General features: G+C 44.9%; 1 protein-coding gene across 1 annotated transcript; it reads right to left on the bottom strand.

Annotated features, from left to right (window-relative positions):
* Nucleotides 1-3,065: 3,065 nt before the first annotated feature.
* CRB1 (crumbs cell polarity complex component 1) lies at nucleotides 3,066-164,645 on the bottom strand. Its single transcript, XM_084851626.1, has 12 exons — nucleotides 164,537-164,645; nucleotides 153,503-154,087; nucleotides 135,003-135,198; nucleotides 129,147-129,286; nucleotides 127,674-127,856; nucleotides 75,727-76,680; nucleotides 54,732-55,285; nucleotides 53,884-54,049; nucleotides 48,309-49,215; nucleotides 45,721-45,849; nucleotides 41,402-41,528; nucleotides 3,066-3,281 (listed from the first exon to the last, which is right to left on the bottom strand). The coding sequence occupies exons 1-12, from the start codon at nucleotides 164,643-164,645 to the stop codon at nucleotides 3,066-3,068; spliced, it is 4,266 nt and encodes a 1,421-aa protein (XP_084707752.1).
* Nucleotides 164,646-243,793: the final 79,148 nt, after the last annotated feature.

Below are 243,793 nucleotides of genomic sequence, written 5' to 3'. Positions count from 1 at the left end.
GTTTTGTCTGTTCTGTTAGATCTGCAATGGCCAATTCACACGAGCCAGTCATCACTTGATGTTGCTACCAGGTGGTGAACATGCATTTGTGAACCAGCCCTTAATTGGATCCATTTATCTAGGGCTGTGCACAGCCCCCTGACCCACTCTGGAGGATACCTCAGAGATCCTGAATTGGTCCCGACCCACCTCGGCCTGCTCCGGAGCCAGGCTGGCCTACTTCAGGCTCCAGATCCGAAGCAAGATCTGGAGACCTGAAGCTCCCCCCTGCCCCGCTTCTTACCTGGGCCTGTCAATACTGTCCGCAGCCATCAGCCTCTGCAAAGGAGTCACCATTTTGAAAGAAAATGGCAACTCCCTCCAAGATGGCAATGGCTGCGGGCACTCTGCAGGGGCCCAGGTAAGGAGCGGGTTTGCGGATTAAACATAATCCGCAAACAGGTAAGTCACTTTCGTACATCCCTATCCAAGACAGGGGTGGGCATATGGCCCCTGCTGCCCCTTGCTGGCACATTGCCAAAATTTGCTGTAGCAAAACCCGCAGTGGTTTGCTGCCAAATTTCGGACATCAACATTCAATGGCAAATCACCATTTTTCTTGCCGCTGCCACTGCAAATTTGGTGGTACAGCAGTGACAGGAGTACAGCCTGTGCGGGGGAGGGGACAGAAGCGCCCCCCTGAAACCCCCGAAGTTGTCCACCCCTGTTCTAAGACAACATGGTGGAACAGAAGGTGAAATGAACACACCAAAGAGAAGAGGGTTGACGATCTGAAACGTTTATTTTGCTGCATGAAGAGCTTTTCCCCATAATATTAATTTAGTCCCGGATTAAAGAATTAAAGTCAATGTACTGCTGAGTAGGGATGTCAGAGAATTTCTCCACGAATCTCGGTGAGGCCGAATGCCGAAATTGGTGGGGAAATTCTCCGACACCCCTCGCCCCCCCCGGGATGGGACTTACCTCGTGGGAATGTCCCTCTGGGCGGCGGGTCCCCGCGGCGGTGCGGCGGCGGCCAGTTTTCCGACTGGCTGCCGCCACCGCCATTTCCAAGTAAAGTAAAAAAAATAAAAAAAGTGATAGGCTACGTAAAGATTTACGTAGCCTATCACGGCTAGATTTTCAAAGTCAGCCATGATAGGCTACGTAAATCTTTACGTAGCCTATCACTTCTTTTTTTTTTTACTCTTTTTTTTCTTTCGCGGCCGGGGAGACGGGGCGCTCCCCCCCGGCCAGAATTTCAGCGGGGAGGGGCGGGACGCCTTCCCACCTGCCAAGAATTTCGGGGGGAGAAACGGAGCACCTCCCCCCCCTGAAAAAAGCTGCGGGACCAGGTAAGGGACTTTCGTCCATCCCTACTGCTGAGAAAGATATCTGCTTCTAAAATCTCTTGAGATGTACAGCAATGATTGAATGGCGGACAGATTACACAGACTTATGTGAGTGATTTTTATCATCTTCAGCAATAGTGGTGAACACTGCAATGGCAGACAAAAAAATGGGGGGGGGGAGAACCGGCAAAAATAAGGGGAACACAAATAGCGTAGCGGGCACTATTTGAGTCCCTTTTTGATTCGCCGTTTTAGCCTACGTAAATATTTATGTAGGCTAAAACGGCGAATCAAAAAGGGACGCAAATAGCACCCACTATGCTATTTGCATTCCCCTTTATTTTTGCCATCATAGTCTACTTAAATATTTACGTAGACTAAGACGGCCAAAAATAAGGAACACAAATGGCGGCAGCCATAGCCGCTGCCATTTGCGTACGCGGTTTTTTTTTTTTACCCAGAGCCCTCCGCGGCCAGAAATCTGGCTGCGGAGGGCTCTGGCCTGGGCCTGGCCGGCTGGTCCGCAGAGCCTCCACAGAGCACAGCCGGCCATCGAGGATTCCGGGGGGGGGAGGAATGGATCGCCTCCCCCCTGTCGAGGATTCCAGGGGGAGGGACGGAAAGCCTCCCCCCCCATAAATATAACCCGCGAACAGGTAAGTCTCTTTCGTACATCCCTATCCAAGACAGGGGTGGGCATATGGCCCCTGCTGCCCCCTGCTGGCACATTGCCAAAATTTGCTGTAGCAAAACCCGCAGTGGTTTGCTGCCAAATTTTGGACATCAACATTCAATGGCAAATCACCATTTTTCTTGCTGCTGCCACTGCAAATTTGGTGGTACAGCAGTGACAGGAGTACAGCCTGTGCGGGGGAGGGGGCAGAAGCGCCCCCCTGAAACCCCCGAAGTTGTCCACCCCTGTTCTAAGACAACATGGTGGAACAGAAGGTGAAATGAACACACCAAAGAGAAGAGGGTTGACAATCTGAAACGTTTATTTTGCTGCATGAAGAGTTTTCCCCCATAATATTAATTTAGTCCCTGATTAAAGAATTAAAGTCAATGTACTGCTGAGAAAGATATCTGCTTCTAAAATCTCTTGAGATGTACAGCAATGATTGAATGGCAGACAGATTACATAGACTTATGTGAGTGATTTGTATTGTCTTCAGCAATGGTGGTGAACACTGCAATGGCAGACAAAAAAATGGGGGGGGGGAGAGAACCAAAGAAAGTTGTGGCTTCGATTGAACTTGAAATGTAGGCACTTAACACCTATACCAGGAGTCACTGAAGTCTTAATAGTCTACAGTTGATTATACTAAAGCTACAATTTCCAGTGCAATAAATAAGAATTTCCAGAAAGTGAGAAGTGACAACCATTCACTTCGATCATTAATGCTTTTTAGAAATGAGATCCAGACAAGTCTGTGTAGGCCCACAAAGTGCTTCCACGCTGCTGAAAGGAAAAACTGCAGACACACCCCACAGCTGTTGTGTGTGCGCATGCGGTAGAGTGGTCCTCTGAGTTTCAGGAGATCCAGAGCAGAAAGGGAAAGTTGAAGAGCCCCCATACACATGTGGAACACTGGGCATGGTGCTTTGGATATTGGCCAATGTTTCTGAGTTAAATGGCAGACGTCATCATGGGTCTATGGAAAGATCCTTCCAAGGTATCCAGAACAACCATTCCTGCTGGATGTTTCCGAGGAAGAGGTACGGCAATAGTTCCTGCTATATCAGCCTTTCCATGGGGGGAGGTTGCACTATGTCCCACATTTCGACTCGGGATCCCTCTTTCTCCTGGCGGCTGGGGCTGTAAGTCCCCTGGGTGGCACGTTTGTTGGCAGTTACAATGGAAACTGTGCCTGCCAGAAGGAAGATCAGTAACAAGGCCAGTGTTACTGAGCCAATGGAGGTGAATATATTGGAGGCCAGGTCAGTTGTCAACTGAAAGGATAGAAAGAATGCACAATATGACTGGCATCAAAGGAGAAAAGGAACATACACAGGAATTACCATGAAAGGAAATGATCTAACACAAACAATGTATATTTAAAGGTACACACAACAAGAAAAGTCTGCATTGTCTATGTTTAAAAGGCATGGTCTACAGCTATGTGCTGACAAATTTTCAGTGTAAAAAAATTGTTCTGACTGTTGGGTGGACATATGGTCAGAATACTTTGTACAGTGAAAAAGTCATATTTTCCAAAGTACAAGATCACGTATTAAGAAATAAAGAAAAACTGTTCCCCAGTAGTCGGCACCTAAAGATTTGGTTACAGGTGTTAATTTTTATTAACATGGCACTTAAGGCTGATTGGCCCCAAGACAAACATTTGTGATGAGGCTATTTGCAATTTGAAAGTGGTTATTATATACAATTAAGGATATAAATAACTTCAAATATCTCACACAACCAGAGGCTCACATGTATGTGAGTTTTCGCATTCACTTCATCCCGATATACACTTACCATTTGTGGCAAATAACTTCCAGGTTTTGTCCAATATAAGCACATTCACCCTGCTCTCTCTCTCTCTCTCTCTGTGTATGTGTGTGTGTAAAACCATACAGGATGAATGGATCTATTATATTTTTAATCCACGGTATATAAAAACACTGGGAAATGTTCACAGCATGATCACCGATGAAACCAGTAAAATTAAAAATATTTCCCAAACATCTCTCTCCTCCAATTAGCTGTGGTGAGGACTGGAAACTAGAATTTTAAGAGTCAGGGAAACTGTTTTAAATATGGTCTTTCTCTGGTCCTATGTGTATCAGAAACCACAGAAATGACCAGAAGTGCCATGAGAAAACATGGCCATTGTGGACAGCATCACCCTGGGAGGGTTTTGATCATCCGGCCAGATTTTGCTTTCTGTTTTTTTATTTGTATTACTAGTGACAACTGAACTGTCAGAGATGGAACATGTGCTTGGGGCAGAGCTTTCAAATCCCAAATGTTTAAAAACAAACAAAAGAACCCAGCAGGTCAAAATCTCAAAAAACCCCAAATCAACTAGCATCACTTCTGGAAGATTAAAAAACCAAACTTGACTACCTGTGTGGAACTATCATTGAGATACTGATTCCTACAAATATGCTTTGAGTAAAAGCTCAGAATTATTTGGGCTTAACATCTATGGAAATGACCAGTAGATTAGTATTTCCTTTTCCCTGTAAGAGAATGGCAGTGTCACAGGAGAAACATTAAACAGATCCTTGGAGGGTGTTTTAGTTATGGGTTTTTAAAACAAAAACATGTAAAATAGAAGAAATGTAAACTTTCCTCAAGGCATCTCTTCAGGGAATTCATGATCAGCAGAGATTACAATTTCCCTCTGCCCTTATAATTGCCCTCTGCCTGAGATAATGAAATAGATTATGATTATAATTAGAAAACACATTAAATATTTTCTCTAGCGATCTAACCTCCTTTAGGTAACAGTCTCACCGAGGTTTATAAAGAATGGCACATGTCACTCTACCATGGTGTCCAGGAGCCTGGCTCCTCATCCTCAGGGCACAAGGCTCCCGAGTTAACAGATCAGGGAGAGGGCTCAGTTACAGATGGGTGTCACGAGATTCCCACCTCCTTCAGGGTTAGTTCTCCAGGAAGGCCCCAGGGACCAGGTCCCCTGTATCCAGAGAAAGTCTCATTGCTGTGCTTGAATTCTGAGGACTCTAGCCATGAAGATACCACCATGTTGCAGCCACTTTTGTGTTGTCACAATCTGAAGCTGCTGAAACAGTTCTGGCCACTTTAAAGGAGAAGGCCTTGTTGAATAAGAAGGTAGGGCTAACTAGTCTAAAGGAAGCCAAAACCATACTTAAGGCTCAGTCATAATCTGCTGCTTGTTGGAGCAACATACAGCAACCTTGTCTGGCTTTCAGCCCCAGCATCACTCGGAACTCTCCATGGTGCTATTCTGTTTCCTGTCTTCTGGGAAACCAGACTCCTGCTTGGTCAGAATCCACTGAACCTGACTTGCACCAAGGCCATACCTCTGATGGAGGAGCTCCTTAGGAGAGAAGGAACAGCTCTCAAAGACAGAAAGCATCGAGGAACAGCTAAAGAGATTCGGGAGAGCCTGAGCCCTCAGGTGAGATGGCCATGGGTCCATCCCCACAAGAGGAACGGAACTCCTTTCTGAGATAGAGGTGGAGAAGCCCCAAAGAGTGTCATCGTCTCAAGAGATAGGCCAGTAGGACTCCTATGAGAAGGAGCGCTCCTCAAGAGTAATGGCCTCCTCATGAGCAATGCCTCCTCACAAGTAGGAGTTTTGCCAGAGGGCCTGTGATGAACTGCAGCTGAGCCCTTGCTGAGTCTCTGGAAGCTCTGGCTATATCAGCTCTCAGTTGGAATGTGAGAGCTGCTGGAAACAGCATCTTATTATCCCCCCAGTGCCCTGTGTCCTTGACCTTGCTTCATGACTAATCCAATCCTCTGTGCTGCTGACCTCTGGAACCCTGCTTGACTCTGCTCTTTGGACTTCATTTCTATTGGACTGCTTCCCTTGGCCATGCTTCAGACCCTTCTCTTGGAACTCTCCGTCTGGACCGATCTCTCTGTACTTGACCTTTTGCATGTTGACTGACTTGCCATTGGATTTGCCTCTTATTGATCTGTCTAGCTCAGTCTTATCTCTTGTGACTGAGAAAGGTTCTTCAGGGTCTCAGGCAGAGTACTTTCCCATCACCTGCTACTTAGATATCTTTAAACGGATTGAGCCTGGGACCTCCTGTATGCAAAGCATGTGCTCTACCACTGAGCTGCTGTGGGCCCTCCCCTTACATGGGTGCAAATGCCCTTGAACTATGTGATGTGAAGATGTTTGTTACAGGAACAGTTCTTCTTCACCTGCAGCCTCACCGAAGGAAGGCAGAGCCTTCTTCCGAAATGAAGTGCAGATGTAGAATTTGTATTCTTGAAAATGAGAAATAATGGTGATTGCTTGTACTAAAAAAAAAAAAAAGCACTTTGAAATATCCCCAAAGAAGTGGAAACAACTTCATAAAACAGAAGCAATATGATAATAGCAATGATGAAACCCTAATCAAAAGCTTATTTTTTAAAAGAGGAGTATTGAATGCCAGGCAGGCCATGAAAAATGGCTGCATTTTGTTTGGGATAAAGGATAATTTCTTGATTCCTGAACTAGGATGATTTCAGAACCTTCTCATAACAGAAAAACAACCAAGTAAAAACTAGCACCCATGCAAGATCTAAAGAGCATTAACTCTGTTTTTTTAAAAAGGAAAAGAATAAAAAGCCTGGGAGAATAAAAATATGACAGCATAGGCACAGGTGAGCCTCTTTGGGGAGGGTGGTCCACCATTGGAGTGCCACCACTGCAAAGGCCCTCTCCTTGTAGCCCCCCCCCCCAACCTACAGGAAGAGACATGGAGGCTGGTGGCTGATTTCAGTGGGGTTGTGAATTCATGCTGGGCTTCAGTGAGAACCAGCCAGAACTCTAAAGCAGGTAGGTTCAAGATGCTGAACCTAGTTTGGGGATAGGATTCAGCACCTTGGATAGCTCCACTAGAGTTCTGCCTGGTTCTGACTGAAACCCAGAATGGATTTACAGCCCCTCCAAAATCAGAGGATTCCCACACTCCACTGGGAAGAGATGAACATTCAGGTAGCCTGGCCCCAAGAAGTTCAGGGCTTCGAAGGTTAGTACCAGCACTTTGAATTGGGACTGGAAATGGACTGCAAGCCAGTGCAGATCATGAGAACTGGCACAATATGACTTTATAAGCCAGTCCCTGTTAACAATCTCACTGCCCTGTTTTTGACCCATTCACACCTAGGGATCCTTCAGGTTACTTGAAAATTCTGTTTACTTGACAGAACATGATTTTAACCGCCATTCTAGCAAAATATGGGCTGGTTGGCCAGTTCAGATGTTAGGAAGACCAAAATGTGAATCTCTTTCCTCAGTCACTGAGTAACTTAGCTAGGCCAACCCTTCTGGGATTGCATGCCATGCTTCCAGCAGGCTTCCAGCATGGCCCTACATTTGAAAAGAGGTCTTGCCAGAGTCATCCTTTGTGACCGTTCATTCTCTGATCCAATCTCACGGCGATCTTTTCCCCCCAGTGCCCTTTCCTGTTGCACTTGGGTGCTCAAGTTAGCCGTAAAAAGCAGTGGTCGTGTGTTTCCATCCCAGCTGCCTGGCTCTTACGGCAATGCCTGTGCAGGTTGCCTGGCCAGCCATGGGCTGACCATAAAACTGCCAGAAGGCTCATCAGTCTAGTCCCATCAGGATCAACTATTGCTTGGCCAATTGATAGCTAAGCAATTAATTAATATACATTAATTATCTGAGAAAAAGGTGTTTTTTTTAAGGTGGTGGTGGTGACAAGGAGGCTGTTACCTGCTCCTATGCAGTAGGATCTACTAATCACAATATTTATGCCCTGGACAGCATCTGGAAACACAGTGGATGAACGTGAGCTGGTCCCTGAACTGAAAAGTGATGCACAGAGCCATATATTTTAGAAACAAAATAGACTTGCTAATCAAACAGATGGTGTCAGTCAAACATTTGTCCTGCTCTAGAAGGGTTTCACTTATCTTGTGCCTTCACTTATCCTACCCTAGATGGGGCTCCACTCCCACTGAAGAATCAAATACAATCTGGGGGTGCTTTTAGACCTGACACTGTGCCTGAATGCTCAGATGACATCTGTGGCTCGGGGCATCTTTTACAGCATCAGCTGGTTTGCCATCTGTGACTCTACTTGGATAAAATGTATCTGGCCTTAGTTACCCGTGCTCTAGTTACGTCAACTGGACTATTGAAATGTGCTGCATAGACCTTTCGGAAACTGCACTTGGTACAAAACTCAGCCCCCACAATGCCATAGGAGCAAGGTGGTTAGAACATATCATCTAATCCTACGCCAAGGATATTGGTTGCCAATTTGTTTCCTGGCTCAGTTGGAAGTACTGGTATTAAGCCCTATACAGCCCAGGACAAGGTCATTTTCACCCATATGCCCCTGCCCAACCCTTTAGATTGATGTAGTGGGTCCTGCTCCCATTGGTAGGTACCAGGGTCAGGACCTTTTCAGTGGTGGCACTGCAGCTGTGGAACTCTCTCCCAAGGGATATCCAACAAAATCCCTCTTCTCCTAATTTTAGGCACTGGTTGAAAACCATTTTATGCCAGAAGGCATTTGATAATTGATTCTTCTAAGTCATTGTTGTTGTTTTTAAAAAAGACCATCTGTTTTTCATAGAATCATAGAATAGTAGGGTTGGAAGGGGCCTATAAGATGGTCGAGTCCAACCCCAATGGTCTTTTAACAGGTTGCATGGCTGCTGTGTTTCGATTTGATATATTTTAGTGTGGTTTTTATTATGATACCTTAGAAGTGTAAGCTGCTTTGGGGAACTGATGCTAAATGCAGGATGTATGTAACATAAAAACAAATATCCAGATGTTCTGGGCTACAAACCCCATAAGCCCCAGCCAGCATGGCCAATGGTCAGGGACTGTGGGAATTGTAATCCAAAACATCTGGAGGGTGCCAGGTTGGCTACTCGATACTCCATCAGACTATTGGTCCATCTACTCCAGTACTTCCAGCCAACCTGGTGCCCTCCAGATCAATGGACTCCCAGTACTCCTGACCATTAGCCATACTGACTGGAGCTGATGGGAGTTGAAGACCAAAATGTCTGGAGGGCACCCAGTTGGAGAAGACTGGTCCGGTCTAGCTGGCAACAGCTTTCTGAGGTTTAGGGCAGAGGTCTTTCCCAGCCTGAGCCATCTTTAGCTGGAGATTTAGCTGGTTTTTAGAGACTGAACATGCATATGAAGCATATGTGCTACCACAGAGCTATGACGATGTTGTTACCTGAGGCTAAACTGGCATCAGCCTGATCAGTGTGTGGATGGGGAAATGCTCAGGAGCTGCTCTGAGTTTCTCAAAGGAAGAACTAGGACAATATGTCCCTCTGATTATTCATATTGTGCACCAGAAGCACCCAGATGGTGACTTCCTCCCATGGCTTGTAGATCGCTTATTTCAGCTGCAGCCACTGGTTATATGAGTAATTGTTCGCCAGTGGGGGCCTGGTCTTCACAACGGGCCACGCAATAACTGTTGGACTATCAGGCTTCTGAGTCTACAGCAATGCCAAGGCACCAGATGGTACGCAATATGGGATCAAGCCAAACACTCCTCAAATTACAGGAGGCACTCGGAGGTCTTTGGGTCAGGCTTGAAGACTTTCTCTCAGTTTATATCATGAAAGTTTAGACCTCATAATACCCTTACTTGTCACCGCATATTTTCCGCCTTTATTAGGCCACCCCTGCCATTGGGCAGCGTTGCCCCCAAACCTTCCCCTAAAGTAAATTGGGAAGTGAATGTGAGGGTTCTTCTCCAGGCAAAACATTGGGTAAATTTGGAGGGAAGCCTAAGGAGGTTTGATTGATCTTACACAAATTCTACAGGGGGTTCCACACATCTCTAAACATTTTGCTAAACAATGTGGAGGTTCCTCCTCAGGCAAAAACAAAGGAAGACAAACAATTTTACTTCTAGTTTCATTTTTAATTTTAGTTAGAATGTTAGCTCCGGGTGGGGTGGGGATTCCACACACACTTATTCTCAGACTTGCATCCATGTGACCTGGGTGTATATTCACGCTCAGCCATGGTGTTCAGTGAATGCATTTGGGCAATTCACTCTTTCTTAGTGTACCCCTATTTGTAGTATGTGGCCCTGATTTCCTTCGAGGATGACCCTGATACAGATGTGAGCTAAATAAATAAAACATATATGCAATATTTGTAAGTGACCTTTTCCCATGGTGTTCCTCCCACTTGTAACACGAAGGGGCTGTTCTGTGGAAGCGTAATAGAACACAGGCAGGGTGTCTGTTCACTTTACATTCTTTGTTTTCATTTTTTTATGATGAAATCAGTGATGTGTCCTGCGCAAAACTGCCCACTCAGCCATGAAGCTCATTTGGTAACTTGCAGCCAGCTGCTACCTCTCAGACTAACTTAGCTCACAGGGGTGTTGTGAGGATAAAATGGCAGTGGTGGTGGGGTACCGAACTGCACCATCTTGTCAGTGGTGAAGTTACATAATTTTAGCCTCTGGACTTAATGGTCGGGGGGGGGGGGTCTTCTTACACAGCCTGCTCTTTAAATGACAATCTGTATTATTTTACTTACTTCAACATGCGGTAATCTGGCCTTCCTGCCTTTGGGAGCCCTTCTCCTCATTCTAATGAGTGGGACCCTGGACCTCTGCCCCCGAGTCCTAGCCTAATGACACCACTGGCTTGAGCTCCTTGGAAAAAGGTTGGATATCAGTGTAATAAATATAATCATCATATTGTTCTGTAACTCTACTGGGATGATCATTTTACAGATGTCACAAATTAGCCTGGACTTTTGAATATCCTTAGACAGAATTGTAGACAAGCTAGTGTAGCATTGTGGTTAAAGCTGTGAACTAAGAGCCAGAAGATTACTGGCTCAAATATCACCTCAGTCACCCATGAATTCACTATGCGGCCTTCTGGATGCCATTGTTTCCTCAGCTTTAGCCCCTACCCCTATGGGGCTAAACATGGGATCAGTGCTACTGATCTACCTTATAGGGTGGTTGGAAAGACTACCAAGATAACGTATATAAAGTGGTTTAACACTTTAAAAGCACCATGCTATCATCATGAAGTTGCACTTCCAAAATCTGTTCACTGAAAGTAAAAGTGGGATGAGTCTAAATGCCAAACCCAGGAATTCTTATTTCAAGCCATGCCGACTTTCTGAAGAACAATGTTCTATCTCCAATCTAATTTAAGGCTGGTTTTTATTGTGAGCCTGGTTTTTATTGTGAGCCTGGTTTATTTGTGCTAGGGATGGCAGAGAATTCCGCCACGGAGCTTGGTGAGGCCGAATGCCAGTGCATTCGGCACCCTGAAATCTGTGGCGGAACGGCCTGCCCCCCCCGCCCCCCCCGCGGATCCCCCCCGGGACGAGACTTACCTGGGGCAGATCTTCTGGGCGGCGGTGGCTTTGGCGGTGGTGGCGGCAGCTGGTCTTCCGACCGGCTGCCGCCACCGCCATTTGCAGTCTTGTCTGGGTTTTTTTTTTACAAGATGTGATAGGCTATGTAAAGACTTACATAGCCTATCACGTCTGGCTTTAAAAAACAATGCATATGCAAATGGCGGCGGCTATGGTCGCCGCCATTTGCGTTCCTTATTTTTGGCCGTCTTAGTCTACGTAAATATTTACATAGACTAAGACGGCGAAAATAAGGGGAACGCAAATAGCGTAGTGGACACTATTTGCGTTCCCCCTTATTTTTGCCATCTTAGTCTACGTAAATATTTACGTAGACTAAGACAGCCAAAAATAAGGAATGCAAATGGCGGCGGCTGTAGCTGCCGCCATTTGCGTACGCACGTTTTTTGTTTTAAGCCAGACGTGATAGGCTACATAAGTCTTTACGTAGCCTATCACGGCTGACTACAGGGATGCAAACGGCAGCAGCTACGGCCGCCGCCATTTGCGTCCCTGCTAGCCAGCGGCCGGATGTCCGGCTGCTGGCGGAGCCAGCTGGTGGCTCTGTGGAATCCCCACGGAGCGGATTCGGCCAGCGAGGATTCCGGGGGGAGGGACGGAGTGCCTCCCCCCCCCAGCGGAACCCGGCGGAGCCAGGTAAGAGGAGTTTCATACATCCCTAATTTGTGCACCGTGTGGAGACAGTGACCGAGGTAGCTGCTCAGGAGTTGATGTTGAAGGGGACTATTGTGGCAATAGATGAGACGGCGTGGTGATCTTTAATGGCGATCGCTCACCCCCTATCCAGACAATGGCAGCAGAGTTTGGGGTATGGTTTCCTAGCAGTGGGTGCATTTTGTGGTGGCCTGGATCAGTCTGACTGAGGAGCTGGACTTTGTAAGAGAAAACAGGCCCATGGACTGCAGCTAGCGTTGGTATTTGTGCACTGAAATATTTTTTTTTTTTAATGTTTCAAATGTGCACACCTGTGCTGTGGCACACTGCAACTCTCATAGGGTTGTATCCAATGTTAGTCCTACGTAAAGTAGAGCCATTGAAATGAATGGGACTTAAGTTAGACTGACATTGGATATAACTCATTGGATGCAACCTTTAGTTTGACAGACTTACGGTGCAATCCTACACATGTCTACTCAGAAGTAAGACCCACTGAGTGCAGTGGGGCTTACTCCCAGGTAAATATGTTTAGGATTGCAGCCTTAGTAGGTGTGGTTTGACAGGAAGCAGTAGCCATGCCCCTTACAACAAAGGCTAAGCCCTACTGGTGGTGCCACCATGATTATGGAACTTCCTAGAAAGGGAGGGCCATCCCTCCAAGAACTTTCCTATATGAGGCATTTATTGTGCAGTCATGATTCCTTACAGTTGTTTATGGGTTCTTTAGATGATGTTGTGATCCTCCAGTTTCACTTCTGTTTTTTAAGAGAACTTTCCTGTGGTATTTTTAGAGTGGGGAAAATGGCATTTTATTTCTGAAAGCGAAAGAAATACTTGTGTATTTGTGCTATTCTGCTATAGCACAGTGCCACCTAGAGGTTATGTGGCAGAAAAGCAGGAAAGGACAAACTCTTTGTGTAGAACTTGAATCTCAATTCTGCAACAAAACTGAAAGTAGATACAGTGGATTAATAGCCTTGTATAGAAAAGCTCTCAAGTCCCCTTTATCTGTCAAGAAATGTATTCAGGCTTTTTTCTATTCAGGAGAGATTTTTGAATGCTGAGTTAGAGTGAGGCCTTATCAATGTGAATCTACTGGCTGAAATGTTATGGGGTTGGATCCAGGTTTAAGCTGTATCAACTGTGCTGGCGGCAGTGGACTCCCCTGCACCTTGCTTTCCCACTGCAACCCCCCCCCCCCGCCTCCTGAAAATGCTACACAGAATGTAGGCAAAGTAGTTGGTGAAACCTTCATGGCAGGCATCTCTCTTACTATAAGCTTGTAAAAAGTGCGTAACTCACTCTATGGCCCACTTCAGATGTACAGTATATATCTTGATGTATTAAGCAGAGATATGCACTAGCCTTTTGCTTTATTTTATTCATTCCATTTATACCCCACCTTTCTTCCCCTGTGGAACTCCAGGTGGCTACATGTGGTTCCCAGGTGGTCTCCCCTCCAAGCACTGACCAGACCCAGACCTGCTTAGTTTCAGCAAGGTGGCTGCCTCCTGTGCCTTCAGACTATGACCTGTGCTTGCGCTCTCCTTCCTTGTGATCCCCCTTTTCCCTTCTCTGTGTGCCATAATTCAATATTTCCTGGGTTCATTAACTGTTCCCCATTTCATCCAAACTGGGAAACTGCAGCTTACCGGGCTTAGATTAAACCTGGATTTTAAACCACAGTTTGAAGTTGGTTTAAGATCCTGGCGTATTCCAATTCTGCTAATTGTAGTTCCCCAGTTTGGACATTAATGGGAAACTATGGTTAATTAGCCCTGCGTGGTGAGGAGGGATGAGGAAGGGCCAGGATGAAGCATAAAAGCACCAGGCTTGTGCATATCTCAGCTTACTAAGCTGTGATATGTATGTCTGAACCAGACCTCTATCATGGAAATAGGATGGATGACAAGACCAAATGCTTATAAACATAGACATTAAGTACTTTTTCACTGTGCATCCGAGGTAGCTTCCCCAGTGCCATTTAATCAATGTGTCACTAGCAGAGACAAATGTCTTGATTCCTCCCTCCTCCAACATCTTTGGACAGCCAAGGTACAACACACATTTCCTCTCCCAGTCTTTCCAATTCATCGGTTCTTGGATAAGTACGCGTGCATGTGCACGTGCGCGCACGCTCACACATAGTACGAGACATTTCTCAAACTAGCTCAGAAACCTGCCCTTTCCTCAGAAAACTGCCAAAACAATTCTGATCCACTACCTACTATTAGCATGAATCAGCGATTAGCAAAATAGCTCTTCTGATGTTTCATGCTGTCAGACAGCAAGTCAACAACTCTTCCATGTGGGTGCAACACGCACATTGCAGCCATCGTCAGCTTCCAACTCTAAATATAGTGAAAAGCCGGTGCCCTGTTGGCCTTGAGTATAACACACGACCCCCCACTATGTTACTACTATCTGAGAAATAGATCACTGTGACTTTGTTAGCAAGCCTCTGCATATATTATTCCTCTGAGTAGTTCTTTGGAAGAAGGCTGATATGGGCTCAGGGATAGGCCAACTCATTTTGGCTTTGAGGAAACAGGGAAATTATGTTTTTATATGAACCTTGTGTTCTTGTTGTTGACAAACTGGTTATCACTGGCTGGATCATTTATCCTGAATCTGATTCAAAATGAATCTGAGCCTCCTAGATGATGATTGTTCAATCATGGCCATGTGGCATTGTCTTGGCATGCTTCACGGGATGGGATACCCTTTAACAGGGGTGTTGAACTATATCTGGCCCACCTGGGCCCCCGATCTGGCCCTCCAAGGCTTCCCAGATGGTAGAAGTGGAGCTAGAGTGTGCATGGACATTGGAAGGGGTTGCACGGTGGCATGCCTGAAATACACACCCTCTCCAGTTATTCCAATTACACATCTTTTCACCTCCTCTGTGTAACTGACCTGCAGCTTAAACATTCTGTTAAGGGCGCAATCCTATACATGTTTAGACAGAAAAAAAAGTCCTACAACATGGCTGGCTGGGGAATGCTGGGAGTTGGATGACTTTTTCTGTCTAAACCTGCATAGAATTGAGCCTTACTAGAAGGTTTAAACTGCAGCTCAGAACCTTCCCTGCCGGGACAGCTGGTTTGGGGAAAATGGAACCAGCACACTGGCCTGCACAAGACACATCTACCCTCCATTCAGAAGGTCCAACTAGATGGGACTTCCAGCATGTTTTTGAATCAGGTGCTTGTGACTGGCCACTAAAAGCAGCCACGGACCTTCAACCTGGATTGGGACTGGAACCATTTCCTGTTGCGCTGCTTTCCCACTGAACATCCTGCCACCCCTGTTGCTACTTGCCATGGTTTAAAAAAATAACATTAAACACAGAGATTGCACCTGATTAAAAAAAGAAACCATGAAGTCCCATCTTTAGCTTCTAGAGGTTTGCTGGAGTGGTCTAAATCCTGCAACATTTTACTGCATGTTGCTGTACCAGAGGCAGTGAGCCTATGCACACCAGTTGCTGAGGAACATGGGTGGGAGGGTGCTGTGGCGTTCATGCCCTGCTTGTGGGTTCCTGGTAGACAGCTGGTTGGCCACTGTGTGAACAGAATGCTGGACTGGGTGGACCCTTGGTCTGATCCAGCAAGGCTCTTGTTATGTTCTTATGTCTATATACTAACAGGGCCAGCGTCGACACTCAGCATCCTTGGGCAGTTACTGGGTCCTGGTGCCCTGGCTGGCAGGCCAGCTGCCGAGCCTGTCCTGGGCTCCTCTTTTTAAACATAAAATAAAATGAAATTCTGTCCTGCCACTCCAAGCAGTGCCAGACAGCTAAGTCTAGTCACCATTTTAATTTCCCATGATTTCCAAGAGCAACAGTACCTCAGGGGCATTGTGGGAAATTAAAATGGTAGCTAGACCCAGCAACTAGGTGCTCTGCTCCGGCTGTCCAGTGCCACCAGGTAAGACTGCCAGGCCCTGCTGATGGTGGAGACGACCTTCACAGGGTATTTAGCCCAGGGTCTGCTCAAATGAGGGGGAAGGGGCCAGGGGGGGGAGGCACCGAGGATACACAGGATCCTGAAGACTCCAAGTTCCCATCCCTTCCCCACAACTTCACTAGACATGCTCAAAAGTGCATATAGTGAGAAAAGAAACCAAAAGGAGGATGGAGAGGCAAAGATGGCCTCCGCCACTCCTTCTGCTCTGCCGGACGTCTCCTGGCAGAACACTGGATATTCAGAGCGTTCCTATGCTTCATAAAGCATAGGGCTGCTCTTTTCTATCCCACCGTTCTGCCAAAAAAGTGGTGCTCGAGGCAGCTAACAATAAAATCTGGATTAGAAACCAAATCTTAATTAAAACATAGCATAAAAAGAAATAAAACACAATTTAAAAACAACAACAAAGCATTTAACCAATTTCACCTTTGTGGACCTGATCAACCCTTAAGTGTCAAAGGCTATTTACAAGGCCCTTGTTTTCTTCCCCTCACTATGAATATTTTAATGGCAATTGAAATTTCTTCCTTGGTCTTTTTCCTTCAAATGTAAAGGAGGCTTATATGTTTAATTCCTTTGCAAGGTGTACTTATAGGGGGCATTGCATATGACCAGTATGTGGTCATTTAGGGCAGGCCAGGGATCATTCTTTGCTCCTAACTTGAGATCAGGTTCATAGATTCGGAAAACGTGGCCTTACAGAAGGATTGTGCTGTATACAATCCCCCCCCCCCGTGTTGCTTGCACTCCCCAGTGGATAATCCTTTCTAATGTAAATAAAGCTTAGAAGATCCCCATCAGCTTCTCCTGGTACCTCCGCTTCATACTCCTGTGGGAATGTTGCGTAAAGGCGGAGAGGGAGGGGAATGAAACCTGAGGGACTTGATTTCAGCAAAAATATTCCAAGACATTGAAATGATCTGTTCCCATCCATCTCATTATCTGTAATTGCCCTCAAACCAATGGAGCCCTCTTCCCTTTTAACTAGGAGTCTGTGCTTTCTATTTTTCTCTCAACAGAAGCAGGGGAGGCTTCCTTCAGACGTCCCCTTGTGGTTTTTGTTTCATACAAGGTGAATTTTGGTTCTGCGCAAATCCAAGTAAGAGCCTTTGGAAGAGGGACCTCAGCAGCCCAAATTACACTTGAAAGCAAATGAAGTTTCAAAAACTTCCCATGGAGTTTCTTTTCTCTTGTGCAATATTTAAAACTACAAATATTTTGGACCTTTGCCATTATAACAGCACACCAAAAGTGTTCTGAACTAGGACTGTGCAGGAAAGTCAGGACCTACATCAGATGAACTGGAAGATTTACTGTGGGGGTGGTTGCTGGTCTGTGTCCCTGCCTCATACCACTACTACCTTTTCAATTGATTGTTTCAACACTGTGCCAATAAACTGTTATATTGTAGTTTTAAGTTTTATATTTTATATTGTTTTACACTGCGCTTTGTGGTTTTGATTTTTGTGAACTGTCCAGAGAGTTTCAGCTATTGGGCGGTATATAAATGAAATAAATGAATAAACAAATAAATAATATTTTGAGTGCACAATAATGCTTATTTATTTATTTATTTATTTATACCTAGAAGTTTACAATCCTATGCAATCTTATGGTCTCTGGGAGGGTGTCCTAGGGGCCAGAGGATCACTTAGATCTCGCCCCCCAAGGGCAGATGGAGTGGTCTGCCCATGGAGGACCACTGGACCAGATCCCCATATCTGGTCTTGGAAACCCCCTCCCAGCCCCTGTGGAAATGTCCATACCCTTACTTTGCTGATGTCGAAGCTCCGACATCCGGAGAAGTAAAAGGGGTGGCGGATTGGGGGCATTGGCAGGCAGATCAGGGGGAGCTTTGGACCCATAGGATCCAAAGTCATCCCAGCCCCCAACATGGGGGAAAATTTACACCAGCCCAAGAGCTGCTGCAAATAGCCCCAAAGAGAGAAACAAAACAGGAAGTGAAAAACCAAACAAATGCTGCTCTCCCCCCAGCTTTTGCTCTGCTGGCATGAGCCCAGCAGGGCTTTGGACATGATGGGGTCATCCGCCTTTGGAGTTACTGCCTGAACCTCATTGGATGCTCTACCAGTATTCTACTCAAGGGCTTTACATAATTTTTCAGTTATCCTGTCCTTGTAACAACCATGCAAGAGAGGTCAGTATTTGCATCCCCACATCACACATAGGAGAAATGGACTGAAGCAAAACCATGCTTGCTTTCCTGAGGCCATCCTTCATGGCTGAGCTGAAATTTGAACTAGTGTCTTTGTGGCTTGAGCACCGTGCTATACCACACCTGTAATCATTCCATGAGCATCCACTAGAACAGGGATTAAGAACTTTGTTAGCGCCAAGGCAAGGCTATTTCTTTCTCTTGCCTGGGCATAACTAACAACTGCTAAGGAAAGTATGAAATGTGATACGAACCTAAAGCAACAACTTTACCCCTAAGGGGCCATGTCAAAATTATTAATCTGTATAATTAGGAAACATCCCCTAACACTCACATGCCAACAACATTTTTTTCTCATGATACAACTCCATAACAGTAATGTGTATGTATGTGCATGTACAATAATTCGAAATGAGGTTGTCGATGGATGTGGTACAAGCATGGTAGAAATTAGAGAGGTCTGATAGCATCATGAAGTGGTGGGGCTGGGGAGAGACTGAATCAATGAATGAGCTGCATGGAAACAGTAGATTTGTGAGTTCAGATCCAAGACTGAAATAGTGTATTTTGGCCTTGTTTGAAGCTGTGTACACAGCTCTGTTTGAATTAGACTTGAAGATAGCTGGTGTTCTGAACTAGGAACCAAGTCAGGATATTTGCTGGGGTGAAACTGCAAACAAATAAACAACAATGACAACAACAACCCCTAACACCCAGTAACTCAGTTTAGCAGATTGATGGTTGAGAAACCACAGCCAGCCCAGAAGGAATGCAGTTGTTGGGGTGATACCATCTGGACAATTAATATCCAGGTTTGATTCTCCCAGCAGTTATCAGCCACATATAATCAAGAAAGCCCCTCAGTGTACTGTTGTGTCATGTTCTCTGGCCTTGACCCTGCTCTGGCTCAGAGGAGGACTCAAGACATCGAGACGGCATTGTCCAGTGAGTCACTGGGCATCTCTATACCAGCCTAAAATCCTGCATTTAAAACAAGGCTTTCTGCTTCCATTTTAAATGCAGGATCACGACGACTCCCTTTTTCACATGCTTCCTTTCCCTCCGCCCATTTCCCCCTCCTTTTCCCAGTATCTGAGTCTTCCATTATCTTTCATTGATCTTGCTTCTCTTCTTGCCATTTTCCCTCTTTTCACGGAGGGAACTCAAGCGGAACACAATAGGGTAATTTGATAGCTCATTATCTGCGGTCTATTTAAAAGTGGAACAAAGGACATTTAGTGCAGGAGATGCCCTGGAGATTCATGGTGTCATGTAAAGAGCCCACAAACTTCCGTGAAGGAGCAATCTCAATCGCAGGATAAAAGCTCCATGTGAAGAAAGCCATTGTCTGCTCCAGGACTTTCCAGGCCACAGGAGGTGGCTTTACCAGATTCCTTGGACTCAGACCCCCCCCCCCCAGTCCTCACTACCATCATGCTGAAGGAGCCAGTGGCTGCGGAATCAGGCAATGGCCGTTTAAGAGACAGACAGTTCCTCAGAGTGTAGCAGCCATGTCGGGGGTCAGACTAAGTGGTCTCATGTTCTTGCTGAGCTAGCATAGTTTAGCAGGAACAGCAATGTAGAGACTTCCCCTGTCAGCAAGCCGAATTGCACAACATAGTCATAATTTTGCTTTTTGCTTATTGCAGACTGTATTCTTTTTCTTAACATAGAACGCCCTGTGACCCATTTCCTGTACCATAAACAACTGTACCAACTGTAAATCCGTAAGAGAAGGGGTGGGGGAGAAAGTCGCCTGTGTGTCACTTGTTAAGCAATGTGTTAATATGCCTCAGGGCTTCTGGCTCTTTAGAAGTGATTCCAGCCTTAAGCCCGTGCGTTAAATAAAGAAGTACGCATTTTCCTTCACTCCGTGGTCTCTCTGACTCTGATTCCTGCTACATAAATGGTGCCGTGACTCGGATGTGGCGGGCTCTGAGCTAGAGAGGTGGCAGTTGCCTGCTCTTTATCGCCGCACCGGGAGGGAGAGCTCGGCGCACGCCTCTCTTTCTTGGTGCCACCGACGTTTTTGTCGGGTAAACGGGAGGGAGCCTGCGCCGGGATCGCCCAAACGGCAGCGAGCAGCAAGAGAACCTTGGGAAGCGGAGGAAGGAACTTGAGCCCTGCCTGTATCGCAGCTGCAATTGAGTTGAAACCCACATTGGAAGCCTTCGGAAGTAAGGCAAGTATATGGAGTAAAAAGTGGGCCCCGCCTTTAGGGAGAAAGGCCACTGGGCAGAAAAAAAGAGGGCCCCACCTTATGAAGGAGGTCAGTGTTGGTATACGTATACAAAAAGAACCTACTCCTTGCGGGTAGAAGGGGGGCCTGATCACACCCCCGAGCAGGCGCCAGTACTCAGCATGGCCAGTACTCAGCAGGAAGCTGAGGAAGCTGGGGAAGCCGCTTTCCGTTCTAGTGAAAAGTGGGAAAAGTGGGTGGCAGGGACATATGAATGCAGTGGAGAGATTGATGATTGTGTGAGTGGCTACTGCAGTTTCTGACGCATACCGTTGACCGTCCGGGTGCCCAGGCCAGTAGCAAAGTGCGTGGTGTGAAATTCCTTTTGTGTTGGCCAGTGAGACCCCTTACTCACTGACCAATCCCCTTTCCCTCCTTGTGTCTGTCTTTATCTTAAGAGAGAGGCTATGGGAGGTGGGGGAAGCAAGACTTGCATCCCCTTGAGAGGTATGTTAAAAAAGAAAAATAAAAAGATTTTTTTTAAAAGATTCAGAATAGAGAGAGGAAACAGCAAAAAGCTCAAGGCCGAGCTGAAAGAAAAAAACAAAACAAGAACAAGAACAAGAACAAGATCTGAGGCTGTTAATCAGAGAAATGTTGCAAGACAGCCTGGCTTTTGACAAAGCGTGGGAGTGTGAGGCCGAAGAAGTAGCCGTTAGCCTAGTGCGCCGGGAGGGGAGCAGGAGAATTGCCCACAACGTTCTGAGTTGTGCAACATCATCACCTCGCCTAATTGAGATGAAATCCCTAAGAAATGGAAACTGAAAATGAAGACCTGGAAGATGAAGGCGCAAAATGGAATAAAGGTGAAAAATCAGCCCCCAGGGCACAGGCTAGACCCCTCTTCGAGTGGAAAGTGTGCCATAGGACGGTCCCAAGGCAGAATGAAGCGGAGAGACCATGATGAAGCTCTCTGTCAAGGTAGCCGTGTTTAGCTTTGAACTGTCCTAGAATTTCATAGAGCCTGTAGACCATCAGCTATATGATTTCTGAAGAGCGTAACTATTAAGCTTTTGCTGTGGGATTCCCTGCAATGAAGAAATCTCACTGATTTGAGTGTCCAGTGTTAAACTGCCTGAGTGTGTGTGCTGAAGAGACCGAGAAACCAGACAGCATGTTCCTGGCCAAGCCAAAATTACGCTACTACCATGCTCCTGGAAGCTGCAATAAACTGTGTAAGCTGGGAGACCCAACCTGATTGAGAAGAAGATATTGGAGTAACTGTCTTGAAAAACAGTGAAATCTGTGTAGCTAGCTGACTGACGCTGTCAGTGATGTTACAACTTTAAATTAAGACTGTTTTCCTGTTTGAGACCCCAGCAAAGAAAGCTAACCTGAGTTATTTGTTGCCCGTGCCAAAGCAAAGATTTGGCTGCCCTGTACCTCATCGTGTCCTGTTTTAAGCTTGGGATTTACAAATACAAACAAACTGGGAAGCTTGCCTTTGAAGTCCTGCAAATCACCCCACCGCCTCCCCGAAGAAGATTAATGGCTGCCTGAAAAAAATGCAAGTATAAGGCGATGCCCATCACCCCCACAGTGTCCTGAGTTTCGGCACTTTGCTTTCGTGTACCAGATTAAAGGAGAGAGAAAAAAGAGTAAGTTTTTAAAATGTCAAAGTCTGTATAAGGTTATCTCCATCAGCGTTCTCAGAGCCAGGGGGAGTCACACAACTCCCTAGCTGGTCTGGCCTTGGCAGGCAGAGAAGCTAGAAAAGATGTCTGTGAGAACCTGATGGAAGTAAAATAAAATTTACAGAGGAGTTGCCCAGGTTGAAGCGTCACGGCTAGAGAGCTGAGCTGTGCCGCTCTGTTTAGACAGAGGCCTTACTAAAAAGTTAAAGGCCCTTGTCTGTCAGAAGGGGTGTAGGGCCACACTTCCCCTTTTTTAAACTGATGCAAAAGTGGGGAGCCTTTGCTGGAAACATCTCATCTTCATTGCCCAGAGCCTTCTCTGTTTGGCTCCATCATCTGGGCTTTTTAGAGACACTCTGCACATGGACTAAAATTTTGAATTGTCAAAGACTTGCCATGGACAGTGCTGTGAAGCTTTTCATAAATTTGAACTCTCATTGCTGTAGACCGTGTGTCTGTGTTGGTAGTCAGCTCAGTGTACAGCAGGCTAAGTTTGATCTATAACTTTTAGATTTCCTTCTGCCAGAACTCATGCAGCATAGAGTTGCCGATGCAAAAATGGTGACCTAGAACTCTTTGCGTGTGTGAGTATGCCCATCCCTTGATTTTAATAGGCCCTGAGCATGCAGCCAGAAGAGCAGTATAATTGCTAGATCTGCTCCATCATGCCTTACCATGCAAAAAGTGTTTTCCATTCATTGTATTAAATTGCAAAAAAAAGTTTGTTGTGTATATTTTATGATTTCTTAGATATCATAAAATATATGTGATATTTGCAGATGTTTTTACTGTTAGTTGCAACTCCAAATGATACTGAGTGTGGTTCCCAATGGTTGACAAGAAGAAAAAGACAGAGAAATAGAAAAAGTGGCAGAGAAAGGAAAAAAAAGAAGAAAGAGGAGGCAAGAAGCAAAGAGAGAAAACATTTATAAAGAAAAAGCGTGGTCATCGTTGCCCCAGGGTAAATTGGAAGCAGCTGATTATGCCTAAAGCTTATTACCTGGTGATAAAGTAGCCACAATAATGTAATAGTTCTTTAAGATGAAAAAATGTAACTAGAAGGAGAAGAAGAGCCTATCCCAAATGTGTGTCATTGGGACTAGTGTAGGGCAGAAAAGTTTAAGTAAGTGAGTTTAACTTGCAAAAAGACAAGGCTGGTGCATAGAGCGGAAAGTTTTATATAAAAAGTTTGAAACATGATCTGCAATACAGGCAGATCAGCAAAAGAGAGAAAAAGCAAGAGAGGGAGAGAGATTTCTCTCTCCCAACACACAAGCGGGGCTAAAGCGCCTCACCCAGTATCAAACCCTGCTGTTAGAAGCCATGAGAGCAAGTATGAAAAAGTCAGTTAATATAACCAAAGTGTCTAAAGTGCTGCAAGGTGCCACCGAAGCCCCCAGAGCGTACTTGGAGCATCTTTTAAATGCCTATCGCCAGTATGCCCCCCTCGACCCAGAGGCCCAAGAAGATGTAGACGAAGAAATGAAAAAGACCCGGCAGAGGCAGAAGATTCTTAAGAAAAAAACAGTGTGCCCAGTGCGGACAAGATGGACATTGGTGGCGTGAATGCCCAAATGAAATGAATCAAATACACGAAAGAGAAAACCAAAGGGGCCAGAATGGGAGAGGGAGGAGACAGCTTAGTTAGCAACCAAACTGGAAAGCAGGGGTCTATAAAAATGTATAAAGAAGCCCCCTTCATTAAAGTGGCTAAAGCCAAAAGTCTTAAATAAGACAGACCGGGCCCCCTTAATCTCAGCCCCGGGAAGCCCCTAGTCACTGCCGCTGTGAGCGGCCATGACATTGACTTCATAATTGACACTGGAGCAGCATCAAGAGCAAGCAAACATTAGCCTTAAACAAGAAGTCCAAACACTGGGCAAAGTTCTTCAAGCCCAGTGTCGCTTTGTCTTAGAAAATAAGCCCCAATTCCCATTACAGAGATTCATTCTTTCCAACCAGGAGATGTATGGGTCAAAAAGTGGAAAAATGACCCTTTGACTCCCAGATGGAGAGGACCAAAAACTGTTATACTTTCCACCCCCACAGCTATGAAAGTAGCTGGAATTAAACCCTGGATACATTGGACACGAGTCAAGAGAGCAAAAGGGGGGGAATGGACTGTAAACAGACATCCTAAAAATCCTTTAAAAATCATTCTGAAAAGGCAGTAAGAAGACTCAGGCTAGACCTTACTGTGGGCACACCTGGAGACTGTCCACCCAGCATACGGTCAGACCTGCACCTGGAGAATTGAAAAAGGGGACTAGACCCTGCTGCAGCTAGCCAGGTGAATAGCTGCCCGGCGTACGGTCAGATCCCAAAGAAGATCAAACATGCGTGTTGTAGTGTTGCATTGTGTTTCCCTAATAAGATATGAAAAAGGGGGGCCTGCCCCTGGAGGAGGTAGTTTGTCCCAGCGATTCGCTGATAATTACTGGCTTCACTTAGCTAACATCACTGGGGTAAAGTATTTTTGTTTGCCAAAAGATATACCTGCAAACAAGCTTATTAGCACTTGTCTAATACCTGTCTGTAACCACCCTGAAAGAATTCAAAAAGATACCATGTTAAGAGTTTATAGTGTAAGTTTAACTTATTCCCAAAATGCTGATTGGGGCGTGGTTGCAAAGATCCTACCCCCTACAGAATTTACGCACCCCCATTGTTGCTGGAACAAATGCTACGTGTGCGCGAATGCTCAATTGTCAAAAATCTTCTGGAAAATGTAAAGCTATCCCTGGTCCCCCCCTTCCACTGTAATGAAATTCAAAATATATATTTTAATGAGGCCCACATACTTTTGCCTCATGGATAGTTTTGGACATGTGGTTCCCGCACTTGGTCATTTATTCCTGCCAACTTGTCCGATAACCAACCATGTTGCCTCAGTCGCCTAGTGCCATTCCTTCCCCCGTGGCCTAAAAAAATCCGTCAACGGCAGCCTCGAGCACTGCAACTGACTGAGAATTGTAATAGTCATGTGCAGCTATACTCTGACTCAGAAAAATTGGCCTTAGCGATGTCACTAGTTGGTGTTCCAGGTTTAGCCTTGGCTGATGGTCTGAAAATCAACCGGTTAGCGTGCAGCTTGGCCAAAAGTATAAATGCCACCTCACAAGCATTGTCATTATTAAATAAAGAAGTTGCATGATCTAAGAGGTGCGGTTCTAGAAAATAGAGCTGGTATAGATTACCTCTTCCTTCTTCAGCATTTGGGTTGTGAAACACACCAAAAGCTCTGTTGCTTTAACTTAACTGATAATGGCAATGCTGTAGATGAACAGATCAACAAACTGCACCAAATAGTCACTGACATCAAAATAGAGCAACATAATTGGCTCGACTGGTTGACCTCTTGGCTTCCAGATCTTAGCTGGCTCAAAGCATTATTTGTTCTGATTTTACCAGTAGCAGTGGTAAGGGTACTATTATGCCTCTGCATCCCCTGGTTTATGCGTTGCTTAAACAATCTGTTTATTGCCTCAGCCACAAAAACAGCCGCCCGCTATACTTTAATAGCTCAACAAGATATTAAGTAAGAGAGCTGCCATAAAAATCCTGTGTTATGCCTTGCCAACCGAGATGTCTACTTGTGTGATGAAATGCTATAATTGTAATAAAATTATGCATTTAAGGGGGGAATGTAGCAGCCATGTCGGGGGTCAGACTAAGTGGTCTCATGTTCTTGCTGAGCTAGCATAGTTTGTCAGGAACAGCAATGTAGAGACTTCCCCTGTCAGCAAGCCGAATTGCACAACATAGTCATAATTTTGCTTTTTGCTTATTGCAGACTGTATTCTTGTTCTTAACACAGAATGCCCTGTGACCCATTTCCTGTACCATAAACAACTGTACCAACTGTAAAACCGTAAGAGAAGGGGTGGGGGAGAAAGTCGCCTGTGTGTCACCATCTCTATAAAAGCAATGTGTTAATATGCCTCGGGGCTTCTGGCTCTTTGGAAGTGATTCCAGCCTTAAGCCCGCGCGTTAAATAAAGAAGTACGCATTTTCCTTCACTCCATGGTCTCTCTGACTCTGATTTCTGCTACAAGAGGGTGTGGGGTTAAAAGCAGGCTTTGATCAGCCAGCCTTGATGAAGCCTCAGAAGGCCTTGGCATGCTGCTGAGACAACAGTTCTTCTTGAGTGATTACCACAGGTCTGTCCAGTACCCTGACAAGGCCTGGTGGTCCTACATAGCCTGACTTGACTCTGTACCATCAGATGTGCCCCTGCCCTTCTAGTAAATGCCACTGCTTCAGACTGGCTCTGCTGGGAACCTTCAGCTGAGCTAGACAGGACAGGTTGGGCAGTAAGGACTATTTAATTCTACTTCCCTTGACTAAAGCATCAGCAAGAATACAATCTGGAATAGGTTTCTTCCCATTGTTATTCCTCAGAAAGAGAAAACTAGGAGTGGGGGTTGGGGAGAAACATAGATGAGATACTAGCATTCCTGGACAAGATGCACTGAGTGGGCTCATCTCCTCGCCACTGTCACTACTGTCTGTTCACTTGGCCTCTCCCTCTGGGCCTACTCCATACCACTGTCCGGAAGGATTGGGCAATGTGAGTGGAGGTTGTTGGTCCTTCTCCATGCTCTTGTCAAGTGTCCACACGCTTGGAAGGGGCAGATGAACAGGCAGCAACAGCAATAAGGGAGAGAAGAAGCAGGGAGAAATGGGGTAAGCATTGGGCCCCCTAAAGGGCCTTAGCAGGTGCCCCAAAATGCCAACCCTTGACCTACTTTGGCATAGGTCCTGCCTTTAATGCTGAAAAAGTATAAGCATAGCTACAGTATAACCCTTGACCTACTTTGGCATAGCCTGACTTGGATTCCTGCATTGAGCAGGGGGCTGGACTCGATGGCCTTGTAGGCCCCTTCCAACCCTACTATTCTATGATTCTACAGGACTACTTAGTCATGTGAGAATTTCCCTACACTGGGAATCCAGAGCATTATTTATGAAAGATTAAATCAATGTCAAAGAAAGACAATTAACACTGCACAGTACTATGTCACAATTGTGATAAAAGCCAGCAAAGACTGCAATTCAATTGACTGGTAACATGCAGTCAATTCAATTTATTAATCAAATTATTAATCAATTTATTAATCAATTTATTAATCAATTTATTAATCAAATTCTCGAATGAACCCTCTCCTCAAAGGCTTTGTGGGCAACACAAATGAGAATGCATGAGACTGAACACAAAGCCAGCTTTATTCTAAATTAGATTTCAAATTAAATTCACAACAAGAGATTTTGTTAATGAAAACAACTGTTCATAAGAATTTTGTGGTTCTTGTTTTAGGGGACTGGCTCACTACAAACAGACTTTCTTCAGTCCCAGGGCCAAATCAGCCTAATTTGGTAGGTTTAGGGTATAATAAAACATGGAGAAATGCATGCTTGTGTGATGAAGAGGTGATTGTATATAGGTATATGTTCTGACAATCCGTATTTTCCAGAAACACTTTCTATTTTCTGGTACCTGTCCTCCTTTTTTTGCCTTTCAGGGAAATTTTAGGAGCTGCTTTTAAATATATCTTGTAGTGTGCGTGTGTGCGCGCACACACACACACACACACACACACATCTGCTAGAGCAGGGACAGGCAATGTGGTGCCCATGGGAACCAGTGCACCCTCAGACACCTTTCTTGGCACCTTATTTTGGCACATTTCTTGCCCAATCCCACTCACTTTAAACAAACAAACAAAGGTTCTTACTGGCATCTGGGATTGTTTCAAAGTAAAGTGAGGGCCTGTACCTGTGGCCATCTCCTTTCCCCATGAATGCCTCTGGACCACACGTGGGGCTCAGAGACGTTCTTAGGGAATGACGAGGGCAGGTGGCTGCTGGCTGATGCTTTCATCTGTCATGAGCCTATTTTGTGCTAGTGCCCAGGGCTGTTGCTCAAACTCCAAAATGTGCCCATGGGCCGAAATGATTGCTCTTCCCTGTCCTAGAGTTACTATCCTTATTCACCCCCCACCCCACCCCAGTGCAGCCATGAGAGAAAGATAGGAAGCTTTTGTTTCTGTTTTAGATTACCTACAGTTTAATGTGTCATTCAAACCTTAAACTGTGGTGAATCTTAACTATGTTTTATCTGAAACAAACCAGCTTCATAATCCATAGTTTGAAGTTAGTTTGTTTCAAACAAACCATAGTTAAAATTTATTACAGTTTGTTGGGTGTGGCCAACATGACAAGCTGCAGTTTATCAAAAACAGAAGCAAAAGCTTCCAAATGTTTCCTCATGGCTGAGGGGAGAGGGTTAGCATGCAAGCCCAGGGAGAGGTTGGATTCATTGCTGTCATGACGTCTGAATGCAGTCACTGATTCTTTGGGTGGGCAGAATACAGCTGTTATAGGAACACAAATGCCCCAGGTCGTATCTGTGAAATACTAGAGGGAATGGTATTAATAACAGTAAATCTGTGTGAACACTATTAACAGGTGATTTCTCCATTACACAGTGTTATGCTAATATGGCACATCTGTCTTGCCTTTTTTTAAACTTCTATGAACTACTCATGCTGAATATCCAGCGGTTTATCATATGGCAGTAACTCTTGCTTCTTTGCAGATTTGTGACACATTGTTTAACCTTATTATCTTTACAATACTCATTTTCACATGTTGGGACACTTTGACAAATCTTTACTGCATGAGTCTTCCTGTGCTTCTAATTAAAGCAGGAACAGGGATTACAACTGAACAATAGAAGTCCCAAAGGTTATTACATGAAATAATCCTACCCTAGTAAGCACTCTAAAATGTTTCTTTTTGGTACAAACTGAGTCTCTCCCTTCTTGTTAGGTTTATTTTTTTATTTTTTACATAGACAATTATAAGAAAGCTGTTTCTGAGCTTGTTCATATTACATTTCTATTCCAAATTGTTAACCCAGCGGTTGGGGTCAGTATTCCAGGGTGTGGATTTCATATCTGACTGTCAGGGTTACTTGTGGAGACAACTCATCGTGATGACTGAAAATAGCTACTTCACCTGCTTGTAAGTTGTCATGTGATAATCACAGCTGGCACATAAATAATGTGTGAATTTGTTCTTAGTTGTACCTCCTGCTTTTCTCTCTCAGGTCACTGCGTATTCTGGTCAACACTTTGTGGCTGTAATGTCATTAATATTGCTTAAAGAAGTTATTCCAAGTTGTAGAGAGGTGAGAAAAGAGTCCACTACTTATTTTGAGGCCCCTTCCCTCATGTTTTAGTTAATTCAGCCTTAGATTTACCCCTTGATTATGAAAGGAGGTACCACTGGCTTACTGCACACATTGAACACAGATACCTCAGGATATACATTGGAAGGATAGTAACGTTCACAGAATCATAGAATAGTAGGGTTGGAAGGGGCCTATAAGCCCATCGAGTCCAACCCCCTGCTCAATGCAGGAATCCAAGTCAAAGCATTCCTGACAAGTGGCTGTCCAGTCTCGTCTTGAATGCCTCCAGTGTGGGAGAGCCCACCACCTCCCTAGGTGATTGGTTCCATCGACTTATTGCTCTAACAGTCAGGAAGTTTTTCCTGATGTTCAGCTGGAATCTGGCTTCCTGTAACTTGAACCCATTATTCCGTGTCCTGCACTCTGGGATGATCAAGAAGAGATCCTGGCCTTCCTCTCTGTGACAGCCTGTCAAGTATTTCAATCTCTGTGACAGCCTGTCAAGCTATCCTATCTCCCCTCAGTCTTCTCTTCTCAAGGCTAAACACTAGGGATGTATGAAAGTCACTTACCTTTTCGAAGGGTGACATTCGCGGTGGGAGGGAGGCACTCCATCCCTCCCCCCGAAATTCTGGCCGGGGGGGGAGGCGCTCCGTCCCTCCCCCCCGAAATTCTGGCCGGGGGGAGGCGCTCCGTCCCTCCCCCCAAATCCTGGCCGGCCGACTCTGCAAATGGCGGCAGCCGTAGCCGCCGCTGTTTGCGTCCCTGCAGTCAGCCGTGATAGGCTACGTAAATGTTTACGTAGCCTATCATGGCTGATTTAAAAGAAAAAAAACGCGTGTACACAAATGGCGGCGCCCACGGGCGCCGCTATTTGCATTCCTTATTTTGACATGTCTTAGTCTACATAAACATTTACGTAGACTAAGACGGCGAAAATAAGGGGAACGCAAATAGCGTAGCGTCTACGCTATTTGCGTTCCCCTTATTTTCGCCGTCTTAGTCTACGTAAATGTTTACGTAGACTAAGACGTTTCAAAATAAGGAACGCAAATGGCGGCGCCCATGGGCGCCACCATTTGCGTACGCGCTTTTTTTCCTTTTTTTTAAATCAGCCGTGATAGGCTACGTAAACATTTACGTAGCCTATCACGGTATTTTTAAAAAATCTAGCCGTGATAGGCTACGTAAATCTTTACGTAGCCTATCACGTTTTTTTTTTTACTGGAAATGGCGGCGGCGGCAGCAGCCGGTCGGAAGACCAGCCGCCGCCGCACCGCTGCTGGAGCCGCCACCGCCAGGAAGATTCACCCAAGGTAAGTCCCGTCCCGGGGGTGCTGGGGGGCTGGCAGACCGTTTCGCCACCAATTTCGGGGGGCCGAATGCGCTGGCATTCAGCCTCCCCGAGATTCGTGACAAAATTCTCTGACATCCCTAAAACATGCCCAGTTCTTTCAGTCTCTCCTCATAGGGCTTTGTTTCCAGTCATCTGATCATCTTCGTTGCCCTCCTCTGAACCTTTTCCAGTTTGTCTGCATCCTTCTTAAAGTATATGGAACTGGACACAGTACTCAAGATGAGGTCTAACCAGTGCTGGGTAGAGGGGAACTAGTACATCATGTGATTTGGAAGCTATACTTCTATTGATGCAGCCCAAAATAGCATTGGCCTTTTTTGCAGCCACATCTCATTGCTGGCTCATATTCAGCTTGTGATCTACAGCAATTCCAAGATCCTTCGCACTTGTAGTACTGTTGAGCCAAGTATCCCCCATCGTGTAACTGTGCATTTGGTTTCTTTTTCCTAGGTGCAGAACGTGGCATTTATCCCTATTAAAAGTCATTCAGTTGTTTTCTGCCCAGCGCTCCAGCCTATCAAGATCACTTTGAATTTTGTTTCTGTCTTCCGGGGTATCGGCTATCCCATGTAATTTTGTGTCGTGTTAAGGCTGAGAGGTGTATTTCAAAGTCTTCATGGAACCTGCCAAACCCTCATGTTTCTTTGTCCCACATAACCTTTTACTGGCCTGCTGCTCCCTCTGTCCTCATAGTAACAGATGCAAAATTCCCCACCTTCTTCCAAATTTCTTTCAATAACCTCAGAAAATCACCTGTACTGAGATTTTGGTAACATTAAATTTAAATACATTTTAACCAAATAATCAACTGAGTCACTGATTAAAATACAGATGGTTGCTGTTTTTCCCCTTCCTTTCCAAGAAGTAGAATAAAGCATAGAATGTAGCTGAGGCATATCTTTTGTTTTATTCTAGTGTAAGCATGTGCCACTCTGATTTGGATCAGGATTACTGCACTCCAGGGGGGAAGGATTAAATCTCTCACCCAACACACACACACACACGCACATGGTTAGCTTCCCAGAATTGCCTCTCGTGGAGGTTAAAAAAAGAGAAAAAGCCTCTATTAATGCCAATGGAGACTTGTTTTCCTTTTTTTAACTGCCCCCCCCCTCTCCTGCAGGGGGTGTGTGTGTGTGTGTGTGTGTGTGTGTGTGTAATTTCAGGAAAAAAATGGTGCCAGGATAGATTTAATACTCCTCTCCCAGAATGCGGTGATCCCAATTCAAATCAGTGCCATCTGTGCTTACGCTAGAGTAAAGATCAACTTCAGCTGTCCTTCTCCGGGAGCCCCTGTCAAAGGAAGTGAGGTGGGTGGCTACCAGGAAGAGGGCCTTTTCTGCTGTGGCACCCCAGTTGTGGAATGAGTTTCCCAGAGAGGCTCACCTCATGCCTACATTGTGCTCTTTCCGGCACCAGGTGAAGACCTTTTTATTTTTCCAGGCATTTAAGTCTTTTAGCTCTGTCATTTTAAATCTATTATTGTATTTTAAATCTCTGCAGTACTGCTAGGTTTTATTTTGTACTTCTATACCGTAGTTTTAAGCGTTTATATGTTATATTGTATTTTATGGTGCATTTTGTGGTTTTAATTGTCGTGAATCTCCCAGAGAGCTTCGGCTCTTGGGCGGTATGGAAATGTAATAAATAAATACAGCCATCAGGCTTAGCAACACGCTACACAATTAATGTAACATGTTGTTTGGCTCTTTTTGTCCATCTAACCCAGTATTCAGTACGCTGACTGGTAGTGGATCTCCAGTGTCTCAGGCAAAGGTATTTCAAATGAACTGCTACCTGAACCTTTTACCTGGAGATGCCACGGATTGAACCAGGCACCTTTTGCCTGAAAAGGAGGTGCTCCTAGTGAGCTTACGGTTCCTCCCAAAATTCTAGGTAGTTGTGTGTGAACTGCTTTAGGCTGAGGCAATCCTTCGGTCCCTCTAGACCAGTATTTATCTACTCTGAAAAGAGTACCCTGTTTCAATAGCTATTAATTTTAAGTTATTTGAAAAACAGATACCCATGTTTCTTCTGAATCACTATAATATTAAGGAATGAAATAACAAAAACCTGGGGAGGGGAGTTCCTTATAGTTTTGGTGCTTCCAGATGGGGGGCTCCTAGCACTACCAATTAGAAGGTACTGTGCAGCTATTCCGTCTTTTCTTTCTTAACAGATTTTCTGTGGTAAGAGAAAGGACAGAAGAAGCAGTGTGAAAACATGGGAGGGTTATGAGTCGAAGATGACATTGCCTGGACCCCCTACCCATAAAATTCTGTGAATGAGCAGGGTGTTGGTGCCATAAAAGCCTGAGGGAAGCCCCCTTTGGAGATGAAGGCTGAGCAACACAAAACATTTGCAATTAAAAAAATACCCTTAAATGTAGCAGGTGCTCTTCTTATAACACTTTCCTGCAATTTTTTCACAAGGGTTGCTGGACCTTGTTGAATATTGCTCCCCACCACCCCCCTTCACTGGTGAAATCTAAAGTAGTGCTCCAGGACTAGAGCAAACAAGTAGCAAACAAGTTCGTATAACCAAAGAGCTATTCATCCACAGTCTACAAATAAATACCACAGTCAGACTGCTGTTGTTTTAAAATCTCTCAACAAATTAGCAGGGCATTGTTGAGCTAGGGCCAGAGAATACCTTTTCATGTGGTTTATTTTTTACACCATCACAATGGGAGTTTTGTTGTTGCTGTTGTTGTTTAAATGGGGAAGGTTCAGGGATGCCAGATACCTGTAGGATCAAGAATGAAAGATGATGGCAGGAGAGGAGGAGCACACAAAAGGAAGCACAGTTATTCAGTCCTTGACACCTTTTTAGTCAGTATGATAATTACTCAGGAATAACTGCATAAGGATGGCTATGCAAATGTGAAATAAATTATTCATGAGGCAACAGGCATTTATTATCGTAATTTAAGTGTCATTAGCCTGTGTTCACATAGCTAACACTTGTAGTTAATGAATATATTAAGTAATCTCCGAAAGGCAAATTCAGTGACAATCCCCAACTCTTTCGCTATAGGGTTTTTTTCGATGTTCTGAATTCAGTGGTGTCGATATCTGCAGTGATCATTCGTGCTTTCGATGATGTTGATGATGATGATGTGTATAGCCATCTGGATGGTGCTGTTCGTCAGCATGCCAAAAAGGATGAAAGAATACTAACCTGCAAACCTCGCAAAGGTATTATTTCATTTGGGCTGTTTTTACTGACATATTAGAAAAGAGCAAGGAGGAAGGGTACCCAGAATACTTTTAATCGGCACCATGGACCATTCCTCTATGCCACACTTCCAGAGCAGGCTTGTTTGCTTGCTCTGGAAACACCAATTTGAAGGTGCAGTCCATGCTGATGTTTAGAAAACCAATTAGATTTTGTAATTGTAAGGTAGTGCATGATAGGAATGGGGACTTGTGGGATGCCTCCTCTCCCAGTTGTGTGGAAGCTGCACTCCTCCATAGTGTGTGCTGCAGGGTTGCTCCTAACCTCCACCTACAATCCAAATTCATTTGCTATTTGGTTGCTTCTTCTCACCCAATTTGGACAAATCATTTTCCTTTTGGGAGCTGTTGCTTTGGATTCTCCCATCCTGAAGACTTTGGTGTCATCAGCAAACTTGGCAGAAGCACAGGAATGATAACCTTAGAGATCGACATTAATAGGAGAAATGGAAATACAATTTGCTTTGTCTTTGTCCAGCGGTGTTAATTTGTTAGTTGATTTGGGTAAACTTCAACAATAATAATAAGTCCTGCTTAGCCTGTCTCTGGGTTCTGAGATTTCACTGAATACTGTTCATGCATTTTTACATCATTTTTACATCATTTACATCAGCGGTCACAGAGTTGGCAAAATGACAGTTCAGATGTTTAGGATTTGGGTGGGGAAGCTGAGGCTGGTGGATAAGATCCCTTCTCATGTGAATTGCATGAAGGGGTGCTCATGCAATGATTGGGGAGCAATGATTGGGGAGCAGCTCTGCTGGCCCCACCTCTGGATGTCCATGTATTGTTATGGACATCTGCAGTGAAGAAGCATATGTGTGAACTTTTGAATGCAGGTACCCTAATCGCAGCAATTCCTTGATACTGCAAGAGCTCTGAAGTATATGCAGGGATCCTCTACCTAGAGTATAGGGCTGGCTCTAGACTTGAGGGGGACCTTGGGTAAAGTGCCCTCCAGTCAGCCTCCTCCTCCATCGGTGGGCAGCACCTACAAAAACTCCATGCAGGCATCACAGCACTTACATGGCTCTGGTTGGGGATGATTGAATTGTTTACTCATTTGGCACAAGCGTGTGCCTGTGATTCTTTTGCTATTGTTGCTGACTCAGAAATGTAATTGACTCAGGAACATGCTTTGCTTATACACTCTCCTTTCAGCCTCAGAAGGAAAAAAAATGGAAAAGAGAGAGGAATTAAAATTTAAGCAGAGGAATCCCAAGTGTTTTATTTTCCCTGATGACATTTGGTGAAATCAAAACAGCAGACGCCAAATGTATTCTGGAATTGGGAATGATTCCGAATGAAGGCCTTCTCTCCTCAGGGAGAGTACATGATACTCTCTTTAGTGGAGGACACCAGTCCCGGGAGATGTTTAAGCAATCACACACCTCAGGGCTTGGGTGGAACGCAGTGCGGAAGGACGGAGTTTCAGCTTTCGAGGTAGCATCTATTTCTGAAGAGTGTAAAACATTTATAAATCATGACACACTTGAAGCAAATGAAAACATGCAGGCAGTAGCACAAACACAGAGAGATGAGAGAGGCAGATGTAATGTGGCAAAGGCAGAAGGTTTATTGTATGTACAAAGACAGGAAAGCTAAGTCTACACATAAACACACAATGTAGTTGAAAAATACACATGTACAAAGAATGGGACAAAGAAGAATCTCTGAAGATAAAGGATGCTCTTGATGGCAAGGTAGCAAAAGAAAGCGACGTTCTTCATGACTGCAGTGAGACAATGGCATTAGCGGCATGTATACAATGCAACTACAATTCTGCTTTTCAAGATACATCAGTGATCTAGTAAGATGCTTCGTGCATGTACGATTGCACCTCAATATTGGGTTCCTAGTTTTGAATAGATATTTTGAGGGGAAGGAAACATTACACACTCTGTCACGCTTCCCTTGGCCCCCTTTTTCCTTAAGCACCCACAAACACACAAAAGGAGAGGTCACGCCTTTAATGCATTATTCCCAGGTTCATTACATTTGCAAATCCTCGAAGACTCTCTGGCTACAAAGGAATGCCTCCAGCGGGATTCAAACGGGATCACCGAAAGTTGCCCACAGTTTGAAAGGGAGGCTTCCTGGCTAGGCTAACTTAGGGAGGGAGGTCCTGCCCCTCATGTGCTGCTTCCCTGCATAGCCTCTCACACGTAGCCAACTGGTTCGACCGCCCCTGATGCTTCCCTCTTAGCTCGGTGTCTCCACCTCGCATCTCTTAGGTCACAGTCCTCAAGCCCCTCCTCCTCCTGCTCGCTGCTTCTCACAGAGGGGGGGGGATGAGGACTCCATGCCCAGCCATCTGGGAGTTGATAACCTGAGAAGCACACCTACCCATATCTGAACTGGCTTGTGGAAAAGCCTCCCCAGTTCTGGTGGCTCCTCTTCTGAATCTGAGCTGCTACTATCTCCCTGTGCCCAGAATCAGTCCTGACACACTCTGTGCCTATGTTACATAGTTGTTGTGTTCGATCTATTTTTCATTGTGCGAAATAGAAGCATCGTATGCAAAGAAATACCCTTGAGAGCTATACAGTTCTCTTCTAGATTTCATGGTTCCTTGTACCAATCTAAAATGTATCTTATTTTTGTAGATTCCTTATGGTGCTGCTTAGCTCTCATCTGAGTGTTTTCTTTTTCTTTAAGGTCCAAAAGTAATCTTATCTATGGAAATCAGATCTGACTTTTTTGTGTAATGTATCAACAGTGGTATTTTTCTGCTATGTCAGTAAGAGAACAGTTCTCTAAGGTAGCCTGGTATTATCCTCATATTATCAGTAGGGTCTGAGTGAATGTGTGTTTTACTGGATTGCATGTCTGAAAGAATCTTCCCCACTCCCCCCATCATAAATACCTCAGGGTAGTGGTGGTGTTTGTCCTTTGGTACTAAAGTTACCTTGTGGTTTGGGGCAGAGAGGAGACGGGTATCACCTAATTAAATTGTTAAATTAGAATAAAGACAAAGCTGGGGTGATTTTTGCTTTGGCAAAAGCTAGGCCACTATTTCCACAAACAGTGGGCTACAGTCCTAAAAACACTGACTAGGGAGCAGGCCCCAGTGAACAAAGTGGGACATACCATGGCCAGGCCAGGACATTTTGCTACCTGTGGTGAAGGACAAGATGGTGCCCCTTCCATATACACAACCTGAATGGACTGGTGGCTGAATCTTATGCAGCTCTGGCAAAGGGATAGCATCCTTGCTGGTCATTCCAAAATGAAAGGAATGTGGCCATGAAGAACTCTGATGGTGAGCCTTCTCTGTAGCGGCACCCACCCTCTGGGCAACCCTCCCCCCATGCAGTTCGGGAGGTAGAAAATGTGGCATCCTTCAAATTCCTCCTAAAAATGCACTTTTTCACCCAGGCTTTCCCTGGGTTATAACTGCTGTTGGAAGGAACTTTGGTCTTACATGCTACTTTTAAAGTCTTATATTATGTTTTGTGTTGTATTTTATGGTTTTAATTGTTGTGAACTGCTCAGAGAGCCTCAGCTATTGGGCAGTATATAAACATTGATCATCACATCCTGCACTACACCCAAGGGCAGCAGGTTAGTTTAGAGGGTGGAGGATCAGCTGTGTGGCACATACAGCTCTGTCCTCCAAGTGAAGTTGAATGGCCAGGGAGCTCAGGAATAACAGCTGGGGGGGGGGCTGCCACCACTGCCCCCCAGCATCTGCCACTTGAGGTGGTTGTCTCACTCACCTAATAGTAGAGCCAACCCTGGGTCTGATATCGGAGCAGCGGTGGCGTTAAGTAATTTTAGGATCTGGACTTAATGGTCTTATAGAGTTAAGTAATTTCTCTGGCCTTATTGGTCAATGTGGTTAAGCTAGCCCAGCTGCATTTGGGAGCCCTTCTGCTGATTCTGCTAAGAGGGGCACTGGACTTCTGCCCCAGAGTTTTACCCTGACAGCACCACCGCATCTGAGGATAAAGTGGAGAGGAGGGGGACCACGTAAGCCTCTCTAGGTTCCTTGCAAGAAGAAGGAAGGTGGGATATAAATGTAATAAATAAACAGACAAATAAATAAATAAACATGCATAGGACCACGCTTTCAGAAACAAGTCTGAATTAAAATGGGAGACACACTTCGCTCTCACAGCGTAAAAAGGGTTACTTTGGGAATGTTTCAGAAATGGGAATGAGTTGCCCTCACAGGAGCTCACCCTTTGGTTTTGCATAAAACAGTGTTCTTGCTTTTTGCTAGTGCAGAAGCAAAAAGAGCACATGGGATAGCTCCAGCTTTGCTTTTATTCTAATTATTATGAAGGACCTGGTCAAACCCCCATGTAGAGACAAAGTAGAACTGCCCACCCCACAGCACATCACACGATCAGTGAGTCCTGGGGCCTGTTTCCATGAGTGATTTACTGCAAACTGGCTGTGTGTGGAGGTTGTTAGGGATACATGATGTTGTGGCCATCCAGCAGCCACCCTGGAGCTTATCACAGAAAAAAATGCTTTTTTTCCTGAGACTGCTTAAAGTCTGATTCTTTTCCTTAAGTCGGGTTCTCGGCGGTACAGCTGTTGTGTGCCCCAACCCCTGCATTTAGCTCAGGTATGCTAGCCCTGCGCAGGAGTGTGCCTTTTACCATGACCCCAGTCAAGGGGTGTTTCCTGTGTGTTTCCTGCCCCTGCACAAGCCAATTAGTGTCTACTCAGAAGTAACTCCTATTGTGCTGAATGAGGCTTGCCCTCTGAATGCCCACAGAACTTACAGAGATCCCCCTCAATTGACATGGCACAGTTTAGAGCCCAATTCCCTAAGTGCAGTAAAGTGCAATCTCGAGGCTCTGATTCTCCTTTGTTTGGTTTATTGCATTAGGAAGAAACTACTTCCACCCTTCGTTATAGACATCCTGCGGGTTAAAATGGGGGCTGGTTTCCGTCTTTGTGTTCCCCCCAATCCGTCTTTCCCAGCACAAGCATATGCGTGTCTACTCAAAAGTAACTCCCACTGTGCTCAATGAGGCTTGCTTCTGAAATGCAGGTGCATCTGGCCTTTCAGGGGAAAGGAGAAAGGGGGGAGAGGGGGGAAGCCTCTCTTATTGGTTGAGCAGCCCCTGCCAGTCAGATGACCTTCACTCCAACCTCCACCCCCACCAGGAAGTATGTTCTGTGAAGCCATTTTTACTGCTGCGGAGAGCCTGCTTGAGGAGCCCTGCATGAAGCAAAGCGCAGCAAAGCTGATTCCTTTAAAAAAAAAATCTGGTACTCCTCCATTTGCTTTTCCTTCCATTGTTGTGGAAACACGGCCCTGCAGAGATGCAGTGTGCTGGCCCTGCCATTAGGCAGAATGAAGCAGTCGATGTTGGGGGATGGGAAGTGGTAGCAAGGTGTTGGCAGGCAGAGCTGTGCTCCCTAGGCTGGCCTGCTGCCCTCAGGTGGGGTCAGTGGGGTACTGGTAAATTGTGAAGTGCAGGTGTTCATCATGACAGCCCCATAGCCACACCCCCAAGGAGAGGCCCCAACTTCAGGCCGCTCTTTTGATCCACATCAACAACCCAGTTCTAGCAGTTTTCATCTCCACCAGGAGCAGGTCCGTTGTAAAGCTTAATTGCCCATTCAAGACATGGCCACCTCAAAATACTTTGCATTACAACAGGGAACAATATGTTGTTGCTGAGGAAATTCATTTTCACCAGCTACTTTGAGGATTACAGCTAAATTCACAGGGAAGTCTGAGGGAGTGGCAGATAAGTCAGCGTCCCTACGAATAAAAAAGTATTGGTGATACTTCCCTCTGAGCCCCGTCTCCCCTACACTATTGGGTGCAGTAGAGGGTGCTGTCCTGTTGTCAATATTAAAGTAAAATTGAATTGCCAGTCCTGTTGGCTATGTGGAATGGTGTGGGTGCCATCTTGTCCTTCGTCTCCGGCAGAAAGCGCTGGGGCAGCCCCCTCAGTGGGTGAGTGCTGTGAACTCACAAGAGCCGCTAATGATTTCATGATTTATTTCTTGTGGTGCCCCAGTAAAATGCAGTTTGGGAGCTATAGAGCTCAGCTGAAACATTTAAATCAGTGTCAGAAAAATAGCTAAGTTACGATTTGTAAGTCATCATAGGATCTTTCTTCTCAACCACATCACTCTTGAAAATGCTCAGACAATGGGTAGGAACATGGCCGGCGCAGGAAGGGAAGGGCTCCTGGCAGGGGAGCACCTACACCTGTGTGCACATGATGATGTAGTTGAGGAACACATATGTACAAAAGTGTGTGTGTGTGTGTGTGTGTGTGTGTAAAACCAGCATTTATGAAGTCAGGAGGCTGTTCTGTGATGGCAAGATGTCAGGAGAAAAAGGCTGTATTCTTTTAAAAGTATAGGTGCTCTGTCTGTCTTTGCATCTCATCATCTTAATAGAAGGGATGGCACAAAAAACAAACCAGGGAGCAAACCCAGAGCAGAAAGAATGTACAAATGAATGAGAACTGAGAACTTGAACATCTGCTTTGGGAATGTTTTGCTTTCTCCTCTCACTTGAAACACTCAACTGCGTCAAGAATCATGCGTCTCATTCATAGTCTCCGGCTCCGCGCTTGACATCAGAATAATGTGCAATGGACATTAGTAATGTGCATCAAATAACGTATAACGGTGTATTTTGCATATGACTAGTACAAAGGGTACCAGTTGTGACAAAACCAAACCCAAGAATGCTAAATTGCACACAACTGGAATACACAAGTATAAATTATATAATATTGTAATATAAGGGGACAAAAAACAGTGTGTGTATAAAAAAGGACCACAAAAGTAACAGCACGATACAAAGAACTGAATTACAAAATGTAGATAAAGCTGGCAAACAGTAATTCATAGCAGCTGGAAGAACTATGCCGTGGAAGTTGTGGCCTTCAATTTTTACAGGAATCTGGATATGCTCCTGTTTCGCAACAGGCTTCCTCAGAAGTGAAAAGAATTCAAACAGAAAATAAAGACATCACACATTTCTGTCAGTACCCAGTGCACTGTAAATAATATTATCCCCATTTAAGGTTGCATATTGATACGTTGGACTCAATGGTCTTATAGGCCCCTTCTAACCCCACTATTCTATGATTCTATGATTCTGCCTATTAGGTCTATCGATTACATTTTGTAATTCAGTTCTTTGTATCATGCTGTTACTTTTGTGGTCCTTTTTTGTACACACACAGTTTTTTGTCCCCTTATATTACAGTATTATATAATTTATACTTGTGTGTTCCAGTTGTGTGCAGTTTAGCATTCTTGGGTTTTGTATTTTGCATATGTTCAGGATATTAGGAAAATGGGTTCACAGTGTGAACATGTTTGTTACTGCTGTTCTGATTACTAACTTAGCTTTACTTTTTGGCCAAGGCATCTTCTGTTGTGCTTTGATGGGTTTAAAATGATGACGCCCTCACCAATTACTACTAATCATCCTGTTCACCCCACTCCACTGCTGGGTCATCATCCATGCGTAGAATAAGGTAGGAGAGAAGTTGAAAGAGGTTCTGCCACAACAAGAGAGAGACAAATAAGGAGAGGTCGCTTACGTCTACCTCGCAGCGGTTGCCAGCGTAGTTGATGTCACAGATGCAGCGGAATTTGTTGAACAGGTTCTGGCAGAGGCCCCCATTAAGGCATGGATCAGAGTCACATTCGTTAATATCTACTTCGCATCTGCAAGATAGAAAAGTTAGGTAAGTTCCATCATCATTATCATCATCTTTATATCCCACCTTTTTCCCTATACTCAAGGTGGCTTTACAACATTAAAAACTTGTACAGTTAAAACATATAAATAGAAATATACAAAAGTTAAAAATATAATTAAATCATCAATAATATTAACACTGTATAAAATATCAAAATTTAGAAGACAACAAACACTATAAACAATATCAATCCATCATATACTCACAGGTCCAGACTAACTATCCCCAAAGGCCTGCCGGAACAAAAAAGTTTTTGCCTGCCTGTGGAAACATGCCAAGGAGGGTACCACTCTAGCCTTCCTGGGAACAGAGTTCCAGAGCCTTGGAGCAGCAACCGAGAAGGCCCTCTCCCGCATTCCCACCAGGCGAGCCTGTGATCGTGGTGGGACCACGAGAAGAGCCTCCCCTGAAGATCTCAGGGCACGAGCAGGCTCATAGGGGAGAATACGGTCTTTCAGATAACCTGGACCTGAGCCAGATAGGGCGTTATAGGTCATGACCAGCACTTTGAATTGTGCCCGGAAACAGACTGGGAGCCAGTGAAACTGTTCTAGTAGAGGAGCTGTATGCTTCCTGTAGTCAGCCCGAGTCAACAGTCTGGCAGCAGGTCTTTGAACCAGCTGAAGTTTCCAAACACTCTTCAGAGGCAGCCCCACGTAGAGCACATGACAGGAATCCAAGCGGGATGTAACTAAGGCATGTGTTACTGTGTCCAAGTCAGACACATAAATATAAATGGAAAAGGGGGAAAATATAGAGCTCTCTGCTCTAAATGGCTCACTGAAACCCTCGGCTCTCCGGCATGGTTTAGAACAGGGGTGGGCAACCTTTTTTCTGTCAAGGGCCACATTCTGTCGAGGGCAATCTATCACAGCTGCACATCGGCAGTGCGCAGGACCAAAGCCAGCGGCGGATGAGATTAGAGTCAAAAGTGGGTTGGGTCACCCCTTTTCTCTTTCTGCCATTCCCTTTTCTTTCCCTTTCTGCCACCTCTTTTTTCTTTCTTTCCCTCTTCCTTCCTACCCACCCAGTGGGCTGCCAGGGAAGGGATAGGTGACACTCTTGCTAGAGGACTGAACATGTAGAATGCAGAGGGCTTTTGAAATTAGGTTGAGGACCTTAGGGTGCCTCGCCCTGGTTTAGAACAATGATCTTCACCAAGGGGGTGGGGGCGAAGCAGCGTTATAGCAGCACCATCACCAGCATTTGCTTTTTTTTAAAAGAGAAAACTGGAGTGGGAGGAGAGAGATCAGCAGAAGATACAGAAAGGAGAGAAGCAGACAGACATATACTGTAAAAATTAACAGAATGTTTTATCTTGCTGGTTGGAGATATAGATGGCTCCCAGCCTTGAAAAGACTGAAGACTTATTAATTTAAAAGCATATACTGATATCACATACCCTCTTATGCAATATTTAAAATCAGTGGGCTGTGTACATAACTGAGGGTTGATCTATATTTTGAATTCAGATTTTTTAAAAGCATAAAAATATTAGTGCTCCCCCTCCCGCCCAGCTCTGGCAATGCAGCCACAAGAAAGTATTGGGTGTCTGGTAGGTTATACTCTGAGTCCACACAGGCGCTGGTGAGATGCAACAGGCCTTACTAGTGTCGCACATGAATGAAGTGTGCATGGTAGGAAATGCGCCAAGATCTCCGACAATGCTGGAGCAGACATACGGGGTCCCTCAGTGTGAACTGGTGCTGCTCCGCCCCCACCCCCTTGTTGAAGAACAATGTTCTAAGCGAGGGCGAGGCAACCTGAGGCCCTCAACCTAATTTCAAAAGCCCTCTGGCTAATTTCAAAAACTTTCTGTATGCTATTGCAGAGGCTCAATAGTACAGCACCTGCTTTGCATGCGTAAGGTCTTAGGTTCGATCCCTGGCATCTCCAGATAGGGCAGGGAAAATTCCTGCCTGAAACCGTGGAGAACCCCTGCCAGTCAGTGTTGACAATACTGGGCTAGATGGACCAAGGGTCTGGCTCAGTAGAAGGCAGCTTCCTATGTTCCTATATGTTCATACCTCTAGCAAGAGTGACCCAAAGGGTTCCAAGAAGATAGAAAACATGAAAACTCTTGATCTAGACCAACCTGCCTCAGCCTGGTGCCCTCCAGATGTGTTGGATGACAAGTCCCATAATCCCCAGCCAGCATGGACAATGGATGGGGGAGTGTCGACGGATGTTGTCCAGAACATCTGGAGGGTAGTGGTTTGGGGAAGGCTGATTGAGATGGCGAAAATCTTCCAAACTTGAAACATGGTTCAATTTATACATAATTTAGCAATCTACAATAAATGCTCTTGATTTGGGATGAGGACGAGAACAACATTTGGAATGTCTGTTCCATTTAGTATGTTCTAAGGAAAGACAATTGGTACATTAGTTGCCATCAGCTAATGTGGGAAACTGTAAAATTCATGTTGTTATCAGCTAATGAGGCTGAAAATAAGAAGAGGCTCTCATTCCCAAAGTTACAGTAATCAAGCTGCTTTGGATGAGAGGAAAACGCTTTTTTTTCTTCCTGCCATAAACCTCAGAGGAGCAGAAAATGCATGAAATAATCTCGAAAAGGTCGTGTTTCCCACTGAATCTACAGGGGCCGGTGGGGGGTCTTTCCTGACTAAGCTATATATTGCAACACAGCAGTGGCTGCCAAATCCTCTGCGCACTGGTAAACCAGGAATTTTTCATGTCATCCATCATTTACAACAAACTGCATGGATCTCTCTAAGTCAGGTCGTACTAAAAAGTAAATGGAGAAGACAACAGAAGAGGCAGGATTAGAATCAAACTAGTCATGACGTTCAGTTGTGTGTGTTTTTCTCTCAAACATCTTTTAAAAATGAAAAACAGGTCTTACGGTAGGCTGCTATCAGGAGCAGAGGACTGGGGGAGGGGGAGAGAACCATGCTTGACCCTTTTCTTGCAGGCCATTTTTTTCTATTAAAAATTGGCTCCCCCCCCCACTTTTTTCCCTACAGTACCCATATATTTTCTCCACTGAATGGGTGAGTGGGTGGAAACAGCCTGGAGGGGATTTTTAGCGCACACACACATTGCCATGAGGAAAGGGTTAAGCACTCCTGGCCTCCTGCTACTGCTTGACAAAATGTGCAGCCTCCTGAGCTTGCTTTCATTTTCAAAAACAGTGTTGGGAGAAACTTAGATGCATCTGCATGCTGTATGTTTGCAACACATTGGCCTCTGGGGACTCATTTAATTTCCATTTCTTCTGATGGAATATTAATATTTGAAATAATTACTATCTCACATACAGATGGAAGTTTCCATCAAAGTTTCTAGAAATCATTCCTCCCGTTCAGCCCTCAGTGTTGGGTTGTTCAGTAAAGATGTCCTCTTGTTACTGACCCAGGTCATGGAAGGCATTTGCAGGACTGAAGGTGGTGGTTAATGGTGGACAACCAGTTACAGGCTCTGGTCAGAGACGGCATTTGCAGGACTGAAGGGAGTGTCACCATTACTCCAGTGATGCAGGGCTTAGGGCTCTGATGAAACCTTCCCCATGCACAAAGGGTTCTCTGTTCACTCCAATGGAAGGGGCAGGTCAATGTATAAAAGGGTTCCTTGAGTGGAGCTGAAATGAATAGGAAGCCATCATATAAAGGTGCTCAACTGGTGCATTGCCCAGGAGCTCATGACTTTCTATAATATGCGTCAGTGCCGATCTTCACGTGCAAAGAAGTCATGTGGTACTGCCTTCCTGGGATGGTACTGCTTTACAGTTGAGGAAATCTATTCCATGCCACTGAACGTTCCTCCATGCCAGACCCCCCCCCCAAAACAAAACAACACCCCACCCTGAATTTTAAAGTAAAACCTATGTATTTATTTATTATTTGATTTATACCAAGAAAAATGGCTACTCAAACCTAGGTTACAACCTTCTTCTTTGACACACTATTTACAGCTCAGCTTTTCCTGTTTTTGTTTCGTCTCATTCCAGAAGCTGTTCACTGCTTTTGCAAAGGAATTAACAGAAAAAACGGCACCCCGGTAAATAGAACCTAACGTTTCTATTGGAACCTAGTGCTTGTCACAATGGACTGGAGATTGGAGTATGGTGTTGCTGCATGAAAGAACTCATAATCCCTTCTCAAAGGCATCTGATATGATATGTCAAAAGCTCTCACCGCTGTCCCGTAAAGCCTGGGAGACACATGCATTCTAAGTGTCCTTGGAGCTCCGTACAGTTGCCATAGTTGTAACAGGTCAGATTTCTAGTCTCATTCCCACACACCGTCGAAGGGAGTTGTATGCGTCTAAAGTGAAACAACAGTGGTGAGTCTGTAACGTTGCTTTTCCTGATTATTTTTCAAGGCTTATCTAATTTTCGCTTTTGAAAACCCTGATCTAAAGCCTGCCTTCAACTGTTTAAATCATATCTGGGCATCTTTTAGACTGATATGGGAATTGCTTCGATAGGGCCTTTTCTGTGGTGGCCACCACTCTGTGGAACTTCCTCCCTAGGGAACTCTGTCATGCCCCCTCTTTAATGAGCTTCCGTCGTGCATTAAAAACGTGGTTGTTCAGGCAGGCATTTGGGGTGGGTTAGGGTATTTTAGAAAATGTTTTATTGTAGAATTTTATTGTTTTAAACTGTTTTATTGTATGTTGTACATCGCCCAGAGTGGCTGGGTGACCAGCCAGATGGGCGATTAATAAATTTAATAATAAATAAAATAAATAAACACCATCAACCCCCAGTAGCCCCAAGCTGGACTGGGTCACAATTAGGGATGTACAGATTGCATAAAATCTGTTCTGTCTGTGTTTTGCAGATTGTCGGGTGCCTTTCGTTCTATCACCTACACACAGATGGAATTGGATTTTTTTTTATTTACATATTTGATCAAATTTGCATTTGTGCAAATGCACAATTGCATAATTTTGCTTGTGCAAAAATGCACAAATTCCTCCGAATTTTACATTTCCACACTTTAGCCTGCTGGGGGAAATGCACATTTTTGGCTGGTTTTTTAAATTTTTTGTATTTTTCTATGACAAAATTTGCACAAAATTCAGGAAAGTTAGGAAATTGGTCTGCAAGTCCACGGAATCTACCTGACAGGGGAAAAGCCAGTCCATTCTGAAATCTGCGGGTTGGATTCATGAAAATCCAAACACATTTGGTTCTGTTACAGATTTCTCCGGCATCCCTACTCACAATTATACTTATGGGATATATTATCGTTCTTATATGTTAACATCTGATTAGCACAGAATGTGGGATGGTTTAGTACTTTTGCCAGCAGACAGAGAAGACATGACTGAACAGCAGACATGCAGTAGTGTCCTTGAAGATAGGTGCGAGTATTCAGCCAGCAACATGATTTAAAAAAAACAAACATTCCAGTCACAGAAATAATTTGTGCAATCACACACACATACATACACACCAATGTTGTAAACAAAGTGGTAACTGAATGAAAGGGAAATTAGACAATCCTCAAAAAATCCCATGGTTTCCTATTCTTTGACAGCCAGAATTGTATCTCTGGAATGCTTTTTAAAAGGCCATTAGATGCACAGTAGGCATACAGACATGCAGCAAAGCCACAATGTTTTGTTTTTAGTGGAATCTTTGGGAGGGGTCTATTTTGAGTGGAAAAGCGGTAGTGTGTGTACTTAAAGTTTCCCTCCAAATCAGCCCCTTCCCCTGGCAATCCCGGTGGGGTTCTAGCTGCATGTTTACTCTTCCAAATATGCCTTGATCCTACAGTGGAGGACGGACAGACCAGCTGTGGGTGCTGTTTGGGGTGGGAAAGTGTTTAGCAGAGAAGGATTAAGCACCCCTCCCACTTGGTGCTTCTGTGTTCAAGATGGCCCTATTCTGAAGCTGTTTCTCATTACAAAATGTGGCTGCCAAGGCTTTATTATCAGCTTTTGCACATAACATTTAGTTTGCCCCTTATCTGCAACAAATCTTTGTGATGTACTGTCTCCATTTTTTTTTTTTTTTGAGGAAGCTAGATTTATTAGTGCCTTCACTCATGTTCTGGTTCCAATAGAAAATAAATGGCCTAATCCTTCAATGCTTATCCCAAACTGAAACAAAACATAAATGTGTATAATTGTATTTGCGTCCATTCATATCTCTCCCATTCCTCAGGTCCCTCTATTGCTTGCTACTCTAGGCATTCTCTCCCCTTTGTTGTCTCCCTCACTGCTGGAATCTAGATTGTTAACTTCTTTGGCGCAGGCATCTGTTTTTAGGATGGCCCAAGACATTTTGCTACCTGAGGCAAAGGACATGATGGCTCTCCGCCCCCCCCCCCCCATTTCATATATGAAAGCAGTTGAATCTTTTTCCAATGCTGGTGGTGGGACTGCATTCTCCACTGCGCTTGAGGGCAACAGTCTATGCCACATGGCACACCCAACTCTGTCCACTCCTTGCCCCATAGCATCTGTTGCCTGAGGCATCTGCTCACCCGGCCTAATAGAAGGGCCGGCCCTGCCTGCTTTATTTTGTTTCATTTCTATAATTGTGCAATGCACCATGTACAATGATGACCACATATAAGTAATTTATAATGATGAATGAGGATGCATAGGGTAGATGCCCACTGCATTACCTGGTTTCCTCAAAATGCAACTCTCAGTTTTGCAATTTCTAAGCAACAGTTTGTTCAGGATTTAATCACTACCTCATTTAAGAGCTCAGAAGTGAATAATACTCGTGGCAGATGAATTTCTTCATCAGGCTTCATTACAGTACCTGCAGTACCTTCCGGTGAAATTCCCTGAGCATAGGCAGGAATAACTGTTAATCCCATCTACACAGGTGGCCCCATTTGCGCAGAGATGGCCAAGGCAGTCATCGATGTCTTCTTCACACCTTGACCCCATGTATCCAGGATCACATACGCACTTGTACAATGCAGTTCCGTCACTGCACTTTCCGTGCACGCAAGGGTTTGATGCGCATTCGTTAATGTCCATTTCACAGTTGCTTCCGGTCCATCCCTCAGCACATGTGCAACGATAAGAAGTGTAGAAGTCTTCACATATCCCGTCATGCACGCAAGGGCTTGAGCTGCAGGGATCCAACTCCAGGCAGCCGGTGACAACTGAATTGGCAGATACCTTGAGGAATTGCTCTTCTTGCCTTTCTTTAGTATAACCGCCAGCGCTGTTGAAGTAGGAGAGGTGGATGCCGCTAATCTCGACAGTGCTCATGCACCCTCTTAGTCCATCCAGGTTGTCAAAAGCTTTGTCAGCCAGATAGATGTCTGTCTCTTCTCTCAGGAAGTTGAGGTTTCCTGTGGCAACCGTACTTGTCATGCTGTCTTTGCCACTGTCTATATCCATGTGCCACCTTGATGACTGAGATGAGGGTTCTATCATCGCAAAGGTCACCTGGTGCCACTTCCCCTCATTCACTGGCCGTGAGCTAGATAAGCTCAGTGTATAGAAACTGTTGCCACTTTGTAGCTGAAGCACTAATTTGGTGTTCTGGATGCTGATGGCAATGAACTCAGGCTCCTTCTCTGCATAAAGCAGCATCACGTCTGAGTCTTGAGTCCGAAAACCGAAGGTTATGCGGGTGAGGTCTCTCCTGATCCTCCCATTGCTTCTATAAAAGATTGCGCTGCTTCTGCCACTAAAAATGGCATTGGCAATACCTGGGCAGAGATTGCAAAAGCCGTTAAGCATATAAAAGTGGTGTCATTGTCTTTGAAATGCAAGCTGCACTTTAACTTTGGTTTCAGCATGGTATTCACTGGCGTGTGCTTGACAGTGAACACACACACGTACATAAATAAGGGAGAGGGCATAGTTCAGTAGTGAAGCACATGCTTTTTCATGCAGAAGGTGTGAGATTTCATCCTTGGCATCTTCAATTTAAAATCAAGGCGCTCAAGTGGGAAAAGATATCTTTTGCCTGACATCTTTGATTGCCCTCCCCCACCCCCAGTGGAACTTTCAATAAGAATCACTTCCCTTATGCATTCTAGCTACACGGTGGTAGGGATTTTACTCCTAATCTTGCTGGTGAGGGAAGATATAACCCCCCCCCCTACCCACACATTATATACCTGGTAAGCTCCTGTCTCCCCCTGCACCTCTAATTAATAAAAGTACAAAGGCAGATGTAGCTATACACAAGGTGTAGTTTGGCACGCACACCCACACGCACGCGCACACACACACTAAGCAGTAGCCAATTAAAAAGACAGCCCAGACTCAAGATCCCAAAGTCTTCCTGAATAATAATAATAAAAAAGGTTTTGCAGCTTTCCTCATGGATAAAAGGGAGATGGACAGACAGATCTCTTAGGTAGGGAGTTCCATAGCAAGGAACATGCCTCCCCTGAGTAGAGGAGTTGCCATACTGCAAATGCTGAGGGCACCCTCATATTAGCAATTGCCCCCCTGGGCAATTTTAAAGTGCTCCTTCAAGTACTTTGCATGCAGATTCGCTTCTGTTTTGTCTCTGCTAAGACATTTTAGCTCTTCAATGCTCCGTAACTGCACTGCACTGACAACTAAATGCTTCTCTGGCAGAATATGCGAGCAGATACATTTTCCTGAGGTAGTGACCATAACCAATCATTTGTTAAGTCACTTGGCCTATTGGTGGTTAGGTGAACTATTTATTACAAGGCTAAGCGCTCTGACTTTCTAACAGTCAGTGTGATTACAGTGTGATTAAAATTTTGTCACATGTTTCCCTTCAAGAAACCTGGAGTTGATTAGCATACATCCAAATGTATGTCCAAATGCCTTTCCAGGAAGGAATGGAGGGGAGAGCGAGGGACATCTAAGGACAGTCTGTGGGATTAACCTTTTTATCTCATTGCACTGTAAAATGTGGGTCACATCAGCAAAGGGGAAAACCGCGGCTGATTTTATAACCTCCTTAACTAGATAAATAAATAACTGAAAAGTAAGAGGGTGACATCCTGATAATTACAACTGATCTGCCAGCTTGCCTGCCTTATTTTCTTTCTTCATCTTAATGGCACATGCATATTCATTAATAATATTTTGTACTTGATGAAAACACAAATTAATGAGACTGTTTCTTCGCAATATTAGTCATCTCTCTCTCTCTCACACACACACACTCACTCACTCACTCACTCACTCACTCACAGTAACACCTACTCCTCTTAGATTACAGGTGGACAGAAGGAAGATCTGGATCTAGAAGTATATCTGGGGGATTTGCAATAAGTTGGTAAGGATTTCCAACCCCCAATTCTTTAACAATAGCAGAAACAAAATGACTCCCTTCCGGCCCCCAGATTATACTGCTGGAATGAAGAAAGCTTGAGAGATTAACCAGGAGTGGATTTTTGTGTGGAAGGACTATGAACTGCCTTCAGTTCTGGTGCTCAAAGCAAATTCCTGGGCTTAGGATTCTTCAGTGCTAAGCGTGTGTCTGTGGCAGCTCTGGTTGGTGGATCTTTGCATTCTAATTAATGAACAAAGCAAAGTAGATGCCACAAGCATGAAGTCCATCCACCGCTGCCTTGGACAGCAACTAACAGGTGGAGATGAGGATCAGATGCAGTGCAGGCTTTGCATTCCCATCATTTCCCATCATTGCATTCTTTGCATTCCCATCATTCCCAAAAGAATGCATCGTGTGGTACTTCGTGTGCATAGAAATGCACCTTCCCTTCCATCTTGCCATGCAAATAGGAACGCACATTTCTATACAGTGTGTAGACAGAACTACTGAGTGACGTTTTCGAGATTAGTGCAGTGACTAGTAGTGTTGCTAATTGTTCTGCATGCCTCTGTCTGTATCTGGGCCATGAGATGCAATCCACCTCCCTCTGAAGTAAATGCTAGAGTTCCCATTGATTTTTATCCAGTACTGTATATGGAACCTTAACAATGCATGGCAGACCAGTACTGTTATTTTCCAAGACTTGGAAAAGAAGAGAATGTTGTTAGTAGAGCATAGGAACCTGGCTTTATCCTGTGTCAGACCCTTGGTCCATCTAGCCCAGTGCTGTCAACATTGACTGGCAGCAGTTCCCCAGGACTGCAGGGCAGGCAGGATTCCTACTCAGCCCTACATGGAGATTCCAGGGACTGAACCTGTGGCTTTCTGCATGCAAACCATGTGTTCTGCCACTGAGCCACAGTCCCTCTTGGCCAACAGTGCCAAAATTTTGAGTCCTCATTAGAGCTCATGGCACCTTCTCCACGTGTTGAAAAAATGTGTGAGGGAGCCATGCATGTTAGCTCCACCCCGACCACTGGCATATTCATGAGGCCCAGGTGACAATGCATGCAGAGGGCATGTTCCCGACTGCTGACATGACTGGCTTTCAATGCACAGAGGTGATCATGGGAACTAGGGATGGTGTGGGAGCCGGATTCTATCCAGGAATTAGGCGGAACCTCCTTTGCCCGCACCCCTGAGCCCCACTCTCCGAGCTCCTGCTCCCACTCGTCCTCTGCCCATGCTCAGTGAGCAGCCTGCACTCACCCCGGCAGCCTCATTGAGCTCTGCGATCGCCATTTTTTGAAAAATAAAATGGCAATTGCAAAAATGTGCATTTTCGCACACACGAAAATATGCACATTTTTGCGATCGCCATTTTATTTTTCAAAAAGGTGACTGCAGAGCTCAACGAGGTTGCTGGGGTGAGTGCGGGCTGCTCACTGAGCGCGGGAGGGGCTCAAGCATGGTCTGGGGACTGGCAAGTGGGGGCAGGGGCTGGGCGGGTACCTGGAGAACCCAGACAGGGGTGGATTCGCACATGCCTAATGGGAACCAATATGTACAATCAGAATGATTTTCCCCACAGTGGTGTAGTTGTTGTAGCCCAGTCTTGTCTCAAACTCGACATATCCAGCCAAACATAATGAAGGTGAATGTCTTGCTTTAGGGCTGTTATCTTGCAATAATAAACACCTGTGCTCTCCATTAAAAAAATAACAATTAATAGACATTTATTTTAGTGTTGAAGAAGAGGAATGCACCCTAGGCAGTGCCTTTTTGTTTTACATTTTTATTTCATGTGTCAATGCTGTCAGGGTGAGTATAAACTAGGGGTGGTGGTCCTCAGGCCTCAAGGGCTACATCTGGCCCTCTGGGGTTCCCCAGAAGGCCAAGCCCCCTTCCCCCACCCCCACTCCCTTTCCCCCAGTCACCAGCCATTTGGTGGCTTCCCAGCTTTTGTGCAGTTTTTTCCATTCTAAAAAGTTGAAATGCCTCTCCCAAGGCTTAGTTACTGGCAGTAAAAGCTTTACGATACAATATTCTGGCATATTTTGCATTTTTGGTCCCACCTCTTTGCCTTGCCCACCACTGGAATGTATCTCCTGAGACTGAATTTGGCTCTAGGATTAAAGAATTTCCCCACCCTGGGAACCTCTGTGTTATTTACTTAAGGGAGGAATTCTATGAGGAGAGGCGGCCGCCTCCAAACTCAGAGGCGACCACCTATCCAATGCACAGCAGGAGGAGCGTGGAGGGGATCCTTTCCTCTGTGCTCTGGCTGCCCTGCATTCGTGGCTACATGGCCGGTTTTGGCTGTGTAGCCGCGGGACGTTGGCGCACGGGGTGGGGAGGCCAGACAGTATGTAGGAAGTGTCGTACTGGCACTTCCACACCCCCTGGTCCTCTCCACCCCTGGAACCGCCCCCTTTTGCCCCGCTCCATGCTGCTTTTACAAGTGCGGAGCCCGGGGATGATCCGTGCTGCCTACAAGGCGGTGGGGCAGGGGGCAGGGGGGCGGTTCCCAGAAATTGACCCATCCTATGGCTGTCTAGATGCTGACTAGTTGCCATAGGATTGCGCCCTAAGTCACAAATCATCTGCCAATAGAATTTTTTTAAACTACTGCAAAACCACAACTACTACAAAGTGTGTTGGTGATGTCACAAAGACTAGGCAATACATACCCACCCCAGTCACAACTCAGGACCAAATAAAAATATGAAGCTGAACTGATTGGGGCGGTGCACTGATAGCACTTTCACACTCACTTGGCCTCAGTGACTCTTAAAATGGTCATCTGCCTGGTAGTGCTACTGATCAGCAGTAGCAAATTTGTCCCTATAATATATTTCAGTTCTTTCCTGTAATGTTAGGCACATGCCATTACTCCCAAATTTAGTGTGATGCTTTTTAGCCCTTTAATTACTTTTAGTGCCAGAGATCTGCAATATCTTCTCGATGTTAATATGCAATAAACAGACACCAAAATACATCATGAGGACGGGAATGCTCTATTTAACCTGAAACCGTTGTGCAAATCAACACTGGGTTGCCTTCATTCTCCAAAGGTAATAAGAATTACGGAGGGAAGGGGGAAAATACTTGCATTCGAATCCTTGATGCACCAGCTGGCATTGGGCTTCATGGGGGCAAGGACTGAGTTCACACCATTTCACTTCCTCGCAAGCTTTCCCTGCTGTATTTGGTGGACAGGTGCAAGTGAAGTCATCCCAGACTGAATAGCAAACACCACCATTCCAGCAGGGATTGGTCTAAACAGGAGAGATGGGAGTCAAACGTGAGCAAAAAGAAAAGGCAACCGTGTTGGGTATAAAGAAAAAAAAATCACAAAATGACTTAAAAAAAAAACTTAGTACCATATTTCCATAAACCTACATACATATATTCACTTAGATATTATTCAGAGATGTTTATAAATCCATTATTTTTATACAACGTTAAATGAGGACTGTGAGATTTCTGGTAGATCCAATCCGCACTGAGTCTGCCTTTTTTAAATTTGTGCAGTGATAGAACATTCCTCTATTATTTAACATTTTATGGGCCTTGTTGCCAGATCTGATGCCCATAATATGCTGCATGATTCGCCTGCTCTGAAAGTCTGGTTTTATAATAATTTTGAGAATATTTTGGTTTGAAAACTACAGTGAGTTCAAGTTGCTCTTAATGAATAGCAGGTCTGCTCACTGGTTGTCATTACCTTGCTGTTTAAGAGCCAAGGTTCCAGGCCAGCCCAGCCCCCCAGATGTTTTTGTGGTATTGGAGCCTGCAAATTGCAAAGGCTGTTTGGCAAAATCTGATCTTACCTGCCTGCTTCGGATATCGTGTTAAGATATTCTTACTGTCACATGCTGGTTTTGGAGGGCTGTTAGTTCAAAAGAGAATTCCTGGTTGCAGACATGGAAACGGCACTTTGAGAAACAGCATCCTTACCTTGCAGAGGTTGTCTCCAGTGCAGCCTGGGGCTATGTTGATGAGTGTGCTCTTGTTGATGACAGAACTGAATGAGGTAGTGACAGGGAAGAATTCCAGTGGTTGGTTATTCAGTCTTAAATCTTGGATGCAGCCTTTGAAATACCCACTACTGACATTGGTTTCTTGGTCATCTGGCAATCCACCAATGTAGATAGTATCTCCACTCTGGATTTTTAGGATGGGTGTAGAAATATAGCCCAGGTTTTGTGATGATTGGAATAACTCTGTCTTATTTGGCTCCATTTTTAAAGATATTAAATAGAAATTTCCATCGTTCACAGTCTGTGTTCCTAAGAGTCTGCTGGAGCGTGAACCTGACATCACAAGCTTCCCACCTTCCAGCCAGACCTTAAGAAGTAGGGATGAGCTTTTTTTCAGAGAAAATAACAAGCCAGAAGGCTTGCGTGTTCGGACAAACATTGATATTGTTGCGCTTTCATAGCCACTACCCTCTACAGGAAAAGCAGCATACCCGACGGATTCCTCATGTCCAAATCTTCCTGGAATGTATTCTTGATTTTGCATGACAAAAAGAAAGAGAGAAAATGATATATCTTTAAAATGGAGGTACTGATGGAAGAATGATCATATCACCAAAAAGATGAGTACTGTCCCATATTTGTTCTATCCTAAATACATGATTACACTTTCAATGGTACAATGAGACTTCGATTCTCTGGCCCATTTCAGTATAGTGAATTACTATAAAGGTAAGGTTGCTAAATTTGGTTTGAAATATAATGTCCTCCTCAGTGGGGCCTGAGGCAGAGCCAGGGTGTATGGAACCAGGGGGATTTGGAAGGATAGTAGTCTGGAATTATCTGGCAGGGCAGGGTAGAGCAAAGATGAAACCAGGAGGAAAAAGTGTGGAACCAGGGCAGAACAGGTGGATATCTGGCAGAATCTGAAGCTTACCGGTTCTTCAGACTCCAACACTGTCCTTCTGATAGATCACAGTTTTACTGGTCACCTCAGTGTAATACTGCCTGGTTGGCAACCCTACTAACATAACTCCTCCAAATAGTGAGCTCAAGTAGTGAGTTCCCCAAATGGGGCCACTAGGAAACAAGAGCAAGGTACCAGCATGCTCAGGGAAATTCCAAGGTTTTCATGAGTTTATTAATCTTCAGAAAAGAAAAAAAACCCTTGAGGGGGCAGCCCCCTACCCACATCAACAGCCAAATGAGGACTGTTCTGTAGTCACAGAATGCTGAGCATCTGTTGGAGGGTAACTAGAAACCAGGATAGTGGTGATAGAATGGAGTATACTAGAAGAGAGGCGGGCTGGCTGGAACACTGATCAAGATCACTCCACGCTACAATATTTTGTTGCAGGTCCCACTTTTCCTTATTTTATTGGTATCTGTATGTTTTGTACAGATAGGTGACCATCTGATATTCTTTGCCATACTTCACACTTGATACTACTCATTCAAAAGATCAGTCATGAATCCAGAATCACAGCTACAGTCTCCTAAAGATCAAGACCTATAACCAATAAATATCTGTGATTTAAAAAGGCGTAACTGGCACCAGCTCAAAGCAGGGAGTTCAGCAATGATGATGGACTTCAATTTTGGGTCAGCAAGAATTGTGCCCCCCCCCCCTTCAGTCTTAGGTTCCTTGTTTCCAATCTCTGGGACATCAAGAAACAGCCAACATTCTGTCTGAAGTTCTGACTTCTTCTGACAAGCCATGTCTGAGACCTGAGGAAAAGTCAGACAAAATATTGACTTTGGTGTTGCGTCCCAAATTTTATGGATGATCCAATGAATTTTTCTCACACTCAGGATCTCTTGGTAGACAAAGAGGAATTTGGAAGGAATTCTAGGTCAGATTGGTTAGAGAGTGAGGGCATTTTTTTGCCTTCCCCTGCAACATATGCCTTGGCTCACTGCCCAAACTGTGCCAGGGCTTTTGTAACTAAATCTGTATATGTGTTCTCCAGCCCAGGGTCCCTGAAGTCAGTTGCTGGTGTCAGGAGCGCTACCCTAAAATAAGAGTAGAAGATTCTGCACTGTTGATCAATGGCAGACAGGTAGGCTCCAGGCCTGGCCAATCCAAGGGCTTCATACCACCTGTCGATCACAGGGACAGAAGTCTGGAAGCATCTGCCAGGGTAGGGCAGTGCCAGGATGGAACTGTGAGGAAAAGGGACAGAATCAAGACAGAATGGGTGGAGTCTGAATGTTGCACGTTCCTAGGCCCACCTGTGACTGAGGAGAGCTCTGAGGAATGAGCACACATAGAGCATTTCTGCATGAATGATTTATTGCATGCTGTTGATTGGCCACTCACAGAAGTTTGCAGGTCCTTTACATGACATCATCAGCCTCCAGGACATCTCCCGTGCATTCCCCCCTTTATCCTACTTTCAGGAAGACTGGAGATAAAGCAACAAGGGATGTTAATCCATTCTATTGTTTATGTGTAATGACAGCAAAGTGCGATTATCGCAGCACCATCGAGTGGCTGTAAAATGAAATGTATGGAAACATATAGAACTTGCTGAGGAAGGACTTTCCTTGATTCAAACCACATGTGAAGGAGCTGGTCATAATCCTGCAAAGAATCAAGAAGCAGAAGCCTCGGTAACATTGTGGAATAAAAAGCCCAGTGTGGAGAAGCCCATAATCCCAAGCAGCTCACTAAAGTAGGTCCCAGCCTCAAGATATCAGGATCCTGATTCAAGCTGCAAAGCACCTGATCCCTCTCCTGTAAGCCAAAGGTAGATAATTGCTGGGCAGCCACCTTGTAGCATGCTAGAATTGATCGGTTTGGATATAGTGGGTAGACATTCACCATGCAGGGGGCCTTGAACTAGAAGGCCTTTTGGTACAATCTAAAAGTATGACAGAATGAAATGACATGAAGGTTGGATGCTGAACTGTCTTATGTCCCTTATGGCTGACCTATAAGCTACACTCTCTCTGCCCTTGTATGAGAATAGGATGCTAAGTCCCATAGAAGCACATGCAGGAGGGGCACACTGCAGTCCCACCAGTCCAACACTTGAAGTATATCACAGAAACCACAGTCATTTGATTAAGAAAATAATCCAGGTATGTCTCCACACATGCTCCCCCCAGATTTTGTTCTAGCTCAGTCTGACTCCTGTTGTGCAAGAATAGACAAGCCTGCATTGACTGTACCAAGGGATGTTTCTGAGGAGCCTTTGAAAGGGAACAAAAATAGAGAGATTCTTTGAGTTAGTCCCTGCTACCTTCCTTTTTTGTTAATCCAGCTATAAAGCAGACTCTTGTTAGCCTTGGGACATCAGGCAGCAATATTGTTTCCTCTCTATCTTTCCGCTGTCTTTAGTTCTAGGCAAGCTTAACCGAGGGTAGCCTGCTGACTGGATATGTGCCTCTTGTCTCTAGTTTGGGTATTATTCCATCAGCACTGAGGGATTTGAAATCCAATATGCTCTAACAGGTTGTTTTTTTTAGTTGGGATTTGTCCCAGAAGCTCCTGCTGCAAGACTTCCTCCTGGCTTTGCCCATTTTACAGGTGTTGTATTCTCCACACCAAAGTATCCAAGTTGTGGGAAGATTCTAATGTCCAGATATTAAGGCTGCTTAACCCTGTGGCTGATGTTTTCATGATCTGAAATGGAGTGTGGCACAAATGTTAGTCATCTAAAATAAAATAACCCCCAACCTCCAAAAATCTTAAATATGTCAAGTAAAAGAAAATGATCAGATTTAAATCTTCTCTATGTTCTTTCTCTTCTAATCCTAAAATGTTTCCAGAGGGTCGCCATGCAGCAAATACAACAAAGAGTCTTGTGGCAAATTAAAGATTAACAAATTTATTCTGGCATAAGTTTTCTTGGAAATTTTATGTACTGCATATAAACGTGAAACCCTCCATAAAACTCCATGCAACTTATGGAGTGGGCTATAGTCTACAAAATCTTATGCCAGGATAAATGTGTTAATCTTTAAGGTGCTGCAAGACACTTGTTAATTCTAAAATGGGTGTTATAATGACTATACTGCTAACGTGAGTGCAGGCTCAAAAGAACTGATTGACTTGATCACTCCTAGTGCGGGGGTCAGATGAATTATGTGGTTTCTTGTCAAGTTACCATTGTTCTTCCCAGAGGCCTGGCAACACTGACACGGGAAGGAGGCACATCATAAGGACATAAGAACACAAGAAGAGATATGCTGGATCAGGCCAAGGGTCCATCTAGTCACACAGTGGCCAATTAGCTGGAAGCCCACAAGCAGGACATGAATGCAACAACACCCTCCTGCCCATGTTGCCCAGCAACGGGTGTACACAGGCATACTGTCTCTGACAGTGGAGGTAGCACAGAGCCATAACTCACACTCAGACTGAGTGCTGCCTCTTGACAGATGTTACCGGTGTGCCATGCAGCTGGATTACATGGAAGCAGGTTCCACACCACAACGGCAACACATTGATCAGTTTGCAGCACCCGATCTAAAATATTCTCCAAAAATATTTGCGTGGGACAGGACACCATCACAGGAAAGTGGTTTCCATGCCAGGCCAGCCCTACCATGCAGCGAAGTGACGCAGGCAGCTTCAGGCAGCGGAATTTAGGGGTGGCAGGGCGGCAGATGAAAGCAGGAACTGATGTCTGAATGATGCAGTGAGACTTTGAAAAGTTAAAAAGTTGGCCCTAACATGGCAGGGGATGGATGGGTTGCTATCTGGTGCTCTTGCTTCAGGCAGCACAATGTTTTAGGCTGTTTCTATGCTGCAAGATGAAATATCCCTAAATCAACAGTTATAACTGCCTAATCTGAACTAAACTCTTTATTGCACCACTGCTTCATTTACCAAAAAGTATCAAGAGTATTACACATTCAAAAACACAAAAAGAAAAAAAAGTACAGCTCTTCACAAACTCCATAAACAGACTTTTCTTTCATCGTAAAAACAAACACCCCCCCGCCCCAAATGTTGGGACTGAGACTTGCATTGGCCATTTTTTTTTGCCTTTCACATTTTATTTTAATGAAAGGATTATAGGACCCATGAAAACAGGGGTATTCATTGTGGAAACTTTCCAATCACTATTATAGGCCTCATATCTGTCTCTGCTTATTCAGTAGGGCAAAATAAATCCTTGACTTATTTCTGACTAGACAATTTCATAAATAACATGTGAAAAATGTTTTAATTTTGTGAATGAGATTATCGTAGATTTCTTTATGTGCTTCTGAAAAACATAGGACACATGCATAAATCTCTCCTCCCCCTGCCCCATGTTGAAATGGGTGTTTTTAAGCATGAAAGGGTTGTGTTTTTTTTTAACTTCTTCTCTCTCTATTAAGGGAGCACTTGAAAGACATTTTTCATGTTGAAGAGAGAACGCTTACGATGTGGCCAGGCCAGCAAGTAGCAGGGAGAGTCGTAATATTACAAAGAGAGGCAAAGGAAGCAAGGTTAGCCTTCAAAAAGGTAGCATGGCACGCATGCAGTTTTCAATTACCCTGCTTCAAAAGAAATATTGGATTTGGTCTGTGGTTTGATGGGCACTTAGCATAACCTTGGTCAATATTAACCTCTTGAGCCATTACATCTGGCTGCTGATGAAAATAAATCAGCGTTTGTTGCTTGCATGTTACTTTCTGTGTGTCTCGTGAAAATGCTCCCCTGCACATATTAACTGTCAACTTTTCTTTCGGAAAGATGCAAGTATTTCTGCATCACAAAGCACACAGCACGTCCATTATCTTCAAAACCCAGAGAGAGAGAGAGAGAAACTGTCAGTCTGTCTGAGTTGTCTTACATATTAGCATTGCAAGTTTTAATTGTCAGTTTAATCAACTACAGCTGCAATCCTATACCCACCTACCTGGGAACAAGCCCTTATTGAACTCAATAGGACTTACTTTTGAATAGATATGTGTAGGATTGCACCATCAGGCTACAATCCTATATACACTTATTTGGGAGTAACCTCCATTGAATTCAGTGGGACTCATTTCTGAGTAAACATGCATAGGACTGGCTGTAAAGCATTAATTGACTGATTAGTGAGGAAGAACTTTAATCAATGGGGCTGCAAGTTAAGGGGATACTAGCCTTTCCTTTAAAAATTTTTTTTTAAGGCCATTTGTTTTATTGCATATTTTTATGTATTGTTTTACGTTGGTTCTGGTGTATTAGTGTAACGAGGAATGGAAAACAAAATATTAAAAATGGCCTGTTCTTCTAGCTGATCAGCAGCTGTTCAGCTCAATTGCATATATGCTTACTTAGAGGGTCTCTGCATTAGCAAAACTCCCACAAAAAAACTGCATCCTTACCTCTGCTTTCTGATTTTGGTTTCTTTGTGGGATTAGGATTAAGAGGGGCTCATTCACATGGCCAACACGTGGTTTGAATCGAGGGAGTGACGTGGGGGGAGTCTTGTTTTCGTGGCTTAACTTGTGCTGTACTGTTTATTTGCAGCCCCCAGGAAAGCTACGTCTTACTTCTGAGTAGATGTAAAACTGTGCTGTAAATCTGCAACCCTAGGCACACTTACTTAGGAGTCAGCCCATTGAACTCAATGGGACTTGCTTCTGAGTAGACATAAGAGCATGCTGTAAGTCTGCAACCCTCGGCACACTTACTTGGGAGTAAGCCCCACTGAACTTAATGGGGTGCTCTGAATCAACAGAGGACATTGATTCTGAGCTTGGTGGGCTGGGGGTCAGATCTGTCTGCCCTCGTTGCAGGGAGGCATTTTTTACCCTCTTCTCCCCCTGATCAAGAAATGTGCTCAAGCATTTACATGGAAGACACATGGTCTGAATCGAGGAAAATCCTCCCTCTGCAAGTTCATAGTGCTACGCTGGCATTTCACACTGCCGATATCCTGTTTTTTTAATATATATTCCAGTTTACTTCTGATCTTTTTGAAAGCAGGATAAACAGGAAAAGGCACGGGAGACATCCTGGAGGATGATGACGTTGTGTAAGGGACCCTCAAACTTCCGTGAGTGGCCAATCATGAGTGTGCAATAAGACACCCTTAGATGTTAATCCCATTGTATTCAGTGATGCTTTCTGCCCAGTAAATATGTTTACGATTGCAGACTTGGTTCATTAAATTGTAGGTTATATTTTGCTTCCTTCAGTAAGAGAGCCAGACTAGTGTAGTGGTTAGTGCTGGACTCGGACTTGGGAGATCTGGGTTTCAGTCCCCATTCAGGCATGAAGTTCACTGGGTGACTTTGGGACAGTTACTGACTCTCAGCTAGGGATGTCAGAGAATTCCGCCACGGATCTCGGTGAGGCCGAATGCCAGTGCATTCGGCCCCCCGAAATCCATGGCGGAATGGCCTGCCACCCCCCCGGCCCCCGCAGATCCCCCCCGGGACGGGACTTACCTGGGGCGGATGTTCCGGGCGGTGGCAGCTCCAGTGGTGGCTGCGGCGGCTGGTCTTCCGACCGGCTGCCGCCGCTGCCATTTGCAGTCTCGTCTTTTTTTTTTTTACATAGATGTGATAGGCTACGTTAAAGACTTACATAGCCTATCACAGCTGGGTTAAAAAACAACAACAACGCGTACGCAAATGGCGGCGGCTATGGCCGCCGCCATTTGCGTTCCTTATTTTTGGCCGTCTTAGTCTACGTAAATATTTACATAGACTAAGATGGTGAAAATAAAGGGAACGCAAATAGCGCCCGCTACGCTATTTGCATTCCCCCTTATTTTCACCGTCTTAGTCTACGTAAATATTTACATAGACTAAGATGGCCAAAAATAAGGAACTCAAATGGCGGCGGCCGTTGTTGTTGTTGTTGTTGTTCAGTTGCCGCCGCCATTTGCATACGCATTTTTTTTTTTTAATCCAGCCGTGATAGGCTACGTAAGTCTTTACGTAGCCTATCATGGCTGAATACAGGGACGCAAACGGCGGCGGCTACAGCAGCTGCCATTTGCGTCCCTACTAGCCAGTGGCCGGATGTCCGGCTGCTGGCGGAGCCGGCCAGTAGCTCCGCGGAATCCCCGTGGAGCGGAGCCAGCCGTCGAGGATTCCTGGGGGGAGGGACGGAGCACCTCCCCCCCGTCGAGGATTCCGGGAGGAGGGACGGAGCGCCTCCCCCCCCCAGCAGATGCCCCGACCAGAAAAGGTAAGTGATTCGTACATCCCTACTCTCAGCCTAACCTACCTCACAAGATTGCTGTGAAGATAAAATGGAGAGGACAAGGATCCTGTAAGCCGCCTTGGTTTCCTTGCAAGAGGAAAAAGGGTGGAATATAAATGTAACCACAAACAAAGATCAAGTAATCTATTAGAGTTTTAGTGATATGCACATTTGTTTACATTTCATTGATTAATCTGTTAAAAGGCAAATAACTAATCAAATGAATATTCATTCATTGATAGACAACCCGTGTGTGTGTGTGTGTGTGTGTGTGTGTGTGTTTGGTACACACATCAGTTCTGTTCAGATGTGTATATGCAGAGGAGAAGGCGACTATGCTGGTGTTTGACAGAATGTCTGAAAGAGTCTCTGTATGCATGTGTATAGACTCTGTCCACCTGATTGGAGATGCCTGCCCATTCACGAGTCTCTGTGTAGACAGCGCCTGGGAACATAAGGTCTTTCAGACATGGAGGGAGCAATCCTATGGCAGCTAGTCAGTGGCTAGATGGCCGTAGGATATGTGGGTTTCCGGGAACCGGCCTCGGAGCCCGCGCTCCGAGGTTGGTTCCTGGAGAACCGACCTTCCCTTCCTCCTGCACTGCCTTGCAGGCAGCTCAGGATGGCTCCATGCTTCATGCTCCACACTTGGAGGAGGGGCACGGAGCGGTGAAAATGGGGCATTCTGGGGGGCGTTGCAGGGCGGGGAAGGCAGAAATGCCGGTATGACACATCCTATATGTTGTCTGGCAGCTGCCTCCCCCGCTCCTCCTTCCTGCAGCTAGACAGCCGAAATCAGATGATCCCCTCCGTGCTTCTCCTGCCCTGCATTGGATAGGCAGTTCAGAGGCGGCCGCCTGTCCCCATAGGATTGTGCCCTAAGCTGAACACTTGTAGGAGTTGGGGAGCCCGTTTTCACAACCCTAGTCAAATGTTTGTAAAATGCCGATTATTGGAAAAATCTGGAAATATTGCATTTGTATATCTTTCCAGTGGCTCTCTCTGCGTGTTATATAGTCATACACACACACACACATATACACACACACACACATATACACACACACACATATACACACAAAACATATACACACACATACATACATATACATGTACTCTGTGTGTGTGTGTGTATGTATGTGTGTGTGTGTGTGTGTGTGTGTGTGTATATATATATATATATATATATATTTATTTATTCCTGAGTCAATATAGTAGGATGCTGTGAACTGAGAAAAATATTGTGGTCAGGAGGAAAGAAATGTCTCAAATACTTTCTAATCATTCACAACAGCCCTAATGGAAGCATAAGCCCCTCTTGGAGCTGGATGGTTTTAATTTTGCTTCATATAAAGAGGCAAACATATTTACCAGATGTAGTCCTCTTTTCCAACATTTTCAAACCTTTGGATAAATTACTGCTGAACTTCAAAGCCGTCTGCTACAATTACGGCTCCAGCAGTGTCATTTCTCAATAGCAAGGGGTAGTTTTTTGTAAAGGTAGGTGCACACTGTGAAGGTTTGTGTGAAATAATATAGTATTTTTAAAATCCTGAAATGCATTTTGAAGCTAAAGCTTTCCAGTAAGCCCCTTTTGACAAGATATCAACTGAGGTAAATCCACATAACTCCACTAAGTTCAGTGCAACTGCACCATGTAACATCTGCCACAGATACTGTCCTTTGGATTTCACCAAGCATTCGTAATGGTGCCTTTCATATTTCCCACCCCACCCTCATACACACATACACATGTGCGCACCCCCCACACACACACACATTTTAATCTGGTTTTGCTGTGATGTTTTAATTTTATGTTCAACTCTACCTTTTGCCATGGGTAAATATATCTCAGTGCAAAATGTGGATGCGGTTTGGCTAAAGTTAAAAATTCTTAAGAGGAGCTCTACATTGGAAGCTGTCATATACTGTGTCAGACCACTGGTCTATCTAACCCAGTACTGTCAACACTGAATGGCAGCAGCAGCTCTCCAAGGTTTTAGGCAAGAGTTTTCCCAACATGGAGATGCTGGACATCCTTTACCTGAGCTAAGAGCATTTCTACACCAGGATAAAATCCCACAACTTTACCAGGGCTTTCTGCTTCCGTTTTAAATGCAGGATCATGACAAGTTCCCTTTACACACGCTTCCCTTCCCCTTCCCCTCCCCTTTCCCCTCTTATCTGTATTGTTCTATATGTTTCATTATACAGCCATTAGATGGCGCTGTGGTCCAGCTCTTCTTATTGCGCGACTTCCTCTTTTCACCAATGTACTTTAATTTGACAGCTCATTGTCTCTGATCTTTTAAAAAAATAGGATAAAGGTCATTTAGCACAGGAGACACCCTGGAGGCTGACCATGTCATGTAAAGAACCTGCAAACTTCTGTGATTAACCAATCTCAATCACAGGATAAAAGCCCTGTGCGGAGAAGCCCTATGCTCCTTCCCTACTTTTTTGCTCTCAGAGTTCAACAGGCTGCTTTGCTGTACATGTTCAGATAGCTCACTGACAACACAACCCTATATGTGTTTACTCAGAAGTAAGTCCCATTGAATTCAGTGGGGTTAACCCTAGGGGTATTCTCCCTGCCGAACAATCTCCTTCTCTCTCTCTCTCCCTCCCTCCCTCTCACTCCCTTTCCTCTCCCACACACTACTTACTTTGTTAAATAAACAATCAGTAGAGGAGGAACACAGTGTTCTAGCTGGATCAAGCAAAGCTTTGACATTAAGGCTCCCTAATGCGTTATTTTGATTCATGGCCATCTCAGTGATGCCCTGGAGTGTGCATTTTGGGGACAAGACTCACTGAGCACAATCGGAGTTACTTCTGAACAGACACACATATGCTTGTGCTGGGAAAGACGGGGGGGGGGAACACAAGGATGGGAAACCAGCCCCCTTTCTAACCCGATGCTGTGCAGGCTTGCTTTAATGAAGGTGTGAAGTAGTTACTTCCTAAGGCAATAAACCAAACAATGGAAATCAGAGCATCGAGAACGCGCTTTACAGTGTTTAGGGAATTTGTGCTTTAAGCTGTGCCATTTCAGTTGAGTGAGATCTCTGTAAATTCTGATGTGGGCATTCATGGGACAAGCCTCACTGAGCACAATGGGAGTTACTTCTGAGTAGACACTAATTGGTTTGTGCTCGGAGACACAGGGACAGGAAACACCCCTTGACCAGGGTCATGGTGAAAGGCACAGCCCTGGGCAGGGCTAGCACACCCGAGCTAAATGCGGGGGTTGGGGCACGCAGCAACTATACCGCCAAGAACCCGACTTAAAGAAAAGGATCAGACTTTAAGCAGTCTCAGGAAATCCAGGTTTTCCATGATAAACTTTGGGGTGGCTGCTGGCCATGACGTCATGTATCCCTAACGACCTCCAAACACAGCCAGCTCAGAGTAAATCGCTCATGGAGAAACCCCCTGGGTTTGTATGGTTTTGAGACCCTCGATCAATTAGACAATAGCAGAATAAAAAATGAATCGCCCCTGTGCCCCTGTAGATGTTTTTTAGAGTGCCAGAGGTTCTCAGTATGGCCTCAGATGATGACTGGAAAAGGAGGAAAAGACTGCTAGCATTCCATTGCTGCGTGGGGGCTGATATAGAGCAGGGGTGGGGAACTGGTGGCCCACAGGCAACGCTCCTGAGTTCCTTGGCTGTGCCCCACTGCAGTCAGTCCTGCTCATGTGGTTCTGGAAGCAGTCGGTATTATTAACTGGCTGTTCTTGAAAGTGCTCCTGTGAGTGTTCTGCCCATCTCTCATCTCGTAAGGCTAGAAAGTCCTGCTCAGCCATATCTAAAGTAAATTCTACATGGTAAGGGAAAGGGGCAGCTTGCCAACTTCTTTTAAAAGCAGTGGAATCAGGGCTTCTGCACATGAGTGATTTATTGCATGCTCATGATTGATCACTCACGGAGGTTTGTGGGCCCGTTACGCGACGTTGTCAACCTCCAAGACGCCCCCTGCACTTCCCCCCTTTTATCCCACTTCCAAGAAGACTGGAGATAAGCTGTAATAAAAGTTAATGGTGCCATATTGGCAGTGTGTCATGCCGCGTAGCCATGCACCATGCACCATGAAATTCATGCACCATGAATTTGCCAAGGAAGGACTTTCCTCGATTCAAACCATGTGTCCCTCGTGTAAACACTTGAGCACATTTCTCAATCACAGGCATGGGGAGTGTGTAGTAGGTCTGGCAGCTCCCCCCTCCCTTTCTGGAACAAGCCCGATCCATGCTGAGTCAGTCTATCTTGAATTAAGAGAGCCAGCCAGCCAGCAGCTTTGCTTTCTCATAGCAAACGCCATTGCCTGCCTGCCTTCTCAGCTGTTTTTGCCCCCCCCCCCACCATCCAAGAGAGTTATGCAATGGTTAGGACAGAGCTTCCACCCCGCTCACCTACATTTGGGGTGGAGGGCATGGGGAGTATAGATTTCCTGGGAGCTGCAAGGAAGAAGTCCAGCATAAGTTGAGCGATGAAAACAAGACTCCCCTCCCCCGCCACTCCTTTGCACACATGCCACGGAGGGGAAGAGGTGCTCCTTCCGTCCCTTGATTCAAACCAAGGAGCCCATCGTAATCCCACAAAGAAACCGAAAGCAGAAAGCCCTGATAAGGATGCGGGGGGGGGGGAGTTGCTTAATGTAGAGAAACTCTTATTTATGGGAAATTGTTTTCCTGTTCTGTTTGTGTGTGTATAGTTTGTAAGTCTGAATTTTCCACTGATGAGAGCTATATTTAAATGATCAGTGGAGGAAGGCTTCTTGGGAGCATTTGTGATTCTTGGGCAGAGGGAGGGGGATGTTTGAAGTGTGTGTGTGTATGCATAAATGAGTGGGCTTGTGCATGAATGTGTGTGTGTGTGTATTATGAGTGTGTGTCTAAATAAATTTCTCTGTTATGTGTGTGTATGAATGTGTATGAGAGTCAGAATGTGGGTTGACCCCCACCCATTTTTTCCTTGGCCCCACCCACCCCTGGCATAGGGTCCCTGGAATGTTAGCCACAAGGGAAAGTGCCTTTGGGCTAAAACAAAGCTCCCAACCCCTGATGCAGAAGAAGTCACTACAACTTGGGGCTCCTTCACATGGAGATTTTTTCCTGCTACTGAGATTGCTCATTCCTTTTCATTATGTCATTAAATTCCAGGGCACACCCAGAGGTATTTCCTGGTTATTTCGCTCCAAAAAGCTCCGGAACTAATGAATTATCTTTTTAAGTCGAGATGTTATGCGATTAAAACAGCCACTAGATGGTGCTGTTTCATTGTGTTCTACAGAACCTTGAAAATTAAAAGCTCCCCCTCTCAGCAACCATGTGGTCGCAGTCTGGGAGCCCGCAATAAACGTGGACAGGCTCCAGAACGGGAGGACTGTGGGGGTTTTCTTTAGTGTAAAGGTGGCCTTCGTCTTGTAGGAACTTTTTCTTTTCCTTCCATTTTTATTAATGTCATCTAGTAACCACAGGGCCTGGGATGGTTTTTGGTTGGTTCCCTGGAGGACTAAGATATGAATGTAAGAACTGGCTCCCGTAAGCTCTGAAAAATTAACTTTGGCTACTGTCAAGATGTTGAGATGTTAACTCCTTTATCTAGCCAGACAATGTGATGTGATCCATAAATAACATGTTTCTAAAGAAATCTAAATGATGGCAACAAATATAAATAAAATAAAGAATACAACATTAAAAGAGGATATTTTGATGAGCTTGGTAGAAACGATGAGATACTGTGATCTACTGCACGGCTCACAGTTGCATGGATCCAAAGTGAAAGATTGATTTCAGTTGTATGGATGACTTTTTTGAGTGTGAATTAGGGCAACAAGCCATGAGTTTGAGTCCAAAATGTGCTTTGAATTAAAATACCAGAATTCGAATTTTCAGCATGTGGACTAGTAACTGGCACACCTTCAAGTTATCTGTGCATTTTTGTTTTCATTTGCAGAGCTCATGTGTCTGAGATACCACATCCTCTTTGTGTGTGTGCGCGCGTGCATGTATAAAAGATAGAAAGACTAATGAGAGAGTATTCAAAAAATATATTTAAGCTAAACGTTTCAGTTTCTGCCCTCATCAGAAACTGATGAGCTGAAACGTTTAGCTTAAAATTATATATAGATATAGATATATCTCCCCTTCATGGATCACTGCCTTGTTGCGGTGAAGGGGCTTGCATAACTCAATGAAGCCATAAGCTATGCCGTGCAGGGCCACCCAAGACGGACAGGTCATGGCAGAGAGTTCTGACAAAATGTGGTCCACTGGAGAAGGAAATGGCAACCCACTCCAATATTCTTGCCAAGAAAACCCCATGGAACGTATCACAAGGCTAAAAGAGATGACGCCGGAAGATGAGCCCCTCAGGTCGGAAGGTGTCCAATATACTACTGGGGAAGAGAAAAGGGTATTTCCAAGTAGTGCCAGAAAGAGTGAAGCGGCTGGGCCAAAGCCGAAAGGACACTCAGCTGTGGATGTGTCTGGTGGTGAAAAGAAAGTCTGATGCTATAAGGAACAATATTGTTTAGGAACCTGGAATGCAAGATCAATGAATCAAGGTAAGCTGGAGGTGGTCAAACATGAGATGGTGAGATTGAATATCGACATCTTGGGAATCAGTGAACTCAAATGGACAAGCATGGGCAAATTTAATTCAGGTGACCATTATATCTACTACTGTGGGCAGGAATCCCTTAGAAGAAATGGAATGGCACTCGTAGTCAATAAAAGGGTGGGAAAAGCAGTCCTGGGGTACAATCTCAAAAATGATAGAATGATCTCAGTACAAATACAAGGCAAACCATTTAACATCACAGTAATTTAAGTCTAAGCCCCAACCACTGATGCCGAAGAAGCTGAGGTTGATCGGTTCTCTGAAGACCTACAACACCTTCTAGAACTAACACCAAAAAAAGATGTCCTCTTCATCATAGGGGATTGGAATGCTAAAGTAGGAAGTCAAGAAATCACCGGGATAACAGGCAAGCATGGCCTTGGTGTACAAAATGAAGCACGACAAAGGCTAATGGAGTTTTGCCAAGAGAACACGCTGATCATAGCAAACACTCTTTTCCAACCGCACAAGAGGCGACTCTACACATGGACATCACCAGATGGTCAATATCGACATCAGATTGATTATGTCCTTTGCAGCCAAAGATGGAGAGGCTCTATACTGTCAGTAAAAACAAGACCTGGAGCTGACTGTGGCTCAGATCATGAGCTGCTTCTTGCAAAATTTTGGCTGAAATTGAAGAACGTAGGGAAAACCACTAAACCGTTCAGGTATGACCTAAATCATATCTCTTATGAATATACAGTGGAGGTGAGGAATAGATTTAAGGGATTAGACCGGATAGACAGAGTGCCTGAGGAACTATGGACGGAGGTCCGTAACATTGTTCAGGAGGCAGCAACTCAATCCATCCCAAAGAAAAAGAAATGCAAGAAAGCAAAGTGGCTGTCTGATGAGGTTTTACAAGTAGTTGAGGAAAGAAGGAAAGCGAAAAGCAAGGGAGAAAGGGGAAGATATATCCAACTGAATGCAGAGTTCCAGAGAATAGCGAGGAGAGACAAGAAGGCCTTCTTAAATGAACAATGCAAAGAAATCGAGGAAAACAATAGAATGGGGAAGACTAGAGATGTTTTTAAGAAAATCGGAGATATCAAGGGAACGTTTTGTGCAAAGACGGGCATGATAAATAGCTATGTATGTATGTATGTGAACCGAGAACTACTGGAAGTACAAGCTGGGTTTCGAAGAGGCAGAGGAACTAGAGATCAAATCGCCAACATTCACTGGATCATGGAGAAAGCAAGAGAATTCCAGAAAAACATCTATTTCTGCTTCATTGAGTACACTAAAGCCTTTGATTGTGTGGATCACAACAAACTGTGGCAAATTCTTAAAGAGATGGGAGTACCAGACCACCTTACCTGTCTCCTGAGAAACCTGTACGAGGGTCAAGAAGCAACAGTGAGAACCAGACATGGAACAACCGATTGGTTCAAAATTGGGAAAGGAGTACGACAAGGCTGCATATTGTCGCCCTGCTTATTTAACTTATATGCAGAGTACATCATGAGAAATGCTGGGTTGGATGAATCACAGGTCGGAATTAAGACTGCTGGGAGAATTATCAACAACCTCAGATACGCAGACGATACCACCCTAATGGCAGAAAGCGAAGAGGATCTAAAGAGCCTCTTGTTGAGGGTGAAAGCGGAGAGTGCAAAAGCTGGTTTGAAACTCAACATTAAAAAAACGAAGATCATGGCATCTGGCCCCATCACTTCCTGGCAAATAGAAGGGGAAGAAATGGAAGCAGTGACAGATTTTATTTTCTTGGTCTCCAAGATCACGGCAGACGGTGACTGTAGCCATGAAATTAAAAGACGCTTGCTCCTTGGGAGGAAAGCTATGGCAAACCTAGACAGCATAGGAAGAAGCAGAGACATCACCTTGTCGACAAAGGTCCGTCTAATCAAAGTTATGGTTTTCCCAGTAGTAATGTATGGCTGTGAGAGCTGGATTATAAGGAAGGCTGAGCGCCGAAGAATTGATGCTTTCGAACTGTGGTGCTGGAGTCCCCTGGACTCCAAGGAGGTCAAATCAGTCAATCCTAAAGGAAACCAACCCTGACTGCTCATTGGAAGGACAGATACTGAAGCTGAAGCTCCAATATTTTGGCCACCTAATGCGAACAGAAAAGTCACTGGAAAAGACCCTGATGCTGGGAAAGATTGAAGGCAAAATGAGAAGGGGATGGCAGAGGATGAGATGGCTAGATAGCATCACCGATGCAATGAATATGAACTTGAGCACACTCCGGGAGAGAGCGGAGGACAGAAAGGCCTGGAGTGCTATGGTCCATGGGGTCACGAAGAGTCGGACATGACTTAACGACTGAACAATGGATATATCTCCAAAATGTTTAGCCTAAAATATATTTTTTGAACACTGTTGTTAGTCTTTCTATCTTTCTTATACATTTTAGCTTAAGACTGACTGCACCCACAGTGGATCCAGAGCCTCCTTGTTGCTTTGCTGTTGTGCCGCTTTACACCAACCTCTCTCTCTCTATTTGTGTGTGTGCTTATTTTCTACAGCAGGGGTGGTCAGGATGTTAAATGAGTGGATCTCAGGCCAATTTGGGGTGGATTGTTGTCGCTTACGATGGCAGCAGCAGCAGGGCTGGACCAACCTAACAGGCAGTAGAGGTAGCAACAGCAAGCAGAAACCCCCTTGAAGAGGAAACACAGTGTCCATTAATCCAGCTGCATTATTTTGGGTCTAGCATAGGAAAATACCCCTTCATGGATCACTGCCTTGTTGTGGCGAAGGGGCTTGCGTAACTCAATGAAGCCATAAGCTATGCCGTGCAGGGCCACCCAAGACGGACAGGTCATGGCAGAGAGTTCTGACAAAATGTGGTCCACTGGAGAAGGAAATGGCAACCCACTCCAGTATTCTTGCCAAGAAAACCCCATGGAATGTATCACAAGGCTAAAATAGATGACGCCGGAAGATGAGCCCCTCAGGTCGGAAGGTGTCCAATATGCTACTGGGGAAGAGCAGAGGGTATTTCCAAGTAGCGCCAGAAAGAGTGAAGCGGCTGGGCCAAAGCCGAAAGGACACTCAGCTGTGGATGTGTCTGGTGGTGAAAAGAAAATGCGATGCTGTAAAGAACAATATTGTTTAGGAACCTGGAATGTCAGATCAATGAATCAAGGTAAGCTGGAGGTGGTCAAACATGAGATGGCAAGATTGAACATCGACATCTTGGGAATCAGCGAACTAAAATGGACAGGCATGGGCGAATTTAATTCAGGTGACTATCATATCTACTATTGTGGGCAAGAATCCCTTAGAAGAAATGGAGTAGCACTCATAGTCAACAAAAGGGTGGGAAAAGCAGTACTGGGGTACAATCTTAAAAATGATAGAATGATCTCAGTACGAATCCAAGGCAAACCATTCAACATCACAGTAATTCAAGTCTATGCCCCAACCACTGAGGCCGAAGAAGCTGAGGTTGATCGGTTCTATGAAGACCTGCAACACCTTCTAGAACTAACACCAAAAAAAGATGTCCTCTTCATCATAGGGGATTGGAATGCTAAAGTAGGAAGTCAAGAAATCACCGGGATAACAGGCAGGCATGGCCTTGGTGTACAAAATGAAGCAGGACAAAAGCTAATAGAGTTTTGCCAAGAGAACATGCTGATCATAGCAAACACTCTTTTCCAACAGCACAAGAGGCGACTCTACACATGGACATCACCAGATGGTCAATATCGAAATCAGATTGATTATGTCCTTTGCAGCCAAAGATGGAGAAGCTCCATACAGTCAGTCAAAACAAGACCTGGAGCTGACTGTGGCTCAGATCATGAGCTGCTTCTTGCAAAATTTTGGCTGAAATTGAAGAATGTCGGGAAAACCACTAAACCATTCAGGTATGACCTAAATCATATCCCTGATGAATATACAGTGGAGGTGAGGAATAGATTTCAGGGATTAGACCTGATAGACAGAGTGCCTGAGGAACTATGGACGGAGGTCCGTAACATTGTTCAGGAGGCAGCAACGAAATCCATCCCAAAGAAAAAGAAATGCAAGAAAGCAAAGTGGCTGTCTGATGAGGCTTTACAAGTAGCTCACGAAAGAAGGGAAGCGAAAAGCAAGGGAGAAAGGGGAAGATATACCCAACTGAATGCAGAGTTCCAGAGAATAGCAAGGAGAGACAAGAAGGCCTTCTTAAATGAACAATGCAAAGAAATCGAGGAAAACAACAGAATGGGAAAGACTAGAGATCTCTTCAAGAAAATTGGAGATCTCAAGGGAACGTTTTGTGCAAAGACGGGCATGATCAAGGACAAAGAAGGCAGGGACCTAACAGAAGCAGATGAGATTAAGAAGAGGTGGCAAGAATACACAGAAGAACTATACAGGAAAGATCTGAATGTCCCTGATAGCCATGATAGTGCGGTCACTGAACTTGAGCCAGACATCCTAGAGAGTGAAGTCAAGTGGGCCTTAGGAAGCATTAGTAACAACAAAGCTAGCGGAGATGACAGTATTCCAGCCGAGCTATTTAAAATCCTAAAAGATGATGCTGTTAAAGTGCTGCATTCAATATGCCAACAAATCTGGAACACTCAACAATGGCCACAAGACTGGAAAAGGTCAGTTTACATTCCAATTCCAAAGAAGGGCAACGCCAAAGAGTGTTCAAACTACCGCACAATTGCGCTCATTTCACATGCCAGCAAGGTGATGCTCAAAATCCTACAAGCTAGGCTTCAGCAGTATGCGAACTGAGAACTACCGGAAGTACAAGCTGGGTTTAGAAGAGGCAGAGGAACTAGAGATCAAATCGCCAACATTCGCTGCATCATGGAGAAAGCAAGAGAATTCCAGAAAAACGTCTATTTCTGCTTCATTGACTACGCTAAAGCCTTTGATTGTGTGGATCACAACAAACTGTGGCAAATTCTTAAAGTGATGGGAGTACCAGACCACCTTACCTGTCTCCTGAGAAACCTGTACGAGGGTCAAGAAGCAACAGTAAGAACCAGACATGGAACAACCGAGTGGTTCAAAATTGGGAAAGGAGTACGACAAGGCTGCATATTGTCACCCTGCTTATTTAACTTATATGCAGAGTACATCATGAGAAATGCCGGGTTGGATGAATCACAGGTCGGAATTAAGATTGCTGGGAGAATTATCAACAACCTCCGATATGCAGACGATACCACCCTAATGGCAGAAAGCGAAGAGGATCTAAAGAGCCTGTTGTTGAGGTTGAAAGAGGAGAGTGCAAAAGCTGGTTTGAAACTCAACATTAAAAAAAACTAAGATCATGGCATCTGGCCCCATGACTTCCTGGCATATAGAAGGAGAAGAAATGGAAGCAGTGACAGATTTTACTTTCTTGGGCTCCAAGATCACCGCAGACGGTGACTGTAGCCATGAAATTAAAAGACGCTTGCTCCTTGGGAGGAAAGCTATGGCCAACCTAGACAGCATAGTAAGAAGCAGAGACATCACCTTGCCGACAAAGGTCCGTCTAATCAAAGCTATGGTTTTCCCAGTAGTAATGTATGGCTGTGAGAGCTGGACTATAAGGAAGGCTGAGTGCCGAAGAATTGATGCTTTCGAACTGTGGTGCTGGAGAAGACTCTTACGAGTGCCCTGGACTGCAAGGAGGTCAAATCAGTCCATCCTAAAGGAAATCAACCCTGAGTGCTCATTGGAAGGACAGATAATGAAGCTGAAGCTCCAATATTTTGGCCACCTAATGCGAAGAGAAAACTCTCTGGAAAAGACCCTGATGCTGGGAAAGACTGAAGGCAAAAGGAGAAGGGGACGGCAGAGGATGAGATGGCTAGATAGCATCACAGATGCAATGAATATGAACTTGAGCACGCTCCGGGAGAAAGCGCAGGACAGGAAGGCCTGGCGTGCTATGGTCCATGGGGTCACGAAGAGTCGGACACGACTGAACGACTGAACAACAATAGGAAAATAGCTTGAGCTGGCCTTGACTGACTGCTGGCAAATCCATCAACAAAGATAGCAGGAAGACACATGCAATATCAACACCATCTTTGTATAGGCATGCCCAGTGCTTATAGAAACGCAGCAGCAATGCTGTGGATGTGTTTGTTGCCACCATAGGAACAGAAGCATTTTCCAGGACTGGATTACGGATGGCGGTCCCGTTGGAGCGTGGCATTCTGTAGCCTAGCCACACCTGTCCTTCTATATGCTCAGGTGGTAATTAAGGCTCTGGGGTTGAGGGGTTGACCTTACCTGTAGCACAGGCTGGGCCCACGTAGGGCCTGTAGCAGTCACACTGATAGCTCAGCCACAAGTTGATGCAGCGCCCCTTGTTTTGACAAGGGTGGTGTTCGCACCAATCCTTTTTAATGCAGCCTGCCTGGACGTTTAAAGATGAGTCAGATGACATGTTCTCTGGAATAATAATGTTCAATTCTATTTCAATGTCCTGAAGGCAGCCTACAAATGATGGTGCAGAATGCATATTATAGATGTTAAGAAGAGAGTCGCTGTTCCTGTTCCCCACTGGCAAGCCACCAAAAAATGTGCTTTGAAAAGCAAACAACAGCTGATTGCTATCTATTGTGGCAGCAGTTGTACTGAGACATGATTCTGCACAAGAGCTGTCGACTAACTTAAGAGTGACAACTCTTGCTATGGTTACCTCCACTGAATGCCATTCACCATCACTAATATTATGTGCTATATGCAAAAAGGCCTTTGACTGGTTATTGACTTGCATGGATAAGCATAAGTAGCCATTCAGTAACTCCAACTTCACAAATGTGTCTTTGTCCCCTCGGTAAAATATAACCGTTGTTGGTTGAACAGTCAAAAACCTAAGGTTTACATTATAGAAAAAGTCCTGGGTAGGGGCTGTGGTACTGTTAACCAGAAGGAATCCATTTCCCTGAAAAGAGAACGTGGTCACTATTTCACAGTGTACTCCGGTATATCCAGTCGAACATACGCAGCTAAACCTGTGTTGTCCATTTCTTAAGTGAGGGATACACAATCCTCCATTTTGGCATTTATGTTGAATGCAGCCAAGGAGGACTTCTGTACAGTTCCAGCCTCCATAAAATATCCCATCCTCCTCTCCAGCTGGGCAATGGCAGGTATAATTTCCTAGGAAATTCTCACAGGTCCCTCCATTTTGGCAAGGGTTCATGTGACATTCATTGATGTCTTCTTCACAGTGAATGCCTGCAAGAAACCAGATGGGAGGGGAGGGCAGAATGAAGGCATTATTCGTATAGATCAGGTTAGGTTTAATCTCTCTCTCAAAAATATAAGCACTTGATAAAATTAACTGTCTCTGGCACAAAATATATTCCAGACAGGTAGTCATTGTAGTCTGTTATGGCAAAAGGAGTCTTGTGGCACCTTAGAGAACAAGAAATGGGTTAAGCTTTTGTGGACTGGAGTCCACTACATCAGATGCATGAAGTGTTACCTTAAGCTGCCAGGTATATATACATACATGGTTGGGTGGTGGTAAAGAGTGAGTTCAGAAGGAAATGAAATGCAAGAAGCACAGACAGTGATAATTACTGTGCTATTCACAAAACAGTTACTGTGTTTGGTATAAAAAGGGAGTTGGACTACACACTCACACAAGGATCTTGATCCACTCCATTAGATGGCTGATACAGAGTTAGCTGGAGAAGAAACTAGAGTAAGTTTAGAAGCAGGTCCACAATTTAAAAATTTGAGAAATACTGATACAGACAACAGAAAGTCCAACAAAGCCCTACAGTACACCATAGGGGAAAGGAAAACCCAAGCACCATTTCTTCACCTGCAATCCTTTTTTGTTACTGCCTGTCCAGCTCATTCTTTTGACAATTTTTAGCAGTGCTAAATCAGGCCTGTAAAAATTGTGACCCACCAAACTGAATGAAACCCTGCAGCCCCACACAGGGTGGCCTACGAGGAGTTCAATAAACCCAATTTTGCTGCATGCCTGGGACTGGAAAAGGTGCTTGGCAAGCCACAATAAATGACTGGTGGGCTGAGTTTGCCCTGGTGGGCTGTGTTGTGCCAGCTCACTCTAAACACTTCATACTTCATTTCACCCACTCAGGCTTCTTAGGTCCAATTTAAAGATTGTTGTACAATGGGGGTATCCCATGTGTTGCCTGAAGGTGACGATGCACTATGGACACCTCTGTTGGTCCCCACTAGGCTCCCTGCCCTTCCTGATTTTTATTTTATTTCAGATTTTTTAAATATTATTTTTAACTAGGAGGCAGGTATGCTGCAAAGTGCTGCCCTTCAGTGCCATCTGTAGTTGGGTCCAAAGGAGTGTTTTTTCCTTTTCTTTTGGAGCTCAGTCCCCACCTCTGCCTTGTACATAGGTTGTTGGGCAAGTCACTTTTAGTTTGTCCAGTTTGACTGCTGGGAAATGAGTGTTTTGTGACTGCTCACGCCCACTATGGCAGCCATTTTATCAATGGGCAAGCCCCCCCAGCAGCCATTTTGTGAAAGTGCCCACAACACTCCCTCAAAATTTCAAATGTGTCCACTGACCCGAAAAGGTTGGGGACCCCTGTTGTACAACACACAAAGAAAACATTACCAATGTTCTCGCTGTTACATTTAAATCAGGTCTGTGGTGATTAAGCACATGTTAGCACATGAGGGATCCACAGACACAGTACTGTGCTGGCGTGCTAATACGACATGTGTAGTGGTTGAGAGCCCACTTAAATGTGAAGCCAGCCACATGGAATGGCATAGAGGTAAGATGTTTTAGACTTCTTGGTCATGTTTAAATTGTGCCTTAATACTTCTCCAGCTGGTCAAACCCTCACTTTGGAAAACACTCTCATAATTTGTGTGAATCAGCAATGATCTCTGGGTGTCGTTTGCAAGGCAATTGCATCCAGGGGCTGATTTACCATATTCTTGCGTCTTGTCTAGTCACTTACCCCTGAGGACAGCAGTGCAAAACAGCTGCAAAGTGTTTCCAAGTCAAGAAGGAAACATTATTTTATCCACTTTGTATTCATTTCCCTAGGTGCAAATGACTTGCTTGAGCTGCAAGGCAGCCATGAATGGCACCTACTATGTTAAAAAATATTAACATCATGTGTTTAAAAATATATCTGATGGGAAAGAGTTCCAAGGACACATTTGTTTGTAAATCCAATACATTTCCACCTTTTAAATTAAGTGACACACTTCGTAATTAGGAGAAGAGACACAATGTGTCATAGAGCGAAAGACATTTGTTAAAGCAAACTTAATATGAAGTAAGAGTCAGGTTTGTTTGCTGCTTCTGAACAGCCTGCTTGTGGGGAAATGCTTTAAAAACAAAAACACCGTCAAGTAGTAGAACTACAATCAGTATCAACAGTAGTCCAATAAAGAGCAAACACTTCATTAACTCCAGAACAATTGGAAAGAGTGTAAGAGCTTTGGGTTACAGTCAGTCTCGCCCTACCCCATATCCTCTGTGCATCTGTCTTTCTGCACTGCCAGCCCAGAACTGGCTTGAAGCAAGCCTTGTGGGCAACTAACTCTATGGCACAATCCCTACATGGAAGTATGTATTATCCCTTCAATAGTGAACTCAGTGGTAGACCACATGGTTTGTATGCAGAAGGTCTCAGGTTCAGAGACTGGCATATTCTGGTAAGGCTGGGAAAGACCCCTGACTGAAATCTTGGAGAGCCACTTCCTCTCAGTTAGGGGTGTATGAACCCCCACTTACCTGGGTCTGCTGGGGGGTCTGCATGGGGGGGGAGGCAATCCGGTCCTCCCCCCGGAATCCACCCCGGCCAGCTCCGCTTAGGGATGTCAGAGAATTTTGCCACGAATCTCGGGGAGGCCAAATGCCAGCGCATTCGGCCCCCCGAAATCGGTGGTGAAACGGTCTGCCCCCCCGCCCCCCCCGGTACAGGACTTACCTTGTTCGAATCTCCCTGGCGGCGGCGGCTCTGGTTCGGCGGCGGCCGGTCTTCTGACTGGCTGCCGCCGCCGCCATTTCCAAGTTAAAAAAAAAAAAAAGTGATAGGCTACATAAAGATTTACGTAGCCTATCATGGCTAGATTTTTAAAAAATACCGTGATAGGCTACGTAAATATTTACGTAGCCTATCACGGCTGAGTTAAGAAAAAAAAACACCGCACGTATGCAAATGGCAGCGCCCATGGGCACCGCCATTTGTGTTCCTTATTTTGGCACGTCTAGTCTACGTAAACATTTACGCAGACTACGGCGAAAAAAAGGGGAACGCAAATAGCGTAGCATCTACACTATTTGCATTCCCCTTATTTTCGCCGTAGTCTACGTAAATGTTTACGTAGACTAGATGTGCCAAAATAAGGAATGCAAATGGCGGCGCCCATGGGCGCCGCCATTTGCGTACGTGCAGTTTTTTTTTTTCTTAACTCAGCTGTGATAGGCTATGTAAACATTTACGTAGCCTATCACGGCTGACTGCAGGGACGCAAACGGCGGCGGCTACAGCCGCCACCATTTGCAGACCCGGCCGGCCAGGATTCGCAGCAGGAGGGACGGGGCACCTTTCCCCCAGCCAGAATTTCGGGGGGGAGGGGGGGCGCCTTCCCCCTGGCCAGAATTTTGGGGGGGAGGGACGGGATGCCTCCCCCCCGCCAGAATTTTGGGGGGAGGGACAGAGCGCCTCCCCCCCACCGCGAATCAAATTTCGTAAAAGGTAAGTGACTTTCGTACATCCCTAGCTCCACTCCACGGCGAGTCCATGGAACCGCTGCCAGACTTCTGCAAATGGCATCCGGCAAACAACAACAAACTTTACCATGATAGGCTACGTAAATCTTTATGTAGCCCATCACGGTAAAATGCAAGGACACAAATGGTGTAGTGGACGCCATTTGCGTCCCTCCCTGCTCTTTACCGAGATAGGCTATGTAAATCTTTACGTAGCCTATCACGGTAAAGAGCAGGGACGCAAATGGCCTCTACGCCATTTGCGTCCCTGCATGTTACCGTGATAGGCTACGTAAAGATTTATGTAGCCAATCACGTTAGAGCAGGGACACAAATGGCGTAGCAGATGCCATTTGTGTCCACAGTCCGGCGATATGGCCATGGCGGCTGTATCACTGGGTCTTCGGAGCTGGCGGCAGGGAGGATCCGCTGGCGAGGACTTCATGCTGGAAGAAAAGATAGGAGATGTGATCCTCCACAGACTTCGGGGGGCTGGATTCAATAGAATCCGGCCTCACTGGGGTCTGTGGAGGATATCTCCAACACCCCTACTCTCAGTGTAGACAGCACCGAAGGACCAATGGTTTGACTCGGCATAAGGCAACGTCCTGCCTTCTTAAGAATGCTTATCGGTTTGGAAGCAAAGTGGGGACACCTCAAAATAAGGACATGGTTTCTATATAATTAGGGAACTCGTAGGTAGCCAGAAGTATAGAAGTGTGCAAATTCAAATAAAACAAAAAAATGAAAAAGCCCAAAGTGGCCAGCGAGACCTGTGAGCTTCCAGGATTTACAAAATGCTAAAGGCACAGAGATAAGAAAATAGTAAAGTAAGTCATCTCATGATGTCGACAACGTCTGGATTCACACTGAATGCCAAAGCAGGAATTCCCATCTTGGGGGGGCAGGGGACACTGTTGCCCACTCATAGCTACACTAACATCCTAGACTTCTGCATATGATTAGCTCTAATCTACACCTTAAAGGAAGGAAAGGGTAGGAGAAAGCAATCCAATGGCTCCTGGGAGATCATCCGGAACTTGTTCGGAGTCCTCCTACCGAGGACATAGACACTGCTACGACCTTGGGAAGAGGACTTTTAAGTTCTGTCTTTCTGAGATTTCTCAGATGCAAAGAGAGAGACTTGTGTTAAACTCGTTAACATTCCTTTTCTCGGGCTGCCCTGCAGACCACATGGTGCATTGCTGGAGCAGGGTTTCTGCCTTGCTCTCTTGGTATCAATCTCCTGATGTACTTTTTAATCAGCCTTCCCCAACCGGGTGCCCTCCAGATGTTTTGGACTTCAACTCCCATCATCCCCAGCCAATGGTCACAAATGCTGGAAGTTGTTGTCCAAATCACCTGGAGGGAACCAGGCTGGGGAAGGCTGATTTAAATAGATCTTGAAATCATCCTTCCCACACATACACGCACCTGTATGCTGCCTAGGAGGTAAAGGAGTAGGACAGATGATGAGATCAGGGAGGGAGCAGGAGCTGAGGCAGCCCAATTGCCCACTACGCTGGGAGATTCAAAGGTCTGTGACTGGAGCAAGAGGTGACAACTTCCTGACTTATGCTGTACTCATTTATTCTGCACTTGCCTGTCCTGAACTGGTTTGAAAGCAAAGACAATGTTTCTTCTTTTGGTTGAATATGTGCTCGAAAAATAAACTGTCATGCTAGAAAATGAACATCACCATCTGCAATACGTGAAACAGCAAGCCGTGTGCTGCCTGGTCCCTTAATGTTCCATGTGCATGTAACAATTTACATGTATGTACATTACAGTCAACATGCATCTGCTGCCCACTCAGATATTTAACTTCTAGCAACCAGGCTGGAGGGTATGAAGGCTGAAGAACGACAGCTCTATTAGATTATTTCTAATTGACTACACGATAGGCCTTCGATGTACCTTTTTTTTTAAAGGCACCCTCCCTCCATGTCAATATGCAGCAATGTATTGACAAAGATTTATCAGGGTCAGGAAGCTGAAAATAGGAAGTTCATAGGAACCATTGGAGAATATGCATATTTTAATTTTTCCTTTTCGTATGTGTATCTGCAAGCTAAACCTTCTCATTTCACTTGAGGAACCAGTGTATAAGTCCACCATGAGTTCTCATGGGTAGCATTACTAACCCTTCTAATAATACAGGCTAATATTGCTTATTAATGGCCTTGTCCAAAGTGAGGCCCACTCTGTCACTCATGTTAAGAGGATTAAGAGACATTTAGAACTGCAGATGCAATTTAGCCACTCAGAGAGGCCCATATTGCAATGGGCTGAAAATTATTTGCATACCAGCAACACGCACGAGATGTGTCAAAAGTTAGGTGAGGAAAAGGAAGGTTTTTCTAAGGCATTAATTGTTTTCAGCCATTATAAGCATCTGCTAAACCAAATGTTCTGCATTTTCTTAGGGGGGTGGGGGAATCAAACTACTTCAACTTTTATTGATGTTTACAGTGAACAAAAGTTTCTGATTAAATGCATGTCAGATGGTTCCACTCTCTCTACAGCATTCAGCAGTCCTCCTTCTGTCCATTGTAATGGATTTAACATTAAAATGAGAAGGGACATATCCTATTGGCTTTCTATTTGCAAACTCTGTTTCCCTTTGATAATATCCTTCATGTGCTCAATTTTATGTTTTGGTATTACCCAGCTGCTCTATTCTCACCTAAGTAGTGTAGATGAAAAGTACATTAAGCTGTCTCAAATGTGGTGGTGAACAGATTCACAGAGATGGATTTACTTTCAAAGCAGTTACTCAGGTTGAATCATTGCCATTTGTTTTTGACTTCACTAAATAGTAAAGCTATTGCTGGAAGCTGTTATCGAGAGCAAGCTTGATTTACAAAAAAAGAAAAGAAAAGAGGATATTAACATTAATGTCTTCCCAGTTTCCAAATATATTCTAATTATATTTCACCAGAAGGAAGCTGATGTTTAGGTTATAAGGTTTTAACAGCTACGTCTGAGTTGAGACAGAATTTAGAAATAAAATAATTACCCATGACCATTGCTTTAAACTGCACAAGCCTGTCATTTTGGTTGTTAGCTTATTAAAAAAACACACATATTACCATTCTTTTTCCTTCCACCTCTGCTCAAAATATATTCTAACTATATTACGCTAGAAGCAAGGTGATATTCAAATTGTAAGCTTCTGACAACTAGGTCTGAGTTAAGACGTTAACTTAGGTACAAAAGGGGAAAATACCTGTGCCCATTGCCATTAAAAGAGCCCAAGCCTGTATCCTAGCAGCAATCATTTTTTCCACAGCAGATGTAGTCCTTATATTTGCATGTTCCATGAGATTGATATCTATGTATTCGAAGAGGAAGACGGGAATCCACCTGGATCTGCAAACATGGCTTGCTTGCTGGCGTTGCTTGATAGTGTGGTCTCCACCAAGCCAGGTCAGGCAGGGCTTAGCATAAGACTCATTATGGTGCTTATGCAATGGTTCTCTGTTATATACTTAGGGTATGATCCCAGACATGCTGTCCTGGATGTAATTTCTGATTATTTATTTATTTATTGCATTTCTATTCTGCCCCATAGCTGAAGCTCTCTGGATAGTTTACAGAAGTTAAAACATTAACTACGATATAAAACGTTTTAAAGCTATTTACAAAAAAGCACATAAAAGCACACAGACAATATACACAAACAACATATAACTAAAGACAACATTGGACTATCAGTCATAACTAAGGACACATCCAGGACCGATTAAAACTCATCATGTGCTGCCAAATGCCTGGGAAAAGAGATAGGTCTCCTAAAAAATAATAATGTTGGTGCCAGGTGGACCTCATCAGGGAGCTTGTTCCACAGATAGGGGGCCACCACTGAGAAGGCCCTCTCCCTCGTTGCTGCCTTCCGAGCTTCCCTTGGAGGAGGCACCTGGAGGAGGGCCTTAGATACTGAACGCAGTGTACGGGTAGACTCTTTTTTTTGAGAGAGGCATGAATTCATCACTGAAGTCAATGATGATGTTACTTCCCAGGTAAATGTGTTTATGACTGAGGTGGGTGATAGTTCTTTCACCATATTGCTTCTTGTGACATCCTGTCCAAATTCAAATACAACACAGGTTGACCGTACAGTGTAAAAACCCCATATTACTAACATGCTCTATAAGACATAGGTCCAGCTCTATTGTTTATCCAAGCTGAAGATCTTATTCCTGTGCTGGAGTGGGTAGGTGCACCCACCACCACCATGCTCATAAGACCATGTGTGATGCAGTCACTCCACATGAATGAGTACTGAATCATGTGATCTCTCCTGCCCCCCCCCCTTTTAAGGAGGAGTGTGGGCTTCTTGCACATACAGGTGATTGTGTCAAGTGCACACCCATGTCACGCATATTCATTCAAGCAGTAGAATGGCCTCCACCCATCCTCACCATGTGAACAGGATATTTTGGCTTAACCATGTTTATGAACTGGGACTGAACTTTTCCTGTGTGTCTCTGTGGTCTGTTTGCACTCTCAGAGATATGTACATTGTCCTGGGGGTCTCCATGACAACCGAAGGAGAAGCCAATGGTGGCCTACCCAGATTTTCCAAAGAGCCAGCTTTGATCCATGCAGGGCTCCACAAACGAGCACACCACACCATTCTAAGTCCCTTCACAGAAGCATACTTGTGGGTGGGCTGGGGGGATTGGAGTGAATGTCATCAGACTGGCAGGGGCTGATGAACCAGTGTGAGTGGCTTCCCCCCCACACACGTGCAAGAGGCTTCCCGTCCTTCCTTACAGGTGACAAAGCTGAAGCTTCACATTAATTACTCCAAAGCAAACATTAAAGAAACACAGGTGCAGCCTTCTTTCTCCCCTGAAGCTCCCCATGCTGTGTCTTGAAACTTCACATTAATTACTCCCTTACAGCTGAGAAAGCAGCTTCAACATAGTGCTCCACAGCCTTTAGAAGAGTTAACCCTCTGAATACTTGAAGCACCGTAGCTCCAACCAGCCCTCTTTCTCCGTTCTGCCAAAGGTCCCAATGCTGCAAAGGATTGAAGCAGTGAATTAATTACTTCCGAAAAGCAAGGAAGCAAACATCAAAGACACACAGCTTCAACATTAAGGCTCCTAAATGCATTATTTCAATGCATGGGAATCTCGGTAACTTCTGGAATGTGCATTTAGGGAACAAGCCTCATTGATCACAATGGGAGTTACTTCTGAGTAGAAACACATATGTTTGTGCTGGGAGAGACAGGGACAGGAAACACAGGATGGGAAACCAGCCCCCTTTCTAACCTGATGCAACACAGGTCAAAGGTGCAAATTAGTTACTTCCAAATGGTAATAAACCAAACAATGGGGAATTGCAGCAGCAAGATAGCACTTTACAGCCTTTAGGGAATTAGTGCTTTAAAATGTGTTATTTCGACTGAGAAGGATCTCTGTAAATTCTGAAGTGTGCATTCAGGGGACAAGCCTCATTGACCACAATGGGAGTTACTTCTGAGTAGACACTAATTGGTTTGTGCAGGGAAAGACAGGGATAGGAAAGACAAGGACAGGAAACACCCCTTGACTGGGGTCACGGTGAAAGGCACACCCTTGGGCAGGGCTAGCACACCCAAGGTAAATGCAGGGGTTGGGGCACACAACAACTATACCATGGAGAACCTGACTTAAGGAAAAGAATCAGACTTAAAATAGTCTCAGGAAATCCGGTTTTTTGGCAAAAAGCTTCAGGGTGGCTGCGGGATGGCCACAACATCATGTCCCCCAAATGACCTCAAAATGGAGCCAACTCACCAGCAAATCAACTATGGTGACACCCCGTGGCGATGGTTGAATCAGAATTCTTACCCTGAATCAGTAATTATTCTTCAATTCCCTAATTATTCCCTAACCTGGCAGCCTCCAGAAATTTTGGATGACAACTCCCAGTATTCCTAACCATTGGCCATGCTAGTTGGGGCTGATGGGAGTTGAAGTCCAAAACACCTGGAGGGCACCAGGTTGGAGAAGGCTGGTTTAGTCACTGCCAGAGGTGCATTAATGAAATTGCTAGTGCTAGCCATCAACCATTTCCAAGCAACTGCCTGCTCCTGGATGCCCAATCCAAAGTGAAAAACCCCTCCCCTCTCCCATGTTCACCATGGATCTTAAAGAACTCAGAATGGATGGAGCTTCCTATGCCAGGTTGGAGGAACAGATCCTTCCTCTCCAAATTCTCCGGCACATGCAGAAAACTTTTGGGAAGGGAAGGAGCCCATCTTATTTTGCTCTTGGCATCTGAGACACTCTGAAGCAAGGCTTGCTGCTTCTTTGGTAGGGATGTGTGAAAGTCACTTACCTTTTCGAAGGGGGTGATTCACAGTGGGGGGGGAGGTGCTCCGCACCTCCCCCTGAAATCCTAACCCGGCCAGCTCCGCGGCAACTCCGTAGAGCCACCGGCCAGGTGCATTCACAGGCGTGCGGAGCCTGCGGACGCAAATGGCGGTGGCTATGGTGGCCACCATTTGCGTTTCTGTTTTTGGCTGTGATAGGCTACGTAAATATTTGCACCCCTGTCTTTTGCTGTGATAGGCTATGTAAATATTTACGTAGCCTATCACGGCAAAAAACAGGAACGCAAATGGCGGCCGCCATAGCCGCCGCCATTTGCGTTCCCCTTTTTTGCCATGATAGGCTACATAAATATTTACATAGCCTATCACAGCAAAAGACAAGGGCGCAATAGGCGTCCCTGTGTTAGCCGTGATAGGCTACGTAGGTATTTACGTAGCCTATCATGGCAAAAATGGAAAAGTGAATGGCGGCCGCATCTGCGGCCGCCATTCGCAAAGCAACGCGAACGGCACCAGATAAGGGCTCCGTTTCGCACACCTTTCACGGGGTGGTGGGGTGGGTGGCTTCATTCCGCCACGGATTTCGGGGGCCTGAATGCACTGGCATTCGGCCTCATTGAGATCTGTGGTAGAATTCTCTGACATCCCTATTCTTTGGGTCTCCAAATGAATGAGATGGAATGAAAGATGGATCTTGCCTCTCCTCTTAGGGCGCAATCTTATGCAAAAAGTCCTATAGTTCCCAACATGCCCCAGCCAGCCACGCCCCAGCCAGCTACATCCCACTGATTTCAATGGCAATGCATGTACACGTTTTGATTGCACCTTCTGCCTGCAGTCCTACTTCCAGTTATATGCATGCTGAAGCTGATGGGATTTTTTTTGTTTTTAAATTAGTTTTTAAAATTCATGTCCCCTTTTCTTTTGATCAATCAATGCAATAAGACTAACAATAAAAATAAAGAAATAGAATAATAAAAGCACTCAAAATGCCAAAAGAAATTGAGCAAACAAATTGCAGCAGAAAATGATATAAAACAATCATCAGGAGGTAAATTGGTCAACAAAAACAGCTGGAAAACAGCCACAGAATGAAAAGCGCAGTCTAATAAGCCACCCCCCAAGAGGTTCCCTGAAGCATCATGTTTTGATGAGACAGTGGAGTGAACCTAAATATGGGGTTGGGTGGGCATTCAATAATGTAGGTGCCACAACTGAGAAAGCCCTGCATGTCAGTCAGTGGGGGAATATGGAATAGGATCTCAAATACTGAACAGAGTTCATGGGAGGGAAAACATATGGGAGAAGTTGATTGTTAAGGTACCCAGGTCACAAGCTATTGGGCTTTACAGATAAGAAACAGCATGTTGAATTGGGTCTGGAAACAGATTACCAATGGGGATTGAACAGGTGGTGGTTGCTACCCAGGTCTAGGCACTCCTAAATGAAACTAATTTTCTAGATCCTTCAGACCAGGTTTGGGAACAGGAACTGCCTTGCTTGCCCTGTGGAATGACCTTTGATGAGAGAATTTTGGTAAATACATTCTATCTGTGGTTTGCAGACTGTCAGCCGTCTTTCTTCCCATTGTTTGCTCATTCATGGAATAGGGTTTTTTTTTTAGGAACGTGTGAGAATTTTGTTCCACTTGCACTACTGCACATTAGTGCTAATTTGCACTTGCCCTAATGCAAAATCATTAGCGCAAAATCCGCCCCAAAGTTTAAAAAAACTGGTCTGCAAGTCTGCAGAATCTGCATAACTGGGAAAAATCCAGTCATTGCATTGCAGTGATTTATAGAAATCCAAACTCATTGGAATCCATTGCAGATTTCTGTGACATCCCTATGAAAGAGTGACATAGGGAGTATAAACCTTTGGATTCTCTTGGACCTCTCAGCAGTTTTAAGTACGGACCATGGTATTCTTCTGGATAGACTTCTAGGATGGAGGTACTGTATTTCAGTGGATCCATTTCTACCTGGATGGCTGGTTCCAGAAGGCGGTCTTGGGGGACTGTTGTTCCACACCATGGCATTTATATGATGGGATTCCACAGGCTCTTTTCAATCCCCCATACTGTTCAACAATTACATGAAACCACTAGGAGAAATTATCTGGGGGTATGGGTTGAGGTGTCACCAAGACATGGATGATCCCCAGCTCTGTATCTCCTTTCAAACAAATCCAGGTGAGGCAGTTGGTGCTCTGAGCAATGGCTTGGGCATAGCAATGGGCTGGTGCCTATGTTTAGTGAGGGCAGAATGGTGTGTGTTAGTCACCTCTGCCTTCAGATATTCAAGGAGACAGAATCGTGTGCATAACCCAGCCTTCCTTGCACATAACCCTACTGCTGCCAGCTGAAACCCTGACCGCACGGCGCCCAGCATCCACAGAGGCGCCGGGTGCCAAACAAATAGACAGACTCAGCCCACATTGGGAAGAGTGGCTGCTGTGAGCAGAGTCCCTGACTTTGAACAGCAGCTATCTTATAAAACAATGCCACCTACGTCAGCAATGCTCATCCAGGCCCCATTGAATGGGCTGGATGTATCTTTTGATATGGATCCGCATCCAAGACCCCCAGTTGTTCTGTAAGTAAGGTTGCAATCCTATCACCACTTACCTGGGACTAAGCTCCACTGAAGTTGATGGAACTTACTTCTGAGCAGAGATCAATAGGATTGCACCGTAAGGCCTGAACATTTGAATCCCTATCCTGTTTTATTACTGCCTGTCATACCTTTCTTTTTAATATAAATGAGATGCATTATTCTTTAAGACTTAGTATATTCAAAAGGCTTGTTCATCCTGAGGCATCACGCCAATTCTTATTGAATAATCATGAAAATTCAAATTTTGCCACATCTGTGCTGCTAATTGTCAAGTGATAATTGCTCTTTGCTGAAAGGAGGAAATGCACCTTCAGGAGAGAGAGAGAGAGAGAAGGGTGGTGAGCAAGAAAGTGAAACCAGCCAGGCTCAAATAATGGTAATTAACCCTCACGCTTCAGGGCATAAATCCATTGCTTGGTATAAAGAGTTGGCAAGGATTTTTCAATCCTCTCCTATTCCATCCCCTTTTACTTCAATTGGCAAAATGAAGAACCCCACACTTTTCTTTTCCTGCGTATTCTAAGGACTCCTAGATTCTACATTTAATAGTCTGATCTGGTCCAACAAACCTTGTGATTTTGTTAGTAAAGACCGGGCACACCACTTGTCTTGTCTGACTGCCAGTAACAACCACATTATTTTCTTGTGCTCATAGTAAGTAGCTACTCCCTGTAGCCAACAAATCAACTGATTTGTTCACCACCACAAGCAGAACCTATAACCCAGAATGCCACTACTCAATTCACAGTGCATTATCTAAGTACAGTAGTCTCCAGCCTTTTTAGGCCTGCAAATCACCTGTTAAGCCAAACCCTCAATACAATGACCATTTTAAATTTCATGTGGTGTATCCTCCTATTTCTCTTTGTCTCCCACTTTTTCGTCCTCTTAAAACAAATAAACAAACAAACAAACCACTAGGGTGGTCACTAACTGCCAAAAAAGAGGACAGCCATCACCAAAAAACAAAGACAGCAATTTGCATAATATTTGCACATGCTCATTTATATGTTGTCAAGGTTCCCCTAATGACCTGGACCCCTTGAGCAACTCCTTAAGGATCTCCTCCTGCTTTAGGAGTCCCACCTTCCTTCTTTTACCTTCCCCTTTCCAATAACAAAAGGTTTAGGCTGCAGATGTGGGGTGATTGACACTGTAGACACAGGGATTAACCACAACACTTTACTAGTAAATTAAAATAAGCAAGTCACAACTAAAGGTATTTACACAATAGAGCTGAGTGATACAGAAGGGCTTAAAAGAAAATAGAAGTTGTATAAGTTCTTTTACCCTAGGTGTACTTAGCCTTCCTGCTCTCACCTCAGGCTCTGGCTGTCTCTGCGCTTACTGGTTCTCTCCCTCTCTTTATAAACCCTCCTCCCACAAAACCAAAAGCACTGTTTCAAACCTGAAGAAATGAAACTTAAGTGGGGAACTGAAATGGAAACTTAACCAGAGAAATGAAACTACTTTTCTCAGGGTTATCCCTCCCAAAAGAAAACTCCAGGCCTCTAAGCATGACCTTTTTCCCTTTACCACTGTAGGCCTCAAACCTTCACATAGGTATAGGTGGAAATTTAGAAATAATTATTACAATTTAAAAATAAATACAGTACATTTCACCATAGCATGGAAGACTGTGACCAGGCAATCTGTGTGCCTGCCTGTTCAGTCTGCTGTCCGAGTACTACCTGTGTGTATGGGCAACTTCAAGGCCTCTGCTCTCTATCGTTCTTTATATTTAATCTGGCATTAGATAGGGCAGCCCTTTAAATACTGGCTTTCAAATAGAGGATAGTCCTCTGGCATCCATTCAAATAGAGGACTGTATCTCTGTAAAAGAGGATACCTGGTCACCCTAAGCCACAAACAAAATGGTAGTAGGTGTCATCGGTGCAACCTGCCTTAGATTGGGGCACAAACCTGTGTTGGGTCACAACGACCCACCAGTTGAAGATGTTCAAATGGGTTCTGTTTCCGGGTCAGGGAAGTGCTGCATTCAAGCAAACATAGGGTCTCCAGGTTCACTTGTCACTTTCTGGGTAGGCAGGTGGGAAACGGCGTGTGCCATCTGAGGCCCACTCCAAGTGTGACTCTGGGCAGAGTGAAGTTTTTATATGTCAAAATCAGCTGGTGAAGTTTTTCATGGCATGTTACTAAATATTCTCACCTGCTAATTGTTGCAGATCAAATTGCTGTTAAAAGGACAGCTATAGGGTCTAGTTCCAATGTTTTGGCTGCAAGCCTTCCAGAGAAGCCAAAGGTTCTGGAACTCTGTCCTTAAGATGGTGATTAAGCAAAGGGCTTCTTTTTAATTTAAGGCTCTATCTGCAGAGCTCTGGATTTTGTGAGCTTAGATACTGATGTCTTCCCCTATCAGGACTCAGCCCTGGTACTGTGGCATGTACTAAAATGTACTTCCCTCCCCATTAAGTGCAGTCCCAGTAATCACATTTGGGATTAGGGATATGGTTTCTAGGTCCCAGTGAGCAACTTCCAGGAATGCTTGCATCCTAGAAGAGCAGGTTCATTCCCTTGATGAGAAATAGGCTGTCGTCTGCTGGAAGTGGTAGGACAGAACTGCTGTCACCATCAACTATACTTAGAATGCTTTGGGCTGTTCAAAGCTCTTCGCATATAGTATTTCAGCTGTATAGGTTTGGTCACATATTGCATAGCAGTGCAATCTTACAATGTGATTTTGTAAATAGTTACTCAGAAGCCAGTCCCACTGAGTTCAGTGGGGACTTACTCTCAAGTAAGTGCAAGCAAAATGCATCTTTAACTCCTGAAAAAGCCAAACCTGGACCCAGAGGATGTTAACAATTATAGGCCAGTGGCCAACATCCCCTTCCTGGGCAAGGTGCTTGAGCGGGTGGTTGTAGGACAGCTCCAGGCACTCTTGAATGAAACGGATTATCTAGATCCATTTCAATCGGGCTTCAGGCCTGGTTTTGGAACGGAAACTGCCTTGGTCGCCCTGTGGGATGACCTCTGCCAGGAGAGGGACAGGGGGAGTGCGACCCTGTTGATTCTCCTGGACCTCTCAGCGGCTTTCGATACCATCGACCATGGTATCCTTCTGGATAGGTTGTCTGGGTTGGGAGTTGGAGGCACTGCACTACAGTGGTTCCGTTCCTACTTGGATGGCCGATTCCAGAAGGTGGTGCTGGGGGATTATTGCTCTGTGCCATGGTAATTGTGCCATGGGGTTCTACAGGGCTCTATCTTATCCTCCATGCTGTTTAACATCTACATGAAACCGCTGGGGGAGGTTATCCGGAGGTGTGGGCTGAGGTGCCATCAATATGTGGATGACACCCAGCTCTACCTCTCTTTCTCATCAAAACCAGGTGAGGCAGTGGCTGTTCTGAACCAGTGCCTGGGCACGGTAATGGACTGGATGAGGGCTAATAAACTGAAACTCAATCCAGACAAGACGGAGGTACTGTTAGTGGGTGGTTCGTCTGCCCGGCTAGGTGATATTCAACCTGTTCTGGAGGGGGTTGCACTCCCCCTAAAGGATCAGGTTCGTAGTTTGGGGGTGCTCTTGGATCCAGAACTGTCACTTGAGGCACAGGTGAACTCAGTGGCACGGAGCACTTTTTATCAGCTTAGGCTGGTATACCAACTACGCCCTTATCTGGACAGAGATAGCCTAGCTACAGTTATCCATGCTCTGATAACTTCTCATCTGGATTACTGCAATGGGTTATACGTGGGGCTGCCTTTGAAAACGGTCTGGAAACTTCAGCTGGTCCAATAGGGCAGCAAGATTGTTAACAGGGACTGGCCTGCGAGCTCATATTACGCCAGTACTTTTCCAGCTGCACTGGCTGCCAGTCCATTTCCGGGCCCGATTCAAAGTGCTGGTGTTAACATTCAAAGCCCTTAACGGCTTGGGGCCAGGTTACCTGAAGGATCGCCTCCTCCCATATGTGCCTGCCCGGACCTTAAGATCATCCTCAGCGGCCCTTCTCCGTGAGCCCCTGCCAAAGGAAGTGAGGCGGGTGGCTACTAGGAGGAAGGCTTTTTCTGTTGTGGCACCCTGGCTCTGGAATGAGCTCCCTAGTGAGGTTCGCCTGGTGCCTACATTGTACTCCTTTCGGCGCCAGGTGAAGACCTTTTTATTTTCCCAGGCATTTTAGCTTTCTAAATTTTTATCTTTGCTGTTTTAAATCTGTATTTTAAACTCCTGTACTGCTGCTAGGTTTTATTGTGGTTGTATTGTTATATTGTGGTTTTAATGTTCTATATATTTTAAATTGTTTTATTGTGTGTTGTTTGGTTTTAGTTTTTGTGAATCGCCCAGAGAGCTTCGGCTATTGGGCGGTATAGAAATAAATAAATAAATAAATAAAATCTTTAGGCTGAAATGCTATGCAGACTTGCCTATGAATAAGCCCCATTGAATTAAATAGGATTTATTTCTGGGTAATCCCCTTCATGGATCACTGCCTTGTTGTGGCAAAGGGGCTTGCATAACTCAGTGAAGCCATAAGCTATGCCGTGCAGGGCCACCCAAGACGGACAGGTCATGGCAAAGAGTTCTGACAAAATGTGGTCCACTGGAGAAGGAAATGGCAACCCACTCCAGTATTCTTGCCAAGAAAACCCCATGGAACGTATCACAAGGCTAAAAGATATGACACCGGAAGATGAGCCCCTCAGGTTGGAAGGTGTCCAATATAGTACTGGGGAAGAGCAGAGGGTATTTCCAAGTAGGGCCAGAAAGAGTGAAGCGGCTGGGCCAAAGCCGAAAGGACACTCAGCTGTGGATGTGTCTGGCGGTGAAAAGAAAATCCGATGCTGTAAAGAACAATATTGTTTAGGAACCTGGAATGTAAGATCAATGAATCAAGGTAAGCTGGAGGTGGTCAAACATGAGATGGCAAGACTGAACATCGACATCTTGGGAATCAGCAAATTCAAATGGACAAGCATAGGTGAATTTAATTCAGGTGACCATCATATCTACTACTGTGGGCAAGAATCCCTTAGAAGAAATGGAGTAGCACTCATAGTCAACAAAAGGGTGGGAAAAGCAGTCCTGGGGTACAATCTCAAAAATGATAGAATGATCTCAGTACGAATCCAAGGCAAACCATTCAACATCACAGTAATTCAAGTCTATGCCCCAACCACTGATGCCAAAGAAGCTGAGGTTGATCAGTTCTATGAAGACCTACAACACCTTCTAGAACCAACACCAAAAAAAGATGTCCTCTTCATCATAGGGGATTGGAATGCTAAAGTAGGAAGTCACGAAATCACCGGGATAACAGGCAAGCATGGCCTTGGTGTACAAAATGAAGCAGGACAAAGGCTAATAGAGTTTTGCCAAGAGAACACGCTGATCATAGCAAACACTCTTTTCCAACAGCACAAGAGGCGACTCTACACATGGACATCACCAGATGGTCAATATCGAAATCAGATTGATTATGTACTTTGCAGCCAAAGATGGAGAAGATGATGCTGTTAAAGTGCTACACTCAATATAGCACTCTATACAGACAGTAAAAACAAGATCTGGAGCTGACTGTGGCTCAGATCATGAGCTTCTTATAGCAAAATTTCGGCTTAAATTGAAGAACTTAGGAAAAACCACTAAACCATTCAGGTATGACCTAAATCATATCCCTTATGAATATACAGTGGAAGTGACGAATAGATTTAAGGGATTAGACCTGATAGACAGAGTGCCTGAGGAACTATGGACAGAGGTCCGTAACATTGTTCAGGAGGCAGCAACTCAATCCATCCCAAAGAAAAAGAAATGTAAGAAAGCAAAGTGGCTGTCTGATGGGGCTTTACAAGTAGCTGAGGAAAGAAGGGAAGCGAAAAGCAAGGGAGAAAGGGGAAGATATGCCCAACTGAATGTAGATTTCCAGAGAATAGCAAGGAGAGACAAGAAGTCCTTCTTAAACGAACAAGGCAAAGAAATCGAAGAAAACAATAGAATGGGAAAGACTAGAGATCTCTTCAAGAAAATCGGAGATCTCAAGGGAATGTTTTGTGCAAAGACGGGCATGATAAAGGACAAAGAAGGCATGGACCTAACTAGGGATGTCAGAGAATTCCGCCACGGATCTCGGTGAGTCCGAATGCCAAAGCATTCGGCCCCCCGAACTCCGTGGCGGAAAGGCCTGCCACCCCCCCGCCCCCTACGGATCCCCCCCCGGGACGAGACTTACAAATGCATCCCTGTAGTCTGCCGTGATAGGTTACGTAAATCATTACGTAGCCTATCACGTCTGACTTTAAAAACAAAAGAAAACGCTCATACGCAAATGGCGGTGGCTATGGCCGCCGCCGTTTGCGTTCCTTATTTTGGGCCGTCTCAGTCTACGTAATTATTTACGTAGACTAAGACGGCGAAAATAAGGGGAACGCAAATAGCATAGCGGACGTAAATATTTACGTAGACTAAGACGGCCCAAAATAAGGAACGCAAATGGCGGCGGCCGCCATTTGCATATGCACGTGTTTTTTTTTTTAAGTCAGACATGACAGGCTACGTAAAGATTTACGTAACCTATCACGGCTGACTACAGGGATGCATTTGCGTCCCTGCTAGCCAGTGGCCGGATGAATCCCCGCGGAATGGAGCTGGCCGGCCAGGATTCGGGGGGGGGGGGGAGGTGTGGACTGCCTCCCCCCTGGCGAGGATTCCTGGGGGAGGGACGGAGCACCTCCCCCCCGCAGCGGATCCTGGCGGAGCCAGGTAAGGGCAATTTTGTACATCCCTAGACCTAACAGAAGCAGATGAGATTAAGAAGAGGTGGAAAGAATACACAGAAGAACTATACAGGAAAGATCTTAATATCCCTGATAGCCATGATAGTGCAGTCACTGAACTTGAGCCGGACATCCTAGAGACTGAAGTCAAGTGGGCCTTAGGAAGCGTTAGTAACAACAAAGCTAGCGGAGATGACAGTATTCCAGCTCAGCTATTTAAGATCCTAAAAGATGATGCTGTTAAAGTGCTACACTCAATATGCCAACAAATTTGGAACACTCAACAGTGGCCACAAGACTGGAAAAGGTCAGTTTACATTCCAATTCCAAAGAAGGGCAACGCCAAAGAGTGTTCAAACTACCGCACAATTGCGCTCATTTCACATGCCAGCAAGGTTATACTCAAAATCCTACAAGCTAGGCTTCAGCAGCATGTCAACCGAGAACTACCGGAGGTACAAGCGGGGTTTCGAAGAGGCAGAGGAAGTAGAGATCAAATCTCCAACATTCGCTGGATCATGGAGAAAGCAAGAGAAGTCCAGAAAAATGTATATTTCTGCTTCATTGACTACGCTAAAGCCTTTGATTGTGTGGATCACAACAAACTGTGGCAAATTCTTAAAGAGAAGGGAGTACCAGACCACCTTACCTGTCTCCTGAGAAGCCTGTACGAGGGTCAAGAAGCAACAGTAAGAACTGGACATGGAACAACCGATTGGTTCAAAATTGGGAAAGGAGTACGACAAGGCTGTATATTGTCACCCTGCTTATTTAATTTATATGCCGAGTACATCATGAGAAACGCCGGGTTGGATGAATCACAGGTCAGAATTAAAATTGCCGGGAGAATTATCAACAACCTCAGATACGCAGACGGTACCACCCTAATGGCAGAAAGCAAAGAGGATCTAAAGAGCCTCTTGTTGAGGGTGAAAGTGGAGAGTGGAAAAGCTGGTTTGAAACTCAACATTAAAAAAACGAAGATCATGGCATCTGGCCCCATCACTTCCTGGCATACAAAAGGGGAAGAAATGGCAGCAGTGACAGATTTTATTTTCTTGGGCTCCAAGATCACAGCAGACGGTGACTGTAGCCATGAAATTAAAAGACGCTTGCTCCTTGGGAGGAAAGCTATGGCAAACCTAGACAGTATAGTAAGAAGCAGAGACATCAGCTTGCTGTCAAAGGTCCATCTAATCAAAGTTATGGTTTTCCCAGAAGCAACGTATGGCTGTGAGAGCTGGACTATAAGGAAGGCTGAGCACCGAAGAATCGATGTTTTCGAACTGTGGTGCTGGAGAAGACTCTTGGACTGCAAGGAGGTCAAATCAGACAATCCTAAAGGAAATCAACCCTGAGTGCTCATTGGAAGGACAGATACTGAAGCTGAAGCTCAAATATTTTGGCCACCTAATGCGAAGAGAAAAGTCACTGGAAAAGACCCTGATGCTGGGAAAGATTGAAGGCAAAAGGAGAATGGGACGGCAGAGGTTGAGATGGCTAGGTAGCATCACTGATGCAATGAATATGGACTTGAGCACACTCCGGGAGAAAGCGCAGGACAGGAAGGCCTGGCGTGCTATGGTCTATGGGGTCACGAAGAGTCGGACACGACTGAACGACTGAACATCAACAAAGCATCCATGGACTTGGAGTGAATGTCACTTTGCTACTACCATATACAAGGAAAGAGGGTCTTCCCTCCACCGCGGGCACGATCCCATGCATGTTTAGACAGAGAAAAGGCCCACAACTCCCAGCATGCCCCAGCCAGCAATGTCCTTGGAGTATTCACTCAGACAACATGGGAATTATGCTTACAGCCTTGTGAGGTTATGAGCAATTCCCAAGTAACCCACAGGAGCCCATAAGCTTTGTTTTTATTGAATTATGAGTCAAACAGAAAGCTGGAAGTAAATTGAAAAATAGGGTAAGATTTAAAGGAACAGTACATTACTGTTTCTGTATTCTTTAGTCTTTACAAATTATACAAAGTTAGGCATAAAGTTATTTTTGAATGGAAGGGCAATCAGTGCCCTTCACTTGCTTTAACAAGATTGCCCAAGGTCATTGTTCATTGACTTCCAAGTAGTTGAGAATACTGGATTACAGAAGATCTTGCAGTGGAATTGGTAAGCAAATTCATTTTCACTCCTGAAAACACTTAAAGGCTTTTAAAGAATGTTTGCTTTTTAGCTGAATTCAATTACATGGAAGGCTTGGGTAACATCTAACCCCCTGTGAAAGGGATTGTGTATCTTGTCGCTTGTTGGCTGTTTCTTGTTCATTCTAATTGAGATGGGCATGTATATCCATTGTGCTGTCTAGTGTGAAACTGCTCCTGCCTTTAACTCTTGCCCAGGGAGATAGCAGCTGGGAAAAACAGTTCAGTGGCTTGTAAGAATTTCCTGTGTTGTTAAAATGCAGGCGCGTCTGTATGATATGTAAAAGCGGCTGCATTTGCATAGCCTCGTTGTCAGACCTCATTATAACGTAGTCTAAGAGCCAGCAAGGTAGAAAATGATACTTTTAATAGGAATTGGCTACTTGAAAGAGGAACACAGTATTAAAAGTAACATTGAATAAAGAAGGTCGGTGTGGCAAATATCCGTAATGAACCAATATCCAAACTAGGACAGTGCTTATGTCTGGTATCTGTGTATGCAATATTCATATTTTTGTATTTTTTTTAAAAAATGGGGTGAAATGGGGAAAGCTGGGGGGGATTGCCAGTGTGCCTTGTGTCTGATAGACCTGGAGAAACCATTGCTATTGAACAGATGTCAGGCCTGAAAGAGCACCTGCTTTGCATGTGGAAGGTTCCAGGTTCAATCCCTGTCATCTCCAGGTAGGGCTAGGAAAGAATCCTGCTGAAACCCTGGAGAACCACTGCCAGTCGGTGGGCTGGGTTGCATGATCAAATAAACCACCATAGCTTATTTAAGCCTTGGTGGGCTGTGACATGTGCAGGCAGCCATTCTGAATATTCATGTGGCAATGGTGGCCTGTCTTGACGTCCAAACCCAGCACTGGTGTGTTGTGTGAGGGTTAAGCAACCCCCACATAACCCATGGCTTTTTTTTAGGGTTATGCAACGGTTGTTTAATCCTCACACAAGCCACCCCCACTGGGTTTGGATGACTTGGCAAGCCATGCTTGTGGCTGAAATATACAAAAGCTGCCTGGCATGTGCCGCAACCCACTGTGGCTAATAAACCATCAGGTGGGTTACCGTGATTGTGTGAACCAGGTCAGTGTCAACAAGAGTGGCTCAGTATAAGGGAGCTTCCTATCTTCCTATGACATTATTTTCTAAAAGGTTAACTGGAGACATGTGAACTCCACCCCTATGCATTTTCTCTACAAAAATTTTGCAATCTAAGGGTGCAATCCTATTGGGATAGGAGGCCACCTTCGAACTCGGAGGCAACCACCTATCCAATGCAGGGCAGGAGCAGCACGGAGGGGATTGTCCCCTCCGTGCTTCAGCTGCCCTGCATTCGCGGCTAGACAGCCGATTTCAGCTGTCTAGCCATGGGAAGGTGGAGCGGGGGGGGGCAGACCCCAGCCAACTCATAGGAAGCATCGGAATGGCACTTCTGCCCTCCCCGCCCCGGCATGCCCCCAGGAACGGACTGTTTTTGCTGCTTTGTGCTCCTCTTCCAAGTGCAGAGCATGGAGCAGTTCTGCGCTGCCTATGAGGCAGTGTGGGAGGGGGTGGAGGTCAGTTCTCAGGCAATCAGCCTCAGAGCGTGGGCTCTGAAGTTGGTTCCCAGGAACTGACCTGTTCTTAGGGATGGCGGAGAATTTCTCCCCGAATCTTCGGGAGGCCGAGCGCCGACACATTCGGCCCCCCGAAGTTGGTTGGGAAATTCTCCGCCGGCCCCCCGCCCCCCCCGGGACGGGACTTACCTCCTGTGAATGTCCCTCTCAGCGGCGGGTCCCAGCGGCGTTTTGGCGGCGTTTTGTCGCGGGCGGGGGCAGCGGCTGGTCTCCCGACCGGCTGCCGCTGCTGCCATTGCAAAAAAAAAAAAAAAAAAAACTAAAGTAAAAAAAAAAGTAAAAAAAAAAGAAAAAAAAAAAAAAAAGACCCCGTGATAGGCTACGTGACGATTTACGTAGCCTATCACGGCTAGATTTCCAAAGTCAGCTGTGATAGGCTACGTAAATTGTCACGTAGCCTATCACGGGTGACTTTGGGAAAAAAAAAAAAGCGCGTATGCAAATGGCTGCGCCCATGGGGCGCCACCATTTGCGTTCCTTATTTTGGCACATCTAGTCTACATGAATGTTTACGTAGACTAGACGTGCCAAAATAAGGAACGCAGTACGTTCCTTGCGTACGCGCTTTTTTTTTTTCCTAAAGTCACCCGTGATAGGCTAGGTGACGATTTACGTAGCCTATCACGGCTGACTTTGGAAATCTAGCCGTGATAGGCTACGTAAATCATCACGTAGCCTATCACGGGGTCTTTTTTTTTTACTTTTTGTTTTGCGGCCGGGGAGACGGGGCGCTTCTCCCCGGCCTGAATTTCGGCCGGGCGAGGCAGGGCGCCTCCCCCGCCGGCCTGAATTTCGGCCGGGTGAGGTGGGACGCCTCCCCCCCTCGCCTGAACTTCGGGGGGAAAAGCGAAGTGCCTCCCCCCCACCACGAAGCCAAGCTGCGAAAAGGTAAGTGACTTTCGTACATCCCTACCTATTCTATGGCTATCTAGCTGCTGACTAGTGGCCATAGGATTGCGCCCTAAATGCTCTGTAGATATTTACTCTATTGAGACCCTCCAAATTAGGCTCAAATTCAGTGGCAACCTAGGGTGACCCCTTGCTGACAAGTTTAATTAATGTATATTGGACCTATGAAGGTTTGCTTCAAGTGGGCATGCTTAGAATTCTCCTATGCTCATTCAGTAAAATGGACCCAGAGGTACTGTAGGTTTGACCCAACAAATTTCACGCAAATCCTGAACTATTCTGAAAAAGTATAGATTCAAGCATATAAAATCTCCACTCATCCAAGCTCCACTTCCCATGTTACTTTTCCTGGCATGCTTGAGCTAGGGTAGCCAGATGCAACCAAGGACAGGGCTCCTGCACCTTTTAATGGTTGTGCAGAAGTAGGAATTGTCATGCAACCGATACCTGCTGAGGTTCCCTTTCCTACACAACTGTTAAAGGTTCACGAGCCCTGCTCATTTTTGCATCTGGCCACCTTATGTTAAGTGTATCAGTTTTACATATCTGGCAGTTAACTATGGGTTGGATCCAGGATCAGCCTTCCGCAAGAGGAAGGTCTCTACCCATGCAAGGTCCCTTCAGCCAATTTTTTTGGATCCTCTCTCCAAACCATAGCTCCTCCCATTCAGAAGGTCTCTTGACTCTCTGGGTAGCATTTTCAGGGGGCTGGAGGGGCTGCCATGGGAAGGAAGGGGTGGGGAAGTCCACGTCTGCAGCATAGTTGATCCAGTGTACATCTGGATCCAGATCTATATGTCTAGCCATTCACAAGCTATCTGCATATGTCTCGTTAAGGGTTTCTGCAATGTAGCATAACAACACATGTCAGGCAAAGCAGGAATAGCCCAAAGAAAAGTACAAGTTAAAACTTTGTGGGTAACCCAAAGCATATCTCACTTCTATGATGGGATAATTTATGGGAGCACTGCCTCCTCTTAGCTATAGGTATAGTGATCACAGTCTTTATGGGCAACCAAAGTTTGACCTTCTTCCCTTTTGCATTTCCCCGCTGTTCCTGAAAACATCCTGAGAATTCTCTAAAAATGAAAACCAGGTAGCGTGTTCTTATAATCAGTTCAGCATCTGTTTCCTACTGTGCTGATGAGTCAGTATAAATATGCATTATCATTCACGTTCTTGCTTACCTGCAAACACTATGCAATTAGGAGCTGAGATGCTATAGGGAATCATTCAGGTAAAAAAGTTTATGTGACAGCTAAAATGTACTGTTCTCCAGTATTTGTCAACACACCTTATTTGGCAGTTTGCATGACAACAGGCTTTAGTACTGCTGTTTGTGAGCTTATTCATGAGGCTCATCTACAATAATTAGCCAGACTAATGCAAGGAACCCCTGTAGTGCAGGGACAACCCCAAGCCTTAATTCTTGACTCTGTTTGGGGGAAACCTGTGGCCTGGTTCATCTTACATATTTGTCACCAGACAACTGCAGCATGTGATAGGGTTTCAAACATATGTGGCCTGTCACAGACCTAGCACCACAGACAGAATTTCCCTAACATCTGACAATGCAATGCTTTTCAGTGGAGTCTATTCACACATCCAGCTGCTAGTCACAGAGTGTGTATGGTAATCAAGTGTAGAGCAATGGTAATCAAGTGTAGAGAAATCAAGGGATGTACACTTGTGTGAGGTTGGATCTCTACCAACCCTTGGGGTTGGATGGATCTCTATGTGTAGATTTGAAACTTTTATTTCTTCATGAAGGACTGTACACCTACATAATGCTGCACATAGATTTTGTGTTCTGATGTAACATTTTTCACATGTATGCTTCCACAGGAAGCTCTCCATGGAGGAAAAGTGTTACATCAGGGTTCATAATACTTAATTTATTAATATTTATTTTATTACATTTAAGGGAATACCTGTTCCTGTACGAACCTCCCTGTATAGTTATCGGATGAGGCCCTGCTTTAAGTGCCTTTGTCTTCTGAGGCACACAAGATGGTTACAAGAAGCAGGAAGTTACCAGTGTGGTGTAGTGGTTAGAATGTTGGACTGGAACGCGGGAGATCTGGGTTCTAGTCCCCACTTCGCCATGAAGTTCACTGGGTGACTCTGGGCCAGTCACTGACTCAGCCTACTTCACAGGGTTGTTGTGAGGATAAAATGGAGAGGAGGAGGATCCTGTATGCCACCTCAGACTCCTTGGAAGAAAAGGCAAGATATAAATGAAATGAACAAACAGGACCTTTTAGCAATGGGTCTTTTACTGTGGTACTCTTTGCCCAAGCAGGGTGCCAACCTACTCTCTCCTAGTGCATAGAGGTTAATAGTCTTATTTCATAAAGTATTTGAACACCCAAGTGGGGCAGCAGTTATATAGCTCTTTTAGGACTGGGGACACCTAGGCTCAAATCCCCACTAAGTCATGAAGGCCACTGCGTGACTTTGGGCTGGTGAACATCTCTCAGCCGCATCGCCTGGAAGACCATCACAACCTCACTTCTTCTGAGCCATCGGTTCCCATTTAGCCCTTCCCTTCCAGTACTCCTTTGCCGTATTGCTTAAACCAGACATGAAGCAAGCAATGACTGTGGCTGTTCCTACTAAAAAAAAAATTCTGCGCCCTGGCAATTCACAGTTCTGCACTGAGAAAAGTGGAATTCTGATATCTGAATAAATTATACACACTGAACAAATGTGTATACATTACTTTAATTTGCGTAATTTATCCTGTGTGTTTTTTAAAACTATTTTGCATAATTTATTTTGGATTTGATAGTCATGGAGGGAGACAAAGAGCTGCGCTGGCACTCAAGCTGTAATGCCCAGGGGCTACTTCAGCTGTGGCAGGAGGCTTCACGGCCTCTCTCCTGGCTCCCCCTTTGGCTCCCCAAGATTCTCCTTCCCTTGTCCTCACAAATGGAGGGGAAGGGGTTAAGAAGTATCCAGTTCCTGCTCAGCTGGCCCTGGGGACTCTAGGCAGGTGAAGTGGGCTGTTAGGTTTATAATCTTCTGCTCCATTTGCTAACATGATCCTATGCCTTTGGTGACAGGCCTTTTCAAAGAGCCCCTTCATGGATCACTGCCTTGTTGTGGCGAAGGGGCCTGCGCAACTCAGTGAAGCCATAAGCTATGCCGTGCAGGGCCACCCAAGATGGACAGGTCATGGCAGAGAGTTCTGACAAAATGTGGTCCACTGGAGAAGGAAATGGCAACCCACTCTAGTATTCTTGCCAAGAAAACACCATGGAACGTATCACAAGGCTAAAAGAGATGACGCCAGAAGATGAGCCCCATAGGGGGAGGCTTATTCAGCCTTCCCCAACCTAGTGCTTTCCAGACATGTTGGGCTACAATTCTCAACATCTCCCAGCCTCTTGCTGGCTGGGGGATGCTGGGAGTTGTAATCCAACATATCTGGAAGGTATCAAGTTAGGGAAGGCTGGACGTAATCGTTCAAGTTAGAGAACAGATGTAGTATGTGTTTAACCTCTTCTCACACTGTATTCATGAGTGAAAATGAAAGGTCTTCTCATTGAATAATGGTGAACAATGAGTTCGAACGATCAGACGAGGAAAAGAAGTCACCATGGCTTCCTTTCCACAACCTGCACATGCCGCTTGCATTCCCACCATTTCCCTAATTACTCTTGCTGTGGAGTGGGTTGCTGTGACGTCCCAACCTGGCAAGGTGCGCAGTGGGACTGGTTTCCAAAGCCATGGGTTGTGGAGCTCAGAGAACATGGCAGCCCGCGCCATGGCAAGGGTAATTAGGGAAATGTCGGGTGTGCGACTGGCACATGTGGGGCAGGGAAAAGAAGTCACCATGGCTTCTTTTCCTTGCTGATCATTTGAACCTCGCCAATGACTGCAGTGCAAAGGGGAAAAAATAGTGTGAATGGAAATATGTTTACGTTTCAGTGCTTACGAGATGAAGCCAAATCCCATTTTTGCAGCTGAGAGCATTACGTGGAGTGTTCAAGCTGCCCTTGGCTGTGCTAGTATAATTAAGAGTCTATGCGAAAGAGTCTTCAGGGTGTTTAGCCTATCCCCAGCCTCTCCCTTGTTTGAGGGAAGACCTACTATGACCCACGCATACTAGGTTTGGATTCCCTGTGGAGAATGACATTGTTATTCCTTCACAGACTGGACAGCTTGGGAACTGTCAGCGTGAGGCACGCTTGCCATCTTCCTCACCCAATCTCTGTATGGTGATTTCTCTGTGCTTCCCACCTATGGTGACCTCTTAACTTGAGAGGTCACATTCTGGAAGCAGACTCATGCCTCTTGTATGGGAGTGCTGAATTCTACCGCAAGGCCAGGCCAGCCTGTTCCATCAGCCCATTTAATTTATACACCAGGCTAGGGCCTGGCATGCCATCCCTCCATCCAGGTGCAATTATTTTTAAAGGAAAACATGAGCCATTTTGCACAGTCTAGAAATGCAAGCGTTCAAAGGGGCGAGAATGCATTTTTCACACCATCCATACACGTCTGAAATGCATTTGAAAACCAAGTTTGTAATTGTTACAGACATTTCTGAGCCTCCTAATAGTAATGGCTACAGCACTGTTGTTTCTTTAAGGTGACATCATCTGTGCCACAGGCATGATGGAATCCTTATGTAAAGGGCTGCAGACTGGTTCCTAATCTGTGTTACTTTAACAAACATAAAGGAGAATGTATAGAATGGGCAAACTCCAGATCTGTTTCCCTGGGACTGTGCAATACACTGTGGGTAGAGCTAATCAGGAAGTGACTACTATGCTTTAAAAAAAAACTCCTTGAATTTTCTTGTTAAAAAAATAGTGGCAAATGTACTGAATTTCTTTTTTGTTTTATGAGCCTGGGGAAAACATCATAAAAAATTTACATTGCCCGACAAACCAATTTTCCATATAACAACCTGTAGACAACCTGTAGTCAATCATCAGTGGTTGGCTTGGAGATTTCAGGATGCTGGCCTTCAGAAAATGAACTCCTTTAAACCAGGCCAAATGTGAAACCGCTCCTCCACCAGTTTTCTCAATGTATCTAACCAATAGATTATATTTTCATTCTTATTCTAAACCTATTCACATGGAAGGAAGTTCCATTGAGTTTAATGGACATTTACTTTTTGAAAAATAGGTTTAGAACTGAGGTATTTATCCATTCCATTGCAGTTTTCATACCATTTACCCAGTATTGTTTTGGTACCCCACATAAGCAAAGAAGCTTCTGAATCTGTTTAGGGTGGCCAAAAAAGAGGAAATGCATCACCAAGAAAGACGATAAAAGAGGACACCGATTTGCATAAAATGTACATGTGCTAATTCATATGTATAAATGCAAATTTAGAAGTAAGTATTATAACTGAAATAGAAATACAGTACATCTCACCATAGTGTGAAAGAAAGTCTGTTACTAGGTGACTTGTGTGCCTTGCACAGTCTGCTGTCCGGGAGCTTTTGAGGGGCAACTTCAAAGCCCAGCTCTTCCTTATGATGCTTCTTTATCTTTAAACCAGAGCTAGATTGGATAGTTGTTCAAATAGAGGACTGTCTTCAAAATAAAGGACAGTCCTCTGGCAGCTCTTCAAACAGAGGACTGTCCTCTGAAAAAGAGGACACCTGGCCACCCTAAATCTGATAGGTTAAATAATCGCAATATTTCTAGTGCTAGTACTAAAAATGAAATCCTGAGGGCATATCTATGCTACAAACCTAAATTAGTTTAATAATCATTCTGTCACTCCTGTCCTTCTGTGAGGAAGACTCATGAGAATTCTCCCCAAACAACAAGCCCCGGAATTCTTTTATGAAAGCCATATCAGTTACATTGGCATAAGACTAATATAAGCTTGTGCTATAGATAAGCCTTGAGTCTCAGCACTGAACTTTAACATTGATAAGGGAGCAATGATTGCAGAATTTGGTGCCATATTCTGGTCCCCTGTGAGTGAAACTTGGTAATGACCTCTAAAGCCCGAAATGGTTTAGGACCTAGTATCAAACTACATGTTATCTTTAGGTTTGTTTGTTTTTAAATTTCAGATTTCCCCCTTTAATTTCACTTTTCTATATTTAATTGTATCTCTTTTCTCTATCAACATAATAAAGACAGAAAATATAAAGAAAATTGCTATTCAAGTAAAAAGTATAAATGAAGTAATAAAAATAAAATAAAGATATTTGGTAAACTCATAAAAGAGAAAGCAAGTGTAATTCTATTTCAAGAAATGCATATTACCAAATATTTCAGTAAATCTTTTTTTAAAAATAGATTTGGCTCAGAAATATGACATTTGGTGGCTCAAAAGACACAGCTCAAATCTGAGCCTTAAAATCTGAGCAGGAGAAGAAAGTCCCTGTCTCCCTACCGTCCACCTGCATTCTACTCCAGTGGCAGAGGTGGAATACTAGCATTCTATGAGCATGGAGTATTTATTGTGGGGGGGGGGATTATTCAATCCCTCCCAACACTCTGAAATGCTCCAGCTTGACAAACGGTTACATCATGCAGCACTTCTATTTGTCTGTTTCAGCTATCGCTGAAATCGATAGCTGGTATTTCAGTGGGTATGCACAGATGTATAAGTCAGAAACTGAATTAGCTATGGGTTGTATACAATAGTGTCTTTTCACCAGCAGAACAGACCCTGCTGGCACATCACATTCGCTGCCTACCTCCCACTGCCCCCCAGATCTGCTCGAGAGGATTGATGGACACACAGATGTGTGTGTGTGTGTGTGTGTGTGTGCACGCGCACAGGGGACTGTGGGGGGGGGAGGAAACTCCTCAGGTTGGATCCAGACTTACACTGGATCAGCTGTGCTGATGGAAATGGACTTCCCCCATCCTCTCCTTTCTACAGCAGTCCCTCAAGCCCCATAAAAATGCAACACAAAGATTCAGGAGACCCTGCTGAATTTCTGTGGGGTGAGCTGTAGTGCCCTTGTAGAGGTGGGGATCTCCCCAAACAGGTAGAGGACCTTCCTCTTGCAGAACCCATCCTCTCATGGGAGACAGAGCCTGGATCTAACCCTCCTGCGTGGGTGGAAGTCCACTCATGTTACATTGGATTTAGCCCTATAAGACCAGGTGGTCTGGGTAGGTGAGAGAGGCAGATGCTTCACATCACAATTCATTTCAAGGAAGCAACTGTAAGTATATATGTTTAATCATTTAATAATTCTCTAGGGTGCCAAAATATTCAAGACCACTAGGGTTAGTGGATCTGCAAGTATTTGCAAAATGACAGAATAGGGTTCTAGAAGAGAATATTAATGAAAATGCCTCAGAATACACCATACACACATGGGCACAATCCCACTGAACTGAATGGGATCTGTGCAAGGTCACGCAAACCTTATAAAGTGGGGATTTGAAAAAGGGAGGCACCTCATTGAGCGTTATAGATGAAACTGTAACATTTCACACACACACACACACACACACACACAATGTATAAATTCTTGGATATTCAGGCACTCCAAACATAGGAAGCTGCTGTATACTGAGTGAGATCATGGGTCCATCTAGCCCAGTACTGTTGACACTGACTGGCAGCAGCTTTCCAGGGTTTCAGGAAGGAGTTTTTCCAGCTCTACCTGGAGAAGCCGGGGATTGAACCTGGGACCTTCTTCATGTAAAGCAGGGGCTCTACCATTGAACCATGGTCCCTCACGTGGGCACAATCCCATTGAACTGAATGGGATCTGTGCAAGGTCACACAAACCTCCCTGCTAAAACACTTTTTCAATGGGGCTGTGGAGGAAAACGTCCAGGTGAATGTGTGTTCTACATCTGGACAGAGCTTAATATTGCTGACAGAAATACAGTATATAACTGAGGTCACTCTTGTAAATAAAAAGAAATCTGCTCATGTAAAAAAGAAGAAAAGCTCATGTAAAAAGAAGAAAAGTTCATGTAAAAAACCAAAGTCATTTGTAAAGCAAAAAGCACACTTCTTCAACATAAGTCATGATCATGAAAAGAGAAGTGAAAACAAATGTCTTCTCCATTCATATAACAGAAAATTGAGTTGGCCTTATGAATTATGAAATTTAATAACAGATAATGCAGAATGCTTGCACCACTTTATGTCCGACTCAATGAAAGCTGTTGGGGAACTGAAGCTTCCTTGAAGGATAGCATCAAAATAACCCCAGAAACAGCTGTCCTGATGCTCAGCATTGTGGGAAGACTAATTTCTAAACAGTATTACATGGATGTAATCTCAACAAACTAAGTTGGGATGCAAGGGAAGCATGGGGTTGTACAATAAAGCTGACTCAAAAAACATTCATGTTGATCCAGTAAGGGAGTTCTGTGTATGCAGCTGATGTGGATCTCCATACGGATACACATTGATCAGGTTCAGATGACACGCTGTGGTTGTCATGGTTATTTAACCCATGGCGCCTGTGGGCATCAGGTTGAATATGCAGCCCGCAGGTTGAATATGCAAACAACCCTTGTACAACCCTACAACGGGTTATATGAGGGTTGTTTAACTTTCACATCGCCCACACTCACTGAGTTCACATGACACCCCCCCAAGTGGGGGGTTCATATTCAAAATGGTGCTGTACGTACTCCACACATGCCACAATCTCACCATGGCCTAAATCACCCACGAGTGGGATGTCGTTTCATGAGAACAAGCCCATTGCCATGATGATCTACATCCCACGGAACTCGACACATGTATCTGATGTAGGTGGGGCTGCTCATGTTGTCCCCACTGAACTTGCTGCATCTGATGTGAAGGCCCACAGATCTCCACCCAGGGCTACTACACACAAAAGCAATTACAGCTGGATCAGGGCCATGGACTGCTATCCTCAAAACATTTACTTCTGAATAATATTAAATGCCCACTGGAGTGAATAAATCTACCATATTGCAGTTCTGAAGTCTGATAAATTGTTTCACACCCCAAACTGTCACATTTAATTCAATGAAGGGGGTGGGGGGATGGTCTCAAATTCTAGGAAATTCTAGTTATATGAGTGAAGCTGTACTTTGGCGGTAAATTCAAACCTTAGTTTTCTCTCACATTTTGTGTCTATGTGTGTGTAATTATATGCATCAGGGCCAACCCTACCATTAGGCATAATGAGGCAGCCACCTCAGGCAGCAGATGTTGGGGGATGGCAACAAGACATTGAAGGGCGGAGGTGTGTGTTCCACATGGCCTGCCCTGTGCCCTCTAAAGTAGCCTGCTGTTTTCAGGTGCAGTGGAGGACAATTCCCCTTCATGGATCACTGCCTTGTTGTGGCGAAGGGGCTTGCGTAACTCAGTGAAGCCATAAGACAACTGTTCTGTATATGAAATGGGAAGAACTTTGCTAAAGGCAGCAAAATATCTTGTGCTGGCCCCCATATGCACGTACACTAGGATCAAGAGAGTTAAAACAGGAGGCTGCTGGGTAGGGAGCGGGGAAGAGGAAAGAATCTTAGTCTAACGCATATGTCCGCATGCTAACAAACCTTTAAAAAGGCATCCCTAATGTCTGTCCCAAAGGTAAAAAGTTCTGCCAGGGACAGCTTGCAAAAAATAGGATTGCTCCAGTAGGGACAGTTGGCATATATGCACCCCTCTCCTATAATTCCAGGTAAGCTAGATTGAAAGGTTTCTGTGAATCAGTGTCAACTACAGAGAGACATGCCAGATTCAAAATATCCACTGCTTGAAGGGCTGTGTCAGTCATGTCTGATTGTATCACACTGTACAGCATTGCAATCGGACAGGATAGATCATAAGTCACAGATAAGCCCCTCTGTGCTATTCCAGTCCACAAAAGTGCCCAACCTCAGGAGAGAAAATTGTTGATGTGGGACTTGAACGGAGTACTCCTAAACTCTGCAAAATATGCCAGGGAGCTCTTGTAGCATATTTTAAATGGCTTTGGGGCGTTTGAAAATTGTGAGGCATAGGTTTCCATGTGGATCATGTGCTTTACAGAAGAGTTTCTCACCACAAGGGTTGTGAGGTAAAAATAAGGAGGAGCTTTAATACTACAGTCCAAATGGTCTTTATCTTTTTTTGTGATTACTCCCAAATTTCCAGCCCTGTCAGTTCAATGCCTCTGGCCTTTGGTGGCACTGAAATGTTACTGCAGGTGATTCAGGTGTTTTGCTTTCTGTCAGCAAGGGAGAGCACACCTTTTACTGTTAAGTTGTAATTTATCTCACAGTTCTTTCAGTGTCCCAAAAGGCCACCTCATTGAGGTTTTAGCAATGTGCTCATTTATTCAAATTTAACTAATTGATTTGGTGGTTAAAAAGCAAATTATTAATCAGCTGAAAAAGCTATTATCCAGCTGACAGCTCTGTGCTTCATGCACCTGTCCTTGAACGAGATGAGGCACTATAAACTGCAGATGCACTTTCTCCAGCACAAGGATATCAGTATTAGGGCTGGTCAGAAAGTGCCCCCCCACCTCAGCCCCGTTCTTGGGCTGCAATATGGGGCGGTGCTTTCTCCACCTTTGAGGGTGGGTTAGAGAAATTCCTGTGACTTTCTCAGGCAGGGAACTTGCATTTTTAGCAGAGTCAATAGCATACCCAGTGGATTCTCTTTTTAAAACATTCCACCCCCCACTTTCTTTCTTTGAAATACTTCTTGCTGCTGTGGTCATGTGGTCCTCCTCCATCAGGGGCCATCTTGCCCCACACTGCATCTGTGGAAGGATTCTAAACATAGCATTCTTTCTAAGATGCAGTGTTTAGCAAGATGCGCCCTGACAGAGGAGGACCATAAAAACAGTGGCAAATGCACTGTGAACCAATGCAAGCCAGAATAACATCAGAAGGAAGTTAGGTTAAGTAATTGTATAACTTATAGGAAGTTAGCAGGAACCTGCAGTACTGAACTATACTTTTAATCTTTCATGAGAAAATTCTATGCGTTCTGCCTGTGTTTACTCATATAAGGATTTCTATCTCACCCATCTAATGTACACACACCGCTCTGGGTGGCTTACAACAATTGAAACCAGCTACATGACACTATAGCGCTTCATAAAATAGCGTAAGATAAACAGAGGCAGCCCCCTAAACCTAAAGCTATGTGTAGTTCATACTAACTGTCCCTGCGCTGAAATTCTGTGTTGAGCAAAGCTGGATTTTTATGATGCATATACTTTTAGGGTGCAATCCTATGCATGTTTAGACAGAAAAAAACCCTACAACTCCCAGCATTCCCCAGTCTGCATAGCTGGCTGGGGAATGCTGGGAGTTGTAGAACTTTTTTCTGTCAAAACCTGCATAGGACTACGCCCTTAGTGTGGGGTGGTTTTTGTTTTTTGTTTTTTAGTATTTTTGCATAATTTCTTTGTTCTGGATTTTCTACTTGAGGGAATGGGCAAAGAGCTCTGAACCTCCACCCAAACCATTGGAAAGTACATTTAGCCGGCCATCTGGCTTCTGAGATTTTTCGTCAGCCTAGCCCTGATACTTTCAAACAGATCTTCACAGCCATAACAACTAGCGAAGTCCTCTTTAAAATAAATAAATAAATCCCCAACGCTCAGGAAGCTGTATCCTAAATCTAATAACACATCCCGCAGTTTTTCTATGCTCTCATAGAATTGCAGATGTGTACAAGTCCTATTCAGGTGTTCGAATATCATCAATATGTAGGGGACATAGGGATGTGTGTGCTGCCCCCCGCACACCTCCCCTCCGCCCCCCCCTTTCTATGTAGATGGGGAAGGCCTGAAGAGAAACTGTTTGGCTGAACGCAGTTTCAGTGCTCTGCGTGATGGTGAACTCTGTGCAGGTTTCTGGATCAGGCAGAGCAGTGTAACTGTGTTCAGTTGTACTGTTTCTCTTCAGACGTTCCCCATCAACAAATGGAGAAGCGTGGCCTGCCCCCATGTCCCCTCCATGCTTACCATTTTTGAATGCCGAAATGATTTTGCTTTATATCCTGGCATGTGAGAAGAGCCAGGGAATGAAAGGGGAAGCCAGGATTTATTGAAATGAGTTGTTTTGTAGAGATACATGCAAAGCTCTCACTACTCTCACTTATGAGCATTCCCCTCTCCTGACTGAGGTTAAGTGATGCTTATACATGATTGAAAGAGAGGACTTTGTCAGAATTTCCCCAAAATTAAACAAACCCCATGAAAGTCAACAGCAGAAGGGCGGGGGGCAGGGAGCCTCAGAAGTATAGTATATGGAGTTGATGACAGGGTGAACAGCTTTTCATATTAGGGATGTGATGGATTAAAGAAAGGTTTTTACAAAATGATAGCAAAAGAAAAATCTTAAGATCTATTTCGGGCTTTTCCAAACGCTCTTTCAAGATCAGAGACTTTCTGAAAGAGGGGGAAATGCTTTAAAGTGCTAATTCTGTCTCTCTCTCTCTCTCTCTCTCTCTCTCTCTCTCCCTCTCTCTCTCTCTTTTTCAGGATTAAAAAAACATACTTGCAGTCAGCATGTACTTGCTGGTCCAAGGGTTTCCTGTGATGCTGTACTGAGGCTAATATATTACAGTGTGATCCTATACATGTCTGCTCAGAAGTAAGCCCTATTGAGTTCCATGTACTTATTCCCAAGTAAATAAGTATAGAAATGCACTCTCAATCCTATAGTTCAGATCATTGCCTTTAAAGTCCTGTATATATAACCTGGGCCCAGCATCCCCACAGGGAGCTGCTTCTCTCACACAACTTCCTTGCCTTCTTTGATTAGCCAGTGTAAAGCTGCTTTGATCTTATCTAAATGTGAAGAAAGATCAGGTAAAGCATGGATCAGTGCCTTTTCAGTGGTGGTACCTATCATGGGGCATAGTCTTCCCCAGAGAAGTCTATCAGCCACTTTTCTGCCTGTCATTTATCTAGTTAAGGCTTTTATGTTAATCGATGCTTTAACTAAATTGGCCATTGCTTGTACTTTTAGTAACTAATTTGTATGGGCAGGATCCATCCCACCCCCCTTGGCATGCACAGCTCTCAGGAATTTGGGGAAGAACAGAAGAGCTGATTCTCCAAATGGAACATGAATATGGGCCTCCTGTTGAAGATAAGGATCTGATTTGGACGTCACACTAAGCCACAGTCAGTTGTCACTATGGGTGGTGGTTGCACAGTGGCTTAGTGTGACACCAGAACCCGGCATGGCTCTTTCATTGTGGGTTGTTTTTCACAGACAAGCCGTCCTGAGAACCCATGCCTTGTAGAAGGGTTGGTCAGTATGGCTTGTTCTCAGGGTGGCTTGTCCCAGCATGCTTGAGCAAGAGCGGCAAAAACCCCTGCCAGGCGCTTCTGCCCTCTGTCTATTATATCTTGAAATGATACTAGTCAATCTACTCCTCCATTTCATCACCTCCCTAGACAGTGACACTTTCTAGATTTGGGCAAATCCGCTAAAGTGCCGTAACTAGAGAGATGCTATTGAGCTAGATGGATCTGACTCAGTATATAGCAGTTTCCTATGTTGTATTTGTCCATTTTGGAGCATGTTGGGTACTTGCTTTCTATGCATCTGAGAACTGCTTTCTCCCCTCCAGAACAAAGCAAACAACTGGCAAGCATAACCCCAAGTATTAAGTGTTTCCTCTCCTCCTTGAACACCTCATTGGCTGGGACTCAGCCGTGCAGCAGATGGGGTGATGTAACTGGTGGGAGGCAAAGGATTGGCTGTGGAAGGAGATCCTGCTGTCTTTCTTCTCTCTGTTATGGTCCAATCTGTTCCTGCCCCCTATATGGGCAATGCTTACCCAGCGTTGCCATAAGCTAATCACGTGGTTCTCCCATTGGATGATGCCATGGACAAATGTTCAGCCTGTCCAATGGCAAACATATCGTTTCTTTATCCTCACTTCAGGAAACCCATTTAGAATAGTATTCCGTGGGTTTCCTCAGAACCTACAGTATACCACACCCATTTTTAGCATGTTTTCTTCCCATTGCTTCACAGGGCCGATTGACACATGCACATACACCACTTGATGGCTGCAAGCAGTGACTTGCATGTGTGAATGAGATCTCATGGGTCTTCCAACGGAATTTTCATACCGCCTTCTCAAGCTTTTCAGCAATGAAACTCAGCTCTCATATTCAGCTGGGTGTAAGTCATTAAGCATTGAGTAGTCAAGTATGAAACATCAAGCAGCACCCCAAACCGCTCTGTAATCGTTCTTTGTTTGGGGCTGAACTACTTGGCTAAATGGATTATGGCAGACTGTTTCAAAAGAGGGTGGTGCAGCTGAGAAGCTTGGTCCTGTTTTGTCAATGAATTCAGTGTTAGTCTGCAACAGAGACAGGGCAGATAGGAAAGCTTGAGTGAGAAAAGGGAAATTTGCATTTCAAGATTTTGCATGAGGAAAGGAGACAGAACTCTGGATGCTTCTTGTTCTGCTGTTTGCCTTCAGGGTCCCTCGAGGATTTACGAATTTGGCTATTTGTATCCCCCTGCCCCCTCCCGCTAAATCAGGCAGCTGATACAGAATTGATACTGAGAATGCTTATGGCGATCAGACCATCAGGCTGCGGCAAGCAACATTCACCACCAGCCATCAGTATCAGTCTATCAGGTTCCCCTCCAGCATGAACCTCTGGAGACTTGGGTAGCCTCTGTGGATGAAGGGAGATGGCAGAAAGCATTGAATCACTTTGTCTCTTCCCCGGATACTTGTAGTCCCTAAGATAGATATGTGTCCTTATGAAACCTGGTTTCTTTTTCATGATCTTGACACCTCCATTGTCCAAAATAATTGTTTCTTATTGTACAACAGCCCTGAGAGGTAGGCCGGAATGAGACATCATGATCCAGTGGACTTCAAGTGTGGACTTGAAACTACATCTCCTTAATCCCAAGTACATTGTGTTCATTAGGTGACCCTGGGACTAATCACTGTTTCTCAGGGTTGCCTCTCTTATAGTGCTGTTGTGAGAAGAAAATGGGATAAATCCACATACGCTGTGAACTCTTGGGAGGAAGGGCAGGGTACAAATGTGATAGATAGATAGATAGATAGATAGATAGATAGATAGATAGATAGATAGATAAATAAACAAATATTGGAACACCAACATGAGAACAGTTATGCTTCAGAAGTAGGTGGAACGATGTAGGGAAAATAGCATTTTCCCTACAGAAAGAAGGCACAAGCCAGACTCATGCACAGCTTATTCAACATCCCATGCCAGTTGGAAGGCTGCATATTGTCCACATTTATAGGAAGCTCCATTTAACAAAGGGCCAAAACACATGTTAAAGCAAATGGATCACTATTTGGCACTATTTGGGATTAGGACCCCAGTGAGTTGAAAGGGTTAGAGCCCCCCTTCCCATACCAGCATCCCTATCTAGATTGGGCCTCTATGCTTTCTTTAGAGAAAAAAAAGACGTAACTGTTTTCTACGTCTTTAAAGTAATGTGTGCTTTGGGTCAAAACTAGAGCTGTGCACAAATGGCATCTCAAAATTCTCCAGCCTATTTGTGGGCAGAGAAATTGTGTGTGTGCGTGTGCGCGCGCGCGCGTGGAATTTCGTCGAATTTCTCTTAGGGGAGGAGAAATTCTCCAACAGTTTTTCACAGGCAGGGCTCACTATTGGCAGGGGTTGTAGCACAGCTTCTTTCTTTTTTCCAGAGGGGTTTTGGTTTATTCCACTGCTTCTGTAGGTGCCAACAGCATCAACTGTGTTGAGGCTTCCACTTTTTTGAGGCAGAATTTGAATTTCTTTTGGTGGTATTTTTGAGCTTACCTAATCACTGTGACCCTTTCATGGATCACTGCCTTGTTGTGGCGAAGGGGCTTGCGTAACTCAGTGAAGCCATAAGCTATGCCGTGCAGGGCCACCCAAGGTGGACAGGTCATGGTGAAGAGTTCTGACAAAATGTGGTCCACTGGAGAAGGAAATGGCAACCCACTCCAGTATTCTTGCCAAGTAAACCCCATGGAACGTTTCACAAGGCTAAAAGATATGACACTGGAAGATGAGCCCCTCAGGTCGGAAGGTGTCCAATATACTACTGGGGAAGAGCAGAGGGTATTTCCAAGTAGCGCCAGAAAGAGTGAAGCGGCTGGGCCAAAGCTGAAAGGACACTCAGCTGTGGATGTGTCTGGTGGTGAAAAGAAAGTCCGATGCTGTAAAGAACAACATTGTTTAGGAACCTGGAATGTAAGATCAATGAATCAAGGTAAGCTGGAGGTGGTCAAACATGAGATGGCAAGACTGAACATCGACATCTTGGGAATCAGCGAACTAAAATGGAAAAGCATAGGCGAATTTAATTCAGGTGACCATTACATCTACTACTGTGGGCAAAAATCCCTTAGAAGAAATGGAGTAGCACTCATAGCCAACAAAAGGGTGAGAAAAGCAGTACTGGGGTACAATCTCAAAAACGATAGAATGATCTCAGTACGAATCCAAGGCAAACCATTCAACATCACAGTAATTCAAATCTATTCCCCAACCACTGAGGCCGAAGAAGCTGAGGTTGATCGGTTCTATGAAGACCTACAACACCTTCTAGAACCAACACCAAAAAACGATGTCCTCTTCATCATAGGGGATTGGAATGCTAAAGCAGGAAGTCAAGAAATAACTGGGATAGCAGGCAAGCATGGCCTTGGTGTACAAAATGAAGCAGGACAAAGGCTAATAGAGTTTTTCGAAGAGAACACGCTGATCATAGCAAACACTCTTTTCCAACAGCACAAGAGGTGACTCTACACATGGACATCATCAGATGGTCAATATCAAAACCAGATTGATTATGTACTTTGCAGTCAAAGATGGGGAAGCTCCATACAATCAGTAAAAACAAGACCTGGAGCTGACTGTGGCTCAGATCATGAGCTTCTTATTGCAAAATTTCGGCTTAAATTGAAGAACATAGGGAAAACCACTAAACCATTCAGGTATGACTGGCCTGCAAGCTCATATTACGCCAGTACTTTTCCAGCTGCACTGGCTGCCAGTCCATTTCCGGGCCCAATTCAAAGTTCTGGTGTTAACATTCAAAGCCCTTAACGGCTTGGGGCCAGGTTACCTGAAGGATCTCCTCCTCCCATATGTGCCTGCCCAGACCTTAAGATCATCATCAGCGGCCCTTCTCCGTGAGCCCCTGCCAAAGGAAGTGAGGCGGGTATAGAAGGAGGAGCGCTTTTTCTGTTGTGGCACCCCGGCTCTGGAATGAGCTCCCTAGTGTGGTTCGCCTGGCACCTACATTGTATTCCTTTCAGCGCCAGGTGAAGACCTTTTTATTTTCCCAGGCATTTTAGCATTGTAGCTTTCTAAATTTTTATCTTTGCTGTTTTAAATCTGTATTTTAAACTCCTGCACTGCTGCTAGGTTTTATTGCGGTTGTATTGTTATATTGTGGTTTTAATGTTCTGTATATTTTAAATTGTTTTATTGTGTGTTGTTTGGTTTTAATTTTTGTGAACTGCCCAGAGAGCTTCGGCTATTAGAAATGAAATAAATATAGAAATAAATAAATAAATAAATAAATAAATAAAAATCTAAATCATATCCTTTATGAATATACAGGGGAGGTGAGGAATAGATTTAAGGGATTAGACCTGATAGACAGAGTGCCTGAGGAACTATGGATGGAGGTCCGTAACATTGTTAGGAGGCAGCAACAAAATCCATCCCAAAGAAAAAGAAATGCAAGAAAGCAAAGGGGCTGTCTGATGAGGCTTTACAAGTAGCTGAGGAAAGAAGGGAAGCGAAAAGCAAGGGAGAAAGGGGAAGATATACCCAACTGAACGCAGAGTTCCAGAGAATAGCAAGGAGAGACAAGAAGGTCTTCTTAAATGAACAATGCAAAGAAATCGAAGAAAACAATAGAATGGGAAAGACTAGAGATCTCTTCAAGAAAACTGGAGATATCAAGGGAAGGTTTTGTGCAAAGATGGGCATGATAAAGGACAAAGAAGGCAGGGACCTAACAGAAGCAGATGAGATTAAGAAGAGTTGGAAAGAATACACAGAAGAACTATACAGGAAAGATCTGAATGTCCCTGATAGCCATGATAGTGCGGTCACTGAACTTGAGCCGGACATCCTAGAGAGTGAAGTGGGCCTTAGGAAGCATTACTAACAACAAAGCTAGCGGAGATGACAGTATTCCAGCTCAGCTATTTAAGATCCTAAAAGATTATGCTGTTAAAGTGCTGCACTCGATATGCCAACAAATTTGGAACACTCAACAGTGGCCACAAGACTGGAAAAGGTTAGTTTACATTCCAATTCCAAAGAAGGGCAATGCCAAAGAGTGTTCAAACTACCGTACAATTGCACTCATTTCACATGCCAGCAAGGTTATGCTCAAAATCCTACAAGCTAAGCTTCAGCAACATGTGAACTGAGAACTACCAGAAGTTCAAGCGGAGTTTCAAAGAGGCAGAGGAACTAGAGATCAAATCACCAACATTTGCTGGATCATGGAGAAAGCAAGAGAATTCCAGAAAAACATCTATTTCTGCTTCATTGACTACGCTAAAGCCTTTGATTGTGTGGATCACAACAAACTGTGGCAAATTCTTAAAGAGAAGGGAGTACCAGACCACCTTACCTGTCTCCTGAGAAGCCTGTACGAGGGTCAAGAAGCAACAGTAAGAACCGGACATGGAACAAACAACCGATTGGTTCAAAATTGGGAAAGGAGTACAGCAAGGCAGTATATTGTCGCCCTGCTTATTTAATTTATATGCCGAGTACATCATGAGAAACGTCAGGTTGGATGAATCACAGGTCAGAATTAAGATTGCTGGGAGAATTATCAACAACCTCAAATATGCAGACAATACCACCCTAATGGCAGAAAGCAAAGAAGATCTAAGGAGCCTCTTGTTGAGGGTGAAAGTGGAGAGTGCAAAAGCTGGTTTGAAATTCAACATTAAAGAAACTAAGATCATGGCATCTGGCCCCATCACGTCCTGGCATATAGAAGGGGAAGAAATGGAAGCAGTGACAGATTTTATTTTTTTGGGCTCCAAGATCACCGCAGACAGTGTCTGTAGCCATGAAATTAAAAGACGCTCCTTGGGAGGAAAGCTATGGCAAACCTAGACAGCATAGTAAGAAGCAGAGACATCACCTTGCCAACAAAGGTCCGTCTAATCAAAACTATGGTTTTCCCAGTAGCAACGTATGGCTGTGAGAGCTGGATTATAAGGAAGGCTGAACACTGAAGAATCGATGCTGTCGAACTGTGGTGCTGGAGAAGACTCTTACGAGTCCCCTGGACTGCAAGCAGGTCAAATCAGTCAATCCTAAAGGAAATCAACCCTGACTGCTCATTGGAAGGGCAGATCCTGAAGCTGAAGCTCAAATATTTTGGCCACCTAATACAAAGAGAAAAGTCACTGGAAAAGACCCTGATGCTGGGAAAGATTGAAGGCAAAAGGAGAAGGGGACGGCAGAGGATGAGATGGCTAGATAGCATCACCGATGCAATGAATATGAACTTGAGCACACTCCGGGAGAGAGCGCAGGACAGGAAGGCCTGGCGTGCTATGGTCCATGGGGTCACGAAGAGTCGGACACGTGGGTCTTTTCCAGTGACTTTTCTCTTCGCATTAGGTGGCCAAAATATTTGAGCTTCAGCTTCAGTATCTGTCCTTCCAATGAGCAGTCAGGGTTGATTTCAGTATCTCTCCTTTCCAATGAGCAGTCAGGGAGGAGGAACAAGAGTGGGGGGGAGCTTAAATCTCTCTGTTGAATTGCCATGGCCCTGAATTGGGGCCACAAGCATTTACCCAGAGGTAAGTCAATCACACATACCCACATAGCTGTGCTAATTCCACCCACAAGGGGATAAAGCTAGTTGCTGTCAAATGAAGTGCCTAGCTGGAGGAGAACCAGTTGAGTTTTTCACTGCTCTTGCCAGGCAACTGTGTAGCCTTTACAAATATGCCATGCAGAAACCACGCTGCTGCATTTGCACATTGCGACAAGCCACCCTGAAAACAAGCTACCCTGAAAAACCCAACAACAAGCCATGGGTTTTCAGGGTGGCTTGTGCATGGTTAACAGCCCGTGCTTAAGCCATTGTGCTGGGTTTGGACAACATGACAAGCCACTCTGAAGCAAAAAAGGATGACAACCCACAGTGGGTTGTTACATCGTGCGAAACAGGTCGATGAATGTTCGGACCTGTCTGCAGCAGGTGCCCATGAAACAAGACAGGACAGTGGTTTCAGCACCATGGAAAGCTCCAAGCAAGCAACTTCTTCCAAGAAAGGGTGTTGGTGTGGTGTTGTGAGTTCCTCCATCCGGCCTGCCTCTCTTAAGCTCCACCCCCTATCTGAAGAGTGGGAATTCTTAAAGGATTAACACCCTGGCCTGAAGGTGAGCACTTCTTCTGTTTTTTGTTTTCTCCCACCTGGTGTGCTCCCTGTGCCACTGGGCAAATGTGGTGGAGTGGGTGGTTCTTAATTTCTCAGGTGAATTGGGCTTGGGGGGAAAGCAACCATGACAGACCTGGCATGGGTTCCAGAGGGTCCTAACACTAGCTTGAGGTTCAATATCAGGAACCCAGTCCAATTCCTTAGCAGCCCTGGGCTTGGCCAGGTCATCCTCCTCTGACTCTCAGCTCAAGGCTGGGGCCAGGATAATTCGGAGCCTGCACTGTGGATCATTTGGGCTCATGGGAGCCTTTGACTGATTAATTTCTCATGGCACACCAGTAGTTTGCCCATGGCACACATCTTGAGAATGACTGGTCTTGCTTCACTGGATCCCTTTTCTTTTGCGTTTTCAATCGGCCCAGACCAGGCTGCCTGGGGAGCTGATTTTCACTTGGGGTGTTTTCACCAGCGATTTACTCCGAGCTGGCTGTGTGTTGAGGTTGTTAGGGATACATGACATTATGGCCATCCAGCAGCCACCCCGGAGCATATCAGGGAAAAACCAGATTTCCTGAGACTGCTTAAAGTCCGATTCCTCTCTTCAGGTCGGATTCTCAGTGGTATAGTTGCTGTGTGCCCCAACCCCTGCATTTATCTCAGGTATGCTAGCCCTGCCCAGGGCTGTGCCTTTCACTGTGACCCTGGTCAAGGGGCGTTTCCTCCCACTGTGCTGAATGAGGCTTGCCCTCTCAATGACTACAGAAATAACAAAGAAGCCCTTCAACTGACACCGCACATTTTAAAGCCCAATTCCTTAAGTGTGATTAAGTGCGATCTTGAGGCTCCGATTAATTGTCTTAGGGAGTAACTACTTCCCAGCTTCCTTATAGAGGTCCTGTGCATTAAAATGGGGGCTGGTTTCCATCTCTTTCCCACAACAAACCCATTAGTGTCTACTCAGAAGTAACTCCCATTGTGCTGAATGAGGCCTGCCCCTGAGTGCCCACATCAGAACTTTCAGAGATTCCCCTCAATTGAAATTGCACATTTTAAAGCCCAGTTCCTTAAGTGTGATTAAGTGGGATCTCGAGGCTCTGATTCATTACCTTAGGAAGTAAGTACTTCACAACTTTGTTACAGATATCCTGCGCAGGGTACAATGGGGGCTAGTTCCTGTCTTTGTGTTTACTACTGTCTTTCCCACAACAAACCCGTTACTGTCTCCTCAGAGGTAACTCCCATTGTGGTCAGTGAGGTCCTGTGGCTTAAAATGGGGTGGTAGTTTCTGTCTTTATGTTCTCCCCCCTCTTCCCCAGCACAAGCATATGTGTGTCTACTCGGAAGTAACTCCCATTGTGCTCAATGAGGCTTGCTCCTGAAATGCAGGTGCATCTGGCCTTTCAGGGGAAAGCCGAAAAGGGGAGAGGGAGGAAGCCTCTCTTATTGGTTGAGCAGCCCCTGTCAGTCAAATGATGTTCACTCCAACCCCCCAGGAAGTATGTTCTGTGGAGCAATTTTTTGGTCTGGAGAATCTGCTTGTGGAACGCTGTTCACAGCAAAGCCAATTCCTTAAAAAAAAATCCAGTACTCCTCCGTTAGGTTCTCCTTCCACTGTGGAAACACAGTCTTGGGCAAGAGATTCTTACTGCCTGATTTGTGTAGCCCTGGACTCTCTCTGCTCCCAGCTTGCCTGTTGCTCAGCTTGCCATCTCAAAGAGATAATACCACCCCCTTCTTTAGCCAAGAAATTAGTCCACATATGATGCGAGTGTCATGACATTACCCTCTTTCACATTGGCTCAACACAGTGGGAAAGGACTAAAGATGCTGAGGGACTCCTTTTGGGGATTCCAGATGCCAAGATAAATAGCGGTGGTGGAAGAGATGCAGCTGGCAGAGTCCTTCCTTGTGAACAATCCACCCCAAATGGTACCTGCAGGCAACGAGTGCCTGACTTGTGAGCAATATAAGTGATTCTTACATTTTTCCTCCCTGTATCATGCAAAGGTTAATTCATTTAAGATCAATGTGATCCTTACCCAAGAGATCCCTTTGCCTAAAAGCCTCACCTCCTTACTTCATAGCCAGGTGGTAAAAGGCCTCTGAATGGGAGCCTAGTGACCTAGCATCTTCCTCCTTACACAAAGCAGGTGACGGTCAGCCCTTATGGGTGGTTTCCAAGAGGCTCTTCTAGGCCAACTTATTTGTTTGTTTGTTTGTTTGTTTATTTATTTATTTATTTCACATTTCTATACTGCCTGATAGCTGGAGCTCTCTGGGCCCTTACCAACTGAGGGCGCAATCCTATGGGGGTACTCGGCCGCTTCTGAACTCAGAGGTGGCCGACTATCCAATGCAAGGCGGGCTGAGCGTTGAGGGGATCTTCTCATCTGTGCTCCAGCCACCCTGCATTTGCACCTACATGGCCAATTTTGTTTGTCTAGCCAGGGTGCCTTGGGGAGGGGGGAGGCCGGACGGCACATAGGAAGCATCGTAACAGCACTTCCATGGTCCCTTCCCACCCCCAAGAATGTCCCCCTTTCAGCTGCTCCACACTGCTCTTGTGAGCACAGAGCTGGGGACAAACCACGCCACCTATGAGGTGGTAGGGGAGGGGAGTCAGTTTTCTGGGAACCAACCTTGGTACCCGGTCTCCAAGGTTGGTTCCCAAAAAATGAAAAATCCTCTGGCCGTCTGGACACTGTCTAGTGGCCATAGGATTGTGCCCTGAGTCACACGATGCTCCTGTAGGTCAGCTACCCACAGGATGGCCAGTCACTAAACCTTTGATTGTGTTCAGCTTTAAAAGGCCTTACTAGTACTACTACAAGACTTGTGTACAAGATCAGAGTTTTGGCCCAGGTGCTCTGTTTTCAATACAATAATCCTACAAAAATCCTCTAGGGCAGGGGTCCCCAACCTTTTTGGACCAGTGGGCACATTTGGGAATTTGAGACCATGCTGTGGACACCATCACAAAATGCCTAATCAGTGGATCGCTGCTTTGGCATTTACCTGTCACATCTATGGATCTTAGGTTGCGTCTTATTCAGCAAAAGCTTTCGCTTCATGTCCATTGGACACAGCAATATCTCTTTAGTAAGGGACTGTCTAATTTGGCTAATTGCTGGTGGTTGCAATACAACTAATGGTTCTTTTAAATGTATGTTTTGGCAATGTCCGGTAGTTTCTTCTTTTTTGGAGGAGGTTATTACACAGATAAACTTTGTAGTGGAATAGTCTTTAATTTTTATTGGTGTATAACTCTTTTAAATTAGGTATCTGCTTCATGAAAATTAACAAATGGTCACTGTAAATGGATTCTTGGCACCCTTTTGACAGCTAAAAGATTGATATTACAATATCAGAAGAATAAACACTCACCTCCGATAATGCAATGAACGGAGAACCTTACAATACTTTAAATATTTGAAGAAGTGGCATATAGATGCCACCTTCAAATGGATACATTTGAATATTTGGTCCACTTTTACTGAAATCCATGAATAATTGCTATAAAGTTGTATGCATTTCATACACATCCATGTATGTATGTTTTTTAAAAATTGATTTTTTTTTTTAAATGCATAAGTTAAAAAAAATTGGGTGCCTCTGGGCACCATGTAGGGAACCCATTTGCGGGTGTCATTGGACATGCCTGCAGGCTCCATGGCACCTGTTGGGGGCCTGGCTCTAGAAAGGCCAACTCACAAGACTGAACTGGTATAATTAGAAATGTGGGCTGAGCATGAACGTCTGAGCTGAATCATGGTCATAACAAAGTTGTGATTCAGCTAACTTAGGATGCAACTGGCTCAAAACTCAGACATCACTGAGTTGGCTCACAACTCAGCCACAACTCATCAACCACATCATTGCTCAACCCACTGTTGTCTGCTGTGGATCAGACCTGAGACTGTTCTGTCTAGAAATACAACTGACCTTCAGAAGTACTGTATGGGTTGACCGGTCTATTGAACAAAGAGTGTGTGTGTCCCCAGCCACTCACCCTGGAAGGATTGCCCAGAAATAAACTCAGAAATGCTCTGTCATTGCTGGAGGTGCAAGCTGGCTATCATGAACCCATAGACCCATTCACTCAGTTAATTGTCAAATGAATTACAACAGTCTCCAATCAGCCTTGGGCTTCATTAATCTGTTGTTGGTGTGACATTAAATGGAGCCCATATATCTCCCTGCAATTGGAAGGTATTATTATTCTCATCACTATGGAGTTTTGTTGGTCCATCGTCATAGTGGCTTAGTCATGAACTGAGGAGGAATTTGACTATATCCATTGTCAGAAATATTGTTTTTGAAAATATGATTTTCAATTTATGAAGGGGGCAATTATCTCAGGTGCCATTACACAAACACATATTGTTGCTAAAATGAGAGAGAGAAGCAGATATAGTCAAAATATCCCACTATGTTCAGCAAATTAGACCCATAAGAAGCCACAGAATTCTAATGCAAGGTATCCACCAGAAGTTTACCTAAAGCATCCTTCCCCAACCTGGTGCCCTCCTGATGTTTTGGACCACAACTCCCAGTATTCCTGAACTTTAGTCATGCTGCTTTGGGCTGATGGGAGGTGAAGTCCAAAACATCTGGAGGGCAACCACTGCCACCAACCTAGAGCAGTGGTTTTCAAACTATATTCTGGGAGCAGGCCCAGTGTCAACACCCAGCACCCTTGGACAGTTGGGACAGAAGCGCCGCAGTAGGACCCTCTGGTTCTGACACTTGCTTTGTGCCCCTCCCTCCCAAGCTAAGCAGCTGGTGATTGGTGCTAATTTTACCTTTCACAATACATCAGAGTGACGATATGTTGGGTGTATTGTGGGAAATTTAAAATGGCGACTGATAGCTGCACATTGGTGACACCAGATAAGTACATAGCAGGGAGCCCACCAATGCAGGATAGGGCACATTGTCAAGGGTCTCTCAGATCTACAGCTGGATCTGCCTGGGAGAATCAGGAGAACGCAGGGATGGCAGAGAATTCTGCCACGGATCACGGTGAGGCCGAATGCCAGTGCATTCGGCCCCCCGAACTCCGTGGCGGAACGGCCTGCCCCCCCTGCGGATCCCCCCGGGACGAGACTCACCTGGGGCGGATCTTCCAGGCAGCGGCAGCTGCGGCGGCAGCTGTGGCGGCGGCATTTGCGTTCCTTATTTTTGCCATCTTAATCTACGTAAATATTTACGTAGACTATGACGGCGAAAATCAAGGGGAACGCAAATAGCGTAGCGGGCGCTATTTGCATCCCTTTTTGATTCCCCGTTTTAGCCTGCATGCCTAGAGGTAAGGAAAAGTTTAGTAAAAGAGTAAGTATGGATGTAATGTCTTCCTTATGTATTCAATATACCTTGTCATTGCTATCTGTTCTTTCATTGCACAGATGTGTTTACATAGTGCTAATCAAACCTATGAGAAGGAATGCCTTTCCTGAAAGGATGCACAGGCTAATTCAGATTCTTTTAATAAAAGAAAAAAGTCTGAGCAAGATCCATGAGTAGAACAGACTTCAAAGAGCATTATTATAGGAGTTATCCGCTGAAGTGGCTTTCACTGGCCACTTCATAGATCCTTTTTCTTAAAATGTAAGCAGTATAAGGGGCATATATGCTACTGAATTGCCATGTCTTAAATGTTCACAAGTATTCAAGTAAAGATGATTTCTAATGGATCAAACCTAAGTGGGGTAGAGTGAGGAACCTCTGCCTTTATTCAGCTGGATCTTTGCTTTAAAAAAAATCCATCCTATTGAAAGCAGTGGGAAGGCATATACACCCACCAGCCTGGAGCTGGTGTAGACTGGCTTAGACTGACCGAAGCCAGTGGTAGGCACACCCTGTTTCTCACTCTCTGCAATCCCTTCTCCCTCTGACTTGGTTCATGCAATCATTGCAGCCCACTGTTGCTTATTAGCCACAGTGGGTTGTGTGCGATCACGGTGGGTTGGCAATCCAAGCTCCCATGGCTTCTCGTTACATGCAAACCTGGTGAGGGTTGCTGGGGTGGCTGAGAAACCATCCAGGACCCATGGGCTGTTTTAGGGTTGTGGGTGGCTTGTCAACCACTCCAACAACCCACCCTCACCGGGTCTGCACACAACGAGAAGCTAAGCCCCCCCGTCATGCCCTGAATATTCAAAATGGTGGCTGATGCCACTACAAAAAGCCCCACTGGGAGGCCAATCCAGGGACATGTTGGGAAAGTGAGGGATTTTGGATCCAGGGAATCTAAAGGCACACCCGCCACATCCCTGGTACACTCCAGGTAGGGCCCTATTGCTGGAGGAAGCACCGCCGGCGGTACCCCTCCACCTGTAGAGATTTCCATGGGTATATGGGGAGCTTCTGGGATGGTTTTGCCACCGAAGGTCAGCAGAGGGAGTCTTCCATCCCATCCTAACTTCCCTCAACCAGTCCCCAGTGGAGGTTGGGAATCATTGGGATCAATCAACATGCAATTGTTTCCACACAGATATCCCATGCGAGTCCCTCCCTCAGGAAATGGAGTATACACCATTATAAGTGATGAGAAGGCCTCATGGGAGAAGCTACCAGTTGTACGCTATGTATACACTCAGAAAAGTATAATTACCTTTGTATATGACATTGTAACATAGAGCCACCCAAGGTCTCCCCACATGCACGTGATAGCTATGCATGAAACTGTTGCTTGTGAAAACAGCCCTTAGTCTCTACTGCAGTATATGTCCACCAGGGGGACCCTGTGGACTGTGACACTTAATTATATTATCAACAAGTCTACGGATCTGGAGGCTGTATTACCTGTGAATCCGGAAGGACAGTTGCAAACGTAACCTGATGCTCTATGGTAGCTGAATTCCGAGGGGAGCTCTGGAATCCTTCCATACCAGTTTGACCACGAGAATTCCACACATTCGCTCCCATGGAGGCATGGATTACTGCTACACTCACTGACATCGATTTCACAGTGAGAGCCTGTATAGCCTATGGGATTGGAAACACGGGAAGGTGTTGTAATTTTCTGATCATTATTGTTTCTGGACTGGGCTTGCAATATTCACTTTGAAAACAACCCAATTTTCCACCAAAGGTAGTACTGCAGAAGAACTGGTCTTATGTTTCACTAGTGAATGGACCTAGCTTCACATGGGTTGGAATAGCCCTTAGCTGGATACAGCAAAGGCTTCAATCAAACCTATGCAGTTGTCAGAGAGTTGGAGACTTTGTGCCCTCTCCATCTGAGTGCAGCCATGCCTGCTGGGACTCATAGGCACAGCCCCTTCCAGGTGTACCCTATAGCCCCTTTAGGGAGGGGCCTTTGCACTCCATTCCCCCCCCGGGGGGGCTACCCCACAGCGTATTAATCTCCCCTGGCTTCCAACTGTATGGACTGCAAAGCTATGTTCTACTTAGAAAAGTCTGACCCTAGGGGCTGAAGATGTTACTGCAGGCTCCAACCACATGGGCACATTAACATTAATTAAAAGTAATTAATATGTTTTAAGAACAGAATAACCTCAAGGCACACATCCCTGGGGTCTGCTTAGTATGCATGCCATGCTCCAGCTGTCTACGTTTCAAGGTCTTGTCACTATGGTGCTGACGGATGGACAGACAGACACACATCCTCTTTTATTATAGATGAGAGCGAGTTAAAAAGAACTTGGATATGAGCCACCTAGTTTCAACTAGGCAGACACATGGACTCAACTAGTGGCATGCTGGTAAGTCACTGTCAGCCCATAGAAAAGAACGCTGACCATTCGGCAGGCACATTATTGTTCCCTTTTCTCTCAGCAGGGGAAGTGAGGGCAGGGTGATCTTCACCAATTCTATGCCAAATGCAAACAAGCCACATAATTTAGTAGCCTGTGTGGAATTTCCCATTCAGAGAAGCTTGTTTTTTGCTTTCAACCCTCCCTCCCCATTTCTAGCCCTTGTTGCTGTGACAATGAGTTTTAAAGTGTGTTGGCAATGCTTTGAGAAGTGTCCATAGCAGGATTAAATAGGACTTCAAGCAGTCAGGGAAGGAGAATCGGGGTTCTGAATAGCTCATCCCCCCTCTCCATGATTAGCAGAAATATAATAAATAATGCATACTAAGTCAACATATGAAAATTGTTTCATTGCATTATTTATAAAGGTCAAACATTCAGCATCATTCGGTACAGAATTTAGGCTGCTTTGGCACATAAAACAACACTTTTTTTTCTTTACACAGAGTATGCACAGCTGTTACAGAGATGGGTGCTTGTGAGAAAATACAGAGCTTACCTGGCCAGCAGTGGCATATGTAACTCTCCATTATATCCTCACAGGTAGCATTGTTATGGCACGGGTGTGACCAGCAGAAAGGAATGGACATTTCACAGTGCAGGCCCATATATCCAGTGTCTGTACAGTTGCAGCTATATCTGCATTGCAATAGAAAATAAAAATAAAAATGGATCTTCATTATATTTCAATCCATAGATTGGTCTTTGACAGCTGTGCACACTTCTTTGTCTTGCGCAAAGCATTTCAGAACAACATTTGCTTCGACCCTTTTTTCCCTTTAATTTTCTTTAATTTAATTTGCTGGATGATGTAGGCCTTTCCTCTTCCTTTTTCATTAAGTGATAGCTTGAATTAGTCCCCCATTTCTTAGAAAGGGGCCTTTCGTACTTGGCTGCCTTTTCTGCCCACTTTGCATCGGGCCTTAGCCCTTGGAGTGTGCGGTATCCATGGAGGCTCCACCCCAACCAAAGTATGTGCATTAGAACATCTGTATAGCTGTGTGTGCAGGGGCCCTCTAGAGATGGTCTGATGAAGGGCTGGGGACTCTTTATAATGTCTTTTGGGGACTGCATGTCGGTGGTGGGCATGACCAAAGCCAGTGGTGGGCACACCCTGTTTCTCACTCTCTGCAATCCCTTCTCCTTCTGACTTGGTTCACACAATCGCTGTAGCCCACTGTTGCTTATTAGCCATGGTGGGTTGCATTTACCTGTGGGCACCAGGTTGGCAATCCAAGCTCCAATGGCTTCTCGTTACATACAAAACTGGTGAGGGTTGTTGGGGTGGCTGAGAAGTCATCCAGAACCCATGGGCTGTTTTAGGGTTGCGGGTGGCTTGTCAGCCACCCCAACAACCCACCCTCACCGGGTTTGCACGTAAGGAGAAGCTAAACCCCCCTGCCATGCCCTGAATATTCAAAATGGCAGCTGGTGCCATGACAAAAAGCTCCACGGGGAAATTCACCCCTAATAGCTTCTTGTTAGTTGCAAACCCTACCATTCTCTCTCTCTCTCTCTCTCTCTCTCTCTCTCTCCCTTCCTTCCTTCCTTCCTTCCTTTCTCTCCCTTACTCACCCAGGGGCCTGCTTGGGAAGGGACAGATCACTCTTGCCGGAGGTCTGACCTTCTCACTTTCAGAGGGATTTTGAAATGAGAGCCAATATGAGCCTAGGGCTACAGGTTGCTCCACCACACAAACACACACATTTATCAGCCATAAGTATTGAATGTCTGAAAAGAGCTTTTATCCCTTTCCAGTGCTATTGACTATTTCTGCATTGATTTTCCATCCAAGATTTTGCTTTCATTTTTCTTTCTGTCTCACTTATGTAACAAATATTCTTCTCCAACATATTTTAAAACTCTCCAGGTTTTCCCCCCTTCCATTTTATGGATCATCCAGTGGTTCACATTCACACTGAGCTGTACACTTTATGTATCTTTTAAAGTACATTTATTTTTCATTATTAGGAAATTGTCTCATACTGAGTCAGAGCATTGGCCCATCTAGCTCAGTGTTATCTACACTGCCTGGGAGTGGGAGCTTTTCTACAGGAGGCATTTATCATGCACTTCTGATTTTCATACTTATTTACTGGTTCTTTAGATGATGTCGTGATCCTCCAGTTTCACTTCTATTTTTTAAGAGTGCTTTCCCAGGGAAAATGGGGTATTATTTCTGAAAGTGAAAGAACTACTTGTGTGTTTGTGCTATTCTGCTATAGCACAGTGTCATCTAGAGGTTATGTAGTGGAAAAGCAGGAAAGGAAAAGCTCTTTGTGTAGAGTTTGGATCTTAGTTCTGCCATGAAACTGAAAGTAGATATAGTGATTAACAGCCATGCGTAGAAAAGCTCAGGGTTTCAGACAGAAGTCTTTGTCAGCCCTGCCTGGATATGCTGGGGATCAAACCTGGAACCTTTAGCATGCAAAGCATGTGCTCTTCCACTGAGTCCTTCCCTAAGGTGAGTGGGGATATTAAATAAGAAACCATATATATATACAATGTGTCAGGGTGGAAACTGAGCCAATAGAGCCCCAGAGCAGTTCTGATTCTGAGGAGGAACAGCAATCTGTGGGAGAGGAGCTCGCTCATCTCTCACAAGCACAGCAGCTGGCAGAGATGCCTCCTGCCAGCATTCCTGGGAGAGATAGTGACCCTGGCAGTGGGAGAGCGCTGGAGGGGGGCTTGCTGGATGCTCGGTGCAGACACAGGGAGCGACAACAGATGGAAGCCGCGGAGCGGAGGTGCTCCACTCGTTTGACGCTCAGACAACGGTTGCGTCCCAAGGACCCAAGGGAAAGAGGGAGGATCTCTCCCTAGCCCATAAGTTCAGGGTCTTCCCATGATTCTTCTTCAAACGGGGACCAACTGCCTTACCTGGAGCTTAGGCTACTCTGCTATCTTTCCCCAGTGCAGTTCCTTGCTTTGGCACTAGCAACTAGTATTCTGAAAGAGTCATAAAGTAATAAAGGAATAAAGTCTTGGAAAGAATTCCTCGTCGTCTGTGTCCTGAGTGGGCTATTGGTGGGGATTGCAAGAGGCAGCTAGGGCGCTCCTGACACAATGCACTGCAGGTATTTTGAAAGGGAAGTTCATATGCAATGCATCACTTAGAAGGCAAACTCCTTTTTCTGAAATCCCTAGCCCTGACATGAAATTTTGTTCCAATTTTGACAAATCTCTCCAATTTCAAATGGGCAAATTCAGATGTCCATTTTCAATTTCCACAATTCATGTTTACATGCATGTTCCTGAATTTGCACCCACCTACCATCAAATTTCATTACTCCCCATTGATCCAGTTTAAGGAACCAGTTTGACACAAAATTGTTCTGAGGGTGGCCTCTGCAAAATGATATTCATAGTACTAATGGTGCTGCAAAATTTGCATTTCACTTTATCGCATGAGAGCAGAAAACCCGAGCCTGTCATCAGAGCAATTATGTCAATGGACAGCTTTATTGGTGTACTCTGCACAGTGGTATAAATAATGGCTGTTCTTCAATTCAAGCAGAATACGGAATTCTACCTCGGCGTGACATCTGTTCTCTTGTGATAGGAGAATTCAATGGTTTACATTTGGAGGGTTTAAATTCCAAGTTCTGCTTTTTCAAATGACCAAACTATCAGAGCCAGCATTCCCTCTATTTCTGATGTACATGTTGTGTGCCATTGTTTATGTAGCCAAAACAGTACCACCCACACACCAGAGGAAGGCATCAGCAGGTCTGAGGGAAGCCCAAGGTTTGCAGAAGTAAAAAAAAAAATCTTTAGAAAAATAATCCTGATCGGAAACCTCCATGTGAAGTAAGCCATTAAGTTAGCCTCTTTTTTTCTCCTGCTCTCTCCCCCCCGCCCCGCCTCAATTTTTGTCACATCTTGTCTGATGAAGAGACCTGGCATTCTCAAAATCTTATGCACAATTTTGTTCATATTTGTGTGGTTCTGTATTCCCTGATGGTGGATTTTGGATTTTATTTTAGTATGTCTACCAAGAACATAAAGGAATTATCTAAATATTGGCAATATTTTTCTGATTCAGAAATGGAAGCCCATACTACATATTTACATGCAAAATAGCCCTTTTGGAACCAAAATAGCTTTCCTCCCTAACGGGAATGATCAGAATTTCAAAACAAAAGGGGAGATGGGAAGGATAGGGTGCTTAACCTTTTTCCCAGCTGCCATTATCCTGGCCCAAATAGTCCTCCTATCCCCAGATTGGCTTTTCCCCTTTTCAAATACACATTCCATCTTTCAAACCTGAAAAGCCACATGGTGGCATGGGGGATCTGGAATATGGAAACAGAAAGTGGGTAAAGGGTCAAGTGCTTAATTGCCTCCAGTAGAAGTGGCTTGTGGGGGAGATCCAAAAGATCTGCTCAGCTACTGTGTAATTTAGGGCAACCATGTTTAAAGAGGACAATCCTGTATCTGAAGGACTGTTCACTCCAAGTACGGTTTAAAGATAACCATAAGAAGGGAGAGCGAAGCAGGGGCCTCGAATTTGCCCATCAAGACTTAGCAGTACCTGGACAGCAAACTGGGCAGGCACCCAGGTCTACCTACACATAGTCTTCCCCACTATCTTGTATTACTATTTAAATGATAGTAAGTGTCTCTAAAGTTGTATTGATACATACAAATTAGCATATGCACATTTTATGCAAATCTGTCTCCTCATTCGTCCTCTTTTTTGGTATGCATTTCCTCTTTGCGGGGCAATTTGTGCCACCCTAGTGTAGTTTGAGCCTTACACTGCAGTCCTAAGGACACTTACCAGAAATCAATGGGATTTACTTCTACATGTAAATGCTTAGGACTGGGGTGCATAAAGGGCTTCTTTAGCATGAGGGCCCGGATTCTCTCTAGTTAAACTGGATGGGTGCTCCAATCTCCCTGGTTTCAACTATCACCCATCCTTAGCAACCTGGCCAGGGAAGATCCTACCCCCACCAGGCTGAAGAACCTGGTGGGACTCTTCTCTGCCTGACAGTGGTCAGCCCTAACTTTCTGTTCAAGTCTGGAGCATACATGTCCAATGTGGTGCAAGGCAGTGGAGGCTGGTGGCTCCAGTTTTGATGGGGCTGTGGATCCATTCTGGGTTTTAGTCAGAACCAGCCAGAACTCTAAGGGAGCTGTCCAAGGTGCTGAACCTATTTTCAGGTTAGGGGTAAGCACGTTGGAAAGCTCCTTTAGAGTTCTGGCTGGTTCTGACTAAAACTCAGAATGGGTCTACAGCCCCATCAAAATCGGAGCTGCCTGCCAGCCTCCAGTGGTGCAGGGTCCTGTGTAGAAGAAAACATCGGTTGGGACCAGGTGCAACCCATAGACGAACAGCCAGCCATGAGGCAGAGTGAGGCAGCTGTCTCGGGTAGCTAATTTGGGATGCCACGAAAAGGGCAGCAAATGGCTAGTTATTTAATTTATTACTGCCATATTTTTACTTCCAGGGAAGGGCAGAGGCCCTTGCAGGATTTCTTACCTCAAGTGCCCAACTAACTTGGCTGGCTTTGGGCAACCTGCGCCTTGACTTGGGATGGGGTTGCCATTTGCTGCTCTGCGTCAGGCACCAAAACTTCTTGAGCGGGCGCTGCAGTCAGCCATCTTGGGTGTAAATGATACTTCTCAATGGCAAGACTCTTTCCTCGAGACAGCAAATAGGTGGTTACCACCCCAGTGCAAACTGCTGGGGCAAAATGCATGTGTGTGCGTGTGCGTGTGGTGGGGAAAATAATTTAAAGTTTCAACTTTGAGCATTAAAGACAAGGAACATTGAGACTAGGAAGCATGACTCATACCTCCCATTTTCCACATGTGATGTAACATCCAAGGCCAACATAGCCTTTTCAGGTGTTCAAAATTGGGAATAATGAATGTGTGTGTGCGTGTAATAGGCTCTGCCTTCTACCTATGCATGTACAGCTGTATGCATGGACATTAGACATTCTAATGAACACACATAGGTAGGAAGTCAAGTCTGCTATCCCATTTCATAGATATTCATTATCCCCAGTTTTGAATACCTAAAGTGTGTTCCTAGACCTCTAATATAAACTTTTGAGCCACCTCCAAAATACCTTCTTAGAACATAAATGGAAGGATCCTATTTTAGAGGAAAATCTGAATTTCCCAACTTTGGCTGAGAATAAGATTAGCTTTCAGGGGTATTTCTAAGTATATCCCAAATTCTAGCTGGAATTGATGACCAAATGTGCAGCTGGTAAACAAAATCAAGATGTTTGCATCTTCAGCCTACTTAAACAAGAGGAGATTCAAGACTATCAGGCTAACGATAACAAGTGTTTTTCATCTGTTTTAAACAAGATTTTCCAACAGTGCGAGCACATACCCGTTGATATCATCTATACACTGCCCCCCATTGTGGCAGGGTTGACTTGCACACTCATCAAAGTTGATGGCACAGAGATCACCGAAGAAGCCGAGTGGACAGGAACAGTTGTAGCCCCCAAGACTGTCATGACAGGTTCCACCGTTCAGACATGGCTGTGACAAACACTCATCAATTTCTAGCTCACAGTTGATACCTGTGGAGAAAGCTAAGTACATTATGAAGTTTGAAGGCACATCCAAAGTGCCTGTTCTGGAAAGACATTTTTATTTATTTGTTGGCCTCTTGCAAGATGTGACAGTCTCAGATACTAATTATTATTTTTGCAATAATTCTTGTTTTAAATCCAGGAGTGCAGGAATCTACATAAGAAGAGCCATGCTGGATCAGACCAAGGGTCCATCTAGTCCAGCATTCTGTTCACACAGTGGCCAACCAGCTGTCGACCAGGAACCCACAAGCAGGACATGAGCAAAACAGCACCCTCCCACTCATGTTTCCCAGCAACTGGTGTACATAGGCATACTGCCTCTGATACTGGAGGTAGCACATAACCATCAGGACTAGTAGCCATTGGTAGCCTTTTCCTCCAGGAATTTGCCTAACCCCCTCTTAAAGCCATCCAAATTGGTGGCCATCACTACATCCTGTGGTAGGTAGCGTATTCCATAGTTCGACCATGTGCTGTGTGAAGAAGACCTTTTATCTGTCCAGAATCTCCCACCAATCAGCTTCATGGATGATACCGGGTTCTAGTATTGTGAGAGAGGGAGAAAAACGACTCCCTATTCATAATCTCCACACCTTGCATAATTTTGTACACCTCTATCATGTCTCCCCTTACCCTTCTTTTGTCCATGCTAAACAATCCCAGCTGTTGTAGCCTTCCCTCATAGGCAGGGATGTTAGAGAATTCTGCCACAGATCCCAGGGAGGCCGAATTCCAGTGAATTCGGCCCCCTGGAATCCGTGGAGGAACAGAGCAACCCGCCCCACCACCCAGTGAAAGCCCCACGAAACGGAGCCTACCTGGCGGCGGCTCTGGCAGCTCCGGCAGCTCCAGCGGCAGTGGCAGCTCTGGTGGCTCCAGCCACTGTCAGGCTGCAGCCGCAAATGTCGGCTGCTATGCCGGCCGCCATTTGTGTCCCTGGCAAGCTGTGATAGGCTACGTAAGTATCTACGTAGCCTATCACAGCTCAGGGCAGGGATGCAAATGGCGTAGCCGCCACCATTTGCATCCGTGTCTTTAGCCGTGATAGGCTACGTATATATTTACATAGCCTATCACGGCAAAAGACAGGTGCAAATGGCGTAGCGGCCGCCATTTGCGCCCCTGTCTTTTGCCATGATAGCCTACATAAATATATACGTAGCCTATCATGGCAACAGGAAGGAACGCAAATGGCGGCTACCGCAGCCGCCGCCATTTGCGTCCGTGTCTTTAGCCGTGATAGGCTACGTATGTATTTACGTAGCCTACGATGGCTAAAGACACGGACGCAAATGGTGGTGGCTATGGCGGCCTCCATTTGCATCCCTGTGCAGCCCAGCGGCTGGATGTCCGGCTGCAGGCAGCCCCAGCCAACGGGTCCACAGAGTCGCCCCCTGGCCAAGCGGAGCTGGCCAAGGAGGATTCCGGGGGGATGGATGGAGCGCCTCCCCCCCTCCAGCGGACGCTGCCACAGGCACAAGGTAAGGGATTCGTACATCCCTACTCATAGGAGAGATGTTCCAGCCTCTTGAAAATTTAGTTGCTCTTTTCCAGCTCTACAATATCTTTTTTTTTTTTAGGTGTGGTGACCTGAACTGTCACCACACCTAGTGGCCACTGGGAACTAAAAAAAAAAAATCATTCCTGGAAGCTGCATTGTTAAATAATAGAGGAAGCAGATCTCTCCTCCTCCTCCTTCTCCCCCCCCCCCGCACTGCAGTTTGTAAGGTCTGGCTGCTGCCTTTTCTTATTCCTTTAGGGCATAATCCTATGCATGTTTAGACCAAAGAAAGCCCTACAACTCCTAGCATGGTGAGAGTTATATATGATGTTGGGAGTAATAGGACTATTCCTGTCTAAACATGCATAGGATTGCACCCTCAGTGTGTGTGTGTGTGTGTGTGTGTGTGTGAGAGAGAGAGAGAGAGAGAGAGAGAGAGAGAGAGAGAGAATGGAGATGTGTGGAAATATTTTGGAGTTGGAGGGAGCAATCCTATCGCCGCTAGACAGTGGCTAGACGGCCATAGGATATTGTGTTATCCGGGAACTGACCTCCCCCCACTTCCGCACTGCCTCAGAGGCAGCATGAAACAGCCCCATCCTCCACACTTGCAAGAGGAGTGCGGAGTGGCCAAAAAGGGACATGTCTGGGGGCATTCTGGGGTGGGGAGGGTGGAAATGCCTGTACGGCACATCCTATGTGTCAACAGCAGCATCCTCCCCCGCTCCGCCCTCCCGCTGCTAAACAGCTGCAATTGGCTGTCTAGCCGAAAAGGCAGGGCAGGAGAAGCGCGGAGGGAATGATCCCCTCTGCGCTTCTCCTGCCTTGCTTTGGATAGGTGGTCATCTCCGAATTTGGAGGCAGCCACCTATCTGGATTAATAGTAAATCTAGCCCAAAGATCCTTGTGGTGAAAGGAAAGAAATTCAGTTTGCATTGTAGAAATTGTTTGTTTGAAAATGCTGACAAAAAGAGAGAAGTAAACATTATGATCTGCAACTCAAATAATTCATTATTAAAGAACTGCTCTTGAAAGACCCTTTTAAAGTTTGCTTTCAAAGTTAGTTTCACTTAGTTTCTTCCCTAACTCTGTTTGCTCCCAAGCACTTTAAATACAGCTAGGCGATCTCCACTTTCAAACTGAGGTGGGCTAACCACAGAAGCCCTAGCCTCTGGCACTCAGAAATCGCACTGGTTCCTCTGCATTTTCATATTCAGATGAGCTGGATTGCCTTGCAACTTTTGATCATAAGCCCACCTGTTTTCAAAACTGTTGTTACAGGAGCTGCAGCCAGAATGTACTGTTACAGGGAGGCAAGTCCAATGGAAATCCATGGGACTTATACTAAATCAAACATATTTACGATTAGGATACCAGTTGGGTGTCTCATTTAGAATGGCCTAAATTGGAAAATCCTTTCATAGTGTCATCAGCTTCTATAGCTGCCTCATAGAACACATTGTAATTTCAATTGTCTTGTGAAGGTGGAAGAGCAGAGAAACTCTTGAATACATACATTATTTTCTATAAGCTAACTAAATTTTAGGATCATAGGAAGCTGCCTTATGCTTACTTGGACATTTGAAGCATTTCTACACCAGGCTAGAATCCTGCAACTTTACTGGGGCTTTCTGCTTCCATTTCCTTTGCAGGATCACAACTGGCTCCCTTTACATGCGCTTCCCTTCCCCGCCCCATCTGTATGTTCTCTATGTTTCATTATACAACCACTTGATGGCGCTGTGGTCTAGCTCCTCTTATTGGGCGACTTCCTCTTTTCACGAGGAAACTCAACACGCTGTAATTTGATAGCTCATTATCTCCAATCTTTAAAAAAAATGGGATAAAGTTCATTTAGTGCGGGAGATGCCCTGAAGGTTGACACCATCATGTAAAGGACCTGCAAACTTCCATGAGTAACCAATCTCAGTTGCAGGACAAAAGCCCCTTGTGGAGAAGCCCTTGGTCCATCTAACTCACTGTTGACTACACTGAATGGCAGCAGCTCTCCGGCAGGGCCGGCCCCAGACATTTTGCTTCCTGGCCTGAAGGACAAGATGATGCTCTTCCGTTCCATGGACTGAGGCTCCAGGAAGAGGTGCTGAAGCTTCAGCAAGAGCTGATGTCATTCAGTGTATGGAGTAGCAAGCTAGGTGGACCAAATGTCTGAGTCGGCATAAGGCAGCTGCCTATGCAGGACTGCTGAAGTAAGATTCAGCTACCTGGATGTCGGCTATTACTCACCGTCCTAAATTGCTGCTGCTCAGCATGCAGTCTGAGATGCTGGTGGATTAATCCTTCTTGTGTTGTGTTTGCATCCCTGATGTGCGGTGCCCTTTGCTGTGACCTTGGCTGTGCTGAGGTTGTTAGGTAAATCTCTCTTGCTTGCTCCAGTATCTACGCAGCTCAGCTGGTGCAAACATCACAGGGAAAGAGGGTACTGGCTACCCACTGGTGTCTCGCCACCGTGCCACCTCGGTTTACTGTGTGTGTGGCAATTACTACAGAACAGCTGCTGCTTAGTGATGGCTGTGTTGCTCTGGTTCTGTTTGCAAGATTCATCAGGCCCTGCTTCCTGCTGGCAGTTTTATTTACAAGTTCAAGAGCACTGTACTCCCCTCCCCAGTGGTTGCACCCGTCCCCCTCTTGTTTAGAATGGCTCTTGTATGCTGCACAGTTATAGCAGCTTCTTGGAGTTGCTTTTACATCTACCATCCAGCAGCACAGCAAAGGTGACTATTATTCTCTCTCTCTCTCTCTCTCTCTCTCTCTCTTATTTAAAGAGACAGTGAATTGGCAGTAATTCTAGAGCAGCCTTCCCTGACCTGGGGACCACCAGGACTTTTGGACTTCAACTCCCATCAGCCCCTGCCACTATGGCCAATGACCAAGTATGCTCGGAGTTGTAGTCTAAAACACCTACAGGGCACCAGGTTCAGGAAGGACACTCTAGGAATACTAGAGCCTGGGTCTCTCTGCCTCAGTGGTAGAGTACCTGCTTTGCATGCAAAAGGTCCCATGTTCAATCCCCAGCATTCCCAGGTAGGGCAGGGAGAGACCACTGCCTGAAAGCCCGGAGAGCTGCTGCCAGTCACTGTAGACTCACCTTCCTTCACCTGGTGCCCTCCAGTTGTTTTGGACTTCAACTCCCATCAGCCTCAGGCAGCATGGCCAGGAACCCAACATAATCCTGTAATAGCGAGAAGCTTCTCCTGCCATGCTGTCTGGAGGATGATGGGAACTGTAGTCCAGAACACCTGGAGGGCACCCGATTGGAGAAGGCTGCTGCAGTAGACAATACTGAGCTAGATGGACCAATGGTCTGGCTCAGTATAGAGCAGCTTCTTATGTTCTTATGGCCTATCAAGTGACCCAGGGTGGGAGGGATGGCTGAAAATGGGCTTCATTGGAGAATGAAGGTCCCACAGCCTGGTGTGTGTCTGTGTATGTGATGGCGTGGGGAGAATGGAAGTGGCCATTTATAAGCAGCAGCAGATGAAAGCTGCTGCCCCACCAGTCCTGATTCAACACACTGAGGTATACTTTTGTAGAAGGTGTTTCTCTAAACCATGTGATTCTGCCTATTTTGTATTCTTACCTTAGGCTTCACCTGTATAGCTAGCCAATGACTTCCACAAACAGTGTCAATGTGGTCTTATCATTCCTTTCCTTCGTTCCTAGTCAGCCTGGGTTACGCTAACACATGGTAGAGAGCAGCTGAGCTACTGTAACATAACACATCACCAAACGGGTCACCTTAGTCTGCCTGGAAATAACCCAAAGGATATAGTCGTCCTTTCATTTGAATTGTGCTGTACACCGAGGAGCATTATGTTTGCACAACACACACCTCCAGTGCTTCATGTTGTGAACCATGAACAGTATATGTGAAGTACCATAAGCACTGGTTCACACAGGCTCTGGTTTATGTATGTGGATAATATGTGGTACATGCTCTGAGACACAGGGACTCATGCATCCAGCCCCCATGAATCTCACTCCCCCCCACACACAGAATGTGTTGTGCGATCTGTAAGTGTGTGTATTCCTCCCACATAATCAGCCCATCCCTTTTTTACGATGGACGGATATCACTTGACATACACCTCATATTCTATGCATGGGGGATATGCGTAAACCTGAGAGCTGTCACTAAATCCCACTGTGTGGACCTGCTTTAAGATTAAAAAGCAACAAACATGACATCAAGAAGCATCAAGCAAACCTCAGTGGATTTCGCTCTACGAATTCAACATAAGTAATTGTAAAAAACAAAAACACAACCCACAAAGTCTGCATTTGCCAAACTATGTCTAGTGACCGTAAACCTGTCAGGGCTTGTTAACAGCAGCTCTCTGTGAACAACAGCAACAAAAATAAACATTGTGTGTATCAGAGTCACCGCGTAGCCAGATTCAAAACTACGGGCCAAAAAAACAGCCCGATCATTGACATGAAACCACAGGATTCGCTATGTTGGATCAGGCTATTGGTCTGTCAAATCAAGTAACCTGCCCTAGGCAAGGGAGCAAAAAGCCCTTTCCCTCTATAAAATGTCTAGCCAATGTGATAGATTGTGTATGGGAGGGATTTCCCCCTGGTCTCTACAGCTGCAATCAACTTGCAGAAACATGCAAGAGACATGGCAGAGGAGGAGGACGAAGAACAGATATAAATTTGTGTCGGCACCTGCATACAATGCCCTGTCATTCTAGGAAACAAAGAAGGAATCCTACATTTATATGCCTCAAAATTAAAAGAAAAAACCTAGTTTAGTAAATCATTCAATGTCTTCTTTTGAACATACATACACTCTATAGTTTGATAAACAGTGTTGTCCAATAAGTGGAGGATTCAGATGGTTTTCACTGAGAATTCGAATGGTGGTGATGAAGGGAAATGGCTTTGTTCCCCAACTGGGCAACATGTCACTCCATAGCTTTGGCCAAATAGTTATCGTTCGGCCTCAGTTCCCCATCTGTAAACAAAACAATAGCCTACGCCTACCTCACAGGGGTCATGTGAGGAGATGAACATAAGAAAACATTGTTACGCACACAACACCTTGGCAATAGGGTATGCGATAGCTCTAATCATTCAAATAAAAGTACTGGATATGATCCAGCAAAGCTGGCCAAGTTGTCATGAGAGGTTGGGTTTAATCGGGTCCAAGAGGCTTTATCAGTCACCTTAGGGTTAGTAGCTACTAAGGCTCAATGTTTTAAAAGGTCAAATGGGAAGTTAAATGTCTCTTCTGATAATCATATCTAGCTAGCTAAACTGTAGTCCTTCTTCCTAGAGTTCCTCCTGTCTTTATATATAAAACCTGGGATGGTTTTATCTTTATCTTTATATATAAAGACTGCCATGATTCAAGGTACTGAATGCCTGTTAGCTACCAAGCCATGTTCAAGGTTTTGTTTCTGATGTTTAAAGCCCTAAACAACTAGGGGCCAGGATATCTAGCTACCTGTCTTCCCCAATTGACCCTGGAGACCTTCTGAGGAGGCCCTGTTGGTCAACTCATGACAAGCAGCGGCCTGGTTCGCATGACACAAGGGTGGTTAATAAGCCATGGTGGCTTGTCAACCACCCCACTGTGCGTGCTGGCTCATTTCCCCAGTTATCCTCATTGTCATGATGTCCAAACCCATCTGGGGTGGGTGGCTTGAGTGGTTAACAAACAACCCAGAACCCATGGCCTGTTCTAGGGTTATGGGGTGGCCTGTTAACCTCCCCAACATGCCACACTTGCTGAGTTCAGATGACACAAGAAGCTGCGGGAGGCCTTCAATTTGTAACCTGGAACCTATGGGCACCACAGCCCACCATGGCTTAAATAACTCATAGTGGGCTGTGGTGATCGTGCAAACCAGGTCACTGTGTCATTAAGTGACAGCATGTAAGTGGGCCTTCTCAGTTGTGGCACCCACCCTCTGGAACGCTCTCCCACATGTGGTCCAAGAGATGGAAACTGTGAAACCCTCTTGAAGATGTACCTGTTTCCTCAGACTTTCCCTGACCTGTAATCACACTGCTCTGTTCTGCTGTTCTTGTAACATTTTTAATGTGTTTATTATTTTATATTGTTTTTATATTGGTTTTAATAATATAGTTTTCATATATATTTGTGTAAACTGCTTAGAGATCTTATATCAAGCAATATCTAAGTAGTTTAAATAAACAAACGAACAAACAAACAAACGAATGAACAAATAAATAAATAAATGTGGAATTCTGACTAGTATCAGGCAAAGGATTTATAATAATGGCCACACTCCCAAATCTCACCATCCAGATGTGAGAGATGTGTTGGCTTGGCTAGGTTTAGTTTGGTCTGGTCTCCACATAGAGATCATCCACGTGGTTCATTTCCCATGCTCACTGTGGAGGTCACAGCTTTTCTCCAGGGTACATCTTAGCTGTGCCTTACAACATAAGAAGTCACTGTCCGGACAAACCCCACTTCTTTGCTCTCTTTGGGTTAAAGAGGATTAACGAAATGGCAAAACACTGTGTTTGATTGCCAGCCTATCCAGCCCCAGTTGCACTCCATTATTTCACAGCTGCCCAACACATGCATCATAAACAAAGCACACATGTGCAGTGCATTATCATAATAAAAATGCAGATTCCTCTCCCACCGCCCCCCTTTCCCTGGCTGCTTTAAATGTTCTGTCCTCCTGTTATTCATGCACACTAACCTCTTTCATTTGTGTGAGAATTATGTGAGACATTTCTCAGCTCTTTGAGGGGGGAAAGAAAGCATACAGCATACCAGTCACATAAAGCAGCCCGGAGAGCGGGCAGAAAAAGTAGCAAGCTGAAAGCCGGTAACGAGAGCATTTGGTTAGCATTACCGCTGTCGATTTATTGCAAGTCCTCGGCGTACACATCAAAAGTTATAAGCTTTTTAACATCTCAGGGAAATGAGATGAGGCTGGATGATTTCCCACTGTGATTCATGGTGTCAGGCTGGGATAATAGCAATAGGCAAGCTCCCTCTGACAGAGTAAATGAGGATTTTTATTTCCAGCGGGGACACCTTGGGGGTTTCGTCCAAGAATCCCTCTGGCTCGTGCATTTAACACATCTCACAGCGAGGTGCAGAAAACCAAAACAACAACCAGAACAACAGCAACACCCCCCCCCCTCCAAAAGAGCCTCTGATAAATCACGCGGTTAAGCAGGCTTTAAAATCCAATATTTTACTACTGCAGAAACAGCGAACTACCCCTTTATAGAATTATTACCCTTATTATTTTACTCGTTGCTGCTGGAAGCTGTTCTCAAGCCAATATGTCAACATATGTAGTCTCTTTGGGTTTATATTTTATGCCTCACTTTCTTTCTCTGTTGCCTCAACTTTTAATCCCTCATGCTTCTGACGATGCAGCATTCACAGCAGCTCTAGGATTTCCTTAGAACCTTGGGCCTGGGGGCCAAAAGCAGCTCACATGGGGTCCCAATCTGCCCCCCATGTTCCCCAGCTGGCCATGCCCCCTTCCCCTGCCCCCTTTCCCCCAACCACTGAAGTGACTGGGGAAGAGGGATGGAGACAACAGATTTTAAGTGTGCAATCTGATGCATGTTTAGACCAGTGCTGTGCCGAAAATTTCTCCCACATTTTTTTTGACCATTCTCAATCAATTTGATAGAAAAGAAATTGCTTTCAAAAAGACATTCAAAGGAGGAGAAACTTCAGAGAAATTCTCAAGGCTTGGGTTTGGGGTTCTTGGGCTTACCAGACTTATGAGGTGGCTGAGAAGTGTGCGTGAGTGTCCTGTCTGTCATTGTACAGTCATCTCTGGGGCAGCCTGTAGCCTCCTTGGCTTCCCGCACTTTAGTTAAAGCCATCATGAGGAAGACATCATGAGGCAGTTCCTCCCTGGGGCTTTTTCAGTTCAGAAAGTGCAGGTGGCCTGGGAGGCTGCAGAGCAATGGAAAGATGTGTAAGAGAGAGGGAAAACACACACAGCACCCTTGGCCATCTCACAGTGATTAGGTAAGCTCAAAAATACCAACAAAAGAAATTCAAAACTCTGCCTCAGAAAAGTGGAAGCCTCAACACAGTTGATGCTGTTGTGTTGCCTGTTGCCACTTACAGAAGCAGTGGAATAAACCAAAACCCCTTAGGAAAAAAGAAAGAAGCTGTGCTACAACCCCTGCCAATAGTGAGCCCTATCTGTGAGACACTGTTGGAGAATTTCCCCTCCCCTAGGAGAAATTCGGTGAAATTGTCTCCCCAATTTCTCTGCCCACAAATATGCTGGAGAATTTTGAGAGGCCGTTTTCACACAGCTCTAGTTTAGACAGAGGGCTTCTTCACACAGAGCTTTTATCTTGCTATTGAGATTGCTGACTCACGGAAATTTGCACGCCCTTTAGATAACGTTGTCAGCCTCCAGGGCGACTCCTGCATTAAATGACCTTTATTCCATTGTTAAGAAGATCGGAGATAACGAGCTATCAAATTACAGCTCTTGTGTTCCGCTTGAGTTCCCTACGTGAAAAAGGAAAAGCTGCAAGAAGAGTGAGATCAATGAAACATATGGAAGGCTCAGAGAAGGAGGGGAAGGGGGGGAAGGAAGCGCGTGTAAAAGGAGTCTGTCGTGATCCTGCATGTCAAATAGAAAGCCTCATTTTAAACACGGGATTTTAGACTGGTGTAGAGATGCTCAGAAAAATGGCCCACAATTCCCAGCATTCCTCACCCAGGGAAATGCTGGGAGTTGTAGGCCTTTTTTATGTCTAAACATGCATCGGATTACACTCTAAATGTGTTGCACCTCCAGAATCTGGGAGAGGGAAAAGGGTTCTTCACAGGGAATCTGCCATCTGCCTCAGGTGGGTCTTGTGGGTGTGAAGTGGGAAAATGATGGAACTGGTGTTGCAGAACCCCAGTCAGAGTGGGACCTTCTGAGGAAGAGAGATGGGGTGGGACAGGCCCAGTTGTACAGACAACTGTGAAGTTAAGGGACGCCGGGAACACCAAGGAATTTTAGGCCGTAGTAGGGCAGGACTGTTGAGCCTCAGGCCCAAGGGCCAAATCCAGCCTGCTTAGCTCCCAGTCCAGCCCTCTGGGGTTCACTGGAAGCCCATTCCCCCTGGCCCCACCCCCTTTGCCCCAATAGCTGATTGTTTCCCATTTTTTTCATGCTTTTTCCCAGTCTCAAAGGTTGAAATGCCTCTCCTAAGGCGTCATTAGAGTCAGTAAGAGCTTTCAGCTAAAATATTCTGGGTGGGGTTTTTTTTGTACTTTGGGTTTCACCTCCTTTGGCTTTGGCCACAACCACAACTGGAATGCGGGCCCTGAGAGCTCCTCCAAAATGGAATTTGGCCCCTGTGCTGAAAGACATTCAACACAAGCCCAAGCCCCAGGTCCACTTCGGATCAATTCATAGGCCCTTGATTCAGTGTAGCTGCTGCCCCCCGCTCCCTGGCAAATCACTGGCTCAGCCCTGGCTGGCTCCCATGCTGCACTGCTCATTTAGTTATGTACTCATTTGTTAAATTTGTATCCCACCTTTCCACCAAATAGTATTCAAGGCGGCTAGGGAACAGTGTTATGAAATGAACTGATCCATACACTATGCTCCGCATCTAAGGCCCTCCTCTGGGTGCCTCCTCAGAGGGAAGCTTGGAAGGCAGCAACGAGGGAGAGGGCCTTCTCAGCAGTGGCCCCCCCATCTGTGGAATGAGTTCCTGATGAGATCCGCCTGGCGCCAACACTTATCTTTTCAGCACCTGGATAAATCTTATCTCCTTTCCCAGGCATTTGGCAGCACATGATGAGTTTTAATTGGTCCTGGATGTGTCTTTAGTTATGACTGACAGTTCAAAGTTGTTTTAGTTATTTGTTGTTTGTGTATATTATCTATGTGCTTTTATGTAAATGGCTTTTAAACTTTGTATATTGTATTTTAATGTTTTAACTTCTGTAAACCACCCAGAGAGCTTTGGCTGTGGGGCGGTATAGAAATGTAATAAATAGCAACAACAACAACAACAGGTAGATTTGTTCCCATGCTAGTATTCAGCATGTATGCACTTAACCTACGCATGTGATCCCACTTTGATTTCCATTGTCAGCCACAGGGCAATGGCTTTGTGGAAGCAACCACACTACATTGGTAACATATGAGTGGTCATCCATTAAGCATCTGGGGCAGATGTTTGCACAGAGTTCCTCATGCATTGCAAGGACATGTATTCTTTTGACATTCCGATTGACAGCAACTGACCCAGGACCTTTTGAATTGTTTATTTTGACTTGGGCTGTAGCTGAAACAAGAGAGAAAGAAAGAAAATATGTGTCCAGATGCCATCAAATGATCATGATAATTAATATGGTACAGCCACCATGGATGGGTGTTTATTTTGGAAGATGATCAGCTGTTTCAGTTGTCTAGCAGTTATCAGGACTAATCACATCCCAGAAAAATGTACAAAATCCCCAATGAGATAGGATGCCATGAATCCCTATTTACTAGGGGCAGGCCCTATTTTCTGGTATCTGTTTCTGGTAAAATGCCAGACTATTTTGCGTTTTGGAGATGTTTAAACTTTTTTAAAAGTTTGTGAATGTTCATATGCATTCAATAGAGTTTTTCCAGGTTTCAGTCCTCTTCTAGGGTTTGCAGAAATTCAATCTCTTAAAGTTGCAATCTTATGCACATCTTACTAGGAATAAGCTCAGTCAAAAACAGTGGGATTCTCTTCTGAGTAAACCTGCTTATGACAGTACTATAAATGGAGGAAGATCCTTCTTGACTTCAGTGCATGAAAATGCATGTATGTAGGCACAACATCTGCCAGTGCACGACTTCTCTTCCATTCTCTCCCTGCCCCATAACCACCTATCCAAACAGTAAACAATGCTGCATGAGTTGCAAGTATTATGTAATACCTAATGACCAGATCCAATAAACTGTCCAGTCTTCTCCAGCCTGGTGCAGTCCAACACATCTGGAGGGCACCAGGTTGGGGAATGCTTAAATATCCTGTTAAAACATTCTTAGGTTTTTACAAAGGAACATGCTATGAATAGACACCCTTCCGAAACCAATGCAGGGCAGGCTATTGCAGAGTTTTAAAAGGCTAAAGGATAAAGCCTTCAGTACTTTGTCACTGAGCTCCAGCAGTGCCCCTCAGTGGGAGAACAGAGGTTACAAGCACACATAGGTGTCCCTGTTTTCATCTGTGTCAGGTCCAATGATAAGCAATCGTCAAAACAATCATTGTCTAAGCCAAGTCAAAATAACAGAGAGAGAAGAAGGGAGTTGGGAGGAAGGGAAGTGATGCCCTGTCTTAAATGTGCTAACAAGTATCTCTTCATGGTGAGGTCACCAGCCCTGCTGGGCAACCCCAGTCCTGTCTAAATGCTTCATTTCTTCCCTTCTTCATTTTAAGGTTGCTCTCTGTCCCACTGTTGAAGGAGGAGCATGTCCCCTTGCCCATCAAGGAGTCTGTTTCTGTGCTACAGCCTTGGGCTTGGCTAACAGGGTCTGTTACAAATGCCTCTTCCTGTGTACAACAGGAGGTCCAGGTTGAATGTGTTCATTTCAGAGCAGCCATACTGGCCATTAATAGGCTTTTCCTTCTTTCCCCTCTCTGCCTTTCCTGTTGTTCTGTAGTTTCTCTCATCACTTGGCCTGGGCCGAGACACCTACTGGTAGCAGCAGGGTGGCAGGAAGGCAACACGCTCCTTGTTTGAAATAACATTTGGTGTGTACATGATGGATCTTAACTGAAGGCAGGCTTCCAGATGAAGCGTATGCCAGTCAGCAGCAAAGATCTGCTTTTGCCTTTTGATATACCCCTGCACTCCATAAGATTTTTTTTTTTTCAGGAGGGAGAGGAAGGTGGTTTAATTCTCTATTTTTAGTTCTCAATATCTGATAATGCTTGCAGCCATGATAATGTCTTTCTATACTGTATAGTGTTTGCTATTTCTCTCCTTGCCTCACTAGAAATTCCCCAGTAAGCCCAGGTTTTTTTAGGGGAGTTGGGGGGGGGGTATTTTTAGATAGTACTGCACCAAATATTCTCAACCTTTTATTTTCAGGTTGAAATTAGCAATCACGCGCACTGGAAATTTCTTCAAGGAAATACTTAGATGGTGATTTTTAAAAACCTCTTTGGCCATATTGTTTCTCCTGGTTGCTGTTCCTCTGCCATTTCCCTCCTTGGATGCTGATTCTTCCTTCCCATATTAATGACATGGATGATCCCACCCAATTATTGATCACACAGTGGATGGGATGACATCACAACATTACACTGTCAATGAGATTTGGCTGCGTGACAATGTCAGTGAGGCTGTGTGAGGACAAGTGAGAGCATTTTTTTTTAAAAAAGCAGATATTTTCACAAGGAGCACTGAAAATTTATCAAAGAAAGAGAAGCACATAGTTTGCATATTGTTCATGAAAAGCTGTGAGTATGTTTAGCCTTTATAATTATATTTTAAACTTTTTTACCCCCCAAAGAGAGCTGAGTAGTTTCTGTCACTTTATGAAATAAAACAAGACTGTTCAAGGAAATATCCTAGCACTCTGCTCTGAAAGAAATTGGCCACAATCCACCATTAAAACAAATTCATTTAAGCCTATTTATTTCAAAGGGGTTAAGTTTACAGTACCTAACTCTGTCCTAGACAGTGATCATTTACTTAAAAGTCAGTCCCACTGATTTTAATGGAATTTGCTGTCTCTCTCTCTCCAAGCAAATGTAGTTAAAATTCAGGAACAGGCTATTAAAGCGATGTCTGATATTAAAAAGTATGCTGGGAAATTTCATGGGGAGATTTCACATGCCTGAGAAAGCCATGGTGTGAAATAGGATTATGAAGAACATATCATGCTGACCTCCAGCTGTGCTTTTTTTTCCCCCCCTTGGGATTTAGTTAGCATACTCCATGTGCAATTCAAATGCCAAGTATATTCCATTATGATTAGTTCAGTAGTGTAGTGGCAAATTGAGAAGTGCAGGGTCCCTTCGTGACAATCGCAGCCATGCCCCCTCACAGCCGCGCCCCCTTCTAAGATTGTACAGCCTTGTAAGATACACAGCCTTCAACTGGGATCTAAAAGCAGTGCAGCTGAGAGGAAGGCAGTGGTATTTCAACTGGACGTCCGAGAAAAATGCAGTGGTGTTAAAATCTTTTTTACCCACTCACTCACTCACTTACTCAAACACAAACATTTTAGGTTTTCAAAATATGATACTCTGTGGAAGCTTCACCCTCTCAACTCAGCCCTCATGGACAGATCTCATTTAAACAGCCCCTTTGCATACTCCCTTCATGCCCCAACATTACCCTTCCCTAAGCTCCTTCATTATATCTCCCCACTCTCTCTCCAACAGAAATGTCCACACACCCAGCTGGATTGAACTACACACATACACACACACACAGTGGTGTAGTGGTAAATTTGGAAATGCAGGAGCTCATTGTGACAGTCTCCAAGGGCAGTCCAAAAATTTCAGGCAGCTGTGTCGATCCATATCAACACACCAGTTCTAAGAGTTTTCATCTCCATCAGGAGCACATCTTTGGTAAAGCGAATAGGTCTTAATTGCCCATTCCAGACCAAGTCATCCCAAATACTTTGCATTCCAACATGGAACAATATATTGTTGCTTGGAAAATTCATTTTCCCCACAGCTACGGTGAGGATCGCAGCTAAGCTCAGAGGGAACAGGGAATCCTGAGCAGGTGGGGGTGGCAGATGACATCAGAGTCCTTGCTAATGAAAAAGTGCTGGGGCTGCATCCCTGCAAGCCCTGCCTCCACTATACCACTGGATTAATTGCTTCTACTCCTTCTATGACAGGAAAGACAAAGGCAAAAGTGATTTTAAAATGCACATAAGTATGTATTGTGTTCAGAAAATTTACTTAGATTTTTCTAAGGTAATATGGTGGGTGGCGTGTGTGTGTGTGTGTGTGTGTGTGTGTTGCAGCACTGTGCTATTGGTCCTAACACCCCTTTCTGGATAAACAAACATTCGCTTTTAAGGCTGTGTGGAATTCCTCTTACAAAATATTTGATTCCTTGAAATACTGATGCACCGTTTAAAATGATACTTGTAGGAGTTTTCAACTTCTCTCACAGTCTCATGATTAAATGGTCAGAGGGCTTTGCTGAGTAGTCCGTAACATAAAGGAGTAGTATCCAGAGGGTGGTACAGGAAAATGAGGGGAAGGTGAAACTACTGGCTACATTACGTGGGAACAGTAGGTAGCACAGCTGAGTGGAAAAAGCAGAATGAACTTGGTGGTTGCTAATGCAAGAAGGAAAGTTGTACACAATACCATAGGTCAGGAAGATCGACAGAAAAACTAAGTGGGCATGGAGATCCAGGTAGAGAAGACAGTTGTGGAAGATACAGAAGAGCTTCAAATGAGGAAAAACCAGATTCTAACAAGTTGCATGGCTTGTTCAACAAACCCTCTCAATAGTAAAGAAAGCAATGGATTGTGGATGAATGGAAAGGCAACTTGAATGAATCCTGAAGCCCAGCTGGTACATGGACCATAACTACTCGACAGAGAGGGTTCCAAGTAGGGATGTCAGAGAATTCCGCCACGGATCTCAGTGAGGCCGAATGCCAGTGCATTCGGCCCCCCGAACTCCGTGGCAGAATGGCTTGCCACCCCCTGCCCCCCGCGGATCCCCCCCAGGATGAGACTTACGTGGGGCGGATCTTCTGGGCAGCAGCGGCTCCGGCGGCAGTGGCTACAGTGGCTGGTCTTCCGACCGGCTGCCACCGCCGCCATTTCCAGTTTTGGAAAAAAAAAAAAAAGATGTGATAGGCTACATAAAGATTTACGTAGCCTATCATGGCTAAGTTTAAAAAAAAACCACAACGTGATAGGCTACGTAAATCTTTACGTAGCCTATCACGTCTGACTTTAAAAAAAAACACACACGCGTACGCAAATGGCGGCGGCTACAGCCGCCGCCATTTGCGTTCCTTATTTTGGGCTGTCTTAGTCTACTTAAATATTTACGTAGACTAAGACAGCGAAAATAAGGGGAACGCAAATAGCATAGCGGACGTAAATATTTATGTAGACTATGACGGCCCAAAATAAGGAACGCAAATGGCGGCGGCCGCTGCCGCCGCCATTTGCGTATGCACGTGTGTGTTTTTTTTTAAGTCAGATGTGATAGGCTATGTAAAGATTTACGTAGCCTATCACGGCTGACTACAGGGACGCAAACGGCAGCGGCTACGGCCACCGCCTTTTGCATCCCTGCTAGACAGCGGCCGGATGAATCCCTGTGGAATGGAGCCGGCCGGCCAGGATTCCGGGGGGGAGGCGCGGAGTGCCTCCCCGCCCGGCGAGGATTCCTGGGGGAAAGACGGAGTGCCTCACCCCCCCCCCCAGCAGAACCCGGCGGAGTCAGGTAAGGGCAATTTCGTACAGCCCTAGACCTAACAGAAGCAGATGAGATTAAGAAGAGGTGGAAAGAATACACAGAAGAACTATACAGGAAAGATCTGAATGTCCCTGATAGCCATGATAGTGCGGTCACTGAACTTGAGCCAGACATCCTAGAGAGTGAAGTCAAGTGGGCCTTAGGAAGCATTACTAACAACAAAGCTAGCGGAGATGACAGTATTCCAGCTCAGCTATTTAAGATCCTAAAAGATGATGCTGTTAAAAGGCCACTCAGAGGCATTGTTTGGGCACATGTCAACTGATCGGCACAGGCAGGATCTGCAGCATGTAGCAAGCATATAGAGAAGATAACTGCCCTCTGGCAGTTTTGCTCTCTGCCCTTGACAATGGCAAAGGCCTCTTTAGGGTCAGAGGCTCTGACAAGGCTTTCCCTTTAGAAATCTCAGCTGATCATTTCTGTTGGTTTGTGTCTTGGCTTGCACTCAGGAGCAAGTGGGTGAAGCACTTAAGGTGGGGCTCTGCCCAAGGTGCCTTTGTTCCAGTTCACATGTGTGTGTGTGAGAGACAGAGAGAGAGGAAGAGGGAGGGAGAAAGAGAAAGACTGGGTTCGCACAACATGCTAACCCACACTCAGTGGTTGAGTGTGGGTTGTTTGTTGAACCATGGGTTAGCATGTAGTCTGAACCCAGGACATTTTCCACAGGGTAGCTTCTTAACCATGCAGTGTGGCTTATTTTTCTTGAACAAGCCACCTTGAGAACCCATGGTTTGTTCTTGGGTTGTTCAGGGAGGTTAACAAGCCACACTGCATGGTTAACAAGCCACCTTGTGGAAAATGTCCTGGGTTCAGACAACACGTTACCCCATGGTTCAACAACAACTCACACTCAACCACTGAGTGTGTGTTAGTATGTTGTGTGAACAGCCCCGAAGAGAAAGGGTGAGAGACGTAAGAGGGTTAAAGAGCCCTTTGCTCCCCCCCCCACTTTTATGTAAGAAGGTGGCTGATTATCTGGGGGGCCAGATGGAAACCACTGGCATCTGGATTGAGTCCCCAGTCACTTCTTGCAGATCCCTAGACCAACTCTCCCTGTTACCCATTCACACACTTGAATCAGCCTAGAAGGGGGATTTCCATGAGCAGCCAGGAACATGGATCTGTGCTCACAAAATAGGAACATAGGAAGCTGCCTTATGGAAGCTGAGTCAGGCCATAGGTTATCTAGCCCAGTATTGGTGACACCAATTTGATATTTCCAGATCTACCTGGTGATGCTGGGAATTGGAGCTGGGCCCTTCTGCACGTCCCATCCCCACATATGCAAGCTGTTTGTCACAGTAAGAACAATGCGTAGTTTTTGTGAGTTCTCTTACCTGTGTACTCAGGAGGGCAAAGGCAGTCATACTTCCCTATCATGTTCAGGCACGTGGCCCCATTCAGGCAAGGTTCCGAAACACATTCATTCACTTCCAGGTCACAATGCTTTCCTTGGTAGCCTGGGACGCAGTAGCAGGAATACCCGCTGCTCCTGTCTCTGCACACTGCTCCGTTGAGGCAAGGGTTGGAAAGGCATTCATCAATGTCAGCTTCGCAGTGTGTACCCGTGTATCCTTCAGTACAAAGGCAGGCCAAGCCACCAGGCCCGTCCCGACAAGTGCCTCCGTGCCTACAGAAATGCAAGTCACACCCGCTGGTGGAATTTTCGCAGATAGCTCCAGTGTACCCTGTGGGGCAGTCGCAAGTAAAGCTGAGGTTCCCTGCAGTGCTTGAACAGGTAGCGTTATGAAGACAAGGGCTGGAGGCGCAAGGATCGTCAGCTTTTTTAGCGCAGTCTTCTGCCGAGAGGTCGCCCGACAAGTCTGGACAGCGGCAGCCTTTGTTAGCACCACCACCACACTCGGAGTCCTTTTGGCAAGACTTTGACAGGCACCTGGGACCATCTTTCATGCAGAGTGATTCTAAGAAGGAAAGACACGGATTAATGGACAACTCTCAAGACATCCAAAATACATAATGACAGCTGAGAACTGCAACAAAACATTGCGCTCCTGTTCGGGACTTAAGACAGTATATATTTGTGCATACCTAGGGAGTCCCCAGAGTATGTAGAAACCACTGCCTTGTTTTTGGGTGGCCCTGTGGCACTCGCAAATGGACAGGTGCTCAAACCTCTGAGTTTGCTATCAGAAAGGAAGAACAACAAACACCCGTCTGCAATGGGGCCTTATGGAAGCACAGAAAACCCCGGATTAATTACAAAAGCCCTTGCAATTTTAATTTAAATGATTTAATTTGGGTGGGACAGGCTCCAGCTTTTTTAAACTTTTGAGGTTGGCAGCTCTACAGTGGGCTAAATAAATTCAAGAGAAAAAGCTGAACTTTTGCAGCTGGCTCAAGAATTCATTGAGATCCCCCTCCTTTATATATTCATTTATCTCCCCCAAATTCTTCTGCCTTTGTGATGTGACTCTCTTGTCTTCATATACTTTAGATTGCAAGATCAGTGGGCAGAGACCATGGAGCTTACTTCTGTTTTCTGTTCAATATCTAGCATAGTCTTGGATCTGGCTAAATGTGAATAATACAGTTTCATGCCCCCAGCTTTGTTGGGCAGTAGGAAGTTTTAAGGCATCTTTTATGAAGCCAGTTTGCTTTTAAGGAAAGAAAGTACCGGAAGAGTATGGAGGTGTTGCTTTGATATGTATTTATTAAGAAATTCACAAGTTAAGCATAGGGCAGCAGGCAAGTACCCACACAGGCAGTAGGAAAAAGCATCAGTCCCCCCCTCCCCCCAGCAGCAAGGTGACCATTACAGCTCACCAGACCACTACTTGCAGCTATAAAACTGAGGCTCCTTTCTCTTTCTTTGGCCTCATTTGAACTGCAAAACTGATTCCTTCAACCCTTACCTAGGTGTGTTGCATGTATGATAAATGCCAAGGATTTCGAGTTGCTACCAGCCATCAAAAGGGCTTGAAGTGTCCTCAGAGGTGGTTATGCAGCCTAGCTAGAAAGCTGAAAACTGGTAGATATTTAAAGGAGAATTTTCTGCCATAAAGCCAATCAAATGCCTAGAGAGAAGGTCACCGCTTCCCTACAGTGCAGTGTCTTCTTCCTCAGCCATAATAAATAACAAGATGAAAAGAGCACAAGCAGAGAGGGCTGGTGAGGTGTTATGAGATGGTTGGTCTACGTTAGTTTTAGTCCACTCAGTCCTGGGAGTTTAGGAGAAAATAGCAGCACTGTGAAAGAACAACCATTCCAAATATATGGCTACAAATCCTATTAAAACAGAAACCCATGTGCTAAAGCCACTCCACAAGCGATCACTTAAATGTGGGCATGAACCACCATGGGCTTCACTGTCCTATCTGCTAATGGCACCTCAAACCTAACAGTTTTCAGTGGCATCAGTTCACAGAATCAGCTGCCCAGCTACCAAGCATTTGAGTAATCAAGAGACGCCTGTGTGAACCAGTCCAAAATGCATCACCATGTATTAAAGATCTGGTTTTCCAGAGCAAAATAAATAAATACATACATCAGCTTTCTGGAGGTGTGCATAACTTTCTTCCCTACACTGGCTGAACAGGATCATGCACAGGAATGGAAAGAGAAACTGAGATGACTTCCCGACTTCTGACCTTTCTGCACAGGAAAGCAAGTATCTGATTCCACAGGAGCTGCCTTTTCTGTGTGCTGTGACCTGCAATGTGAGTAGCCCATGCTAGGGGGTAAGAGCATGCTGTGTACAGGCACATGAGCTTCCTCATGCTTGAGCTACAAACATCTGTTCTTCGAACAAGAATATTGTCCCAATTAACACTGTTGGAAGGGAGTGTAAAGGATGCGAGAGGAGTGGGGTGGGGGGACGTTGAAACCTGCAGTGATGTTGTGAGCTGGGTCTTGGCAGCTTCAAATACAGAATAAGAACCACACAAGTTCTCTTCCATTCTCAACCAATTAAGATCACTTAGCAGTGACCTGCTTTGACAGAGATTCTTAAAAAATTAATATTTAACATCCAAAAAAAATAAAATAAACTGCCCATCACTTTGGATTTCGACTGACTGACACTTGAAGTAATTCTCAGAGTCTCTTTAAAAGGCATTGTGGCATTAACCTAATTACTTGAGGAATTAGTGCCAAACATTTCACCCCATCGTTAAGGTCTTTTGATGTAACTGAGCTGCTTGGCAAAAGGATTCCTCCCCCCTCCCCCACCTCAGAAAATGGAATATATTAGTCTTGACAGTCAAGAATAGTTTTCCTGACCTGAAGAGATGTTTGTTCGCAGTAAAGATTGCCATCTATTGGTTATTATCAGTATTCATAAGATATTACAGAAATCTGGGGTTGTGTGTGTCTGTGTTTTTATAAAGTAAACTAAGCTGTCTGCATGGATCAACATTTGCCATTATAGAAAAATTAGTATAAAAGAAGCCAAAGTGGAAAAAGCAGCACAAATCTTTGTACCAAAACACTTCAATCCAAAGTGCTGGGACACCCAAAAAACTGGCGATCAGAAATATAAGTAAGAAGCAGGTGGTGTTTGTATGTTTTTAAATATTCCAGGCAATATATTCTTATGTACTTTCTTAAACACTGATAATTCGGAAATAAAAGATGATACGTGGGCCAAATTCAACTGCAGCAGAATTCAAACAATGCACAGGTCAGTGCAACAATATTCTCACCGAAGGCCAAATAGCCTCAATTCTTAAATTTGCCCATAGACGGCTAAGGGTGCAATCCATGCTGGCTGAGGGATGCTGGGAGCTGTAGGACTTTTTTCTGTCTAAACATGCATAGGATTGTACCCTAGAAAATCTAACTGCAGGAAATGTTCAGAAAATAATTACAATACCATTGCATTTTCTGCATGAGAGATAGTTAATTTATGGGCAGCATTTTCAGCCCGTGCTGTAGAAGGACATTTAAGAGGGGTCGTAGCTTAGTGGCAGAGCACATGCTTTGCATGTTTAATGTTCCAGGCTCAGCTTCTTTTATCTCTAGTTGAAAGGATCTAAGCAGGGCTGAGAAAGGTTTCTGCATGGAACATTGGAAACCACTGCCGGTCAACACTGACGACACCAGGGCCGGATCTACATGGCATCGAGTATGAAGCGCTTTCATGTTTAATGCAGATTTTCATGAAATCAACTTTGGTCCGTCAAGAGCACATGAAGCAAAAAATGTGGAGTAAACACAACCTTGAAACCTGCTTTTCACAGGTCAAGCTGCACTTTGATCTATCATACTTTGTGGTTGGATGGGCGGAGTCCTGCTAGTCAAGTGAGATACTGCTCAGCCAGTGAGAGGGGCTTGTTCCCACATTGCTCCATGTTCCATTGCTCAGGGAAGTGTAATGGAAGAGATGACTGATGTTGGATAGTTTACCCTACACCTCTCCCCCTTGCATCCACTGGCTGCTGTGAACCAGCAATATCGAAGCCCTGGGACAGACCGGTGAGCGGGCAGAGAGGAGGCACCTAGGCCCTGCACGGAGGGAAAGGGCTGGAATTGCCTCCCTCTGCAAGTGCTCTAGAGTGGTTGCTACTGCTGCCTCCACTTCCCCGACTGGAACTGAGCCACCTCCTCCCCACAAACATGCAAGAAAATCACACTCTTCTGAAGGAGAGGCATGACTGAATCAGAGGCTGTTACTTGTGAATGGAAAAAGCAAACTGCTGCATTACTCTGAAGGGGTGACGCAGCGCAATTCTGTGATTGGGGAGGCTTGTTCCCAGCCCTGTCATGTTCCCTTGTTGTAGTGGCCGCCCTTTCTCCTTCCTCCTCTGTGTATTCCTTAGTTGTGGGTATATCGCATAACTGCAAAGTTGCAGGTGTATCGCCACTACGAAATTGCGGCTGGCCACCCTTTCTCCTTCTGCTTTGTGTATTCTTTATTGTGCACTACATATAAACTGGCTACTCCACAACTGTGACTGAAACAGGGCTACTGATTAGGGGTGTATGAAACCCCGCTTACCTGGCTCTGCTGGGGTCCACAGTTGCGGGGAGGCGATCCGTTCCTCCCCCCGGAATACTCAACGGGGGGGGGAGGTGATCCGTTCCTCCCCCCCCAGAATCCTGCCCGGCCGGCTCCGCTCCGCAGCCAGTCTGCAGAGCTGCCAGCTGGGCCAACCCACAGCGGGGCCTCCAGCCACTGCCATGCTGCTACGGACGCAAATGGCGTCCTGCGTAGGGGACGCCATTTGCGTCCCTACGCTAGTCCGTGATAGGATACGTAAATATTTATGTAGCCTATCACAGCTAAAGTGGGGATGCAAATGGCGTAGGGGATGCCATTTGCATCCCTGCTTTTGCCGTGATAGGCTACGTAAGTATTTATGTAGCCTATCATGGCAGAAGGCAGCTACGCAAATGGTGGCAGCTACGGTGGCCGCCATTTGTGTGGCTGCCTTTTGACGTGATAGGCTACATAAGTATTTACATAGCCTATCACGGCCTCCACAGGGATGCAAATGGCATCCCTGTGTTAGCCGTGATAGGCTACGTAAATACTTACATAGCCTATCACGGCATTCCTGGGTAGGTGAATGGCGGCCGCCGCCGTGGCCGCCATTCGAGGAGCACCCACCGGCGAACGGCACCAGGTAAGCTCCATTTCGCGCGCGTTTCGCAGGGTGGGGGGGTGGGGGCTTCTCTCCGCCACGGATTCCAGGGGGCCGAATGTGCTGGCATTCAGCCTCACTGGGATCCATGGCGGAATTCTCCGCCATCCCTACTACTGATATTATGAATGGGAAAAGAAGGCTACTTATTGTGAAAGCAGCCCTACTGCAAATGGGGAAAAAGAGGGAGGGTGGAAGGAGTGGCCCCACCCCTTGACAACTTCACTGCCAGGTCACAGCCAGGTCACAGAGGCATGCCCAGGATTTAATGCAGGGGGATGGGGCATACTGCAGGGGAAATTCCTGGGAGCCGCTTTAAGTAAAAAACAATGGAGTAAAAGGACTTTCAGAAAATGCAGCTTTTCAAGAGGGATGCAGCTGGTTGGCTGTGGATTGGCCATGATGTTATGTGTCCCTAACAACTTTAAGCCACAGCAGCATTGAAGAAAACCTTCCATGTAAATGGGCTCCTGGTTACACATGCTAATGGCCTGATTTAGTATAAGGCAGCTTCGGGTCTTTGTAGCTTTGTTGTGTGTGTGGGGGGGTGCACTTAAAATAAGTAAGATCACATTCCAAAGATGAAGATCTTCATTTCTAAAGTGTATTGCCTAACTAAAATGATCAAGGGGCTGGAGCATCTCCCCTATGAGGGATGGTTACAAAAGTTGGGATTGTTTAGCTTGGACAAAAGAAGGGTAAGGGGAGACACAATAGAAGTCTACAAAATTATGCATGGGGTGGAGAATGTCGGTTGTTGTTGTTGTTCAGTCATTCAGTCATGTCCGACTCTTCGTGACCCCATGGACCATAGCATGCCAGGCCTTCCTGTCCTGCGCTCTCTCCCGGAGCGTGCTCAAGTCCATATTCATTGCATCAGTGATACTATCTAGCCATCTCATCCTCTGTCGTCCCCTTCTCCTTTTGCCTTCAGTCTTTCCCCGCATCAGGGTCTTTTCCAGAGAGTTTTCTCTTTGCATTAGGTGGCCAAAATTTGAGCTTCAGCTTCAGTATCTGTCCTTCCAATGAGCAGTCAGGGTTGATTTCCTTTAGTATGGACTGATTTGACCTGCTTGCAGTCCAGGGGACTCGTAAGAGTCTTCTCCAGCACCACAGTTCGAAAGCATCAATTCTTCAGTGCTCAGCCTTCCTTATAGTCCAGCTCTCACAGCCATATGTTACTACTGGGAAAACTATAGCCTTGATTAGACGGACCTTTGTCGGCAAGGGGATGTCTCTGCTTCTTACCATGCTGTCTAGGTTTGCCATAGCTTTCCTCCCAAGGAGCAAGCGTCTTTTAATTTCATGGCTACAGTCACCGTCTGCGGTGATCTTGGAGCCCAAGAAAATAAAATCTGTCACTGCTTCCATTTCTTCTCCTTCTATATGCCATGAAGTGATGGGGACAGATGCCATGATCTTCGTTTTTTTAATGTTGAGTTTCAAACCAGCTTTTGCACTCTCCTCTTTCACCCTCAACAAGAGGCTGTTTAGATCCTCTTCGCTTTCTGCCATTAGGGTGGTATCATCTGCATATCTGAGGTTGTTGATAATTCTCCCGGCAATCTTAATTCCGACCTGTGATTCATCCAACCCGGCGTTTCTCGACATTTTTCTCCCTCTCTCAAAATACTAGAACCCGGGGTCATCCCATGAAGCTGATTGGTGGGAGATTCAGGACAGATAAAAGGAAGTCCTTCTTCGCACAGTGCATAGTGAAACTATGGAATTTGCGACCACAGGATCTAGTGATGGCCACCAATTTGGATGGCTTTAAAAGGGGGTTGGACAAATTCCTGGAGGAAAAGGCTATCAATGGCTATTAGCCTTGTTGGCTATGTGCTACCTCCAGTACCAGAGACAGTGAACCTATGTACACCAGTTGCTGGGGAACATGGGTAGGAGGATGCTGTTGTACTTGTGTCCTGCTTGTGGGTTCCCAGTCAACAGTTGGCTGGCCACTGTGTGAACAGAATGCTGGACTACATGGACCCTTGATCTAATCCAGCCAGCATGGCTCTTCTTATGTTCTTATTTCCCACAAGCAACCCCCCCCCCATATGCTCCCTCAGTACCTACAAGTTAATGTGTCTTATCTCCACTTGAGAGGTAATGGCATTTCTATTCTGTGGGTAGTATCCAATATTAGTCAATACTTAGAGCAGACCCACTGAAATGAATGGGTCTTAAGTTCATCATGACTTACTTAAGTCCCATTCATTTCAATGGGTCTAGTCTAAGTAGGACTGAGATTGGATACTGCCCCATGACAATAACTGAAGGAAGCTACTGTCATTGGGGGGGGGGGAGTTAATCAGCTTTTACAAAGCTGAACTGAAAAGTTGATGCTTTTATTAATTATGGCATGCTCTGGATCATTAAGTTTTGTCTACCCTTGCTAGTGTGCTCCAGTCTGTGTATCTTTCTTCCTATTGAAAAATGTAAACCTAAGGAGAAACTGAGGCCGGGAGGGACTATTGCTCAGTGGTAGAGCACACAGAATATGTGCAGAAGGCCTCAGATTTAAACCTGGCATCTCCAGATAAAGGATCTCCAGTAGTTGGGAAAGAACTCACTGCCCAGAGACCTTGGAGAACCACTGCCAGTTAGAGAAGTCATTACTGGGCTATATGGATCAGTGGTTTAGCTCAATATAAAAAAGTGTCATATGTTCATATGCATTTTGCTGCCTGAGGCAAAGGACAAGATGGCGCTCTCGTCTCATTCCATGGACAGAATGGCAGTCCTCCACTGCATCTGAGGGCAGCAGGCTAGTTTAGGGGGCACAGGGCAGGCCATGTGAAGCACACATTTCTGTCCCCCAACGTCTTGTTGCCACCTACCAGCTTCTGCCACCTGAGGCAGCTGCCTCAGTAGGTCTAATGGCAGGGCCAGCCCAGTTTTTTAAAAATATTATTTTTATTGAGTTTTAATCACATGCTTTTAATATAATTGATGAGTATATAAAATTTTTACAACTTTTTCAACTAACAAAACACAAACATTACATAGAAAATCCAATTACAGTTAACAGAAATCATAGGAGTTTCAATACATTAATAACCTTATATTTATCCACAGAAGTTCATCAGGGGTTTAAGATTTAGTTGTAATTATCTAAATGTATCTTTCCATATCTGTCCATGCCACGCTACTGGTTTTCTCTGGGAACCTTGTTTGTTAATAAAGTCAATACATTTATACCAGATTCTATAGAATTTTGTGCCCTTACCTGTTTAGTTAGTTTTTCAGCCAACACAATATTCCAAAGATAGTTATACCACACAATTATTGATAGATCTGTAGATTATTTCCAGTTATTTGTCATTAGTTGACAAGATGCTACTGTCATAAAAGTCAGCATTTCTTTGGTAAATGTTCATTAGGGCCACTAAAGATGGATAGCAGTGCCAATTTAGGATCCACGTGAACCTCCCCTCCTGTTATATTGCTGCATTCTTCAAAGACTTGTTCCAAAAGCTATGTATTTGTCCACATTCCCACCACGTACAATGGTACGTACCTAATGTATTATATCCACCCCAACAGTTTGGTGATGTTGTTTTGCATATATGAGGGCCAGCCCAGTTCATATGCAAGAGTGTGCTAGTGAGAAGAAATGCCCTCCCTTTGCTGGCGTGCTTATATTTCCATCTCTCCGTTCCCTGGAGCTATTTCAAGAAATGTGAGGAGAGAGCGGGTGGCAGCTGAGAGTCCAGCAGCACACCTCAGAGGATGGGACTGAGCTTACAGACAGTTGCTGGTCCTTACATTAGTGATTTCTTAAACTAGTTTCTCCAAGTGCAGGCAGGGGTCACATTTTCTAGGTCTCATTATAATCAACATGGCTTAAAGGGTTCTTAGGTTTCCCTGGATTGTGGCTACAGTCCACATTTCAGAGTTAATGTTCCTACTGTGATAGAGATAGTTTATGTGTGTTTTGGGGTGGGGTGTGTGTGTGTTCTTGTTTGGAAAATTCCTCTGCTGCAGATGGACACTTTGGTGTCCAACCTGACATTTGGAAGACATTGCCCAGGAAGTGCAGTAGAACCATTCAGTGACACTGTTTCTTGGGTCATTCAGACAAGATGGATCAGATTAGGTCTGCTTTCCTGTCTACCATAACGATAGTGGCAAAGGGCCAGTATTGGTTGGTGTAGCATATGTATGACTTTCAAAGATGGAATGAGCACAAACAGTACACTGGGTCCCTGTGAAAAGCCTCATGGGTGAGCCCATTGAGTGCTTTCAGATGTCAGCTTTCCCAGCAACAGCAGCTGCAGACATGAAAGCAAATCAGGAAGCATTTAAAATAAGGGTACTTCTGGAACTGATTTTGGGTCGTATCCAATGTTAGTCCTATGTAGAGTCTGCCCACTGAAATGGATGGAGCTTAAGCATTTGTGACTAACTTAAGTCTCATTCATTTCAATGGGTCTACTCTACAGAGGACTAACATTGGATACTACCCTTTGTATGGCATGACGGGACCAGTGGTGGAGGGTGGACTAAAATCCTGTTCCTCTGGGAGCTGAGCTGGAACTCAACCTCTGCTCTTCTGAATAGCTCATTAAATTTCCTGGGCCCATGTAGCCTTACTAGCTCTAATCTTAGCTCCGCCTCTTCCCATCAGGCTTGGACCCTGCCCCTTTCTGTTCCTGCACTGTTGCTTTGAATTCTTGACCATGTAACAAGCTGTTTATAGGTGTTAAACTTACAGATGACCTCTTGTCATCTCTCCTCTTCTTGGCCCTTCAAGCCTCTCCTTAACTTCCCTGATCTTGCTAGTCCTCTTTCCTGTTTCCCTTCATACCTACCTGACTTGTCTGCTTTCTCTGGACTCTTAGTTTGGTTAGCATTACAGTCTGCAGTTCTTGCTTCATCCTCTTGATCCAAATGCCTTGCTGCACCTCCCTACCTTGGAAGGTACCCCACCTAAGCATATGGCAATGACTGCCATTCCTCCTGTATCAATCTTGCTAGTAGTGATAGTAGGGGTTAAGCACAGTTGCCATCTGCATTGTTGGGTGACCAATTATAGAAGTAGAATGAGTAGAAGAACCACAAGAATCTGAAAATATCAGTGAGAATGCAATTGTACAAATGGACCCCTAAATTATGAAATACATCACTTTATAATAATCCAGTGATATAAACATACAAGTTGAAATCAGAGATTATCATTGGATTATTATAAAATGATGTATTTCATAATTTAGGGGTACATGTATAGAGTTACATTCTCACTAATATTTACAGATGCTTGTGGGTTTCCCTCTCATTTTACTTCTATGTTGTGAATCTGTTATTCTCTGGTTGGGGTGCCCAATTATGTCAGAGTGCTGGTCACCTGCAAAAACACTACAATTACTGAAGAAAACTGATGTCAGGAAACACTCTTATTGTGTCTAGCCAGGTACTGCATAATCCTAGCATGACATCACCTCACCTTTGGAACATTCTCTAAACTAGGATGGGCCACAGAAAATGTGCTTCTTCTACAACCAATTCCTAAGTATCAGTTAAGTCTTTTCCCTGAGGTCATGGCTCAGAATTGTGCACTGATAGCCCCAGCGTTCCCTGGTTATTTAAAGAAACCAAACCTGTCACTGAGATTATAACACAGCAATGTTCAAGTCACACTGCCAATGAAATATCTTCCAGTCCTTTGGCCCTAAGTAGGATTTCGAAATAACTGATTCCACTAGAAGTGTATTCATTGCCCCAGGTACTCGGCACGGTATCAGAGAGTTCTTTGCTATGGCGCACCTAGGCATGTCTCAACTTGTCTGGTATGGGCTGTGACGGATCGCGAAAAAGACAGCCCGTAAATCTGCCAACAATTCCCCAGCAAATAGAACCCCAGAAGGCTGTGCATGTTATCTTGAGTTTTCAGATGCTATGTGATGGCACTAAGTGCCAAACAGAATGAGAACACAGGCACACAATCGTAAGAAGAGCCAACGAGATGAGAATGCATTTTTCTCAGACATCTCCAGCATGAAAAGAGAGAAAAAGATGCTGTGCTTGGCTCACAGAGTTTGGCAGGTAAAGGATTAAACATGCCAGAGGACAAAGAAACATAGGCTGGTAGAGAATGGCAACCTGAAAGGTGCCAACCATTCTCTGTAGAATAGTAACCCAAGCGACATACTTTTGGGATCAGCCCAGTAAGTTGTCAAGAGAGAGAACCACTGGTCTGCTGTGCTTCACTTTACTAGCAATAACATAAAGGCAGTGGCCAGACAGTCGTGGTTTAGCAGGAGTCAGGTGATGCAAGAGGCCAACAGGGTTTCACCTGGTCCTGTAAAGCTGTTGTTGCTCAGGTGCATCTTAGTGGCTCATAAACTGCAAATTCCTGCTGGAAGCACAAGCCCTGACATCTGTGGCTAATGAGAGCTATAGTCCAACACCATCTGGAGGGCCACAGTTTCCCCAGCCCTGCTTTAGGATAACATTGTTTAGATCACAATGGGTGACCACAGCCACTATGCAAGCAATGCATACTTCCCTCAAGACTAGATTTGTACATATCCATTTCCTTCCATCTCCAGGTTCACCACTTCCATAATCAGGAGGAAGCCCCATGCCTCAAACGTATGCACAAGGAGCAGATGAGAGCTATACCCTTCCCCATTCTTAGAGTGTACTAGCAAAATAATCCTCCCCTCCAATATATAAAAGTCAAAGTCCGTTACTCCCAGCCAGGTGAGTGAAGGAACCTGAGCAGCTCCTGAAGAGTCTTTCAATCCATTTCCCTTCCCTATCCCATCACTTCCTGCAACTCGCATTAGGTCAGGCTCTTACGCTGGAAAATGCTGTTCTATTTCTCTTCATGCCAGTCCACATATTTGTTCTTCTTTATGATTTCATACCTTGCAGCTTCTCAAGGCAAGACTTGTGTATGCACTGGAAAGTGAAGGGAAGGGCCACAAGTCAATGGCAGAGCACCTGCTTTCCATGCAGAAGCTCCCAGTTTCGATCCCTGGCATCTCCAGGTAGGGCTGGACAAATTCGTAGGTGAAACCCTGGAGAGCTGCAGCCAGTCCATGTCCACAATACCAGGCTAGGTGGACCATCTGGCGCAGTCTAAGGCAGCTTCCTATGTTCCCGTGTGTGTTTTGAACCAGGGTGCCAAGGAGCCAGGCTCCAACAGCTTTCCTCCTGCAGCATCAGTGCTTTTGTCAACCTCAAGCCTGGCAGACTCTGTGCTTCAAGGGCTGACTACTCCATCAGCTGACCCCAAGGGCCAACCTCAACTGAACAAGCCCCGTAAAGCTCTCGGCTCAGAATAGGGCTGTACGGACTGTGTAAAATCTGTTCTGTCTGTGTTTCACAGTTTGTCAGGCGTCTTTCATTCTGTCATCTGCCCATCAACCAAATTTGAACTTTTTTTTAGTTTCCAAATTTGCTCAAGTTCCCATTCGCATAGATATGAATTTGTGCAAATTGTTGTTTTAGATATACGTTGTTGTTGTTGCTGTTGTGTGTGTTATTTGTTTTATGTCATTATGTGAATGGGTGTTATATTTTACATAATGTATATTAATGGTTTTTAATTCCTGTGACCTGCCCAGAGAGTTTCGGCTATGGGGCAATATAGAAATATAATGAATGAAAATGTGCAAATCCTCCCCCTCCCCGCAAATGTGCATGTTTGCACTTTAGCTCAAAGCGGAAATGTGCATTTTCAGCCAGGTTGTTGTTTTTTTTTTTGCATATTCTTCTACAACACAAAATTCCCGAAGGTTAGACAATTGGTCTGCAGAATCCATCTAGCAGTGGAGAAGCTGGCCCACTGCAGGATCCACAGGTCACATTCATGAAAATCTGATCTCATTTGGTTCCTTTGTAGATTCCTCCAACATCCCTAGCTCAGAATGTGCTTGTCAACTTATCTAAACAACTTATCTCATTAGAGAAGACCTTGCCTGGCCAATTGCCTCCTCCTTTCCCCTATATAGCTGCCTTTTGAAAACTGATCCGACGCTTGCCTGAATGGATTATGTCACCGGCCTCTGGCCATTCTGTTGCTGCCTTTGGGACTTTACCTCTTGTACATCTTGGGCTACATTTCCTACCTCTCTGGTCTCTTTGACTGCTTCCTTTAGTTCTTGACCTGAATCCACCCAAGATCATGCTGCTCACTCTAGTCCCTCTGACTGACAGTGAGTTGGCCCTCAACCTGACTGCCAGGAGTCCTGACCCCTACTGGGCCCTGAGGGGAATTATATGCCCCCTCCACACACACACACACACATTTCACAGCTTCACATGACTTACCCTGACTTTTTAACAAAACAGGCATAGTTCTGTAATAAAGAGAACTAGGGCTCAATCAGATGAGGTTTTTAAAGTGCTATTGCCTTGCCTTGCTAGCATGATTTTGCAAATGAAATGCACGACATCATCATGCTCCTGCTTTGCCAGTATTTTTTCACAATGGGGAAAATCCATAAATTTTTTTAAGCACCCTATAATATCTCAAAGAGCCACTTGTGTGATGTCTGATTTGGGTTTTTTGCAGCATTTGTGTGTGTGTGTGTGTGCATGTGTGTGTTGTGACATGTGCTGTGATGTTGCTGAATGGGTGTGTCCTAGTAGTATACTTTTGATCCTGGAACCTTTTTATTTCTGGTAGCCACAACAGACCCGTGGCTGGTAATGCAAGTGCATGGAGCCATTGTGAAATGGAAGCTCTCCTAGATTTCAGGGGTACATGCATAACTGGGGCCAGCAGCTTGGGTATCTCCTGCTTGGGTTCAATTCCATTTTGATTAGTTGTGAATTTGATTTGTTGCCATCTCACCTGTCTTTTGATTTTGTGCCATTTTTGTCTCCCAGTAGCAGCAGGAGGCAACATACAGTAGCAGCATATCCCGACACACATGTGGAAACCCTTTCCCCTTGTTTTTAAAATTTTTGATGGCACAGTACTTGCGCACGTCTGGAGTTACTTTCTTTTGAACACCCACAGATTGGTGCCTTACAGCTAGGGAGTGATTTATACTGTAAATTGTGGTCCTCACCATCTTTTTATGATCTTGTCCAGTTGCGCCATTTTTGTCACCGAGAGTGGACTGTCTTGTGCTATTAAGTCCTCTCCTGAATTTTTTTAAAGGTGCATTTGCAAACATCTGCCATAATTTTCTTGCATGCTTCTTCCTCCTCATTTTTTTAAAAAAGGTGTGTGCACAAGTGAATTGACTCACATGCAGGCACACCCACAGAAGGAGACAGAAGTGGGAGGAAGGAAATGGTGGTGGAGGGGTGGGGAAGAGGTGGCAGGTGGGAGGGACAAAAGGTGAACTGCTCTGCATCCAGCTGTAGATGGGAAATCACATTACATATTTGGGGGGTTGGGAGGAAAAATATGGGAAACTTTGGCAATGTGGTAGATGCCGTGAAACTCAGCATTTAAAGAAAAAAAATGGAACATGACAAGCTGCATGTGCAAGGAGGCTACCCTGTGATCAAACCCCTCATTCTGCCCAGTCACTGTCATATCTACACCAATTGCTTCTACATGGTTTATACTGGAATGTACAGTGAATAGCCTGGGATGTTTGCACCCCAGCTCCTCCCTCAATTAGTGCTCCTCTCAGGGAAGCTTTCCTCATTAGTCAAGTACTAATTTACATATAAAATCCCCTGAGTTCACATGAAATACTGTGTTCTGAAGCCATTTCCCCCTACCACTATCCATTCATTCTGTGTTCACTACAGAAACTTGTTTCCATTCCTCAATGCTGAATATGCATATTTCCATATATTCACCGACCCTCGGGGCTACTCTTTGAATGGCAGGGACTAAGGTGTTCCCCTTTGCTTTTACACTTCATTAAAGTTATTAGTGTACATATGTGTGAGGCTGCAGAACTGTCTTTGAAACATATTAACCATTGGGGAAGATGTTTTAATGTCTGTCCTGAAGAAAAGTCCAACTTACTGAGGCAAGGAAGAAGACCGGAAACCCCCCAAATAGGATAAAACAAAACACGAAGGCCAGCAGCAGAAGGGGGCAGGGGGAACTGAAGGCCTGCCCTATGTTTTTCAAAAGCCTAACAACAGCTTGGATCACAAAACGAAAATGAACAAGCCTTTGGGTTATGCCCTATGAGGATGCACAAACAGTATGGCCATAAAAGAGCCAAGATGCTAAATATGGAATGTATTTACTCCAGGCCTGTTTTCGAAGCATCCTAGTATGTTGCCATGGAAACCTTGTGCGTGGCTTATTGCCTTGAATGAAGATGATTGCCATGGAAACCAACAAAAACAACAGCAATGGCAACAAAAGGAAGAAGCTGCTCCAATTTCTGTAAGAAAGAACAAATTTCCCCCCAAAGGCACTTAAATGCGGAAAGACAATGAAAGAACAAATGCACAAAACAAAGAAAAAACTCTTTTGCCACTGCCTATTACCAATAACAGAAGCAACTGTAAAACAGGAAAATTTAAAACCTTTTTTTAGAAGGCGCTTAGAGGTAAAAGACCTTTCTGGAGTCAAATTGCAGAATTGGTTATTAATTGATTTTCATTTTAATTATTCTTCAATCCACCATACTAATGCCTTTCTGCTATATAGGACCGGCATGCTGGAAGGGCTCATTTTCTCACTACTGTTTCATTTGTGTACAGTCCCTGCCATCCACATCTTACAAGTATATCAGCACCAGTATTTAGCATCAGCACCGATAATGGACAGATTACAGTGACAGCATGACAGGTTTCTCTGCAGCACAGCCATGTGCTTGATCCTCTTTGGCTCACAACAGCCTGATGTGTGTGTGTTCAAAGGCACTCGCTTGGAAGAATGCTTCTTTGTCTCTCCTAGAGTAGAGGAACTGTATACAAGAAGAGAGCAGCACCAGAACATCTTGGAAGTTAGCTGCAATGCACCAACTCCACGAACTTTGTCTGTGAAGCTCTCTTCTTGCAACTTGGCAGCTTCTCTCGTCCTTTAGATCAGTGTTTCCCAAAGTCTGATACCTGGAGAACAGATTTTCTTTTCTGGCTTAAATTCGGTGGCACCTCTCTCTCTCTCTCTCTTTCTGTATGTATGTATATGTATATGTATGTATCTGATGAGCAGGCATCCTCCCTGCTATTGGAGATAGCCCAGTCAATATTGCATTGCAGCATTCCACCCTATCTGTCATCTAATCAGCCAGGGCTTAGGGATGGGACCATGAGTTCGGGGCAATGGCGATGATGGTGATCCCTCAATGGTGATCCCTCAACACCCATCAACTGTACCGCTGGCTGCCTCAGGGAGTCTCAGAACATCCCTTACTCCCCCTCCTGGGATTGCTCATATACTGAAAGAGAAAGGGCATTATCAATGCTGCATGGGACCTCCTTGCTTCAGTGTCACAGGGCTGTGGATGCAACCAATGTGTTGGTTTAATTTTCAAGGGACATTTCAACCCCTTTCACAGCACAGTAGTGTGCCCCAGCAATTTTCTTTTGGGATTTTTTTTTTTGGGGGGGGGGAACATCACTGCTTTCACTTTTTGTAAGATCCAAAGTTCAAGTGACTGAGGCTGGCCCTGCTTGTGTGGAGCTCCACTGGAACCCTGAGGAGTTTGGGAAAGCCTTGATTTCATCCAGAATGGCTTTGAAGCATAGCTCAGGAAGTCACTTGGTGCAGGAGTGATGCTTAACAAATAAAAACAAAAAACCTTAGGACCTTTGAGGGAAGCCTTATACTGCTGCTTCTGCATATTCATTTTACAGTTTAATATTTCTGTTGTTTTGATTTGGTAGTTTTGTGTTTCACGGTATTTTTTAAACTGGTAAATTCATGATGATTCCAGACATCCTGCCATCATCCTGCCTCTTTCATGGAATATTACAGGGGGTTCAGAGGATGTTGTCTTCCACTCGTAAACTTCCTGTGTATTCCCACTGCTTCTTCAATCTTTTTCCTTACCACAGATAATCCATTCAGGACGGAAAGATGGAAGAGCTGCACAATGCCTTCTGACTGGTAGTGCTAGAAGCCCTCTACGATGAAGATCCCCATTTGCTGATTTGTTGTTCACTACCTTGAGTTCCTTCACATGGAAACTTCACTTACTTTCATCTGATTTATTTCTACAATTTTTATATAAACAGGCATGTGTGGGCCAGCCTTTAGCCTCATTTGCTCTTGGTGAAGCCACTCACTTGGTCAAAAATGGAGTTCAGCTTTAAGGTGGCCAGGTGGCCAGTCCTCCATTTTGGAAAGCTGGGAGAGGACAGTCCTCTATTTAACATAAGGACAAAAGAAGAGCCATACTGGATCAGACCAAGGGTCCATCTAGTCCAGCATTCTGTTCACACAGTGGCCAACCAGCCATTGACCAGGAAACCACAAGCAGGACATGAATGCAACAGCACCTTCCCTCCCATGTCCCCCAGCAACGGTGTACACAGGCATACTGCTTCTGGTACTGGAGGTTGCACATAGCCCTCAGGACTAGTAGCCACTGATAGCCTTTTCCTCCAGGAATTTGTCCACCCCCCTTTTAAAGCCATCCAAATTGGTGGCCATCACTACATATTGTGGTAGAAAATTCCATAGTTTCACTATGCACTGTGTGAAGAAGTCCTTCCTTTTATCTGTCCCGAATCTCCCACCAGTCAGCTTTGTGGGATGATCCTGGGTTCTTGTATTGTGAAAGAGAGAGAGAAATGTCTCCCTACCCACATTCTCCGCACCATGCATAATTTTGTACGCCTCTATCATGTCTCCCCTTACCCTCCTTTTTTCCAAGCTTAACAAACCCAGCTGTGGTAACCTTCCCTCATAGGGGAGATGCTCCAGCCCCTTGATCACTTTAGTTGCCCTTTTCTGCACTTTTTCCAGCTCTACAATATCTTTTTTTTTGTTTAGGTGTGGTGACCAGAACTGGACACAGTATTCTAAGTGTGGTCACACCATAGATTTTTGTAAAGGCAGTATGATATTGGCAGTTTTATTTTCTACTCCTTTCTTAATTAAGGAGTTTGCCTTCTTTTACGGTGGCCACGCACTGGGTTGTCATTGTCATCAAGCTGTCCACCACAAGGTATGGACAGGTGCCCTCCATTGGATGGACTAAGCCCAGTCTAAGTCCAGTTTAAAGATAAAGATCCATATGAAAGGTGAGCGGACGCCTTAAAGTTGCTCAAGAACACTTGGGAGCGGGACAGCAGCCTGAGCAGGAACACATAGGTTACCTAGTGGCTACAGTATTCCCCACTATGGTGAAATGTATTATGTTTCAATTTAAAATTATAGTAATCATTTCAAAATGTGCATCTATACATATGTACATGATCATATGCAAATTTAATGCTATTCTATGTCTTCGTTTTTTGGTGATGAACTTCCTCTTTTTTGGCAATTTGGAAACTTAACAGTTTGCTAGTTTCTATATGATAGTGGGGAGGGTGTCACAGAAGAGGTGAAGAGCTTTGCTGTGGAGCCTAGGGGTATACAAACCCCACTTACCATTCCGCTCCGGGGTCTGCTGGGGGGGAGGCGATCCGTCCCTCCCCCCGGAATCCTCCCTGGCTGGTTCCACTCTGTGGCAAGTCTGCAGAGGCGCCAGCCGGGGCCGCCAGCTGGGGCTGCCCGCAGCTGGACTTCCATCCGCTGCTGGGCTGCTGCTGCAAATGGCGTCTGGTGTAGGGGACACCATTTGCGTCCTTGCCCTTTGCTGTGATTGGCTACGTAAATATTTACGTAGCCTATCACGGCAAAGGGCAGGGACGCAAATGGCGTCCGCTATGCCGGATGCCATTTGTGGCCGCAGCCTGGCAGCGGCTTGCTGCGGAACAAAGAGGATGGACCTGGACCGGCCGGTGCCAGGTAGGGTCCATCCTGACCAGGCTTCATGGGGTGGCGAGGGGGAGCAGTCTGTTCCGCCATGGACTTTGGGGGGCTGGATTCTAAAGAATCCGGCCTCATTGGAGTCCGTGGCAGATTTCTCCTAGTGGAGCCTACTAAGAGGTGAATAAAAGTTGGTTGCTCTTCTAGGACCTACCCTACAAGTCCTTTGTCAGACACACACACACACGCACACACAGGCTTGCTTGGTTAGGATGCATGCAACTGTTAATATAACAGGTAATTAAAGTACAATTAAAAGGACAGAAGAAAAATGCCCCCCAGATGGACCTGTGAGCTCCCAGGATGTACAGACAGTTGAGGGGTTGCGGCTGGGGATTGGCTGGAGCCCTGACTAGGAGTGCTGCTCTTGGCAGGTGGGGATACACAACATTTTGTTGCATTTCCAATTTGTTCTGCATATCAGGCAAGCAGACAACTGCCGCTGGGGGAAGTATGCTTCCAGCCTGCCGTTCGCTAAACATTTATGTTGATATCCCCTGGGCAAACACTGCATGAAAAGCACTCCTTGTACACACATAGTAGTGAGATTAGTTTCCAAGATACATCTGCCTGGATACATAATCTGGTATTTACCTAGGGTTAGCAGTGAAAATCTGAGGTAGCTAATGCATGGCTTTAAATGGATTAAGAGATTAGAAGAAGCTTCTGATTACAGGGTACTAGAATAAACTTTATTTGCTAACCTGTTTCACCTGCAACAAGAGAAAGGAAAACCTCGGGGGGATTTTTAAACTGGATGCTCAGGGCTTCTTATCCATAAAGCAGCAGGCCCTAAACTATGGGCTATGAGTGTTAGTGTTCCAGGAGAAATAAGTACATTAAACCCATAAAGGCTCCTATATTCTTAAAGAACCCATTAATAGAGAAACATCCCCACTACTTGTCCAAAAATTCACTGCTTCCTTCTGATCTGGAGGCATACCTAGGAAAAGATATTCCTGCAGAAATATCCTCTGGAGTGGAGGTAATTCGTAGTCTTATTATACACTTTAAAGTAAACCTTATTTGGCCCTAAGAGTGAAGAGTGCCTCCAATGTTAATTTAAAAAAAAATGTGCCTCAGCTATCTGTAGTTTGGGAAGCACTGGTCTATGGGGCAGTATCTTTTCACACAACTAGCCTGGACAGAAGTTTCTCATTTTCTCTTTTCCGAGCCACTACCACATGCCCAAACTTTTAGACCCAGGTGGGCTAAAAGCAACATTGAAACTGCCATCCATCTGACAACACACCAGAACTTTCCACTTATGCTCTGTTTATCTCATCATTGATTGGTTTTTGACTACAGATTTGCTCCATTGCACCTGCACATCCATTCACCCAACCGTTTTGTTAATTTAGGCTGCAGTCCTATACACACCTCCCCGGGAGTAAGTCCATTAAACTTCATAGGGCTTACTTCCGTGTATAGGATTGAGCTGTTAGTCTGCTAATTTCTTGTAGCATAAACTAAGACTGCAGTCCTAAACACACCGACTAGGGAGTAAGTCCCATTTAATGCAATAGAACCTACTCTGGAGTAAGCAGGTTTAGGACTGCATTGCACACGTGGGTATTTCACAATCCCAGAACCTTGCTATTTCTCAGTGTTACTTCAAGGCACACTTCCATTTCCTTGACAAGCTGCGTAAAATTTCTTATTTATGTGTATTGAAAAAATGTGTAATTTGTCTTGAATTCATAAGAAATCTCAAAGTGGAGAACAACAACAAATCTGAAAAAAAATACCACTTAAAACATCAGCAGGAACAAAATCATTACAATCATTGGATCAGAAACTTGTCTCCGACAGCAGAGAAAAATGGAACACAGCTCAAATAAACTCCCATAAGATTAAATATTAATTGCCTGTAAATAAAAACATTTTAACAGTGTGCCTAAATGGGCATATTGCAGATTTGATAGATACAGGACTTGTGTTATCCGTAAGGGGGCACAATATTTGCATGAAGGAGTCAACAGGTAGAAACCATACTGCTGGCCCCACCCTGAAGTTACACAGTCCCTTGGCATCATTGGATGCCCCGTGTGAATATGGACATCCACACAGGGGAAACCTATGTGTGTAAGGCTTTTAATTCTAGCCAGGACTGAAATTTACCTGTGGTGGAAAATGGCTAACACACCAATGGGAAGAGAATTAAGATAGATGTTTGGAATTGAGCTCAGATGATTAAACAAACTCATTTAGTGAGTTTCTAAAATGGTGGAACTGCACAAAATAATTATATAACAAGATAGTGACCATGTATTAATCTTTGGAATAGATTTATCCTATCCCACAGAAATAGGTTTATGTATTCCCCCTTCTACTTTGATAGGAGCAAGATGGTAAACAAAGCAAAAAAAGTGGGGTGGAGGAATGGCTGTTTTCAAGCCAAGAGTTTTGTTACAGTTTTCCTACCTGCCTTTTTAACCTTGTTTACCATCTTGCTTCATCTGGAAACTTAAAAGCTCACCCAGTATTTTGTGACCTATTCATCCACTGCACAGAGGCCCATTTTGCAGAATCAGTATCCCATATAAAAGCCAAGGATTGCCCACATGATCCCAGCCTATGTGCACTGATTTTTCCCAAGTGTACACCCTATCTGAATGTGATCTCCATGGATATCCAGAGATGTTAGAGGTGGGGCAGATGCCTTGGGTGGGCAGGGAAGGAAAACACATTCTGTCTCTCCCCACTAAGCATATGGGATGGATCCAGTGAACAGATATCAACTGATCTGACCTCTAGAGAAGAGAAGGTGTTAGGAAATGTGGCAGGTGTGTTCCTCCCAGACATTTTCTTCTCCTTGGTACCTCCAGGTGAAATGGTCTATGGTGCTACTACTGTAAAAGATTGAGGAGACAGTGCAGCAGCAGCAGCAAAAGGAGGATAAGACTCAAGGACTCCTCCCATGAGAGTTCTGAGCAAAATCCAAGAGTTTGCACCTAGGAATCCAATAATATGATAATCTGGAAACACTGGAGCAATTTACACATGCAACAGAATCATATGAAACTACCTTATGCTGATTCAGACCATGGTCCATCTAGTTCAATACTGTTTATTCCATTTGCAGCAGCTTCCCAGCCCTGCTACCTTGGGACCTTTTTAACAGGCTTGAATCTAGGACTTTCTGCATTGGCTCAGAACCGGCTTTTGAGGGGGTGCTCAGTATGAGACTGTTGTGAGCCCTCTCCTACTTCAGGGCCCCTCTTGCAGCAGGCTTACAAAACAGCAACAATGGGCGGCTGTAAGCTGCCATTCTGAATTTCACACAATTCCCCAGAGTGCCCAATGTAGCGTTGCTCTGGGGTGTGGTAGGAAATTTAAAGGATGGCTTCCTTGGGGAGCTTCTATTTAAATGTCCCATAATACACTGGGAATGACATAACATCAGGGGGAAGGAGCTTAGGAAGGGTCTGTGGGGAAGGAGCGGTCAGAGTCTAGCCACACCTATGGATCCTGAGCCTGCATTTGTCTCTGTCCATGCCCACCAGGTATTTAAGGCACGGCTACCAGAGGGCCAGAGGCAGTGCCTCAGTGACGTGCCAAGTGCAACACTAAGGGTGCACTTAGGGTTGCATTTGGCATTGCACAGGAGGGTACCCATGTCGAGAGGCTTCTCCAACTCCAATCCAAGCGGTCCTTACATTGCACCAGAACATGCGTGGTGTGACGACTCATCTTGAAACATCTGGAGAACATTTAATGGGATTTGGTCTCGTCAATGTTCTGTTCCAGCAGAATGGTGCTATGGTTACTCTGTGATGTTTTATTTAAGACTGGTGGAGCCACTATACAGGGGCTGTTATCTCAAACCTTTTTTAACGTATGTTCTTCACATATTTTACTTTTTTAGTTAGAATTGTAGTATTGTGTTTTTTATAGTTTTAGAGCAGATAAAGCTAAAATATCCATTTTTTCAGCTCCTGAAGTTCTTTGGTGCTTACAGAAACAATTTTAAAGCAGAAAGTTTGCTGACTTATTGTTTTAGTTTGCTTGGTTGTTTGTTTTAAAACAATTTTTTTATTATTTTAAAAATAATTTTGTAAGTTTTTTTTATCTTGGCAGATGACTTCTCATTTTTAAATATTTTAAGGTTGTCTTTTTTTAAAATTGCTGACAGTTTTCCTTTTAACTGTTCAGCTGTTTTATTGTTATTGGTTAGAGGCTTTTATTTCATGGTTTGGTAAAGCTTTTAACTTATAAACACCTGTATTATTAACAACTTTTCACAGGATTATTGTGGCTGGGCCCTGATAAAATACCTGCTGGACTTCAATTGTGGGCTGCTATAATTTATTTTATTTTATTTTAATTGTATTTTATTTTTTTACATAATGGTTCCCACCAGAGGAGGGTATAAACAATTGGGACTGGTACAGTGACAGAAGATGTGGCATCCTTGGTTAAGGCCCATAATCAACCAAAAATCTCTCATTTTTTCCATCCTAACTCTGAGCAAAGACAACTATTAGTTACTGAGTCACCACGAAATCTAAAATGTTGGCGCATAGTCACCTGATGAGTTGGCCCAAGGTAGGCGGTAGTACCCATAGAGCTGGATTTGGGCACTGGGCCTAACTGAGCCATTTCTCTGGGAGGGATTTGTGTGATGGATGACTTTGTGCCAAACTGTACAAATGTTTCCTTTATTTGAGAATTTATATTTCCTGTAATAAATGTTTCAATGAGGGGAAAGGGGGCATGAGGGGAGAAGGGGGGAAAATCCCTACTCAGTACTGACATCCAGGCTCAAGGTTTGAATAAGGACAGTTGCCCTGGAATAATGTTGTCAAACCCAAAACAAATTGGGCTTCAGCAGCTTATTTCAATTAACTATTTCTTGGCCCTTGTTCAGCTCATCCACTCTCTAGTTTTCTCCTTTCTGGATAAAATAATACTGACTTCAATATTAAGGCAGGAGCAAGGTAGCCAACCAGAAGCTTTGATAAAGCCGTGCTCCCTGTTTTAATTAAGTATGATTAGTGAAATGTCATTTGAAAGTCTAGCCAGGCAGCTGGAAATAAAATTCATCACCAGGAGCATGGAATGAAAAACGAGCTTTGCGAAGCAGAATGTCAGTCACAGCCCTGAGCGTGTGAGCCCCAAACCTTAGCTGGGAAAATGTTAACTCCGAAAAAGAGCTCACCGAAGAAGCAAAACTGATTAGAAAAGATTAGCAGAAATGAAACACGTAATGGCTGGAATGAGGCAGAAGTGGAGTGCTGAAGGGTTGACCGCTGACCCTGATGTTTGGGGAAACCTTGGAAACGGCTAAAACGTATGTGCTTCTCTGTGTGCAAAGAATGACTAAGGGCGCAATCCTTTGTTGGTAGTCGGCACCCTCCGAAGTCAGACGCCTGCAAGTATCCAATGCAGGTTAGTCAAAGCATGGAGGTGATCCTCGCCTCCGTGCTCCAGCTGCCCTGCATTTTCCCTAGACGGGTGATTTCACCCGTGTAGGCATGGCTTAGGGGAGGGAAGGAGGCCAGGACACACACAGGAAGCTGTGTAACATGGCTTCTATGGTTTCCTCCCCTCCCTGCCCCTGGGACCGCCCCCTTTTTGCCAGCTCCACACTCTGTTTCTGAGTGTGGAGATGTATCTGCCATGGAGAGCAGCACCATCTGTGAGGGGTAGGGGGTAGGGAGCAAAGTTTCTAGGCTCCGAGGTTGGAGCCCTGGTTCCGACCTTGAATGCTAGTAACTAGGGATGGACGAAAGTCCTTTACCTGGTCCCGCAGCTTGCTTTGTGGTGGGGGGGAGGTGCTCTGTTCCTCCCCCTGAAATTCTTGGTGGGGGGGAGGCACCCCATCCCTCCCCACCGAAATTCTGGCCGGGGGGGAGGCGCCCTGTCCCTCCAGCCGAAATTCTGGCCGGGGGGGAGGCGCCCCGTCCCTCCGGCCGCGAATCCTCTTCTGCCGGGTCGCAAATGGCAGTGGCCGTAGCCGCCGCCATTTGCGTCCCTGCAGTCAGCCGTGATAGGCTACGTAAATGTTTACGTAGCCTATCACGGCTGACTTTGGGGGGGGGGAAAGGGCGCCATTTGCACTCATGGGCGCCGCCATTTGCATACGCGCTTTCTTTTTTCTTCCCAAAGTCAGCCATGATAGGCTACATAAACATTTACGTAGCCTATCATGGTGTTTTTGGAAAATCTAGCCATGATAGGCTACGTAAATCTTTACGTAGCCTATCACGTTTGTGTGTTTTGTTTTTACACTTGGACATGGTGGCGGCGGCAGCCAGTCAGATGACCCGCCGCCGCCGAACCACCGCCGAACCGCCACTGGGAGCTGCCGCTGCCAGGGACATTCGACTAAGGTAAGTCCCATCCCGGGGGGGTGGCGGACCGTTTCTCCACCAATTTCAGGGGGCCGAATGCGTTGGCATTCGGCCTCCCAGAGATTCGTGGAGAAATTCTCCGACATCCCTACTAGTAACTGAATTATCCTATGTCCGCACATGCTGTCTATGGGCCATAAGATTGTGCTCTAAGAGTACAATCCTAAATACATTCCCCTGGGTCCCTTTGAAATCAGTGGGACTTTACTCCCACATAAATATAGGGGCTAGATCCAAGGGTTACTATCCATGACAGGAAGGTCTCTGCTTGCAGAAGTTCCATTTGTCTACTTCTGGAGGAACTCCCCATCCCTTCCATCACAGCTTACTCCATTCAGCAGGGTCTCCTGATTCTCCGCATAATATTTTCAGGGGCTGGAGGGGCTGCTGTGGGAAGGAGCGGGCAGGGAAACCCACTTCCATCAATGCAGCTGATCCAGCTTAAATATGGATTCATCCCAGGGTTTGACTGAATGTGGATTTCACTGACCACACTACTTAATGTGTGACTGCTTTGGCTATGTTACTAATGACTGCTGATCTGAACACACAATGGGCCAGTTTGCATGATCACTGCGGGTTAAACAAGCCACCATGGCTTGTTCTAATCATAGAATCATAGAATTGTAGGGTTGGAAGGGGCTTATAAGACCAGCGAGTCCAACCCCCTGCTCAATGCACGAATCCAAGTCAAAGCATCCCTGACAGATGGCTGTCCAGTCTCATCTTGAATGCCTCCAGTGTGGGAGAGCCCACCACCTCCCTAGGTAATTGATTCCATGGTCATATTGCTCTAACAGTCAGGAAGTTTTTCCTGATGTTCAGCTGGAATCTGGCTTCCTGTAACTTGAGCCCATTATTCCGTGTCCTTTATTCTGTGTCCTGCACTCTGGGATGATCAAGAATAGATCCTGGCCTTCCTCTCTGTGACAGCCTTTCAAGTACTTGAAGAGTGCTACCCTATCTCCCCTCAGTCTTCTCTTCTCAAGGCTAAACATGTCCAGTTCTTTCAGTCGCTCCTCATAGGGCTTTGTTTCCAGTCCCCTGATCATCTTTGTTGCCCTCCTATGAACCCTCTCCAGTTTGGGCCAATCTACATTGTGCCTGCCATCGCAACGAAGTCGGGGTCCTGTCGGGTTAAATGCACTCGCATTAAAACGTGATTATCCACACTCACCCATTTTCTCCACTGTGGTTCTTGATCGAATGCACGAGCTCAGTTCACACTCGAGAGTTGTGCTGTTTCCTGCTCTCAAAGATGGCGGCTCTCATTGGAGCAGCAGAAACTCTCCCTGTTTCTGCTGATTCCCCACCCACTGTCCCTCTCTTCCTCTATCCCTGTGTGTGTGTGTAGGGATGGTGTGAGCATCCTGTTGGGGCTCGAAGCAGTGAGAGCTTGTTCCTTGTTGCCACCGCTGTAGCAGATGGGGGTGGAGGAAAGAAGGAGGCACCTATCCTCTTCTCCTCCCCCCACCTGCTGGATGCCAGGGCGATAGGCTGAGGGGTATCTGCCGATGCTCTTTTCCCTGTGCCAGCCCTTTGCAGCCAGTGCAGGGAAGAGGGGCAGCAGTGATGGCACCCAGCACTCAGCTTGGGGGGGGGGGGCTGCTAGCATCTTCAAAGCTTCAAAGCTGTGCACCTTCGAAGACCATGAGAAGACATTGCATAGGTTCCTCAGCACTCAAAGTTTTATCACCAGCAAGGAAATGGATGGGGGTGCATGCTCTTGTCTGATTTTGGAAGTTCAGCAGGGTTGTCCTGGCCCTGGTCAGAATTTTGGATGGACAACCGCCTGGAAATCAGGCTTCCTGCGGCTGCACAGAGCAGGGGGTTGTTCTCTCCCTTCAAATGACACTAACCGTTACCTTCTTCTATCCCCTGCTTTGGCTTAAAAAAAAAAAAATTAAGGATCACAACGGAGTGCCTTTACACACGCTGCCTTCCCCCCCTTCCCCCCTTCTTCCAGTAGCTTAACTGGTGCTGTAATGTTTTCTCACGGTCCCAATCCTGGGTACTCACTTACTCAAGAGTAAGCCACATTTAACTCAATGGAACTTACTTCTGAGTAGACATAAGATCATCCTGTAAGTCTGCAAGCCTCAAGTAAGCCCCATTGAGCCCCATAGGGTGCTCTGGAACAAAAGAGGACATTGCGTCTGAGCTTAGTGGGGTGGGGGATCAGAGGTGTCTCCCTTCATTGCAGGGAGGCATTTTACCCTCTGCTCCCTCCGACTGAGAAATGCAGAGGCAGGAGACGCTCAGGTCGGGGCGGGGCGGGGGGGGGGGCTGCTTGTGTCTTTGAAGACTGCCCAGTGAAGAAATTTATGCTTGTGCGTGGGGACATCAGGCTGGAGAAAGCCTGTTCTTCAAAGATTTGAAGATCTGAAGATTTGAAAATTTGAAGATGTCTTAATTAAAAAAAGAAAAAAAAAGATCATTCACAGGGTGATCTTATGTCTACTCAGTAGTAAGTTCCATTGAGTTCAATGTGGCTTACTTCCGGGTAAGTGAGTGCCCGGGATTGGGGCCACAAGAAAACATTACAGCGCCAGTTCAGCTAGAATGGGGGAAGGCAGCATGTCTAAAGGCACTCAGTTGTGATCCTTAATTTTTTTTAAAAAAAGCCAAAGCAGGGGATAGAAAAAAAGGGGGGGATAGAAGGAGGTAAAAGTTAGTTCATTTGAAGGGAGAGAACAACCCCCTGAAGCCTGTTTCCCTGGTGGAAGGGATGTAGTTACTACTTACCTGTTTTGTTTCATACATCCGAGAGGGAGGGGGAGGCGCTCCGTCCCTCCCCCCGAAATCCTCGACGGCTAGCTCCGCTCCGCGATGGCTCCTCAGAGCCACCGGCTGGGGCAGCCTACAGTGACATCTGGCCACTGCTGGGCTGTGCAGGGACAGAAATGGCGGCTGCCGTAGCCGCCGCCATTTGTGTTCCTTTTTTTTTGCCATGATAGGCTACGTAAATATTTACGTAGCCTATCACTGCCTCTGCAAATGGCGTCCCTGCGTTAGCCGTGATAGGATACGTAAGTATTTACATAGCCTATCATGGCTAAAATGGTGGAGCGAATGGTGGCCGCAGACACGGCTGCCATTCGCAGAGCAGCGCGAACGGCAGCAGGTGAGTGCTCTATTTCACGCGCCTCTCGCAGGGTGGGGATGAGGGGTTTCATTCCGCCACAGTTTTTGGGGGGCCGAATGCACTGGCCTCATCGAGATCCATGGCGGAATTCTCCTCTGCTGGTTGGTGATAAAACTTCCAGTGCTAAGGAAGCTATGCTATCAGATGGGGGCATCTAGAGCTGTGATTTGACAGGAGGGAAATACAAACACCGCCGTATATGTACAGGCATGGGAGGGGACTATGTCTTTATAAGGCAGTGGTCCCCAACCTTTTCGGCGCCAGGGACCAGTCTCATGGAAGACAATTTTTCCACGGACTGGGGGGGCGGGGGTTCCGCTGTCAGACTTCTGGCCGCTGGGATGCAAATGGCGTCTGAGTAGCGGATGCCATTTGCATCCCTATTCTTTGCAGTAATTGGCTATGTAAAGATTTACGTAGCCTATTACTTGAAGAACAGGGACACAAATGGCGTTCCAGCAGCCGGAAGTCCGCCAGTGGCCAGAGCCAGCTGGTGAAGATTCCGGGGGGGAGGATGGATTGTCTCCCCCCCCACAGACCCCCACGGACCCAACGTGAGGGGGTTTCGCACACCCCTGCAGCCCGGTTGCTAACAGGCCACGGACTGGTCCCGGTCTGCGGCCTGGGGGTTGGGGGCCCCTGTTATAAGGTAATGAACATGGAAGAGCAGAGCACATGAATGGGAAATACCGGGATATCAGGGTACTGAAAGCGGAAGCATGGAAGTGGGAAATTCCAGCCCTAATTCGAGGCAGGCCCTGCGTAGTGTGAAAGACGAGCAGTGAAACCTTATTGGAAGCGGAAAAAAAATGTAAGTGTAGATTGGCCCTTTGTCTGCATCCTTTTTAAAGTGCGGTGCCCAGAACTGGACACAGTACTCAAGATGAGGCCTAACCAGTCCTGAGTAGAGGGGAACTAGTACTTCCTGGGATTTGGAAGCTATGCTTCTACTAATGCAGCCTCAAATAGCATTTGCCTTTTTTGCAGCAACATCACATTGTTGGCTCATATTTAGCTTGTGATCTTCAACAATTCCAAGATCCTTCTCACTTGTAGTATTGTTGAGTCAAGTATCGCCCATCTTGTAACTGTGCATTTGGTTTCTTTTTCCCAGGTGCAGAACTTGGCATTTATCCCTAGCACACGCTGGCCATCATTTCCCTAATTACCGACCTGGGTGCTGCTTGTTGTGTTGTCCGAAGCTGGGCAGCATGGCTTCTTGGAGGGGGAAACAACCCTCAAATAACCTAACAACAGGCCATGGGTTATTTGAAGGTTGTTTACCCCTCCAAGAAGCCATGCTGCCCAGCTTCGATCAACACAACAAGCCATACCCCCGAGTGGGTAATGGAGTTGCACCCCACCACGGTGGCTAGCAATCATGCAGACCAGGTCAGTGTATGACCCAAGGCGATAAGGGGAACATAGCCTCCACTGGGCTCTGAGCTGACCCTGGCAAGATGCTGAGCCAGGCTACACAACAGAATCAGAAGAGCCATACTAATTTGGCATGGTTTTGATCTATTATTTAGGGAGGCAGCACCCCCTTCTCTGTACTAGAAGCAACTGTATCTCTGCTTATCATGAGCTATAGAAAATAGCCATGATTTTGCCCCAGAGTGCCACTGTCCTGGAAATGATGTCAGCATGCATGGTAGTGTCATTCCCAGTGTCCTGCCCCCTCTGAAGAAATCCTCATCAGAGGAAGAGCTAGAGCTGTCAGAAACAGAGGCCACCCCAGATCAGTCACTGTCACCAGACAGGAGGAGTCACTGTCCACCAGACAGGAGGAGCCTGGGCCCATGGACGAGATGGCTGCAGGCCCACCCCTGTCAGAGGGAGGGGACTCCGCCTCTGAGGTAGAGCCTGAGCAACCGCCTGGGCCCCAGGCGCGTTGGTGCCTCAAGCGACAGGTCAGTAGGGCTCCTGTGAGGAGTGCTTCCTTGCAAAGAAGGACTCCTCAGGAGAAAGTGACTTCTCATGAGTAGGGCCCCACCAGAAAGCTCTAATGTACTACAGCTGAGTCCTGGGCTCCATCTACATGGACATGGGATGAGAAAGGCTTCCTGGTTATATCCAGATTTTCATGAAATCACTTTGGTCCATCAGCGGCACATGAAGCAAGAAAAGCAGAGAACACGCTACCTAAAAAATCACTTTTATGAGTCACACAGTACTTGAAACCCCGGAGCAATCTACATTACAACTTTAAACTGGTTTCAAACCTGTTTTTAGTGATTACGGCTACCAAATACAGGAATTCTGGGAATTGTAGCTCTAGGAAGGGGGGCCACTTGGGCAGGGGACAGGGGTCTCTAGCAAAGAATTCTCAGTACCCTCATGAAACTGCAGGATCCCTTTAGAGAAACCGGTTTGAAACCAGTTTAAAGTTGTAATGTAGATTGGCTCCCCCATACTTCACAGTTGGGTGAGCCGAGTAGAACTGAACATCATCAACCCCATAGGTGCTGCTCAGCGAAGGAGAAAGGCTTGTTCCCTGGCCCTGTGCATGCCCCCCTGCTCAGGGAAGTTTACTGGAAGCACTGAATTAACCCCCTGTAGTTTCCCATACACCTCTCCCCTCTCATCCACCATTGGGATATTGTGAAAGATTAAAAGAAACTGAGCTATTCTGAATAGGAAAAACAGGCTACAAACTGAATGGATGAAGCAGCTACTTTGCTATTGTGAATGCCTGAAACAGCACTATTGTGCTAGTCTGAATGGGAAAAACAGGCTATAAACTGTGAATGGATAAAACAACTGCTTTGCTATTGTGAATGCCTGAAACAGCGCTACTGCGCTATTCTGAATGAGAAAAAACAGGCTACAAAATGTGAATGGGTGAAGCAGCTACTTTGTAGTTGTGAATGCCTGAAACAGCACTATTGTGCTAGTCTGAATGGGAAAAACAGGCTATAAACTGTGAATGGATAAAACAACTGCTTTGCTATTGTGAATGCCTGAAACAGTGCTACTGCACTATTATGAATGGGTAAAGCAACTATTGCGCTAGGCTACATACTGTGAATGGGAAAACAGCACTACTGCGATATAGTGAAAGGATGAAACAGAGTGAAGTAGTGCTAAGTGGGAAAGCAAGCCTGTGTCCAAAAGCCCCTACTGTGAATGGGGAAAAAGAGGGAAAGGGGGGAAAAGAGGGTAGTCCCAGCCCTTTACCACGTCACTGCCAGGTCATAGCCAGGTCACAGAGGCACGCTGAGGATTTAATGCGGGGGGGGGGGACAGGGCACACTGCAGCAGAACCATGTAGGAGCTACGCTTAAGGAAAAGACTTTCCGAAAATGTGCCTTTTCCAGAGGAAAGCTGTGGGGTTGCTGCAGACTGGCGACAGTGTTATCTGTCATGAACTACCCTGATGTGCTCTCGCTCCACACTAAATCAGATGTGTAGATTGAGCCTTGGGTGGGGCTCAGCAGGCTTTAGCATTAAATGCTTTCAATGTCTCCCTAGCCAGTGCTGGAAACAATGTCTTTTCCAGCCCCTACTGCTTTGTATTCTGACCTTGCCGTGTGATTGAACCTCCATGTTACTGACCTTGGACTCCTGCATGACTCTGCTTCTTGGCCTGTGTATTGAATCCGACTCTTTATCTGTGTTTTGACCTGGGCTCTCTTTTGGGTTTCTCCCTCTTACTTGAAAAAACTGTGCTTTTGACCACTGCCTGCTGATTGACTCGCTTTCGGGTTACCCCCTAGTTTAACCTGAGCCTGTTCCATTTCACTGCTTTGTGATTGGCTTTGTCCCCCTACCCAGATCAAGCTGCCTTTGTGGCAAACTGGTTGTCTAGGTGGTTCACCATGAGAAGAAGCATCATCCTGAACTGATTGAACTGAATCTGCATCAGACCATGCAAATAACCACGGAGGGAGAGGACGGAGCTGTACCTGTTGGCCTGCTCCCACCATTGGGAGCTCTGCTGCCCTACTGCCCAGGCACAGGGGTCCAAATCCCAGGGGGAGTTTACACTTGTACGGAATGCTCCCCTTTACAGATATTCCCCGCTCCACAATGTGTGGGCAGCAAGAGGCATGGGCAGCTCAGTGGGTGCGATCCTTCTACCTCTCCATGTTCAGACCGTGTTATTCATATGGTCTGAACATCTGAAAAGCGCTTATATGTCTTTGCATTTGCTAACATACTTCTCTTTTTATCTTTGCCTCTCTCTGCTTCCCTGCTATTATAAGCTCCTTAGAGCAGGGCTCTGCTCTTTCTTTGTGTTACTTTGTACAGCACCATGTGCCCTGATAGTGCTATATTAACAACAACAACATGCAAAGCATCACAAATCTCCTAGACGTGACTTGAGTCACATAGGGCATCTTTATACCTGCAACTTCTTGCACATTCATTATTGGCCATGTGGCTGTGGGTCTATTACACGATGCTGGAATCCTCCAGTGATTTTCTTGCCTTTTCTCCTGCCTATCCCATGTTATCCCCAAACAGAAAAACATGCAGTGTTTTTTTTCCAGCTTGTGCAACAGAGGCACCATGGCCTGCCTGTGTACTTCTATTATAGCATGAAAAACCTGCTTTGTTTGGGGTTGTTGGGGGCATGGCCATGATGGCAATGGCAGTGACATCGGGGTGGTGGATGTGTCAGTATACTGACCTGCCAGCTTGCGGCCATGCCATGACTAAATGAAATGCACTGACTTTTGCTCCTGACTTCAGCTGCTTGCTCAGCACAGAATTGCTGACATGCCAGCAGCATGCCAGCAGTTCGCCAGGAAACCGGTGCCTGCTGGGGTGGGGTTTCGGCAGATCGGTGGAGGTTGCTGTCCACCCGCACCGTGTGTCAATCACAACCAAACCACCAGTAATCTGCAAGGGGAGGGAAAGGGGCAGAAACTGGGGAGGAGACTTTGCGGTGCCCCCAGTGCATGTAATGGCTTTTCATGGAAAAACAGAGACCCCGTGAAAAGGTGAGGAATGGAATACAACGAGAGAGAAACAACTGTGTAAAGGAGCCTGGTCTAATCCCGTGATGAACCGGATGGAGAAAACTCCAGTATTGATAAGGATTTCTGCCCCCGTGTGAGGGACCCCATAGTCTGTAACATTGTAGCTCAGGCTGCAAACCTATCCACACTTACCTGGGAGTAAGCCCCACTGAACACAATGGAACTCACTTCTGAGTAAACATGCATAGCATTGTGCAGTTACAGCATCTTCCATTTTTAGATTTGGAGCAGTGAGAGCGAATGTAGCATGACTTTTCCCCATTTGCTTGGTCATGGCAAACGGGCACAGCCACGTGAGAGGAGTCCATGCTAAGGATCCTTCCTACATCAGTGTTGCTCCAGCTTTGACTTTTTTTACTGATGCTTTATTTTTAAAACATCCAAAAATAATAAGTCTAATGGATGCATATTGGCAATGAATGATGCCTCTCAACTTGCTGTGTGTGTGCGTGTGTGCGTGTGCGTGCGGTGTGTGTGTGGGGGGGGTAGAATTAGGAGAATAACCATCGTAATTTTTGTAAGCACATGCTAGTAGAAGAAGTTACTTAAGAATCTTACCCCAAAGTTTATTTTTTAGCTCTACTCCATTCTGGCCGATGAAGGCTTTTCCGAACTTTGCATACACCTACACCAACAAAAACTGGTAGAATAGAATTAACTGCATATTTAATATGTCTCTGTTTTTCTGTATCCTTATTTCACAATTTGCAGAAGAGCAAGCGAAGCTCTTCTGCTAAACAGCCTGAAATCCAAGCTATACGTCACTGTCACAGTAGTGGGTTTGGCTTAAACAAGGATATGTTGCCAGTTTTGTGTCAGTGCTCCTAATTGTTCCTGAGACAATTATTCCTCATTGTGTGTGTGTGTGCACGTGGGAGTGTGAGGGTTGATTTTCTGGAAGCCAAACTTATTGTAAGTGCATAGTGTATGCCTGCAGTAACCTCTGAAAATACAATTGATGAACAGTAGATTGCAGGAAGAAAGCAGTCACCCATGAGTATAACAGCATAACATTTTTCACTTCAAGCTAATTCACAACCAGAGAAGAAAAGATGTCCAAGGCTGAAAGCACAGCGGGCGAGTCAGTCTCCTGGATGTCTGAACCAGTGACATCCTGTGTGAATTTAGTCCTGGAAATAAATGAACAACTGTGAAGCGTGTGCTGCAGCAGCTCATCCATTCTAAAATAAAGCCGTTATATAGCGACTTGTGTGTGTCCCAACAATCCATTATGACTGAATACCATGTGCGTGTATCTCTCTCTCTCTCTGTCCTGTCACAAACACATTAATGGTTGAGGGTCTGATCTAGTTGGTCCCTAACATAAGCCCTCTTGAGAGTGTAGTCCAGTTGTGTACAAGGTAGTTGCCAAGGGGCAGGGAGGATGGTGGCAGAAAACTCCCATACATGCAAGCAGTGCAAATAGGAGGGGATGGTGATTATGGAACTGGATCAGAGTCATAATGTATACAAAACGGATTCCTCACCTAAGAATCTAGTGCCTGAATTTGCTTTTTTCTTCCTCCCTACCAATTTGCTTTCTTTTTGTGTTGTATCTTTTAGACTTTAAGCCTGCGGGCTTATTTCTTATCTTTTTAAGCTGCCCTGGGAGCTTTTTTTGGCTGGACATGGGATAAAAATGCTATAAATAATTAAGTAGCTGTAAGCGTGTATTTAGAGTTGTCTAGCAATTCAGTTATTTTCATTGATTCATCTCTTACCTTCCTCTTTAACTGAATAATTGGCTGATCGTGGGTAATTAGGGAAATCGTGGTCGCATGACTGGCACACGCGGGGCAGGGAAAAGAAGCCACAGTCTGACCCGAGTCACTGAAATGTGAGAGAACTTACAATTTTTAAAAAATTAAGCTTCCACGCTTTGTTAGAAGTGGCCATCTTTAATATACTTTTTGTCCCATTAATACAGTAATATATCAAGACTGAAAGAGCCACAAAACATAAAAGATGCATCACCTTAATAGCCCTAACGATTAAGCTTTGCTCTCAACAATTAAAATTTGGCCTCACAGATTAATCAACTAAACCTTTCTTTGACTGATCTACTGATTAAGCCAATTAAAGCTGCTGGCCCCTCCCCCTGGCCCCTATTGGCCACACATTCAGGGAAAGGTTTGAAGAGGGGAACCTGCTCTATGGGCATAGCCACCCCACCCTGATTTAGAACCCTGTGCAATCAGGGTTCCACACCAGTCCACACCTGTGGAGCAGGCACCCTTCTTCAGACTATCAGACTTTCCTTCACAATGTGTAGATGGAGAGGAGCGGCTGACGGGACATGACTGTGGGCTTTTCTCCTAGTATTTGATGAAACTGAATGCATTTGGGGAAAGTTCCCTTTAAAATTAAAACTGGAGATTGTCATCAGCTCCCTGTTGTTCCCCAGCTTCAGAAGAACCCTGGCTGCTTATATGTTCCTTAAAATTGAAGCAGACACCTGAAATGCTAGCAAACAGGTAGTCCTCTGCCCCAATCTACATGGAAATGGTATGAGAAGCACTTCCTGGTTATATCCAGATTTTCATGAAATCACTTTGGCCCATCACTGTCACACGAACCAAGAAAAGCAGAGTATACACTATCTAAAACCCCTCTTTGATGGGTCAAATGGCACTTGAAACCGCCTTACTTTGGGGCTGGGTAAGCAGAGTCCCGCGAGTAGAACTGAAGGTCATCAACTACGTAGATGCTGCTCAGCGAATGAAAGAAGCTTGTTCCCCACCCCTGTCCATGCTCCCCTACTCAGGGAAGTGTAATGGAAGAGATGAATTACACTCCTGTAGTTTACCCCATACCTCTCCCCTCTCATCCGCCATTTGTCTTCAGAAGTGCACTCTCCTTCTAGTCTAGAATGGTTACATTGATAGGAAGCTGGGCCTGCCATAGCACCAAAGATGCCTTATTGCATTATTGAAGCCCTGCTCCCTGCAGCCTTGGTCTTTGTAATGGTGGAGAATGCGTTTCTACCCGGTACAAGTCGACTATGAGTATCGCACTAATGCATCCTTGCACTATTGTGTGATTACAGGACTGCGAAGCAGCAATATTGTGAAATCACAAATCCATAACAAGCAGTCGTGCCTTTTCTCCAGAAATTTTCCTACATTCTTGAATTTCTGATTCCACCCGGTAGAAGTGCATAACCAACACTTCTTCCTCTCAGTCTCCTTTCTCCACAGAAATGACAGTCCATTCTGACCGTTGTGGTAGTGTGATATTGTGCCATCACAAATTTACAGTTAGTCACAAGTAGTAGTGTTTCGGTTTTGTTTTTCTGCACCCTTTATTTTTTTCCCCAGTATTCAAAATGTCTGTTGCACCTGAGCAGCGACTTTCCAATTACTTCCCTAAAGTAATGCTTCCTAGGTGAACAAAATTCCATCTGGTGCTTTGCACATGTGCAGAAGTCTGCTGAGATCAGGATGACATGCACACTCATCACTCCAAAATGGATCCAGAGTCAGTAGTAAAGTAGCAGAAAAGGTGTGGCAGGAAAACTTCTTAACCCCCTAAAACCAAAGTAAGTTTAAAGTAAGTCTTTTGTGGGCATACCAGGGATCTCCATAGTGCATGTACTCTCCCCTGAGGAGGAAATCTTGGTTAAGGGGGCTTTTCAGAAAGCTCAAGCAGCCAGACAGGCTACAAGGACAGAATGGGATAAAAATGGTAAAATGAAGAGCACAGATGAACCTCTCAACCACCTCCTTACAGTAAGGTAAGTGTTGAAGCCCTGCACACTGGGAAATGTATCCACAATTCTTACCCCTTCCCACAACTTTGGGGTGCAACTTCTTTTCACCCCACCCAACAATGAATGGTCGAAAATAAATAGATCGAAAAATGCGGCACAGTGCTAATATAAATGTAACAAGCAAGTAAATAAGTAAATATTCATAGTTAGTAATAGTAAACTCAATTATCTGCGTGCCAAGCCTATAACCAATACAGCATCAAAATTTTTCAGGAGTACAAAACATCTTTAGAAAAGAAAACCCTAAGGGTTTTTAGTGGGCATGGAAGTTGACTGATTACCAAGGAGGAGAAATGGTATGGAGAATCCAAGAAAAAAAACATGGCTGGCCGGAATCCCAAACAGGTGCACTCCACACTGCAACAGTACAGCCCTTTCCAAATAAGAGAGGTTCTTGGTATGGTAACTATTACTGTTTCTTGTTTCATAGAAATGACTAAAAGTTGCCATAGGTGATCACAATCTCGTTCTCAGTGTTTAGAGCAGAATATGTGTTACTGTACCGTTTGGCTTGATAGAGAGTTCTGTGTAGCCTAAGAGGTGTGCATATTCTTCTGTCCATCAACTTGTAAAGGACAACCTGTCCTGAACAGGAAGTCTTTACAATGATTTCCAAAGTATAGTAAGGTGCAGAAGACACAGGAGCACATACAGGAAAGATAATCATTAACCTAATGTTTTTCCATCCTTAACCATGGGAACCCCTAACTTCTTAACCCTAAGTTTCTCTAACCAGAGTTCCTCCCTTTTTCCCATGAAAAATAATGTCACACTCACTCTTCACTTACCAATCTTTAACTCTATTGCTGCTTCTCTCAAACTGACTGGAAAAATAAACCACATGCAAGTGACCTGCTTTTATTTTATTTAGGGCACAATCCTATGTATGTTTATACAAGAAAAACTCCTACATCTCCGAGCATGCTCCACTAGGGATGTACGAAAGTCACTTACCTGGTCCCGCAGCTTGCTTCGCGGTGGGGGGGAGGCGCTTCAGTTCTCCCCCCAAAGTTCAGGCCGGGGGGGGGGAGGCGCCCCGCCTCGCCCGACCGAAATTCAGGCTGGGGGGGGAGGCGCCCCGCCCTGCCTCGCCCGGCTGAAATTCAGGCCGGGGAGAAGCGCCCCGTCTCCCCGGCCGTGAAATACAAGAGTGAAAAAAAAACCACACATGTGATAGGCTACGTAACGATTTACATAGCCTATCACGGCTGACTTTGGAAATCTAGCCGTGATAGGCTACGTAAATCATTACGTAGCCTATCACGTGTGTTTTTTTTTTTTTTTTTTACATTTACTTGGAAATAGCGGCGGCGGCAGCCGGTCAGAAGACCAGCCGCTGCCCCCGCCCCCGCCAAAACACCGCCAAAATGCTGCCGGGACCCGCCGCTGAGAGGGACATTCGAGGGAGGTAAGTCCCATCCTGGGGGAGGCGGGGGCGGAGAATTTCACCACCAATTTTGGGGGGCCGAATGCGGTGGCATTCGGCCTCCTTGAGATTCATGGAGAAATTCTCCGCCATCCCTATGCTCCACCCAGCATGGCTGGCTGGGACAAGTTTGGGGTTGTAGGACCTTTTTCTGTCTAAACATGCATAGTCCTAAAATACTTTTTTACCCCACTCTTCAGCCGAAAATGTTTCCTGTCCCAGAGTGGTTTGCATACAATCAGTAAAATGATAGACAGTCCCTGCTCACATACTTACAGTCTAAGAGCATTTCTATGCAAGGCTTTTATTGCACACTTGTGATTGGTCACTCATGGACGTTTGTGGGTCCTTTACATGATGCCATCAACCTGCAGGGAGTCTCCCACGCTTTCTGACCTTTTTTTCTCACTTTTTAAAAGTTTGGTGATTACCCAATAAGGAACGTTAATCTGATATACTGGCAGTGTGTGATGACGGAGTAGTACTAACCACAGTGCCATGTTGTGTCTATAGAATGAAACATATAGAACTTGCTGAGAACTTGCCAAGAAAGACAGCCCTGAAAGAAACAGCCGATGCCAATGCCAGCCTGTGTAAGGAGCTGATCTTAAATCCTGCAAAGAATTCAGAAGCTGAAGCTCCAGTAAGCTGCAGGGTAAAAAGCCTGGTGTGATGAAGCCCTAAGAGACATTACACTAAAGGGAAAAGGGATGGGGAGGGAAGAGGAAAAAATCAAACTCAGGCACCAATCCTTAATGTGAAATAGTTCATATAATGACCATCTGGAATGGAAACAGTTGAGAGAAAGAAGAAACCCAATGGAATTTCCATCAGCAGACCTGGTGGAATAGCCCTGCTTCCCATCTCACTCTGCTGCAATTTAATGGAACGGCTGCTGCCTGTTAACAGTTGTGGGAGGAGACTGATGGAGCTAGTATTAGTGAAGGATGGGGTGAGGGCTGGGGTGAGAAAAGAGACCAATCCAAATGGAAAGAGCACAGCCTCACTCAGGCCAGGACTTTGGGGCAGAAGTCAAGGGCTGCAATCCAAGGAATGAGCAGGGGACACATTACCATCAAAACTGGGCTCTTCTGTAAGACCATTAAGTCCAGAAGTGGCACAATCCAAGAAAAGTTTTACCGCGTCACTTGCTGTTTGTGTTGACAGGTATTCCCTTTCTCCTTCCTCTCTCTCCATCTCTTACAAAACCCAAATAAAGCAAAGATATCCGTGGTGCTGCTGCTTTTTGGTGTGACATGCCCCAGCTCAGAGTAGGATCCACTCGCTGAAGAACAGCGCATAGAATTGCCACATTTTCAACTTGCCATGGGAGCAGTGCCTTCAACTAAGCTTGACGTGTAGCAAGCAATACTGTTTTTTCTCCATGCTGTGGAACCCTTTGCCAGCTAAGGTCTCCAGAGCAAGCTGCTGCTAAGGACACAGAGGTAGGCTGGGCTTTTCTGATCAGGTGGCACCCCGACCAGTACACCAGATGCTGGTGTCTGGGGTCTCATTGGGAATGATCATTCTTTGTATGGGACAGCATTCTCACCTGAACAAAGGCAATGCAGTCCAAACGTTATATCCGGGCACAGACATGGGGACTTTAAAACATTCTAAAAGTGAATGTAAACATATTTTCAGCGACTCCATCTTCCATGCAGGGCAACTCAATATATAATACAATTTATAATGAAAGCCATATACATTTTTATTTATATTTTTTGAGAAACCTGGTTTTCCTCCTCCTCCTCCTCCTCATAAAAAGAGTCTTTTTGTTCTCTAGAGGACAATTTCTGTCACTTTACAAATGCCTAATTAATCTCTAATTATTGTAGAAGGATAAAAGCTCTGCTTACAGAGAGTTGTGTGCATTTTGCTCTGGCTGATGAACACCCCCTTGCTTATGAGGAAGGCAGAGAGCACTAGCAGCTTTCCTGCAATGCCAGGCAGGCACCATTGTTTGGCCGATGAGCCCCTGAGAGATCTGGTGCTTCAGCTGACCCTCATTAGCCGAGTGTAGAATGAAGTGCCAACTAGGAAGATATTCAGTGGCCCCGGCCTAGTCCTGTGGGGAAGCTGGTCAGCTTTATAAAAAATAAACAATAAAAACCCTCAGTACAAACTGTCACAGTCGGTGTCCTTAGATCGCTTCTGAAATTCAGGAGAGAGGGGGGAAATGCCATATTTCCATTATAAAAACAAGCCCAGGTAATGAGCAAAGATACTTCAGCTCTTCTCATTCTCTTCCATTAATACCTCCCCTCATGGTTACATTCGAATAACATTTCGGCTCTGTCCTCTTCTTTGGACCTGATTGGGGATAGTGTTTCAGCACTCTGCTAATGTATAACTTGGTCCCTTGCAAATGGAGCTAGTCCAAATAACTGGGACTTTGGAGCAATTGGTCTGATTCGCTTTGGATTGCTGAAAGAAGGAGTGAAGGTTAAAGGCTTCTCCACATGGGGCTTTTATCTTTCAAGTGAGATTGGTTACTCATGGAAATTGGCGGGACCTTTACATGACGTCATCGATCTCTTGTGCCTCTCTCATGCTTTCTGACCATTGCCATGGCTTTATTTCAAATGGAGATAATGAGGTAATAAAAGGAAGTGGTCCATGTAAAGAGGAAGTGGTGCTATAACAACAGTGCCATCTAGTAGCTATATAATGAAACATATAGAACTTGCAGATAAAGATTGGTATGTGAAGAGTGCGTATGACATTATTCTTCATGGGAAAAAGGGAGGAACTCTGTTTAGAGAAACTTAGGGTTAAGAAGTTGGGGGTTCCCATGGTTAAGGATGGGAAAACATTAGGTTGATGATTATCTTTCCTGTATGTGCTCCTATGTCTTCTGCGCCTTACTATACTTTGGAAATCATTGTAAAGACTTCCTGTTTAGGGCAGGTTGTCCTTTACAAGTTGATGGACAGAAGAATATGCACACCTCTTAGGCTACACAGAACTCTCTATCAAGCCAAACAGTACAGTAACAAATACGCTGCTCTAAACACTGAGAACAAGATTGTGATCACCTATGGCAACTTTTAGTCATTTCCATGAAACAAACAGTAATAGTTACCATACCAAGAACCTCTCTTATTTAGAAAGGACTCTGCTGCTGGAAAGTGCTTAGATACATTTGATGAAAGAGGCTTTTGTTAGAGAATGCTTAGTGCAGAATGTATTTGTTAGCCTTTAAGGTGCTACAAGTCTCTGTGTTAGCTCTGCTGCCAACATGGCTTCTCTTCTATAGTGTATTATTATGGGTTAATATTTGGTTTTAATCCTATATTTCTTTTGGAGCCTGTGAGCTATCTTGAGCACCTTTTTTGTCAAAAGGCAGGATAGCTTTTGAACAATAAATAAATAAAATGCATTTGTGTGCCTGCTACAATTTCTGAAGCTTATTTTGCATTATATCTCTCCCGGGCTCAGTTCTTGACTCTGTTTTCCAAGTGGAAAGCTGAAAAGTCACATAGAATGCTGGCAAGCATAAGGGGTTGGATTCTGACTTAGGACTTCTTTATACCAGGGTTTTATCCCACATCTTTACCGGGGCTTCTGCTTTCAGATTCTTTGTGGGATTAGGATCAGCTCCTTTACATGGGCTGACAAGTACTCTTTTTCAGGGAGTTTCTTTCTCTGCAAGTTCTATATGATTCATTATACAGTCACTAGGTAGCACTGTGGTATAGTGCAATTATGGAAGTTCACACAACTGTTAAAGCGCTTAATCGGGCTTCAAGAGAAAATGCCACAATTTCCTGATCTTAAAAAAAGCCGAGTTAAAGGTCATAAAGCACAGGAGAGGCCCTGGAGGTTGATAACATCATGTAAAGGACCCACAAACCTCCATGAGTGACCAATCACAAGTGCACAATAAAAGCCTCAAGTAGATATGCCCTAAGGATTCTTTGCAATTCTATACACATTAACCTGAGATGAAGCCCCAATGAATTCAATAGGACTTACTTTTGAGTAGACATGTAGAGGATTGTGCAGTTTATGATTATACTGGGGGGGGGCAATCCTGTGTACGCTTACCAGGGAGTAAGCCTTATGGAACTAAATAGGACTTACCTCTGAACACACATACATAGGATTGCACTCTAAGTGTGCCGTTAAGTTCGTTGAATTTAGGGATCATGAGGCAGTATCCAACAGGGCTGTTCTACCTGTGCTAGTTCCACTCACTTGTGGGACCCACCGCTTGCACAATAGGGCTTTGGAACTTCTAAAAATAACCCTGGAAATGAGTGGAAACACTCATTTTTGGATTCGGGCAGGTCAGTGGAGTGCCCTTCTGCAAGCGCTGCTGACTTGCCCCATTCTAGACATGAACATTTCCACTCATTTCAGGTTATTTTTAGAAGCGACAAAGTCCCATTGCGGTGGTCCTGCAAGGGCACAGGCACAATAGGATCCTGTCTATAGAAATCAATGGACAAGTGGGTCATGACTTAAGTCTCAACACTTTTCAATGGGAACTAATTAGCGCAAACCAATTAGTGCACACTAATTCCATCTGGATCTAACTCTTTGTTCCCTTTTGTATGTAGCTATTTTTTACTCAAACTCAGCAGGACTCATGACAGAAGAAAGTGGCATACTTGAAAGCATCTAGAATACATCATCTTCTATACTGAAAAGCAGGAGCAGGAAGCCTCAAGCCTCTAGTCCACATTGGACCCTCCTTTCATTGCCAAGTGGCCCACTGCAGTATCCCCATACGTTAGGACAGGGGGTTGAACCTGTGGAATGAGCTCCCTAGACAGGTTCACCTGGTGCCTACGTTGTTCTCCTTCTGGCACCAGGTGAATTGTCCAGCTTTACAGCAGAAGACTGAGTTGGACAACATTTCGATTATGGCAAGAATCCAATGATTCTACACAGGATCACACTGCCAGTGGAACATTTCTTTTTTCAGGGCAGAAGTTCCCTCCACTGAAGATACAAGCCTTTACTCACTTTTAGAAGTGGCTTGTCTCTTCAGCCTATGTATGCGGTTCTCTCCTGCATGCACCTGTTCCATCTTTGGATCCCAGTTTAGGAGAGTATAATTCTACTCCTGCACATGATCTAATATTTGCTTGCACCTGTATGCGAGCATACAAGCAGGTCAGTATGAGAGAGAGGACATGTGTATTAGGCAGTACGTGTAAGCATGTGAAAGACAGTAAGCTAATAAGCACAGGCACGTGCATTAGCCCCCTGGAAAATTTAAAGTTAGCGCTATTGTCCCAGAAGTTACCCATATACCCACATGCCTTGGCTAAAGTTTGTCTTCCATTGATTTATTTCTCTACCTCATGCTAACAGCTCTCAGCAACTGCTTTACACCAGACTATAAAACTATGTAAGTAACAACAATCTGACGGATGCAGCAACAGAAGGTGACCCAGATTACATGGCATTGTACACTAATGCCAAGTCTTCTTGTTTAATGGCAGCTGCTGTAAGCTTGTCTGATTAAGATTCAGATTCGGTGGGCACAAATCACACAGCCTCTTCAGACACACACACACACAGTCGGTTTCAAAACCCGTTCAATAGATCCTTCCCTTCATAAACACACATCAACCTTGCCAGCTGAGCCCCCTTTAAATGTTATGTATTGTGCCTACTGTCATCCATCTGACAAAATGATGAAAGAACCCCATTTTGAAAGCTTTTCCCATACTTCCCTACAAAGTAGGTGTTTGCTGAAAAGGGTTTTCTTTACAAACAAAACACAACGATCACACACAGCCACTTTCTCCTCCTAATGGAAGGTCATATTACAAAGGTAAAATTAAGCGCACTGTGACATTTGTTGAAGCCTGTTGTGGAGTCCCCCCCCCCCCCGGGTTTAATGAAATGGCTTTAAGGCTCTTACTAATTTTTAATGAGAACTCTAAGATTGACACCTGTCAAAAACAGATGTGATAAACAAATTATCAAGTTGCTACAGAAGGCAAAACAAGATCTATTTATTTTGCCTATTTAAAATTTAAAACATTGAACTTAAGGCGGGTTAAACATCTTTTGAATGAATGAATGAATTAATGAAACAATGACAAAGTTCACATACTCCTGATGTAAACAGGAATATTCCAGAAGTGTCATCTTTTGAAAAGTCATTGGTTCAAAAAATGCTTCCTGCCTTACTGAGCATCTTGAACTGCTACAGCCTCCAAACCATCTGTTGTGTGGTTTTCTATAACTTAGGAACTCCCCCTTTGACCTTTTGTTTGACAAGATTGTTTTCGGAGACCTCTGCTAGAAGCATTTATCTGTTTACCTAGAGACAGGACTTACAGAATGACAGAGGAAAGAGTGAGAGAGTTAATGCTTACTTTTCAAATGGATGAGCAGCAAGAAACTGAGGTAGAAGAGGAGGAGAGAGCTAGTTCTTGATTGAGCCATGTTATTCATCCTGACGGAGCATTCTCCTTTAAAGTTGCCAGTTACCCAGGGGGCTGGGGTTTATTGCTTCCTACTCCTGCCCTGAGCGCAGGACGACAGTCAAGGCACAGAGTCCACTGCATGCCATCTCTGCCTCTGCCCCTTGCCAGTATGCACTCCGCAAACCTGCAGAGTTCGATTCAAAAGGCATTTGTGCTTGGTAAGAATTTGTTCCAGCAGCGGCCAAAGCAGTGGGTGATGTCTCAAACCTGGTGCAGATTTCTCCGCTAAGTGGACTGGAGCCACTTGTCTCCCTTGGTCTATGAAGAATAATGCCACTGGAGAGAGATGGCACCCTCAGACTGCACCCTGGAACAATCCCCCCCCCCACAGCTTTCCTTTTCTTCTTCACTACAAAACCCCATTACATCTCAATTCCCTGTCCCCAATATTATATCACAAAACCTCAGATAATAACATGTTGTATGTAGGAGCAATAGCCCTTTGCAAAAAGGACTAGGCAAATGGAGCAGTGCTATTTTAACTGAAGAAGCCAGAACTAGCTTTGTGCATTGCTTTGTGTATTTTTAACAAATGCTATTTTGCATCCCATGGCAGAGAGAGGGGCCTTAAAGGGTGTGCAAGCTTCACCCATATTGTGGGTCCTTTTTTTCTACGGAAGCCCTTAGCATCAATTAAAATTCATCTTTTATATTCATGTATTTGTATTGTACAAGTGGGACCTGTAACAAAATGTTGCAGTGTGGAGTACTCCTGTTCACTCTTCCAGTCCACCAGCCATGGCATCCTCCAGGACACTCCATCCCATTCCCGCTCCTATCATGTTTTCTGTCCCCCCCCCACAATGCTAAATTACCATTTCATGCCCATTGAGCACAGTTTTGGGGTTCTACAACCCTAGAATTACCCCCCCCCAATACGTTTGTACTTCTGCAAATCTTGGAGCTCCACCAAGCCCTGCTGATAGCTCCCTCTTGTGTGTGTGTGTGTGTGTGTGTGGTGCCATTTCAGCTACATACGCATTGGCATTCACAGAGTGAACAACAGAAAGAGGGAATTATATACTCCAGTTGTTCCTATTTACAGTCTCTATTTCCTGACACCTACCTCTGGTAAAGCACTGCCCCTATTTTGCCTTTTTGGGATATTTTGGGAGGTGCCTTTTAAAAAGTTAGTGTGAGTTTCTGGATTTGTCATTTCAGCACTCTCCTCCAGGACTCTGGAAGCTAACTATCTGACCAGGACCCTGTCTCCACAACAACAGAAAGAGAAGCGAATGGAGGAGTACCAGATTTTTAAAAAAGGAATCAGCTTTGCTGTGCTTTGGTCCATGCAGGGCTCCACGAGGAAATGCTCCACACCAGTAAAAATCACTTCACAGAACATACTTCTGGGTGGGGACTGGAGTGGACTGGCAGGGGCTGCTCAACCAATAAGAGAGGCTTCCCCCTCTTCTCCTTTCCCTTGAAGTTCCAGATGCACCTGCATTTCAGGAACAAGCCTCATTGAGCACAATGGGAGTTACTTCCAAGTAGACACACATATGCTTATGCTGGAAAAGAGAGGGGGAAACATAGGGATGAGAAACCAGACCCCTTTCTAACCCAATGCTATGCAGGATCTCTATAACGAAGGTGTGAAGTAGTCACTTCCTAAGCCAGTAAACCAAACAACAATCAGAGCCTTGAGATATGCTTTACAGCCCTTAGGGGCTTTGTGCTTTAAACTGTGCCATTTCAATTGAGAGGGATCTCTGTACATTCAGATGTGGGCATTCATTCAACTACAATGGGAGTTACTTCTGAGTAGACTCTAATTGGTTTGTACAGGGATGGGAAACACCCCTTAACCGGGGTCACGGTGAAAGGCACACCCCTGGGCAGGGCTAGCGAGGGATGGCGGAGAAATCTGCCGTGGACACCAATGAGGCTGGATTCAAAGGAATCCGGCCTCTGGAGTCCATGGCGGGGCGGCACCACTTACCTCCGCCTCCCTCCGGAATTCTACGGAGCTGGCTCCTGTCTGTGGCGATTTCGCGCACCACACACCGGCTCTGTATGCCTGCCGAATGGCAATATGGTAATGGTGACTGCCATTACCATATCGCTGTTGAGTGAATACAGCTGCAAATGGTGTAATAGATGCCATTTGTGGCTGTAAAGCCCTTAGTTTAAGCTAAATGCAGCCATTTACAGCTGCATTTAGCTTAACCTAAGAGCTTTACGGCCGCAAATGGTGTAGTGGACGCCATTTGCGTCCAGAGTCAGCCTCAACCAGTGAGACGGCATGCCAGTGGCGGCTGTATTGCTGGCGCTCTGGAGCTGGTTGGCAGCTCCGCGGAATCGCCGCAGAGCAGAGCCGGCCGGCAAGGATTCCATGGGGAGGGAGGGATTGCTTCCCCCCCCATGGAACCCCCCCGGAACAAAAGGTAGGGGTTCTGCCCATCCCTAGGGCTAGCATACCTGAGGCCAATGCAGAGGCTGAGGTACACAACAACTATACCAGGGAGAACCCGACTTAAGGAAAAGAATAAGACTTTAAGCAGTCTCAGGAAATCTGGTTTTTCTGTGATACGCTCTAGGGTGGCTGCTGGATGGCCACGATGTCATATATCCCTAATGACTGCCAAATGCAGCCAGCTTGGAGAAAATCACTCATGGAGACATCCCCCCAGGGCAGGGTACCTTGACTATAGCACACAAATGTGAATGCCTGCAAATGGACACAGACTGTGCACTGTTTCTCTGCCAACCCCCAGAAAAGTCTAGTGAAACAAAACCTGTAATGTGATGTCATCACACATTCCAGTTTTCTGCTGACTCTTTTACATAGTATGTATGCGGATAGTGGCTTCAATACACCAAGCTTTTTATCCTGCAACTTACTGGGGCTTTTGTTTCTGGATTGTTTCCTTTAAGTAGGCAGACATGTGCTTTGAATCAGAGAATTCTGCTCTCAGCAAGTCCTATACATTTCATTTTACAGCCACTAGATGGCACTGTCATTATGGCAGAACTGCGCAATTTCACACATCTGATATATTGAATTAATGTTCCTTATTGGGTTATCCCTGATCTTTTAAAAAGTGGCATAAAGGTCAGTACGAGAGATGCCCTGGAAGTTGACGATGTCGTGCAAAGGACCCACAAACCTCTGTGAGTGACCAATCACGAGAGTGCAATAAAAGCCAGGTGTAGAAATGCTCTAGGTTTCTAATTTTTATTTGATATTTTAATCGTTGTTTTGATGTTTCACTTATGTAAGCAGCCTTGGAAAACCGGCTGGGGAGGCTGTTGGATGACAAGGGAATTAAAGGTGTGCTAAAGGAGGATAAGGAGACTGCAGAGAAACTGCCAAGGCTGGGGGCAGTGCTGGAGAATATCCTGTGGCCTTCTTCCTCTTCTCCCTGCCCACTGGCATGACCTGCTTTTCCTGTCCACATCTTCGGTGCAGATTGTGACATGGACCTCGGAAGAGGAGCCACCGCAGAGCTTTCTCTGGTGGCTGGGAGGGGGTGGGGTGAAGATCTGAGGCCTCCTTGACAAATTAAAAAATACCATATCACCAAGTACAGATGGTATCCACCTGAGCGTGTTTTTTTTTAAGTTCTCAAATATGAAACTGCTGAACTTCTAACAAAAAAAAAACAGGTACCTAAAATCATCCTCTTTACCCGAGAACTCAAAAGTGGTCGATGTAACAACAGTTTTTAAAATGCAGTCCATGGGACATGCAGGAAATTCCAGACCTAACTTTCTGGGCAAATCGGTGGAAAGCATTATTATAGATCAAAATATCAAGCATATAGAAGAACAGGTTTTGCTGAAGAAAAATCGACATGTCTTCTGCAAAGGTAAGACCTGTCTCACCAACATTTCAGAGTTCTTTGAGAATATTTATTTATTTAAAAATCTTATAGTCACACCTTCCTTCCAGCAGGTGGACTCACAAAATAAATATCTTAAAACAACTTCATCAATATACCCACCCAGATTTTTAAAAACATATACAATAAACATTGAAAAACAACATAACAACCTGTATAAGATAATGAAATAAGGGAGCACATATCATACTAAATACATTCAGCCAAAGGCCTGTAAACAGCCATGCTTTAGTCAGGCACCTGATGGATCCCACTTGGAAGGGCATTCACCCACAGGTGTGTGCCACTACCAAAAAGGCCCTGTTCCTAGTACTCACCTGTTTTGCCACCAACAGCTGGGGAATCTGGATCCAGGCCTCAGATGTAGAGCAGAGCATGCAGGGAGGAATATACCAAAGCAGGTCTTAAGGTATACAGTTCTCACCCCTTGTTACTGATGCCACCTGCACATCTAACAAAAGTGATGGGTTGAGGAGTACTCCTAAATAATGAATCTGATGTTTTTTGGGGGTGTAACCCCATCCAAGACAGGTTGAACACCCAACTCTGTGTCAGATGACCAACATACCCACCAACAGTACTTCCATTATGTCAGGATTAAGTTTAATCCCTTTTTGTCCCATCCAGTTCTTCACAGCTGACAAACAACAGTTTCCATCCCAAAACCAGGGCTAATGCCTGGGTGAAAAGCATCTAGATAGTCAGTTCATCTAAAATTCCCTTAGCTGCATTACTATGACATACACACTTCGCCCCCCAAATGAGTATTTGACAATGCATGTGGATAAAGGTGATTCAGTAGACATTATAAACTTGGACATATAAGCTAAAAGGTTTTGACAAAGACACTCATTAAAGGCTCCTGAGCAAATTTAGCAGTCATGGGATAAAAGGAGAGGTCCTCTTATGGATCAGTAACTGGTTAAAGAACAGAAAGCAGAGAGTAGGAATAAATGGTCAGTTCTTGTTGTTGTTTATTCGGTCAGTCGCTTCCAACTCTTCGTGACTTCATGGACCAGCCCATGCCAGAGCTTCCTGTCGGCCGTCGCCACCCCCAGCTCCCCCAAGGTCGAGTCCGTCACCTCCAGAATATCATCCATCCATTTTGCCCTTGGTTGGCCCCTCTTCCTTTTGCTTTCCACTTTCCCTAGCATCAGCATCTTCTCCAGGCTATCCTGTCTTCTCATGATGTGGCCAAACTACTTCAGTTTTGCCTTTAATATCATTCCCTCAAGTGAGCAGTCTGGCTTTATTTCCTGGAGGATGGACTGGTTTGATCTTCTGGCAGTCCAAGGCACTCTCAGAATTTTCCTCCAGCACCACAATTCAAAAGCACCTATCTTCCTTCGCTCAGCCTTCCTTATGGTCCAGCTCTCGCAGCCATAGGTTACTAGGGGGAATACTATTGCTTGAACTATGCGGACCTTTGTTGTCAGTGTGATGTCTCTGCTCTTCACTATTTTATCAAGATTTCTCATTGCTGTCCTCCCAAGAAGTAAACGTCTTCTGATTTCCTGGCTGCAGTCAGCATCTGTAGTAATCTTTGCGCCTAGAAAGACAAAGTCTGTCACTGCCTCCACGTTTTCTCCCTCTATTTGCCAGTTATCAATCAAGCTGGTTGCCATAATCTAATACATGGAGCTGTTCTTACAGTGGAGAAATTCAAACAGTGGGGCTCATCAAGGACTTGTTTTGAAACTGGTGCTTTTAAACCTATTCATAATTTTGAGTTGGGGTGACCAGTGAGGGGGCCATACTTTCAGATAACACCAAAGTATTCATGCTGGTAAAAGTGGATTTTGAAGAGCTCCAAAAGGTGGAGCTCCAAGCTGGTTGAATGCCATTAAAATAGCAAATATGGTTCATTATAAATAAATGTAAAGTGATGTATATTAGGGCAAAAAGTCCTGCCCCACATGGGGAATTTCTGCATGAGGCTTTTATTATGCACTCGTGATTGCTTACTCACAGTAGTTTACGGGTCCTTTACACGATGTCATCATCCTCCAGGACCTCTTCCATGCTCTGCAAGCATTTTAGTGGGTTTTTTTCCTAATGAGGGAAGTCCAGCATTTCCTGCATCCTGCTATGAACCACTTCAACAGCTCCATGTATTTCTGCAATTTCGCTATACCACAGAGCCATCTAGTGGCTGTATAGTGAATCATATAGAACGGCTGAGAAAGAAACCCCCCAGGAAAAAAAACAAAACATGTATACAGGAGCCGATCTTAATCCTGTAAAAAATCCGGAAGCGGAAGCCCTGGTAAAGGTGTGGGATAAAAGCCTCATGTGGAAATGCCCATATACATTGATCGGGTCTGAGTGACTGAGCTTAGGGCAGTGTGATCTTAGGGCCATGGTGGATAGCTCAATGAAAATGTTGACCCAGTGGGTGACAGGTGTGAAAAGGGTGAAGTCCATGTTAGGAACAATGAGGAAAGGCGGCCAAGATTTTTTAAAAAATAATAATAATAAAATAGTTAAACTATGGAATCTGCTACAGGAAAATGTGGTGATGGCGTAGATGGAGATTAAATGCATTGATGGAGGATAAAGCTATCAGTGGCTTCAGACTGCTTTGGGCGCATGAAGGCTATGTGCTGCCTTTAGCACTATACCTTTTAATGAGGACATCTGGCAGGGATGTGTTTTTTTACCATCTTGCCTCTTCTGCTGCTCCACTACCTCGAAACAGCCAGGAGGGAGATTGCAATAAAGATAAGAGTGCCCTTTCTTGGCTCAGGATATGAGAACCTGATGAGAGGAGGGTCTCCTTCTGTTGAAGGGCAGGAGAGTGGGCTGTTTGAAGTATCTTGGGGTTATCATGCCTTTTCGTTTGGGTTCGAGGCTAGACTTGGGATCCATATGTGTGTGTGTGTACGTGTGTAGGGGGCTTATCTGGATAAAAGTGGGGCTTTTCACTGGACGTCTTGGCTGTTTTTGTGTATAATATAGCAGTGGGGGCTGGTGGCTGTGATTCTAGTGGGGCCATGATTCCATTCTGGGTTTCAGTCAGAACTCTAAAGGAGCTATCCAAGGTGCTGAATCCTATCCCCAAAATGGCTTCAGCACCTTGAATAGCTCCCTTAGAGTTCTGACTGGTTCTGACTGAAACCCAGAATGGAATTACAGCCCCACTGAAATCAGAGCCACCAGCCTCCACTGTAATATAGTATACTTCATTGGAAGCTGCTGCTAAGGGTAGTTCAGTTTTGTTACTTTTATTGTTTCCTCTTTTGCTGCTAGTTTGATGTGGGTACGCAGCTTTCTGTTGGATCTCCTAATAAGAATTGCTGAATTAGTTGCTTAATGTGGACATAACATTGACGTGACTGGTATTGGATTCTCTTAACTGACTATTGGTATGTTCAGTATGCATTTAGACTTTCGATCTGTTCAACAATTGTTACTGTTAAAATGCCAATGGTATATTGTAGCATGCCTTTGTTATGCCTGTTGTGCTCTATTCGATGAACCACTTTGATCGCAATGTATCTGTAGAAAAATGTGGAAAATAAATACTCTGACTATGACTGGCCATGATGGCTATATGCCACCTCCACGACAGAAAGAAGCATGCCTCTGTATGCCAGTTGCCTTGAGCAGAAGTGTCAGGGGACCATTGTGCTCATGTCCTGCTTGTTGGTTTCTCACAGGCACCTGCTTGGCCGCTGTGGTAAACAGGATGCTGAAGTGAACTAGATAGACCTTGGGTCTGAACCAACAGGGCTCTCTTCTTATGTATTCCTATGTTCTTAAAAACTACGGGGAATTTGGAAAAGTGTATACTAACCTAAGCCAGTCTAATAACATATATCTTTCTGGCTGTTTTATTATTTTTTAATGGTAGGAAAGAAGACAGCCTAGGAAGATATTTAGGCAATATCATTTGCATGAAGAGGACACGGGCTCTAGATGTAATTTGGACTTGATAGGCTTTTGAAATCATGCAATTTGCTCGCTGTTCCGCTTCTCCTGTCTTCAGCGTCCCCAGGTCAACGTCTTCACACCGCAAGATGCAGCCTCAGCTCTCTTGTAACTTTGATTGCTACTCTCATGGCGATTGCAGTTCTGTATCTATTTCCTGCTCTGAGAGCCCATCTAAGTGCTCCTGAACTCGTTTTGGGTCGCTCTTACTGTCAAATATCTAATTTCCCCCCCCCCCGATGGAATTGCTATTTTCCGACTTTGAAATGTCTGATTATCTCAACTTCTATCTTCCCTTTGAGACGGTGGGAGGAAGGGCATTTTATTTCATTGCTGATTTTTTGACACAGCCACTGCTAAACTTCACCATTTCTGACATGGAAGAGGACTGGTACCCAATCCGGTTCATTTTCAGTGGGAATTAGACATTTGTCTCTTCCAAGTGTCCCTCATTGTCAGGGGCTGCTCCCACACTAGGTATTCTGTCTGGATTTGACATCATGTGTTCACTCAATGATTATGGAAAATCCAGACAATATCACTGCTAAACTATTTCATTTCAGGTATATAGCCCATCCTCTATCTTATCTTCACATCAACCCCGTGAGGTAGGTCAGGCTAAAAGATAATGGGCCAGTTCAGATGTAACGAGAAACCACTGTCGATGAATGTCCCCACTGTGGTGCTGGACGCCATTTTGAAAAATCAAGCCAGGGCATGCTGCAGCTTCTTGTTAAGTGCAAAGTCCAGCCAGGGTGAGTTGTTAGGGTGGTTAACAAGCCACCCACAACCTTAAAACAGGCCATGGGATCTGGGTGGTTTGTTAACCATCCCAACAACCCACCCTGGCTGAGTTCGCACATAACAACAAGCTCCCCCTCCCCCATTGGCTTGACTTTTTAAAATGCAAAACGGCAAGCCCTGCAGGGAAATTCACCCACGGTGGTTTGCCATTATGTGCAAACCAGGTCAAAGACTGGTCACCCATTGAGCTTCATAGCTGAGTTGGGATTTGAATCAATATATCAACAATCCAAGTCTGAGAGTCTAATCATTATACCATGGTGGATCTTAGTATATCCCAGTTCCTCTTACACTCCTGAGCAGGAAGAAGCAGCCTAGAAAAGGCATAAGGACAGCTAGGATAAAGGAACTTGTGTTTAGGGATGTCAGAGAATTTCGCCATGAATCTCGGGGAGGCCGAATGCCAGCGCATTTGGCCCCCCGAAATTGGTGGTGAAACGGTCTGCCCCCCTGCCCCCCCCCAGGACGGGACTTACCTTGGGCAAATCTTCCTGGCGGTGGTGGCTGCGGCGGCGGCTGCGGCGGCGGCTCAGCGGCAGCGGTTCGGCGGTGGCGGCGGCTGCAGCGGCCGGTCTTCTGACCAGCCGCCGCCGCCATTTCCAGTAAAAAAAACAACAACAAAAAAAGTGATAGGCTACGTAAAGATTTACGTAGCCTATCACGGCTAGATTTTTAAAAAATACCGTGATAGGCTATATAAATGTTTACGTAGCCTATCACGGCTGAGTAAAAACAAAAAACAAAAAACCGCACGTATGCAAATGGCGGCACCCATGGGCACCGCTATTTGCGTTCCTTATTTTGGCACGTCTAGTCTACGTAAACATTTACGTAGACTATGGCGAAAATAAGGAGAACGCAAATAGCATAGATGCTACGCTATTTGCGTTCCCCTTATTTTCGCTGTAGTCTACGTAAATGTTTACGTAGACTAGACGTGCCAAAATAAGGAACACAAATGGCGGCGCCTATGGGCGCTGCCATTTGCGTACACGCGGGTTTTTTTTTTTACTCAGCCGTGATAGGCTACGTAAACATTTACGTAGGCTATCACGGCTGACTGCAGGGACGCAAATGGCGGCAGCTACGGCCACCGCCATTTGCGGCCTGGCCAGCCAGGATTCGGGGGTGGAGGGACGGACCACCTCCCCCCCCGGCCAGAATTTTGGGGGGAGGGATGGAGCGCCTCCCCCCCCGCCAGAATTTCAGGGGGAGGGACGGAGCGCCTCCACCCCACCGCAAATCAAATTTCGTTACAGGTAAGTGACTTCCGTACATCCCTACTTGTGTTTTGCATTTTTTTTCTTCTTTTAACACCTTTTGTACCACTCAGCTCTATTGTGTAAATACCTTCAGTTGTGATTGTTTGCTTTACATTTACCAGTAAACTGTTATGGTTAAAGCCTCAGTGCCTAGAGGGTCAATCACCCCATGTCTACAGACTGAACCCCACATTACTGGGAAGGGGACGTTTCAAAGAAGGAAGGTGGGATTCTTCAGGACGCAAGAGATCCTTAAGGAATTGCTCAGGGGGTCCAGAAGTGGAACCTTGACAGGTGGCCACTTATGATCAGCCAAAAAAGAGGAAATGCATCACCACAAAAAAGAGGACAAAAGAGGACACAAATGTGCACACAGTTTGCATATGCTAATTCATATGTATAGATGGAAATTTAGAAATAATTACTATCATTTTAAATAGAAATACATTACATCTCACCATACTGTGGAAAACTGTGACCTGTGTGTCTACCTGTTCTGCTGTCCAGGTACTCACCATTGATGGGCAACAGTTCTTATGGTTCTTATCTTTAAATGGGAATTGGACCAGACAGCCCTTTGAACAGAGGATGCCTTCAAGTAGAGGACAGCCCTCTGGCAGCCCTTCAAATAGAGGACGGTCCTCCGTAAAAGAGCACACATGGTCACCCTAGGTTATGAGCCTGCTATTTTTCCTCAACAACCCATTATTAAACCAGCTGAGTTTCCAAGATAAGTTTGCTAATCAAGTGGGGAAAAGCAACAAGGCAGTGGGGAGGGGGGACCAAGGAGGATCTCAGAAGAAAATAGGGGGCCAGTGGATTGGGTGAGCATTATCTTCCCATTCCCTGTCCTTTCAAATGCCTTCCTTGCTTTGCATATTGGCAACAAAGACAGGGTATGGAATGTAGTGTTTGCAGCCAAATGTGTAGTTACATATACAGGCAGAAGAAGAGTTTCATTGTTGGGCACCACCGCCAGCCCCCACCAAGTGTAAGCATCTACAATTGCTCCCCATATGATAGCTCTCTCCTTTTGAAAGGAATCCTCAAAAATCAATCCTCCACACATCATCTGGCATTTCCAGTGACTCCAAAAATTTATATTGGTGTATGATCACTAGGAAATTTTGCCATATTTCAGAACATACTCTTTTCATACAAATAGTTTTATGAACACTCCTGGGATACAGAGACCATAATAGACATGGAAATGAACAGCCAAGAATTAATGTGGGCATACAGGTCAAACTACATTGTGATTGCTTACCTGTGTGAATTCCCCCTCCAATATTTTTCTTTAACAAAAGAAGCCATGGGAAGCTGCAATGTGGAGTGCAAGATTGCATGGAGAAAGGAGGAAGTCATATCATTTTTTCTTTGCAGATAATTTTTCCTATCAGGATCATCCCACTTTTCTGCTTTTTACTACATGGGGAGGGGAGAAGGTAAAGGTTCTATACCTTTCCCACCCCCATAGGGCCAAAAGTAGTTATAGGGTCAAAGACAAACAGTAATCAGCACAGTTACAGTCTGGGCATGTGTAGGCCCCCAGGCCTGTAAGCAAGCTAATGGTAGTTTTACAGATGCTTAGAGATCCATAATCCCCTCTGCTTTGGTTCATTATTAACTGCAGCTCCTTCCAGTTAGGCCTCTCAGCTCATAAGGTGAGTCAAAGGCCGGTGTAGCGCCCCCTCAGCACATTCCATGCTAACAAGCTCTGGTACCATTTATCTTATCAGAGCCTAGGATGTGCCTGAGAAGTGAAGCTATATTTATCTTAAGCCACAGGTGTCCATGCTGAGAAAATTACGATAGTCCTGCTTTGGCCAAATACGTTACTAAGCACGGTTAGGCTATGCTGGGAAAGTTGTAGATGAACTCTAATTAATGCTTGCACCTGTCATACTACTTCACTGCTACGCCTGAATAATATGTATGATATAAAAGTCATCTTGCAGTAAAGCTCTTTGTTCAGAGCTTTTGTCTGATCCAACCATTGGATACGCCTGTGTGCTGTAAGTACTCAATAAACATCTTGTAAGCAAACCTGGATCTGACTTCTCACTTTCTCAGCACCTCTAAACCTTGGAAGCCCATGGATGGGGCATACAATTGGCGCAGCGAGCAGGGTGCCAAGGGAGTTGCTATGTTCAGGTTCAAAGGGAAGGAGGATGTGGTTGTCGGTGCGCAAAACCGACTCCCAGGCTGGCCGTAGGAGGGGCTGTGGGGCTGTCACAAAACAATTGGTGGTCCTGAGTGGACCGGTTCCATGGCCAGAGGCAGAGAAGAACTTCATGCCCGTGGCTCTGGTGACTGCGTTAGAGTCTCTGCAGCTGGGAAAGTGGTCAGCTAAGGAGAAGCAGAGTGCAGGAACTCTGGCATGGCTGTTGCTGACAGCAATGACAGCTGTTGGGCAAAAGGAGTTAAGAGTCAAAAGAAAAAGCAGAAAAGCTCAAAGACGAGATAGGGAAGCAACAAGATCTGAGGCTGTTAACTACAGAAACATTGCAGGACACCCTGGCCTCCAACGAGGCATGGGAGCATAAGGCTAAAGAATTAGCAGTTAGGCCTATACACTGAACCCGGAAGAAGTGCCCAAAGTGTACAACGTCATCACCTCGCCTCGCCTGATGGGGATGAAATCCCTAGGAAGTAGAAACTGAAGATGAAGATCCAGAAGATGAAGATGAGGAATGGGGTGAAGGTGAAGAATCAGCACCCAGGGCATGGACTAGACCCCTCTTAGAGCGGAAAGCAGACCAGAGGACGGTCCCAGGGCAAAATGAAATGGAGAAACCACGTTGAGGATCTCAGTCACAGTAGTAGTGTTTAGCTTTGGACTATTCTGGAATTACATAGAGCCTATAGCTACTGACCATCAGCTATATGATTTCTGAAGCGTGTAACCATTAAGCTTTTGCCGTGGGATTCCCTGCAATAAAGAAATCTCACTGATTTGGGTGTTCAGAGTCAGATTGCTTGAGCATGTGTGCTGGGGGGATCGGGAAGCCTGACAGCATGTTCCTAGCCAAACCAGTAACAGTACTACCATGCTCCTGCAAGCTGCAACAAACCCTGTAAGCTGGGAGACCCAACCTGATTTAGAAAAAGAAGATACTGTAGTAGCTGTCTTCAAAAACATCAAGACCTGCATAGCCAGCTGGCTGACGCTGTAAATTGCGTTGCAACTGCAAACAAACCCCCTTTTGCCTGGATCAGCTACTAAGACTGTTTTCCTTTTTGAGACCCCAGCGGAAAAAGACTGATCTTTCGTTGCCCATGGCAAAGCAAAGATTTGGTTGCCCTTTACCTCATTGTGTCTTGTTTTGAACCCAATTAAAAACAAACTAACTGTGAAGCTCTACTTTCAAGCCCTGCAAATCACTCCCACTGCCTCCCAAAGAAGATTGATGACTGTAAAGAAGGTAAGTACAAGGTGACCCCCATCTCCCTGTGGTGTCCTGCGTTTCGGCACTCTGCTTAGCAAAGACTTTTGTTTTTGCCTGTTAAAGAGCTGGTTCTACCTGAAGGTTTGTGTGCCAGTTGAGAGAGAAGGGCGGGGGAATCATGTTGTGAATCCCTGGCTAGCCTATGTAGCGATGGATGGCCCCAAGAGTTTTTCCCCTCACTCAAGCCTCTGTTTCTTTAGTCCTCTTTGGGAAGCATTGAAAAGTACAATTGTTGTTCTCTTGCTGTTAAGAGCCCGGCAATTCAAAACTGCCCTGTAACTCTAAATTTACTTTTGCAAAGGAGAGGGGATCATAGCCGATTCTGAGACTTTGGCAACCACTTCTTCCCTTGTATAGTGTGTAAAGCCACGTTAACAGCTTTAAGAATGACAGCCAACGTAGATCTTTCCTTTTCTCCTTCCAAAAGAGATAGTTTTGTTGTTTCCAATGTGTTTGAAATAGCTTAGATTTAGATTTCCAATTAGATACATTAAATGCTCAGAAGCACTGGGAATGTCTTTGCAAGCTCCCTAGTTAGACAGTCGCTTCCCCTCAGCAATCTCAGAGCAACCAAGCCGGGAAAATGTGATGGGAGTAAATTTTTAGGGTGAGGAGGCGTTATGGGAGTGGGGATAATATCAGGGCCCAGCTTCAGTACTGCAGTGGGCCTTGTAGGTTATAGCCAGGATTTGATTAGAAGTAGCCTGGAAGGGGTTGGGCCGATTCAGTTTCTGGGATGTCAATGTCTGTGTGAGCTTATCTCGGTCAGTGTTCTCAGAGCAGAGCCAGAGGGAGTCACCCAACTCCCTGTCCGCCTGCTGATCTGGCCTTGGTAGGCAGGGAGGCTGGAAGCTGTCCATGAGAACCTGACAGAGGTGGGATGGGATTTGCAGAAGGGTTGCCCAGGTTGAAGTGTCACTGCTAGAAAGCTGAGTAGTGCCGCCCTGTTTAAACAGGGGCCTTGCTGTAAGGCTAAAGTCCCTTGTCTGTTAAGGGATCTAGAGGGGGTGTCCTACAGTCACTCCTTCCCTTTTAAGCTGATGTGAAGGCAAAGAGCCTTTGTTAGGAACATCTCATCTTCATTCCTCGAAGGCTTCTCTGTTTGGATCTATCATTGTCTGGGCTTTTGGAGGCACTCTGCATATGGACTGGAACTTTGGATTGTTAAGGACTTGCCATGAAAAGTACTGTGAGGCTTTTAATAGACTTGAACTCTCGTTGCTGTCGCTTGTGTGTCTGTAGTCAGCTCAGTGTACGGCAGGCTGGGTTTGACCTACAACTTTTGGATTTCGCTCTGCCAGAACTCATGCAGCGTGGAGTTGCCAATGCAAAAGTGGTGGCCTGGAACTCCTTGCATGTGTGGGTAAGCTTTTAAAAAAAATCTTGATGGGCCTTGACCATGTAGCTTAGAGTTATTAACAAAAGATTCAAAGTTAGACTCTCTATGGATGGGAGTTGTTTAGGCCTTTCAAGAAGTTTTCCCCTGATTACCTGATGAGTTCTTTCCAGGAATCATCCCCTTTCCATGTCCGGGGTTGGAGCCCCAGGAAGGGATTGTTTGTGTTAAGTACCCAGGAATCCAGAGTCCCTTCACTTGTGTTCAGAACCATGGAGATGGCAACGGAGAAGCCATTGGGATAGAAATAGGGATGTACGAAAGTCGCTTACCTTTTCGAAGGGTGACATTCACAGTGGGGGGGAGGCGCTCCGTCCCTCCCCCCGAAATTCTCCCCGGCCAGCTCTGCTCTGCAGTGACTCTGCGGAGCCGCCAGGCGGGGCCGCCCGCAGCCAGACATCCAGCCGCTGGGCTGCACAGGGATGCAAATGACGGCCGCCGCAGCCGCCGCCATTTGATTCCTGTTTTTTGCCGTGATAGGCTACGTATATATTTACGTAGCCTATCATGGCAAAAGCCAGGGGCACAAATGGCGGCCACTATGCCATTTGTGCCCCTGTCTTTTGCCGTGATAGGCTATGTAAATATTTATGTAGCCTATTACGGCAAAAAAAAAAAAGGAATGCAAATGGCGGCGGCTACGGTGGCCGCCATTTGCATTCCCTTTTTTTGCCATGATAGGCTACTTAAATATTTACGTAGCCTATCACGGCCTCCGGAGGGACGCAAATGGCATCCCAGTGTTAGCCGTGATAGGCTATGTAAGTATTTACGTAGCCTATCACTGTAATAATGAAGAAGTGAATGGCGGCCGCAGACGCAGACGCCATTCGCAAAGCAGCGCGAACGGCACCAGGTGAGTGTCCCATTTCACGTGCCTTTCGTGGGGTGGGGGGGCTTTGTTCCACCACGGATTTCAGGAGGCCGAACGCATTGGCATTTGGCCTCACCGAGATCCGTGGCGGAATTCTCTGACATCCCTAGATAGAAATGACAAGCATGAGAACTGCCATTTTGCAAAACCGCATGGCATTAGATATGATTACAGCAGCCCAAGGCGGCACTTGTGCCATGTTGCAATAAGAGTGTTGTGTATACATTCTTGACAAGCAGAGTGTGATAAATCACAGTGTGAAGGCTCTGTATGCACAAAGTGAAAGAAATACATCACCTGCAAAAAGATTCCCTCTTTAGACCGATTTCAGACTAGTTTCAAGGAATCAGGGGGTGGTAGAAGCAAGTTTTTGCAATAACCATGACTGTCATAAGTAGTTTTATAGCTTTGTGTGCTTGTTCATATGGCTGTCACATTTTGAAATATGTAGAAACTAGTTATCAACCCCCTTGTGGTCAAACGACGGGGCAAAGAAGATCCAGCCTTCTGGGTAAGAAGAAATGGTGACGCGCAGATTCAACCGTCCTTTGTCGATCTTGGGGGTAGAATGTAGGCCCCTAGGCCTGTAAGCAAGCTAATGGTAGTTTTACAGATGCTTAGAGATCCATAATCCCCTCTGCTTTGGTTCATTATTAACTGCAGCTCCTTGCAGTTAGGCCTCTCGGCTCATAAGATGAGTCAAAGGCCGGTGTAGCGCCCCCTCAGCACATTCCAAGCTAACAAGCTCTGGTACTATTTATCTTATCAGAGCTTAGGATGTGCCTGAGAAGTGAAGCTATGTTTATCTTAAGCCACAGGTGTCCATGCTGAGAAAATTACTATAGTCTTGCTTTGGCCAAATACGTTACTAAGCACGGTTAGGCTATGCTGGGAAAGTTGTAGATGAACTCTAATTAATGCTTGCACCTGTCATACTACTTCACTGCTATGCCTGAATAACATGTAGGATATAAAAGTCATCTTGCAGCACAGCTCTTTGTTCAGAGCTTTTGTCTGATCCAACCATTGGGTACGCCTGTGCGCTGTAAGTACTCAATAAAATCTCCTTGTAAGCAAACCTGGATCTGACTTCTCACTTTCTCAGCACCTCTAAATCTTGGAAGCCCATGGCCGGGGCAAACAGCATGTGAAATAAGGATTTCAATTTACGCAGGACCACTCAGTTGATTAGGCTGAGAGGTTTGGGAACTTATGAGGTGGAGAAGAACATGCACACAACCAGTGTAAATGAAAGGAGATTTATTGAAATAGAAGAAATAAGCAAAAGTAGAACCTCCTCAGAGAGTTGCACTCTCTCTGAGGCTTAAAAGGTTGCACGCCTCCTAGGTACAAACTTAATTTCAAAGAAATCTCAAAGAGTTTCAGGCTCTGTGAGGCTTAAGAGTTTGCGCCCCTCTTAGGTAAGAGCTTATCACAAATCAGTCCTCAAGAAGCTGCGTACTTCTTGGTCAAAACTTAGTTACCCAAATGTGGTGCATTAAATGACTAAATATACAGTTAGTCCCTGTTTGTTGCTCAGCTCCAGTATGTTCTTATACTGATAATACATCATGTTCCCAATTTCCAGGATTGATGGCTGTTGAAGACAGACTGGCACCTCCTTCCAACTCCCCAACATTTCTGAAGGTTGTTTCTGTGGTCATAACATGCCGTCCCCTCTTTTACTGGCCCATTTCCATCTTCCATAACTGATACTTTGGCAATCTTCAGCACATACCATACAAAAGCACCTGCATTTGGCCTTCCTGGAATAAAGCTATTAATTCTCCATTCACACCCCTACCTGACCTGGGCTAGAATACTTCATCTGTATATGACATGGAATGGTTAAAAGTTAACCTTTTCACATTTCATGATGTTCTCAATGGACACTTAAATGTTTTGGGTTACAGGGCACATTCAGGATGTTTACAATTCATGTTACATTCAGGGTCAAACTTTGCATTCTATTTGCTTCATACCACGTTTGTTACATTTCAAAAGAGGACAAGAGTTCATTGTGGCATCTGAAGTCTACAAAGTTATCTACTAGGAGCAGGGAGAGAAGTTATAGAGGGAAGCAATATTGACAAAAATCAAGTATAGTGGATTTAAGAAATGAGAGAAATTAATAAAAGTGATAAGATATTAAAAGTAAGATATAAACTTGACTATTTAAGGAAAATATATGTGAATGTAAGGAGATAATAGGGAAGACAGCATGAAAAAATAGGAAAAATAAAATCACACTGTGTCAGGTACTCAGTCTACACTAGAATTTTTTCCCGGTATTCTAATGTCTGGCTCACATATGGGACACATGACCCATTGTGCGGATGCTATTTCTCCCTTAGTATTCTGTTCCTTCACAAAGTAGTTTTAGGATGACTTTTCCAGTGTTTGTGGGTTCCATGTGCTACAAAGACATGTGTTCTGATCTAATGACATAACTCTTACTTGTAGGGGTGACTTTAAAGCTGTAGAACTTGTTTTGCAACATTTTTCTCACCTTTTTCATCCTCTCATGTCTTTCTATACCTCCTCCTGCTTTTGTTCCCTGCTCTTCCCTCGCACTGATTTTCATGGTATTTGTGGGCAGGAAAAAAATCAAACACTGAAAACAGCACCATAACTGTACTACCTTCTCCTGCCCACCCCCCTGTCTTTCTCCCCCTCCGCAATTTTTGAAAATGTGGCTATTTTTTTTTTACTGTGAACCTACAGAGCTATGCAGCTGTGAATAACCATGCAATTCATTTTAAAACCTCCATTTCGGCACAGCACTGAAGGTGCGCATGCAGTTAGCGGACTAACAAACAAATTGAAATAGCAGTGGTTAGTGCACTGGATTCATTAGTGTGTGCCCCCAGAGCAACAACTGAGTTTTGGAAAAAAAATTACTGACACAACAGTGCCTCACATATGAAAGGGGCTCTAAGGTAGCTGCTACCTGGGTCTGAGATCTGGAGAAGCAGGCATACATTCTCTGGCGTGTTGGTTAGCTTTGGGGAAACATTAAACTTGAAATCTGCTTATCATGCTGTGACATTTCTATATGTATTCGCACCATTTGTTGGCCATCTTACTACTCTGTCTATAGCAAATTATTATAGGATCTGTATCTGCTATATACGACAAAGAGCAATAAACTGTCCTTAATCATGTTCAACCACAAAAACAGGATAGGTTAAAGGAGCATCATGTATATACAAAAATATAACACAACTTTCATGTAAATGCTAATTTCTCACTTAAAATTAAAACAATTGATTAGCAGTCCAAAAATGCCCATCAATCCATCACAAACATAGGCTGTACATAGTCACAATATTAATTTCCAAATTCTAGACTGTACAAATACATAATACCAATATCCCAAACATGTTTCAACCAATCTGGTCCTCTTCAATGAGAGAAAATATAAAGATGCACAATCATTACAGTCCTTACTAAAACAAAAGTAACATGATGTTTGAATTCCTACATGGAATCTGAAAAGCAAAATTCACAAACTTAGAGATACCTGAGATAATACCCCAATAACCAGATAAATATAGACTAATAAAAAACCAATTTACCAGTAGTTGTGTATGTGATGGATTGATGGGTATTTCTGTACTGCTAATCAATTGTTTTAATTTTAAGTGAGAAATTATCATTTCTATTAAAATTTTGTTATATATTTGTATGTGCATAATTTTCCGCTACGTATGAGAGAGAAGAACTCAGTTCTAGATTTGTTGAGAAACAAATGTGTGCCCTACACCCAAATCTTTGATTTCTGCCTTGCCCTTTGATGCATATCCCCAAGATGGCTTCCATAAAGTAATAAAAATATAATTATATTTGGGCTGCTTCTACACTCCTCTGGCACATATCATTGCTCTGGGACAGCATTTCCTCTCCCCCAAATCCAGTTCTCATTAGGACATATAGTAACTGTTCCTATTGCCTTTCATCCCATCTCACTCCTCGAACTATTGTCAATGAGAAAGTGCCTGACTGTGTATTTCTTACTCCCCCCCGCCCCTGAACTGTAGGACTTTTCACTGTCCAAAATACACTTGCCTGCAATCTTATGCTCACTTACCTGGGAGTAGTGCATTAAACTCAATGGGGCTTACTTCTGATAGACATGTTTAGGATTGCAGTGCTATTCCACAAAGATTTTTCCTATTGCCTTCATTGCTGTAGCCTCATCAAACAGCATATTGGGCAGCAATAGTAACATGTATCAACACTGCCCTTTATCAGGTTCATTTATGTACCCACACTGCAGTATTCATCCTAGGACTTGCATTTGGTCAGTTCAAAGAAACTGCTGAATTCCAGATGGGAATTGGCACTGTTTGTATTTTAACATGTAAAGTGCCCCTTGGATATCTTTTATGCATTGCAGGCAAAAAGAAACAGACTCTGCTAAGGTAATGGAGGAATCCCTCAGGAGCTACAGAACTCAATATAGTGTGTGATTTGGTTATCCTTACCTTTGATGTGTTCTTGCACAAAGAATGTGTATTTTCCCCTTCAGAGTGTGTGGTTAATACCACCGGGAAGTGATTCCACTGTCAGAGATGCATACCAGGTCAGCTGTTGTCACTATAGATGAAAATCTTGCCATTAGTATTCTCCACCTTCCTACTAATGAACTGTCTAATCACATAGTCGCTGTATGTACTGATAATCCTCCCCGGTTGCCAAGGCTGCAGGAGGTTTTCAGAAAGAAGGGGATCTCCCCCCCCCCTGTAAAAGCCTCTTACATGTTCCATGTTAAACAGATTGTGAACTTTTTACCTTTTAGGTTAGGGATCAGCAACTGGCACCCCTTGGGAAAAATCTGGCATCCTGAAAGATGCTGCTTCCTAGTTGCCAATGCAGAATTAAAAGACGGTGTGGAGAAAACAATGGCAGTGGCACTTAGGAGTGAGGACAGAGCCTTTGGCCTGTCACCCGCACATTTTTAGTCTCAGAATGCCCCTTTAGCACAGAGCATTCCAATGTGGTGCCCATGGGCACCAATGTACCTGCGGAAACCTCTCTTGGCACCTACCAGGCCCTCTGCCCCCCGCATTTTAATTTTATTTCTTAAGATTTATTTTTATTTTTTTATTTAACTTGGTGGTTGCCATGCTGCAAAGCAAAATGCTGCCCCCCGAGCACCATCTTTATTTAGGTTCAGCAAAGTGGGTTTGTGTTTTGGAGCTCAGTCCCTCCTTCTGCCTTGTACTTAGGTTCTTGGGCAAGTTACTTTTCTTTTAGTCTCACCAGTTCGCCTTCTGGAAAATGAGTGTTTTGTGACCAACCATGCCCACCATGGTAACCATTTTATGAATAAACAAGCCTCAGTGGCAGCCATTTTGTGACAGTGCCCACAACACTCTTATCAAACTTTTGAATGTGATCGCTGTCAGATCCTGACTTCTCAGAGGCACAAGTCACAGTAAACCCTTTTATCGTAGTAATTCCAGTAAGTAGCTATCAGCTTTAACACTCCCAATAAAGATCCACACTTAACAGTTCATAACGTAAGCCCTTGAGCAGAAGCAGTCCTTGAGCATCACGCCCAAACAGCCCTGGGTACAGCTCACAAAATAAAACCACACAGACCCATAGTTTCAGTGAAAGCAGGAAGCTTTTCAGGTGATCAAAGCATTACTTCCAACAAAGTCTGCTTCTGGTTGCTCTGGTTTTTAAATTCAGGGGAGTGGCCACTAAAGATCAGTATTGGACATTTGATCTTGGCAGGGAAACCCGGCTCTTAGATGGTTGAAATGTCTCAAAGGATGCCTCTGCTCTGCCCTCTTTAGTTGACACTGGACTAAGGAAGACACCTGAAACTCCTTCTCCTGCAGAGACCTCCTCCTCCTCCTCCTGTTCTGTTCCCATGGAAGATGTGTCCAGTTGAGAAGCAGGGGCCTCCATCAAGGTCATGTCTCCTAGATGTGGGAGATAGACCATATCAGTGTCCTGCATCTCACCCCCTCCCAGCTTGTAAGCCAGTGGGAGACTTGTTTCTGAAAGGGGCGAGTTCATGGGAATCCTGCCCCTTCCAGAAACTAGCATTTCCAGTCATTTTGGGGCTTGCCCCCGGAAATGTGATATCACATCCTGCAAGCAGTAGGGGCCACTTGAAAATTGTGGCCGGTGGGGCCTTCCACACGTGGACTGGAACCAGCGGGGCTGGCCACACACAGAAGGACATACTCGGATACTGCTCCAGATGTTAACTGTTGATGAGCAACAGTTCTTATGGTTCTTCATCTTTAAACTGGAATTGGACATTACAGCCTTTCAAAAAGGGGATGGTCCTCTGACAGCCCCTCTGTAAAAGAGGAAACTTGGCCACCTTAACACGCACACATTGCACATTTGATATGTGTTAACATCACAATTGCCAGACAATCAGGGTCATGCACGGCCAGCTTCTGCTGCAAGCTTTCAGAGTTGGATTTCGCCCCACCTCTAAAGCTCAAACCTAGAGTGGAACGGGATATCTGAATTGAAATCAGGCACGCTACTTTTAAAATGTTACATCTGTCTTCACACCATTTTTATATTTGTAAAATTTGGGGGTATGGATTGTAGAATTTTCTGTTTCTTTTAACCCCCCTGCTATCTCTAGTCTCTAGCCAAGCTACTAAATATTAGACAACGTTCTAGATTCTGGAACAATACAAAATAGTTATAGGCCTCTAAGCGATGTCACATCACTGTCAAATATTAGTTCAGACAGCATTCATCTTAATTTTGGTGAATTTCTTACATGCCACAGTTTTGTACTAAACTTACTTCTGGAAGATTGTCATGATAAATTATTGTTCATATCATAAGTGCTCAGATGTTTTTATCCATTGATCCAGAATTCTCTACAAATTGTTCTCTTTGAACTATGTCCAGTCCTAGTCGAAGGGATGTATATTATTTAAACTCCCAGGGCTACCAACCTAATTTCTTTCCCTGATAAAGTAAATTACAGCATTCCCCACTTTATAGTTGAGAAACTAAGGTCACATTCAGATGACCACATTGTGACTACAGTATTCACATGACAGCCAGATTGCTTGAAGATTTCTCACACTGTGGTTCACCACAAGATGGTCTATTCATCTCCTTTAAAAAAGTAACTGTCAATGAAGAGCAAGTTCCCCTAGTCTGGATTTATTCCTGTGAATATGGTGGTAAATCCATGGTTCCCCATTTACAGGAGAGCCCAAAATTACACCTATTATCAGGCCTAGAGTGATCAGGTGCCCTCTTTTACAGAGGACAGTCCTTTATTTGAAAGGCTGCCAGAGGACTGTGCTCTATTTGTAAGTGTTGGTCAAAGAGCTGTCAAATAGTTTGTCAAATAGCAAAATAGTTTGTCAAATAGCTGTCAAAGCAGTAGTTTAAAAAACAGTTCCAAACCCAGCTTCACTCCAGGGCTGAGTTCACACAACACACTAACCCACCATGGGTTATCATGTTGTCTGAACGCAGCACATTTTCCACAAGATGGCTTGTAATCCATGTAGTTTGGTTTATTTTTCTTGAACAAGCCACCTTGAGAACCCATGGCTTGTTGTTGGGTTGTTCAGGATGGATAACAAGCCACACTGCATGGTTAATGAACAACCCTGCAGAAAACACACTGCATTCAGACAACATGACAACCCACTCTTCGGAAAAAGCGTGACAACACGATAATCCACCCTACGGAAATCATGCTGCATTCAGACTACAAGATAACCCATGGTTCAACAACAACCTACACTGGATGAGTTAACGTGTTGTGAACTGAGGCTCTGAGCTCTGAGGCTGCTGCCCTGTAGTCCACAATGGCACAGCAAAGAGGGTGCAGGCAGCAGGACCTCTCAATTTGCGCAGCTTCTCCCACCTAAGGAGCACAGAGGCAGCTCCAGATGGGGCAGAGCAAATATAGGGCCAAAAACTAGCAATTTCCAACACCACCATAGTTCACCGCTCCATATGGGGTGGAGAAAATTTGGGACCACAAGATAGCGGTTTCCAACCACTCAACAGCTCACCAATTCCACCAGGCGGGAAGTTGGGTTTGGAAGACCAGCCATCCCATTTGCCAGGTGGAATCCATCGAATTCAGCTGGAACCATCTTATACAAATTCCGCTGGCAAATTGCCACTTCTTCCCATTGCTCCAGCAAGTGCTAGTTATACTGCACAAGCATTGTTTTATGCTAGTGCAACATCATTAGCGCTACCATTGGGGCCCAGCAGGATACTGTACCCTGTCTCCCAACCAGTTGCTAGCCTATCTGAAATGAGGGATACTGCCTTCCTGACCCCAAATATGATGATTAGTCAGACCCTACTTCAGCAATGTCCCTGAACAAAGCTGATTCACACATTTATGTACATCACTTGATATCACACTACTCAGTGATTGACTCACTGCTGTCATGTACGCAGACGTGGAAAAGTTCTGTGTGGTCAAGTCAAAAGCGCTGTCTGCACTATTCTGATCAGTGATTGATATTTTACATATAACGATTGCTACCGGATGATGTAGCCATCAGGCGATGAGCATGCATGTGTGAAATTAACTTTACTTTCTGCTGCCCATTTTGGAAGAGCGCTACCATTAGCTGCCAAGATGGAAGTGGAGACCTCTTTGAAAGATCATTTGGAATATGTTCCATAGATAGGATTAAGTGCACTCTAGTCTCTACCATTTTTTGAACATGAAGTAATCAAAAGCAAATTTACAGAAACTAACATCTGCATGCTGAGAATGGATCAGAGTACAAATTGCACTGACCTTGACCACTCAGCTCTTGCAAAAGCAAAGGCAGACTTGTATGTTATGACAATGAAATGGTCTCTTCTTAAAAAAACAAAGCAAAAAATGAACAAAATAAGCATCCATTAAGTCCTTTCTCACACAGCATTCCCTTTCAACAGGATTAGAAATTAATAACCCAGACTAAACCTTTGCACCAAATTATTTGAATAATCAGGCAGTTGGCTAAATTATCATAGTTAGTTTTCTGAAAATGCCCCTCATGACCATTGGAGAGATCTGTAGTATAGGTTACATATCCAGGTAACTATGGCAATGTGAGGGCATTTGTCTTATGCTACTATCAGGCTACAACTGGACTTCTGGAATATGTTCTCAACTATTGAGTACCTCATTTTTATTAACTGCATTGAGCTCTATTGATATTAGCATCATGGCAATCAAATCTGGATTTGTACATAGCCCTATACTGGAACCAAAAGCTGGTCTCGAAAGAAACCTGTCAAAAGTTCTCTTTTTAGACGACATAAGGCAGTTATACAACACAACATACATTTTATGGACGGCAAACTATTAAGGACTGTCCTGTGGACTTTGGCCCAGTTCCCACTGAGTTGGTAAACCTGTGTCTAGATCAGTTTTCCCCAATCTAGTGCCCTCCAGATGTGTTGGACTACTGCTCCCAGCATCCCATTGGCCACATTGACTTGGGCTGATGGAAGTCCAAATCATCTGGAAGGCACCAGATTGGGGAAAGCTGTGCTTGGTTTCAGCTGGGTGCTGCTCCACATCCTTTGCGTTGAGTGACCCACCACCCAGCTAAACATTGCTGCTGCTATACATTCTCCTCTTGGTGCCAGCAAGGCCACTCCAGGTTGTGTGGACTACTGGAACAGGGCAGGTAGCCCACTGCACTGCCTTGGATTCGATTATGGAGGATGTGGGGCTTCCAGGCCCATTATAGACACAGAAGCCAGCTCAACAGAATACTAGCCTAGGGTGAGGTGAATGCAGGGCCTGGTCTCTCATGAGGCAGGGTGAAACCCTCATCTCAAAAGGTGGTGTGGGGGAGCAGCTCCCCCCACACCCACCAAGAGTGCCCCCCTCCATTGCTGGGTGCTCCAAAGCGTCCCGCCAGCCCCTCCCCCACTGTGGCCCCCCCCCAGCTTAATAGACAGAAATGACAGGAAAGGAGTGCCTTTTTCTTTTTCTCCATCTTTTTCTTGGTGGCTGGATACTCTGCAGAGGAAAGCATTGGCCTACAGCAGCCTGCTTTCTTCATTTCCTAAGAATGTCTCTAAGCGTTATCTCCATCCTGGGCAAACCAGACAGGTTCCTTGGTTGATGGAAAATAGAAGTAGAGATAAATTAGACACTCTTTATATTAACAGAGCTGAAGATAAATTTAGATTCTGTGCTAGGTAAAAAAAGTCAATAAAAGCCAAATTGGATAGTTATATCTAGTAGTTGTAGTGTGACATATGACTATGAGTATCAAGCTGGTTCTGTTCTCCCTTTCTGTTAAAGCAATGATCTAAAGAAGATGGTGTTCTTGTTTTCATGTAGCAACGAAGCACAAGCAATGTGGCTTTTACGGTGGAGACACCCCAACTTTGGAATCCCTTCTAGTAGAGTTGGATGTCCCCCACGTTGTTGTCATTCAGGCACCAGTTAAAGACATATGTATTTGTACAAGCTTTCAGAGGTATAGACAAGTGTGTTATCTGTTTTCTGGTGTTATAGTGACGATGTTATTGTATTGGTATTTGTAATTTTAGAGTTATGATTTTAATGGTGTTCATGCGTTCTGCTGTTTTATATGGGCTCTTAGCTATCCTGAACTCCTTGTGAGGAAGGGCATGATATAAATAAAAATAAACACATAAAATAATGTCTAATAGACAGCCTAATTCACACTGGAAAAGGAAGCTTTTGATCTGGAGTGCTTCCAGACAAAGGGTTTATTGTGCCATCACTCTGACTTGTTCATGGTATTTTATGGGGGGGGATGTCCAAACATCGTCATCTTCTGCTTGTAATCCTCCTGTGTTTTCCCACCACTTCATCCATCTTTTTTCTTACTAAAGAAAATCCACTAAGGAGAAAGAGACAGAATAGCTGCAGAATGCCTTCTAATTGGTAGCACTAGGAACCTTCTGTCTGGTAGCACCTCCCTGGTAGCACCACTCCCACTATAATTAAGCACTTTTTAAAACATCCATGTGCAACACGCTTGTCCTTCAAGCTGTTTCTCCAAACACTCGCACACACCCGGATTGATGTAGTTTCCTCTTTATTTTATAGACTGCCCCACCAGACAAGCCTACCAAAATCCTATATGTCATAATATGCATAAGAGCATTTTCATATATGAGGCTCTGTTGTGTTTATTCACAACACAGGGAATAAAGAATGGAAGAACAGGAAGCCACAATGCCCTCTGACCTGGAAGTCATCATACCGTGGGTCAATCACTCTCAGCTTAAGCTATATCACAGGACTGTTGTGAGGATAAAATGGGATCACTCCCCTGAATATATTACCTTGAGCTACTTGGAAGAAGGGTGGGTAATAAGGTGGTAAGTGCAATATAAATGACAACTACTTTTAGCAGTAGACTATTGAAATGAATATAATTAAGGAATATCCAGATTCCAGTAAACCACACCATTTTCTATCCATTTTACAATATGAACTCACAAATATTTTTGAAGACTACAAGCTAAGCTGTACAATTAACAAGTCTAAATTAAAGTAGGTACAGAATGAATGTATTTTCATTCATTCATTCATTTATCATATTTCTATATTGCCCATAGCCGAAGCTCTCTGGGAGGTTCACAAAAATTAAAAACCATTAAAATACATTACATAAATGTAATGACATAGAACAAATAACACACACACAACAATGTATAACTAAAACAATTTAAAACAATCAGCCAGAGACAGTCAAGAGACTCATTATACACTGCTAAATGCCTGAGAGAAGAGGGCAGTTTTAAACAGGCGCCGAAAAGATGACAATGTTGGCAGCAGGCGGGCCTCGTCAGAGAGATTATTCCATAAATGGGGAGCCACCACCATTTTGGATCCTATAATAAAACACTGCACCTTTGGCTTGACAGCTGTTACTATGTAAAGTTGTATCACAATGAACAGAGAAAGGCAACAGATCTGGTGAGTAAATCTCAAATTTTACTCCATCTAAAGAGATAACCATTGAACAGAGCTACAGAGGGTTTAGGAACTGGCCATATTATTGAAGTCATTTTTGTCTTCTTTTAAACTTGTTAACACTATTGGATGTTTTCTTTTTAAAACATTAGCATTTTATAAATTTGTGCCTTTGGATTGTTTAAATCCAGCTTACTCTAAAGGTTAAAGGTGGATAACAACATATTTTAAACAAAAAAAGAAAAGAAAAAGAAAACCAGGATCTGTTCTTGCACAAACATGTCTAGTCAGAATTTGACCTTACTGAATTCAGTTGGATCTGCTCTCATTTAATCATGTGTGAGGTTGCAGCTTTTAAAAGCGAAAACAATAGCACCCCGCAGCTAAAATCTACATCCTTATATCCTATAAGAAAACCTGCTTGGTTTGTGGGAACACAACTGAGGGCACACATTTTCATGATAGGGTAGTGCTCGACATGAGGTGTGATGCCATCCCATTTCTTTTCAGGTGGACCAAAGGCCATCCTGCTTCTTTTTAATGGACATAATAGAGTCCAGGCTAATTTGAAGCAAAATCATCCCATTGTCATTTGCCCACCTCTTTGCACATTTGAATGATCTCTAAGACAGAAAATCTAAGCTGGCGTTTCATAGTTGAGCAGGACACATTTATTTCAATGAGACTTAGGCTGCCTTTACATCAAAGAAAAAATTTGCAGTCCTACTGTTGTGGAGCCTTCCCCCATTTACAGTGGGCTCCCAGACTCGTCAGATACGTGATTGCTGAGTTTTTAATTTTCAAGGTTCCATAGAACTCAATGAAAAAGTGCCATCTAGTGGCTGTTTTAACAGCGCAACAATCTGACATATTTTAATACTTCGTTATTTCCAGATCTATTTAACATGGAATAACCAGGAAATACCTCTGGATGTGCTCTGGAAGTTGACAATGTCATGAAAAGGACCCACAACCTCCATGTGAAGAAGCCCTTAGTCCCAAGTACGCATAGGACTGAGCACACTCCACCTGTTCTCTCTTGCTGTCCTTTAAGCTTTGAACTCCCTCTCTGGAGAGCAATATCCTCAAGGCACTACATAACACTGCAACTTAGGGTCACTCAGTGACACTGCATCCAGTGACACTGCAAAAACACTGCAACCTAGGGTCACCCACTACGTTTCATGGCTGAGCAGGGATCTGAACCTGGATTTCCCACTCATAGCATAACACTGCAACCTAGCCCTCCCCAACCTGGTGGCCCCCAGATGTGTTGGACTGCAACTCCCATCATTCCCATCGAGCATGGCCAATGGCACAGCCCAGGAAATGCTTTACCATTTCATTCTGCTGAATGTATGTAAATTCCATTAAGTTTTATGGGGCTTGCTCCCTAATAAGTGTGTTTAAGATGACAGCTTAGCGAAATTAGTACTGTGCATACCAGAACAGCAATATTTAAAGGCCTTCCTTTATTAATATTAAAGGCAGCACACTAGTCTGATGTAGATTAGAGATATTCTAGCTGCATTGGCCACAAAATCATTAGGAACAATTGCTCAGAGAATCAGCAAAACAAGCCTTAATGTGCAGTTTCATTTTGCCAGGGGAATGATTTCATTAATAGGAAGGAATCATAGCTGAATGAAACCGCAGCACACTAGGAGTTCAAGGACATTTGGCTTCCAAAGGTGAATTATCACAAATCTCATCACGGTAATGGATTGCTTTGCATTCTAAAATTTGCTATTTGTAGTAAAGCATTAAAGGAAGTTCAAATTTCAAATAAACGTAGGTTCAAAGAATGTAAATTACAGTCATCCTGTTAATCAGTCTGACTTTGGAACCAGAATGTCTGCAGAATTTTGTTTCTGGCAGTAAACACTTTTGCTAAGGGATGGTATGCTTTGTGTCATAAATCCATATACTGAGCACTGGACAATAGAATGGAAACATCAGAAATTTGAATTTATTTTTAAATGTTGGAAGCAAATATCAGAAATTTAGATTTACCTTAAAGGGGCAAGACTAGTCTCAGTCATATTCACCGTTGAAGTCAAAATGATAGCCATCACCAGCTTTTAAATTATAATGACACAGAGGAAGAGGTTGGGGGCAGAAATATGGATCCCCCCCTTTATTTGCTGCTCAAAGCACCTGTTTCACCATGGTTCAAGTTACAAAAGGTCCTGAGCAGTAAGGTTGCCAACTTTTCACTAGGCTCCTGTGCCTTTAAGAGCAACAATACATTATATAGCATATCAACTTAACATGGCATACTTTTTAGTTTTGTTTACTAATTATAAAAGTTAAATAAACTTGCTAAATCAGATTCCTGTCAATTTAGGGCACTGGAAAAAGGTTCTGATTAAAAAAAGGTTTCCACCCATTTTATTTTCTCAAAGAAGTCCGAGATTTCATTGGCCCTGCTCCTATGCTTTTAACTGCAGGGAGAAAGGCAGCAAATTAAGGTGCAATCTATGCAAGTTTAGATAGAAAAAGGCCTACAACGTCCAGGATGCCTCAGCCAGCTATGCTTGCTGGGGCATGCTGGGAATTGTAGGCCTTTTTTTCTGTCTAAACTTGCATAGGATTGTGCCCTTAGAGGTGAAACCTTTCTAGGCAGGGAGATAAAAGTGACTGGAAGCGCTGTACCAGCTTAACTTCTGCATGAGAGTCTGGTGTCAAAGGCCCAGGAGCACGGCCAATTAAAAGTTGGCAGGGCTATTTTCACAACAACCCTGTGAGAAAGATTAGGCTGAGAGATGGTGACTTGACTGAGGGTATCCAGGAGGATCCATGATGGTGCAGGAATTGGAATCCAGGTCTCTCCAATTTGTGGGGCTTACATTGCCTGCCCTTCCTCTAATTCGTATTGGCTGTGTACTCTACTGTAGATATGAATTAAAGGACATTTGCAGGCCTTAATGGGGTTCTACAGAAATACCAAAATCCAAGACAAAATGTAGAGACATTACTCCAATATGTTGAGGTCGAAGTGGAGTAGTACATAAAGTTCTTGCCTTTAACAAAAAAGTCACTCACTCAACAATGGTAATTTGAATGCCATCTGATTATTTATTATTTATTGAATTTGTAAGTCACCTTTCTCTTAAAAAAGATCCAAGACAACTTACACCAAACTATTGAAACATACAAAATATTAGATAGTTAAACAACAATTTCCATTAAAAATAGCAAAACATATTTTCTTAATTATTTCTATAATTAAGAGAGCAATCATATGTTCCCTACAAGCATCTGGGGGAGATAGGATTTTTCGGTTTGGTATGAGCTTGTAGACAGCGCTACAAGGTCGTAGCTATGAGCTTGTAGACAGCGCTACAAGGTCGTAGCGGGGAAACTGTGCTCCCCGTCCCCTCATAGCTGGGGTGGAGAGAACCGCAGCACCACTGCCTCCATGCTTGTAACATGCAGCATGGAGGGGTGAAAACAGAGCATTTCTGGGGGCATGAACAGGCCTGTTTTAGACAGCTTCCTATGTGGTCTCCAGCCTCATTCCCGCTCCTCCCCAAAGCTGCACTTAAATGCGCAAAAATGTGCATCTAAGGCAAAGTGCGGGGTGGCTGCAGCATGGAGGGAATCCTCTCCTCTGTGCTGCTTCTGGCCTGCATTGGATAGGCGGTTGCCTGCAACTTCATGGGAGGTAGGAGGCACCCATCTATCTCTATAGGATTGCGCCCTAAAGATGTTTGGGCCTATTATTATCTATATGATGCATGGGTATTGGCTGTCTGTGGTATAGTGAAACGACAATAAATAGAATCACTAGTCTATTTTGATACACTGGCAAACTGCACCTCCTAGTGGACACAAAACCCAGTTGTGTGGTCTAGTTCTGTGGTTTTTTTGTTAACTTACAGGATTCTTAATACACAGTAATCCTGTGTTGAACACCCAGATCCTGAAGGCAGTTGGCTGGCACAAGCCTCAAGTGTGTTAAAGGGCTTTGCACTAGCAGGGTGTTTCTAAGTACAAATGGTTTGTAAAGACGTTTGGAATCTGTGATTGCCCATTCACATGCAAATCATCACTTGATATTGTGGTCAAGTGATAAAATGCATGGGCCAAATTCAAGCAGGCGTAGAGGTTTTACTTATGCAGTCCTTCTACATTCATATTGCCTAGAAATTCTCACCGTCTTCCATCCCCAGACCAATTCAAACAGTGAGCCTAGGCATGTAGTATGTCTCTGACTGAAAGGAAGACAAGTATGTTGGTGACCAAATAAGAACAACAGACCTAGGGGAAGGAGAGCAACAGTAGCAGCCAATCAAGGGAATGAAAGGTGATATAGAAAGCTGAAGATTTTCAACTGACAAGCAGAGTGATCAATCACAAAGGGAATATCAGAGGTGGAGTGGACGTGGATGCCTGTGAAAGCAGAGCCAGAGAAACAGTTTTTATTTGTAAGGTCAATAAATATTGACCTTATTAATAAAAACAGGCGGCTTTAAGCTTGGGGAAGTCCAAACAGTCATGTTTTAAGCTAACAGAGAGAGAGAGAGAGAGAGAGAGAGAGAGAGAGTGCTTCCAGTTGGAGAGTCTGGAATTACAAGGCATTGTGCAGGTATTCCATATTTTTCTCCGTAACAGATGTTCAGCGGTAAGAAAAAGACAGAAGTAGTGGAAAAACATGGGAGGGCATTGTCTGGACCCTCTGTAAAATTCTGTGAAAGAGCTTTTCTAGATGAGCCCGTTTAACCTGCTGTTTCTACTTCTGGTTTCATTGCAGAATTAAGATCAGAGCTCTACATGAAAAGCTTTTCTAAACAAGGCATTTATTGTGCGCTCATCATTTCCTAATCATGGCTGCTTACGGGTTCTTTAGATGATGTTGTGACCCTCCAGTTTCACTTCTGTTTTTCAACAGCACTTTCAGCAAGTTTTTTTTAGAGCAGAGAAAATGTGGTATTATTTGTGAAAGTGAAAGAAACACTTTTTCCACTTGTGTAATTGCACTATTCTGGTATACAACAGTGCCAGCTAGAGGCTACATAGAAAAGCAGGAAACGCTCTTCGTGTAGTGCTCGGATCTCAATTCTGCAATGAACCAAAAGTAGATATAGCAGATTAATAGCCTCATGCAGGAAAGCTCAAGGTTATTTTCCTTTCTTGCCTTTCTGTACTTTCTCTACGTAACCTCTAGGTGGTGCTGTGGTATAGCAGAATAATGCAACTACACTGGCGGGGGGACTACCACTCTGTCGCTTTGGTGAAAAATGCTGGATTCCCCTGCCCCCTCCACAAAATTGCTTTTAAAAAACAGAAGCGAAATTGGATGGTGACATCATTTAAAGCACCTGTAAACAACCATGAATGAGGAATGAGAAGCGCACAATACAAGAGGCAGGGCGATGGTGCAATAAAAGGCTTATCTGGAAGCACCCAGACAGAGGGTGTGTTTGTGAGTGTGTGTGCTACAATATGCATCCCACACACACACATCCATATATAGATTTACACATACACACAGAGCACATTGTATATGAACTATCCACATGTGTACACGCATGTATGTTTTAAATTTTCAAACATATGCTGATAAAATTAAAATAGCATCCCCCACAAAAAGAAATACACACATTTTAAATAAATGTACCATATTTCCCCACTCCTGATCTAGGAAACACATGGAAGACAAAGAACAGCTAAATGCTAAAGCACTTTTGTTACACAAGAGGGCCTGAGTTTGATTGTACTGATGGATTTAGAGAGTGCAGAGAGCTGCTGGATACTAACAAAGCACTGCATTGAAAATAAACAATACTGCATTTTTATATTGATTTATAGCTGTAGGGGCAGGCAAGTGATACTGCACCAAAGTACACCATACTCCTTCCATGTAGTTCCCTCCATTCTGTCACAGCTCAATGCATGCAAAAGATTGTTGTTGTTGTTGTTCAGTCGTTCAGTCGTGTCTGACTCTTCGTGACCCCATGGACCATAGCACGCCAGGCCTTCCTGTCCTGCACTCTCTCCCGGAGCGTGCTCAAGTCCATATTCATTGCATCGGTGATGCTATCTAGCCATCTCATCCTCTGCCGTCCCCTTCTCCTTTTGCCTTCAGTCTTTCCCAGCATCAGGGTCTTTTCCAGAGAGTTTTCTCTTCGCATTAGGTGGCCAAAATATTTGAGCTTCAGCTTCAGTATCTGTCCTTCCAATGAGCACTCAGGGTTGATTTCCTTTAGGATGGACTGATTTGACCTCCTTGCAGTCCAGGGGACTTGTAAGAGTCTTCTCCAGCACCACAGTTCGAAAGCATCAATTCTTCGGCGCTCAGCCTTCCTTATAGTCCAACTCTCACAGCCATACATTACTACTGGGAAAACCGTAGCTTTGATTAGACGGACCTTTGTCGGCAAGGTGATGTCTCTGCTTCTTAGTATGCTGTCTAGGTTTGCCATAGCTTTCCTCCCAAGGAGCAAGCGTCTTTGAATTTCATGGCTACAGTCACCGTCTGCGGTGATCTTGGAGCCCAAGAAAGTAAAATCTGTCACTGCTTCCATTTCTTCCCTTTCTATATGCCAGGAAGTGATAGGGCCAGATGCCATGATCTTAGTTTTTTTAATGTTGAGTTTCAAACCAGCTTTTGCACTCTCCTCTTTCAACCTCAACAAGAGGCTCTTTAGATCCTCTTCGCTTTCTGCCATTAGGGTGGTATCGTCTGCATATCGGAGGTTGTTAATTCTCCCGGCAATCTTAATTCCGACCTCTGATTCATCCAACCCGGCATTTCTCATGATGTACTCTGCATATAAGTTAAATAAGCAGGGTGACAATATGCAGCCTTGTCGTACTCCTTTCCCAATTTTGAACCACTCGGTTGTTCCATGTCTGGTTCTTACTGTTGCTTCTTGACCCTCGTACAGGTTTCTCAGGAGACCGGTAAGGTGGTCTGGTACTCCCATCACTTTCAGAATTTGCCACAGTTTGTTGTGATCCACACAATCAAAGGCTTTAGCGTAGTCAATGAAGCAGAAATAGACATTTTTCTGGAATTCTCTTGCTTTCTCCATGATGCAGCGAATGTTGGCGATTTGATCTCTAGTTCCTCTGCCTCTTCGAAACCCAGCTTGTACTTCCGGTAGTTCTCGGTTCGCATACTGCTGAAGCCTAGCTGGTAGGATTTTGAGCATCACCTTGCTGGCATGTGAAATGAGCGCAATTGTGCGGTAGTTTGAACACTCTTTGGCGTTGCCCTTCTTTGGAATTGGAATGTAAATTGACCTTTTCCAGTCTTGCGGCCACTGTTGAGTGTTCCAGATTTGTTGGCATAAGTAATTCCTGCACCTGTAGGAAGGGCTTGAAATGACTCCTCTCTGAAACCCTTGAGAGCTTCTGCAAGTTAGTATAGAAAATACTGAGCTAGATGGACTACTGCTGTCAATTGATATAAGGCAGATTCCTTATATCAGCATGTTAATTTTTAAAATTTGCATGAAAACACCTTTCATTTAAGCATTTTTAATATATTTAAAATGTAGGCTAAATGTAGGCAAAAAAATAGAAGAGTAGCACTAAGGTGTTCTACACCTGTGGAGATTGTGCTACTGTTCTGTTCTTTCCCCACAAAAGCTGAATTTTATGAGCTCTCAAAAGGTATGAAAGGACCCTGGGGAAAACACGGGAGAATGACAATTTGATGAAATGTCATGTTGGATGCACTATAAAAAGTGAGTGAACTAAAAGTGGCAATTATAGAGTAAATACTTGGTGTGGAATGAAACACCCTTGGATATAAAAGGCAGGGGCACAGAGCTTTGTGAAACATTTAGTTTTTGTAACTGTTCCCCATAAAATAAATTTAGAATTGTATGCTAATTTTGGCTTTTAAGTTTTCCACTGATCTCCTCCCCACACCAGCGGCCTCATTAACAATTCTGTTAATGAGGGAACTGAGTCATCCAAAACAACTTTTTTTTAGAAGGGAATACAATCAATGGAAAAAAAAACCCCTATTCCCAAAGGAAGAAAGTTGAAATGCTGGACCAATATGCTCTTGGTGATGCAAAACTATTAACAGCTGTGTCACTACAGTTTGCAGTGGTTGGAGGATCTCAGCATTTTTCAAACCATCCCTCCAGAAAGGGCATTACAGCCATGAGAGTAAAAGTATTACAGTTATCCCTGTAAGGTAGGAGACATTTGAAAAAGTTATTACAGAAGGAAATACTAACGCAAATGCCAGACATCAGGAGGGCACAAGATCCTATTGAACAAAAGATAGTAATTGTGGTAGCCTTTAGCATGTGATCTTCTATCACTTTGTGTAGGAATAACTTCCTTCTTTCTTTCTGAACCCAGCGGCCTGTTTTTGCCATTTAAGGAATCTAGAGACAGATAAATTCAACCTACTAGCCTAACCTACCACCAACCTGTGTGCCATAAGCATTGAAAAACCAATGCATGCTTGGTTTAAAGACAGTTTGCAGCTCCCTATAGGAGTTTTGCGGGGTAAAATTGGTTTCACACTTTTGATTCTGTATGAAAGCGAACACTGATTTTTGAAAGAGTCATGACGTGTAAAGCATAAATCAATATTATTATGGCAATAACTTATTTAGCGAAGGAGAATGCAAAACAGGCAGGTCATCAAGCCCTTTGCAGGCTGCAGTACATGACTGGTGGGCTGTAATCATGTTGACTGGTCACAAATTGAGCAGGCCTGCCTTTGATTTTTCTTGCATGGTATGCAGGGCCCTTTTTGCGCTATAGGGTCTTTGGGATGTGTACCTAGATGCAGCTGAGATATTCTTGAAGCTCTCCAGTGGAAGGGATCATCAACCTGCCAGAGACCTTTCAAGAGAAAGTGCTATCACATCACAGTACCTTTAGTGTGCTTAGAAAACTTGCAAACAAGGTAGAGTGACTCCAAGTCAGTGTATTGTTCTCATTGGTACAGAGGTCATGTTACCATAATAGTAAGAGAAAATATCTTAATAGGGTTGTAGCTCATACGACATCTTAGATCAATTATTATATATTTATAATATATGATGAGCAAAATCCAACGGTGACCGCCCGCGAGCTCACATAAGGGAGCTCTGCCCACCTGTGCCATTCCAGAAACGAGCGTTTCTGCTCCTTTCGGGGCTTGCCCCTGGAAACATTAAATCTCAGTTGTGCAAGTGGTGGATGCCGCTTGCACAACAGAATTGGCGGGGCTCGCCACTCGCAGAACGGAAGTAGCGATAGGCCCTGCTCACAGATGGGCAGCATTGGATATTGCCCACTGATAAACAAGTCACACATGCTCCATAGAGGGAAAGCGGAAGAAGTCAGCAAAACAACTGGAATTAGGGAGAAGGGGAATAACTTTGATTTAAAATGCCATCAATAAAGTGCTTTTGGCGATGCATGCAACGCTATCAGCAGCTGTGTCACTACAGTTTGCACTGGCAACGATCAGTTGGCAATTACTGATAGCATTTATACCAAACCCCTTAATCTCCCTTCCTCTTCCACCCATCCAGCAATTAGATTTCTCTTGTCTGGTGACAGATTTTTTACAAAAGGCCGCAGGGAATGCATTAGACAGGCAGAAGAGCACAAAGCTCTGATCTAATCCTCCCCCTGTAGGATTCAGAATAGCTCTGTTCTGCAAGAAGCACTTATCCAGCCTCCTGAGTCTCAGAAGGCAATATAAGGATTAAAACAAGAGAATGCCAGTTCCTAGAGAGGCCTATGGAGTGGAAAGATTGGTTGATACCATTCACTTCCTACTGTTTTTGTAGAATAATAATAATAATAATGAGATGTGAAAGCATCTGAAATGTTAATAAATGTTCCTGAGCCACGGGGAAAAGGAAGAGAATTACTATATTTACTCCATTACTGTAAATTACTATACACCTTATTATCTGTTAATGATTAAAAAATACAGCTTAATGTAATAGTTATATTTTAAAATGGGGAAGAATTCTAAATACCACAGTCTCTGTTGAGATACGGTGTGTGTGTTAGTGCTTATTCTTCCATTTGCTTTAGGTTCTGCTAATGTTTTCTGTCCATGCAGTAGATCCACTCTTTCAGATTGACCTACCTCACAAGGTAGTTGTGAGGGTAAAATGAGGGGTGCGAGGGAAGAGCCATGCACATCACTGAGAGCTCTTTGGGGAAGGGACAGGATAAGACTGTAATTAATAAAAGAACATAAGAAGAGCCATGCTGGATTAGACCAAAAGTCCATGTAGTCCACCATTCTGTTCACACAGTGGCCAACCAGCTATCGACCAGGAACCCACAAGCAGGACACAACTGCAACAGCATCCTCCCACCCATGTTCCCCAGCAACTGGTGTACATAGGCTCACTGCCTCTGGTACTGGAGGTAGCACATAGCCCTCAGGACTAGTAGCTGTTGATAGCTTTCTCCTCCAGCAATTTAACCCCCTTTCAAAGCCATCCAAATTTGTGGCCATCACTACATATTGTGGTAGCAAATTCCATAGTTTTAACTATGTTGTGTGAAGAAGTACTTCCTTTTATCTGTCCTGAGTCTCCCACCAGTCAGCTTCGTGGGATGACCTCAGGTTCAAGTATTGTGAGAGAGGGAGAAAAATGTCTCCCCATCCACATTCTCCACATCATGCATAATTTTGAACACCTCTATCTTGTCTTCCCTTAGCCTCCTTCTTTCCAAGCTAAACAATCCCAGCTGCTGTAGCCTTTCCTCATAGGGGAAATGCTCCAGCCCCTTGATCACTTTAGTTGCCCTTCTCTGCACTTTTTCCAACATATATATATATATATATATATATACACATACACACACACACACACACACACACACACACACAAGATGTGGTGACCAGAACTGTATACAGTATTCCAAGTGTGGTGACACCATAGATTTGTATAGAGGCAATATGATATTGGCAGTTTTATTCTCAATTCCTTTTCTAATAATGCCTAACATGGAGTTTGTCTTTTTTACAGCGGCACACTGGTTTCAGTCCAATATATTACAGGTTCCTGTCCAATATATCAAAAGAAAAATCCAATATATTACAGGTTCCAGTCCAATACATTAAAATAAGACTGTATTTCTATAAACTTGCTTTCAGTCTCCGTGTCTTCCTTTCATAACAGTTAAGCTTGTTTGAATAATGTTGATGTATCAGAACCAATCAATATGTCAGTCGTCCCCCCCCCCCCTTCATATTCTACTGTGCTGGGACATGAACCCTGAGCATAGGAAGTTGCCTCATGCAGCGTTAGACTGCTGATCCATCTAGGCCAGATACTGCCTACTCTGACCGGCAACGACACTTTGACACAAACTTTTCCAGCTTGGTGTGATGAAATGGTATTTTGTTTTGTTGTTTAATTGTATGTTTGAAAAGTTGTTTGCATGGCTGATGCTTTCTAACATACCCTTTCTCCTAAAGGCTATGGGAAGTAGGTGGGAGGGAGGAGTTGGAATATGCAGATTTAAAGGGTGTCTCCTGATTGGCTGTTCCTATTTCAGTTGGGAGAACAAGGGAATAGGAAGCTCTTAGTTTTCTTTAGAGGGGGAGATAGAGATTGGCTTTCTGAGGGGTAGGGTTGCAGCACTGGGCTCTAACTTAGGGGGTGGTTAGATACTGTGGGAGATTGAGGGAGGTATATTTATTATTTTTAAACCTTCGAAGGTAAGGAAGGTAGCGTAGGTAAGGAATTAATAAAAACTTGAAACAATTTTATCACGTAAAACTCAAACTGCATTGAAACATCTTATACCTTGTAAATAAAGTTTCATTTTCAATTTGTTCTTTCAAACCACACCATGCTCGGCCTCATTTGTTACCAGAAAGAGGGTTAGATGGAACTATGAATAAGCCATAGCCTATGAATTTATACCCATTCATACACAAAAACTGAAGGTTCTCTCCTCATGAGAAGGGTGGTGGCAGCATCCTAATAAAGGTTTATTTCATTTCTATATCGCCCAATAGCCGAAGCTCTCTGGGCAGTTCACAAAAATTAAAACCAAATGGCACACAATAAAACAATTAAAAATATATAGAACATTAAAACCACAATATAACAATATAACCACAGTAAAACCTAGCAGCAGTGCAGGAATTTAAAATACAGATTTAAAACAGCAAGCTAAAAGTCTAGAAAGCTAAAATGCTAAAACGCCTGGGAAAATACGGTCCTCGCCTGGTTTATTAAAACATTTTCTATAAAAAAAAAATGGAGGGAGATAAACAACAGCAGTGCTTGCTGGGGTTATAGTTGATGTATTCCTTCCACACACACTCGCTGTAAGGTATTATCTCAAGGAAGAGGTTGAGAGAATATACTGGCGCTGAAATTCTGGAGCTAGAATTTGTACTTGGTGTTGTAAAAATAATTATGAGGAATGGTGATTGTATAATGATCACAGGTGGGGGAAGAATGGCATGTCACACTCGGTTACCCCAGACCTTCTTTTTAAAAACTGGCGAGGACGGGGATTGAACCTGAGGTGCCTTCTGCATGCAAAACAAGTGATCTATCACGGAGCAGAGACCCTTGCCAGTATTATAATAATATTTGGGTGGAACGCGACGCAGTCTTATGCTGGGTCAGAGCCCTGGTCCAGCCGGCCCGTTATTGTCTCTGACCGGCAGGGGCTCTGCAGGCTCTTGGGGACAAAAAGTTCTTAGATCCACCTTCTCAGCTCCTTTGAGCAGGAGATGCTGAGGAGTGAACCTGGCACGTGCGAAGCCCTGAGCCATGCCTCCCCTGCGTTCGGGCTGCCTCCCACCTCTTTCGCATTCGCACGGTAGAGTTTCCGTGCAATGCCCAAACATCTCCCCCCAGGCCCCTCCCGGCCCACTGCATTCACGGGATCCTTCCCCGGGGAAGGGGAAAGGGGTGGGGAGAGGAAGTGCCTTCCCCAGTTCCTAGCCCTTTGCCTCTCTAGGAAAACAGGGCTATGGCTTTAACCCTTGGAGGCTCTCCCTTGCGCGCCCCATACAAAGAAGAGACCTCTCTTGCCGGGCGCCTGCGTGAGAAACAAAACACGGCCGCCGGGAATGCAGGCAGAAGCGATGCGAGAGCGCGAAGCTTTGCTCCGGCCTGTGGGAGGAGTCAGAATAGACCCGCTCCTCGTCTCTGGAAGAAGCGCCTTGAGAACGTTCTCCAGCTGCTTTGCCTGCTGATAAGAATAAGGTGGGGTCAAAGGGAGAGAGGGGCAGTTCCCCGAAAAGCCTCCGGAGAGGGAAGGCACCATGTACGCGCGCAGATGGGGTTGTAGCCTTGCCGGGCGTGCCCTCGTCACGCTGAATTCAAGAAAGCAACTCAAGAAAGACATTGGACAGCAGAGCAAGGACAGCCTCAGGTCTGCTGGAGGCTGAGCTGGAGCAGAGAGTGATGGTGGAAGAGCAAGCTTTTGCTGGCCCTGAGGCAGGAAAATGCCCCTGTGTCAACCAGGATGGAAGCAGTGCAGAGCTCTGGGAAAGGACAGTGCAGGAAAACCTGACCAGGAACAATCCCAGCTCAGCCGTACCGTGCCAGAGCTTCAGGGAGTTTTGCTACCAGGAGGCCAAGAGCCCCCGAGAGGTTTGCAGCCGACTCCACCAACTTTGCTGTCAGTGGCTGAAGCCAGAAAGGCACACGAAGAAGCAGATTCTGGACCTGGTGATCCTGGAACAGTTCCTTACTATTCTTCCCCCGGAGATGGAGAGCTGGGTCAGAGAATGTGGGCCAGAGACCAGTTCCCAGGCGGCCTTGGCAGAAGGTTTCCTCCTGAACCAGGCAAAGAACAAGAAGTGGGAATACTTGCAGGTGAGAGCATTTCATCTTGATAGCTCCACAGGAGAGAGATGTTAAAAAATCTCCACCAGTAACACAACTTTTTCTGGATGCCCTCCAAGGAAGGCATGTTCCCTCCCCCAGACTCCTTATAGGACAGTGGTTCTGAATGTAAGGAGCCGGCCATCCTGGGGGGAATCATAAGAAAGTCAAAGATGGCTGTGAAGTTTCAGGGACAGAGGAGATCCTTTTCTGACCAACGGCACTATCCTGCCAGCAGAATAGGATCAGTGTTTGTAAGCAACAAAACTGTTGCATTAAGAGTAGAAGCTGCTGAGTGTCACAGAATACCTGGGAGCTTCTCTATCTTCCTAGTTGGTTTCAGGAAGGAGTTTCAGATGCCCTGTTCAAGCCCTCTTCTAATACCCAGGGTTGAATTATTAGCTCCAATCCACAGATCCTTCTGAGGTCTGCCAAAGACATGGCTGTGGGTGTGTTGCAAAGCTTGGAAGGTAGGATAAGGTTTAGAAGGAAATCTGAATGCAAATTGATTAGGAAATGTTGCTCACCTGCCCCTTTCCTTTCCTAATCCCCTTTCCTCTTCCCTGCCTGGGTTCCTCACACCTGTTCTAGATGCAGGGGATGTTAGCCAAAGCAGCTGCTGCGATCCCTGATACAGCACATCCTCCATAGGACACCAGACAGAGACGGCTGTTCAGAGAGATCATGTAGGCGCGGGATGGAGCTGCCCACTGTCCAAGTAAGGATATAGGGGGATATCTCCCTCTGTTGAATATGCCTGACATCCATGGGCTGCTTTTATGTTCTCCCTGAGCCTGTCTGGGGAGGAGATGTTTCTTTCCAGCCTCTCTAAGGGCACAATACTATGGAGATAAACGTCAGCCTCCAAACTCAGAGGCTGATGTCTATCCAATGCAGGGCGGACAGAGAATGGATGGGTTCCTCTCTGCTGCCCTGCATCTGTGGCTAAACATGCGTTTCGTGCATCTAGCCCTGGCTTTGGGGAGTGGGAGGGAAGGTGCCTGGAGACCCGATAGAAAGCTGTCTAAAGCAGCTTCCGTGGTCTCTTCCCCCTGGGACTGCCCTCCATTTGCCCTATTCACACTCTGTTTACGAACACGGAGATGACGGCAGCGCAGAAAGAACCATGCCAGCTACAGACAACCTCAGTTCCCAGAAACCAAAAAATCCTAATGGCTGTCTAGACAGTGTCTAGTGGCCATAGGATTGCTCTCTAACATATTTTTAAAAGAGTTTTGTTTCCATAGATTAAGACTTTATAAACATCCAAAGCAGTACATTGAATTATGTGCAAAAGAAATGTTGGGAAAGATTGATTTCACACAAGGAACTAAAATTCCATGTTGTTGTTGTTCAGTCGTTCAGTCGTGTCCGACTCTTCGTGACCCCATGGACCATAGCACGCCAGGCCTTCCTGTCCTGCGCTCTCTCCCGGAGCGTGCTCAAGTTCATATTCATTGCATCAGTGATGCTATCTAGCCATCTCATCCTCTGCCGTCCCCTTCTCCTTTTGCCTTCAGTCTTTCCCAGCATCAGGGTCTTTTCCAGGGAATTTTCTCTTCGCATTAGGTGGCCAAAATATTGGAGCTTCAGCTTCAGTGTCTGTCCTTCCAATGAGCAGTCAGGGTTGATTTCCTTTAGGATGGACTGATTTGACCTCCTTGCAGTCCAGGGGACTCGTAAGAGTCTTCTCCAGCACCACAGTTCGAAAGCATCAATTCTTCGGCGCTCAGCCTTCCTTATAGTCCAGCTCTCACAGCCATACATTACTACTGGGAAAACCATAGCTTTGATTAGACGGACCTTTGTCGGCAAGGTGATGTCTCTGCTTCTTACTATGCTGTCTAGGTTTGCCATAGCTTTCCTCCCAAGGAGCAAGCGTCTTTTAATTTCATGGCTACAGTCACCGTCTGCGGTGATCTTGGAGCCCAAGAAAGTAAAATCTGTCACTGCTTCCATTTCTTCCCCTTCTCTATGCCAGGAAGTGATGCCAGATGCCACGATCTTAGTTTTTTTAATGTTGAGTTTCAAACCAGCTTTTGCACTCTCCTCTTTCACCCTCAACAAGAGGCTCTTTAGATCCTCTTCGCTTTCTGCCATTAGGGTGGTATCATCTGCATATCGGAGGTTGTTGATAATTCTCCCAGCAATCTTAATTCCGACCTCTGATTCATCCAACCCAGCATTTCTCATGATGTACTCTGCATATAAGTTAAATAAGCAGGGTGACAATATGCAGCCTTGTCGTACTCCTTTCCCAATTTGGAACCACTCGGTTGTTCCATGTCTGGTTCTTACTGTTGCTTCTTGACCCTCGTACAGGTTTCTCAGGAGACAGGTAAGGTGGTCTGGTACTCCCATCACTTTCAGAATTTGCCACAGTTTGTTGTGATCCACACAATCAAAGGCTTTAGCGTAGTCAATGAAGCAGAAATAGATGGCTCTCTGCCATGACCTGTCCATCTTGGGTGGCCCTGCACGGCATAGCTTCACTGAGTTACGCAAGCCCATTCGCCACAACAAGGCATAATGGCTATGAAATATACAATATTTCCTCTTCTTCTTTCACTTCCTCATAGGAAATGGAACAACACTCAGAAATAGTGGATTGGCACAGGGGGTCCCTTCTAGGCCTTCTTCTCTTTGTGGTGGAGTGGAAAATTCTGTGCAGCCAGAACAAGTCTGGGAGGTCTGGGTGCCTCTGTCCCCTGTACGTTTCCTTGGGCCTGAAAGAATCTGCCCCTTTGCCTTTGATTCTATGAAAGATGCCTCCTAGGACAGCTTCGAATGTCACATGAAGCTCTGGAACCTGCAGGACTGCCTTCCCCAACCTGGTCTCCTCAAGATATTTTGGACTTCATCTCCCATCAGCCCCAGGCAGCATGGCCAGTGATCAGGAATGCTGGGAGTTGTAGTCAATAATCTGCAGGGCACCATCTTGGGGAAGGCTGCTGCAGGAGAACTTCCAACCACCTCACTGGTGTTGTCTTTTTGGATCATGTAACCATTATCTGCTAAGAGAAACTCTGCCTCTCCTTATTTCAGGGACCAGTGAACTTTGAGGAGGTGGCTGTGTATTTCACAGAGGAGGAGTGGGCTTTGCTGAATCCAGGCCAGAGGGCTCTGCACAGTGAAGTCATGGAGGAGAATTATGGGAATCTGGCCTCTCTGGGTAAGATATTCTGTTTGCCTTGGCTGACATACCCTGGAAGGAGGAATTGCTGTTACTCTTTGTCTGTATCAGGGGGATGGGGGAGGGATGTAATCAAGGACAACAGTGGCTGGTTCGTGTTCCTGGGATACTCTATTCCAGCTGAATCCCACTAGGCAAGGTACATAAAACCTTAAAAGTATTGGTGAAGCACTCGCATCCTGAGCTGGCAGGATCGTGGAGTCTCTCCAACTCTTATATGGCCTTCTTATAGCCATGCTTGGACTTGGATGTTGGAGGAAGCCTCCTAGTTCGACTTTGGAGAGATTGAGATGTGGTAAGATGGTGCTTCCCTCCAGATTGGGTCTTCCTTCCCCTATGAAGCAGCCAAGAAGTATGCCACTGGCATCTTATTTGTGACATACCTTTGAATACCATTTCCAAGCAAGCTTTAAAACAGCAACCCTGACTACTGCTTCTTGTTCCAAGCAGTAACTTCCCACCCTGCTCCTACTGCATTCCGATGTGCAAGAATTGCATGATCTTGCCGTCCTTCTTTTGACCTTTTTAGGGATGTGGGAACCTTCAGACAG

Source organism: Heloderma suspectum, chromosome 4 (assembly GCF_057233095.1).
Source record: "Heloderma suspectum isolate Gila_16-S chromosome 4, 16-S_ref, whole genome shotgun sequence".
Classification (NCBI taxonomy): domain Eukaryota; kingdom Metazoa; phylum Chordata; class Lepidosauria; order Squamata; family Helodermatidae; genus Heloderma; species Heloderma suspectum.
Note: the sequence above shows the minus strand (reverse complement) of the source record. Positions and strands in the feature narration are given on the sequence as shown.

Coding starts and splice junctions, on each gene's coding strand:
- CRB1 (XM_084851626.1), bottom strand. CDS start 164,645: ATGCACAGCCTTCTGGGGTTCTATTTGCTGGGGAATTGTTGGCAGATT. Junction 54,050..54,731: donor CTGGAGACAACCTCTGCAAG/GTAAGGATGCTG, acceptor TCTCCTGTTTAG/ACCAATCCCTGCTGGAATGG. Junction 3,282..41,401: donor GCAACCGCTGCGAGGTAGAC/GTAAGCGACCTC, acceptor CTATCCTTTCAG/TTGACAACTGACCTGGCCTC.